Source organism: Aythya ferina, assembly GCF_964211825.1.
Source record: "Aythya ferina genome assembly, chromosome: 10".
NCBI classification, from domain to species: Eukaryota; Metazoa; Chordata; class Aves; order Anseriformes; family Anatidae; genus Aythya; species Aythya ferina.
This window is the reverse complement of record NC_140306.1, coordinates 2,933,433-3,184,534: the sequence shown is the minus strand read 5'-3', so window position 1 is coordinate 3,184,534 and position 251,102 is coordinate 2,933,433. Positions and strand designations below refer to the sequence as shown.

At 39.1% G+C, this 251,102-nt stretch overlaps 1 protein-coding gene and 1 long non-coding RNA gene across 14 annotated transcripts; one reads left to right on the top strand and one right to left on the bottom strand.

Annotated features, from left to right (window-relative positions):
• The first annotated feature begins 7,549 nt into the window (after positions 1-7,549).
• CHL1 (cell adhesion molecule L1 like) lies at positions 7,550-161,128 on the top strand. 13 transcript variants are annotated; one of them, XM_084531347.1, is made up of 28 exons: positions 7,572-7,690; positions 39,556-39,636; positions 77,844-78,033; positions 80,181-80,286; positions 81,318-81,508; positions 90,081-90,203; positions 91,222-91,392; positions 92,986-93,033; positions 94,960-95,080; positions 97,402-97,586; positions 103,593-103,724; positions 104,161-104,298; positions 104,991-105,102; positions 105,854-106,020; positions 106,828-106,993; positions 108,027-108,151; positions 110,276-110,377; positions 110,587-110,784; positions 111,792-111,862; positions 114,471-114,693; positions 116,913-117,028; positions 117,190-117,394; positions 117,631-117,753; positions 118,747-118,926; positions 126,109-126,270; positions 126,961-127,092; positions 127,747-127,819; positions 129,763-134,796. In XM_084531347.1, exons 3-28 carry the CDS (start codon positions 77,943-77,945, stop codon positions 129,977-129,979), a joined length of 3,678 nt encoding a protein of 1,225 aa, XP_084387473.1. In that variant the 5' UTR covers positions 7,572-7,690; positions 39,556-39,636; positions 77,844-77,942; the 3' UTR covers positions 129,980-134,796. The 13 variants fall into 13 exon arrangements, with proteins under 13 accessions (XP_084387476.1, XP_084387473.1, XP_084387469.1 ...); XM_084531343.1 differs by lacking the exons at positions 7,572-7,690; positions 129,763-134,796 and adding exons at positions 7,938-8,030; positions 161,107-161,128; XM_084531349.1 differs by lacking the exon at positions 7,572-7,690 and adding an exon at positions 7,938-8,030 and having other exon boundaries at positions 39,556-39,630.
• A 40,743-nt stretch (positions 161,129-201,871) lies between these two features.
• Positions 201,872-207,969, bottom strand: LOC311442409. Its single transcript, XR_014696633.1, has 3 exons — positions 207,832-207,969; positions 202,508-202,704; positions 201,872-201,970 (listed from the first exon to the last, which is right to left on the bottom strand). It is a non-coding gene; the product is annotated as an uncharacterized lncRNA (long non-coding RNA).
• Between the last annotated feature and the right edge of the window lie 43,133 nt (positions 207,970-251,102).

Below are 251,102 nucleotides of genomic sequence, written 5' to 3'. Positions count from 1 at the left end.
AGATTCAGGTGTTGTAACCAGCGATTTTTCCTGCTCCCTCCCAGGGCTGGACTACACTGACTAGTATAGGAAGATGCCAGAGCAGAACAAGCCTGTGGAGTTCGCTGCAGCTGGAGCCACTTCAGATCTAGGCATGTCTCAAAACCAGATTCTATTTTTACTGATCATAGAAGTGGGATTAATGGGTTTCATTTGAGGTCATCTTCACAGCAGTACACCTTTGGTTTGTTACAGGGTCCTCTTGGCCTGGACCTTGTCCTTAGCTGTGCTTTGGTCACAAATATGTAACAGCAAGAGCTGTAGCTGCAGCACAACTGCTGTAATCTACTCATATAACCTTCTTATAATGTACATTCCTCTTTCAATCTTTTATTTTCTTGAGCTAAAAAGTATTTTTAAGAAGAAAATATGTAGTCTTCATGTTACGGTAACATATTGTGAATAACTTACCATGACTAGGAAAAATTTGCCATAGGGTTAATTAAATTCACTGTTTAGGAAAAAAAAAAAAAAAAAAGGAAAGCAAAACCCAATTTTATCATCTGCCAGTAATTAGATCTTGTTATACTTTGTCAGCTAGACAGAGAAGCTCTCCATTACAAAATACCTATTCCCTCTGGTACCCACAGACCGGGATCTAATCACCTCTTAACATGCTACTTGATGAATTCTCATTGCTCACTAAGAGATGCACTTTCCAACCTTGCAGTTTGCTCGGCTCCCATCTGAATCCTAACAAGTAGTTTGCCATCCATCCTGAGCTGCAGACCATAGTAGACATTTCAATTCCAAAATATATACTGGCACAAAATAAAAAAAGCAATAGAGACTCTCCATATCTACTTAATATCCTCTGCTTATACAGCTATGGATTTTGTAGATAGTTTCAGATAGTTCCGAATCATTCAGAAATCCTTCTCAGACTTATGCTCCACTCAGAGTATAGGTTCTCCATATGGATCCTGGGATGATGACTTACATCCCTTATTCCTTGCTTTGTCACATTACATTTACTGGCTGTTTCAAAAAAGAGTACTGCTTGCTTACAGCCAAACGGTTAAGGTCACCCTGCACCACGGACTTCCAATTACTGTTAGTTTTAATCAGGTAGTTTTAGAAGTATTGATCCTTTAATCTTGATAGTGAAAAAAGATGTTAAGTATGGCCAGAACAGTCTACTAAAACTATTGTGGTATGCCGTTAAACCTTACAAGTACAATTGTAAGGCATGCAATTGTACAATTGTGACCATTCTGATAATCCCCAGGCTCTAGAATGAGTCCTTGTTTTCATTCTTGTAAGAATGTAGTTTTTGATGTATACTTATCACATTGGCCTGGTGTTAGTACTTCCAGAGTGATGCTTGTTTTTAATATATTTTCTAGGGTTTCCATAACATCAGTTTATGTATTTAATAATTAACTTATCTAAGGCTGAAATGTAAGCCAGAAGCATGCTTGTTTTCACAGAGTATTTTCCTAATTATTGCTTGTGATAATCACAGTATTATTTTATTTTATTTTATTTTATTTTTTTCTCCTTGAATGTCTTGTCTAAAGGACACTGAAGAGGGATAAATCATTTATACACTTTGTTCCATGAGATTTGCCAATATTTTTAAAAGAAGATTTCAACTGGTGAACAAGCTATTGCCTTCTTGTTTGCATTATAATTTTGTACAACTGCTGATAACTGTACAAAAATATTGTTTTAATAAACAGGTATGTGTATGCTGTTGTTTCTTAAGCCTTCTGTTCTTCATATAACTTTGTCTGTTAGGATTTGAATGCAGTCTGAAATGTAATTGGAAAATGTGTATTATACCATGTAGTATTTAGAAGCAAATTGTCTGGACTGGAACTGCTGATGTAGGTGACCTATCGAATACCCTGCAACCCAACAGTCAGATTAAATTGGTTAAGGAATGCAGGGATCACCAAATGGTTCAGCAACAACTCATAATGCGTTTTGATTTTCATTTGGACTGTAATGCGGGGTTGTTTTAATAAAAACAGTGCACTATATAGACATAAAAAACAGAAGAATATAAATGACAGCATTATCCAAGACCACTGTTTGTCCATGTCTTCGGAGATCAATTTCATTTCTTCTTTTCTCATAAAAACCAAGGTGCCCCCTTCCCCCCCTTACCCCCCATCACTTTGTTTTTCTGTCTGCAGAAGCTGGGCAGGGGATCCCTGGTAATTCTGAATTAGGTGCTTACTCTCACAACTGTGCCTTTGCTTAGTTTGAAGCGTAGCTATAATAATTCTGTAAACATCACCTGTTATTATAATCCAAATCTGTTTGATTCAGTAGAAAAACATGGACATACTATTTATTTAAAACACATATTTTCATTTTTGCATAGGGAAGTAAAAATGATCATGTTATATTATATCAGTGTAGGGTTTTGAGAGTAGACATTCTGTGCAAATTATACCTGTTAACTATGACAGAAAGCCAAAAAAAAAAAAAAAGGAATTTTATTCAGTGGTTAGTGAATAGTGGGTGTCATCTATATCACTGAATAAAGATAAGACTGCATTCATGGGTTAACCATGCAAAGGCTTTGTTCTACACATCCCACCTCCATGCCAGGCAAGAATAAGAACAACTGTGGAGAGCTTGTTGCTGACATTTTGTCCGGTTTCTAGCAGTTATTGTTCAGGAAATAGCAAATCTTTATCCCTAGGCCTCTAATCTCTTACACAAATGAATGAGATCAATGCCATTGTCCTGACATGAGTCATGATTCCATTTCTCTGAATATTGTGGCTTGTTCTTTCTGGGATTAGTGCCAGTTCTGCTCAGAGACCAAAGATACATTTTCAGATAGCATTTTTTTGTGAGCATGGTACCTGTTTTTCTTTGTGAGTGAGCTCATCCCATCGATGGGTGACTGGCCATGGGTCTGTTTGCTGTTTGGGCACAGCTGTTCTGTTCAGACCTAAGTTCTGAAGTTTCATCCTAGAAACTTGTGCACGTCAACCAGGTAATTGGGCAGGCCTTCAAGGAGAAAGGTGTCTGGGGTGGAGTGCCCAAGTAGGCTGGCGTGTCAGAGCTGTGCTTTGAATACATGCATTCTCCTGAAAGCTGTGTGAAGGAAGAAGTTTCTTATCTGGAACTGCACAGTGCAAAACAGAAACAAACCAACCAAACCAACCCACACCTAAAACCCAGAATAGGAAAGGTCTCACTTAACAAGCAATGACATTAAAGGTGATAAATTGCCAAGTTTCATTCACAAAGAAGCTTTCTGGACAACTCCTAGGACCTTTAGTGAACATCTCAAGAAAAAAAGCATGAAGAATTGATTGTGGCACCACTGGAGCCCAGCCTTTCTTCCCCATAAAACCCTAACCATGGTGAGGCTCAGTTCTGCTCGAAGTTGGGCCCAGGGAATCTTGAATTAGTTTCTGCTTGTTTAAATGTATAAAACACAAAGTCTGTCTGACCTGGAGCAGAGTGCTAACTTTTTTATTTTTTTCTTCCTCCTTTTTTAAATGGAAATAAATGGTTGTCTCCAAAAGCATGTTCTTACAAATTGGATATACATGGTGAGCTACGAATTGAAACCAACCAGTAGGATGGTTTTCATCCTTAGCTTTGGATCTGACCCTGACTATGGAGGAACCCACTGCCTAACTTGGGTCTTTAAGATTCATTCCAATATTCTTGTTCTGTAGGAGTGTGTGTGTGTTGTTTTGGATCTAAACCTTACTGTTTTCTATCAAAAGAAATGTTGGAAGCTAAGTGGAAATGAAGAACCAAACACTGAATTTGGCCCTAAGTGCTTGCAAAGCAGATAGGTATACAGGCAGCTCAATGTATCTTGGTGTTGTATGTGTTATTACAGATTAGATCAATTGTCTAGCTATGGTAGCAAACACTTCCCTTGTAATGCACTTAGTCAGTTGTGAAATCATGTACTCAGTAGTGGGAAAAAAAAAAAAGAAAAACCTCCTTAGCCCCTCCAAGCAATCAATTTATGCCCTGAAGCATGAGATTTGATTACCATTGTTATTATCTTAGCTTGCATAGTTACAAATGTTATTAGCAGTCATAAAATTATCCAGCCTTTAAAAAAAATATATTAAAAAAAATAATCCTAACATTTCACTCCAGGTTCTTCAAAGCCTGCATTCTTGGGATTACTTCTAACTGTGAAAAGTGGTATTTCCTTTTATTCATTTTAAATTTGCTGTCCTTTGATCACGTGGATTTTTCCTGTATTCTCGTTATGAAGGAAAAGATTAGCATTTTCTAGCACATCTGTAGCTTCTTTGCTCTGGTCAAGACCCATCTAACTTTCAACATTTCAAAGCTGAGTGTTGTATTCTCAGGTATGTGTTTAATAAACCATTAGTGTCATGTGAATCACCCTGTCTCATCTATGTTTTTCTCCCTACAGTTAAAATCCTTCCCTCTCAACTTCTAATTTCTAATGCAGCTTTACGCTTCTCAATATACATTTAGCTGATATAATTTAAATATTATAAATATTCCAAAATTAATGAAATTCCTGTGAAATGTTGCAGCAGGACAAAACAAATTTTTATATGGAAAAACTATCAGTTGGCATGATGTCAATTATATCTATTATATAATATTTGTCCAGGACCAGACCTGACTCCCAGAAATAGATCCCTCTTTAAAATAAATAAATCAATCAAATAATAGCTCTTGCTATTCAAGTATATTCGCATTTTTGCATATCTAACTGTTCAAAAAAATGACATCATCTCTATTAACAAGCTGTGGCAGTGGGATACGTTCTGTCAATTACAAGCAAAATGAGTTTTCTATAAAGAAAATCTGTTCTTTCATCCCAAACATTTTGTGTATCTCAAATGGCATTTAGAGTAAAATTGGAAAAATCTCCCATTGGACTTTGGAACTGATTTTCACATGGTAGGTGTTTCCTGTGGGAGTATGTCCAGTGAACCAGGGAACAAGCTGAAGTTGAAATAGGTAATAACACACCCGCTATTGCTTCTGATTTCTTTAGACAATTCCTGAGATAAATATTCAGAGCTTTCTTCTCAGAGTTGATATGAGACAATATTAGGCATTTAACTTGTGTTTTAAATATGCAAACAATATCAGACTGGAGAGATTAAATGGCTTTTTTTCCACTGTTTCTAGCAGTTTTTCTCTCATTCTCACAGCAAGTAGCAAGAATGATGAAAAGGCTCCTTGATTTTCCACTGGAAAACCCCAGATAAAGAACAGTTCTGTAGAGACATGGTCACAACCAAACTGTGCTTCTCTGTCTTTATTTTTGTGCAGTGGTGACTTAAGTGCTATAACATTTGTCCTGTTTCATTAACCAGGGAAATCTGAATGGATTATGTCTATTTACACTTAAAGCAAACCGTAGTCTTGGAGATAGATGTGAATGGTGCCATGGTTGGTTATGAACATGGACATACTTCATTTTCCAAGTCTGGAGCAACTTTTGGTGAGCTGACATACTTTGACTTTCCCATCAGTTAACTTCCTAGCAGAAGGAGAACTTTCTGCATGATTCTGTGTCAAAAAATGAAAAGCAGGTAAAGGTTTGCATATTGCATGCTGGAACCTGGAAACGTGGGAAGATCTTGGTGAAATCATGTTGCCAGAGAGGACCTGAAAGCTGGGCCAGCTCCTTAGGGAAGTGAAAGTCTCAGTGGTCACAGCATTTTGCAATCCCAGCTTGTTTCTGTTTGCATGAGAGCGTATCCGAGGGGTGGGTATGGCAACGTAGGTACGGGCAGTGCAGGGAGTTGACTTTGGCAGCAGTCCTGCCTCCAGCAGGCACTGGAGGTAATTAGATTGTTGTCTCTCTTCTTTGTGGCACAGCCCTGCAAAAAGCAACCTGGAAACTCCTGGGGCTGCTAAAGCATCCGGGGAGGAGGGTGCTGTTGGCCAGGAGCGGGGAAGAGCCCTCGTTCCCACTTTTTGTCCTCTTGGCAACGTCAGGAGGGGTGATGGCAGCTCCCCCGGCTCCCTGAGCATCTCCACTACCTCTGCTCCCAGGGGAGCAGGCACACAGCTTCCCCCTGCCTTGGCACACATGGAGTTTTGCCAGCCCTTCAGCAAATCTCCAGTCACCTCTGAACTGCCTCGATATCTGACGGGCATGTTTCTGCAGGGTCAAATGGCTTTCCAGTGCATTGGTAGCCCTGACACAGCCGAGACATTCCTTTACAGCTGCCTCCTTTACCATTTATTTTCAGAGGTTTCCGCTGCACGGGGGTACAGCCCTGTTGCTTAGCTGTTGGTTGCTTTGGAAAGCAATGTGCTGTAAATATAGCATTTTACTGTCTGTGGACTAAACAGTAAGTCAATTCAGGATTTGGATATGAGAGCTGGATTCAAAGGGAAAACTCCCATTTCCTTACATGTGCTTTGGGCTTGGCCTCAGCTGTGCATAAATCCAAGTGCTCCTCAACAGAGCTCTCCAGGCAAATACAGCATGGTTTCCTTATGAAGTAGAAGCTTTTCTCCATACGTTTGGTCAGAAGTTAGGCATTTATATTGGCACAAGTTGAGTTAAGTGTAGTTTAATATGAAAATTTTATCTATGAATTGCCTGACTTTGCATGACTAAAATATCAAGCATAACATTGCTTGAAGAGGTTTGCATTTGCTTCCTTAGCACAGAATATTAAATTATTCTATTCTTTTCCCTCCTTGCTTTCAGATTTTCTCTTTTACTACCACCTTCAGTTTATAATACCTTTCATTGATTTTGGTTACTAACTTCCTGTCCAAAAAGTAAGCTCACCCACCTAAGTCTGCTGGAAATGAACATCAGTTTGCCCACAAATTGTAAGTGCTACTGTCCAAAAAATCTTTAACCCAAATGATAATAATCCCCACGAGTGTTAGCTGTGATTCGGTAGGGTAGTTTTATGGTTTAATGTCTGTGAATGCTTCTTTATGATTATTGTTCATCGTATTAGACAAAGCTCAGAGAGAAGGAAAAAACCTCAAAGGTCAGCAGTGAGACAGAAAATTGCCCGAGAAGTCCGAGTCCTGGCGGAAATGATTGTGTCTGACCCTCGGCACCTCCAGGCAGCATCTCTGGCCGGAGTGCTTAAAGCATGACTGGCACCTTTGTGAGGTCGGCCCTCACCATGCACTCACAAATTTAGCCCGTGCAACAAAGGGGTTACAGAAGCAAACCATGCAGGCAGAAAGTCCGACTGTTCAAGCGCACACAAAACTGATCTCTTATTGTGGCTGTTGTGCTGTAGAGAACGTCCAGCAAAGAGTAAAAGGAACGTTAGCAAAAAATAAGGAAAAGATATTTTCAAAGGTTTGAACACGTAAAGGATGAGGTGTTGCAATGACGAATGCGTGGGGTTTGGGGGAAAGGAGAGCACAGAGGTGGACAGGGAGGATGGGGACCATCCCCATCCAAGGTTTTCTGATTCTGCTCCCTTCCCTCTGAAAGCAAAGCCACTCGTGTGCCCCGAGAGGAGGGAAAATGTGTGTGTGGGGGGAGGCTCGGCTGGATCCCTGGCCGCGCCTACACTTCTTGCACCGCATTTGGAGCCGCAGAGGGGTCGTGCGGGGGAACTCGCCCCCGTTAGCCACGTTGCCATCCTCTCTCTCCCTCGCCCCCCGGCACCCCAGGTGCCGCCAGGGGCGGAGGCGCCGCTGGCTCCCGGCTCTCGCCGAGGGGCGTCGGATACGGCAGGTGGGAGCGGGACGGGGACAGGGACAGGGACAGGGGCAGGGAGCGGGGCAGGGTCGGCTCGGCCCCGGGGGAGGTGGGCAGCGGTTTGGGGAGGTGCGGGGCTCGTTGCCATGGCTCCCTGCAAGCGCAGCCGGAGGAGATACTGATGCCAGTCACGGAGGGACCCCTCTTCCTTCTCGTGGGTGTGGAGCAAGGCTGGGTTTGGCTTTTCTTTTTTTTTTTTTTTTTTTTTTTCTTTTTGGGGTGGAGCGATTAATTTGCAGAGCCGGGACGGGGCTGCGGAGTCGCCACCGCCACCCGCAGCTCCAGCCGCTGCCTCCGAGCTTCCTCCGGCCCCAAGGTAAGGGGGGGCGGGGGGAGCCGGGCCGGGGGGTGCCGGGGCCAACGGCCCTGCTTCGCCAAAACCCCGTTATTTGTGCGCTGACCTTGCTGCTGCTGCTCCCCGTACCGCGCCCGGTGCTGCCGGGCGGGGAAGAGGCGAGGAGAGGGAGCGGGGCTACGGGAGCGGGGCGCGCAGGTGCCGGGCTCCGAGCGGGGCTCCCCCGGGCTGCCCCTCCTCGGAGAAGTTGGAGGGGGAACAGGGGGGCACCGGGGGTGCCGAGGTCTCGGCTGGGGGGGCTGGCTCTTGCTCTCCTGCTCTTTGCATGGGTTCAAGTTTGCAACCCGGGTGGCGTCCTTCTGTGCAAGTACTTTGCTCTTTCGTTCTTTTTCCTTTTTTTTTTTTTTCCCCCGTTACAATATGGGCATTTCTTTTATCAATACCTAAATAATTGCCAATGTCTTCAGCAGGTGTCTTTTTTTTTTTTTTTTTTTTTTTTTTTTTTTTCCTAAGGGGAGTGGTGTGGTTGTATTGCAGCTCACGAGAGCTATAAGAATCTTTAAGCATCTCTATCTTGTGCTGTGTGCTGTTAATTAGTGCTGTACAATCAGTGGTCTCAGCTAGGTTTAGGTCTTCATAATGCAAGGAGATAGTGCTTTCTGTCTGTTTCCTAATTGTCGGATGCAGTAAGCAGCAATAGCCTTCACGTATCGCTTGTATGATGAATGTTACTCTCTTCATGTTTTGGGGTAGAAAGGAGCTAAGCTATGATATGTTGGATAACATTCAGATGTTCAACTGTAATTCGACAGATATAAACCAAGCATATTTGTTCTCAGCTTGAACTGGAAATAGTTCTGCTTGAAACACACTTTTGAAAATTTCACCAGAGACTTGACAGGTAGTATTTTTGTGTGATTGTCAAGGGTTCATTTGATGTGACTGAGTTAAATACGTGTTAGGCAGCTCTCAGAAATATTGTTCTGTACACAATAAATAACAAATACAAGTGTAGCTTTAGGCCTGAGAAGAGGAGATGGGAAAAACTGTGCACCTTGAGCTGGATATATGGATTTTTCCTCTCTAAGTGAACACATGCAGCCTTGCCCTGTTGGAGCTTCTTTGCCCATTGCTTCCCATGATGCTGCACCTGGCTTCTACTGACCTGAGGTATTAGAGTCACAGGCTGCTGCTCTGTTGATACTCTTGTGTTGCTTAATAGTAATGAGTTTTCTTTGTCTTAAAACAAACAAACAAACCCCACACTCTCTCAATGGGTCTTTTAAGAAAATACAAGATTCCTGCTAGGCAGTTTCTGTGGTCCTTTCTTGGGCCATGCTGCTGCTATCAGTGGAGTTTGACTTAGTGAACTGCAAGACCATGTCACATTAAAATGAGATGCAAAAGACAGCATACCAATGGCTGCAGGAGGTACTGGAGTTCCTTCAGGAATATTGCACAGTATACATGAAACTCTCCTTAAATATATACAGTCAAAACAAGTTCAGCAATCCAAGAGTTGCGGAAGTTTTGCCTGAAGTAATACAGCTTTGAAAGCAGTTCCTTCTCTAAAATGGTGCAATTTGTTATTGTTTTTTATCAAAATAGGAATAAAATGAGCTCTGGATATAAGGCTGAAATAAAGAGGCTGTGCTTCAGTTGTATACACTTTGATTACATTTAGCTCTCTGTCCGTAAATGAATGTAATTACTTTGGGCATTTAGTATGTGTTACTCCATTAATTAAACATAATGAATCAAAACATAATACTCCATTTCTTTATCCCAAGAAGAGCAGCAGATAAGCCCTCTTTTAAATGAAGGACTGTCTTATTCACAACATTTATGTTTACTGCAGGTGGCTTGGATTGTAGCCATCTTGTTTGCCAATAAAAATATACTTTATCACTAATGTTTGGAAGGTAAAATGAAAGAAGGTAGATATGCGTTACATAGAATGATATTGTGGACAGAGGCTGGTGAGATAAGGAAGGATTCCTCTGCTTCCCTGGTGGGAGAGGACAGGGACTACTTTAAACACCACTAATTAGTTCAGTTTATCTTGCATGCGTTACAATGCCGTAGTTGGTTAATTATAGCTTTTCCCATTAGCAGTATGTTAAGAATAATGAATTAACATATCACACAGATCAAAAGAACATCTACAAAGTTTATCTTCGAAAGAAAAAAAAAAAAATGTATTGTGTGGCAGGAAGTCCCCGTGGCTTTCCCAAGGCACAGATTTGTTGGAATTCCTGAGCTGGTTTTCGGTGCCTGATGAATGACTTGAATTGATCCCAAACAAGTGACACTGGAGCTGCTGGTTGCTTAGCAACCCACCAAGATGCCACAGTTTCTTTTGGTATATTTGTCCAGCAAAGTAGAAATTCCGTTTTGTTAAAGATGTTTTTTTCTGCGAGCACAAAGCTGACCTTATAAAGGCCCTAGATTATGTATAATTAAAAATGATGCATCAGGGCTGAGTCTGGCCAGCGGCATGAGCATGAAGAAAAGAGCAAGAATCTTACTTGTAAACCATCTTCTGGTGTTAATGTGCTCAGTGTTTTATAACAAGATTCAATTGTCCTTTCTCAGTTAGACTTCTGTTTAAAAAAAAAAAAAAAAATCATCATTACTGGGAGAAGCAAGTCTGACAAAGACACTCATCTACCAACTGCTTTTTGAAGCATTCCTGTCATGCTGACTTGAGATGTGAGATCCTGCAAAGCCTTGTGGGGTCACACCATGATGCATTATGAGTAAATGAAACATAACATGGAACATGGGGCTTGGTCGTTGTCCAACTTGTGTCAGGGCAGCCTGGCATATCCTGTAGCCCATGGGCTAGGTTGTCCTTGCAGAATAAATTGTGTTCTTAACTTTATTTTGTGCAAGGAAATAACAGGTTTAGTACTCAAAGGGCAGAGAGATGATAAAAGTTACAGTGGTCACATACCCCCAAAATACCAATACTGGCTTAACCATCTTGTGCCAACCTTTGTACATCTAATACCTGCTGAATTATACTTTTATTTCAGTATCTCACTGTTTATTGTTACATTTGGATCCATTTCTGCTGGTATCTTAATTCCAGCATGCACAATGAAGGGGAGTCTTGCAGCTGTCCCATCCTTGTTTCTTGTGCTGTAATTTGCTTTAGAGGGAGACTGCACAAACTGATTCATTGGGGGTGAATTGAAGGCAGAATATCTGTTTCAGGGGTTTACTTTGTGCAGGCCAGCTGCTAATGGGCTTTCTTTTGTGTCCTCCTGACTAAGTTAAAGCAAAACATTTGTGATGTTTATGGGTGGATTTGGGGTTCTCAGCAGCATTTTGCTATACTTGACTGCTCCTTTGAGCCCTGCTACTTGCTAATATACAAATATCATTTTCTGTCTAAAATTGTAACTCAGAAAAAGTATTTCAGGGCTAGGAGAACTGCAGGCTGTCATGGCATTTATTTTTCACATTGGTGTTCTGGAAGGTTTCTTCCTTCTTCTTGGTGAGAAAAAGGAATCCAGATATTTTTCTTGTTCCAAAACAAAGCTTGAGCATTTTATGATCCACTGGCCTGTTGGAATGAAAGAGAATGTGTAGCTGCCAGGTTTGGATCACAGTGATCCAAGTCTCAACTCATTGTTTGCCAACAGTGCTAGGCTAAGATTATTTTAGTTCATAATCTTGTCCTTCTAACTGCATTTCTAGGCTTTGTCATGTTTCTGGGTGTCATCTGGGTCCTGTGTTCATCTTGCTCCCTGATGTCCCTTTGGATTCCAGGGGAATGTGTCAATCTGCGTTCTGTAGAACAAGCTGGCCATTCACAACCTTCCACAGCAAGCTATTATCACTAAGAAATAAACATTGTAAGGACTGGGAATTTGTGTTTACATGACAATGCACTTACTTTACAGGAAGAAATATCTGGTGGTGGTGGTGAAGAGGGCAAGAAAAATGTTGTAGTTAGCTTTTTTTTTTTTTTTTTTCCCTGAGAAAGCTAGTATGTATTTCTTTGCCTCTCTAATTTTCACTCGTGGAGTAGATTCCATGCTCCATAGATGTCCATGCAATATAAAGGAATACATCCAACTCATTGTCAAGGGCCAGCTAAACTCAGTGGGTAACAGATTGTCACCTCCAGGAAGAGTCGTGAATGCCAAGAGGAAAGCACTTATGTATGTTTTATTGAGGAATTAGAATTGGTCCCTGTAGCTAGAAGTTCCTTAGCATAATTTAAGGTGTGCTTTTAGTTACAGAAAATATATTTTCATATTTTTGAAGATGTTATCTATGGATCTTTGTAATATTTAATATTAATACTTGTGGTATTAAACTTTTGGTCCAGATATAAGTGCATGCAAGCTTACGTTTTTGTATCTATGTGGCAAAGTCAATGCCCGAAACTCAAGGTGTTTTTTTGTCTTTCTTTTTTTTTTTTTTTTTTCCTCTGGGTTAGTGTCCTTGTATCTGTTTTATGCATTGATTTCTGTAAGCACATTTGCATACCCAAATGCTGATTAGTTCATTTTCCATTGCAGTGATTGCCTGTGCATTATAAACAGACAAGGGTATGAGGTGATATTTGGTGCCTCGCATTTATCCTCCTGGCGGGTCCCAGCACCCCTGTAAGAAATGCATAGTGCTGGTCACACAGCCAGGGAGATGTGTTAGTTCTGGGGCTGCAGCATTCCTTAGCAGATGTTTCCTTCTTCCTTCATTACACCTGAATGTATGAAACTCCACAAAATGCAGAGAAAAATAGTTTGTCATAAAAATTAGTATTTGTAGTATTGTTATAGCTGAAGTGGTGTTAGCTGCTGTGAGTGTGAGCTCCTGGTCCTGTTCCATCTAAGAGGGACAAGATTTATGTTACTTTCTCCATTAGTGTTCATAATTTCTTTTGACCCTTGCTAGCCCTCTCTTTTCTGCACTTACTGAGAAAATTGAAAATTGTTCTTTTTGCGTAGTTTTTCTTCTTTTGCCAAGTCAGCAAGCAGATGGGATAAAGTGGAGGTGTGGTGGGGATGTGACTCAGGGAGGGTGGGGAGGACACAGAGAAGGATAGGGACAGGCCTGCACAGGTGGAAGCCATCCTCATCTTTGCTCCTGTGTCCCATGCAGAGGAAGCAGCGATGTCTGGATCTAGGCCCGAGCAGCTGGGTCGAGGAGGAGCCAACGTTTGAGCCCAGGCAGGGCTGCTCCTGTTGGAGTGTGGTTTTTGAGGACATTACAGGCAGATGGCTCCTGGTCTGGCTATGACTGTGGCAGCGGGCTGGTCCACCAGGCCCACGCTGAGTTCCCTGCAAGCAGCCTACAGACAGTGGCTTCAGCTGTGGGGAGAAAATAGAGCTTCTCCTTGTGCTCCTATCCTGTCCTCTGCAGTGAAGGAGGTACAGAAGGGTGACCTTGGTGTGAAGCAGCAAAATGTGCCCATGGGACTTCACACTGCTCTGTGTCTTCAGCCTGGTGAGGGCCAGTGCTGTCCCTGCCAGCCTAGGGTGCTGCTTGCGCTGGCATGGGGCAAGGGAAGCTTTGTGTGTTGATATATAAAGCCATGTGGCTGCAGCTTTCTAGGGGGAGTGAACCCACGTGAGGGGATCTGCAAAAGAGGGGGAAGTCTCACTGCCCTTGTGAGTGGAAAGTTTAAACAAGCAGTGACAACATGAGCTTCATTCTCAAATAAGTGTAATCTTCTAAAAGGAAGGATAAAATCCATCTTTTGTCCTGTATCTCCTTTACTATCCCTTTGAGTGTGGCACTACAGAGTTGCTGCCAGCCTCAGCCACCAAGGAGCGGCCACAAGCACTGCCCGCAGGGCTTGGCAACCACTTGGAGGAAAGGAGAGGAGAGGGCTGCCTTCAAGGGTGCATCCCTGCAGCCTCACAGGGTGTTTGAAAAATGCATCATTTGGTTGTGCCTTGTGTAGTACGATATTAAAACGGATGGAAACCTGCAGCGGCATTTCAGTAAATAATGGCTGTTGCCATTGCCCTATCCCTAGTGTTTGAAATGGAATTAGTCCTGGTGAAAGATCATTCTGCTTATAGGGAAAATAAAATTATTATTCCAGGGGGCAGATTTTTTTTTTTTTTATTTTTTTTTTTCCTGTGGAAAATACTATAACAATGCTTTCAGCTAACAAAAGTGATCAACTAGGTGGCTTTTACGTATACATCTTTTATTTTATTTTTTAGTTTAATGAAATGAGAGAATCATTAAAAATAACGGATTGTCTGTAGGTTTTGGAGCACCTACAAAATCCACCAGCATGGCTTGTCTGTCATTACTAAAATCCCTCTCCCTGTGGTGCTGTGGCTGTTTGTGTTGGCTGGTACAGGGTTGTATGCACACTTGCACCCGCACTTGTTTGCTTAATTTGTTGGGTTTACATCTGCAAATGCAAAATACCCCCAAACCACAATATGGTTGCTGATTTCAATGAACTTATTAACTAGAATTGAGGCTAATGCTCAGCTATTTTGCTGAGTAGGGGTTTTATGCTATTTCTTTTGGTTATTTTTTTTCATATTCCTCCACCAACTACTTTGTTCTAATAAAATTTCATTTTAGAACATAGATTTCTACAGGATTTCTATTTTGCCCAGACTGAGCCAGAGATGGTCCCACTTGATCTTGGTCATGAAATGCTTTTACATCTGAGTAAGCTGTATGGGATGCTTATTTCATATGAGTTCTGTTTAAGTGTTGATCAAAAATGTAGCTAGTGTGGTAATAAAAATCCCAAATAGTTTGAAATAAAAATTCCTTTTGTTACATATGGACAAAAATAACAGCACTGAACCGACAGTATTTGTACTAATAGATAATATTACTTTCTTAAGAAAATATTAAAATAACCCCCTGCTACACTGGGGTAACTTCTGGGATTAATATCACACAGAAACCAATGGTGAAGTCATGGCGCCACGGAAATAGATGGTCAAACTCCCTCTGACCTCAGCAGAGTCAGGTTTTTGTCCCGAGAGTGATGAAAATCTAATTTACAACCTAACCAGTTGGAGAAATAGGCGTAATGGCTCGGATCCTTGACTGATATAAATGACCGTGGTTGGGCTGGGGCTGATTGAGTTACGCTGGCTGCCACCACCTGGGCCTCCGGAGGATGGTGTCAGACATCCGTGTGGTCTTGCTGGGCCCATCAGCGCTGCCGCAACAGGCTGTGTGTGCGGGTAAACAAACGTATGACGAGCTTTAATGCAGTGCCTCCTGTCAAGTGGCGTACTCTTGTCCCCCGTTTTGACTGGAAACAAATAAGCAGCAGACAGTAATGAATATTTCTGTTTCCTGAGTTATACAAATTACAAATGTTGTGCTGTAAGCTAGAAGGTGGTAGTGATTAAAGGACAGTCCCAGGCGGACCAGGTGGAGGCATGCTACTGCACTCAATGTACGGGGCTGCCACTGAAATCCACAGTAATTGCTCAGGGTTTGCTACCTGTGTGACAAAAGCCCCTTTTGATTATTGATGGGATGAGGCTGGACTTAGGCTTTCACCTAAATCTGGGATTTTGATCATCTCTGATTATCGTGTTGAATTGCAGCATCCCTGCTCTTTGTGTCTCTGCAGCACGCAGTGGTGATTGTACCTGCCATGCTGGCAGGTGTTTTGGGGCTGATACCCGCCCAAACCATGCTGACCTGCTGCCAAGCACTCAGAGCTTCCTGCTGCATCCCAGGGGACTGCTGAGAATTGAAATCTGCTTGAGTTACATTACAGCACAATTCTTTATTAAAGGTAAAACGCAGAGGCTGGGGTGGCACCAGAAAGTAATACAGCCCGCCTTGTTGTGCAGCCAGCCTCACAAAAGGAAGTTTCTCCAATTTACTTCCACGTGTGCAGGATCCTGCCTTTCTGAGTGTTGTATCTAATTATCCTGCCAGTGCTGCAAATCTTCATCGTGAGCCCTTCCTGCTGTCAGGCATCTCTGCAGTGAAACCTCAACCTAATTCCATAGCGTAGCAAGATGAAAATCTCATCTTTGGTGCATAAGAATTATGCCTCAGCATTTATAAGAAAAACAACAGGCAGCAAACATCAAGGGCTATTCACAAATTTTATCATGTGTATCACCAAAAAAAAAAAAAAAAGGAATAATCTTTATATTCAGCAGACAAGTGGCATTCTCTGTACAAACCTGCTCCGTTGTCATCCTCCAAAATGTATGCTAAGCTTGTCTGTGCACAAAGCTCCTTGTAATGGGTCATGGTTTGACCAAATTTTTTATCCTTACCTTGTGCTGCTATAGAAAGAAGTACTACATTTTTCAGTGTTATTTGTATAATGCACTTACTGAAAAGAATAACGTATGCAAAGCTTTGAAGCTCAGGCAGCAGCAATCCATTTAACCATTTATAGTTTTATGTTTCTTATAATCCCTGAATCCAAATGTCCCTAGAGAGCGAATGGGCCATTAAAAAAAAATTAGGCCTTTAAATTAAATGGATTTAAATTCACTCCTTTGCATACTTTGTTGTTGTTGTTGTTCTGCCTGAATGAGATATTGCCTCAGTAATTGAACTGTAACTTTCCTACAGGTAAATAGTGTCAGACAGCTGATATTCCAAATGCTTTACCGCTTTAGGGTTGTGCGGTGCTAATATGGCAATTTGCAGCACACCTTTGAGAGGAGATGTGTCCAGTCCACTTAGGATCACTGATTGCTGGGCTGGAGCTTGAGCTCAATTACCGTCTGGTAGTCAATGTGCTTCTGGAGCCGGGACTCAAAAGGATGTTGTGGGGTGAGGCAACGCATCCCTGGCAAAGCTGGGGAGGATTAATTGGGCTGGGTAGATGGAAGTGATGCTGCAAGAGGCAAGGCTGCTCAAAGGGATGACATGTCTATCAGAAAGCCTTTTTTATTATCTTTGGAAAAGATAGAGTGATACATTGTACAAGGATGCTGGAGTAGTTTTGGCTCTGTTACTTATGTGAGACAGATTGAAGACAGCATTCATTAGGGTTCAGCACTTCCAAATCAGCAGGCATAAATACCAGTTATCCAAGAACAACGTGCATGAGCTGAGGGGACCTCCTGCTCTCCGATACTGACTTGTGCATCATGGTGTGCTGCAAGAACCGTGGAGGAGCATTGGTGCAAAGAGAGAAAGCAGAATGAGGTAGGGGATGGTCACTCCCTGATAAAAGTTGATAAAGGACTGAATTAATATGGAGTTTAGATAGAATTAAGATCAGTCAGTACATCTTCCTGATATTCCTGATGAATAGGTTACAGGTTTGCAAGGTACAGGTAACTAAACGTTGTGGTGGAATTTTCCAGCTGTTAGATTTGGTGTCTCATGAAACTTCAGTTAAAATAAATAAATAAATAAAAATTGAGTATGTAGTACTAGTAGTGCTCACGTTTAATGGATTAAGATTCAACCAACAAAGCGGAAATGGTATTTGTCTATGGGGATTCCCTATTGAAAGATGTGTGCTTTTAGTGCAGCTTCACTGGAAAGAGAGCTGGTCCTGAATCTGTTTAATATCTTTATCAATAGTCTCAACATAAAAATTAAATGACTGCAGCCAAAGATGTGGATGAGGCGATATTAAGAGTGTGAAAATAAGAAATTACAAGGAGCTAGCTGTCTGACTGGCAAGCTATTTCTCCTCCTCCCATCCTCCCAGGGGTCCAAGTCACATAAACATGATGGGGGTGTGTATCTGTGAGGGGAGTCACCCTGACAGGGCATGGAGGGGTCATAACGGATGAAGAAAGAAGACTTCCCAATGTGATGCTATGGCTGAAGGACCAGTGGGACCCTTTGACATAAGAGTTGCACTTGTAAGCATGATTTTTATCCAAGAACATGAGAATACTGGAAAGCTATGGCCAGCTTTAGTGTCAACAGTTTTAAAAAGTTTACAAAACTGAGAAGTCAAGAAAATAACCACAGTATTGATTTGAAGAGTGGAGAAAATTCCCTGTGGTGAGAGATTTAGAGAGCTAAATCTGCTTAGCGCATCAAAAAGAGGATTGAGAAGGGACTTGATTACAGGGACAAGTATTTTCATGAGGAAAGCATACCCTGTTTTTTAATCAAGAAGATAAAAGAATAAGATCCAATAGCTGAAAGCAGACAATTTCAAATTAGACATTAAACACAAATTTTCATCCGTGATTAACCGCTGGAATGCACTATGATGTGTTCAAATCAAGACTGGATATCTTGTGTGATAGGATCAGTCAAATACAGGTTACTGGATATAATTTGCAGGCAATAAGGAAAAGTACAGAAGGGTGCAAATGCCCTAAAATCTGGGGGCATTGAAAGGGCAATCACATAAAGTTAAGCAAAAAGGAAGAACATACATGGGAAGTATAAAAAGGAAAAATGGAACCAAAGGAAGGACAAAGAGAGAAATTTTATCTGAAAAGAGTAAATTCTTTTCTGAATTTGGGAGCATATGTTGCAGCAAAGTGAGTTTTGGCATTGGAAACACCTTGAGCATTGGCAGTGCTGGAGTCATCTGTTTCATAGTCAAAACGGCAATTTTGGATTCTCTGCTTTGTTAATGATGATGGAGAAACCTCCTACTTGTCATTTGGGCTCTTGGCACTGCTGGCTCCCTATTCTGCTGCTATGAGAGTCGACAGCAAAATCAACTTTGTTTAGATGTGATGGAGCTGAGGGCCATTTCCCACCATGAGAGCCCCGCAGTGTTCCCCAGGAGTGAAGGGCATGTCACGGATTGCCTGGGCTGTGGCACGCTTCACCTTATCAGCAGCAAGCTGTCACTGTGGTCTCTTGTGTGCCCTTCAGTTTATTGACACGAATGTTATACATTAAAAAGTTCTTTTAAATGCTTTTAAAAGAACCCCATTTTTGTTCCATTAAAACAAACTCTTGGGAAATCCAGCAGGGAAATCTATGCAGTCTCATTTTTTTGTTTGATGTGTAGCATCTTTGTATGTTTGTCCTCATGAAATAGTTTCACCATATCAGCAATTGTCTTCTTTTTCCAGAGAAGCATACATATAGCTTGTTTCACAGTGCCTGATAACTGGGTAATCATTAATTTAAATGTCATATTGTGTTTCTTCTCTGAGAAAGTAAAATGATTGAGTCAAGATCATGGTTTGGGCATGTTTACTGTTCAAATGCAGTTTTTCCTTCTGGACCTACAGCTATAATGGAAGTGAAACAGGTGCTGTAAAGGTTGTAAGTCACTTTGCTATTGTGGAAGCTCTTTATCCAGGACTGAAAATAGCTTTTCTGGAAAAATGTTCATAACCACTGTATTACATCCACAGTAGAAAATATCGTTGTACTTGTTATGCAGAGATAGCTTGCATATGTTATTTTTTACAACTCCATCACAAAGCTATTACTTTTGTTAAGCAACATTTCCTATACTGCTTTAGGATTTGAAGATAATAATTGTTCCATGACTTTTTCAATGGAAATTAGCAATGTTTCCTCTGCACTGTTTAACAGAAGGATAAACTCTTGGTGACCAATTAGGGCATTGACCTACACAGAGCTGCAGGTAATTCAACAATTTTGGTCTCCTATGGCTGTAAACACTTCATATTGCCAGAAACATTGAACAACAATTTTCTTATTTCTGGGCCAGAGTGTGGGTATCTTCTGGACTGTGCTAAAACCTGGGCTTATTATGGTAATATTCTCCTTGGAATGAACAGGACGGCTAAATTGTAAGAAACTGTTTTCTTGGGGGAAAAATATCATGCAAGAATGTCCTCACTACCTGTAATAATCGACTAACTGGGCAGTAATTATTCCAAAATACTGGTGGAAGTATATTGACCTTGACAATCATTTTCTTTTTCAAATGGGCATCTGAATAATTGTCTTTGCCTAAGGATTCCCTAGAAGCTGTTCTCAAATCAGAGCGGCACTTCAGTGTTCAGCTCATGACATTGTGACATCCATTAGGAACACAGAGAGGTAGGAATTACCCTATTCAATTCGATTAAAGATCTAATTAACTTAGAAACCTATCTCTGTTAGTAACTAGTACTGGATGACTCAACAGCCTGAACAAAAAAAGAAAAAAAAAAAAAAAAGAAACCAACACTTTTCCTTCTTCCCTCCTCCCCTAAACTCTCTTTATAACATTTAAGGAATAATGCATTCCTGAGAGAAGTTTTTTTCCTCTTACAGAGCACTTCTGTTTGACTTCCATCCTGAAACATGAGATCAGTAGCCCTTAAATTCTTATCCTGCCTTGTGAAAGTATTATTAGCACTTCAAACATCTAATCACTTTCCTAGCCACGGTGACTATATTTTGTCGGGGGGTTCATAGAGTTAATTACTTATTATGATGTTCTTTCCCACTTTAAATTTGCTCTCTCTTAATGCCAGTGTGATAATTAAAGTGACTATTTGACCTTATTTCACCTGTTTTTATATATGCCTATATGGGTCTGTGATGTTCATTCCTTGAAACATATTATAGGTACGTGGAACATTAACTGACAATTCTTTGCATTCCTTTCTTAAAGGACCCTTTAATATCTTTATTTTGTATCTATTCGGTCTTCTCTATAATTCTTTGAATGACCTCTGAATGCAGTTATACTTACTTTCAAAGGTAAGAATATATTAGCAGTAGATCTAAATTGCTAATTTTGCGCCATACTTATTTTTAGTCGTTTCTAATGTATTCTCTACACAGCCTCCTATCTCAGTTACATCTTGACCATCTTGGCTTGCTAAACAGATGCTTTTATTGGAGGTATTTTTTATTTTTAAAAATATATATACATTTATTTATTTTGAAAGAAAAAAATCTAATAGAAGCACTCTTCTTTTTCACCCTTCTGTAAGCCAGGGGCTATTTGGTGGATTTAATTTTAGCTAAATAAAATGAAACAAATCTATTATGATTCTGGGAAACTCTCATGTTTCAGATCAAAAGTTATTTCCAAATGTAGGGGTTGGAAATTAATGTCTCCCTGGGTGGGTGGTCCTGTAACTGCCTCCTGCAAGCTTTCTCAGTTTCCTTCAAACCAAATGTCCTGGCCGTTTCTTCAGACAGTGCTGTTTGAGTGGATAAGGTGTTAAGATGATACAGTGGATATAGAACATAATATAGATATATAGACCCAATTACTTAAACTGATTACTGTTTAGGTATGGTTTTGCATGGACTTATTTAACCATCCTGGCATTTCATGAAAAAGGAAAACAGTTTGGGAGGAAGCAGGTCTTCACAGCATATGTATTTTTTCCAAACTGTTTTGTGCAATGGGCAATAGCTTTTCCCTTAGGCTTTTGAATATGATATTACTTAATCTTCCTGGAAAGTAATCGGAGTACTGGCAGCGTTTGATGAGACTGGGAGGAAAACAAACAGAAATGAGGAAGCTCAATATGGAGGGTATCAGATCTTTGGATTTATTCCGGAGACATAAATTTTGAAACTTGAAATTATACATCTGTAATGAGTACATGCACGTAAGTGCATGTATGACTATTTATATAGGTATAGAGTTCATATCTTTGTCTTGTGCAGGAACCTGGAAGAGATGGAAAGTTCATATGCTAGTGTTTGCAGCTTCCTAATATCTAATAGCTATGTCTACACAGCTATGGAGAAGTAATTCAGTTTTCCTGTATTTGGGGGGTATTGCCTTTATCTGGGGGTTCCTCCTTGTAGAATACTAACTTCCTTGTATTTGGCTGCAGAACCTTGCCATGGCAGATGTTATGACTCGGAGCAGACGAGAAGATTCAGACTGCTATTTTTTTCCTTTTTTTTTTTTTTTTTTCTTCATAAGTGGCTTGCCCCCAGGCATGTTTTGACAGGGGAGATATCATTTCAAATTAGAATGTGAATGTGGAGGCTTTCCAAAGCTACAAATTGCAGATATTTCTCAGCATGACTCAAAGAAAAAAAAAGTGTTGTGCATGCTGATGGCTTTCGGTGGTGGGGGTTATTGCTGCAGTGTAGCTCTGGTGGTTAAAGCCATAGTTTACTGCTTTGTTACAGGTTTGGACATGAGAGGCAGTGTCCACAACTGATCTGCTTTGGTTTCGTTCTTTTAATAACTACTTTCCTTCAAGCACTTGCTACTTTGATCATTTCTGTTAATTTTTTCCTAATTGGTGTCACAGGTAGGGTAGAAATAGAGAATGTACTGAAATACTAGTTTTGATCAAGAAACACAGGGGAGGGGGAGGGGGGGGAAGTGAGGAGGAAAATGAAATGATGTGAGAATTGTATGAAGCCAAACAAACGTGTGAAGAAAATAGTGAATGGGTCTGGGCTGGAATTAGCAAGGGATTCTCAGCTTTCCTAGTGCCTCTCTTTGTCAGCCCCCAGAAATTATAGAGGAAAGACATTGTGTTTCAAGAAAGCAAACCTTGGGATAGTTTCAAGGCTTATGGGATTGGAAGAGAAGGAAGCAGGGAAAGCTTTTGTAAAGAAAACCCACAAGTATATTAGGTAGGTCAAGATGTATATATTAATATTTGATAAAACGTTGCCTCTGTAAGCATCATCAAAGCCAACTTGGAAGAGGTGTTTTTTTCACTGACCCAAAGACACGAGGGATCTGACTGTTTCATGTATGCCCCATGAGATCCTTGACCACTAGCTGATTCCTGAGCTTCTCACTATTTCATGAGTCATTGAATTTCTTCCAAAGCCTATCAGCTCCTTACCCTTCCAATAAGAAGAAAATGAAAATTGGAGGATGCCAGTGGAAGAGCTAAAAGAGAACCTGTCACTGATAAACTAAGGAAGAGAGTCACTGCCATGTGTGAGCATGTAAAAATAATACAGTCAGCAGGTGGGTGAGTGAGCATCTCGCTGCCTTCGGCTAGGCTGGGGTTGTGATCAGTGGCAAAAAAGCTCATTTCCCATACTTGTCTTAAATGGCCAGTTAAATCTGCAGCATCAGTCAGCTGAAGATATTTTAAAGATGACAAATAATTTGATCTGAAAGCAGGCAATCCAGAGGATGCTCCCTGCTGAAGACTGCCAGAGGACTTTGCAGCAAGATGATTGCTTTTCTCCCTTTTTGAAAGGGGAGCAGTGTGATGAGGAGAGGAATTCCTTTGAAACTGTGTTTTTTGCCCTATTTCAGAAAAATTAACAGAGGGAACATCTATAGTTCTGAATACCATCCTGTGAGCTATTGGTGTCTGTGATGTGTCTGACTTTTGAAGTGAGAGACCTTAATACTCCTAACACTCCAGGTCTTTCTAGCACTTTAAAGTTTTTCCTGAGTTTAAGAAAAAAACTTTTTTTTTTTTTTTTTTTTTTTTTTTTTTTTTTTTTTTAAATGAACTGAAAGAAAGAGAAAGAAACCTCAATACCTTGCCCCAATCTCTAGGTTTATGGCACAGTCATAATGGAGGTTTGGGAGCAGTTTTGCACAGTTATAATGGAGGTTTGGGAGCAGTTTTGCATTGTTTGAGGCTGGCACCCTTTGAGTGGGTTCTGGTTCTCTGACTACGTTATTTGTCCTTGAGCTTGTCTTTCATTCTTCCCTCCTTTAGCCGCGTTTTCAGTTTTTGTTCTGACAAATTCTGAAAAATTCTGACAATCCTGACCATGGCATTTTGGTTTTAGCGCCGTGTCAGTAAAAGGATCGAGGACCCTCATCCATGGGATCTGTTAAATCACTCTTCTCCATGTAGACTCCTGGAAAACAGCAGCAGAGCTGCTCCGATTTGTAAGCAGGCAGGATCTGGCCCTGTGCCTTAGCCCCAAGGTCCATGTGTTGTTGTGGCCCATTCTGGGAGATGTGGACATTTGCTTCCTTTGTGTCTCCGTGTTCACAAGGTTTTTTCTTCTGTGCTGAGATGCAGCATAGGGAGGGAACAAGAGTGAACTCTGATAGGTTTAACCCATAATAAGTCTGATGTCCTCAGGGAGAACGGAGATTAAAGAGCCAAAATTCTCTGGGAGATTGTCACTCGCCTAATGATGATAGTCGCCTATGGCAGTTAGGGATGATATGGCTGATACTTAGCAGGGGTTGTGAACCAATTAGTCTGCTCAACAAAATACTTGGTCCATTGGGTGCAAATGTTAGGAATATTTATAGGGCTGGCTATGGATTCTGCTAATCAAATTGGAGGAAGCTACTTAGGAGACTGTCCCAGGCTCTCCAGAAGCCCTGAGATTACAAAACTGAGAGATAAACAAATGTTTGCCAGTGTAAATATTAGGACTGAAAGATTGCATTTGAATTCTTTTTCCATTTCCTGGTACTGTAAAGTCAATTACGGGGGCCTGAAGCATGCTAAAGTCAGCTTCCTCATGGAGGGCCGACTTCAACAGGGGCTGTCCATAGATGATCTTCTGGAAGTTGGCTTACTCCTCCTAAGCCCAGGGTGCTGTAATATGTCTTGGACCATCCAGCCAGGAGCCCCAGTGGCAGAGGATGCCCCATAAACAAGTCTAAGTGAGATGGCAGCCACACAATAATAATGCAGCACATACTAGCACATGGGTTTGCATTCATTAACTGCCTCATCTGTGAGCATTCCCATTAACTCTTTAACCCATTAACTTGCTGAATTATGACAATATTGCAAATCAATTTTTGGTATTGTAATTTTGTCCATTACATTAGTAATGTCCAGTCCATTATATTAGTAATGTAGAGAGTTAATGTATCTTATATAAGGTCTAAAACACTGTAGGAGAATAAATGAAGTAATTCATCTAAATTTACAGGGTGGGTTAAAGGCTTATGAGTTTCTTTGTTGGCTTGTTTATTTATTTGCACTTCATGGTAAGTGCAATTAATAAAATCGTTTTACAGTTTCTGCCTCTGTAATCTAAGGCATCACTTAGCAGAGCCACTTCTGTTAAACAGCTAATATGATGAGAGAAAAAAAAAAAACACAAAACAACAACAACAACAACAAAAAACAAACAACACAGGCTTCACTGGAAAAGCTTTTTGAAACCTGAGAATATTGATTTCCTAGATTTAAACTGTAAATGTGGTTACATTTTTGTGATGTGTTTTTATTTATTTTTTTTTCCAGAGAATCTACATATAGAAGAACAGCTTCCAACCCTAGTACTAAACTTTTAATCAAAATATTCTGTCTTTTTTTTTTTTTTTTTTTTTTTTTTTTTTTTTTTTTCCCAGCCAGGAATCAATTAGACATACAGCCATTTTGAAGTTTGTGCTGAAGGTGGTATTCTCCAGTACTTACTGGAAAAATCAGATGCTAAACTGGTGCATTTATTGCATTTTGGCAAGGTCTACACAAGAGCTTTATCTAGAGAAAAACTGAAATATTAATAAAAGCCATGTTGCAAATTATTATTATTATTATTATTATTATTATTATTATTATTATTATTTTAAATCACATCATACTTACTAGAACAAAAACACAAAACCATCAAAAAAAAAAAAAGTGTTCTTACAGCACCTGTATAAAAGCTGTCTTTGTGCTGCTGCTATGCTGGCTGCAAGTGCTTTTAAGTGCACTGGATTTCGATATGCAGACGTTATTTCTGAAGGATCTTACATATTGAAAATGGCATAATGTCTTTTTTGATCCTAAGAAGCATAATGATTATTGGTACTGATAATTGTGTTAATAGCTTTTTCTTGTTGTTCGTGTGTGTATCAGAGGTGCAAAGTACTGGCAGTTAAATGGGGTAAAAATGGTCTTTTCAAGAGGAAGATCCAAGTCCGTGGAGACTCTCCAGGGATCTCATTAAAGCGCTGTTTTCTTAATATAGTGTACTGCAATAACAGCTATCAGGATCCCCACAGTGTGGTTTCCTGATAGGTTAGTTTACACAGAATTAATTGTCTAATTTTGCAAGCAACCAGTGCAGTGCACATTGATTTTTTATTTATTTATTTTTAATTCTAAGTGTTGCTGTCATGGATTCTGCTTCTCATTTGGAAATAGTTTTTACATTCTGTCTTCACTTATACTATTTTGTCATATGAAATTGCATAGGAAGTATCACTTATTATTCTTTGTCCTTCAATATATGAATGATTGTTAATTTAAGCTTTATATATAACACATAGTATTTTTTAAAAAATAACTAATAGAATGCTTCAGAAAAGCAAAATCAGATTTATTTTTTTTTAGGCTTCTGTAGTTTAGATGTTTTGGACACAACTACTGAATAAGGAGAGTAGATTTGCCTTGTCCCAAGGTGAGCTTGGTGGCTGTGGCAAGGGATCAGTAAAGGAGCTGGAGCCTGAACAGAACAAAGGACTGGCGAGTTGGAGCTACTTGATGCAGAAGCATATAGAAATGTATTTGAATAAAGTCTGTGCTGTGAATTTGGCTTGAACAGGATTTTAAATGTATCTCAGCCTGCCTTTCTAAAGTGGAGTTCTTGAAATATGATTTGCACATGAACAGTAGATTTCCATCCCATTTAGCTGTGTGAGAAAGATGGAGCGATGCAGAATATTCTTCATCTGGGCTTGGGCAGGATGGCTGCTAAAACAACTGCTGGTCTGAACCATCTGCTAAAAACTGCCTTCCAGCTTGACTTGTCAGTGCTGTTGTCCTCGGGAGATGGCTGTCCTCTTACCTGCTCAGGCTCGTGCAGGGGGGGGAGATGATGATGGGCTCGTGCTGATTCCTCACCCCCTGGACCTGGCTGCCTTCCTGCAGCCTGCTGATATGCTTACCCCAAGGAACGAATGACTTTGCTCTGCGTGGGCTGTCACAAAATGCAAACAGCTGTGCTGAAGCTATCGGTATTCACTTGTGACCAACACATTGGCTTGAGCAATTGGTGGCCACCTCCTCACCTGGTGTAAACTAGAGAAGCTGTGGGAGTTGATAGCTAAAAGAGAGCTTTCTGCACGGATGGCTAGGAAGCAATATAGGAGGCAGGCAGTGAGCACAGACTTGATATTAGCTGGAGGAAACATGGGAATACAGAGACAGCTGGAAGAGAGAAGACCTGAAGGTTATAGGAAGCTATGCAGAAATAAAAGTCCTGTCCCGAGAGTATGAGTGCGTGGCTGCTTGGGTACCTGCTGTCCTGGTGTGGTGGCTTGTTTAGGGGTTATTAAAGCATCCCCTGTTTCTATCGGATGAATGATTGAGGAGGGAGGGAGGGCTGAGGAGTAGGTCCCCGCCACTCAGGTTAGGAGTTCAGGCCAAGAGGATCCTTGAGCCAGGAGTGAAATGATGGGAGTGTAAAACACTTTGATTAATATAAGTCTGCAGGGAGAGAAGGGCAGCAGCACCAGCTGAATGAAAGGGCAGGTTGGGATAGCTTATTTGGAGGGGGAAAAAACAGTAAGTGTTGGAAAAGCACATAATTCAGATGGTGTGCATATCAACGCTTGGATTTAGTCTTTCACTTATTATCACATGGAACATTCTCCAAGATGAGCAGGGCTTTTCCTGTTAAAAGTGAGCATTTTGAACAACACTGCTATATTCATTGCCAGCATGTCTTAGAGGGGAGAAATAGGAAGTCAGTGAAAGGTGAAGTTACTTTGCCCCCTCATTCCTTGCCTTTTTAGCTCTTGCCTCTATTACAGACATTAAGGTGCAGTGTACGCTGTGAATTTATAACACCATAGCTATTCCAGATTACTTCTGGAGATGGGTTTATATCTCCACATGACACCATGTAGGAAAAAGTCCATCTACTAGCTGTGGTATCAATCCCACCTACCAGGTGAATGAGCTGTCTCTATCACACCAGATAAGCATGGCTGTTCTCAAATAGGACCGAATATGTTGCATTGGGCTTGACCAGATGAGAGGTCATTCTCTGTTTTTAGGGACCTGAAATGTGAGTGTTGCACCATCCTGTCAGGTCCTGTGATGGGGATTTGATGGCGTGCAGAGCTTTTGAGTGCTGTGTCCCATCCTGGCACCATTGGTAATGTGCATATTGTTCTGGTGTCAATTGTTATCTCAGAGTGTTGACATCATATACGAAATAACACTTAAACAGGTCTCTCTCCATTAAAAGATGAATTCCCGACACAATTGAAGTCAATGGGGCTTTTGTCACTGACTTCAATAGGTCTCAGCTTCCACCTCATGACTCCATGGGAAGAAGAATAAATTGCTGCCGAAAATGCAACTGCCTCTGACATTCAGTGGGAAAGGATAATTAGCAGTCAGTCACAGAGCTGACATCCTGGTAGTCTGATGAATAATAGAACTGAGTACAAGTGATATGTTGTCTTCCAAGTGGGTAAAATGATTTTTAGCAGATTAGCATGAGTGTAGGCAGCCAAGAAATATGGTATGAAAACCAAGTGTGAGATGAGTCCTAGACAGTAAGCATCAACTTTTCAGTCTGTCTGGCCTCTGACACATACCACGTAGTTTTATATAAACACTACAGCAGGAAGATGTTGGAGATCAAGAAGACAAAATCTTGTTAAGAGACTTTGTTGTTGTTAGGTTGGAATTAGTACTCTCAGAAGAGCATAAGTGAGACTTCAGTGAATATCTCCCTTTTTGCTGCTTGTCAAAAATACTGTTGGAACAGGTGGGGAGATGGCTTGGTCTATGTTGTAAGGATAGTGGTATGAGGCTGAAGGACTATGGGCTTGTGCAGCTTCCATTTGTTGAGGAAACACTGGCTTGGAAAGCCTTTTTTCCAGCAGAGGAGCAGTTAGATCAGCTGATGTGGTGGACAAAAACAGGTGCTGAATCTGTAGATCTATACCATTTGAGGAAAATGAACAATCAAAGCAAGAAGAAAGCAAGCCCAACATAGTTTTAATCTTTAGTTTCAGTCTGTAGTTGGTCTTAACGCTGCATGCAACTTTGTGAGAGCATAAAGGCAGCACTGTACTGCTGCAGCTTTCAACTAGGCCTGTTTATGCGTTGTGATTTGCAAAGCTATTGACTTCTTATTCTTTCATGTTCTTTATGTTCCCTTCTGTTTTGATGTTATCATGCAGTCATCTTAGCTACATATTAAACAAGAGACTACTTCAATATAAAATGATCAAAGGGGTAAGGGAACACAGGGTCATAAAGAATATATGGGGAGCTATGGGAGAGTGATAAGTTGAATTTAAAGGCTTTTTCAAGCTGCTTAATTCCTGCTTAGATTGTTGGTGCCACCAATAGGCAACAGTCCTTTTCTTTAAATCTTTTACCAAGGATTGACTGGCAGAATCGTGATTTTACATGGGGTTTAGAGAGTAAAAGGCCACCCTGAAGGTCAAGCCCTAGGAGATTTCCTCTAAGAGCTCATTGATTTTACTGGATTTTGACTTGAAAAAAGACCACTCCTTCCTCGATCTGCAGCTTGGATACAAGTGCCTTAGTATGTGCCAACACAGAAGGCAGGAGCAAAAGTGTAAGAGCAGAAAAAAATGAAGATACTGTGGAGTGGACAATGATTTCACTTTCTTGCTTGTCTGATTCAGACTAGAGATATTATTAGCTACTGGTCCATGAAAAAAGAAAGTATTATTTTATTGTTTTCAGAAATGGACTGTATTAACAGTAAAATTGGGAAGAATAAAGATTTATAGTCACATCCTCAGCTTGAGTAAACAGGCAGAGGAGATCTTCTTGTAATGGGGATAGAAGGGTTCACTGCAGCTGAGGAACCAGGCTGTAAATACTGCGAGTCTGTTTTTTGACATCTATAACTGAATGCATGGTTGCAGTGAGTAGGTGCATATGCATATAACTAACATTATTTTGCACAAAAATTGAATAAGCATATTTTGCCTCTCAAACCTCATTAAAATATTGGCTTTGTAAGTTGCCCAGTGCTGTAGTGATTAGCAAAATGAATCTGAAAGCCTACCCCATAAGCAACCTCTGTATTTGCACTGTTACCTACTCCTGTGATATTTCAATCTGATTCATTAGAAAAATTAGCATTTTTATGGACTAATTAGGGAAAAATGTTGCTTGTACTTTTTCTGATGTGCAGTGATTTTTCACAGCTTACTGAAACCAAATAGAAGTGAAACATGAATTCTCTCAGGGAAGGGAAAAAAAAAAAAAAGGAAAAGAAAAAAATGATTACTCAAATTAACTCAAAAGATTGGGGAGATTAAAAAAAAAATTAAGATCAGGTTAGATTAGTATAATATTGGCAGTGCCTACAGTTTTTGAATTCAAAACTCCAGATCTTTCAGCTGTTTTGGTTCTTCAGACATCCATATATTTTAAAAGCTGTCAGTCATTTACCATATTTTTTGTGACAGTAGCAAAATGAACAGTAATGAGCATGAATAGTAATGAGTGTGTTATTCAGTATCTATAAATACAAATTGATTTTTATTGTAAGTTTTAGTCCAAATACACTAGTTTTTCTCTTCTTTTTAAAACCAAAGTCAGGATTTACTAAACCATAGCTGTTCATTCAAACATGTCTTACTTTTTATCATATTCCATTAATGAAGTGCTTGCTTTTGAAGTTTAATTCTAAATATGCATGTGCATCACTTGCTCCTGCTCACATTCTCCATTTGCCAGGAGGGTAAAAAATGGGTATTTGTGACTAAACATCTGAGGTTGTCTTTTTGCAAGTGAAGTCATCTTTTCTTCTTAGAAGAGGGATAGCATTATTTTAATCAATACAGGCATCTCCTGTTTTGATTGTTACTTTTTGATAATGATCTTGATTTACAGAGACACAACAGTGAACCCCCCATTTTGGGCTTCTGTGAAGAAGGCAAAATCTCCATCTCACACAGACGGCACAAGTTCAATTAGGCATTTTGGTGTCATGGGAGGTTGATCACGATTTAATTGGCTCCAGCTGACTGGCTTTTAGGCCATGATATTCTTCACCAGCAGTCGGATGCTTCTCAAATATGTATGGAATTTTTTATTTTATTTGAAAATATTGCATAAACACAGAATAATTATTTCAAAATGCTACTTTACAAGTGAATTCTCTGCATTAAGTATAAGTGAAGGAGAAACCATTAAAATAGAGTAATAATTAGTGTTGGAAGGGACTGTTGGAGGTCATCTGGTCCAACCTTGTGCTGAAAGTAGGGCCATCTTTGAAGTTAGATTATGTTGCTCAGGGTTTTGTCCAGTTGAAAACAGTAATTATCCTCTCTGGATTAAACAAACACAGTTCTCAACCTCTTCTCATACATTAAATGCTGAAGCCCACAATTATCTTGGTCCCCTCTGCTGAATTTTCTGTTGGTTTATCAATCCACTACTGACTCTTATTCAGCCATGGTCATGGGCAGCCTGACAGCAGGACTCGCCAGTAAAGACTGAGTGAAAAAGAGCCACTAAATTCCTTATCCTTTTCTGTACCCTTTGTCAGTAGTTCTGTTGCCACGTTCAGGAGGGACTTGCTTTTTCCTTGATTTATTTATTTATTTATTTTTCTGAAAATGTACCTAAGAATGAGCCTTTCTTACTGTCTACCCCATTCCTTATCAGTTTCAACTCCGCCTGAGCTTTGGCTTTCCCAGTTCTACCCCTGCAGGTCTGGGCAAGGGTTATTTAGTGCTCCTGGGCAGGCTGTCCTCACATCCACCTTCTGTTCACGTTCTTTTTGTGTTTGAGCTCAGCCAGGGATTCCACATTCAGCCAAGTCAGCCTTCTGCCACGTCTGCTCTACTTCCTACTCATCAGGTGGATCATTCTTGTGCTTCGAGGAGGTTTTCCTCGAAGATAAAGGAGCTCCCCAGTACTTTTCCCCAGAGCAGTTGTCCCTGGTATTACACCTGCTAGTTCCCTGAGCAAGCCAAATTCTGCTCTTCTGAAGTCAAGCATCAATATTTCTTTGATATGCTTATGAAATCTAGGTTGCGTGTGCATCATCAGTTGCCCTTTTAGCCAATATCATGGTGGTTAAAGGCCCCCAGGATGATCAGGGTGTTGAACTGTGAAGACCAAATAAAGCTGTGTCCTCCTCCACTTCTTGATCAGGTGATTGGCTGCAAATACCTACAGCAGCAGCAGCTTTGTTGGCCTCACTGCTTCTGACCCACACTGACCCATAAGCATTAGCTTTCAACCACCCCATCATCTGTTTCACAGCAGAGCTCTGAGCATTAACATCAATGGAAAAAAGTCTTGAAAAATAAATCTCACTCATTACCCTCTTCTGAGGAAAATTCTGGTTTTTGAGCATGGGCTTTTGCAAGTTTTAATCCTCTACTGTTCATTTTCCAGCAGAAACATATGTTTTTGCTGATAGACAAAAAAGAAAGAGGAGAAAAAAAAAAGGAAAAAAAAAAAAAAACTCTTATTGAAACTGTATTTGACTCTAAGCATTTGTAGTACCGCAGTAACTTAAACGTAAGCTGAGTAACCTCTCTGGGTGGAGGATTGTGGGCATAAGGTCTTTTATGCAGATCTGTGGACAGAAGGAGTTAATAGCATGCTCTATGTCCTAAGAGTCAATGTAAAGAACTCATTGAACTGGCTGATGTGTTTTTCAGTTGTACTTTTCTCTTTGCACTTTCAGCATTTCAAAAGTAGCAGTACTGAAGAAGCCCATCATGACCTCAGTTGTCTCCCGTGTTAATGAAATGCCCTATGCTGTTGCTTATTAGTTAGGCCATTAGCTTGGGACTCGGAAGTGTTATTTCTGGCTCTGCAATTATCCTACTGCTGCAATTTCCCTATCTGAATTGAGGGTAACAAAGCTTTCCTTCTTTGTCAAGTGCTTGGAGATTTGCTGACAAAAAGTGCTATATAAGGGTTAGATATTGTTATGGGAACAAGTATTACTTTGTTTCCATGGCTTGAACGTCTTACAAGCAAGCAGAGAGCTGATGACCAAAACAGGATTAGAATTCAACAAATTGGTTATAATGAACAACTTCAGTCTGTTGATTTTATCTTTATGTTTGAAAGTCAGTAATTTTTGTAAGTCAATCTCCAGAGATATTTTTTTTTAATCTATATTATTTGCTAGTTGGATTTGGAAACCTTTTTAGTTTGCTTTTTTTTTTTTTTTTTTTTCATTGCTTTGCTTATTTTAAATGCTAAATAAGTTGCTTAGTAGTTTGTACAATTGCTAGAAATCTGAACATGTCAATATTGGACATTTTTTCAGTTGCATTCAAAACGCATTTCTTGGGGGGGACAACTGAAGTCTACAGTTTAACAATGAAGAATCTTTACAACAGGATAAAAAAAATTTTTTCTTCATTAAAATTATTCTCTAAATCTCTTGTGAGAAGGGCAGCAGCAAAAGATGCTGATTTAAAAAAAAAAAAAAAGTTTCAAAAGCTTTTATACATTGTCTGCAGTTAGCCTCACAAGTTAATCCTTTCTGATTCATTCTCAGTTGTCCTATAACTTTGTTGTAGTGATGAAAAGCATCCTCAATTAAATTTGTGCATGGCCTGACTACAATTTTTAACTGGAAAACATTAGGGAAATTGTTTATGAGGTGATGTAAAGAAAAATTCCTTCAAAAACACTGTGCTGATTTATCCTAGTTGAAGACTTTTTCCAGCATTTCTGAGAAAGGCTGGGTATTTTGGCACTTGACTGTGCAAAACTGAAACCTATTTTTTTTATGTGGAAAACACAGAACTAAGTGTTTTTGAAGTGTTATTTCCTGAAACTCCAGTGTTGTGACAAGAATGAATGTGTTGTATGAAAAATAATGGATAATTTTATTTATTTATTTATTTTTAGCCAGCATGTAGGTACTTGTGATGCTGCGTTACTGGTTTAGGAGCAATCCTGTTTTCAGCTTGCGTGGCATTCAATTGCACATACACCTTGTTGAAGAGCCCAGGGAAAGGTTGTAATGCAGAGATATGTTGTGTATTAGAAGGTTATTAAAATCAAGTGTAAGTGCACTCTATGCCTTGGGGATTTTAAATGCAAAATCATTCTAACTAATAAGCAGATACTAAGTGTGCCAAATTTTACCCCAAGGTACGTGCAGGCTCTTGTGATAGCTCGGTTGAGCTCACTGACTTTTATTGACTATCAGGATTTAGTGACCCGGGAGGGAAATATTGACAGAGGTGATTCCTAGCAGTCACAATTTTCCTTAAGGGACGATAACACCTGGTGTTCGCTGTAAATTTAAAATCAATACATTCATGTGTGTCATGGCACGGGGTTTAACCGCTGAACATCTACCTACTGTGATCCTGTGGCAATGCTCTAGATGAGATCTGAGTGCTTTTTACAGACCTTGATGTTGTCTTTAGGGAAAAATATCCATCATGTGGTGAAAAGCCCATGAGAAAGTGCATGTGCATGTGTATGCATCAGCCCTTACATGTGTGTTAGAGCCAAGTTGATTTTCTTCTGGTAACCACTGTAACAGCTTTTAACACCGTACTTCTCTACTGCTAAGGTCCCTACAGAGCTGAATTATGTACTGGTAACGAGCTGTAGCGTTTCATGTGCCTGAATAACCATGGGCCAGAATCTGGCCCAATAAGCTTGATTTATGAAAACTTGTTTATGCTTGCCTTCTTTTATAGGTACAGTAAATCACAGAAATTGTTGGCTAACATGGTGTGATGGTCTCAGACAGCTGTGATTGGTATTTCAAGGTTCTCTTCATGTTATGGTAGCCCCTTCAGTAATAAATAAATAGATATTTGAGAAACTTGCAATATTGTGTTTGCGGTAATTGGGAGCAACCATATTCTAAAGGTGAGAATGACCCAAAACACTTTTTTTTTTTTTTTTTTTCTTATTGGGAAAACTGAAATATTGGCAAAACAGGTCTTCTAAATTGATCATCTAAATTTCACTGCTTTGAAATTAGTACTTTTCTACTGTTGCTAAAAATGAAATAGTCTTTATTTAAGAAGGAGGAAAGTTTACTGTTGTATAAGCTTCTTTCAACAGTGCTACAGCTTTGTTAGGTTGTATTTATAATACCCAGGGGTAAAATTATGTCTAAAAATGTTTGTTTCTTAAATGATTAAGAGCTCCTTCCCTCTCTTGATCGTTATTATTTTTTTTTTTTTCAGCCCATATCAAATTCGTGTATCTGGTATTAGTTTGAAGCTGTCATTACAAATACTTCCCTTAGCACATGTGCTTCTAGTGTCGAATCCAGCCCCCCACTCACTCCAAGGACGGCAATCTTTTACTGTGACTGCATTTTGTCCATTTCATACTGGGATATTTTCCAAGCAGGTTAATGCATCTTTTTATTGCTTGAAAAAAAGTCGTCTTCCAAATATCTTTTGCAATTAATGTGCAGAACTGGAGCTTATTTCTCATTGTCACTTGCACTGGAGGTGATGGGAAGGCTGGCCAGGCCATGCTGGGTCCTTTCATCCTTTTGCCACCCGTGCTTCACACACCACATTCTGCAATAGGATAAATGCTCGTGGTTGGCATCGATCGATTGGGCTCAGATGAGACGTGATGAGCATGCTGCTGGGTGAGCAAGTTGGCTTCTGCAGGGCTTTGCTGCAGAGAAGTGGCCAAGGCTGCCTCAGAGCTCCAGCCTGAGCAGCCCTCCCCTCTTCTGACACAGGGAGGTTCTGCCCAGTCCTCTGGGCCAAAGCTGACTGTTGTTCCCCTCAGTGAGATGGGGATTTGCAGCAGGCACAGTTCAAGCAATGTTTCCATATTTAGGTTCACTTTTTGAGAAGCCTGGCTTGGAGGCTGGTACTTCACCGATTCACACGTCTCTTAGAGAGAAACGGATGGCTGAGCAGGAAGGTCACTTTGCAGCAGGGCCTACACATCCCTGCCCCAACCTGTTCCTCTTCTCCAGCCAGGAGTGGAGGAGCCCAAGGAGGTGCCTGTGCCATCTGCACTGTGACCGGAGGCAGCGGGCAGCGCAGAGACTGAGCAGCCACAGGGTAGCTCAACACAGGGGACAGAGATGTCTCAAAGCTGTTTTTGTGCCCTGCTGCTTTTTCCCTTCTCTGCACCGAGCTGAAATTCAATGTCAAACGCAGCGAGGGACCAGCTGAATGAATAAAAGTGTGAACTGCATTCCCTCACATGGCAATCTGTCAGCTCTTCTGGAGAACAGGAAGGCCGAAGTGACTGTACTTGCAGACTGCAATAACAATAAAATGCCATTGGGAAGTGCGAGGCAGAAGCAGTACTTGGTATCCAGATGGACATGCAAATCCTTTGTGCATGCATACACAGAAAGCAATATCCTAGTTTTATTTCTCATCTTTAAAAATTCCAGCAGACTTGCAAGGCCAGGGCACCTAACCTCTGTGATTCGGGCCACAAGGTCTCCAGGACAAAATTGTTGTGAATCCCAATTTATAAGGCTGTTTATTTTTTCCCTGTAGTATATAAGTCATGAAAAAACAAGCAGCCAGTTCTTAAAACAACAACAACAACAAAAAAAAAAAACAAAAACCAACCAACCAACCAAAAAAACCCAGCCAGTTAAATTCCCAATGTAGACTGTGAGACATTTATTTTTATTAAGACATACTTTGTTTCACTAATGCTTTCTTTTCTGCTGTAATGCTAAATTCAATCATTTTAGGACTTGTGCAGCTGCAAATTTGCTGCAGCTTTGAACAACCTTTGCCTAAGCAAGGGAAGCAGGTGGCATCAGTGCCTGTTGTGTGGCTGCCACATGGGAGGAATGACAGAGCTTTCCTACATGCAGCATCTACTGGACAGAAAAGCCTGGGGGTGATGGACTTTGACCACCAAGTCATGAGTCTTCCTTTATGTTACAGAAGAGACTTGGGCAAAATTGTGGGTCACCTTCCCCAGGTGATTTATGCCCATTGCCAGGAGCTGGGAATGGCAGCGTTACTGTGTGGAACAGTGGGTTTGAGGTGGAGCAGCATTGTGGGGATTTATGGTCAACTTAGTGCCTTCAGTAGGATGCTCCTGATGCTCTCTGATGAAACTCAAGAGTGATACCATTTGGCAGTCTGTGAGCTGAAGCTGCAGTAGTTGCACCTGAGCACTGAAAGTACCCTTCTTGTACTTTGCCCTACTAATGCTAAATATTTTTTGTGTGTATGTTTGGGGAATGCTGAATTCTCACTGTTGGTTTATACTATGCCTGAAACAACAAGACCAGCTAAAAGTTGGCTGGCTCTAATAAACCCAATAAAAAATACCAAGCGACATGGACTAAGTTCCTAACATTGCATCTTTTTTTTTTTTTTTTTTTAAATCAAGCTCACCTATACTTTTCACTGTAAGAATTTCTTATACAACTCCTTTCCTTCAGCCTGTGAGCTTTATTTATCCTTCCTCTGTTCACACAGCCCACTGATAACTTCAGTCCTCCAGACCCTCTCTCCAGGAAATTCTATTAAGATTTTCTCTGAGCAAAAGTGTGTAGCCCTTCAGAATTCCTTTATCAGGCCTGCTTTTTCCTGTTATGGTTTGCCTCTGCTCCTTTTTTTTTTTTTTTTTTTTCCATGGATAGCTGTAATTTAAAGCTTACTAGATCGATAAGTCCAAGATGCACCATGTAAGTGGGAGAAGCTGACAAACAGCTGGTAAAGACTGGAGACAGCTGATTAAAAAGAAGGCTGGTATAAAGCTTCTGAGCTACTATTCTCTGTCGTGATTTCTGAGTTAGATTGGAGAAAAAAAAAAAAAGGAGGGGAGAGGAGAAATTGTAATTTCCTCCTCCCTCAGAGTCCGTAATTAAAATAGTGGTGATTTTTTTTTTTCATGTCTCTAAATAAAAAGTGGATGATGATGATTATTATCATTATTATTTTATTTGGAGAAGCTGTTTTAATCAATTGCAAGTGAATTAGCTTAATGTAGAGGTAGCTGGGTAAAATGTAATGGCAGGAAGTCTAGACTTGATGTAGTAACAGCATCTCTGGTCTTGAATTCTGAATCTGTTCCTGTGATAAGCTGAAATCTTGGCAATAGCCTCTGTTTTACAGTTTTACAAAGTAGGGATTTTCTACTCTTGTTTTGCAAGCCCTGGTGAGTGTGCATGGGACTGGGCTTGGGCTTGCTTTGTCTTCTAGCTGAGGCACGTCTCCCACTCCTCGGACTGGGCTTGGCTTGGCTGTACCCAGCTGGCACAAGCTGTAGATCAGGCAATTTGTGTTTGGCATCACAAGCTGCAGTTGCATTTCCTTGGGAAGGTAAAGACGCTATAAAGGGCTGAGTGTGCTGCCAGCAGGAAAGTAAACATTTCTAAGCTAAAGTCTCAGTAGGTGTTGAGAAGGATTACAGTGCAACTGGAAGTAGAGCTGAGGTTCCTAAATCACTGTAGAGCTTAAGGAAACATTTTCTGTACATGTCAGAAACCATAATTTATTGACAAACAGGTTGAACTCTAAAAATGCTAGTGAGTTGTGGTTCAGTGAAATTGCATGCTTATTTTGGCAGGGAGGTGCATATAAATGTTGTGTATCTGCCCACAAAGCAGAAACTAAATGAAAGATGAGAGATGTGTTTGACAATAAGCATAGACATACATCCATGTATGCTAAATTTGGCAATATATTCCAAAATACCAAAGAGATGTTCCAATATGAATTTGAAATGCTGGGGGAAAGGAGGTGTATGTGTATGTGTGTGCTTTGGGAAAGGGTTTGGGTCTGTCCATGGGGAAATAAGTCTGTCTGCAACTGGTGAAATGAGACCAGATAAAGAGATTATCAAGTAGTGACAAGAAAGAAAATAGGTTAGATGAATTTCTTTTTATCACTTCTTTCCCCTTAAGACATCTCACTGAATATCTTGTCATTCATACAAAGAGTCTTGAAAGAAAATCACTTTTAAAGGTGACCCACAAAGGAGGAAGAAGGGGGGAAAAAAGCACTTGAGTGCTACTTCTGCTTCTTGGTGGCATATGAATATGGCCTGGGATTTACACTGTGCACATGTAGTCCCTTCTGGGACTGGAGGTATTTGAGCAAGAGAAGTGATTTTAAAGCTCCCAGATCTTTCCCTGGTGAAGATGATGAAGGCCAGGAGGTGACTGCTCAGTAGCAGAGGTGTGGCATGTCCACGTCCACCAGAGAGGGATACGGAAATGCCATTCCTCAAATGCAACTCTTTTTCAACATGATTTTGAAGTAGGGGGAAATATTATTGGGGGTCGGGTGGGGGGGAGGAGCAGTTAAGGATTTATTTTATTTTATTTTATTTTTGTCTTGAATACACCCTTCTTTCATGAGACTCTTATTTTAAATGAAAGTAACTATTGAAAATCATCTTGAAATCTTGTATCACATTAGACTATAGGAGAGTAATTATGTAAGTAATGGTTGATAAGATTTATTGTTTCTGTTTTTGTGCTACCTAGTGGTTCCAGTGATCACTGAGTCTTATCTGTTTAGTACTATATAAACCACTTAGCTGGCTTTAGAAAGCTTGTAATCTAAGGACATAAGAAAAGCAAAGAAAGAGAGGAAATAGAGGTGCAGAGAAGTGCCTCATTCCAAGGTCACAAACCAGATTTAGGATTAGAATCAGACTCAGCTCATTTTTCTGTTCCATGGGGTATGTTACTTGTTATTCAAATATGGAAAACACTGTCCTTTTCTAGTTAAATAGAGGACAAAGAGAATAAGATCAGACAAATTCAGTGATGTAGAGAAAAAGAAAAAAAAAAAAAAAAGAAAACAAAGGAAATGGACTGATAAAGATGCCATTTTTAGATGAAGTCAACATCTGACATACCATTGTTCAACTTACACGTTTCTCTTTCCCTCCAGATGCAGTAAGGTGGGGAGAATGATTCAGGTGTGAAACTGCAAATTGACCATGCACTGATGAAGAAGCAGCTGCATGTACTGGTTAGAATATATTTATTTATTTATTGTCTTTATTCTGAATGGTAATAGTTAAATTCATTATAACCACTTTAGACCTATTTGATATCTTTTGTATCTTTAATATGCTTTCCATAATAGCATAAAGGTTTACATATATTTATGCATGTATTTATCTATGGAACAATTCCTTATAATTTGAATTGCTTGAAGTATACAGGTATACTTTCAAAGTCTGAAAGCTCTGTGACTTCAGATGGGACTTATTTGTCTTTTACTCTTTATAAGTTAAGTATACAGTCAATAATTACACATGTAGCTGAACACTAGGATAGGTTTTATCCTGTAGTAGCATCTTATTGCTAAAGACTTTATGATTTGATATTAACAAAACAAGCAAACAAACAAACAAGAATCTGTAATCTATTTCATTTTTCAACCTGACAGAAAAAGTGGTGCAGTCATTCTACCCTGATTATTTCCAAGCATGTCTTCCAACCTGCTTTCCTGTAGCTGGTGATGTTGGCTTTTGGGGCAGGAGTGTGATAGTGCATTGCCCTGGGTACCTGAGGGGCTTGGTGCAAAGCCCCAGACCTTGCCTTCGGTTAAAGCAGGCCTGGGGCATGTTGAGAAGGAACAGAGAAAGAGCAGGGTCTTTGTGGTGCATTCATCGGTGGAGTGGAAGGAAGCCTTGGAGCCTCAGGGTACTTGTGCATGTGGCTTCTCTTGGGTAGCTTCCTACCAGGGATTTCAGTGACTATGGACCCGTCCTGCAGCGAGATGTGCTTGGAGGAAATAAGCACGCTGGCAAGGGGGTTCTGTCTATTTATTTATTTAATCCTATTTTCTAAACAATTATAATTTTGTGTTCTGTTTCTTGTTTGTGGCTGATGAGCAGGGAGTCTGTGCTACATGGAGCTTAAATATGTGTTTCTCATTAATTTTTATTAATGAGAGCTCTAAGAGTAAAGCTCTGTTGTGAATTATGTATCCCTTAACTTTTTTTTTTTTTTTTTTTTTTTTTTGAGATACTGTTTGTTGTTTTTGTTTCCCTGTATTCTGATCCCTGTCTTTTGCTATTGCAGAGGGCAGGGCTGAGAACATCCTTCCTACATATCTGTTGCTGAATGTCATCTTGCACGCTTTTGTGGTCTGTAAAATTCATAATGACAAAGTTGGTGATAAAATGTAGTCAGTGTAAATATTGCTTTAACTTATTTTTTTTAGTAAAACATTTTTTGTTCTTTTATTATATGGCTGAAAAAATTTATTATTTTTTTTTACATCCAGTGATGGTTTCAAGTAGAGAATAATTTTCTGATTTCTGATGTACCTCAACTAATTAAGCAGTAGGTTTCAGATGCTGTTTACATCTAGATCTCTATAAAACATGATTATGTTTTGATTCCTGTCCTTTTAGGAGCAGCTCTGAACAGCTCACTTTCTTTGTCATTCTACAAGTTAGCTTAGAAACTTTCTTTCATGACTAGCCATCTGGAAAGGTCACCCTATGAAGGCTGCCCCTATTTTTGTAGGTATGCATGAGCAAAGAGAATAAAGGTTTACTTTTTTTTTTGTTTGATTTGGTTTGGTTTTGTTTCCTCTGGGGTGGACACACAATGTTATTGTTTCTTCTTACTCCCCAAAACACATGCATTTTACTAAAACAAACAAACCCCAACAACAACAACAAAATAAATCCACAAAACCCCACCCACCAAATGTCAGCAAAACCAAGCAAACAAGCAAAACTCTCCTCCGGTCTCCTCCCTGAGGCTGCTGCATGGGCTGGGCTTTGCCATTTCAAAGGAGAAATACTGGAAGTGTAGGCGTAACATTCTGAGTGCAAACTTGAGCAGATTTTTATATCTGCCCTTCTCTCTTAGCAGAAAAGGTCATGGAGTAATGCAGCCTTTATAACCAGCTGTGTGCTTGGCTCTCCATGCGTCAGAGCCGTGGATGCTTGGGAAATGTGCTGTTCCCCTTCCTGAGGCTGACAGCTCTCTGCACACCCCCTTCCCTGCCTGAAGTGCCCTCTCCTTCCCAGCTCAGCACCGTGACCCCCTCGCCTGCCCTGACCAGAATCTGAACCCAAACCCATTCAGACAGGGTTTGGAGTTAAGTTAATGTATGCCCTCCATCTGCCCTGCAAAGAAGTGTGTGTACACAAGACCTTTTTATTTCAACACATCTCTTTCTCAGCTAAGGGAATTGTCATTAAGATTTCATTGCATTTAACTGATTGATAAATTTAATTTTAAGCCTTCCTATATTTAGAGTTTGTAAGTCTTAACTTGTAAAAGTTATTTGTCAACCTGAAAGTTAGTACTCCTTTGCATTTAAAATGCAGGGCATGACACATGAAGCTGCATTTATAAATAGGATACACCTTTGTGTCATTTTCGACTTGCTTAAAAGCCAATGTCTGGTGAAGGAAGCTCCCATCCTAAGGAGAAGAAAGGGATCATTAAAAACATTAGCTGCCATAGAAGAAATTGAGCTACAGTGCTCTACAAAAAGATTATAATAACTGTAATAATAAATGGATTAATAATACATTACAGGAGAATTCCTCCAGTCAGATTGTCACACGTTTATCTCTGAAAATTGACTTTGGTGAGGTGTGTCACAGGAGCTAATGACCTTAACTGATGGATTCAGGAGCTCGCCACACTCCCAAATCTACTTGAGTGCAGATCTCTGTACTCTTCATAGTCTTCTAGACAGACATGGGATAAGTAAAGACATTTGAGGTGGCAAGCTGGGAGGTACCTCTGAGCTGAAACAAGGGAATCTCCAGCTTCATCCTTAAATAATTGGAGTAGGTCCAACCCTGACTGCGTACAAGGGAAAATTCAGGTTGCTGGTGCAGCACCACCCCACAACACTGGTTGGGACACACTCGGCTCAGGTGACAGGGGTCCAGGAATACCTGCTGCCTCCATCATATGGAGAGCTTCCCTGACATTGAAGCTTTTGGGTAAAGCTCACTTTTGTATGTGTCAAGAGCAAATTCTCTCTCCCAGACCTGCAGATAAGCTATCCCAAAAGTGATGCTCTGTAGTATGATGGAGCTGTTCCTGTGCTCCATGGGAAGGTTTGAGTGGAAGCATAGCCTTCCCATACAAGGAGAGCTTGGGGATTTCCACTGCCTGCCTTGCACTAGGGCTGGGTTTGTAATGGCTGCTAGGCACCTGTGCTGTGCTGGGGAAAAATTGCATTAAGGGAATTGATTACACAGTCATTGTAAGCCCATGCTGGTTGTAAACGGCATCTTTAGGCACCTAGTCACCTTTAAAATTAATCCATTAGTCACTTCTGAGATGTCAAACACCCCTCCTAAGCCTGGGGACTACTGAAGATGGAGGTTACGTGAGTTTGTGGTTGGTAATTTGTAGAATAATTTGGGCTGGAAGGTACCTGAGGGAGTTGTCTGGATGCCTCAGTTCAAAAAGGGATCAGTGGGTTCCAAGTACAGATTATGGGCAAAATCTGTCTTTTTACTGTATATCACACTGAATGATGCTTCTGGATGTCCCTGTTTACACCTACAAGCAAGTACTTGTAGATATTCTGGGCACTTAGTTTGCACGTGCAAACTTTGTCTATGGAAGGTATAAAATCAAAATTCATCTTAAGATGACTCTAAAAAGCAAAAATCTCTCTCAGCACAAAAAAGGCAGTCATAAGGACATCAATTGCTTTCTTATCAGTGCTTTGTATCATGTTAATACTATAGCCAATAGTAAATTGCATAAACATTGAGGGATTGTACTGGATCAAAGGGAATGATACTAGGGCTCTTATACCAGAAGATTTTGAGTTTGCATTTGAAGTCACACAATATGTGGTTTGCTTTATTTCCTGGCTGATGTGAGGGGAGCTGAACAGTTGCTCTATTTGGCACAGGGTTTGCTCTCTTTCCCGATGTATTGCCTTACTTTGGTGCATTGGTTTATTAGATACATACTGGGAAAAAAAAAGAGTAAGGTATCAAATAAAGGTAATGCATTAGTGCACCAACTTGTTATGGCACCAGCAAACAACCAGACTGCTGCCTGTGTATCATGTGGTCATGCAGGGAGCTGAAAGCCCGGTTTGGTTTTTCAAGTCTCCAAGCAATAAAAGACACAGTTGGCAGCACTGAAAATGTTGAATTTTGGAACAGAGCAAACAGGTACCTGCTAGGAAGCTGCTAAAATAGTGATGGCCTGGGGCTGGCAGCATACAACAAGGGGAATACAGCTCTACCTGCCAAATGGGTTCTGTGCCTCCATGCTATTTCTGTCTTGACTGCTGTCAGGCAGGAGAAAGAGCTAAATGCTATGGCTATTCTTACATTTTTTAGAAATGAGACTAGGTTCATTAGCACTCTCATCAAATGGCTTTCAGTTGCTATCAGTCTGACTTGTATTTGAATTGATGACCTTGAGATGAAAGGCTTTTTATTCTATTACCAATCTCCTGAGCCATCAAGTCTTTAATATGCCGTGTAAAATCAGCTTTCAGATGGTATTTCTTTTATATAATATTGCCATTTATTATTAACAATGTTTGATTTTGTGTGCTACTAGCTCTAATTGTGCATAATGCTAGTTTTGTTATTCCTATTATTTCAAATATATCTACTATATTACTATATTCACGTAGACATAGAGAAAACAGATTGGTAAGAGACTGTGATTAAGCTTTATATAAAGTTGAGCTAATAAAATTACATAAAAATACAAAGGTAGAATAAATTCAGCATCAGCAAAGTTAATGTATTAGTTCAGTAAATTGAAATATAAAACTCAGTTTTGATGTTGAAATAAGCTTTCCTGCAAAGTACCATATGGGACAACCAAATGCACAGTAAATTAAGAAAAATGAATAAGAATATGCAACACAAACTATTGCAATGAATGAAGTATATTACATACTACCCTCTTCCTAAAGATAGAACGTGATAAGAAACCAGTGTATACAGGGGCACAAAGCAGAAGTGTAATGAGGTAGCTTCTCCTATTTTAGTTTTATTTGAATATGATTCTTGGGAAAACGTAAAACTGGCAGCACTGGGATAAAAGGCACCTTTGTGGATGGAGTTATTACAAACTCTGAAGTATGACAGCTAAATGTACATATTTGTCCTGACTTGCAAGTATGTAATAAGAATTTTAAAGATAATATGAGGCTGGTGATGTCCTGAGCAGTAGTACTCAGTTGTGGTGCCAAATGAAATGATACTTTCACTGTTATTTTGCTCCAGAGGAGATAATGCAGATATTGTTTCTTGTGTGGTGTTGACACCAAAAGTGTTAGAATGCAAGTCTGACCCAGGATCTCGAGGGTCATGAACTGAACTTGCTGCGTCACACCACAGAGCTAACTTCCAGGAGAGATGTTCTGGAGTCCTTTCAAGAGGCTTCCAGTGATGGGGTCCCAAGAGCCTCCTTGGAGATAACGTATTCAAATGATTAACTGTCTGTATAGCTCAGAAAGCTTTCATTCTGTCTGTCCTTAATTTTTCTTACTGTGAATTAATTCAGTCACCCGTTCATGAAGTATGAATAATTGTGGTTTTCTTAATTAAAATCTGTTGTATATTGGAAGATAACTGTTATATCTACTTGGACTTTATTTTTTATAGACTAAGCAAATACCCTCCTTCCTAGGTCATGCTTTCTGAATCTCATATGAATAATTACTTTCCATGTCCTGTGGTTAACATCTGTTAATATTTCCCAAAACACCACTTGTCTCTCTGGCAGCAGACTTACATTGCTGACTCATGTTTAGGTTTTATCCTTCCTAACCTCTATGTTCTCTTCCTTACAAAGCACATCTTAAAGTTTATATTTGATTATTTCCAAAAGAAACTGGACTTTGTGTACCTTTATACTTAATTGTGTTCATGATCTTGGATGCTTTTCCTCCATTGTTGAGATCATTTGGCATGCCTGTGCTGTCCTCCTGAGTGCTTACAGCTTCTCCACACTTGGTATCTTTGTGTTACCAAAGTCACTCATGAATAACTGGGTCAAGCACAGCCCCTGTAGAGATGCACTGGTGTTTTCTCTCAATTTGGAAGTGAGCAGTGGAAAACTCTTCTATGAGTGTGTTTATTGTTAGTTTAAATATAATAATAATAAAGTTAGTTCTGCCTTACTGTGGTACAATATTTTTGTCTAATCAAAATGTATCTAACTCTTTTATGATAGAGTAGTTATCCTTTTATTTAAAAAAAAAAAAAAAAAGAAAAAAAAGAAAAAGAAAAAAAGGTGGGGTTTGGAAATTGGATTGACCTGATTAGTTCTTCACAAAATATATAGAGAGGGAAACATGATTGTGGAGGACCAAGTCCTTAGGTCTGGAAAAGGCAAACATAAGGGCCAAATTCTCTTGTAGATAGGAAGGGAGGCCAAAAACTGCTAAGGATAAATGAGGATGGACATTGGAAAGAGACTTCTTGATGACAATCCAGCCAGCCCAGCCCGAGGGTGCTGGGGCAGGGCAGGAGCAGCCCTCACTTGGCACTTCCCAGAGCAGCAGAGCCATGGTGGGATCTGCCAGGAGGCTTCTGCAAGTCCTTCCCAGCCCTCTGCTCTGAGTAGATAATAAAAGCTTGGTTTGGGCCAACATTTAAAAGCCAAAATTGTTCCAAAGCAAGTTCTTAAAAAGCATGCTCTGTTTTGTAAGGGATGTGGAATGTGTATAATACTGAAGCTTTGCTACAGCATACATGGATACAATAAGTTAATGCATTATTTGTACAATTAGGTATAGACCTAGAGCATAGCACAATGCAGTTCTCTGAGGCTTCTGTCCATCATATTAGAACTGTATAATAGTAGACACTGGAATAATAAATAGTAAATATAATAAATGGTTTTAAAAAGATGGGATAAATTATGCATAATGAGATTATCTCCTGAAAAAGTACAGCCTATTTTTTGTTTGCTTTTTAGAGTTCTGTTTCTAAGCCCTGCTACCATAGACTTCAGTATTCATAATTTTCCTTCTGCTAAGAGGAGTAGTCACCATTTCTGCAAAGCCACACTCCAGTTAGCTGTTTCTGAGGCAGGTCTGATAACTGGCTGCCTCCAGTTCTGTACTATGGAATAAAGGAAAACATTTGGAAAAAATACCAATATCCACCATGAAATGAAATGAAAAATTATTTTTCTGAAAGTGACAAGGTGTTAAATTCCTTTTCTAAGTTAATTCTTTGACAGACTAGTGTAAGTAAGCAATAGAGAATGGAAAGTGATTAAAAATGTAAGAATTAACAGTAAAGAGCAGAAAAAGAATTGTTATATATACAGATTTGCATCCTGTAACATAAAGAGGATTAAAGAATAAACTTACCTCTGGCATTTATTTTAGAAAAAGTCCTGGGGACAGGTGACACAAATAACTCTAATGTGCCAACACCCCAAAGGGGTCAATGGGACAAACCCAAAGAGCTATTGTAGGAAAAAAATCTGTACTTGCTTTTTTTTTTTTTTTTTTTTTTTTTTTTTTTTTTTTTTTATTATGTTCCCACTCAAACTATTCAGGTAAAATGATAAAATTAAATTGATGATGATCCATCTGGGAAATGGCATGATATTTTTCTCTAAATATGGTTTGTGGAGAAATTTTAAAAAGCCAAATGATTGCATAGAGAGTTATAGTCTGTGAACCATATTGTTATTGCTATTGCCAGTACTTTGTCTTCAGATGGCAGGAACTCTTTCAGCCTGTAAAGAATGAGAAATTGCTTTGTTCTCTGACAGTCTGAAAACTGCTTCTGACACCCGTCTCCAGCCTTGATTTGATTAACAGAAGTGATGATTTTCCCCAAAAGAACAAGGCCACACAGGGATTGCCCAAGGAGGAGCGGGCAGAGGTGATGCCCGTGGGTTCCCTCCTCGGCAGCTCGAGCCGCAGCAGCACGTCAGCTCGTGTTAGGCTCAGCCCTTGGTTCCTCTTCTGAAATCTCATGTGCTTTACAGAGTGTTTGTGTCTCCTGCGTGTGACAACTGCTTAAGGTAGCAATGGAGAAGTGTTTGCAGAGGTCAGATGAATGGACTGCTGCTTGCTTCTCAGTCATCAGTGTTGTGCACTGAGGATGCTCAACATGTGTCCATATGACTGCTGATCTACGTGCCACCTGTGCATGCCAAGGAGACTCACAAAATTACACCTTAGCTGACCAAATAAGCAACAAGTTAAAGATTTCAGTCTTGAAAATAGTTGCGATTGCACTTCTAAAATCTGATGATGTGTAACAGAATGACTTGTAGGCCTGAATCTGTCTTGATAGAAACGTGACGGATTACTTAGGGATTTTCTTTAAATGCTGCTGTGCTATTGAGATAGCTCCTCAAAACCCATCCTGTCATGCTAGTTCAAAAATTGTTGCAGTAGAAGTTATTCTTATGTATCTATAAGATAGATTGTTGTTCTGCTGTGCTGACAGCTGGTTCTCAGTAATCCATTTATTTGGCTGCACCGTCTTTCTTGGCTGCACAGAGGCAGGATTGCCAAGTGGGCAGACATCTCAAGATACCCTGCTTTGTGTGTTTTTTCAGTGTTACCTTTGGGGGGGTAGGGTGGTGTGTGTGTGTGTGTTCATTTCCTTCTAAGTACTTCCCGTCCAAGCTTAGTGTTTTATATTCCACCAGAAAATCCCTGATCATGTCTGAGCATGGCAGAAGGGAACCTTTACTACTACATGATGAACCTTTTTCCCTTTATTGTAGTTGCTGTTTTGTCCTCACAGACAGGGCTAGAGGTAAGTAGAATGTTCCAGCTACCTAGTACCTGAAATAATTTGGGTGAAATGTATTATTATTAGCATGCAGAAAGGGCAAAGCCAATTGCCACATGAGTTCATTACAAGGGAATTATTCCCTTATATATGTTTACCAAGAGTCAGGCCGAAGTGAGCTGGCTCATTAAATCCAAGAACTTGGATACTGTTATCCCTCCTCCAGATTTAATAGGCATGCTTTTTCTGATGGGCTGCATTTCTGTAATGTGCTGTGTGGCATGCGCAGACACCTGACAGATGCTCGGCATCTTCTTGCATCCGATGAGGGTCGCAGCTTTGACAAATGCCGAAGAAGGGCTGTCAGGGATGCTGCCCCGGGGGATTTTGCACGTACCCAGAGCTTGGGAGAGGCTGCTGTGAAATAAACACTTGTTGTGGGCTGGCTGCAAGCAGCTTGCGTCGGCTGGAGGTCATGGCGGTTCCTGCCGGCACACCAGAGCTCTGTCTGCGAGCACGGGGCAAGAGGACAGCCGCTAATAAGGGACCCTGCGTTGTGTCAGCAATGTGCTGTGCTGAAGAACAAAGGCATACTGTCTATGCTCATAATCTGTCATTTGAAAATTAATGAACAAATGGCAGGCTACAGATGGGATGGCTATGAAACCCCTTGTAGCAGGCGAGAGCTGCTTTCCCACCGAGCACTTTCTGCTTAATGATTTGGTTTCATATTTGAGAAAGTCTTTGTTGCTGTGTGCTGGTTCTGAGCAAACTACTTGTTGGGGGGCATAAACTTTCTGGAGGATGTTTCATGCTTACAGTAAATACTTACTCTTCTTAGGTCCTTCGAATATGGTATCACGAAATCATTCAAATTAATTATGCAAAAGCTGTTTTTGATCATCTGTTGATCTGTTATGTCCCTGCATTGTTGGTTTATATTTTTATTTTTTTTCAGTAACCAGCTTTGGTTTACCTTTTCACAATTCATATTTATGTAAAAAGGTGATGATCCCCATACAGCTCAAAATTACAGGGAGAGTAATCCTCTTCAGGTAAATGAAAATCAAGCCATTCTAACAAAACAAGGTACTCTGTAAGCTCTGATCCCAAAAGCCTGTCTTGGTTTCCTACTGCATTGCCTGTTGCTCATCATGGAACAGCGCTCAGGCAATTTCTGTCTTCTCCAATGGGCAGGAGATAATGCTGGGTTAGTCACAGCCTAGATCATATACAGGCTTGCCAGTGAATATATTGGGATTTTCCATTCAGCTGCTCTCAAACAGCCTTTATGGTGTCCTTTTTCTCAGTGGAGGTGCTAGTTTGAGATTTTTCTTTTGAAACTTCCACATTCATCAGTGATTGGGGGGTTTGGATAGATGGGACAGACTGCAAAAGTGTAAAAACCTCATTTTCTCAAAAAGCTGTCCTAGAAAATGGCATTTTTTCCTTGGCCAAGAGAGAAAAAAAAAGTTCTCATCAAACCAATCTATTTCAACATTATAACCTTTAGCCCCAAATGCGGGATTTTTTGCCAAAACCTTGCTCATTACAGAGGATTTTCATTTCTCTCTGATGGGTTTATGCTAAAGTGTTATCAGCGGGTGAATTCCTGGGCTTGGGTGCGCACAGTCGGGCTGGCAGTGAGGATGGAGCCTGGGGTAATGCATCCCCAGGGAACGTGTGCAGGGAAGCAGGGCCTTCATCCCAGTTGCCTGTCAGGGGGCTGTGATAAGCACGGGAAGAATGACATCAAGAAAGCATTTGCAAAACTTTCTGTTTGTTGCTTACTTTGCAACTGAGAATAGCTGAAACCAGCCCTTGGTGCCACTCATTATTAAATGCTTTCCTTAGCAAACGGGCTTGAATGCAAACATCGTCTTTCGTCTCCCTCTAAACTGCTAATGCTTTTGACATATTTTTTGAAGTTCCCATTTAAAGCTGTAGTATTTGGACTCCCTGTAGTTTTCTGGCAGTGTCCAGACCTGGAATTTTATTTTTCCTTCTTGTATGAAGTATTAAAAACCAGTGAGAAAAGGTTGCTTAGTGTAAGGATTAACTTGAGCTACAGTTTCTCTTCACTCCATTTTCTGTTCAGAGTCATTCTCACACTTCCAGAACAAGTGACCTGTCATTTCAGAGTGCTGTGTCTGATGGAAAGTGCTGCACTGGATCCCCCAGGAGTCAACAGCTGCCGTCTCAGTACTGCTGGTGGGAGGGGGCGATGGTGCTGTGAGGGAGCAAATCAGAGCAGCTCTGTCACTTGAAGAGAAATATTTTGGGAATATTATCATGTTTCTGTGGAAAATGAGAAGTAGAATATAATATTTTGGTTAAAAGGTTACAGGAATTATATAGTGGTTTACTGGTGTATAGTTTTGTAGTGGTATATCAGGTTATTTGGCCAGCTGTCCCAGTTTGAAGCTGATTCTGCTAGAAGCCCTCCTGGAAAGTGAGTGCAGATATATGATGCTGGTAGCTGTGAAAAACAGACAAGGTTAAAGCTTGAGATTACTGTGACAATCAAAGGCAGAAATAAGCTGAGTTTGGGAATACATTTTCCGTTACATATTTATATATAATTCACTCAGCTGTAATGGAGGATGGAATTTAAAATATTTCTTGCTCTATTTCAAATGACTTTTACAAGTTCATTGAATAGTAGGCAGGAGGACAAACTCAAGTGTCCTAAAGATCAGGCTTTGCAAGTACCACATATAGGAAGATATAGTACTGAAAGTTTTCCCACTAACAAATGTGGCTCTGCTGGCACATGATCCATATTTCCATCTCTAGGATGCATCACCCTGAAAATTGCAAAACTAAGTATTAAGAAATAAGCCTTGAAAATATGCCAGCTAAGTTCCTTAAAAGGATCTGAGACGGGGTGACTCACTACTCAAATGGCCATTCATTGCATCTGCAGAGCATTTCAGGTTAAATTCTCTGAAATAGCAATGATTTCTTGTAGAAGTTCCGTGTTGCAGAGCCATTGCTGCCGCAGCAGCCCAGGGTTAAGAAGGTCCTGGCACAGCGGGTAGCAGGGAGGTGACAGCAGCCTTGCTACCACCAGCCTGAGCAGCGAGGAGGAGGAGGAACACAGAGGCTTCCCATATTAAGGTCTGAAATTTCTGAGTTGATTTAAAAGCTGAACTGAAGTGGGCTTTGGGTGCTAATCAACCGGTTGGCCACCTGGGTCACCATGAAGGAGCATACCTGGAATATTGTCTTCTGTTCCCAGTGTGCCACTTGCAGTGAGTGAGGCAGGGCTTGGGAAGCACAGGGATGTGGGAGACCATATTTGTGAAATATTTGTGATCTGTGGATGCATGAAATGTAGTAACTATTTAGTGCCAAGATCTGTCTTTCCATATTATTTTGATCTCTTTGCTGTTTTGTGTCATATAGCATTGTTTACTGCACATTTTGGCAATGAGATCAGAATAATTTTTTCTATCAAGTCTGTATTTTTCAATTTCTTTCTCAGATCATTTTTTTTTTTTCCCTCTCTCCAATAAAGCTACTTTTCCAGTCTCTCACTGCTGTTTCCCTGCCAGTGGTGGACTGAGTGTTTCAGTTTTGAAGACCCTAAATTCAGGCACTCTGTAGGAACCTACCTTCCAGAAAACACTAACTACATCTGCTGAAAAGCAGATCTTTTTAAGCATTCATCTGACTTGGGAATACAACCACTTGCAGCCCTGAGCAGCCTCAGCTGGCACAGCTGGGTGAAGCCAGGAGGAATGTGCCAGCATGCCTAACGAGCTCGTGCTCGGTGGCTGTGGTCCGTGCCAGGCTGTGAGTGGCAGCCTGTTTGCCTCCCTGCCTCCTTCTGAGTGCAACCAGCTTCTTTCTGTCTTTTTCAATAAGCAGAGGGAGCTGCACATCAAGGCAGCATCTTTCATGGTTGTTTTGCATAGCTTCTGATCCACATTTGAGGAACCTTTACTGATTTTTTTTGTTGTTATTTGGTTGGGTGTACTGATATATTCAATTATTCATTTTTCTTCTTTGAACCTTCATAGGGGAGGAAGAAAGAAAGAATAGTTGTCTTCTTTCAGATTTTGCATATACTGTGTTACAGTCTCTTGCAGTTCCTTATGGAAGGGGGATCCAAACTCAGCTGAAGTTAACGTGAATCTTTCTGCTAACTTTCATGTTACCTTTGTGGTCATGCTATGTTTGGCTCAAAATGTGTGTTTGGGTAGAAGAAATGCTGTGGCTTATTTGACAGTATGTATAGTGACCTTATTTGCCATGAGTTGGGGGGGGGGATGGAAATATTCCATTTACAGCCACAGAATCAATTCTCTCTGTAGGCATTGATTACTTTTGTTTCTGACAAGTTGACTTGTATTCTCATCTGTCTCCCATCCTCAAGTCCAGGTCCTTAAGTTGAGCATGTCTCTATGTTCCACAGGTGTGTGTTTTGCAGTGGTAAACCAATATTTTCCTTTACAAAATACAAGCAGAGTAATTTTGCCTCGGGTAAATTCTTTCTCTGGGAAAACCCATTCAGGAATGCTTCAGGGCTTGTATCTCAAGATAAAACAGAAATCTGTCTTGCTTGTAAGATGTGAGTCAATTTTCATGTCTACAACAGCTGAAAGAAAATTAGCAGAGAAAAAAAAAAAAGTGTACAGGATTAAAATGTACCAAACATAGTAGAACCTTCAGAATATGTACACATGGTAGACTCTACACTTTTTGATAGCTTTTGATGTGATTTTCTGTCTCTTGTGAAGTGCACTGTGCAGCTCTCATGGACCCATCCCGATCCCTTCCCTGTTTGTGTCAGATTTCTTCCTTGTCCTTTGTGAAAGGACAGGATGATGGCACGACTGTCTTTCTAGCTCTTGGGTCTGAAGGTGACACTGCCAAATGGTGTCAGGTAATCTACGGACACAGAGAGGGGTGCTGCCCCAAGGGTTTCCCTGGGGTGGTGTAGGACTCCCACATGTCTGGGTCAGGGCTCTAAATTGTGGGAATAAGGCTCCATTGGCTGTCTTTAGAAGGGAAAGAGACAGTTATGATGGTGAATTTCCTTATTCTATGGTAAATGTGCATTTCTGAGGTTTGATAGAGACAATTTAAAAAAGAGTTAAAAAAAAAAATATATATCTTTTAAAATGTCAGGCAGGGAGTTTGATTGAGTTGCAAATACACACCTGAACTTTTAATTAGTTTACTATCTTGTTTAGACAGCTGTGTTTTTTGTCACTATAATGTGTGAATGAGCTTTGGTCTTCCTTATTCCTGAAAGCCAGAGGTCTGGCATGCTGCAGCTCTCCAGCCCAAGCAGGCACCTGTGGCACTGTTGGGCCAAGGTAGGGGCGCATCAGCAGCAGAGCCTGAGACCAGCATATAATTACCTTGTGTTTCTTTATGAATCCTCTTTTAGGCAGGGGAATTGCATAACTTAATTAATGTGAGTAATACTAATTATTTTGGATCTGACATTGCACAAGTGATGATGAATAATGCGGATACCGCTGTGGCACTAAAAGCAGTAGTTGAGGATCTTTTTGCCTTTTCCCCTCATCATCCATCTTGAAGTATTGTGACATTGGGTGACATAGATAAACCTGAATTCTGTAATTAAGTCTTATTTTAATGATCCTGGAAAATATTCAATTTTGCATGTTCTTTTGGTATAAATGTGGCTTAATGAGTCTTTCAGCTTTCCTATCTGCTTACTGCACTGCTGACATTTCTCCATTCAGATAACAAGATGCAGGAGGATAAAACTATCTTTAAAATGCTCCACAATGTCATACGTAGGTTTTCATATTAATGCAGATATTTTCGTGCCTTTAGGTCAATGGTTTATTGACATTTATCTGTGGAAGTCCATGTCAGGTCTCTTGAAAAGCAAATATCCCTAAAGAGAAGTGAGGATTTCAGTGGCTAAATTAGATTTTTATTTTTATTTTTTTTTCTGAAAGAATTCACCTTATGTTCTATGAACATTGATTGTAATTAGGATGTTTTTTTTTTTGTGTGTGGTTTTTTTTTTTTTTTTTTTGTTTGTTTGTTTTTTTGCATGTCTACTTGTAGAAAGCAAATTTTAAGACTTCTTGCACTGGCTTCTACATTTGCAAAAAATTAAAAAAAATAATATATAATGAAAACAGTGAAAACACAGATGTCAGCCCCCTCACCATAAATTGTGCACAGATTCAATTAAATGTGTGCTTCTACAGGAAAAGCTCATTCTTTCCTCATTCTCTCATGCTCTCCTCATTCCTTCTCCATGATGCATGCACTTCTGGGAGCGATGCCCCACATTTCCTGTGGAAATGTCTGGCCCCATCCTCTTGACGCTCTCCCTTCAGATGTTTATATACATTCATAGTCATAGAATCATGGATAAGATTCCCTCTCTGTTTTCTCCAAGCTAACCAGGCTCAGGCCTCTCAGCCTCTCCTTGCGTGACAGATCACCCTCATCTTCTAAGGGTGATCCACATTGCAGTACAACCCAAGATGCTATTTCCAGAAAATAAGCAAATGCAAGACATATTTATTTGCTTTGTGACTGGAACTCAAAGGTTTTCAAATGAGAAAGAAAGTGCTCTTCAATTTCCTCAGTAGAAACAGTTATAAAGAGAAGAAATAGGTTGAAAGAATTGACTTTATTTTCTAGCCTACGGCCAAGCAAACCAATCACGTATAGAAGTATCAGATGTATTCTGTGTACAGAATGGTGGAAAAATCTGGTCTGAAGCACAAGTTAACACTATCACATGATAATTTTTAGGTATGTAATTACAATCATGCTGCATTTAGTAAGTGTGAATACTTACATTCCAGAGATTTGTTGTCAAATTGGACATGGGGCTTAATTTAGATTAAATGCAGAAACTTAGTGTCTGAAAATTGCTCTGTATTTTGTGCCTCATAGGCATAAAGTGCAGATAAAAAAAGTAAGATGGAGAGGAAATAAATACTCTATTTGTAGAGACAATGATACATTTATTTTTCTTTTCTAATTTACCATAAAGGTGCATGCATGATAATGGAAACAAATCAGCTTGGTACAAATCCATGGCAAAACAGAGGTGTACTGCATATATGAAAAAGGAAGATTAAGCACCCTAACTAGGGCCCTGTGGTAGCTTTTTTTTTTTTTTTGGAATTGATTATTGTGAGACTGAGTTTAAATAATAAGCATGAAATGTTGGTTAGGCTTCTGATATATTGTGAACTATATCTAAGCAAAAAAAAAAGCTTATTTTTTAGCATTAAGGGATGAAATTGAACCAGATTTAGAAGAAACACTTCAGACTATTTTGTGCAATTGGCAAAAACAAATATTGACTCCATAGTAAGGTATTGCAAATAAATTAATTTATTAAGGATTATTAACTGGTTTAGTCTGTAGAAAATCCAGTGTAAAAAGCTTTAACTCTTTCCCTGGTCCTCCTTGATGCTTTTATCTTTGGCCCTAGCAGCAGTCATGTCTATCTCCTGCACCAAACACTCATGCTTTCCAGGGCCGTCTTTGGCCAAATTGGTCCATAATCTTCAATGAAGTGTTCTCCAGAGGGTTTTATTACTAAATGCTCTTGGTAAGTAATAGCATATGCAAAGTAGATCTGTACGCGTATGTCGTATCTTGTAGTAAATGGCTGAAGTATGGCAGGAAAGTGCACCTCAGGAAAACTTCTGTTAGCTGAAACCAAGTTACTGAAATTCTCATAATCAGAAACTTGGATTTGTCCCATAGGCTTGCCTATCATATTCTGCACTTACAAGCATTTGTTTGAGTGCAGAAGAAGTGCTGGTTGGTGGATGCAGCTGGTACCATCTGAAATGCAGACCGATGCTTGGCACAGTGCTCGCCTCAAATCTCAGCTGCCAGCTCCTGCCAGCCCTTACTCAGGAGAGCAGTTGTTTAGGTTCAGCAATTTTGCTGGTGCACCATATATGTCATTAGGAATAGCTAGGCTGCTTTCTTTTTTCATTAAGGGTGACAAAGTAAAACATGAATACATTTTCTTTTTTAATATGAACTGAAGTTAAATGTTCATTATTTCTTATGAATTTAATGTGAGCAAGCTCTTAATATGATGTCAGTCAAAGTCTTCTCTCTGATCCCTACTTGTCCCATTTTAATTCATGAGTGCAAAAGTCATCCAAGTGTTGCTTCTGGCCCATTTAATTCCCTTGTGGCTTCTCGTTGTGCAACATGTCATCATGTGTCCTGGTGGGTGGCATATACATTGCATCAGAGCATTATCTGACTTCTGGTGTGCACTGGTTTTCAACAAACCTCTTTCTAAAGCTGGAGCAGCCCTCAGTAACTGCTTTTTCTGTGTGTTCTGTAGAAGGATGGTCATGTTGGATGGGGATGATAGGAGAAAGGCAGAGCATTGGACCACACGTGCACATGGTGTCCTGGAGGTGTCCCAGAGGCTTTTGGTGTATGGCACTCTGTTGGCCAGGAGGCAGAAAGGAGAATGTGATGTTTGTAATGTGACAATGGTAGATTGAAGAGCAAGGGACTAGTGAGGCCATGCTGTGGGTCTAAGGCAGCATAAAGCTGGTGTGGGTTTGTCTGTCCCCAGGGATGCTTAAACCTACTCACAGATGTCAGCCAGTGTGGTGGCAAGGCAAAGGACTGGAAGGAGGAGGAAAGAAAAGGATTGAGTCAAGTATTTTACATAAAAAATTGTATGTCAATGCTGAATTCTTGTGACATTTCCGCAAAACAGGAGCTGAATTGGTATGGCTGTGCAGTAAGTCTTGTTTGTGTCTTATTGCTACTCAGAATCCAGTCACAACAAAGCCATACTAGCTGACACTAAAACACCATAATTGTTGGGTTTGTAAGCCACTGTATGTCTGTGTAAGAATGGTGTTAGTTCTGCTGATGAAGATAAGCTAAGAAAGTGAAAATCAGTGTGGAAAACAAAGTGCTTATTAAGATGGGAAAAAGATACAAAGATTGATCCTATTTTTCATGAATAATCAATAATTAAGAATAAATACAATGGGAAAAGTTGGCTTGTAATTCAAGCTTCTTAATGTACCAGCTGCATCCTGTGAATCTGGAGTCTGAATTTTCAGCTGTTAGAGTATGAAGGCACCTGTACCCTGTACCTGCTAAAGCTACCAGTGAGTGCTCAGCACAGGCTCTGCACATAGGTCCTGGTCTCTGTCTGCCACCAGCCTAATCCCAGATGCTGAGGAAGCAGCAGCTGCTCTCCCAGTACTGCCCTTAATACCTTGAGATTCCTCATGGCCCTTTTAGGTCCATTTCCTGTGCATTACTGAATGCAGCGATCAGAAGATCCCGGTGAAATAAGTTTAATTTTAATAATCTAAATGCAGTTTGTGGCACCAGAGCTCTAATGACATGCATACTATGATGTTATGCTGTATGGCTTTATGCTGTATTGCATCTGGGCATATTCAAGTATGAAGTTCCTCACATACAGGTTAAAAAGAATTCTTTATTAGATGTACAATCTCTCTTGAAAGAAATTGCACATTTTACTTTCTGTGTGATTAAATATTTCGCTACAAAGAAAAGCAAACTGTTAAGTTTGTACAATGATACATCTGCAACACAGCAGACATTTGCCTTGTAAGAGATGATTGCTTTTCTCTGATGGCCTGGATTTTGTCCGTATGCAGTAGTATACCAAGTAATAAAATTAAGCTGTCACTACTGATAATAGCCTTGGAATGAAAGATATTTTCTTTTCATAGAAATGGACTTCCTCAGAAGTCTAGCTTCTGACACAGATGAGATACAAATGCTAATTTCTCACTGCTAGGTGTGTGTTTAATACCCTGAGCAGGGCCGTGGATGATTTCAGTGTGGTGAGAGAGCTGGAACAAAAATAGTCCTAGAGAGAAACTCCAGCACTTGATGAAAAAATAATACAATCAATTAATAGATAATCAAGTATTAATAATTCAAGTGAGCTGGGGGATGAAAGTTGTTAATAATTAAACACTATTCTGATGGATTAAAATTAATCATAGTATCACCTCTCTATCTGGAGGCATCCTAGTGATAAATCTGAGTCTACCTCCTGATAGAGCAGATTTCTGTAACCAACCTCAACGGCAGCAAGTGTGCAGTCAGTCAAGAGATGTGGGAAGTATTCCTGGGGGTTATCTACATTTTTGCAATTATTCAGGGAAAAGGCTTTAATATCTACAACAAAATGAATTCCACCAAAGGAATTGACTGTTACTACTATTATTATTATTTATTTTTTAATGCAAATTGCTTTGTTACTTCAGGAGTTACTTTGTGCAACAGAGCTGGGGGTGCCCTGTCCTGGGGGTGGCCAAGGGCAATGTCAAGGTGGCGAGATTGGAGGGTGAAGGTGCTACTTTGGGTGGGGGAGCTGAGCAAGAGGAGAGGCCCTGCGCATGTTTTACTAAGTGATGTTTGGTGATTACTCCAGCTTTACTTCTCTGCTGATCCTTCAGCACACCTCCATTTTAGATTATTTTTCTTGTAGTATTTAAGTCCCATAACTTGTATAAACAAACTCTTTGAAAAGCTGGAAGATTACAATTTTCTCATGAATTTTATTCATAGATCTCAAGTATGGAAATATGTTGTTTGAATTCCTTCCTTGACTGCATGTTTTGCTAAGAGCAATGCCTGTTACATTGCAGGAGGAAATCATCTGTTTCATTTTTCTGTCTTTCCCTTTCCAGCCCTCTGGCCTTTTCATATCATAGCTACAGTTGCAGATATTTTTGTTTTATTTGGAGATGCAAGCAAGCAGTCTCAAATCACCTGTGCATTGCAGGTCAGGATGGTTATTGCCCATCTGTAATGGCTAAAGTGAGAGGCCAGGGAGCTACAGGAAAGAGCTGAAAGTTTTTGGTTGTACTAAGCTGGGTGTGATGTTAGCTTCCTTGGTCTGAAGTGGCCTGAGTAGAAAATGACACATTTCTACATTCAGTAGAAAATGGCCAAATTACATGTAAGTGATATATAAATCACTTCGGAAAATGTAGCAGGTACAAAGTCACCAGAGGAAGAAGGGCACAAACTACTCAAGATAATTTTGAAATAATGAACAAATGGGAGGAAAGCATCTTTATTTTATAGTCTGGACTTTTACACACACATGAATTTTCCAGGTAATTCTAACCTCCTAGTTTCAAGCATTGGACATATTTCAGTTTCAAAAACAAGGAAGTTCTCCAGGTCCTTAGAAAAATAAACAAAACACCAAAACCTCTTTTCCTTGTCCCCTTTCCCAGTAACACCTGTCAGCTCTAAACGTAGTACTTTACGTGCAGCATGTGAGATTCCGATAGTTAATCCTGTATTCAGTGACTTCTGAAGAAAGGTCAAGATAAAAATTTGGACTCATGAGAGGACCCAGAGACTCACAGGCTTTTGTTTGCATTTAAATTCTTCTGCTTCTTGGTGCTTGTGTTTGATATCGTCTGGGTTTTCACTGTAGCTTGCCCCTGTAAGTGGTACGTTGTTTGCTACGGCTCACATTACAAGCGTGTATTGTTTGCTCTCTGCAAACACGCTGACCTCCAGGGCTCCAGCATCTGGAGTCAGGTCCGTCTTCACGTAAGGTGTGACTCATTGCCAGGCAGGGCACAGAAACTGAGAGAGAGCCAAGGAGGGGAGGAATTAACTGAAATCTCAGCAGATCTTTCCTGATGTAGTGGTATAAGGGACTGTTGTTCAAGCTGGTTTATTCTGAAACTGCAGATTTGCACACACATGAACACCAGAGAAAGATTTGCTAGAAAGAAATATATTAATTTTTCTTATATTTAATTTCTAATGAGTTTACACGCTAAGAGTATTAGTTGAATAGAATAAGATATCAAGATTTAGATGTATAATATGAGAAATTAGATTTAAATGGTAATTACATTAATGGAATACTTTAATTACTTGTATCATTTACTTGATCTTCTACATTAGATTTTGAAGCATCTCTAGATCAGCAAGCAGGTCCTTTTAGAAGACCTTGTTGAGATAATTAAAACAGGAGGCAGATTTATCACAGTCAGCATTACAAAAAGGAGAGGAACAAAGAACATTTCCTTCATGGATGAGGTGTGTGTTTCTCCTGCTTTTCAGACACTTACTTCTTGCCTGGGGAGCAGTTCCTGGCCCCCAAAGGCTGTTTTTGTACATGCTGCAAAATTCTCATATGCAGGTCTTTTTATCGATGGGTTTTGAAGATGAAACCTAGCTGGGGGATGCTGGGGAGCTGCAATTCACTCATGGCTCCATCAGCACACAAGAGGGTAGAAAACATGAGTGATTTTCCAAGTTCAGAGCTCTCGTTTACATGTAGAGGGGTTTTTATGTCTCAAATCAATACAGAATTACTCTGAGGAAAGCTTCTTGTTTGTTTGCCTGTATGTCTTTTTATTTTTATTATTTTTATTTATTTATTTATTTATTTATGTTGTTATTTTCACTGAAATGCACCTAATTCCCTCTAGTTTTACCAGAATTTCTGGCATCCCAGGGCTCTATTGGGGTAAGATGAGATCAGCTTCAACGCTCTGCTGGTGCTGCAGAGGGCTAATCACAGAAAGGTCTGGAGGACGTAAGAAGGTAAACTTGGACAGGATAAAAACTCAGCGTCCCTCTCCTGCACATCACTTTTCTAGGAAATTTTCCTTTGGTGAGGGATGTTGAAAGAAATGGTATGATTTCTGTGAGAGCATCTCAGCATGCTATGACCTGTGTATTGAGAGGTGCTTATGAGAGCTCTTCCAGCTCAAAGCAGCTGTCTGTCCTTGTCTTGGGTGTTGTCATTTGGCCCCAGAAAGGTAGCTGATTGCAAGAGGGTGGAGATGAGCAGCAGGGCCTGATAGTGCTCTTGCCTCACTGCTTTTGACACCTGAAATCAACTCTTTCTGGTGATAAGGAGTGAACTGAAGGAGTTCATTGATGTAACCTCAGTCTCTTTTACACATTCATGCATACATAACTACAGGTATCCATGCCTATCTACCTCCACGTGCGTGTTTGTTGTGATGGGGAGCTCCAGGAGCTTGCATGTCTGCAGAATGGCTTCAGATATTCCACCTGCCTGAAATCTTTGTAGCCTTACTAGGCTGTGTTTGCTCACAAAAATATCTCCTCCATGCCCCAGTTTCCTATCCCCACCCAGCAGGGGAAGAGCTCTGCGTGCTCTCTTAGGATCGTTTTTGAAAACAGTTATATGAAGAGGGGGTTGGGTGTTTGGGAATGAGGAATGTGGCCCATAAGGGAAGGGATAAGGAACTCTGGAAAGAAACCTTTATTGAATATTTTCCAGGTTTAGGCTTGTGTTCTTTATTTTCTTTCCTGAGCTCTTTTTAATTTTGTTTTGTTGGTCAGTGGGAATCGTGGCAAGTATTTCATTGAGGATGAACTGTGTAATGACAGTGATTAGCATTCACAAAGGGTAGCTCAGAGATGGCGAAAAAGACAGCTCGGCAAGTTTAATAAATGCTTTAATAAGTGGATCTGCTTCCTTGGTGCATGGGGAGAGTACACAAACCAAAAAGATAAAACCCAAAACCCACACTGGGATTTTCAAATTACCCCTAGAGATTGTGCAGAGATTACTTACGCTATTAATGTGAACAGAGCATCTGAATCCCTTAAAATCCTCCTCTCAATCATGTCCAGTGCCTGAAGAACTTGCTTTCCTGGAGGGAGCTGTTTCTGGAGAGAACTGGTAGCTGCTGCTCCTGTGTTGGGCTTCAAGGGCTCACAGGTTTCAGGTTCTCGAGTCCCAGGGCTTTATGTAGAGCTGAGTAAAGGGCTTAAACCCATGAGTGGAATAAGAATTAAGTAATGCTTCCTGCCCTCTGTGGAAGTCAAAGCTGCATGGGTGGATTGGATCTGATGTCTGATTTCCTGGGTCTGGCCCGCAATTGACATAGGTTTATTCAGAAGTCACCTCCAGTCTGTCTGTTCTGGTGTGTCACCCATCATGGCTCTTCTGTCTGCTGGGCATTGGTGCCCTTTTAGACAGGTTTATGCTATAGACCATGTTCCTATTATGACCAGTAGAATATGAAACAATGGGGGAAGCAGATGCATAATCTGTTTTTGTTTGTTTGTTTGTTTGTTTTTTTCTCCTTCGATGTGAAATTCCATTTCATTTTTACTCTTTTTCATTTTTCCTTTTTCTTTCTTTCTTCTTCAAGAACAGGTTTGTGTTTGCTTTCTTTTCTTTTTTTTTTTTTTTTTTTTTTTCCTTGTTACTGTAATGGGCTTTCTTGCTTCTGCAGCCATAAGAAATCATGGCTTGATGAGGTTGCTGTGATACAGTTAAAAGTTTAAATTAGAAACTCACAGTGAGAAAATCAGTGAGGCATGATTAGTTTAATTTTTTTAATATAGCAGTCGTATTTTCGTATTCATGTACAGGAATGTCATGTCAACTGCAGTAGGGTTTTTAATACATATTAATAGACTCGGTTACAATGTGGATTGTTTGTACACCTTTTGGCAGACGGCTGAGGTATTAGGTCTGCACAGTATAGATTAGTCACTTGCTAAAGAAAACAACACACGAGGTCAACTCTGTTTGGAGACAGAGTTCCAGTGCATCGGTCATTCAACCAACAAGGTTAGAATTGCAATCAAATTTGCCAGCAAAATAAAATAAAATTCCTATGTCAGATAGGAGCTCAGGTTGTTACAGGTTGTCCATCTCCCAGGTTTGATTCCACTGTTTTACTCAAGCCTGTCTAGATGTCAGACACCCCACTTGGTCACACACAAGGCTGTAAGCAGTCTGCCTTGAAATTTGTGATGGTTATGAATGGAGTTGATCCTGGACCATTTTCTCTGCTTTGTGCTGTTCAGAAAACAGAATTAACAGACGATTAATCTGTGAGTTCTTTAAATGCATTACACTTCCCAGTTAGTGTCAGAAAAATGATGCAGGTTTTGCAGGAAATCCCTTTAAGCAAACAGTGAAGGGTGCTCACCTCTGAGCTTTAATGCAGTGGCTGCCTGGGCAATTTGTTGCAGTGCTCAGATACCTCCTTGTACAGATTGTTTGTAATCCCTTTCGTAACCTTGGCATCACTGAAGTAGTCTAGAAAGAAATGTTTTAAAAATAAATATCCTGCATTTTCTTTATTTGAAATATTTTGAACCATCTTTGATCCTTAAGTTTTCAAGAGTAGAGACAGAGTAGAACTCTTAAGTTTTAAGAGTAGAGGCTTATTCTTTATCAAAATGATTTTTGGGGTGCTTAATGAGATTTGTGCCAGGCTAGTGACCTCAGTAACGTGTCTGCAGCAAGAACCTTGCTCCCGCTGACTGGGCACACCTCTGCCCAGCATGGAGGCTGTGTCCCTGTTCAGCTTATCCATGTAGCCTTTATGTGTGTCAAGACACCCATTTTGAATAAGGACTTAGTCACCTTTGTGTGGATCTAGTCCTAAAGAGTTGCTGTGTAGTGAAAGAAATGTGAAAACAATTTCTAGTGCAAATCATGAGAAGTGAGAACTGTGCCTCTTTCTGCAGGTTAGGATCATGTTTCTGTTAAGCAGAACTTCATTTTCTCAATGCAGAAGCACTTAACTCTGTAAACTGCCCTCTTGAAAAGAAAGTGGAAGAAAATCGTACTTAAATCTTCAAAGAGAAACGTGAGATAAGGTGGTAGCTAATATTAGTGTGTGATAACCGCCTGACGGGCTCGCACCGTGCTGACGTGCTGTGTCACTGCCATCGCAGATGGAGCAGAGCTCTTTGCTGGAGATGTAGCAATTGCAGATCAAGTGATATATAATTTACTGAACTGCTTGTTAATTCTGTGATGTTATGAAATCTCCTGGGCATGTAATTACTACAAGTGTTTGCTTGACTTTACTACATAGCTTGACATATACCGTAGAAGTTTGTACCTTGGAAAATTATGACCTAGATATAAAATGCAACTATTAGGGAGAAAAATATTACTGTTAAAGGAGAATGGACGAGACTAAAAGCACTTTAAAAATGCCTTCCATGGCTTGGAATTGCAAACATCCATCCCATCTCCCGCTGATTACACGCGTTATGGTAGCAATTGTTTCCCTGGCTGGCCTTTAATTTCCCACAGTACATTGCCATGCTGCGCTCCAGCCCGGCAGTCACAGTTCTACCAGAAAGACTGCAAGGGCTGCACGGAGGGAGCATGATTGACAGATATTTTAAGCCTTTTTGTGGTTCAGGATTAGTGGCACGTTGATGTGCAAGGGTAGCATGTAGGCTGCTGGGGCCTGCCTGCTGCGGGAAGCTCTGACTCCAGCAGGGAACTGGAAGGACTTTGGGATGCCGTTGGGGTCTTTCCTTCCCAGAGGTTCAGTGTCAGAGCCTGAGCTCTGCAGAGCCTGGAGCAAAGGTGGTGCCATCTTTGTGATGAAATTGAAATCATACTCCTGGTTATTTGTTGTGAAAGAGCTGCTGAGAGCCTTTCAAGTTAAGAAAGTTAGCCCCTGAGCAGGGATGAAACAATAGTGCAGGGTGTTTGAGCTGGATATTGCAGGGTGTATGCTGCACCTGCAGCTTTTGTACAGCATGCTGACCTGGCATGTTAAATAGGTGTTGGGTGAGCCCCAGCCTGCTTTGTGCTGGGACATCTTCGGCAGCACTGGTCCTGCCTGCACATCCCTTAGGTCTAGAAAGAGAGGAACCACACTGTGTGCCAGTCTGAGGTGTTCTGCAGTCCTGGGTGGTCCCTTTCAAGAAGGAGAAGTAGTGCTAGAGATAACAACTAGCTCCTGGATGGATCCTCCTGGCTGCATCCTGGTTGTAGCAGCCCTGGAGCTGGTTTTGCAGCCAGTGAGAGCTACCTCTGAAAGGCTGGGATGCCCAAACTTGTCCTGGATTATGCAGGTTTAAAGTCTTTGTGGAAAACGCTGGTTTCTGAGTGTGAAAGCAGCATTCCTTGTACCCAACAAGTTCGGTAAGCCAGCTTTGAACATTAGACAAGTTGAGAATGGAAACAACATTCACGCTAATAAAGTTACAAAATTGGAAATGGTGTTACAAAAGAAAGCAGAGAAAATTAGGAAACAGAAAGATGCCTTTTAAGTGGGGCTTGTTAGCAGCTGCAGAAGGCGTTACCTCTGAAGGAGGAACTTTTTTCTCATTCGTCTTGACTTTGGTACTTCCAGTCCGATGATTTTTTTTTAAATTATTATTATTTTATTTTTATTTTTAACTTTCTAACTTTCTGGCTACTACTAAATGTAAATGGCATTTTATAATAGCCCTCCCTGATATCTCTGCTGATTTGGAGGACCTGTTTGTGGTGTTTGCATTTACTTGCCTGGTGCCCAGAAGGGTGCTAAGGAACTGGGCTTTACTGGAGAATGAATCAGAGGAAAACAACGATTTCAGACATTGCCCTTTTATGTTTCTCTCAGGAAACAGGCTGAATTGCAGACATTTGGTAACATTTTACAAATCATATAAATCATTTTAATAAATCCTCACCATCCACTTGCTGTCCAAGAAAGGTTTTCCTGCCAGCAGGTAACAGAAGTTGGCTCTAACCTTAACCTTGCTTTGCTTTACTAATTGCTTCCACTAACTGGAAAGTCTGGGAAAGAGATGTGGTGCACAAGTGGAATTTGATGCGTTTCCCATAGACACAGATCAATTTATTTATTTATTTGGTGGGTTGGTTGGTTTTGCCAGTTAAGATGAAGCCAGTCAGGAGCCTCTCTCCTGACCTCAAAGGATACAGCCTGGTGCAGTTCAGCATCCTCTGCAGCAAGTGCTACCAAACAACTTGTACAATATTGTATTTCACAATGTTTCTCGTTTTATATTTATTTATGTGAATATAGATGAGATTTTCTTGCTGCCATTAGTCTTTCTTTTTGAAATAATTCCCCACTGTGTCTCTCCACTTGAAGAGATCAAGCGGGTTTGAAATCCTGCGCTGAAGGAGCATTTGCTGCTGTGCCTCAGTGAGCTGCTTTCCTCTCCCCTCCCCGCAGACTGCTGGTACCGCTGCGGCATCTCCTGTTCCCCACACAGTGCTTTGGGACCTGCTGCTTCATTCATTTCTTCCCTAGCGCATTCCTGCTCCTGGCGCACGAGTTCTCCCAAACCCCTGCCCTGTCTGTCTCTGTACAGTGCTGGTCCCAAACTCATCTGCATTCTTTGCTATTCTGACAGTTTCTGCCCTCTCCCAGGAGCTGTTCACTCTCTCATCTACATCTAACAGCAGCTGCTTCGAGGCCCCGCATAGCTCTATCATGCTTGTTGGTGTCTGGTCTAATTTCCTCATATTCTCCTCTTGCTGCCTCCTTTTTCCCTAAACTTTTCTCTCCCCATCTCCTTTGCATACTCCAAGTCCTGTGTTTGTCTGTTTGGCTTCACAGTGCTGCACCCCTTCAGCTCCAGCCTGTGATGCACTCTCATTTCTGCATAAAGGGGTACTGCAAGCATCCATGCTCACTGCTGAAACATCTGGGCTCAAAAAGCACTTTTTTTCCTCTTTATCTGTTTTATCTCCAGTGTCAAATGGGGTCTTAATGGATGGGCGGGTTTGCATCAAGTTGGCTCTGCTGTCTGCAAGCAGTGAGAGTCTGAGTCATGCTTCAACCACGTAGAGATGAGTCAAGGCAGGTGTCTGCTTCATGAGCCATCAGCCTGAAAAAGCAGCCTTTGCCCAAACAAAGCAAGCCTTTATGGCATTTGTTCAACCCAGTTGCCCTGAGTGCTATTCCTGGGGCAACCTGTGGGAGAATTTTTTTATTCACGTTGTGAATCTCGTCTCCTTTCCCATCCTTTAGGCAAACCTGTTTAGTATCTGTTGTGGTTTAGCATCGTTTACCTGGTCAACTTTATATTTGCAGTTATAGGTAAAAGACAGGGGATAGAAGGAAAAAAAATTCATTTTGTGAAGCACTCTGCCAATCTACCATGCCATAAAATGAGAAGCTTTGGTGTAACAGCTACAGCGTAGTTATGTAAATGACATAATTTAATAATGATTATTAAATCCCAGCAAGTTTTATTTCTTTTCCTCATTATTGATGGTTCCCCTTGATAGCAAATGGCAGGGTGCATATCAAAATTCATTTCTGTGGAGACACCGCATCACTTGGGCTGCTTGGAGTGCAGGACACCTTTCAGGCGCAGGTGGAGGGTGCTCAGCAGACTTGTTAACTCTGCAAGAACAAATGTTATCCATGAGGATAGAAGGAAGGGGAGAGAAAACTTGCACAATAGCAAATATTTAATTAAAAGAGCTGCTTGGGCTGACTAGTTGTGGCAGCAGCTGCTTAAACAGAGATCAATGCTTTAAATAACTGCAGCTAAATAAAAGACGGAGGAGAGTGGAATGGAAAGCTCAAAGGGCATGGGCTGTAATTGCAAAAGAAGTTTTCATTTTTACATTGCAGCGTCTTTACCAGCCTTAAGCAACTTCCCTGCCTGTTTGGAAGACCAGGATATCCACAAGCTCTGAGGGTTTTACGCTGCTGCCAAAGAGCAGATAGGAGAGTGTGAAGGCAGGCAATACATCACCCGCAGCTCCTGCTCTCCCATGCTTTAGACACACTGGCTCTAATGAGGAAATCTCCCACTGGCTGTTCTGCAAAGTGGAATAAAACAGAATTCAGTAGCTAGAAGATTTGCTCCTTTCTCATGTTCCCTGACAGAACTACAGAGACAACCCTGCTCGGGGGCCTGCGGCCACTTTGGCCTCACACCCTCATGCCAGGGAGCTGCCCTGGCCACAGGCACATTTCTGCATTTAGTAGCAGTCTCTTGGTTAGTCCTCTTTGCACCTTCTTAACCTGGCACACTGTGGTCTGCACCTCTGAAAGATCCCTGTTATTCACCTAACACAAAATATTATTTATAATAGATCAGCATTTCTCAGTTGATGCCCAAGAGCATCTCTCAGGCTGCAAGATGCAGTTCAGCTATAGAATAATTGATGTTGTTTACGCCAAGGAGGTGCACATGATGGACACACCAAAGGTGTTGGACAAGCAAGAAGAGCACAGGGTGCAGGGGCATTTCAGAGACTCCTAGAATCATAGAATGGCTCAGGTTGGAAGGGACCTTTGAAATCATACAGTTTCAACCCCTAGACTTCACCCAGTTTCACCCACTAGACCAGGTTGCCCAGGGCCTCGTCCAACCTGGCCTTCAACACCTCCAGGGAAGGGACATCCACAACCTCTCTGGGCAGGCTGTGCCAGTGCCCCACAACCCTCTGAGTGAAAATTTGTCTGTGTTGGGGGGAGCTGCTTGAAACACTAGGACCTGTAAGAAGTGAAGCCATGCAGCTTGGCTCTCCTGTGCCCTAGGGAGCTTTGTGGGCTCAGAGGCAGCTGCAAGGGAGCATGAAGAAGCAGAAGTCAAGTCAGAGACATTTGAGAATAAAGTGCATGAAATGTCACGTGCAGTGCTTGTCTTTTTAATAACTGACTCCTCTCTGCGGTTTTCTGAGTTGTTTTCTGATCAGCATTTCTAAGGTGCGTAGCGAGATGTTATGGGTAAGGATTACAGGGCAATAAATGGATCTATCTATGTGGTGCAATGCAAATGAGATGAAAAACATCACAATTAACAGTATTTATGATTTCTTCAATTTTTAGAGAAAAAGGTGCCTAACACACACAGTGCTTATAGAAGCTCTGTGCAAAGTGTACAATACAGTTTTCATGCGCACAACATAGGAAGTGCTTTTACCCAATGTGCATGTAATTGATTAGTACAACTTGTTCTGAAGAATATCATGTTATGGGCTGAATGAGTAATGAAGGCCACGGTTCTGCATTGTTATTTAACTTTAAGATTCTCCGTTCTCCTCATTGTGTACCTAGGCACCTTAGTTGGATTCAAATCTGGACGAAGATTTTCTGTGTTATCACCTGAAAATAATGCAGTCACTAGAAACTGGTTTTCTCTGTCTTCTCAGTAGTGAAAGGGCTGATGAACATGGATCCAAAAGAGAAACAGAATTAGTCTTTTTCCTTTATTTCAGAGCTGCTGCAGATACATTCAATATATTGTCAGCTAACTGTCTTCATTTTAGTTGATTGATGTCTTGATTCAGTACTCCGAACAAAGGCATTAATGGAGAGAAGTAACTACTGCAGCTAAAAACTCCTCTGGTTGTAGAGTATGACAGTAGGAATGATGCATGAGCAAGTGCAGAAAACTTTCAGTCCCTGCTGCCCACGATCAGAAGTAATCCTCACCTTATCAGCAACCCCATTCCCTTGAAAACCTCGATACAAAAGATTTCCATTAACATAAGCCATCAAAGCAAAATGATGACCTGATAAATTATAATATTATGCTATTTAGTAGAATATCTCAGGCACTTCCATTAAGATTATGAACTTCTTTCTCGGTGGAGATCCCAGTCAAAAACTCATTCCATCAGTTTCTCATGTGCCTCTGAAGAGATCATTGTGGTAGTTCTCCTTTGGTTTTAGGATTTGATGCGTGCAAGCTCATGGGATTCTCCTCTTGGGATCTAGTGAGCACACCTGGGGCAAGAGAGGGACAGTTCACCTGTCTGGGATACATCAGAAACAATTCATCCCTAATGAAACAAGTAGGAATAATTGCTGCTTGCTGCTGTTTTTAGGGTAATTCCCTTGCAGTTAAATACCTTTTTTTCCCTGTGCACATTGTCGCCTTGCTACAAGCGCAGGGAACTCTCAAGTAAACATGGCCCCATGCTGTGAAAATCACTACACAAAGTGGGAACTTCATTGCTTTGCAGTGGTTTCTGTCACCATCAGGTGATTTTCCTGCCACGGGGATGGCCCCCATACCACGCGCATGCCACACTCTTCACACAGCCCATTAGCTCCTGGGTGCTGTAAATTTCCCCCCTCTTTTACTACCTGATAAATGCAGCCTTTCTCCAGTAACTTCCCATCAGGAGACTGGGAGAGGGATGTGCTGATTTACCCAGGCTTTCCAGGGGAATGAGCAATCTCATTAAACCTTGGGGCTGCAGGGGAACTTTGCAGTGCAGGACCCTGCCCACACCTCCAGCCCACCAGGGCTCTGCAGAGCCCCTGGCCTGAGCTGGGTGTCGAGGTGAGGCAGGGATCCTCCTGAAGGCATTGCTCTGCTATAAGGCATTTGTTGCTATTGTCATGAGAAAGCTAATGACTTTCCTATTGTTCTCCACTTTGAAACAAGGAGAATGAGTGTGCGAAAGAACAAAGTGCCTTTGCCACAAATTCATTGTGAAACCAGGAGGATTTGCATTGCCTCCACTCAAGGAGGCTGTCTCCTGCAGTCTCATCTGAAAACAGACCACAACCTGCTTTTATGTCCTTTGTGCCTGGCTGACATGCCGTCATTTCCAGTCATTCAGCCCTGGTGCTACTGTACTTTGTTTTGGGCTTCATGCTTGACCTATGAGCTGAAATGCTAATCACTGCTGAAAATTTTGATTAATATGAAACGAGTTTCAGCCAGAAATGTGGTAAGCTCATTTAGGACATGTTGTGTCTCAAGTTTAAAATAATAATAAAAAAGCTTCAGACTATGGTTTAATTTTTAACCAGCTGGTGTGCTTTCAGCTATATCCCCAAAGCTCACATCTCTGCTGCTTTGCTACCAGCACGGGGGAGTGACTGTCACTGTGTGTCTGTGGGCTTGTGAAAAAGCCATGTGTACACCATTCCTCCCTTACAGCTTTATCTGCTGGTGCTGGAGCAAGCACGCTGATTCCACTGGTTAACAACTACTGAATAAATGTATGGCAATGCCTTTAGGAAAGGGTGATGTAACAGATATACTTGGGGGGTTAGACTGCTGTTACCTCTGTAAATGTGTGCATCTATAAAGCCAAGAGCCTTATTTTATGATGGCTTGTACAAGTATTATCTAAAGCGTGCTTTGTAGTGTGATGGAGAAATATAATCTAAAATTACAGTAGGATATTTTGAATTTAATTTTAACTTTAGATATCATAAAAAATTGCTAATCAAATCATTGTAGATCTCTCAGAAGTTTGTAAAGTATTTACATAAGCAATTTATGCTGCAGGATGTAGAATGTAAAGCTCAAGTACACTATCTTAAATCCAGATTTTCCCCTGAAAAAAAAGAGGTTGCTGCCATAGTAAAACTAGAAGAAGGCTAGAAGGAGTTAAGTGCAAAGGTGCAGATGTGTTCCTACTCAAGAAAGGACCAAGTTCACGCCTATAGACTTAAACTCACCTGTTACAGGGAGCTCCTGTGCTCCTGTGGCTGGGAGTTGCTGCTCCTGCCCTGCACAGAGCGTGCAGGTCCCCATTCAGCTCTGCCCGGCCCCTCTGGGTCCCTCAACTCGTAACTGTTAATTTTCTGTGTTTTCTTGGCTCTAAGTGCCTAAAATAATGAGGGCTATTCTGCAGTCCGCAAGAGGAATGTTTTTATGGCAGGCCATAAAAGTCTGTGTTGCATGTCCTAGTTGCTGATGTTAGAGGATGGGAAGATGTGAGCGCGAGGCAGCAATATTCCCTTGTCCTCATGCTCTTGGCTGTTCCCCAAGGCTCCTAAAAACTACACGTGGCAGTTGACATAGAGCGAACCAGGTGACCCACTTTGAAAATGAACTGTGGAAAGAGCCCAGAATGAGGGACTCATTGTCTCAGGTGATGGGGATCAAAATATATCATCAATTAAGAAAAAAGTTACTTAAATTTGTGGAAGATAGACCTGTTGGTAGATGTTATGGATGAAAGTTTAGGTGCACCACCTGTCTCAGAAGGTCATCCTACAGCTGTAGGAAGCAGCAGGATGCACGCACCTGGGGAGCAGCGCTCTGCAGTGCTGCTGCTGACCCTTGCAGGTCCCATCAGCTAGGCTCAGTGGTGAACGTCACCACTCTCCGTAAGTTAGTGCACAAGCTTTTATTTATTCACATATTTAAGAACATCCATAATGGTAGCATTTGGCTATGGGGCATTTAGATTTGTATGTGCCTAGTTGTAGGAACGACCCTATTACCAGTTATCTTGATTTCCTTGTATGTGCCATGTCCATGCTGTTAAAACTAAAGTTTAATGATGTATTTAGTATAAACAACATACTGTTCACAGTTAATACTTATTTCTTTGCTTATGACTAAACTGAACTAGGGATTGATTTCCACTCTGGGTTTTCTTCTGAGCTTTTATTGCCCCCACAGGCCTTGCAGGGCAGCCACCTTCTGAGTAGGCTTTGTCATGAATATCCGCAGCTGCAGACAGGAACTTTGTTTTCAGCCATTGTGTGATTTGTATCAATTCTGGTGTTTTATCAAATGTTCTGGGTCTTAAGCTTGCTCACACAATTTTCACAGAGAGCAAATACAGAGGTGGGGAGTTTTATTTAAGGTCGCTCAGCTTACGTTTACAAATGATCTTCTGCAGGGCCAGGTCAAGTTCAGTCAGCATTAGGTTCGTTCAGCAGCCAGACCTAAATGGGTACTGATGTATTATTTATTCAGTTTAAATACCATCCATTGCCCAGTTCCACACTGGTTGCAAAACCAAACGCTTGCAGACTTGAAGGGAGACATCCAAAGTGCACAATGGAAATGTAAGCAATAATTCATTCAGATAATCTTAAGTTACATGAATCATATTGGTAAAATGGCATGAGGGAATCATTTTTTAATATATGTTTTTTAGAAAAGCCTGAAGATCTCACATTCATAAATGCCTCTATATCCTAGAAGTGAGGCTTTGCATTGACAAGCAGCTACCAACAAGCAGATCACATGTACTGATTAGAAGCCCATTTCTGTAGTTTTCAGTCATTGTGTGCATGTATAAGATGTGCAAGACCTTAAGAAATATGATGCTTGTACTCAATGATTTAGTAGTACAGCTCTTCAGCTGCTAGGTATACAGAACAAATTAAATCAGAGCTGTCAGGTGCTGGGCAATTATAAGGACAGAATGATGACCAAGAGAAAACATTAACCATTCACAGCCAGCTTGTAAATGGTTTGCGAGCATAGGGTGTGATGTGCAGAGACTTTGGGAGAATTGCATTTTACGATTTTGCTGGAAACAGCTGGGAGTCGACAGGGAACATGCAAAAATGGTCCCCTGTGGGGAGGCGGTGGGACAGGAGACGCTTATGTACGGCACTTCCCAGCCCCACCTTGCCAGTGAGATCATGTCTGGTGCTCCTAGCTGCTGCCTGGTTTCTCCTCCAGCTAAACAGCACCTGGCAAGCCAGGCTCCCCACACCCCTACTTATTTCTTAAATCTTTGTCCCAGGGAAATTCATGGTACTACTTACACTGGTTCTTGAATCATCAGTGTTACTCCTGCTTGTCTTGTGTAAAATGTTTCACAGCCTTGCATGCGTATTTCTTCAATCTTTATATGCATTCTGTCACATTTTTAGTTTTTGTTTTGGGAGGTTGAAAAATCTAAAGACTAATAGATTCCAAATTTGGGAAGGTACAATAGCTGAAATCATGTTTGAAACACTTTTTCTAAAATAAAATTGAGACGTTGTCTAAGTGCACTGAAAGCTTGTACTTTACTTGTGCTGTCCAATAATGTTCATAAAGTCCTTGGCAAGATAAATAATGCTCAGGCTCCTCTCACTAACCCTCCTGGGAGTGAGGTTGCATCTAAAAAAGTCTTCATGTCTATATGATACAGCCTAGTACTTGCTTGGGAAATATTTTACCACAGCAGGAAGACCCTTTCTGATTTGGATGATTACTTTAATCACCTCCAGAATTTGCATCATGGACTACTTTCCTGAGAAGTAACAACTTCCAAAAATAGGTTACTGCTATGGAGTCTGCTGACGGTTATCTTCTCACTGCTACGTGCACTGAGACATCCAAAAACTTTTAAGAGAAAAGCCATGTATAACATTGACACCTGAAGTGAAAGGATGGATCCTTATGAATATTCCTTCTCATCCTTTCCAAATATATCCAGACACATGAATGAGTCTGCAGGCAGTGTTGTTTTGTTGTGTTTTGTTTGTTTTGTAGCACTTTTTATTTCCCTGAAATACTACAGCAGCATAAATGTTGAAGTTGTAGCATTACATTTCAGGTTTCACTAGCATAAATATCAGCCGTTCTCAGCTAACTAGCGAAGCAGGGAGGTTTTGTTACTCAGGGCATGGAGAGCACAGAGGTGTGTCTTCCAGCCAGTGGGATTTAGATGATGCTCTGGATGCCAGAGGGTGGCTTTGCCAACCTGGTGGGAGGTGATAAAGAAAATCGGAATCTAGAGAAGCTGCTGGTCTTCTGAGATGGGGGAAGTCTGTCACTCAGGCTGGGATTCTTTTTTTTTTATCTGTGACTGTATCCAAGAATTAGAGTACTTAATTAAACTCCTGTGCTATACAGTCACTTATCTTGCAACATATGGTCTAATTAAATAACCAAATTTTAATATCTCATACCAGGAAACTTTTTTTTTTTTTTTTTTTTTTTTTTTTTTTTTTTTTTTTTTCCCCAGAGTTTTCTTCTGCTGTTCTGTGACTGGAGCCACCCCTGAAGGCTGTAACTTCTAATTACCAATAGCTTTTATTTAACAATCTTGTAATATATATGTCACTGAGAAATTAAATTTGATTCTAGCTAATGAAAAGGTCACTTCAAAAATGTACCAAATATTAAGCTGTGGGAATTCAGTACTTTCATTAATATTTGCACTGTACAGAATTTACACAGCAACTAAATCTTGCATATTTTAAGAGGGAAACAAATAGCTGAGATTGATGCCTTTTTTAATAGTACAATGTAATTTCTCTTGGAAGCACTAGACCCCTAATCTGGGAATTTTGGCTGTCATTCTGCTACTGTTTATGAGCAATTTTAATGCAGTAATTACATGTAGGGAAAATTGTTCACTAGGTTTATGAGATAAATGGAATTTATTTATTTATTTACTTTTGCTGTTTAGTTGTCCAATATTTGTATTGTGTGTTTCTGAGAGCAATGGTATACAATAATATAATCTGGAACTGCATCATTCCTTACAAATACTGATATTTTGAAAGATTCGCTCACTGTAAGTAAAAGGCAGCTCATTAAACAAACAAATGAGCTGTCCTTAGAGCAATCAGTATTTACTATTAGCCAAACAGCACAGTAAATAATGAATTGCAGGTAAGGAACTACAGATAAGTATTTGCAGTGAATTCAAATTACTTGACTTAAGCCTGAGGCTGACGGAAGAGGGAAACATAGGGAGGAGGGGGAAAAGGAAAAAGGAGAAGGGATCAGTAATGTAATGTTTCTTGTAGCATTCTTGTTTGTTGTGCTGAGGAAAGGTTTTCTCCTATCAGCTTTTGCCACCCCAGTGCAAGGGATGCTGCAGCTCACTCCTAGGGAGAACAAAGGAGAATTTGGGATTCCTGGAAAAAAAAAAAAGACAGGTATCCAACTCAAGCTGCAGGGCTGTTCCAGCTCCCTGCAGAGCAGAGCTGTTGTTTTTACCAAGGTCAAGATTTTGCAGGTTTTTATTTGGCATATACTGGCCCCCAGGAGAGTGCTGTGCTTTGGCACTACTGAGACCGAAACCCGCCCCTTGCTGCCAAGTTCTTGTGCAGTTACCTCATTTATTTCTCCAAATTGCTTAAGCAGATAAATTGTTCATTTGCTAGGAACTGGCACAAGATGAGAAATTTTGGTTTGGGGTTTAATAATCATAGGAGCGAAGCATTGCACTGCCTGTTTGGGTATGTGGCAGTGCTCGAGGCTGGGATGGATGGGGGAGCCTGGGAGATGGCTGGGGTCAGTGATTTAGGAAGAGACTGAGGGGTGTTCGGGTGCTGGAGGTGGGAGAGAAGGTCTGTGAGTTGGTGAGGGAATTGGCAATTTCAGCTGAGCTGTGGGCCTGAGGCTCAGTGGGAGAGCCAAACCGTGACTGTTGTACAAAGCACGTGGTGCCTGCTGGCCCTGTCTGCACATCACCCTAAGTTTGGTTATTGGCTTGATGAGGAATGTCTCCACCTGTCCATCCGCTGAGGGCCATCATATTTTTCCTTGAGTTTAATCTGTACAATGTTTTTTGCCATTCATGTGAAAGGAAACTCCCCGTTCCTCGGTCTGCAGCCATAGCAAGCTGCCTGCCTTCTGCAATGTCAGCGGCTGCTGCTCTAGGCCCCAGAGCGCCCGCAGCATGTGGGGGAAGAAGAGGACCATGCTGCCATCAGTGCTTCACCTGAGCAGCAAGCCTGGTCGGACTTCTGTGAACAGAAACTGCAGCTGTGTGGCTGGGGGATTGCTGTCAGAGCTTCTGTGTCACTGTAAATTCCAGAAGTAGATCTGGGCCTGAGCGCTAGGAAGTCCCACGTGGGCTGAGGCTGTGCAGGCATCAGGTATCGGCACCTGGGGGAGCTGGGTGTCTCCAGCCATGTGGGCCCACCACACACTGGGCTGCAGCAGGGAATAAGGATTTTACTGGGCAGAGCTTTGGAAGGGCCTCTTCCTCACAAGTCAGGAAACTAGGACGAATCAAGCCAAAGGAAATTTCTACTGCCACAAACCAGTGTGCTGCTGCTACTGGATGCTATCTTAGCTGCACATAGTGGGTCCCTGTCCCCGTCTGTGCTGTTCCTCTCTGCCCAGCAAAGCACTGAGCAGATCAGCCAGCTTCTTCCACCAGTGAATGCTTGGTGCCTAAGATACTTATAAGACATCTGTTTTTTAGCCTCATTTCTACACAAATGAGGATTATGGGATTATCATGTCTGTCTGTTGCCCTCTCGTTGGCCAATTTCAATCTTAAACCAGGGATTTTTGTCTCAAAGATGTTGATTTCCAGGGAAGGTTGAAGGAATAAAAGTTATCCTGGTAGCATACTATGCGCTCATTAATATTTCACCAAGATATTGCAAGTGGTGCTCATAACTGAAACCCTCCATGTTCCTACATTTCTAGGGCTCTCTCTCCTTTACTCCTCTGTGAGTTGCACTTAAACACTCATTAGAGATGAAATTTTTCTTCTTTGGCTGGTGCCTGGCAATTTTGCCTTGTAATGCAGAGCCTAATGATGTACAATGGATTGTGTAAAACCTACCTGCAGTAGTTCTGGGATTATAGAGCAAAAGTGGAGTTTTCATGCTCTGGTCCTTATTAATGAACTAAATTGGATTAAGCCTCCTTTTTTAGACATAAATGAAAGATAAAAGACATGTGAGATTTATGAGTAAGGTCATTAAAGTACTAAATTTCTCTCATTAGGTCTGTTACATTACTTTCCAACTTGCACAACTCTCATTAGTAAAATTTATGAACTGGAATGATTACAAATATACCATGTTTTAAGCCATACCTGCTTTTAATTGCAAAGCAAAAAATAATTATAGTTCTGTGCTATAATTGATATGTACCTTTTTTGCAAGTATTTTTTGTTAGAGATTTAATGTAGAGCCTTCCCAAAGCCAGGGGGTGGGGGGAGAGGAGAGGAAACAGTACCACTTTGTGCAATTTAGCTGCAAATCCTGAAGCATTGCTTTAATTTAGTAACCTCGTTAAAACCAAGTTAATATTGCAAGCTAATATGGCTCTTTCTTCTCCTTGCTAGACGTCCAATTTCCCATCCTTACATCTGATTTGAATTGATGGTGAGAGGAAGCATAAGGTATCTCTCATTCTGTTTGGACTCCCTGTTTACTGAAGAGTGATGGAGATGCTATTACGCACAAAAAGGATCACCATATGCCTGTTTTTCTTTGTACTGAGTTTGGCAGCAGCTATTGAAATACCGTTATCAGGTGAGTTGTAGCTATTTCCTGAACACTTTGCTGTTTTGTTTTGGTATCCTATTTTTTTTTTTCATTTTTACCTTTCCCTGAAGAAAAAAAATATTAAATCCTACTTTTCAGTTGTTTCCTTTTGAATTTAATTCTGCCATAACATGGCCTTTGGGAAATCCAGAAGTGATAAAAATATAAGCCACTTTGTTTGGTCTTGTTTAAATGCAGCAGTAAACTTGTCTAATAACATCTATCTGATGTTCAAGATCCAATGCACTATTTAGCTCCGAGGGTTCTGCTTTGTCCTTCACGTAGATTCCTCATTTTGGCTCTAAATCTCCCTGAAGCTGGGTTGGTGTACACACAGCCTTATTTACTTGTCTCGCAACCTGCCATTTCAGTCTGAAGAAGAAGCAGGTGTATGTCTCAGGGAGTACATTAGTCCCCAGAGAAGAATTTCCTATGGCTCACATACCACCCTGGGGAGCACTGGCTTTATCCATCTCTGACAGGGAAGCATTCAAACTGCCTGTTTAACATGGCTGGTGTGTGTTCGGTACATGGGAAATATGGGATAAGGCTCGTATGGGACAACCCCATGAAAGCCAGTGGGATACCAAAGCCCAGGGGAACCAGGAGGATTACTGTTTGCTTTTTGGGTACAACAAAATTCAACAGTATTGGGTTTTGGATGAACTATGCTGAGGGAGAAGGAAACGCAAGCTTTTTGCAGACTTTTGGGTGCTGCAGCCTCAGAGCAGGACATGGACCCTCTGCAGTGCGTTGCTTGGGCCTGCTGTGGGCTGTATGCTGCCAGGAGCCCTGGCTGCAAAGGAGATGGTTATCAAGCAGGTTTGTAGCATATTTTCCTAAAGCTACCTGAACTTGTTTACCAGTGAAGTAGATGGAAGTGTTTTAGAGGAAGGTGCCACAGTGGCTCTTGGTGTTCGAGTAGAGCAGAAGTGGAGCTGGGACTGAAAAGCGCAGGACAAACTGTCTGGGCAACCACTGTCCTTAAGTACCTACATGGGACACACACACACACACACACACACACACACAAACATCGAGCCCTCTGTGCTTTAATGAAGCACTTTATGCTTTAACAAAAAGGAATTATGGCTGATCTGTGGAGCTGGTGGGTTTGGAAGTGCTTGGCTTTGAGACCACATGGTATGGTATGATACCCCGGATACCCCGGTTTGCTTCAGCTTTGAGCTTCTTAGGCTTAAAAGAGAAACCAAAGATGTTAATTTTCTTCACGGCTGCCTATAACAATATGATGATCTTATTATCCCCTGCTCCACAGCAGGGTGCATCCTCCTTTCTGCAGCTCTGTTACACAGACATTTGCAACACTTTAATTTCCTTAGGAAAAGAAAAGTTAGTGAAACATCACTGCGTAACTGCGGGACTGCTAGTGGCTCGTCTGCTCTGGAGGGTGCATTAAGTCATCCGTGCAGCCGATAGATTTCCTTGTAATTTTATCCAGGATGGAGACAGAAGTTTGCTAATTCATGCATATGTATCTGTGTCTGTAAATCTGTGTATAAAAAAAAACAGCTATTAACTTCACCATGGAATAAACAGGAGGCAAGATAGTGCTGACAACCAAGATATTCATACATGTGTGGGCTTATTTCATGGGGGATATTTTTGGGGTGAGTTCTGCCTCATAATTTCTTACTGAAACAGGTTTCCATATGGTGAAAGCCACAGGCTGTTGAGTTGCTGTGTTTATAAACAAGTGTGTGGTACACGTTGGGAGCTGCACTGTCAGGCATGCAGCTGGTTATTGAAAGGTCAGTCCTGCTGTAGCCCTAGACTCCAGATCTGATTTGGCTTTGGATTTGGCATTAGCATGGCCCAAGGTTCTCTTCTCTGTCTGGATGGGATGGTTATACATGGAAGCAGACACCAGCAGTGCTCACTGAGGGCATGACCAAGTGCAGTCAGTGCTCCAGCTCATGCTGCTGAGGCATAGAAGTGTGCAGATTTGGGAGCAGAGTGCTGTCAATGCCAGGAAGATGATGATCGTCATCCTTTATTTAAAGCAAGCCTCGCTCTTTGCAGCAGTAAGGCAATTCTGATATTGTCCCTTTCAAAGAAAGACCTTCATCAGTTTTGCTTGAAAGGGATTTAATCTGCTGCCTCTTTGTGTTCAGTTGCACAGCTTCCAACAATCACGGAGCAATCTCACACCCAGGTTGCCTACCCATTCGATGAGGACTTTACAATTAAATGTGAAGCTAGAGGAAATCCACAGCCCACGTAAGTACTGCTTTCACCTGGAGAACTAAGTAGAAATTGGGTTTGCTTTTAGCTTTTTTCAAACATTATTCATTTTCTGAGGAGGAAAGGAACAGGTGGTGTACAGGAACTGGCTCGTAATTGCAAGGTGAGGTTAAACTTTGTGTTTCCATTTAGACCATTGAGCCATTTTTTTGTGTGTGTTTTTGTTCTGTTTTGTTTTTGTTTTCTTCTTTCACTCACTACATGATTAGATATTAACACGCCTTTTACTTGTTAGGTGGTGTTTCACTTCTCTATCACAGGCCAAGTTCACCCCATGATACACATGACCTGGGCTGGGCTATGCTGCAGAAGACAGGGGTTTTGCAGTGGGTCTTTTGCCTTTTCCACAGCAACCCTAAAAATACCAAATACATTTTGTGATTAATAAAAACATAAAAATAACGTAATAAAAGCTCCTCCTGAGACTTTCACCACTGGGTGGTGTATTGGCTGTAGTAACAACTGTTTTGCATGTCATTTTTTGCTGTTTAATCCTTCCCCTCCTCTTGTTGCAGAAAAAAAAAAAAATAAACTTGATAAGAAAAAGGCAATTGTTATGTTAATATCAAATGTTTGATCATTTTAAAGTTCTTTATGAATGGAGATTTATATCTTAAATTTTCTTCATTTCCTTTTCCTTTGACTATTGGTCAGAGATACCTGAGCTATGACCAATACTTAGGCACTCATCACAATCACACCCCAGTAACATCAAAACCATGTGTCTGATGTTAAGACTAGGAGAACCTCAGTAGTCTACTCCATTTCTCCTGGATTTGGTGATGGTAAAGTGTCCAGTAACAGAGACATGCCCAATAGCTTGCACAAGTTATGGCAGCACTGTGTACATTCCACCTCCTTTTATTTATTTATTTATTTATTATTTATTTTTATTTTTTATTTTACCTGTTTTGACACTGCAGTGTTGGAATGATACTTACCAGTGGTTTTGTACTGTAGTGCACTTTACTGTGACTGGTCCTTTTAACACTTATGTTATTTTTCAGTTTTAACTGGACTAAGGATGGAAAACCATTCAATTTATTGTCTGATCCAAGGATAATTACATTTAACAACTCTGGGACATTTGTGATTCAGAACCATGGAATCATCAGCAATTTTCAAGGGAAATATCGTTGTTATGCATCCAACGCACTAGGAACTGCCATGTCAGAAGAAATTGAACTAATTGTTCCAAGTAAGGGCTTTTGCTTTACTTTCATTATGCTTTTTAAGATGAAAAACTATGGAAAGTTACCAATGCAATATATAGAAAAACATGTATGGTTTGTAATTCGATGAATACTGGAAGGAAAACTTTGTCCTACCTGTAATGTTTATTTCATTCCAATTTTTGAGGCCAGAAATCTGAATGACAAAATCCGAGTTCAGGCATTCAGACAACAACAATGGTTTTACAGGTTTCCAAGTGCTGATACTGATGCTCCTTACAACCTTTAATGAACACAAAAGCAACTGAGTAAATTGTGTATGTATCTTCTAACACAGTTTGCTTCTAGAGGAAGGGGTTAGTGGGTAAATTAGTATAAATGTTTTAATAGCCATCTCAGAAGAACTGGGTGTTCAATGACAAAATAATTATTTGCTTTGACTTGACTATTTAAAGGCTTTTATAAAGCACTTGCTTTGCCTGTTCCATAAAACCCATAAGAATTCTTTTCTAGTTTGTATTTACTTAAAGCCTCTACTTCCTCTTGTGATGCTTCCACTTCTAATATTTTGCTCTTGCTGTAAAGAAGAAAGCATAAATATTCATGAGAATTGTAGTCTGATAAATTCTCTACCTAATCTAGCCAGACATTATTTGTGTGTGAGCTGATGCCAGCACATCATCAATATATAGAAAATAAAATATTTGGTGAGAGAAAACAGGTAGGGAAAAAGGAAGGAAGGAAGAAAGAAAGAAAGAATGGCATAAATCATGAAATCATGAAAAGGATGCATTAAAAACAGTGAACAATAAAGGAATAGGAAGTCATTGTCAGTGAAAACAAAAATGGTTGGAATTAAATCTCATTGAGAAAATAAATTTGGGGAAAATTTTTGAGTTGAAGTCATCTTCCTAATACTAGAGAAATGTATTTGATAAAAAATTAGGAACCATGTGACGTTTTTACTTTCCAAATGTTTATTGGAAAGTGAAAGCTGCTAGGAGTCATAAGGCTATAATATTTCAGCTTGTCAACCCTGACTGAGTGACCAGAAATTGAGAAGACGGTATGGCCTCCATCTCAGTGCAAGGAGCATAAAATCAGAAGCTCGGGGAGGATGGAAGAAATAGTAGCATATTACTGCAAAACAGCAGGTGATGCAAATGTTTGAAAACTCAGGAGAAAGTGATATATTCAACTGTGAGTTCATTAGTCCGATGTCAGTAGCATTCAGGGTATGGTATAAATATAAATACTTACGGGGAGAATATTAAAGTCCTGGAAGTGAATGGGAAATTATCTCAAAGATATAGATGTTAAAATCACTGATTACAGAAATATGTCCTTCCATCGTTAGCATAGAAGGCAAAGGGGAAGTTGGGTGACTTTCAGGACTGGCGTTATGGAAGTGGGATGAAATTTACTGGTAAAAAGCTTAAGGTCATCTTGCTGGGAATTGGTTAGGACAATGTTGCTACAGTGGCTTTGTACCAAGACATTTGATCACTTGTATTTTGGGAGTAGCTGAGGACAATAAAGACACAATTGGTCATAAATTCTGGATAGACATTCATGAAGTTAGAAGAGGGAAATTTAAGGCAGTACTTTCCCAGTGGAGTAGAAGGGACAAGGAATTTTAGTGTCTATGTGATGAAGGAGGGTAAGCACAGATATGTGGTGTAGGTGTGTGAGAGAGAACCAGTGATGCAGGGGAGGTTTTTTTCAGTCTCTGACTGATCACACATTTCTAAGTTCCTACAACATGTTGGTACTAAAGGATCTGAAAGCACCAGGAACACGTGGAATTGGTGTGTCCACACAGGGATGCATTCCCACTGTCTTCTAATGCTTTGCACTGACAGATGTCCACCTGGCTATAAAAGCCTATGTCTAGCAACTCAGCACAGATGAAATGGGCTATAAGAAACATGCATAATCATTTATAGCATGTCTTTGTCATTGTAAATAATTTTGAGAAGTACTCTAGGCACAGCCAGGCATGGGGGAGTGGTGGCACTGTGGTCATGCTAGAAGTAAAAAACATCGCAGGGGCTGGGATTTTTCCTGTGGGAGGGCTGCTAAGCATAATGTGTAAATGTATTGTTGTGAGCATGAAAGTCAAGATTTATTTTCATTTTAGCCAGTTTGTGTTCTTTTTTTTTTTTTCTTTTTTCTTTTCTTTTCTTTTCTTTTTTTTTTTTTTCTTCTCTTTTCCTTGGGAAATTAATTTCATGTTGCACTGTATTGTGTAATATTCCCTACTGCTTGACATTTGGTAAGGAATTATTAAGAGCATGTATATTGCTATATTGTTTTGTCTCCACTAACTTGCAATTGCTTTAAAGGACTAGCATTCCTAGTGCAGAAGAGAGCTGCACAAGGCTTAGGACAGTAGGTTAAAACTTACTGAACTAGTAATCTACATTGTCTCTACAGGTAGGATAATGCAGCTATGTACCAGATGACAACTGGATTTTCAGGCAGGATCAGGAGAGCGATGCAGACACTCAGAGCTTTGGACAGGACATAGTTATTTACTTTGGAGCCTGGCCAGGGCAATAGGGTTAATGCTTCTTATATTAAGCAAAGTGTCTCAGACTCATTAATTGTTAGAAGAGTTAAAGACCTCCTTGTCATGTTTCAGTGGAAGTATGTCACCTCCAGCAGCAGCACTGGCACCCCAGGGCTCCATTGCAATAGAACCAGACGAGATGCTTAAAAAGGGAAAACAAGAACTGGTTAATGTTTTTATCTGGGAATGCTGAATATGTATCTAAGGCAGATAATTTTTTCTTCTAATGAAAAATTGTCTATACTAGCTTAAATAAATATTAAATATACTGGTGGTAAAATTCAAAAAATTAATTGAGAAGTTACAAACCTGCTTGTTAATGAATATGAGAGGATTTTCAGTGTTACCACATGCGAAGTTCTAAATCCAGAAAATAAATAGATTGTGCAGGTAATATGTTAAAGGTATTTAACCAACTCCCACACCTTTTAAGGCGCATTTACTTTTATTCATACTCTCTGCCATTAATTCTTTCATTTAACTGTGCAATGTAGATACTGCAAATTAAATCAGGATTCAGGGAGAACAGAAGACACCTTTCATTTTCTAAAGTGCTGGATAGTCTACAGCTCTGCTCAAGTGAAAGAGATCTGCTGGTGTACAGAACTGTTGTAAATTAAGCAATCAGACACAGAAGAGTTTGGGAAAAATTACCTCTATTCACCCACAAGTTTTGAAGTGGAGACTGGTACATGTGAGATCACTACATGCATTCATGATAATGATGCAGAGGTTGCAGTGCCTTGCCAGCTGTATTCAAGTAAAATTTAAGCTACTTGGCAAGTCACTATGCCAATGAAGTGAAGAAAACCCAGCAAGTCAGACTAGGTTAGTTTTTTCATAAATTACTTTTCCACTGCACAGAAGTAGAATACCGAGTCTGTAAGGAAAGGAAGGTTGCTGCTGAAAAGGAGAACAAAAGACTGTTTACTCATAGTAGTCATTCCAAGAAAGCAATAGAAATGTCAGCAGAAATGATCGCTAAATGTCACCAACATAATGAAAACACCACACCTCCCCTACATGATGACATTAGGGAGAGTGGCGAAAATGGGGTATCAAGATTGTCAAGATTTACAAAGTCCAGATTGTTACCAGATACATGCAGAATGAAAATGAATTTAAATGGTGAGAACACAGACTTCAGCTCCCCTCCTCCTGTATTTAGAGAATCTATTGCTTGAATTACTGAGTAGGCCCAATGCCAGAAAAAGGAGAAAAAGTAGGGTTTCAACTTTTTTAATTAACTGTAGTGTAAAAGACTGTTCATGGTAGACCGTTAAAATTTATGTTCAGGATTTCTAAAGACTTTGCTCTAAAGGACCAAAGATCTGAGGATGGAAACCTAGCCTGAACATAAAATTGTCCAGGGGCAGCCTATGCTAAGGCAAGGGTGTCAGTTTCACACTCCAAAGGAAATCCAAGCCTATATTAATATAAGAATAATAATAATTAAAAAAAAAAAAAGTAATCAGAAGATATTGAGTTAATACTAGAATAAGAGATCTCAGTAACACACTTTGTGAAGGCATTCAGTAGAGCATACTCATTTTATAGAACAGAAAACAAAAGAGAGAAATTTGCTAAGAATTTTCACATAGTGGGACTAAAACTTCCTACCTCCTAAACCAGTGACCTGTACATCTGACAACTTTTCTGGCCAACTAAATCATCAGGATCACTCTGACTGTTGCTAGTGACCATCATTTTGGAAAGGATGATAGAGAGAGATTTACACAGAATAACAGACTTCACTGATTCTGTCATAAAAACTTCATTGAGAGTGAGTGGACTGACATCCATGGTCTTGCTGATGGTCAGACTTTCATCACTTTTTCAATGTAATGCAGCAGTTAAAAAAACAAACAAACAAACAAACAAACCCTGTAAATAAGCAGATTATAAACTGTACAAAGGTTGCAGTGGAAATTACAGATATAACTACTGCCTGTACAACATGGACCAGACTAACAACTGATGTACTGAGATGCGTATTGGGAGCTGCCAGGCTGCATTCAGTATAACTCATGTAGCTGGTGATTGTAAGTGATGTTCTTAATTCTTTGATATGTTTAACTGTTCACTACACAAGATATAAATATGTATAACAAATTGCTTAGCTGTTAATTGAAGTTTCAGAGGAGCTGGGAATTTCCAGGATGTAGACATTTCTTGACTATTTCTACTTTCCCTCACCATTATATCTTTTAGAGATTTAGTTGGGGAGAACTTCACATCCACAATGGATCAGACTAAACATCCATCTAGTACAGGACACATCTCCAACAATATACACAGAGAAAGTCATAAAAACAGACCTCACATACAGTGGTGTCTTCCTACAATGATTTCCCAAAATATATACTAATTACTGACTTATCATAATGAGCCAACTCGTATTTTACATCAGATGCTGGTAGGAACAAGATGCAGTGGTCCCAATGACTTCTACAGTTACTTGCAGAAGACCTTTCCCTTCAGTTCAACTTCTCAGTGCTTTTCCCAGAAACATATAGAATACCAGACTGAATGCACTCAATTCTCTAACTGGTGTAAATTCACATCCTCAATATATTTATAGTTGGGTGAAGTCAACTGTAGTTGTAGCAGTGTGACAGGAACTAAGCTATATGATGAAATGTGCTAATAGATACATGAGTAAATCTGCAGCAATCTTGCTGGTGCCAGTGTACCATGACTCAGGTTGCCATATTTCTATACAGCTAAACTCAAATTCAGGTTTTATATTGCATTGTATTGTTCTCCCTCCTGTTTGCTTTTCATTGAGATACTGCATTTTCTGAACAGATAAGAAATAGGAGGGAGTGACCTGACCCAGTCTCCTTTCTGAAATTTCTCTCAGCCAAACTAATTCGTCAGTGGTATTTCAGCCTAATCTCAAGTATGGTTTGGTCATTAAACTTTGAGTCACCCCAGGGATTAACAGAGCCTGGTTCCTTACACAAATGATTCTGGAAACTGAAAATATTTCATTTCCATGGTTTACACACTGTCAAAGCACTGTGATTATGTTTTCTGAGTGCTGTACATCATTCAAGGTTGAGCCCTGGCAGAAAAAAGTACTTGGGCAGTGACGCCTTTCCCAAGAATTTTTGAGAACTTTATATAACGCGGTATGCTTTTAGAAGATTTTTCCATAACTGAAGTCAGGTGTTTTGTCTTCCCTGTGGCTGTTTCACACATGCCACTTGATTGCTTGTGTCGTGAGTGTCCTCCAACTGGTACTTCAGCAAGCATTTCTCAGAGTCATTAAATAACTTTGTTCTCCCCTGTGTTATGGATATGTGTGATGTAACACTTGGAGCAATGCTGGATGCTGTGGCCTCTCTCATTATATCTGTGTGTTGGGAATTGCATGAAGGATTGACACGACACTTTTAGTGGTATCACTGCAAAGAGATCAATTGGTTGTAAATTTACAGTGTCCATGTGCTGCATTGATAACTCCATACAGTATTAAACATTTTCATAGTACTATTAATCTTGTATGGTACTTTCTAGCTTAATTTGGTTGTGATAGTTTCTGAGATTGGCCACAAATCAGTAGTGATTGATTCTGAAATGTCCACTAATTAAAACAGAGGAGCATGGTAAAAAAATATGTTGCCTGCATGTATGTATTGAAGACTAATGGGCAAGAGCTGAAACCTAATGTGATATTAGCTTCTTAGTCTTAATAAATCTCCTCATGCAGAATTCAGAAGCAATCATTTTTCTAGTCTTTGAGACCAATGGGGCACCAGCAAGTAAATATGTTTGTCAGGAGGTTTGACTCAGAAATTTGTTATGAAAATTGAATTTTCCTCTCTAGCAAAACTTTAAGAGTTCACAACAAACACTCCAAATTACACACTGAGGGGAAATTGAAGTTTTTCAATGTTTTTCACAACGAACAAAACGAAACAAAACAGCACGGAAAAAAAAAAAAAAACAGGAGCCCCGACCACCTCATGGTTCAGGTATCTATTAGAGACACAAGACACTGAAATTCATGGTGCTGCTTCACCTAGTAGGGACCAAAGTGGACATTTGGGCCACACACTTAGATGAATACCTGCACTACCAGCTATTGACTACAAGACAGTGATTTTTCACTGTCTTCTGGTGGGAATTACTGTCTTCTCCCATAATTAGTTAATTATTGGCAACAGAAACTGACTGAAAAGGCCAGTGGCTATGGCACACAGTTGGGATATTGGAGACCCATGTTTTGTTGTTTTGCCAAATGAGGCAGAAAATGGGTTTGAATAAAAGTTTCCAATGCCCTGTATAAGTAATCTCCTTATTGGTCTATTTGCTGGCCTCCTGCTGTTGTTGTATTAGTCCCTTAGAAATCCTTTATCCTTCACCTGATCCAGCTTTCTTACCTTTGTTGAGAGTGGTGTTCTTTTGGGAAAAGTAAGCTAGCTTTAGATCAACAAATTGGCTTTTTCCTACTGGAAAATGTTCCCCTTCTCCTGCAGTCAGTAGATGCACTTTCCAAGGCTTAATTGAGGATTATAGGTTATTGCACATATTGTTCCCTCCTTTATCTGAAATACCACCTACAGAATGTGTTATGCTCATTAGCTCCATTTTGTTTCTCCTAAGAATTCCTATTGTATTAATAATCCTTCCGGTGATAAAATCTATGCCCAATCTACATTCAGGCAATCAGCATTGTAGGGATTGCTTCTTTTTGTGTTCACTAATCCTAAATGAATAAAAGATCCTCGGAGTCCTGGCCCTATGCTTCTCGCCCTCTTTCTTTGGTTTGACTTCTGCTGTGTGACACTGCAGCTATCATGCAGTGCTGCTGGACCACTGATGTTTTAAATTTGCTATCAGAGTTCCTTCTTATGACTTGAACACCAGGATGGCAATATTTGCTGTGCCAAGTTGGCTCTGTACAGCCAGGATGCTTTCATTCCTTAGCTTTTAATTGCTGTTAATTTTACTGTTTAATGCGGTTGTCTGAACTGAAACTTTCACGAGTTTAAATTTGCCTGGAATGAAATCAGAAGACAGTGTCCGCCCAGAAACTGTCTTAGCTAAATTCATTTAAGGAGTGGTTGCTTTCTGCAGACTACTTTCTTTGCAGAAATGTCTGAGTTGCAGCCTTCCAAGTGCTTGGTTTGGGGTGGGTTTCAGCTCACCTCAGTTTCCTCTCTGCTCGGATGCGCTCCAATTGCATTTTGGGCTGCTGAGACCATCCAGGTTGATCAGATTTACCAAACACCATTCAGGCTTCGAATAGTCTGCTTACTCTAGGTGTTAATCAAGTCCTCAATCCATGAATTATTGAACCTATATTTAATAATAATATCTCCCTTGTGCACCCCTGTGTATTCCTTTGTGCAAAGCCCGTACCTGTGCCTTGCTGAGAAAGGCTGCAGGTCTGCACAGCAGACAATTCACACCCGAGGGGGTGAGGAGGCAATATTGTCTTTACAGAAGCATTCATCTAATTCAGGAGAATTCATCTAATTCAGGAGAGGGATAAGAGACAGAAAGACTCCTGCCACGAGGCAGAATAGCTGCCTGGTGTCTGTCCTCAACTGCACTGACTTGCAGTGGCTTCTTGGGAACTACTGCTTAGCCAGGACTTCCCAAAAGACACTGTACTCCCAGATTGATCTCGTATCTCCAGGGATCCACCTGTGCCCTATTCTCTATGCCCATGTCTGACTCCCACTTCAGTTCTCTGTGGCCTTTACTTGTCCCTCTTAGTGCAAATAAATGAACTGTAGAAAGCATTTAAAAATAAATGCATTAAAATAAATCGTAAGCAAACCTCATGGGTATCACAGACAAATGTTAAACTTCAGGAATGAATAAAGCTAGCAAAAAAATCTTGCTTTTAGTAGAATAAAATCTTAACCTGTATCACTTGTAAAAAATGGTAGTAACTAAAGGCAGAGAATGCAAAAGATGATGTTAAGGTAAATATTTCATTAAGGACCATATTAAAGGGGAAATTTTCAAAAGGGTAACAATAAAAGAGGAACTTATTTGCTTTTGTACAGGTGTACCAAAATTCCCGAAGGAAAAAATTGAGCCCCTTGATGTAGAGCATGGTGATTCTGTGATCTTGCACTGTAACCCCCCAAAAGGCATCCCACCTCTGCATATCTATTGGATGAATATTGGTAAGTAACCAATTTGCACACAATGCATACAAGGAGACTCAAAACATTTGTCTTCCAGAGCAGTTTCATTACAGATTTATAACTGATGGGAGTGTAATTATGCAAATGCTTAGGAAAAAGATCTGGATATTGGAAAACAAAATTGAAAAATTGGGAATGGAGTTATATTTTTACATAACTCAAAGTTAAATTGTAGAGTACATTGGTGCAATATATTATTAAATATTAAATATCAGAAAGCTTAAATGTCAGTAAATAAATTTAAATAAAGTAAATTTACCAGTAAGTAGGCCTACTGCATTTATAGTAGAGAGTAAAATGTGTCAATATATTATTATGTCTATCATTACTATTTTCCTCTTTACATAAACTAATGGTTAATTTATGTTAAGAAAAAAACCTTCTGTCCCAGGTATGCATAACTGTTTCTTTGTGGTTTTCTGTCACATCTGCAGCATTTGTATTCTGTAAGAATTTCTGGCTCTTGAGCAGCAAAGTAGCACCATGACATGAAGGGTTTGTTTCTGACACTGACCAAGTACTTGCAGAGACAGGGTGCCAGATTAAACCTCTGATCTTATGAGGCAGCCTCGCTACTCCTGACATACATATTTAGCGCAGACCTGCATTTGGCTGGATCAACAATGAGACAGTACAGCATCCTTGGTCCATACTAATTCTGTCCTGCCCTCATCCGTAGTTAAAGAAGAGCAAAGTGCTTGGGAGACTGGCCATAGGGGACATCTGCAAATGGTGACCTCCATACCAGCATTGCAGCAGGCCTTTGTATCAGGGACAGGTGCTGGTCATTTCCTTTGACTTGAGCAGGAGCTGTGCCCTCAGCATTGTATATAGGATATTGATAAATAACCCATGGGTTGGGCTGGGCTTTTTGCCTCTTTCACGTCAAAGTTAAATTCTGTATCTGGAAGCAAACATATGACAGGAGAGCATTAGTAGTCATATTGGTGAAGCAGCTCAGTATCATTACCATATCATAATTATTTTTTCTTGCTAGATTTGCAGCACATTCCGCAAGATGAAAGGGTCTCCATGAGCCTTAAGGGAGATCTCTACTTCGCAAACGTGGAAGAAAATGACAGTCGAAGTGATTATTGTTGCTTTGCAGCGTTTCCAAGACTGAGGACGATTGTACAGAAAATGCCAATGACACTGAAGGTTTCCCGTTGTAAGTCTGTGGCTGGGTTATTTCTTGCTTTCTGTTTTTCTTTTTTAGCTCCCCAGGCAACAGTGAATGCAGATGTGTGCCCTGTGCCTCTGATGCGATTCCCTCTGAAGAAAAAGCATGCTACTGTGCTTATTCCTGCATTATTAACCTTGTCCTAGCACTAAATTCAAGGGCTAAATGCTTTTTGTATATGATGGGGCCCCAAAGCAGCCTTTTCTCTCTGCTGCTTTCCCTACAGTAAAAGATGATGGTGCATGAGGGAAATCTGCTTCTCTGGTGGTCCAGTGGGTCTCTGATGGGACTTTAGTGGGGTCTCGAGGACTTTGTGGTCTCTCTGTCCCTAGATCCAGGCCTGTTTGCTCTGGGTGCAGCAGTGAGGTCGGGAAGAACAGTGCCCAAGGACCAGGCTGCAGGCTCAGCCCTGGAGACCTCTGTGCCTTTGCTTTCACCACGTGTCACAAAAAATAGAAGGCACAACTGTCCCTCCCCTTTTCCTCAAGGAAAAACGAGATGCTAGTCAGCAGCAAGCCTTGTAAATCCCTTGTTGGGACCTCAGAAGCAGCAGCAACTTCTGTGATGGCCCAAGGCAGCAAGACAAGCTGCTTTTGGGGCACTCTCAGCTGCATTAAATCAGCAAGGCCCTGCAGGAGCTGATGGAGCTAAGGCAGCTTACACCAGCTGGAGAGAGCCACCCCTTTTCTCTTCAATCTCTTTTGGATGTAATAAATTCTGGTGAGGCTCATAACATGAGCTGAGACTGCCTGTGCCCTTGATATCAGTCTTCTGGTTCACTAATGCTTCTGACCTTTTGGGCTTATGTAGCCCAGAAAGCAAAGGAGATTTTTCTTTGTGAATGAAAGCCTGATTTTTAATGTATGATTTTGAGAGTTTCTTGTTGGGATAAAAAGATAAAGGATTAATAATGGGTTTGTATGTCTTAATACTTGCTTAAACCATATCTTGGGATAATAACTGTGAGGCAAATAGCAAAATGACATGTTGCCCTTCATAGCTTTTACAGTCCCACACCCATGCACATGCAGATTAGAGAAAAATGGGGCAGGGTTTGATACAGAGACCTCTGAAGGAAAGACTGCAGTGACTGCATGTTGCCATCGAATTCCTGAGACTGGGTGCAAGCGTAGAAGTGAGGTGTGCAATTGCAAGGTTTTGTAAACTTAGCTGGGGACTGCCCCCTCTGCTCCAGGCCAAGTTTCTGTTGAGGAACTATATTAAAAAAATACACAGAAAATAAGAAAAAATAAGCTGGAAAAAAAATAATAAAAAAAATCTTTTTGGTAGACAGTTCAAGCTTAGTGATTTATTTATTTTTTTATTACACCTGATAGGTAGGATGATTATATCACCCTTGAAGTATTTTGCAGAATATTGCATATATTTAAAGGCTTTCTTTGTTTTCAGGAATTCATTGTTCATCTGTTGATTTACATTATATTTTGTTTGTTTGTTTTTCTTTTTATGGCAGATATTTATTGGGGGGGACATTGTTTTGTTTTGGTTGCTTTATCGCTTCTTTTCATTCTATATCAACTATGCATGTTTGTATTTGGTTGTCACTTTTATTTATTTCAGTTAAGCATGCTAATGACTCAGGCTCACCTAATGCTGCGGTTACTAAGGGTGAGTTGAATGCATCTGTTACTTAGCCTTTAAGCTGAGAAGCTACCAGCTGAAATGAAATGTGAGATGCTGCTCAGGGGAAAAAAAAAAAATCACAAAAGATTTTTTATTGCAATGGGATGGATTTAAGTGGTCCGTGGAGTACAATTTGCTCATCTTGTACTTTTTGACAGAAGGATTTTTAACAAAGAGGTCTTCTTACTCAAGAAAGAAACATTCGCATCTCATAATGTAATATAAGGACGGAGACTGGCGTCCTGGGTTTCTTGTGTTATCATTTCAGAACAGGAGCTGGATTCTCTGAATCTTCCTCTGGTGGTGAGGAAGATGCTTGCATTAGGCTGCTGTCCTCTGAACCATGAATTCATGTCTAACAGGTCACCCTGGGGCTGCATTACTCCAGGGCGAGCTTAAGGCTTGGATTTGCAGAGCTTTAGCTGCTCTGTGTTAATTGTGCACATCTGTAGCTGTATGCAGGGTGAATGTGAGATGGTTTGCCTCTGTACTGTGCTGTTTGATATGCACCACAGGTAAGCACTCCAAGAAAGCAGTTCTCATCCTGGGGATTCATGTCTCCCCTTGTTCTGTGTCCACTTCTTTGTGGAGCCATATCCTGAAAATGCTGAAGTTTATGCAGACAATGTGGATAAGTCAGAAGGCAGATAGTGGTTATTCTTGCAGTTCTCCACCCCATTAACTTCATCTTAAAATACTTAAGAATGAGAGTCTGTTTTTTCATATTTAACTTTTGATGCTGATTTATTTTAGTTAAATTCCTCCTGAGAGTGTCTGTTAATTTTAAGATCCCACATTTGAAACTCTCAAAAGACCTTGTTCTGTTGGACAAGTGCTGGAGTTTTTGAAAAGAGGGTCCTTCCTAACTGTTTGGGGATAGATAGCTCAAAGCACTGATAAATCCTCAAGACTTTGCCCATGGAGGCTGCTGCCATTTGTGAGCAGAACAGGCAGGGCTTGTGTGGAGAGACCGACACTCCAAAAAATGGTTATGCCTCAGAGAAATGCCTGAACTCTTGTGTCTGGGAGGGGGACTGCCTGCCTGCCTTTGGAAGCAGGTGGCGAGGGGCAGATGGAAAGCAGGTGAGCATGCCCAGGGGCACCAAAGTGTTCTGCTGCAGCTTGGAGCACTTGTGACATTGGTTTGTAGAAACAAAAAGCAAGGGGGTGAAAAAAAGACAAGATTTTCCAGAAAGATATACATGTATGTAGCATTTCACCAAATCATCCGGAACTATTTTTGTAGAAGTACTACCATTTGGGGACATTCATTACCATGTTAATTGTTATTATAGTGATAACTGGATAGCCGTTTAACTCTATGCATATTTTGTCGTGAAATCATTGTTTGGGCGACTGGAACAAATGGTCCGTTGAAATCAAATGCAGGTCAATCTTGTTTTATTATTTAAACAGTCTTCGATACAAATTGTATCTCCATTACTGTAGATTTAATAATTATAACAAGATGGACAATTTTGTAGGGTATTAAATTCGGAAAGATGTGTTTCCATCTGAGATTTAAAAGATGATGGAGTCAATGCAGAGCAAAGGTGCTAAGAAAGACAGTGCACACCAGGTCAGTGATTGAAATGGCCAGTGTATCAAAAATTGGCCAAGATTTATGATAGAAAGGGGCCAATGTTTGGAATTCAGGACCTGAAACCTTAGAAAATGAAGCTTCTTTAGTACCTCTGCTTGCTGTTATTACTGTATCTATTTTCTGACTGTAAGAAGGAGAAATGGGAGAGTCCTGGATTGGTCTTAAATCATATAAATCAAAAAGAAAATTTACAAATTGATGTCAGAAGCCTTCTGACAGGAGTAATATTTGTAGCAGTATTGAAGGATAAGCAAAGGCTCTAAGATTTCATATCTAACTTATTTTATTTCATTTTTATTTTATTTTAGCAAATTTTATCAAGGAAAGAAAACCCAAACTGCTGATCCCTCCTGAATCTGCTGGAAGTAGCTCATCAGTCACTGTTATCAAGGGAGGTGTCCTGCTACTCGAGTGTATTGCTGAAGGGCTGTGAGTAACGCACAATAATGCACAGACTTATTCACCTTTTGAAACATAACTGAGGAATGAAAAAGCTAAGTTAAAAATTATTCTCATAAAAACGTATGTACATACCTGCTCAGTTTTAAATTGAACCTTTATGTAAAGTTTTTCTAGAGCATGCATGCTCCTTGTAAAGCAGCACAGAGTTTTGACAGCTCTAGTTGTGACTCTGTCTGTCCTAAGCATGGCAGAATATTTCAGTGAGGATATGCTCACTGTAATAATACAGGGAAGGGTTCAAGCAGATGGTATGTGCTGGGAAATGAGATCAGAATAATTTTGTTCCTCATTGTAAGTAACAGGACAATATAAGGTAAGTAAAGAAAGCAAAAGGCTAATACATGATTTAAGTGCAGTCCTCACAGTGAAGCTGTGAATACCTCTCTGGACCTTGTTCCTGCTGCAGTAGCTCAGAGCAGAAATACGCCCCACTGTGCCCTCAGTCCAGTTTTCCAATTTTACTATCTGCTTGTAGATGCAATAGTCCGCCCTTGAAGAGTTGCCACCAGAGAAATGAATAAAGCGAAAATCTCTGCAACCACTAAACCCACAATGAAAGCACAGTTGCTTCTGGTTTATTTGTGATAGAGCTTTTTGTTAAATGGAGTCTTAAATTATTGTGCTCTCATGCTGTATTGTGGAGCTGCAGGTCTGTGAACACAGACTGTGGTTAGCAGAGAGATAACTCATATTAAAGGCTGTGCAATTATCCCCTCTATAAAATTCCAAAATCAGGATATTTATCTGCCTGAACAAACATGTTTAGGACATTTTGTTTTTCCATGTGGACTTGAAAGGGCATCGCTCATTTGGGCTGGCAAGATTATGCCTCTGCAGTTGGTTGCCATCTTTTGAGAGAAGGTGAATTACTTGTCTCTACTGGATCTGCTCCAAGTATCTGCAGTGAGTTTTAGTTCCCTGTTGCAGCATTTCCTTGTTTAATTCACTGCCCATCAAGCTAATTCACAGGCCCATGAACCTCCACAAATCCATGGGTATGAGTTTACAGTGTTGTCAAGGTACTGAATAGACAAATCACCATGGAAATATACAAATATGAATTTTCATGTGCAAGAACTAATACCATATACAAGAAGAGAAAGGAATAATAATAATAAAAAAAAAGCTGTTTATAGTCAAAACAAAATATATTAATTTCATTCATTTTTTTCCCAGGATTTTTTTTTTTTTTTTTAATTTTCTAACAAAAAGCTTTTTTTTTTTTTAAAGTAGTCACTTTTGAAAGAAGACAAAGTACTTCTTTGAGAGCTTCTCTTCTCAGGAGGAACTTTATTTCTCAGGTTCTTTCATTGAATTAATATTTTTCCATGGAAACCCTTTGAAACCACAGCATTTAGAAAAAATAAAATATTTGTTAAATTTCCCACTTCCAGCAGAAAAATGATCAGCTTTGCCTATATCTCTGCCAATCCATCCAACCAAATGTCCACAAATCACGGAAGCGGATAGACTGAGCCAGATTTCAAGTAACTAATATCAGGGGCAGCCAACTGCAAAATAAGGAAATAAGTACATTTCCAATCTGTTGTTTCTGAAGACTTATATTCTGACTAACACCGGTGTCAGGAGGGCATTGCCTCAGTACAACACCGAGGCAACACGGTGTCTGACTTTGGTACAAGAGCAGGAAAAGTGCCGTTGCAGGAAATAGGACGTTTGTACTGTTATGCTTATTGCTCTTGGAAAACCATGATTTCTTAGTACCTAGGGCTTTGAGTGGCTTGTGCCTGGGCATTCTGCCACAATGACAGATGGACACAAGAGTAAGCAGATATGACACAGTGTATGGTGTCGGGGTCGTGAATCCCAGCTGGGACTGTGCATGCAGCAGTCTGTCCTGAATTTCTGTGTCACTGCCACTTGCTTTCTAAACATGTAAGAACATTTTCAGCCAACTCCAATGGCTGGACATCTTCCTAACCCAGCAGGGCACTGAGTGAAGTCACTGTAATGAAGTCTTTACCTCCTTGTCTGTCCTCAAGTGCCCTTTTGGAGTCGGACGAAATACACCCCATTCCCTCTGACACAGTTAATGCCAATGTGTTTACAAGGAATGCAGTCTTGTGCCATAGCCTGGGTTTGGCTGTGAAGGACTTATTCATAGGGGTCCTTCAAATCAAGGAACAGTATAGACTAACAATAGTCTATAGCCTGCAATATAGCTTGTATTAACTAAAGAGGCTCTGCTAAAATGAAACCTGTAACGTAAATAACAGCATCCTGGTATGCAACTCAAAATCTTTTTTTTTTCTTTTCTTTGATACTAGCCCAACTCCTCATCTAAGCTGGGTCAAAGTTACTGGAAATTTGCCCAAGGACAAATCAGTAAAAGAAAATTTTGGGAAGATCCTGAAGATAGAACAAGTGTCTGCAGCCGATGAAGGAACTTACCAGTGCACGGCGAGCAACCCCATGGGCAGAACAAAACACGAATTCCATGTTCATGTGGAAGGTACGGAGTATATTTTACTAAACTTTTTATTTTGAACACTAAAAGGTAGTCAGTGGGAAGTAAATAAGAACTTTTGCTAATATCACTTCAGATGATCCAAAACCTCAACCAGCTGTATCAATTTATGCTAGTAGGGCCAGCCTTGTAGTGTTGGGAAGCTGGCAGAAAAGAGCATTGTTTTTCTTGTTTTGTTTTGTTTTTGAATAGAATTAATGTTTTTTTTTGTTATTTTTTTTCCTGAACCATGAAGGCTTTACAAACCACTGAGCAGAAGTACAAATGTGTGAGAGAATTATAGATCCAATACATTAAGATGTGAATTATTCAAGCAGAGATATTGACAAAATGTCTTGTATTAATCTGAAAGTCAGACCAGAAAATGTAATTATTCTACTTGCTCTTAAAAAAAAAATATGAAAATGGCCATACCAGGCCAGATCAGAGGTCTGTTTATCTCAGTTTTCTATCTTTGATTTTCATCAAAATTAAATGCCTATAGTACCACTCCTCTCTTGCCCTCCTCTGTGTGTTCTGCTATCAGATTTGTATTGGAAAAACTTGAGCTAAGAGTGGTTTTTTTTTTTTTGGTTTTATTTTATTTTATTTTATTTTATTGCCAGTGGAAGTAAGGAGAATAATCATAGAATCATAGAATCATAGAATATCCTGAGTTGGAAGGGACCCTTAAGGATCATCAAGTCCAACTCTCGACACCGCACAGGTCTACCCAAAAGTTCAGACCATGTGCCTAAGTGCACAGTCCAATCTCTTCTTAAATTCAGACAGGCTCGGTGCAGTGACCACTTCCCTGGGGAGCCTGTTCCAGTGTGCAACCACCCTTTCTGTGAAGAACCCCCTCCTGACGTCCAGCCTAAATTTCCCCTGCCTCAGCTTAACCCCGTTCCCGCGGGTCCTGTCACTAGTGTTAATGGAGAAAAGGTCTCCTGCCTCTTGACAACCCCTTACGAGGAAGTTGTAGACTGAATGAAGTCAGCCAAGGTACCTTCATAACAGGTGTCTTGCAAATAGCGCAGGTAGAGGCACTTGGTGCCTATTCTCCCTCCTTCTTCCACCTGCTGTTCCCTTTCTCCCCAGACATTTCATACAATGCAGGTGTGGATGCTGCTCTCCGTCACTTCCTTTCATAGGAGCAAAGCAAAGCTTGAGTGAGATTTAACAGGGACAAGTGAGCCCTGCAGAAGTATTACTGCCACCATGAATCTTTCAGTAATGCCCCCCATAAATAGCTGCAAACAAGAATTCTGAAGCACAGCTGAAAAATGTGGTGAAAGCATTTTCTCTTTGCTGATGAAAAAATTCTTCAGCCTCTGCTCTGCAGAGTTAAAAAAACAAAACAAAACAAAACCAATATTAAACTGCCAGGGTCTGTCAACCGCTTCATTTTAATCTGTGCTTTTTCTCACTCTTTAGTCACAAGAAGTCATGGCGGGAGGACACGTGCTTTCAGCTATCTGCTTTTTATTTACTCGTTAGCTGTGGAAGAGTCTTTTCTCTCCCTTTGTGAAGAATTCTCCCCTTTCACTTGACACAGCCTGGTGTGTCATAGCCTTCTTTCCCTTCCTGGAAGTGAGGCAGAGGGGGATACCAGGGCATGGCAAGTTTTCAGCTGCAATGAAGGGGAAGTGCTGACTCCTAGAAATCATTCCAGATGGTTTGGAGCATCTCTGCTCTAGCTGAATATTTTAACAATCTGGCTATGATTTTCTCGCCTGTAAAAATTGAATTCTTCAAAGAAATTGCAGGAGCTGCAAATACCAAAATACCAGGGAAATAACATTAATTAAGCAGTTCAGATTATTGACCCCTCTTCTCCCCCAGTCTCTAGAGGGAGGAAGGCTTCCGGGCAAATTGTTATTCCTACTCATTAACAAACAACTATTTTAAAAAAGAAAGAAGTAAAGAAAATGACTCTAACAATTGCAATATAAAGAATGTTTATGCAATTCCTATTAAATTAATTTTCCATTTGTGTAACTAATGTTGGATGCTGTCAGTAACAGGAATTCGTCCTACTAGGTCATCACATGCATGTTATCTTGCTGAAACTGAGCAAAAAATACCATCTTTTTCTATAATTTTGAACCAGAAAATGTCATTAACATTCAGTAGAGATGGGTATGTTCATCATTCTTGTAGTGACTCTTGTGTGCACACTCAAGGGCAGGTATTGAGCTGGTGGAAGTGAGCATTAATTTCAGTTGGTTTCAGGGAAGTTATGCTGACATATGACATCCTTATGCCTGATAGGCACTTCTCAAAAGATGTGTGCAGGGAGAAGAAAATTTAAATATGAAAGGAAAAAAATCTCAGTCTTTAACCACAAACTATTCTCCATTTAGTGCTGGAGTAGAAATGAGGACTTGGTTATTGTTCCTGCACTATTTCACTTTTTTCTGTTCTTCTTTCTGGTATTTGAGGATCTCAAAGCAACACCCCAGCCTTCTAAATAACAGCCTGAAATTATGATATTTTCATGCAGCCCACTTACTAATCCTACAGTACTCTGAAGGCAAAGATTCAGGCAATTATTACCCAGTATCTGAAAATATTCAGCCAGCAAATTGCTTGACTGCTTGAACATTTTAATCTCTCTCTGAGAGGAAAGATGTAGCCTGGAACACTGGAAGAGGCACAAAAAGGCTCTTATTGTTATTAGAGGGAGAGAATAAACTATTAAAAAAAAAAAAAAAAAGCAAAACAAGCTCTCAAATTGTTTAGATCTAAAATGTTTGTTTATTTGGTTATTGTGTATAATCCCCTAAGCCTAATAGAAAATGTATATACAACCTCAACATCTTGTCACTATCATAGTGCCTGTTCTAATGGTACCTTGATCTTAACTGAGGCTTCTGGGCTGCGTTTAATAGAAATAATTGCAATATAATGATTAATTATAGTAATGATGGAATACCTAAGGGCCTTTGCAGCTACTTTCATTACTGAGTTAGAGGAAAATAAATAAAACTAGTGTGATGTACATACATGCCCAGTCATTTTAATGAGACTCAAGCTGTAGTTCTCAGCCTTTCACTGGGAAAGGTGATAGCTGTATCTGAATCTGCAGATGATAACCCCAAAGTGGGATGGATTGTCAGCCCATGGGAAGATAGGAGAGAATTTGAAATGATCTTGACAAATTTGGAAAATGGTCTGGAATGAAAAGGATGGGCTTCAGTAAGCACAAATGCAAATTCTCATCAGGCAGCACTAATTGGCTTCATAAACACAGGATGGAAAATGTCTGGTTAGACTGGTCTGGAGGATGTATTGGATCATAAGCTGAACTCTGCTCAGAAATACTGTCCTTGCAGAAAAAGAAAAATCATCCTGGAAAGGTTAAAGAAAAGCATTGTTTGTGAAAAAAGACTACTGAGAACTGATAAGGCCTCACGTAACATCCAGTTTCACATCGAGGATGGAATTTATTCAAGACAATACAGAAAAGCCAGTAAGGGTAGTCAAGATTTCAAAAATGTGGCCTTTGAGAATAAATGGATAGATATGTTTAATTTAGGAAAGAATGAATCTGGGGTTCATATAACAGCCTTCAAATGTACAAAAGTTTCTTCACAGTAACACAATATTCTCTTTCTCCCCTGGACATAATACTACAGATCTAAACTACAATGAAGTGAATTTGGTTAACGTTACGTCTGTTCTAGTTATGGGGAAAAGGATAGTACTACTGTAGACAGCACAGGAGGCTGTAGAGATTTGTATCCATCAGGAATGCTCTAGGTGTAGGTGATCTTGTGTTGTTGCAGAAGTATGGACTAGATGACCATTTTAGATCTCTTTTGTTTTCAGACCTCTCATTACGTTCCCATAATGACATAAATCTCTTGATTGGGCTGACCACATCTATAACTCTTACCTAGAAGAATGCATTATGCAGTGAAACATAAGCTATACCACTTTGCTTGTGCAGATTAATGGCAGATTTGTCTGTCCAACCACAGGTTTTTGTGGTTGCTAGACTGTATGTGTATATTTTTTTTATTCTTACATTTTATATACTTATAAGCACTATAGCATATCTGCCACAAAGAAGAGAGGTTCTTCAGTCTTTCTGTGAAATTACATTTCATACTTGACAAAATCTCATTGACTGAAGCTTCACAGCTGCATCACTTCCTTGGGGCAACCACAGCAATTCCCATACTGAAAAAGGAAGGCAGCAGTGTAATATATCTGCAGCTCACTTTCAAAAGCGTATGCACAAATTAAAATAGGAAGGGCTCTATAACGTAGCTTGTATCCAGGTTTTGCTTAGTGTCTCACCTCCTCCAAAACATCCTGTCTCAAATATGGTGCTTGTGGCAGACGTAGTTGGGGGAAAAAATTCATTAGGATTGTTATAAACCTTTTCACCTCCATGCCTTTGACCTGTCTTTCTCTGATATATGCATAATGTATGAGAGAAAAAGAAAGAGATCTGCAAACCCAAAATGTTCTGCTGCATGCAGGTTTTTCCTGGAGTCAAATAAAAGGAAGCATAGCAAGTATGATCATGTTACATGCTGTACTACAGGAGGGCAAACAGCTCTGCAGCGAGGCAGGCAGTAGAAGGAATCTGTTCTGTGAATGAAATGCTATGTTATAATGTTATAATTTTTGATAAGCTTTGGTGTCTTACATTTAGTTCATTCTTTAGCTGTTGCTAGTCAATGCCTCTACGTGGGTTCTCTACTGTGGAAATAGTGGAGTTTGTGTAGAAGCTCTTGTTTATCACACATCAGAGGTATTTTTTAATATATCTGTGTGAGCTATGACGTTTTGTTTTAATATATCACACAGATAACATCTGGAGATGTATCACCAAGCAACAGCTCTGTTAATCTTCAAAGCGTATTATGAGCATTAACTAATGAATCCTCATGTATCCCACACATTAGCTCATCTTTTTCAAATAGGGAAGGAGGGATCCAGTGATCTGCTTAGGGCAGGCAAAAGAGGTAGTGACAGGTCTGGAACTAAAATGTAGAAGTTTGTCGTTTCTCAGGGAGAGGTAATGACAAATACCATTTATTTATTTATTTATTTATTTATTAAGGACGCCCTCTGAAATGTATGCAGGCTCAGGGATCTGAATTTGGTCTGTAGATATCAGAAAGCTGTCACGAGATTAATGATTTATTTTTCCTCTCTGTTCCTTCCCTCCCTTACAGTTGTTGTGTTTTTTTGTTTGTTTGTTTTTCCAATGAGTTCTGGGTAGCTGATGCTCAGGTGATGCTCTGGTTTAGCTGCCAGTGCTGGGGAAAGAGAATGCAGCAGGAAAACGCTGCTCCTCTACCACCACCCTGTGGGGGACTCTTCAGGACTGGTCCTCAATCAGTGGTCAGAAAATGTCTCATCATATCTAAATATGTTATGGATCAGCATCGGAGATGAATATAGGGTGGAAAAGCGGAATATTGAAAAGCACAATGTGTTTCCTCAGCACCCACAGATGAGCAGATGGAGGTGCTCAGCATCGCCTCTGCATCATCATGCTCTGCCCTCTGGCTGCTCCTGGGCAAGCCGATGCAAGCCATTTGCTCATGTCTACTGCGTATTCGAGCTGAATGGTTATTTGCATCTTGTTTGAGTAGCTGAAATAGTCTCACGTCATTTCAGAGACCACAGCCTTATGTTTGAGGGTCCTTGTGAAAATCCTGACACCATTAAGTTTACCTCCCTCCCCAGCCTCACCTCTCATCTTCTCTGCATTTGTTTTCCACTTCGGTAAACACTGCCCATATCCTACACTCTTCCCTCTGACATTTGCATTTTACAAAGCCTGAAGGACAGAAACTGATGTATACTAATGGTAATTTTACCTTTTGTAGCATTGGTTTGCATGAAGTACGCTCCGGTTGCACAAAAGGCTGCTAGGAGCTGGTGGCTACTGCTGGTAGCGTTTGCCATCTCCTGGAGAACTACGGTAATAGCAGTCAGACTTGTCCTGCTGTGTCACCTGCTACCTGCCATGTCCCCTCTCTACAGAGCCTCCTCGGTGGATTAAGGAGCCAGAAGGTGGTGTTTACAGCGTAGGAACAAACCTTGTGCTGCTGTGCGAGGCGATTGGCAACCCAGAGCCAACCATTCAATGGAAACTTAACGGGATGCCCATTGACAGTAAGTACTAGGTCCTACAGCCTTCTTTAGGAGGTGGCTGGATAGGACGTGTCTGTGTTGTGCCCCTGGAATGCACAAAAAGCCTAATGCACTAAATAATGTCTTGTGTGACATCTGTTTAAGCATATTTTCATATTTAATTAATAAGGCTTCTATTTAAACATGAACTTGAAGGGAGGTGAAAGAGGTGCAGGTGTGGAGTGGCTGTGAGTACGTAACCCTGTATTGCTCCCATCTGTTTGGGATATGGGGTGGTACTTGTGCTTTTGAGGTCTCTTGGTCTTACTGCTTCAGAATTAGCACAAAAGACTCGTTGGAGTCTGGGGAGCACAGGCCCTGCTTCCTCGTGTGTTGGTGTTATCACTACTGTTTTGAAACTTTATATACGGTTTGGTTTGGTTTGAACTGAACATTGACAAAGTCTGGCTCTTTTCAGGTAGGACCTTCAGAGGGAGAATCTCTGCCAGAGAGATCAGCCTCACCAACCTTCAGCTTCAGGACAGTGCCGTGTACCAGTGCGAGGCCAGCAACAAGCATGGTACCATCCTTGCTAGCGCCAATGTGAATGTCCTCAGTGAGTAGTCTCCCAACTCTTCAAATTTATCAAGAAAAATGTAACTAAAGCTTCCCATTTTGATACCTCTTAAGTCTTCAGAATAGTTGTGGGATTATTAACCAGGTCTCTGTTCTGTTGCATTGGCCCTGGATTTTAAGAAATACGTTGTCCAAACTAGTGCAACAAGCCTTATCACGGGCAACATTATACACTTAGCTTGAGTGGTCATGAGCTTTTATATACTTCTTATTTTAACAATATAGTTTTTTGGGGCTCAAAATCTTTGGAATTCAAATGTATTAAGATCACTGTGGACTAGATTGTGGCCACGACTGTGTTTTTAAATTAAGTGTACTGTGTATTGTTAATCTTTAATTTCAGTTGTGATACTGAGCCTCTTCTTTGAAGACAGATAGTCATGGGAATTTATTTAATAAGAGAAGTCTCTAGAGGAAGCAAAACTAGTCTGTTTTTTGTCTTGGAGTTGAGCTTTCATGGTCTGACATGTCCAGCAGTCAACCACTGTTATCTTTGTCATTGAGGCTTATGGGAACTCAGTTGCTCAGTGCAGAGCAAAAAGGCAGTGAAATTCCTGCTAAGTGGCCAAGCCTTTGGCCTTTGTATGGTGGGAAAAGGGTATGATGCAGGGACTGTATTTATATTCCCAGTTCTGAAGTTCAGTGCTGCTTGTTTTGCATTCTGTTCTGCAGATATTGCTCCCTTAATACTGACCTCAGATGGTGAAAACTATGCCACAGTTGTGGGTTACAGTGCCTTCCTGCACTGTGAATTTTTTGCCTCGCCTGCAGCAGATATTAGATGGTAAGTTACTGAGAACTCACTTCTTCACATGAAACAGGTTCAAACAGGCTTCCCAAACACTCATGTGCTCATGTTGTGGAATTAAAATTTGCAGTTTGTAACAAAAATGTGTTTAATATATGTCTATTTTTTAATCAATATACTTTTCCTCAAGAACCTTGCCACATTGATTTAAAGAGGGGGTGGAAAAACAGTTAATGAAAGTCCTCAATACCTGCGTGAAGAGGTGTTGGGATATTCATTAAGCAGAACCATGCCTTATGTAGCCAAATCCTGCTGCAACTTCATCAGTGTTAGTTTAACATTGGTAATTTTTAAAGTTTGGACACATTGCTGGGGTTGAAAGGCAATGACTTACAGAACACGTTCACCTGGAAATGGTTCCATGTAGTTGGAAATCACTGGATTGCCATAGCACTTGACAGGTGCAATAAAATTGCACATGACAGCTATGGATTTAAGATTCAGCCAGAGTAGTTTAAAGATCTCGGTAGACACTGTCAATGTATTTCAGGTTTGCAGAAAGCTTATGTCCCTTTATGATTTGCCTGCATGTAAGTAAAGTGACTTGCTGACCCCAGACTCCTGAGTCCCCTGAACTATCTGTAAACCGTGGAATATGAAAATGTATGGCAGGAGGGTTGGAACTAGATGATCTTTAAGGTCCCTCCCAACCCGAGCCATTCTATGTTTCTGTGAAATAATAGTTCCTACAACCCCAGAAATAAGCCATAACTATTATCCTCTTTAGGACTAAGGATGATAGCGTAGAGACACTCTCAGCATTACGCTATGAATTAAATAAAAATGGCACCCTAGAGATCAAAGAAACAAAGAAAGACGACTCAGGATCATATGCTTGCTGGGCTTCAAACTCGGTTGGAAAAAGAGCAATCACAGCGAATCTGGATATAAGAGGTAAAGTTTCACTTATGAATAGAAAGACCTTTGATAAGGTTTTATATTTACTTTTTTTTTTTTTTTTTTACTTAAATAGATACTTAGTAAAAAGTAAAAACAATGAACAACTTCAATACTCAATTAGCAAAGTCCTCAAAAGCACTCTCAGTTTGCTGTAACTAACTCAAGAAAAAAAAAAAATTGTGTTCTATTTCAGGCCAGCCTCTTTGCTTTGTAAGTTTTACAATTATAATAAACATGAAAATGTACAATAAAATTCTCACAAAGCAGTATTTCACTGTATAGAGAAGTGAAGCCAAGTGCTTTCTTCCTACTTATTCATCTGTTTCTGCATTTAGATTAGAGTCAATTAAAAGAACAAACTTGATTGCAATATTTTTTTCTCACTCGACTTTAATAAGCTTGTAATTTTTCTTGGGTCATTGCCAAAGCCTATTTCAAATGGCAATTGGACATAAAAATCATATTCAAGCTTTTTTTTTTTTATCATTCATTTCATAACAGTCTGCTAACAAGTATTTTCACCTGTGACTTTGTGTGTTTGTGTGCACTTGTGTTTCTTGAATATGTTGGTTTGGACTGAACTAAAATAGAAATTTTCAAGATATAAAATCATATCCTGTCAAATCTCCATTTCAAAACCAACCTCCTCCGCTTGAAATGTTTGTATATAGAGACAGATAGATAGATAGGTGAAGATATGATCATTGCTCCTGAGGTTGATTTTTATATATGAAGTGCTTGGTGAAAATTTGATGTAATAGTTTCTCTCTCCTAATCAAAGTGTTTTCTGTGATCCACCAGATGCTACAAAAATTGTCATTACTCCAAAGAACCCCCGAGTGTTGAAATCACATTCAATTTTGTTGAAATGTCAGTCTGAGTATGATTCACACTTGAAAAACAGCTTCAAATTATCCTGGAGGAAAGATGGAGATCAGCTGCCAGTCAACAGCACACAAGACAGCAGGTAAGCAGAGAAGAACAAGAGTGTTCTTGAGCTCAGCTGAAATAATGCTGTATAGTGCTGGAACATGAGTATTAATAAACATGAAACTTAATAGCTTGAAATGCAAATTTATGTCTGCAGGAATTCTTCATGCAATATATGACTAGATCTGCATTTTGTCTACATACATATATATGCATCTGTATGAGTTTTGAGCTGTGACTGGAAAATTATTATTACTGTTGTTTTTGTTTACTCTCTTTCACTGTCATCGTATAATGCTGCATAAATGTTGGTTTAACCCAGAAATATAACTCTAAACTCCGTGTAGTCAACTGGGATTTTGTTTCTCCACTTGGATTTAACTAGTATTTTCCTGTGTTTATACCTGTTTGTCCCTTTAATGGGATGGGGCCTAGACTTTATTCCATATGAAAGGTCCCACAATGGGCACACGGATGTCTTTATTAATTAGTCACAGCAGAAAGGTTATTTTCTAAACGCTGCAGTGCAGGAGGTATGGAAGAAGATCCTGCTGAAGCCACAGAGGGTGGGGAGAGAGTACCAGGTAAAGACCAGATCAGTCTTCACCCTGACAGAACCCATGGGCCTGCATTAAGGCCAACTGCCCCTGGTGCATAGGACATGACACAGGTGGGCTGAGAATGCTGGGTTTTATTCAGTCCTCCTAAAAATGTATACACAAAGCCTGTGTATTTCCCTCATTAATGATGTGCCAAAACCCTATGTGCCAAACCCTCAGCTGATGCATATCAATGTGGCTCTTTTCAGATCAAGAGAAGACATGCCAACTTCCAGCCATGGAGGCTAAATTGCTACAAAATACAAATAATAGTCTACAGCACAGTGTATAATACAACTACAATCGCATTTTCAAATAATAGGCCTAACATGCAATTATGTTATTCAAAATGTTCCCTTAACAAGTTTATTCAAGAATTGTTTTTCAGTGAACAGTGTCAGACATATGCTTATCTTACAGATTTTTCTATATATTTTTTTAATTGTATGTGCCTTTTTTCTTGCCCTGTAGGATAATTGTGGACATGGATACACTGTTCATTTCAAGTGTGACATTGGAGGATCAAGGAGTTTATATGTGTGTGGCTAGCACTTCCCTAGACAGTGTTGTAGCGGAATCACGGTTAATTGTTCTTGGTAAGAGGATACTTTCCTAGTGTGCAGTCAGGTTGGTGCAATCAAGTGTGCACTTTTGTTTAATTAGTTCTTTTACCCATTTCAGTTACCAAACCTCAGTAATAAATTATTGCCCAGTGGCAAAAGGTAAATTCATAGCAGAGAAAGGACTTGACCCACAGTCTGAAGCTTGACCTTGCTTTTGAGCATCCTTACCACCAGTCTTCTGTCCTGAAAGGCTGCTCAAAATTAAGGAGATGAATTTGTGTAGTGATGTGCAGTCCTTTGCAACATCAGCCTCTAACACTTACCTAAGGACATCAGACAATCACTAGAATGCTATTTTGCTGAGAGTTTTGTGTTGTTTTAATTTCAGGGTTGGTTTGTTTGTTTGTTTTATATTTTTGTTTATTTCTGGCAGTGATTGCTAACAGGAGCTAAGACAATCTGACCTTCAGGATATTTTCACACTTTAAATGAATGGTATTTTTCAGTAAATAGTAAATTAAGTAGATGCTATGCACATTATTTATGGTACTGTGTTCTTTAGTAGTATATAACTCAAGATGTTTGTAAACTGTTATGTTACTTATGAAAATTTCATGAAGCATTTTGTTCGTTTTTAAAAAGTTGATTTACAGAAGGGGAAAAACATTCTTGTGCTTGTTTTTTCTTGTTTATTGTACATAAGAAAGGTCTTGATGGATTAACAGTATCTGTTATTTTCCAAATGAAAAAATTCAGGCTTTTGCAATGAAAGACCTGTGAGATGACTAAAGAACTAAACATGGAACAGATGGAGATATCAAAATATGGGCAAATGAGCACAGAAGATGTATTCTGTTAAAATACTTCTAGGTATTTGTTCTACTGTTAATAAACAGAGAGCAGGATGGATACCTCAAAGATATACCATCACTGTCTTCAAATAAAAAATCATAGCACCATATACCGTAGCACACAAACATAATCTTTTAAACTTTTTGATGTTCCCTTATATATAAAACAAAAAACTCAACATTGTTATTTTAAAAACTCTGTATAGTCCCTACTAATTGCTTTCACAATGACAGGGACAGTGTTATTCATTGAGCCAGCTGCTTTTCCTGTAAGAAATGACATTGTCAACCAAAATGTAGTTAGAATGTTGGGGCAGAAGGAGGTCAAACACCAATCAAGAGTTGCGTAATTTCATTTCCTTGATCCATACATTTTTTAGATTTTGAAACTCTAGCTTCATGCCCAGGAAGCTTTCCTGCAAAAGCTCTGAGATTGTTTTCCTGATGAATGCAGTTTTGTGTTCAAGACTACATGTTTAAGGAGGAGTAGTGTGTGCAACTTTGGAGGGATGAGGGGTAACCATCAGACCCCTGCAATAAGAAATTGTTCTTTTACAACAGATTTTATGCAATCCAATTACCAGGCTAATCCAATATAATCAGATTTCAAATTGACAACCACGTACATAAAAAGCAAGCTCTAGTGTGTACAGAGCATCAGCACGGTCATCCTGTGCTCAAGGCTTTGGCAGTCCCATGCTAGTCCCCAAGAGGTGCAGTGCAGTTATCACACCAACCACGAGCTACACAACTAACTTGATATATTCTCTGGACAGCACTAATTGAGCTGGCAAGTAATGAATTTTGTTGTTTCCTTTTAATATAGCTCCCCATGGCTGTGATAATGAATATTATCCTTTCACTCATGCTCTAAAAGCCAGGTTCAATAACTGTGAGAGCCAAGCCTCCTCCTACCACTCTGGTTTGCACCACAGTAAATCCAAGTGATTCTAATATAACTTTCTGCTGAGAGCAGTGTCAATATCTATTAGTGATTATATAAATCCTAGTGATGATTTGCACAGAAAACTCTGTTGCTCCAAGCAAGGCTAATGAGAATAGATGGAAATACACTTGTAGAAGGGATATTGCATTTATAGGGGAGAAAGCAGAATCAGAACACTCAGTGTATTTTTCTGTAACAAACCAGGCTCTTTAAAAGAAATTCTTACTTTCCTAATCCTGTCCATTTTGAAATCAGATGTTTTACAACTGCCTTCACTGGAGCTTGCTGTTCCAGTCTTTTCAAAAATGCCAAATAAACAGGAATAATTGCCACGCTCTTGACAGCTCTTTGTTGTCTCAGATGTTCCTGATCCACCAGAAGATCTGCAGCTCTCAGAACATCAAAACCGAAGTGTTCGACTGTCTTGGAAGGCTGGGGCCAGCCATAACAGCCCTGTTAATGGTATGAAGGATTTTGGTAGCATCACCTTACATCATTTAGCATAATGACACATCACGGCTGTCAGAATAAACAAACCGTGCTCAAAGCTGTCCTTAATCGGTTTTACTATGACAGTTAATTTACTCTAAGTTCATTTCTATCCTGCTATTTATAAGCAGTTCATAAGGGTGCTGCCTGTTTTCCTCTGCCTTGTTTTCTCTCCTCCACAGAGTCCATTATAGAGTATGAAGAGAGCCAGTGGGAGCCGGGGAGGTGGCAGGAGCTGACCCAAGTCCCTGGGAATGACACCACAGCCCTTCTGACCCTGGCCCCATACATGAATTACCAGTTTCGTGTCGTGTCCGTGAATGCTGTTGGAAGGAGCCAGCCTAGTAAACCATCACTGCGCTATGCAACGCCTCCAGCTGGTAAACACTGCCATCTAGTTTTTTTGATGTGAATATTTTTAGTGCTTTACCAGGAATAGCATTGCCCTCTTTTCCTTCTGAGGGGCATAAAGATGTCAGGTTGCTTATACTACTTTTTCTGCTCAATGTGTGTGGTAGGAGATGAGATACTGAAGCACTCTGCACACACCAAAGCCAAGTCCAGCCATCCTGCATGCCAAGGAAGTATCTTCGCCAAAGAGAGGATTCACCCCTGCAGCTGCCGACATCAGTCTGGGGATGCCAAAATGAGGAATTTCTGTTGCTATGGCTAGCAGTGTGTTTCCTACCCACATACCTGTAACACAAAGCTTTTCTGAACTCTGCTGATTTTGTGCCTTTAAGGCTCGTTGCAGCCATTTATGGACATGCAGGTGCTGGTGAGAATTTTCAGGATTTATGGGGAGCCTTTCAGCAGCTATAAGCTTGTCAAAAGTGTTCATTCACAGTGCATTTCTCACCATAACAGAAAATGCTGTATCCCTGAAAGTCATTTTAGAGGCCAACTGTTCAACCTGGCATTTGCATTCCCTGGCATTTTTCTTTCTTTCTTTTTTTTTTTTTTTTTTCTCTTTCACTTCAATTCCAGGTCTTTCTTCAGCTTTTCAGCTGTGTGCGCCCCACTAATGATATACCTTCTGTTTACTATCCCCACAGGGAGAAAAATCTCTTCCTAATAATCCCCCTACATCTGGTGCTTTGAAATCCAAAAGTCACAGTTTCATGTTAGCTGGTGGCTCCAACCAACAAGGGCACTTAGGAATCAAAACTGCATAAACAACTCATTTTGTTCACAGCAGCTTTTGCTGATCCAAGTAATTAAGCTCATGAGCACTCTTTGTTTAGGTGTTTTTCACTCTCAGTAATACAGAAACAAGAAAAGTTTTCAAATATGTATTTAATAAATACATATTTGTTTATTATTTAAATAACACATGCAAATAAAAACAGAAATATGGAAACTAACCTTATTACCTGTGTGGTTTCAGCTCCAGACAAGAACCCAGAAAACATCCGAGTTGAAGCTTCTGAACCAAATGAAATGGTGATGAAATGGGAGGTAATGCAAACGTGTCTGTCAATGCTACAATATTGGGAACAGGTTCTCTCTTCAAGCAGCAGTTCCTAGAGCAGCACGAAAGTTATCAGGATGTTGTTTTAATGCAAATACATTTTTAAAAAGAGAGAGAGAGGGAGAGAAATAATGGTTCCCTTGACTTTATTTCCCCTTCTCCCTATTAATTAAAGTTAATGCTTTTAAGTAAACACTAGCAAATTCTGTAGGTAGGATCATTGATGCTACTTCAGTCAAAGGTTAAATTATTATTGACTTAAATGTATGGGTTTCCTTCCCTAGATTCATTTTTTGTTTCAAAAGGCAACTTTTTCCAACTAAACTTTGCAGGCTGTAAGGAAATACAGAAGTGCTGTATGTACGTTGAGAAATTACCTAGAGTATGCCCCTCTTCTGTGCTTCTTGCATGCAAGGGAGTGCTTGCAATAGCCATGGTCTTACCCTGCTCTGCAGGAGGAGCAGCCAGGGCCAGGTAGAGGACCTGTTCCTTGGCCAGGCACAGAGTTTCTGCTCCTTGAGCCTGGAGGTTTGACAATGACTCAGATCACTTGGCCAAGAGAACGTGAGTTTGAATTTCTACACCACAAGCTAAAGGAGTGCAGATACAGTTCCTGATCATGTGTCAAAGGAATCACGTAAAAGTATTGAGGATGGTTTCCAGACTTCAATTTCTCTGACTTTTAAGCTTACAGCTTCTGTGCCAACAATTTAGAGAGATATATATTCCTCCATTTAACACAAGCTTCAACAACTGTGGAAGGACGCATATTTATTTTTTTTTTTTTTTTTGTGGCTTGAATTAAACACAATTTACATGAGATTTACTTTTCAATCTGCTGCTTGCAGCAAAGAACAATAAATATTTCCCAAGTGCAAATTTGCATTTCAGGCTATAATCATGCCAAAAAGGAGATGGCCCTCTAGATCTGTTGACTTGGATTTGAAAGTGGATTTTTGCTGAATGATGTAGTCAAGGAAGACAAACCTGCTTCTTGGAGGAAAAGCAGAGTGGTGGTACTCATCACGGGTGGGTGAAGGTGCTAGGGCCAGCAGTGGGCTGAAGCCTTGGCTGAGCTGGGAAGGAACCACCATCCCTGCCAGTAATCCCAGCTCAGACATGGCAAAAGTAAAAGTGAAAATTGAGGCTAAAGAGAGAGAATGGGATGGAAAGGATTTGTTAAATCTCGTTGAATCATTTAAATGTCATAAACAGGATATTCATTTATTTATGGTGTTTTCTGCATGCCTTCCAGAGAAAATGCTAGGCACTGAATTTCACAAAAAAAGAAAAAAAAATACTATTTCTGGCAGACAAAGGCTGCAAAATGATGTTAATCTGCCTACTTTGGATTAAGAGACCAGATGAGCATTAGTGACTAGCTTTTCAGCCAAGGATTTGCAGCATTAAGGGAGATCAAAATAGGAGTCAAGCAGTGCTGAAATTTTATTCCAAACAAGAAGTTATTTTTGAGTAGGAATTTTTACTTCTCCAGCTTCTCTTGCAAATCCCATTCCATGGGTTCTTTGCCGTGGAGGAGCTTCAACCCAGCACTGCCTATTAGAAAGCTGTGTGGCATACCAGCCCTTTCACCACAGTCATCCTGAAGGTCATGAATGGGAGGGTGCATGGCTTTGGTCCTTGTACCCTCAGAGCAAGTAAAAGGGAATTTTTGCACATGGCCAAGAGCTAGGTTTGCTTAACATTGTCCTGCCCCAGCTGAACAGAATTCAATGAGTTTTTGGTAAGTCAATTTGTAGGACAAATTAATACCATGGAACAACACTCAGTTTTTTGGCATGCCTTGAAGAGAGCTGTTCAAGTTTTATAGATGCTCTTTGCATCACCTTCAGTCCCCACATGCGAGGAGCAGTGGGTGAGCCGGTCAGTGGGAAACAGTGCTCTGCTGACACTCAGTCGATGTCGTTTCATTTCAGGCTTCTGCACTTCTCTGACCAAGGTGTGCTGATCTGGGCTTTGTGTGTGGCTTGGCTACATATCAGGCGTTATATATTTGATATGTATAATGTTTCATTGAAATATTTTTAAGAGTAGTTTGTGGTGGAAAATATCCACAGATATTTCAATGGACTGGTAACCTCCCCCCAAAACACATACACATCATTTTGGGGTAGTGTATGTGACCAATTAACATTATTAATTAAAGAGGTACATTTTCAGAGAAAGAAACTCAGTTGGAGAATGTCTCATGACAAGCCATTGTTATATGTCTTCTAATATTTTATAAATTTGTGTTAATTAGATGAGAACCATGCTGTGACGAAGTCTTCAGCTGATCAGTAAGAACTGATAGCACAGCAGTTGCCCATTAAATGACCAGGCATAATTTCAAGCATTTGGCACGTATTTAGAACAAATCTAAATTTTAATGACCCAACTTGCTGTGCTACATAAAATTCTAAGATGAAATGCATTTTAGCTGTACTAAAAGGCACAAATAGCCTTATGCCAAAATATGCATTTTAGTTGCGCTAAAAGGCATGCAGTTTAAATCACAGAAAAAAAAATCCAAGCAAAACAAAACAAATCCCAACAACTTATGGGTCTCTTTTAACATCTCCTGTTCTCCCACAGCCGTTGAAGCCCACGGAGCGAAATGGGCCAGGGCTGGAGTACAAAGTCAGCTGGCGGCAGCGGGGCGTCGAGACTGATTGGAATGAGGAATTGGTGAAGAAACACTCCCTGACCCTGAGGAACACCCCCACTTTTGTGCCCTATGAGATCAAGGTCCAAGCAGTAAATAATTTAGGAACTGGTCCCGAACCAAACATCACCACTGGATATTCAGGAGAGGATAGTAAGTAACGGGAACTTTCCCGTGAAAAATGTGCTTAGTGAGTATGTCTTGTGATGCAAAACATTTAGATGGGGAGCGATAGATTGGGCAGCCTGCAGCCAAAATGCCTAAATACAGCTGTTGAAAGTGCTGGGCTGCCAGAGAGACAGACACTTCCTGTGCTGGGCACAGTGGACTCCAGCTCTGTGGACAGGTCCCTCATGCTTTTATTCATCTCAGTGCTGATTTAATCTGGATATTCATTTGAAGGCTGAAGTCCACAAAGAAGTCTGTGAATTACTGCAGCAGTTGTGCTGAGCTCAGGGGGGACAAACCTTTAACTTGGGTTTCTGTCCAACAGCTTTTTGTGTCCCCCTGGTGGCACAGCCCCCTCCCAGGCCTCCCCTTGTCTCTGGAGAAATCTTCCTCCACCACGAGGCCTAGCTTCGGGCTTACTCCTGCTCCGAGCCCTATCCATGGAGTTTCTCAGCACTGGCCCACCTCTGCTCTTGGGCTTTGCCAACTGTGCATAGTCTGGGCCAAACCAAAGCAGTTTTCTCCTCGTGCTACCCACGTTCAGATAATAGATGCCTGGGCCGCCCTAGGTCACAGTCACCACTTCTGATACTGACCCTTTCCATGTCCTCTTCGAGCTCCAATTTCATGGTGGGCCTTAATAATCATCTCCCATTGTGAGAGGTGAGCATGCAGGAGGATTTCTCTGCTAATAGAATTAATGCTGGTGTCACAAGGGCTGTGACAGCCCTTCTACAATCTGTGGGACACTGGGTAATAGCACTGCTGGGGCCATCCCAGCATTTCTGAAAGCAGCCTTTCCCCTTTGGTGTTTACTGCATGGCTACAAAAGGTATTTGGATGACTGGAAATTTACCCGTTTGCAGCAATGAAATGCCAACCTCCCTTTAAAAAGAACCTTTTTTTTGTAGGATTTAAGGATTTATATCACTGAGGGAGTAAACAGCCTGGTGGCCAGCTAGTGTGGGGTGCCAAGCTTCCCTGATCCCAAATACAAATGGTTATTGCATTTGCAAACGCTTAGTGGCAGAGGCTGGGAACAGTTGGCAGGGGTGTCAGCAAGAGCTCTGCCTTTCAGATCTGCCAATTAATCTTATTAAAGGCAGACAGTTTTCATCCTATGCAGAATCTGAAATCTTTCTTCCTTTTTCCCCAAAATGAAATAAACTGACAGACTGAATAGCCTTTGGAAAGTCTACAGTGTCTTACCCTAAGACCAGCATGTGTTTTTTGCTCAGTGAGATGCCCAGACTGCCACGAGCTGCGTTTATCAGCCAGCTCCTGCAGCCAGCACTCCCACTGGCGTGGTCACTGGGGGTGCTGCAGCCACCTCCTCTTGCTGCAGCTTCTGCAGCAGCTGTGATGAGGTAGCACCATCCATCCATCACATAAGTGACATCAAATGGTCAAAAAGCTCCAGGTTGATTTTAAAACCTACTGAGTGAATCCTGGTGTTTCACCAGCATCAGGCTTTAGCACTGGGGTGGCCTTGGGCTGGAGGGCAGCCTCTGCCCAGCCAGAGGTGGGCACTGGGGAGTGCTGTAGAAGTTTCCTCTCCCCCATTTGCTGGATCACAGAAGAGGTGGAGGACAGCGAGAATAAGGACACCACAGCATGTTTGTTTGCTTTATGTGTCTAGGGTGGATCTAATTTAACATCTGCTTCTATCTTCCGTACTATTCAGTTGTCAGTGGATCAAGGCCTCTTTTGTGTTTTTTGTTTGTTTCTTTCTTTCTTTTTCTTTTTTTTTTTCCTTTTCTTTTAGGCTCTATAATAGCTCTCTCTGTTGTGCAGTGATTAAAATCCTACCGTTAAATGAGTTTAGCTATAAAATGAAATTGATTGGGAAAAAAAAAAAAAACAAAAAAAAAACTTTATGATTGCCTTTTTGAATGCTGTGTTAATCATTTTTTTATTCTTCTCACTACTGTAAGCATTACTTGAAACAGGAAATCATAAATACGGGTGTAGAAATTCATATGTCCCAGTGCACCTGTATTCCAGCCCTCAGCAGAAAGCTCTGATACCGCAAAATAATGTTTATTGGCCTGTTTCACCCACTGGATGCAGGTGGAATGACTTTTTTCTTGCCTGCAGGAAGACTGCATGAGCTGGCACAGCTTGAGCTGGAAAGCCAAGCCCTGTAGCATACAAATGGTGTGAAACTGAGCTCCCTTTAATATGCATCGCTCCTGTTTTTACAGCTCCAGATGCTGCTCCTTCCGGCGTCTCAGTGGATATTGTCAACAGCACGCTGGTCAAAGTCTTCTGGTTTGGAATACCAAGGGACAGAGTTCGTGGACATTTAAAAGGCTATAAGGTTATGAATTTCTCATTAATTGCATGCAGTTTAACAAACTATTAAATGAATCCTTTGTCAATGATAGATCACAATCTCATTTCTGGGAAGATGAGAGAAATCAATATAGTGTTCAGCCCCATCAAAGGTAATTTGTTATAGAAATGCCAATCTCAATGCAGGTCAGTTGGTGGAAAACAAAAAGCATGCTGGATGGGAAAAGACATCACCCAGAGAAACACCACCTAACATTTGTAGGAGACAGAAATTATGGGATGATTCCTGGTCTGGAGCCCTTCAGTGAATTCCGCTTGACTGTTCTGGCTTACAACTCCAAGGGCGATGGACCGGAAAGCTCTCCTGTGGTGTTTGAAACTCCAGAAGGAGGTAAGAAGAAGCGGGATGGAAGGGAATAAATTTAAATTGTCCATGTAACAAAACAACTTGATTTCATAAATTAAAGTGGTTGTAAAATCGCCAATGGTCATAACACTGTTCACTAGAAAGGGGAACTGTAGGTTGGGGAACTTCAGGTATTGAGCTAAACTATATCCTCATTTAACAAGTGCATATAGAGACAGACTTGTGCAGTGCTTTCTGTGAACTAATCCCTGTATCTTCAGTCCCTGAACAACCCCGTTTTCTGAAAATCCTGAACTTTGACAAGGACTCTGTCACACTGTCCTGGGGACTTCCCAAGAAGGCCAACGGCCACCTTACCGGCTACATTTTACAGTACCAGATAAGTATGTACTTGTTTTGCTTTGACTTTAGAATTTAAACACTATTAGTTTATAAAAAAAGGGGGGGGGGGGGAGGAGGGGGAGAGAGGGAGAAGTAGGGAGTATTGTATGTGCAGAAGGCTGATGAGAAAGCCTGTTTCCAGCATCTGTATAACAGCCACAGCATCTGAGCAGCTTGTTTCGAGTTGTGATGTGCACACTGCCTGCTAGAGGGCAGGGCAAGGTCATTTTCCAGAGCAAAAAGTTTTCTGTGTGTTTTACTGATACAAGTAAACTCACATTGCTGCCATGCATTATTCCACATTTTGCTAGCTATTTCAGTTGTTTCATATTTATAAATTACACCTAATGTAGTAGTTAAGAAAATCAATAAATTGTAGGTACTTTTTACTGAATTTAAATTTGTTCAACACAAAACACTTTGTAGTGAGAACACTTCGGCTGTGTTCGTTAGGATTTTCACATCTTGTCTGTAGGTACCTCCTCCCTGCTCGGTAGCAGAAATGCAGGTAATTGCCTCTTGAGTCATGTTATTGAGTAACATCTGAAGTCCTGAGTGTACAGAAGACTTGCTTTCAGACCAACTATTAAGGTAGTTTGGGAGCTACGGCCCCTCCTGCTGCTGCTGCCAGCTGCAATGAGGCACAACAACCACCGTTAACTTGCTGGTGAAAGTCTGCAGATGTTTGGAAGCAAAGTGAAAAGCAATTCATATATAATTAATGTTCTAAGAGACAGTAATTCTTCCCTCCCACTCAGTGTATGCATATCTAGAATCAGGGAGCTTTTTAAGATCAGTGATAGCTCACCGAGCAGCTGGGAGGTTGGCATGGGCAGGAGAGATCCCATCTTGGTGCTCAGCAGGAGGGTGCAGTGTGCTCGTCCAGGCTTCACCCCTGCAACGGGACACAGCATGCCTCCCTAGCAGGAGCACCCTTGGCACTGTGAGTCTTTGCAGGCTTTGGCTGCCAGATCTGACCTCACTTTCTCTTTCAGTAAATGAAACTCATGAAATCGGGCCTCTGAGTGACATCAGTGTGGCGAACCGGTCCACGCTCAGCTGGAGGCTCTCGGGCCTCAGCGCCAGCACCAAGTACAAGTTCTATGTCAAGGCCTGCACAGCCAAGGGCTGCGGGAATCCGGTCACGGAAGAAGGACTAACAATGGCTCAAGGGAGTAAGTTAATGGGCAATATGTTTTCATGTGAAGAAGCTTTAACAATAACGGAAAAAAAAAATACTGAGAATATTCCAGGCTTGACATTTTCTTTGGAATTAGAGGAAATAAATTTGTTTTTCTGGCCATAAGAACAACCAATGAAGTTTTTAATACAGCCATGCAGCTCTTCAGAAAAGTTGAGCTTATCTGCTCTATTTCCCATACAGTACGGTGTTTCTGTCCCTTCTGATTAGCTCTGTAAGCTATACTAGGATCAGTCTATTGCATTTAGTTGTGAACAGAAAATTGAAGATCTAAATCTGTCCTCAGCAATATTATAAAAACAAATTCTGTGCTTGTGTGAAAATGGGGGACTCCCAAGAGTACTAGGGATGTGACATGGAAAATCCATATGAATGTAAATATGACTGTAGGGTATTTAATCCTTTTTTTATATATATTATTTTATTGGAGACTGGAAGTAAACATTTTTATGCCACTTATAGCATACCCTAAAACATTGGCAATCGGCAATTTTAAGGAAAATCTACAAGCACTGTATAATAGCTCATTTTTTTCATACAGATGAAATGAAATAAAATATACTGTACTCAGCAAGTCTAAAAACTCTACAATACCAAAGAACAAGTCCTTTCTATTAATCAGAAACCATTGCTGTGCAATTACCGTGGGGAAGGAGAATGTGATAAGCAAAAGAGTCCTGGCTTCATCATTTTTATCAATGATAACAGTCTGGAACAATGTTGATATAAAATAGAAAAATGGTCCTTGTTGCACGATATCCTATCAGACTTCCAAGCTGCAAAATCTCCTTGTTGACTGGAACTGTAGAAAAGAAACAAGTACAAAGTACTTTAACTTATGAGGTCCCAGATTAGGATCCAGTCATTAAATAGTAGCTGCTTTCTACACTGATGGAACAAAAATTCTGTTTTGTTCCATTTTTTTATCCACTTTTGGCTGAATTTAGGCTACCCTAAATGTTTCTCTGCTCCATTTCTAGTTACAGAATGCACACCTCTCTAAACAGATGCATAAACTGAAGGAGAAATGTCCTGCCTGACCTCAGCTGCTGGAGCAGGAAAAGCCCCAGGGCTTTTCCCCATCTCACACAGGCATTTCCTCCCCTCTGCAGTGGTTTCCCCTTCCACCTGCAGTCCCACAGATATTATTACAAGGAAATTGCCCTGCCCAGGCTGGAGCACTGTGTACAAATCTGGGCCAGGGTTTCCCTACTTGTTTCTGTGAGACTTGTGTGGAAAATCGTCCCAGGGAATGTCCAAGTCCCAAATTACATCATTGTATTTCTCTGTAGATTTTACAGACTTTGTCCTTAAAAACTCCTGTTTTGGTGATATATCCCCTTTGCCTTTGTTGCAAGGTTTTCTAGTCATCCCTTACCTCTTACAGAAGCTGTGCTTAGTAGGCTGCCTGTACCATACTGTTCACTTTAGGTGAGGCACTGCATCCTTGCAGACTGTTTGGTACCTCCTTGCTGTACAAGTCAGCTCCTTCCCCAATGTGCAATGTCCTTGCTGTACAAGTCAGCTCTTCCCTGAAGACTCCAGATGTGCTGTAATATACAAGGTGGTAGGAATTAAAAGCAGCATGGTTTAACATTTAAAAAAAGTAAAAGAATCTTTTTTTTTTTTTTTTTTTCCCCATGCTAAAAATACATAATTTTACTTTCTTAGGTACCTCTTCTGGCCTTCATTGGGCAGTCAGAATGATGTGTTTTGGCAACTTGAAAGTCTGTTATTTCTTTAAGTAACCTTGTCAGATTTCTGACATCCCTGTATGACATGTTTAAAATGATAATAACAGTGCCATTCATTTTGCTCTCATTCTTTTCTTTCCTAAGACTTTGTTTCAGCAAAAGCAACAACTGCTTCTTGTGGAACACATGTAGAATAGAGTAGCAAAAGCTGCAAGGGTCCAGTTCCGTGATGAATGTGTGCCCCTTGCACAAATTCGCTCGTTCTCAAGCCACCTTAAGTTAGGACACTGCATCTGTCACTGAAATGCCATTAGAGTTTTGTGTCATTATTTGCTGGGTAAATTGTTTGGATATTTTTCAACTAAATGTGATAGGTTAAAAAAAAAAACAAAACACTCTTCAGTGACCTTCTTGGGTTTTTAGACTGTGATATGGGAAGCAAGGTGATTGCTCAAAATTAAACCAATCTCTCTCTTTGAAAAAATGGAACGATTTCAGAAGTCAAAGTTCATCACTTAAAATGACCCACATAAATGACAGATATAAAATGTGGTGCCCTCTGAAATGAAACTCCATGACAGAGGACTCCAGGCTGCTTTGGGTTTTGATTCAGTGATTCCATATCCAGTACATCCTGCTTTTGGTAATGAAAACATAAAGTTCTCATTGTTCATTTTAAGACTCTGAATAGCTTCCACTGCTGCGATATGGCCTGTGCAGGCTGTGCCAGGGGTATTGAAGAATTTCACAATGCATTCTGCCAGGAAAGTGGAGATGTCAAAGTAGGAGCAATGGAATCATTCACATTTTATCATTGATATACTTGATCTGCAACACTTCTATTGCTCTCTTTTTTTTTTTTTTTTTTTTGAACATATGTGAGTATGCATGCATCACCACTAAAAAAAAAAGTCTGGGGAAAATTATTGTGTTCTAAATAATAATTTTGCAAGTGTGTAATTTCTATGCAAACTGTTTCCTGACAGTGACAGCAAGAATGACTGAATTTAGTTTAAAAAAATATAAAATTAAAAATTGCCAATTAAATAATTATAAATCCCTGTGCAGATAAATGGGTAAATTCTACTGTCTGTCTACAGTCGCAGCATCTTCTTCTGTGAATGAACCTTTCAGATTCTCTCTCTTGTTTATCAGGAGTTACACGTCCCTTTGGTTAACAACTCTTTACCAAAAGGTCAGTGAGTGGGTGCGATAGGGAAATAAAAACTTCTGCTCACATCTCTCTTCCTTCATTCCTGGATGGAACAGTGCAGCTCTGCAGCCTGCACATGCCTGGCAGCAGAGGCAGAGCCCCCTAAACCACAGTGCTGCCTCTGTCAGAAGATGCTGTCTCCCTGTAATTATTTAATGGGGGAAAGCCGCAGTTTAATATTTGTCTCTAGGTTAAATGTAGACCCACCAGAATTAGTGAGAAATAGAAGTAAGCCATAGAAAAACTTTCATTTATAGCATCCTTGTGTAACCAAACACCATGTGCATTGGCAGCTAATGCAAACTCCCTTAACTGAAATACCACTTTCCTATGAAATATCTTAAACTTATTTAAAAATTACTCACACATGAAATGTTATAATACAACCAAAGGTCTTTATCTATTTTTGACAAAATACTGTGGGCAATCATGAAGAACCTGGGCAAAGGGGTATTTGCATTGTACTGCAAAATAAATAATAGTTTAATTTTTGTGGACTTATCTTGGTTTCATTCCAAAGATGAAGGTATTCTGTCTTTAGAAAATGTTTTATCTCTAATTTTTCATTTTCAGTCAGTATTTCTTAAATGACCTACAAACTAATTAATTTTCCCCTTGAAAATGTTGATTTCCCAATGATCACTACCTCTCAGAAGTATAACACAAAATAATGTTCTTACGTATATGAAAAAAAATCATTTAATATAACAGTCCTTTTTCTTTTTTTCTTTTTCTTTTTTTTTTTTTTTAACACATAGCTTCCTTTTATCTAGAGCTACCAGTGTTTCTGAAGGATTACTAAATATGCATTACATGTTGACAATGATTACTGTGTGTCCAAAATTGCAAGCTTTAATGAAAATTTCATCCAGAGGAAGCTGCACAACTGTGGCTTTATTTTGCAGAGAAGCCACGGAATGGAAGTTCACCAGTTTCATTTTATATCAATGGCAATTGGTACTTAACTCCCCCAGGGTTTTTAAAATCTTAACAAGAAATACTAAACTTCAGCACACATTGTAAGATGAGGAAAGCAACTATTTGAAACAAAACATGGTTTTAGTTCTCTTTTGCCACCAGCACAGCTAAAGAGGAAAAATGTAACTGATTTAGCCATGTGTAACCACTGGCGTTGTTACCACGAAAGCCCCAGATCCTGGGAGAAAACATACCCTGTTTTGTCACAATGAAGAGAACTCGAACTTTTGCTCACAAGTTTCCTTTTCTACCATTTGTGCCTCACTGTTCTGCTGCCTCTGCTGCAGCTGGGGCACCTGCTGCACAGGGAGGAGGAGGGTGTGATATGTCACTACTTCAAAACCCTCTCACTGTGAGCTTGATGTCTAATATGCCTAAAAATAAACATATGAAATATAATATGCTAAATATATCAGTCTCTGAGTACTTTAAGCAAATTTGCAGTTAACTTTATGCCTTGGCTATGTATTATGCCTTCCTTTCTTCTCTGTTAGCAGCCTTCCTCAGTGCAGCCAGTGCAAAAGAGGCGCAGCAAGAGATGAAACAAACTATAACCTTTCTTCTTGTCTGAGTTCAGATCTCTCCTACAAACAGTTGATCGCTAGCTCAGTAACCTCACCTATAAATTCTTCTCAATAAATTTTACACACAGCAGGTTTGCTAATCTACAGTTTAAAATATTCCCAATTTAGCATGAATTACTTCCTGTACTAAAAAAGCACAGAAAATGAAGGATACTTGTGGTGCGTATTTATACACTTTTAATAGCCAGGCAGTAGGGAAAAACTAATGAAAGTTCATCTTCCCATTTATTGCAGCAGATGTATTTAGAAAGGTATGGTTATAAATTAGGATGTTGCCCACAATTAGTATTTAGCTGTTAGACTGCCAGCTTTTTTAGTTAAGCATGTTTTATAACGGATGTGCTAACTTTTGGAGAACTAGCAGACTTGTAAGTCTTTGGGGGCAGTTTATATTGGTTTTCCCTTTATACCATAAGCTTCTATAAAAAAAAAAAAAAAAAAAAAAAAAGTGTGTTCTGTTGCTCTCATAAATCTCAAAGCCCAGTAGGAATATTGTAAAATTGCAGTTCAGTGTTTAATGTTCATGCAAGTCCCATGGTATGGTTGATAAATAGTGGGGGAGGATGAGAAGTGCTGGTGATATGCCTTTATTATTAATGCTTCTCCCCTATTGTAGATTAAAAACCTAACCCAACTGCTTTCAATTTTCTGAAGCTAATTTCTGCAGCTCACTGACCTTTCTGTGTGTTGAGCATTTCCTTATTTTTCAGGGTGGAACACTGTTTTTTTTTTTTTTTTTTTTTTTTTTGTTTGTTTGTTTGTTTTTTTCTATTCCAACTACCACACATGTCCCAATTAGCAATGCTTTCTCTTCTTTAGATGCCAAATTGATTGTTTAACACAGACCAGAAAGAAAGCGTGTGAGGAAAAAAAAAAAAAATCACGTAATTGCTTATCACTGGACAGTCTTAAGGACATCCCCATTTCCCCGGAGAGGGAGGGGAACAAATAGGCGGGATATGTGGACTTATGAGAGTGGTGTAACAAAATGCCCATGAATCACAGCTGTGGTATACCATTGAGCTCTAGGTTGAACATTTTGCTTCCTAGGAATTCAGTGACCCCAAGGAGACCTATGCTGTTTGCAGATTGGAATATGTGATTATCATTTCTGCTTGGCATGCATATGTGTTACATGGTGTGTAATGCACAATGGGTTTTAAGTTCACATCAATTCTTATTACGTTATGGATACTGTTTACATTAAATGTATTTTTGTGATGTCTTGATTTTAGAACATGGAATTAAAATGTACCTGTGGTATCCTGTTGCTTAATTTGTAGTTTGATTAAAACTTATGTCCGAATTTCATATACTTCACTTAGCAAAAACTACCAGTTGATGGATTAATTTATGCTAATTTGCTGTGCTTCACTATCAGCAGTTTTTCAGCTGTATGTGTTCCCTGTGGGTTCCAATGGTCTACTAATTTAACTGCTTATTGCAATACATGTACACTTGTCTTGGAAAACTTCTTGAACTGCTTCTTTGATTGTGCTTACATTGGTCTTAATCTTATTTTATTTTATTTTTTTCTTCAGCTGTCAACTAAGCCCTAATCTCTCAAAGCTTCTTGCTTTGCTTGTTTTCTAGCTTAAGTATTAATGAGCATCATTATACTTTCAGTGCTAATTGGTCAAGTAGTTTCCAAATTATACCATGGGCTCAATCCTTAACTTAAAAGACTTCGAAAGGATGGCCAGATAAATCACGTAAATTAGGCAACTGAATGCAATTAAAGAGCTATCCTTACTAGTGGTAGCTTCCAAATTTTGTTTTCTAAAATTGAGGGTGAGCACACGTGTTGTGCCCATTGGTTAACTACAGAGATTCCCCATGTGAACACACAAGTCCAAATGTGCCTGGCTGAATTGACTGTTTGCAGTGTTCACACAGTGAGTGCTCATGTTCAGAGAAGTCCTCTTTCTGTTACCCACAAATGATATTTTTAAAAGGTATATTTAATACTCTGTGATCTTAATGCAGACTAAAGTTACAGTAGGCCTTTTGCAAGTAAAGAGGCTCTAAAATGAGACCTATCGGAAATTCCCTTTTACCTCTTAATCAAATATTAAACTCATCAAGAACATTTAAATACCTAAATGTTGATTTAAAAGAAAGCTTCCATTGTATCTAAAACAGTGCATTGTGGGCATTGTGGACTTTAAAAGGACATGGAAAATCACTGTCAGGGGAGAAATGAGTTACAAATCCCAATGTTAATTTTTTTTTTATGAGACATATAAGAATCCATTTCCAGATAACAAGCTGTCTGTGCTTCCCTGCTGAGTTCCGTTCAATGGGAGAAGCATCAAACCCCAGATTATCTATACGAAGCAGCCCATTTTTCAAGTTGTAATTTTTTAAGCACGCATTAGTTAAAGCAGATCCATAATCCCCCATCAATATTAACTTTCATCCTGGGAAATGTACAAAACCCTTCATAAACATCAGGATTATTTCAGTCTGCTGTTTGTTTTATCTGATAGAATATTAAAAATCAAATAGGGAGAATGTTTTTTTAGTTTATTCTCTGTTTTTGAAAATCAGATTATCTGATGATAAACGTTAAAAATCCTCATGTGTCATATTTGTGTTACTTGCATTATTTATAACTATGTATTTCACGGGCCTTTTGTTTAATGAGTTCAATTAATCAATATGACTTGAATATGTACATTCCATAGGTAAAGGGATCGGCAAGATTTCAGAAGCAGTAAACCCCACCCAAAAGTTTCACCCCATTGAGGCACTTGAGCCTGGAACTGAATATACAGTTCGTCTAGTGACTAAGAATTGGGTTGATAACAATAGCATTTTTGAAGATGTAATTGAGACAAGGGGGAGAGGTGAGAAATGAAACCCTTCAAGGTGACAAAGATTTCTTTTGAATGTCAGTAAATGTTGACGTTTCATGTGACATTGTGCAGTGGAAGTGTACCAAAGACATTATTGCATCGTTATGTCCTGTGGTTTTAAAGTTGACTCTTGCAATTGAGTCCCATAGGAGTGTAAACAAGTCTGTGCTTTAACTGAAGCACAAGGGCCTGGAACAATTACAAACCCTTACAAAACATAGCTTTACCTCCTATGTGATATTGAAAGGGTATTGCTGTGATATAACCCATTTTAAATGTGCCAGTCCAGTGCTTTGCATGCATCAGGTGCACTTTTAACTCTGTTTCTTTCACAAAACTGCTTTTGCATGAGAGGCTTAACAATTCTCTGTTCAGCTTTCCTATTTGGCATTAATCCTTTGAGTCAAATACTCTCTCACAATTACCTTCCCAAAATGTCTATATTGTGCCCTGTAGACAGCACATTCACCTGAAGTCTAAGAATGTCACGCTCTGGACATATTTCTGTCTTGTATTTCTTTAAGTTGAACACAATAAGTAGCAATAGTCTGATTCAATTATGATTCAGTGAAGAAAATGTTATGTATTCATTTTATGGCAGGTGTTGCCATTTTCCTCTGATTGATGTCTGTTTTTTTTTTTTTTGGTTTTCTTTTTGAACTCCTCTTCTGTTTCATGAAGCCTATGCTGGCATTTACGATGGGATTTCCACCCAGGGGTGGTTTATTGGACTGATGTGTGCCGTTGCCTTACTCACCCTACTGCTGCTAACTATTTGCTTTGTCAGAAGAAATAAAGGAGGAAAATATTCAGGTAAATTAATTTATTGTCCTTCCGCTATGTTCGCATGTTAACAACAAACATTCTTCAGACTTTTATCTCTAGAGACTGCAAAGCCACAAGCAAAAGCATCCAATTAGGTTTTGTAGCTTTTGATAAATATCCACAGAATGGATTTTAATGAATAGAAGTGAAACCATGCTCTCTGGGTGAGACAGTGCTGTGTGCTGGTCAGAGATCTAGCTCAGACCCTCGATATTGCTTTTTGAATCTTTCAGTGCTTAATCCACCCATAGAGGCTTTTCACCAGCTGCACTTCTGAGCCTCCCTTGGCTGGGACATGTGCACACTTCAGCCTGATAAATGCTGCTTAACTACTGCCATAACTTCCATGTGCAGCCAAACTGCTGAACAACAGGATGTTTTGCTAATCATAATTCTTCAGCTTTCAAAGTGACGAGTAAGGATTTATGTGTAAGCACTTGCCAGCTTTCTTAACAATTCAGTGGAGGCACCAAGCTCTCAGTGGAAGCATGCTTGTTGGGTACTGTCAGACACATAGGGCGAGATGGTGCCCTCAGGTTTAGGCTGTAGGTAATGGCAGGTGGTTTTCCCATTGTGCCTGCAAAACGAAAAGTCCACAACGGAACACGGCATACAGATCTGTGCTTTATTTTATTTGTACAGTGAAAGAAAAAGAAGATTTGCATCCAGATCCCGAAGCTCAATCAATAAAAGATGAAATCTTTGGGGAATATAGGTAAATAGGACCTGCTTTAACAAGCGTTTCTGTTTGTTGGGCTTTTGTTTGTTTTCAGATGTCATCTTTATTTAGGACATTTTTTCTAGCATGCAAGTAACTCTATTTTTCATTTTCAAAGCAAACCTGACAGGAGCGGATAATAGTAGGGATATACAGGTATATCCAGTATACTTAAATCCCCCCAGGTTGAGATATAAGTAAATGTTGATGTATCAGTGGTCATTTTTCATTTTTTATTATTATTATTTAGCATTGTATGAATAATGTAAATATATTTGATAATTTGGGCATCCTACGTTGATGTCCACTGAAGTCAATAGAAAGAATTCTATGTCTTCAGTGGACTTCTGAAAGCCAGTCATGCCTCATCACGTAACATGGGGGATGTTCATTTTGTGGAACAAAACAAATAAAAGTTTGAAATACTGTTAGAGATGACAAAAACAAACAAATGAGCAAACAAAATAAAACACCTCACTACAGAAGTTTCTGTAGGAGAACTGAAATAATCACTTTGTCTGCTTTAAAATATCTAAAACTTGCAATATCATGTAAGTGTGGTATGAAGAAAAAAGCATTGATATAAGAGCCATGCTGGCCTTAAAGACATAAAATTTCTGGTGAAATCCCAGTTATATATACTACATTATTTGTACTGGAATAGGCTTTTTTTTTTCTGCATAATTTCATCTTTATTTAATTTTTAATGCTTTCTAATGGGACAAATATTTAGAAAGGTAAGAAAGTCCTGAGGTTAATAACTTTAACCCCCTGTCCTTTCCCCTCAAAGTCCAAACTTGTCTTTTTTTTATAAATAGAAATGCCATGTACAGAAAAGTAGCAAATATTTTTACTGTATAGATTATACATGTAGTTGATTATCTGCTGAAGAGGTAAAGTTCAGGTGCATTTCTCTGTCTTTCCTCATATAATGTTACCAAAGCTTTCACTCTGAATTGGCGTTAGCAAGAACAGTTCCTGAGTAATTATGTACCTGGTTCAGAGCCCTATTTTTTTTTTTTAATACTCTTTTAATCTACCTTCCCCCTCCCCTTTGTGTATGATTATTTTTGAGAGCTGAAAACACGTTTAGAATATGCAGAAACATTTGGAACGTTTCCTTTACCCTCAGCCCCTGTCCAGCTTCAGAGGCAGGGGCAGACTTTAGCCATGTGAGTGAGCAGCCTGCAGGATGTGCAGGATGCTGCAGCCATACAAGCAGTGGTGGGCTGATTGGAACCAGCTTCAATTCACAGAGAAATCAGTTACAGCCAAAGCTGCTGGAGGCACCTCATGGGAGATGGTAAACATGAAGAACAGTGACGTGGGAGACACCTATGGCCATATGTATGGCCACAAGACCTCTCTCTACAGTTAAGATGGGTTTCACCATCATTTTTTATTGAGTGAGCCAAGGCACTGCAAAATTTTAACTTCCTTTTAACAGGAAGTTAAAAATGGCCTTTAGCTGAAAGCGTTTTCTCAATTCTTTAGAGATAAGTAAAGGTCAACCAAATGTCATGTTCAGTCAGGAGAGGTTAGGCTGCTTTGGTTATTCTTCTGTGTTGCTATTAGGATGAATAGATAATGTAATTTCCTCTTTTTATTTTTTTTTTCTTAGTTTTGATGGTTTGTCCATTTCCAAAAAAAAAAAAAAAAAAGTCATTGAACAAATATGATATATGAGCAGATTAATATGTTATTAATTCTGATAATCAGACCATCATACCCATGGGAAATTCAGCCATGCAATAGGTCAGTGTAGATGAACTGGCTGATATCCACTGCACCAAGCAGAACTCATGTTCATGTTGTTCTCAATATACAACCCACAGAGAAATGTTCCTTTGCTCTTCCCTCTCGTTTTCACAGTAGAAGAGCAGTTTCCATGCATGCAATCAAAGGCTAGATTTTTGGAAAGGCATTTCTTTGTTTTGTAGTGACAGCGATGAAAAGCCGCTGAAAGGCAGCCTCCGGTCAATTAACGGGGACATTAAAGCCACCGAAAGTGCTGATAGTCTGGTAGATTATGGAGAAGGGGAGCACGGGATGTTCAATGAAGATGGTTCATTTATTGGAGCTTATTCTGGATCTAAGGAAAAAGGATCAGTCGAAAGCACTGGGAGCTCTACGGCAACTTTTCCTCTGCACGCGTAAAATACTAGTGAGAAGATTCGTGTTTAATTGTGCTATTTATCTTGATTAGTACTCCACAGTTACCACAAGCAATTGGAAGCAGGTTACCAGTTGAGACAGTCAGGAACCTGACATCCAGGTAATAGAAAAAAAAGTCACTGCCACTAAGAGATGATTTTTGAGACTTTTCCATCCTAATTTTCAGGTGTTTTATTCTAATAGAAACACAACAAAACATTCTTTATTATACAAAGTGTATCACTCAGTCCTACCAAAATGGAATTTCTCAGTGTTACATATGTATAGTTAACTGCTTTGCCATGTTTCTTAGGTTTGGAATATGTTTCTCTGTATAGCATATTTTTTTTCTTGTTTGGCTGTTGTCACTTTGTACATACATTTATACATACAATTCCCTCGTGACCTCAGCATTACTGAGGTCAGAACAGAACAAGGAAAGTGAACAAAAAGACAGGTTACTCTGCAAAGTGACATAGTGCATCCTAATGAGAAAAATGATATTTTAAACTACTTAAGAAATATATTCTATATATTATATTTTTTTTTTCATAAATACATAAACTCCTTTGCTTTTGATATTCTAAAATTATTTTAGTGGTTACAGTTGACTGCAATTATCAGTACTTTGAAATGCAACTTTATCCACAGAAAATATGCTCTGAAAAGATGAAGCTCTGGCCTTGTGGATAAATCTTCTGTCCAGTAGCTGGCACTATTTCCTTAAATAAGTTAAGCTGCAGTAACTTTCCTGTGGCAAGGCGAAACAGGGTTCCCATCCACCATCATTGGAAATAATTTTATTTTATTTTATTTTCCTCAGTCTCTGCAAGCTGTGTTTCTAAGCAAAGCGCTTTTTGTCCGTCTCATATCTGTATATTTGTGTGCTAGCATACATTTCATGGAGACGTTGTACAGATGATATTAATATTGACACAAGTGAAAATTAGCCTTGTTTTATTTTGAAATGAGACATGTTGCTAGCATGGGTCTGTATAGCTGTGTAGGAATAGAATTGCTTCTCAGTATGAGTTTCAGCCAGCAAAACTAGTTTTTGACAGAGTTGTGTGTATACCAGTCATAAATTTTACTTCCTTTTAGGGTCCCATAAAATGAATCTACCTGGCTTTTTTGAGAGATCATTTATTTTCACCAGATCATTGTTAAATAAACAAAGACAAAAGCAAAGAGAAAATATTATAGCATAGTTTCTTTTATATTTTGTTTACTGAATGCTGGTTTAAATCTGGTTCTGTTCTTTTCCAGTCCTTTCCACTACTAACTCAGCAAAGCTGTACAGCACATTTTTTTGGTCTTTTTCTATTGGAATCTCCTGATTTCTTTAAAAAGATTTGTATTTTGAAATATGCTTATTTGAGTTGAGTGTTAATATTGTTTCATTTTTTTTTGAACTTAAAAGTGACCATAACTTCAAGTTAAATATTTTTTAAAAACTTACTCTAGGAGGTCCTAAAAGCCATTTTATGTCATGGTATTAATTAGGGAAATATCCCTGATGGCTCCTTCATGGTCTCCATTACTTCAATGGAAGAAAGAGAGGAAGCAAGGATTACTCACATGGTTATGGGTTTACAGGTAATGCCGACAACTAAAGCTCTGCTAGTCGCACAAAGAAATGTACTTGGCTGGCAGAGGAAAGGCTGTGGACCACAGGCAGCTAACCACGCATGTGGGATCCTCACTGGGCAGCTGGACTGTCAGATGTGCTCAGAGATTTCTGAACATAGGAAGGGGTCTTTGGTGCTCAGTACTTTTAATATATTACTCTTTTTTTTTTTCTCTTCTTCTTTTTTTTTTTTTTTTTTTTTCTCATAAGGACCTTTCCTGCAGCCTCTGTTTTGAAAAAGCAAACCCCAAACAGCCATCTCAAAACAAAAGCAAACAAACAAAAAACACCCTAAACCCTAACTGTTTGAGCATGGCAGGATGAGCAGGAATCTACCCTGAATCCAAAACAGTTCCACTCCATGTCCACGACCCCTGAAAAGTGAAGGACTTGACTGAGTCATTCATTATTATTTTTTTATTATTTATAAAGTTCTTATTTCTGTGTTTCACTCAGTCCAAATGCTGAGGAAGCCCAAAGTCATCTTCATTTAATAAATAAATAAATAAATCTTCATTTGTAAAGAATGGAGGGCATAACTAGAGAAATGTGAAAACTGGTATCTTGTCAACAGAGACATTTTCCACCAGCATCTTTGTCTTCATCTGGTCTGTTGTAGCCCAACCCGGATGAAGCCTTAGAGGTGATGAGGCTTGTGACAGCCTCTGTTACAAGCTTCTTCTTGTTTTAAGGTATTTCCTCCAGGAATCACCTGCACTAGTGCAAGCTACTGCAATGTACTGCCATTGTTTTGTTTCCTCAGTCATTTTCATTTAAATGTTTTGTGTTTCAAATTGAGATATTTCTGCTGATACTTAAAAATTTTAAAAGTGAATTTTAAAGTGTAAATTTTAAAGTGAATCCCCAAATCTTCTATCTCCCAGCCACTGGAAATCTCTAGGGGTGAAAGCGGGGCCACTTGCAGCTTTCTCCAGTCCTTGGAGAAATAGATCCTAAAACACCAGTCTGCACATACCAAGGATTCATCTCCATCTCACATTGCTCCTCACCTTCCTTAGCCTCACCTTCCCTAGCCTGCATAAGCTTACAAAATCCCTTGGCATTTCCTGGAGGGGCACTGAGAGAGTGTCATTAGTGAAAGATGTTCAAGGGACAGTCAAGGAATAAAATTAGGGCAGGCTCCCCCCATGTTTTCACATGCTTCTCTATGCAGAGCTCGGGAAGGGCTGAAACAAACAGAGCTTTCCCACCCGTGGGGTCCTCACCCAGGACCCTCCTCAGCACAAGGCTGGATGCAACCCATCAGCAGTCATGGTTGTGTTTTCTTGTACTCGGGTTGATGCAGATCAACCAGCCTCATTGTCCCAGAAAACACCTATGTTAAACAGACACAAATTTCAAATCATATTAGCGAGTGTCAAATTATCGAAGAATGAATAAATCCCTGTGCTATCACTTGCTCTGTTGCTGCTAAGAGATGTTTATGACATTCCTGTGATGTGCTACTCATCTGTGCTGGTATGAGTGCTTTTTCTATTAAAATTTTAATTCAGATCCTTAAATCTTAATGTTAGTGTTTCATTATGCCTCAGGGCCTAAAAATCATACAGTGACAAAAAGATGTGCAATGGAATTTGTGCAGTGTGCGCTGACTTTTGAGGAATATGCCCAATGAATATTAACCAAATGGCTGAAACTCCCAGGGAGTCGAACTCACAGGAACGTTTTTCTCTTTTCCAGTCATTTCTTTTCCATTTACTTTTTTTTTTTTCTTCCTTTTTTTTTTTTTTTCTTCTCTATTGTCATTTTATTTTATATTGTAAGGACACCACTCACTCAGCGTATTTTGGAAAGTGTAGGATACAAAGGGATTTTTAGAGATTTGTTTTCAGAAGTAAAATACCAGAAGAAGCTTACACCTTCCCAAGCAGATTTCTGTGATTGCCAGGAGATGGGTTCAATTTTTGTCCAGGGCACGTTGTTACAGGTGAGAGAAAATGTGGCCATGCAGGTTGAATGAAAAGTGCCACCAGCTGTACAGCTGTTCCAAAATAGTCTGTTAATCGAATATCATATTTTTGCTCTGGCCAGGTATATTTAAGTCAGCCATGGCCAGTGTGTGAACCTGTAGACCGTGTCAGATAGGTAATTATTAATTCCCTGGTTCCATAGGTGTTCACTTGGTTACATTTGGCTCTGCTGTGCCACTTTTGCTGTGGTATTTCTGTGCCACTCTTCAGCAGAGACATATGGGGCTGAGCATCAAACCTCCTCTGGGGCTGGATCCATAGCAAGAGCAAGATTAAAAATCAAAACAGAAAATGGCTTTTCTCTATGGATTAAAATGTTTGTATGTGTAGCAATATAAAAATGTCTGTAATGCAAGTTAAAATGGATTTAAATAGCATATCATTTAATGTTTTCTGTTCTGTTATGTTCTTATTATACAAATTTTAATGAGTAGCTCTTTTCTCTGCTGCTTCCATTGACTTAATGGGTCAGATCCAATGCATAAATGGTTTTAATAAAACTTTTCAGGCCAATATTCTTTTTGAAATGAAAACAAATATTAGCACAATCTTTCTATACAAAGGTTGTTTGGGTGTTTTTTGTTTGTTTGTTTTTATGGTAATTCCACATGTAGTTTTGTAAACTAAAATTAGAGTGACATTCACTGATCTTTTGACACTTCTGAATGGAAATCTCATCATAACTTTTTATAGCTGTTATATTGCAGGTGAGTGGTAAGTCTAGATTAGTTCAAGTACCTGAAAGAACAGACAGTAAATGTCTGTTTATTAACAGACAGTAAAATAAATAAGTAAAGATAGTTCTTCACTGCAAGAATATTTCCTTTCTTTGACAACGGATCAAGCCCTCAGCTGCATCTCTTTAAATGTGTAGTGTTTCAGAGTAAGGTGTACAACAATGTTGGAGTACCAGTACATGTTTACATTGCAGCTCTGTATCTTTCACCTAAAAATTTCAACTACACAATGAAGCAAGCGAGTTTTGTGATCTGCACTGGTTTGTTCAGCTGTCATGCAGGAAACAATGCGTGGGTTTGAGCCAAAGCATACTGTCTGTTTCATCTTTTTTTATTATTATTTTTACTTTAAACAAGATACTTTGTAATTTCATGAGAAAAGATCAAAGCAAATGTGGTGTCGCCGTTAATGTTCCTTTTTGAGCTAAATGTTAGTGTGCATTTATTAAAGTTTAGAGAAACGTGTTGTACTGTAGTGGCTGTTTGTATCATGCATACGTGCACGTTTTAAAAGATATTTTCATTTTACATGAAATTCAACTTTGCTAATAAAAGTTTGACTTGATGTAATCTTCAAAAAAACTTAGCTGCAATCAGCAGGTTTGTTTTGGTTTTGTGTGTGTGGTGGTGGTGGTTTGGTGTTGTTTTTTTTTGGATAATATTTATTTGCCAGTCTCCATCCATAGCCTCTGCAGCTTGTGGTGGGTTTGTGTGGCTGCAAGCAGACAGACAGACAGTCTGGCCTGCCCCACACCAAAGCAGGGCAGAACCTGAGCTGCTGGCACCTTGAGTCCAAGTGGCTTATTCATTTCATGGCACAATATTTTCCTGGACCGAACTATCATTCTTTATAGCGGTAGCACTTATATAATGCGTTATATACTCTGGTTGTGTCAGTAACATCACATAACCCCCTAAGCGCACACAGCGTTAACCCAAATGGCAAGTGAAATACCTTCAAGAATAACATTATCAGTATTAATATACACTTAAACCTGGTAATTCCCTCTCTTTCCTTCTCTTCCTACGTGGAAATCCCCAATTATGCTAAAAGTCTAAAATCTAAGTGTATTTATTTTATATAAATTTATGACTTATTTATTATTTATTTTGCCGAGGAAATTAGAAAAAGCTTAAAATATCTGTAATTCTTTTGCTGCTGAGTCTTAAAATGGTTATCTTGCCTTTGTGTGTGTGTTTGTTTTTTTTTTTTTTTCTCATGATATTCAGAAAAATATGATTTCTTTATTTCTATGCTGCCTGTCCATGGACAAAAGTTAACTAAGCAGCGTTACACCTATCCTACACCCAAAACAGTAAAACCACTGCTATTGAGAACTCATTAAAAGTCATCAGACAAATCTGTGACAGCTGATGTTGCTACCAAATCAATTAAAAAAAAAAAAAAAAAAAAGAAAAAAAGAAAAAAAATGCTCCTTAGCAGAAATCTGAAAGATCTAGTCTGTGCTCAAGTGTGAGACAAGAATTGCTCACTGCCTTCTAACCCTGGGGTGTTTTCTGTACTATCCTGAGAATATTTATCAGGGAGAGAAATGCTCGTCTCTCTCTGTCTCTATGTCTCTCTCTCTCTCTCCCCTTCTTTCCTTCTCTCTTTCTCTTGCGTTTAGCTATTTCACTTTAGCAGAAAGGTTTCAGGACTTTTCTAATGCTTTCCTCATCTGCAAAAACTCCTGAATATCTTCAATGTAGATGCAGGAACCAGCAGGACCGTGCTAACAAGCATTCACCTTTCAGGAAGGTATCAAGGACATTCCACACTTCCATTATTATTCATATTCTGCAATAATGAGATTTATACTTTTCCCAATAACATAATGGAGAGAAAAAGTCTTACAATCATGTGCTTCACTGGAGGGAGAACAAAGTGGCGGCTGCCACCGCCAGAAGCCTGGGCTGCAGGTCCCAGCCCTGCTGCCCCTGTGGCACCCAGCCTGCACTTCCTCAGCACAGGCTCGAGGAGATGATACAGGACCACCGTGCTTGGCTTTGGTGTTTTGCTTTTAATACTAATTTGCCATTATTGGTGTTATTTTGAGTGCAGAGCATAATTTCTAATGTTAAAATCTTATATTCTGTCCTCAATAGTACAATAAAATGTCATTACTTTTGGACTTTTACCATCTGTTAACGAGCTTGAAATTTAGCAGCGTTCATTCGTCCCTGTGGTGAAATACCACCAGCCCCGCTCATTGGCCCTTTTCACCCGAAATTCATGAGCTCTGCAGGTTTGAAATCTTATTCAGTAAGACCTAGGCAATGTTTCTGACATGCTCAAAGCCAGTGCCATGGCTCAACTTTTCTTCTTTCTTTTTTTTTTTTTTTTTTTTAATTTTAAATTTTAAAGTTAAAAAAAAAAAAAAAAGAAAAAGAAGGGAGGAGAGATAACTAAGAAATGCTTAGATTCCAGATTTAAAAAAAAAAAAAAAAAAAAAGTGACCAAAAACCATACCTAATCACCAAGCTTGGGGAGCACTGAGAGCACAGCCTAAAGGCTCAAAAAGCAGAGGGGAAAAGAAGAATTGAATTCTTCATGAATTCTTCAAACAGGGAGGACTCTGACTGTGGCTCTGGCTCTCAAAATTGAGAGTTTCTCTGAATGAGCAGCACATGTTCTGACTAATTTTGGCAAAGCTCATAAAAATATGCATTTCTCAATCCTATTATTTATGAGTATAAATTTGTCTACATCCCTCCCTGCCAAATGGTCTGAACATTAAAATTTTCTCACATCTGCAATTTAAGTTTCCACTTTAGGAAAAGAAACTTTAAACTCAACCAGCTCATTTCATCAGCCTGTTATCAGCACCCATTGTATTTTCAGGTTTCTGTCAGTTTGACAAGACATAGCTGAGCCATTTCTTCTTATAATCATGATAATAACCACTAAAAACTGATGGATTTTTCTGCAGTTGAAAATACAGACTAATTCTTGCCATAATTATCAAGTCTTTAAATGGTAATTGCACACTGTTACCATCTATCCGCTGTCAAATTTATTTCAGTAATTGACCTCCTAGTCCAGGAATTAGAGACAGCCTTTGATTATTGGTTCAATTAGTCTTAAAGCTTCATGTCTCTCCTTTTTTTTTTTTTTTTTTTTTTTTTGGTAGAGCTGGGGTGTGGGGAGGTATCTGAGTTATCCAGGCAGCTGAAGAAGGTACTAAGAACGTTGCTAAATATTTCTTATCTTTATCACTTTCCTACTGTACTCACTGAGACCCATTTCTAACCACTCTATACAGATATATTGAGGTTCTGATGAGAAAATTATTGACTGGTTTTCTGGTTTTGTGGTTTTCTTTATTTTCACCATATTGTGATGCTTTCCTTGGGCAAGGGAATGAGCTTTACTGCAATGGTGTAGACCACAGCTATTTTCTGACAAAATAAGCACGTTGGCTATTTCTGCACACTGTGGTTGAGCTGCTGCACCCTAAATGCTCCCAAAAGGAGCTGTTCATGTCAGGCTGGGGCATTGTTCAGTCTGGTTTTTTACAAATGTACACTTTTACTTATGGGCCCACGTCACTGCCCTGCCTCAAGGAATGTGGTTGGGAGCCTGGACTGGGGCTCAAAAAGGATATTTCTGCTTTAGGGCTCCACTGTAAGAAGGAGTATTTAGGGATATGTAAGGAGGCCTAATTAGGGCCATCCTATAAAGTTACAGGGAGCTCTTGAAGAAGCTGGTGCTCACAGCACAGGTTTGATGTGATGTAGTGTGATGGGTCGGGGTACCCATGGCCTTCCCCAAACACAAACCACTCGTGATTCTCACCACCTTTTCAGTGTCTACACACTGAATAAAACTTAATAAAACACCTTTGCTCATGGGTATACCCACTTGTAGTGAAGTCCCTGAAAAAATCCACCAGCATATAGCAGGCCAAGTGCTTTTGTTTGTTTCCTTTTGGTTCCTTTACTCTGTGGAACCCATGTTTTCTAGCAGGAGGAAGGCAGAGATAAGGACATGTGGGTTCCAAGACTGTTAGAAGAGAGGCTTGCCACACAAAATGGTGAGGGCATGGTTTTGGGGCTGGAAGAGAAGAAATATTTGTGCTGACTTTGACACCCACAGCCCTGTGAAGATGCAGAAGTGTGTGCAGCTTTATTTGTTCCTTGCTCTGTGTACAGCAAGAGCAGTGGATTTACGCAGCAGTTTTGGCTCTGATTTTACTCATGTGAATGAAAGAATACGCGTGTCAGCAAGGGCTAAATATAAAAGTCTTTTCTTTCTTGCAGCTTATTAACTTTTTAGGCACATCTTTTTCCTTTGTCAAAGGGAAACAAAGCCCTGCATGGACTCCCTGACTGGGGACTGGCTGTTTTCTGTGGCATTGCTTGCTTAGTAGCTGAGACAAGAGGCACTGGTCACCTCTAGTGGGCTTCAGTGTGCCCTTCCCTCCCTTCCCCAAGCTCCTTTTCCACACATTTGCACTTTTTTTTTTTTTTTTTTTTTTTTTTTCCCTTTGCACATTTTATGCATGGAAATTCAGCATATTACATGAGTTTATGTGGGAATATATGTTTATGAGTTTGTTGCATGTACACAAATGAGTCTTCCTGTACCAACAAACGAAAATGAGCAGAATAAAACAGAAATCTGCATTCAGGTTTCTACTCTGACATGAACAGCAAGCAGTAAAATAAAATAACCTTCCCCTGTATGTAACAGATACCTGATATAGAGTTTTTAATTATTTTTTACAGCAGTATTTTATTCAGTTCTGCCTTAATTTTAATCATCGGTTGTGATTGCTAAGTTTTGCAATCCACATCCGAGGCTGGCAACGAGAGCAGCGCAGCACAGCTATCTTTCATGCAGCCGTCTTCTGCAGACCAAAACATCTGCTGGTGATGCAAACAGAAGCTGTTCTTGGCTTTTTTAATTTCAGATGCTCACAAACTGATAATTTTTTTTTTTTTTTTTTTTTTTTTTTCATAAGAGGAACCAATTACCAAACACAAACTAATGTAGTCTAGAGTTTCATATTCTGCAGCTTTCACCTGGCATTTCCGCTCCCTGCTATTATCCCAACTCCCTTCTGTTCTTTGCCTCTCGGAGCAGAAAAGCAAGTGTTGCTGTGGTTACACCAGGGAAATAGGCAGATGCTGCAACATGCATGATGACTCTTCCAGGAAATGCTTCAAGATAATTACAAGCAGCAATTGTGCCAGGGATATTGCTTGTTCCTGTGTCTCTTCAGATAATAACTTTTATAACCTCTTTGGCTGTGTCCTCTGGAAGGATCTGAGGACATAGTGATTGTAAGAAATCACCTGAGATTATTATTTCCCTGCTTTTTCTCCCTCCTGGACCGAAAGACAGCCTTCCTTGCACCTCAATAATGTGTACTCTAACTCTCCTGCCTCCAGTTCTTGAGTTTCAACTGTGTTTCAGCGTCTATTTTTTATTCTCAAAACTTTTGCTGCTTGGGGATTTAAGACTAGACCTTCAAAACAGTTAAAGCATCCCAGTCCAATTCTTAAACCCTTGTTTACCTGTGGCCTAACTTGCAAGTGCCTGACACCCATAGGTATACAAGCACAGATGTATTTTAATATTAAACTTTATTGTCTCCCTGTAGTTCCTTTCCTGGATGTGTGTACCCCAAAGCTCTCAGTCTTAACTGTTCAGAGCACCTCCTGCACGAGTGAGGAAAGGATTACCAGCTGAGCCTCCCTTCTCATGGCCTCAGTTCGGCAGGTTTGACCAGGGCAGAACTAGCTGGATGATGAGGCAGCAAGACACTGTGTCCAGTTCTCTATGCATTCCTGTATTGCTGGGGCTGGGCCTCCACAGGGTCTCCTGGAGGCAAGGACCCTAGGACAACATGTACGTCCTGGGGACCTCTGAGGTTGGAGACGCCCTTCCTGGATTGATGCTCCAATGGGTAAAAATGGCCAGTGAGATTGGAGTGCTTAAAATAAAAATAAAATAAATAAATAAATAAATATCCCATAGTGAAAAACCTCCAGCATTAGTTACTGTTCTTGCCTAGTGGTAAAATGTAAAAGCTCTGGAGAGACATGAGTTTTAAGACTTTTAAAAGGCATCTTGAGCTGCAGGGTTTCCTCTTTACGAAGATCTAGCTCCTGCCATGGTTGCAAAGGGATGGGCCCAGATCTCTCCCAAGATGTGTGCAGGGCATCCAAGAATCATACACGAGCTTGAGAAATCAGTGGTGGAAACACCATCCCTTCCAAGTGATCTGTGAGAACTGGCCTTCAGTCAATTCATTCATTACATTATTAAAAAAACATAAACAATCGGGGAATTCAGAATTCCCCCTCTCTATTGCTTAGCCATTGCATCAGAGTTGCCAAATATATTTTTTCCCCTGTACAAAACAACAAGCTTAGCTGCTTCTCTGAGACTATTCATTTTCACCACATCAGGAACTCATTAATTCTTGATGAGAATTCAAGCATTAATCAATTCTTGATTGAGTTCTCCCCAGAGGGAAAGAGGAGAAACTGGGCCAGATTTGCCTTTTGGCTGCTTTTAGTTCTGTCTCTGACTTAACACACATGGCAACAGCGGTATAATCAGTCTGCTTAGCTTCCACTCCATATCAAATGCATCTTCACAGCAAACGTAGGACTCTGAAGACAATCTCCTTGCTACAGGTAGTGCAGGAGAAAGCTGTCTGATGAGAAGAAAGTGGCCCAAGCCCCTGCAGTGCTTTGCCTTTGCAGACCTCCCGTGGCAGCTGCAGCAGGAATTGGGGAGAATAGCCTGAGGGTTGCTCTGACAGAGGTCAGGTGTGCACAGAGCTGCAAGGAGACCACGGCAATTAATGTGTATGGATGTTTATATATATATTTGTGAATTTATATATATAAAGAATACATATATGTTATATATATCTTCCTTTAGCTGGGTTGTGTACTTAACAGCCATACTTCAGGATCCAGCTGGTGGGTAAGGATGCAGACGGATGCTCTGGGAATCCAAGTCAAGCCTGGAGAGAGTCAAAGCACCTCTATCTTCTGCTGGTCCAAAGTCAAGGTCAGCTTAGATGCAAGGACATCAGATTTCTGCAGCAGGATCTGACATCAGCCCCTCACTTGCTGTTAAGAAGTCCTTATATTGAAGCTGTTTGCCTCTAGTGCAGATCTTACAAGTCTGCTGTCTGCATTAGAGATAAATCAAGTCTGATACTCAAACTGAGATTTCCTCATGGTTTCATTCAGTCATGGTATACTGAAGAATTTACATTCAGATTTATACAGCTGACCCACTTCCTTGTAACAGTATTTTGAGAACAAGGAAGTTTCCCTCTGAGATTTGTAGATCTGTTTAGATAAATTTTACTTGACAGCTCTATGTCATTTATTTTATGACTCTCTTGCAATGAATTAGAAATAATTTACCATTGTGCTAAAGATTTGCCCTATTTTCATAGAGAGCCAAACTTCCTTTATTTTTCTTACACTTCTCATGAAAAATAAAAAGTGATGACTTCAATTCAAGGTGAATTAGACATGGCACAAACTCTAAAGGGATTCTTACAATATATTTAATTTGAGCTGCACTTTCATTGTCAGTTTGCGTATCTCTCAGCTCAGGAGTGTGGATTTTTTTTCAACAAGTTTGCTATTGTTTACTCTTTAGAAAAGGTTTTCTTTCCTTGTTTTCTTTCTTTCTTTCTTTCCACAGAAAATAGAAGTCCAGTCACAATGCATTCATTAGCAATACGTTTTGAAATTAAAGTGTTTATACTTTTTTTTTTTTTCTTAATGACTACATTCAGAAATTTGGCATATTACATGAAACAGAAATTTTCCATGGATGACGCTTCATGCCTTTCCCTGATGAAGTGAGGGTTCTGCTATGAGCTCTTACAAGAGGCAAGTGAGAGAGAAGAGAGGACAGCCAGATTTCTTTCTACATGCCTTCTTGCCCCCAGCATTCCAGCAGTGACACTGGCCTCAGCAGCCCTTGTGTCTGTCTCCATTTACATCGCTTTTTTTTTTTTTTTTTTTTCCCCTCTGGCTGCTTCGGTGACACAGAATTTCCCTCTTTGCTGGTCTGTAAAACTGTCACACTTTTCAGACCTCAGTCGGCTTTGGGCGCCCAAAAGCAATACTCTGATCAAGGGTGAGGGCAGGGCAGCAACGCTGGCCGTCCCCCAGGACGTGGTCAGGAGCAGGGCGGCACCATCCCACGACGTCCCTCTGGGCCCTGCGGCTGCCCCGGGCAGAACCACTGGAGCTGGTGTCTGTGGCCACAGCCCTCCCATCCCCTCTGTCATATACATCTGAAAAGCTGGTTTTGTTTCTTTCCTTCCACCCATTCAAAGGCAACCACTGATTCTTTGAAGAGATAGTGGCTAAAACCAGTATTTTTTTTTTTTTCCAGTTTGCTTGTGTTTTGGAGAGTGGTGCCTTTTCAGTGTTGTCTCAGCAGGCTTCAGTGGTGATGATGGTCTCTGCCAAGGCACTGCAACACCTGGTTTCACCTGTGAATGGCTTTAGAAGAGAGGCACTTCCCAGGGCCTCCTCTGAAAGGAGAGGATCTCCAAGCAGCCTCAGCTAGGGCAGTGAGAGTAGCTGAGTGCGAAGGCCAGAAAATAAGAGAACAGCTCTTTAAAAAATAAAAATAAAAAAGAAAGGTCAGTAAGGGACTGAGGGAGCACTTAAAATGAAGATGTCAGCAATGAAGTGGAGATATATCAATTCTAGTGGCCTGTATAAACAGACAAGAGGAATTGTAGCTGGTCACTTACAACCGTGTAAATTTAATTAAATTGGTATAGCTTGCAGGAAATATAGAGTATTGAATATAACAATAAGTGGCTCTTTCTGCTCTTTTGGAAGAAGGAAGCGGGCAGAAGGCACAGGGAGATGGCACTTAGACCAGAGTGCATTACCCTTCTCAGTCACACACAATTAATACAAATGAGCCACCAGAGTTCAAGCTCAGTTTTCTAATAGCTAAAATATGACATGAGGCACTTGGCTATGTCTGCTAGGAAAACAAATCACCCAGAGTCCTGTTAACTCCATTTTGCAATGTGTGCTTGCAGGGTGGGAGGGAGTTGGGCTTATGGAGGAGCACAACTCTGGCATCATGGGGTCTTCCCCTCTGAAACGTGGATGTGGAAGGGCTGCAGTGCTGGGAGGAGGTTACTCTGGGTGTATCTTAAAAACATTGGTTCACATTTCCTTAGCTGAAGGTGAATTGCAACCAAAAGAAGGCAACTCTATGTCAGATCTTGTCTCCATGGCAAGAGGGTAATTGATCACTGAAGGAAAAGGTAGTGGTTGCTTGGTGGAGGCATGATTTGATTATATCAAGCATGTGCTAATGGAGAATACAAGTCTCAGTTATTTATTACTTGTTTTCCAGAAGATCCAATTTCACAGAGATGAAAACAACAAAACTCCCCAAAATTTTCCCCCTGCCCATGGCAAAATAATCTATACCAATGGGTGAGTTAGGAACATATAGCAGAGAATACAAATAGGGAGTTGGACATGTCGAGATTGATCAGCAAAAGGGCATGAGAAAACATATGGCCAGAAAGTTTAAGCCTGTTTTATAATGTCCTTTAGGTATGACAGGAGCGAAAAGAAGTTTAACAAATGCACCAGTCATTTGCTGTCAGTGCTCCTGTCCTCCCCGATGCGGGGGAAGCATCGCAGGAGGGAATAATTTACATCCCAGCAGTGATTAGCAGGCAGTAAAACGGCAGCTCCGCAGTCGGGCTCTGTTAAATCGGTAAGTCTGGGTAACTGGCACCTAAAATTTTTAAGAGCCAGCTGAGCTACTCTTTGGATCATTAATGTTTATTTTTAATAAGTCTTGGATCACTAGGGAAGCTTCAATAGGCTGGAAGAAAGCTCGTGCTCTGCCATTATTTAAAAAGGGTAAATGGGATGACCTGAGTAATTACAGGCCTGTCAGATGAGCATTCAATCAATATGTGTTTCATACCACCAAATGTAAGGTCATATATCCAAGAATAATGAAGGTAGCTGATACTTGCAGGATAGGAGATTTTATCCTGAGCAGCATACAATAGGAGAATGCTGAATAAGTTTGGGGAGAAACTTGCTTTCTCATAGGTGATAGGGAAGCCAAGGCAGCAATGTGGCTGTCCTGGTCTGATGACCACAATTCATGAAGCTGCCTGAAAATTTGGAGGGAGCTCAGAGAAAAATTAGCAGAATACTTATTTTTTTACAGTCTAGCCATTAAAAAGGGGTATCGTTGATGCTGCACAGGAAAGGCAAGGGAATTCCCCATTTGGTCTCAATTGGGATAACAGTAACATAAAATGAAGCTTGGACCTGGGAAGCTCATCTGCATCAGGGTCATTAATTAATGTCTGGACAAATTGAGATCGTGGCAAATTTCCACCACTGGATTTCTCTGCAACAATCTGTTTGCTTTATAAAAGTATCTTCTATCACAGGTGGCCTTTGAACTGGGAGGGACCTTGGCTGGTCTTTGCCTGGTGTGCTGGGGTCCAGCTAGCGGCCACTGCAGGTCAGCAGAGCTTTGCTGTTGACTTTGATTGGCCTGTGCATGGGAGTGTCCCCTTGGTGCATCTCACAGTGGGGCCTCTGGAGTCAGAGGAATAAGAAACACATTTGCCATAAAACATGAAATTGAAAATTGACCCTTCAGGTTTCCAAAACCTGTTTAACCACCACACTCAGAAGTGATTCCTACATAAGCTCTTCTATTATTTATAGTTGTCTAAACAGCCATGCAGCTACAAGGCTATTTTTGAAGGCACAGTGTAAATCTACCTTGAAGCCTATTTTTAGTTCCTCTATTGGAGGTCAGAATGCACAGGTGTCTATAAACTCTGCGAAATCTAAAAATATTTTCCAGATATAGCATTCTTTAAATTATTGCTCACAATGTTTCTGGATTTTAAACAACAACTGAAATCCTGCACAGTCCAGATTCTTTTCTAACTTCCTTTCTTCTCTGAATTAATTGATTTCATTAGCAGCACTGCCTGTCCTGTGCTACCAATGCAATTTGTGCATTTCTGCTGCATTGATAAAGCATTTATGTGGAAAAAAAAAATCACAAATGTCTTTAGAAAAAAAGGAAGAAGTCATAAATCTCCTAGAGTTCTGGAGGAACTTTGTTTAGAAGGACTTCTGGAGACTGCAGAGCAGTCTTGGCTATTACTATCCTGATTTCCACCTGTATTTAAGAGGATGTGGAAATAATATTCAGTGGTGGGAACAAAGATATTTTTGACAAATTTCCCAATTAATATAAGCATTTCAGGTATCATTTGATTTGATTTGATTTTTTTTAAGTGAAGGTTTAATTTGGAGGATTCAAATTATAAGCGTTTTGGTTTGCAATTTAAATCTATATCCTCTATTTTTGAAAGATCAAAACTAAATGAAATCCTTCAAATCCTACACTAAGAGAAAACTATAGCTCTCATTTTGTAGAATAATTCCTTTCTCTTTTTTTTTTTTTTTTTTTTTTTTTTTTTTTACCATTCTACACTAGGTTAAGTTTTCTACCATTCATTTAATTCCTGTGTGGGTAAAGTTTAATATTGATATTTCTCACAAAATAGGCCAATATTTGTCTCCTAGACATAGCTACTCATAAAAAAAACACTTCAGGAAGTTGAAGTCTGAAGTCCCTCGATGCAACAGACAATCATCCTAGTACACGGCTCTTCTGAAGGTATGAATGGCTCCTAACGGCTTTGACAACCCATTCGTCTCACCCCTGCTGTGCTGAGGTTACATCTTGCTGCAGTCTCTAGAATATGCTTGTTTCCAGAAATTCACTTTCACAGACTTTCCTTTGACTTTCTTTATTCCTTTTTACCAAATTGTTTATTTCTCCTCTTTCTTCAGGATAGTAGGACGTGTAAACTTTGCTTTTATTTGTAAGATTATTAAAATATTTACTGGATATCTTCATGAACAAAATGTCTGTGAGGCGGTCTACTAGAATTAGCATATATTTGGGAGTCTGATTTGGTTCTTCCTCATGACTGGTAAACCAATTTCTGCTCATTTGAAGTTAATGAGCCTGATTATCAATGTTTCTCTAGCAAGTTGATGGAATTCTATTGATTTGCGTGGAACCATGTCAGATTTATAGGTTAACTTCTAATCAAGAGAATTCAACTCAATGGAATATAACTAGTAGAATAACATCAATTTAAAACCAAAACAATTAAAAAATACATTTTTTTTTTTCCTGAGTATGCATCATTTATACAGATCTTAATTGAATGCTTTTTAAATATATTGTATATCTCTTTAGTCTTAACAATAAGAAAATCAGCATTATTATTATTATTTTTTTTTTTATGAGTGCTTCTTTGCTTTTGCCACTAAAGAAACACCCACCCAAAAGTGGGTGTCTATGCAACTGCAATGTCTTTTAATGACATCAACAATGTTCAGGATATTAGTAATTGATATCATTTTGTCAAATGATAGCCAGTTGGAGTTACAGTGGACAAAAATTTGTTTTCTGGTCAGCTGACAGATTGTCCTCAGCTTCCATGTCCTATAAAAATATAAAATATATTGTTTAAACATTTTAATGTTTAAAAATGTCCTTTCCATAGTTGAGCAAAACAATGGGCAGATAACATCCAATTTTTGTGAAACATATGGAAGTCGCTTTTTACAAGGCTTCTAATGAAGTCTTCATTATTGTAATATGTACATATTTTGAGTGTTGTCAAGCTGTCTTTCATTGGTGTTAGTGCTAACATATTCATTGGCAAATGGCTATGAATTACATGGAGCTGTAATTTCATTTAGGGGTTCTGGTTCCTATATGAGTCCCTTGGGAGTGAATTATCAGAAACTTAACATGAAATTTTGATCACATAAGCAGATTTGTTCCTTTTTTTTAGTATCATGCATACCTATCAGGAAAACTACAGCCAGGGAAAACAAACAAAACAGAGGTTTCTTAGCAGAGTATGATTTTCAGTACAAGATTTTCAAAGCAGTGTCAGTCACAGAAGAGTACAGAGAACCACTTTCGGCATCTCTCTGCCATGACCTTTGTATCCCCGATATTTTGGGGCTATAAATGACAGATTAGGGGAACAGGAGTGGAAGAGTGGGGGTGTTTGTGTAGCAAAATACAATTTTGTTTTATTTTTTTCCATGACACAAAGGTGTCATTACAAGGCTTAGAAGCCATCTTATTAAAGTTTTAGTATCCACAAATATGCGACAAGGAGAAAATACCAGTTACGTGTTTCCAGCCAATTGTTTCCAATATTTAAGCTCAGGTATGCTAACAGAAATATTATTGATTAGCTTTCAGGGTAAAAAATTAGGTATGTTTGCACAGATATGTTCAGCATCATTGTCTATTGACTAAATGTAGTGATGATAGATAAGATACATGTGTGATAGGCATATCTTCTTGTCTGAAGCAATGGCCTTCATTAACTTTAATAATAAAGTGAGCATATTAACACTCAAGTCCTAGAGCCCTTCTGAATATCATGATTTGAATCTTACAGTCTTATCTAATACAGGTTTTCCAACAATATCATCTTCAGCCTAACGTGCTCCATGCTGGTCTGGGAGACAGCTCATTCAGGGAAAGCAGAGAAAGAAGGAAACTACTTTCTGGAGCAATTTTGTCTGAGCACAAGAAAAACATTTCCCTTTCACATTAATAATCTATTATTAATTTTATTTTCACAGTTAGTTGGAAAATGTGAAAGTCACTTCATTTTCCAGATAACCCAATTTATCTGCTATTTGCTGCATATTGCCTGAACTCCTTGGCATCAGTGAGAGAGACATAGAGGCTCAGCAGCTGGACATGCACCTGTCTGTTTTCTGGTGCTACTTCATAGGAACTGTAAATGCTCAGCCCAAACCTTTAATTTACAGAAAACAGCCCTGCCTTTTCAGTTTGCAACTTTTTTTGCTTATTTCCCTCAGAAATCTCCATCTCCCTTTTTCTAGGTAGTTCCCTTTTCTGAGATGGCTGTTCTGTGCTTTGGTTGTTATGTGATACCTTCCCACAAGTCTTTCAAATCACTGCTTTCCTGTGCGAGCACGAGTAGCAATCGTGTGTGTGTGTTTGTGGTGGGGTGATTATCGGCCTCAGTGCATGACATAGCAATAAACATCCTCAAATGGATTTGGGCACTTTATCATAGATTTGAGTCTTATTTCCAAGTCTTATGATAAGCCTTTGTTGAAACAGGATTCTAACTTATTAGCTACAGGTTTTGGGGTCATTACTCTCAGATTGCTGTTGACACCAACTCTTTACACTTTAAAAACACATATTTAGACAGAGGAGGTATTGTCATTGGAAGAAAATGGGAATGTGCTCATCTTGTGGTTGTATTTGCTACACTGTATTGAGGTTGCCTAAGCCAGCTCCATTTATTCTAGATTTTGCATGCAGTGGAATTTGGCTAGTTATTGTGATGAATTAATGGGCCAAAAAGATGAAGTTCTTTGATCATAATTGCATGTTCATGAACCAAATTTCAAGTCAGGAATTTAATATCTTTAAGTGCAAGAGATAATAATAATGGCAAAAGTCATATTGCAAGGAGTAATTTCAGTTTCTAAAATCATTCTGAAGAAGCAACCCCACTCAACCAAGTAATTTGTGTAGCTACATAAATATTCCCTGTGTTCCTTAAAGCATTTCTTTTTCTCCTGAAGTCTGCAAATTACACTTTTATGAGATGCTGTACAAACTAACTACTATATCTATTCAAAGTATGATAATATCTTCTTGCCTTTGAATGAAATATTTGGCCCTTGAGAATCTTTCAGTATCTTTCCTCATAAAATACCTGAAAATTGAATAAGATCTTAAGCTTTATTATGTACATATAATACTGGTACCTGTGGGATTATGTGTAGTAACCTTATTTACAGAACCTTAAGATGTATTTGCTGAATATACTTTAGGCTGGGACAACTCTGTAACATGTGTTTATAATCTCTTCTTGTGAGACTTGATCTGCAAAAAATCCCAATGGTCTTATCTCAGAAAAAGTATGCAGGTCTAGAGCACAATCTGAGCATTACTTCAAATTGTAGCATTTCAGAGTAGCAGGCATAAAATGTGTACCTGATGCAATATAATAAGTCAGTCTCTTGGGCTATATTGTTTCTAAGTCCTTTTTGTTCAAAATGCAAAGAAATTGTAAGGCAGTGTAGCTTTTCTTGTAAAACATACATCATGGATGATGTATCCACAGTAATTCTTTTGTTGAAACTGGAATAGGGCCATGAATTTTCAGGTACCAGAGAACTACATTTGAGAACTAATACTTATGAAAAGTCTGAACTTTCTTCCAAAAGTGTATTCCTTCTTATCTGAGAGCAGAACTTCCTCCAGTAAAGCACTAAAGAAGCTGCTGTCACCCCTGTGCAGACACAGCCCCAGAGAGCAGGTGTTCCTCATTGGGGTAGTCACATGTGAGATAAGAAGAAATGCCAGAGTTCCCAAGATGAAGTCCAGTCCCTTTGGAAGAAAGCAGGAGAAAAAAAATCAAACCACATATAAATGGTAAGAGGGCCTACATTTAACCCCCAAATTGGGATGCATTTCAAACCATTACTTTGTATGAGGTAGCTGGGTAAATTCAAGCATTCACTTATCAGAATCAAGCACCTCTCCTCACTGTAGCTGAGATTTTTCTTGTACAAAATACTGATCCCTGTTAGGGCTTTGCAAAGCAGTATTGTGACATTTTCCATAGGGATAATGTTATAGAAACTTTTGAGAAGTAAAAATACAGGACAAAATAGCTTTTATCTTAGCTCAGGAGAGACAGAGTTTTCCACATATTTTATTTTTCACCTGACCCTCTTAGGAGTTCCTTTCACAGATAAATAATGCTATTATGTTTCATACTGAAACATGCAAAGATGATCACTTTGGTGGTTTTAGTTATATTTCTTCATTAGTTGTTCTTTACAGGTCTTTTAAGGAGCTGGAACTGAATCCATGTCCAATCAAACTGATCAGCATTTGGGGGCATGACTGTTCAATCACAGCATGATGTACAGTCATTTAATGTAACTTTATACAACAGAGCTGTTTGGATTATTCCCTGAAGATTATCTGCAGGATCTTAAAGAGCACTTTGGATAGCTCAGAAATCTCAGCACTATATATATTTTTCATTACATTCATGCTGCTTTTGTAATGTTTCCAAAGTGTCAGTGCTGGGTACGGTAATAGAATAGGACTTGCAATTTACTTCACTGAGATAACAATGCTGTCTAAGGTGAAATTAAAATAGACTTCACTTATTTGTGGAATTAATTATTTAAATGTGCTCAACAATCACTTATGTCAAGCTTCCATGTTTACAATTTATTTTTTTCCCCTGTGCAAATGCCACAAAGATAGTGTTTGGTGGTAGAAAGTAGCTTTGCATTAAAGATTATAGTCCCTTCTTGTGTGTGCTGTATTATTTAAAATGTGGTTTAGTTATTAGTTATTCAATGCAGTGCACTTGTTGGAGACAAAGTAAATGGGGTGGGTGGGCTGGAAAGGGGAGGTACATTAACTTCTGTGTGTACAGGGAAGCTCTTGGTTTGTCTAGCACTTGGTAATTTAGGAAGATCTCCATTGTATCAGTGGGTGGGACCTCCATGAAGATGGCAAGGGAACTCTTACTGGAGTTTTCAGAGAGGAAGCCTCACTTAAGGATCACTGAAATGAATAATGTTTCAATGAGCCTCAAAAATTGCACTTACATCACTCAGCAGCTTCATTTTAAAGTGTGTATCTGCTTGAGAGGACATTTTAAAACTGAAGAATTTGTGTATGGATATGAAGCAGGACATTTAGAAGGCTCTCACCTGTGAAGAAGTAAGTTTAAAGGTCTGAAGTTGTGATTTTTTTTCTTGGTTTGTTTATATATATATATATATATTTTATTTTTTTTTCAACAGAGATGATCTTTGAAATCTTTTCCATCAGTTCTCTCCACATTCCAATTTCAGTTTTATAACACCCCTCACTGTGCAAGTCTTGGCAGGAAACTTGCCCATCTTGCAGAGCCTTGCATGAATAATTCATTTAAGTGTCATGCTGATTCACAAAAGGTTGGAATATTTCTTTGGAGAAAGTGTTTAATAAGATTCTTCCAAACAACAAAAATTATAGCTTTGTGTGAGTTTTATGCGGTAGTATCTCTTAAAATGTTTTGCACAATCAAGGATTTAATGAAGTGAAAACTGAAACATATGGAGTCCCTTCTACCTATTTGTTTCCTAGGTTGAAGTATGGGGATGAAGCTGCTTAATTGGGGTCAGAAACCTGAATCTGTCAGATCTGAAAGCATAAGCAGAAGTTCAAGAAAATGGATACAGCTCCTCTTTGGCTCCTTATATTCATATCTTCATTTGGGAGAATCTATGTGACAGAGATAAAGACAGAGAATGAAGCACTTTCACTTATTTTCCAAGTCAACAGAAAATATCACAACAGCTTCTGCAAAATACTGTCTTTCTGAAAGACTCCCAGCTGCATGATGTCCCAGACATTTTGTTCCACAAGGTGTAGTTTAACACATCAGATAGAGGCACAGAGGTATGTTCACAGATCTCTGAAGAAAGAGTTAGTTCTGTGACAAATTATGCATCTTTAGAAGTTAATTAAGCTTCTTGTAGTGGAGGATTTTTTCTTTTTTTCTTTTAAAGACAACTTTTAAACTGGCTTTGGTGATCATCAACTCCCCCTTCCTCACAAAAGGAACTCCATCTAAGAGGATGGTATGAAGTAGGAAGTCCCTTGGAATTTTTCAAAAAATCCTATCCAATTTTATGTATTTATAATGTTGTGTTATTACAGTTTCTAATGTGAAATATTTTGCCAGGAAAAAAAAAAAAAAAGTTAAACCTATGTCCAGAAACAGCCAGTGTAGTTAGAACACAACATCCCATCAATCTTGCTGGTGTTGGCACGCACATTCTAGCGTGTGTTTGGCAGCTGTACAAGTGGGATAAAATACTGTGTGATACTCAGAGGATGAGAGGCCAACATGTTTTCAATAAGACTGTTTGGTGAGAAGAAAAATAGCTCACAAGGTGAATGTTCTTGGTATATAATTGGTTTCCATTATTAAGTAAATTGACTTAATCATTATATTGGCATCATCTCAAACCATTTCATCAGAAGAATTTGGCGTCAAATCTGAATTAAGGCAAAGGCTCTCACTGGTGTTGAAGTGGTCACACAGTGCAGTGGAGCTGAGTGTAGAGGTTATCGGCCTGACCTTGCTAGCAGTGAGTAAAAATGAGGAGACAGCTAGAGCCCTTTGGGACTTTTGACTGTCTTGCTGTGACTTTGCCTCTATCCTCTTTCAGAGCTGGAGCAAGTTACAAGATTTCTTTCAGATCTCCAGTCTGAGAAGGGATGGGGAGTACTTTGTCCTAAATTTTCCTCTAGCAGCAGTGGAGCCAGCTGCTCCGGAAGCTACACAATTGCCATCCTTGGAGATTTTAAAAACTTAGCTGGAAAAATTCGTGACTGACTTTGAGTGGGGAAATGATGATCCCTTGTGGTTCACTCCAGCAAAAATTTCTATACACCCATGAAACCTTGAAGGCAAGAGTCACTTTGGGCTCCACTGAGGCTTTGAACAACACCCAGCTGCATGGGACAGCCTATAGAGCTGAGTCATAAGCTATAACTCCTTGAATTTCAGTGCAAAGATGCCAATAAAGCTAACTAAGTAAATGGGCTGCCTGTGTGTCTGGTTCACCCACCTCGGGGATCTAGCCTATTTTACGGTCAAACTTGCAGCTTGACAGACTTGAAAGCTTGCACATTCATTACTGCTGAAATGTCTTCCTACATGGATATTGCTCTTCATAGTGCCTTCCAGGGAGCTCATTTAAAGATTATATGGGTGATTGGTGTTTTTTGGTGTTTGTGAAGTAGTTCTCATAATCAGGATCTAAAAGAACCAAACTCCTTAAACTTGCTGATTTTTTTTTTCTTTTTCCTAGTTGTCATTTAGTTAAAATTAATATTGTAATTGCTTTCTCTGGAGACTCTATAACTTGATGCACGCTCATTTATAGATAGGAATATGGATGATGGGTGACTAATGCTGCTTAGTTAGGCATTTTTTAAAAATAAATACAGAATCTGTCAATCCATTCTCTGTCAGAGAGAAAAGCAGCTCCGGTTTTCACACAGTCTCTTCCTTCAGGGGATTCTGTCTTAGGAAGTACTGTAATAGACAGAAGTATGGGTTTTGACTTCTTTGGCAGTTTTCACCCTTTACTTTGCAAAATACTCTTCCAGTTTTCTGATAACATTTATGGGGGCTGAGAAGTGCATTGCCTACCAAGGAACAAAACTTCTTGGAGTGACATTGACCACTGCATGTCAAGCCCATATTCTCTAATTTTGAAACTAATGACAATAAAAGTTGAACAAGCAATATCTGCAGCTTGAGGACCTCAGCTGTATTGATTAGGATGGTGCTTTATGGATTTGAATTAGCTGGCAGTCTGTCCTTAATTGTTTAAAAATGGTCTGTTATGTTAGGCTGTCCATCTATACCCATTGCAAGCAGCTTGCCAACCAGCCATTTCTTTCCCTATCAGTAGTCTGGTGATTGATTCATTCAGTTCATATTGCTCTGACTGCAAGGTTCAAGAGGACACTTCTTCATTTTACTTTTATTAACGTACACGATTATTTCCTTCTGATTAATGCTTCACTCTTCAAACATTACCTACATTTGCTCTTCATGAGAACTGTCTTGTTTCCCACCACTTAAAAAAGAAAAGGAAACAGCCTATTTAACAAGTCTTCTTAATAGTCAGCCTCCTCAGTTTTAACTTAATAGTGGGTCAGAAGATGCAGAGAAGCAGAGGGTGGAAGATGTCACCACAAGCAATCAGCCTGAATCCAAACAGAAAAATTCATGACCTAAATGAAGTATCTCCATCCAGATATCAGAACAGTGAATAAATGTTTCATAAATTTACTTTCCAGGTCAGCTCTAAATCACTATTTTTATGTTTGTGGTTTGACCCCTGCTGTTTAACAAAAACAGCACGGTCAGATTGGGCAAGGAGCAGCAACATGCTCCTGGGTGTCCCTGTTGGGAGCAGTCACATCACTAACACCTCCAGGATGAAAACCTCCAAGCCTGGTAACCCAACTTAGAGTATGAGGAATAGTATCACACGGGTTTCCTTTTACAAAAACCTACAGCAGCAGAGGGCATCTCCAGATGCTGTAAGAGCACATCCTAACAGGTTGAGCACCTGTGGTGAGAGCAGCCAGCAGTGACTGCTGATGGTTGCTGTCCCTAAAGCAGCCACCCCCTGCCATGAGGCCCTGCCTGCCTCATGAGGGAGCTGAGGTTTTTACTGTGCCATGGAGGAAAATACACGTTAGATGGCTGCATTCAGGGAGTGAGGGCATGAAGCCAAAGTTATACTCATGGGGTGAAAACCTTTTCAGAGGCTTGACCCTTACAGCTTGTTTGAGCTTTATCTACAGGCAAGGGGAAAAGCGTGTTACTACCACTGCAGCCTGAAAACCAAAGAAGCTTTGATTATATGTGTTAATCCTCCACTGTTGAGTGAAGATGCCTGGCACCAAGGCTTCACTGTATGCAAGATTCAGCCTCGTACTCCAAATTGGCCCCCATGATTCTCGTGGTGTGCTGTAGCACAGTAGCCTGTGTCTGAAAGCCCAGCCTCAGCTCGCTGTGCCTATTATTAGGAAGCCAAACGGGACTGCACACCACGCATTTTTAAGTGGAGCATGGAGATTGTCAGCAAATTCTGCTAACAAGTGGCAGAATTTATGTGCTCACAGACTAGTCCCTACATTGGAGATTTATGGTATTCTCCTTTCATGCTGTGCTGTTGCTGCTGCTCTACAATTAGAGGGAAGCTGGCATTAAAAACATCTGCTACCCATGTCGGCCCGTAGTTGCCAAACTTTTCACTCTTATCCTGCCAAGTAGTACCTTGCCAGCACTACCGTTGTGTTTAAACGTTAACTCCCAAAAGCAGCACTTGCAGACATTAGCGCCACTGAATCAGCACTAATACTGACATTGCACTTAGGGAAGGGCAATGGTGTTCAAGGATCAGGCTGGCTTCAGGCTGTGGCCCTATACCACAGTCTGCATACAAACCAGGGTACTCGGAGCCCTGGCATGAGGCTCTCTCTCATGTTCACAAGCATAGAATCTTCTGTCTCCATCCAGCCTTGCTTTTTTTTTTTTTTTTTTTTTTTTTTTTTTTTTTTTTTTTGTGAGCTGTCCCTACTGTGCTGAGATGCTCTGGGGGGGCTGTGCTGAATGGAGGATAGTCACACACGAAGACAGGGTCCCTGCTTGTTGCAAGAATTTTTATTCTATTTAAAATGATTACCAATAGATAAAGAAGTCTTCGACTCTACATTTCCACTTCTCAGTCTAATGGTTAGTGATTTTTTCTGATTGCTTCCTAGCATAAATACCCCATTGTAATGTGTGCTACAACATGTTTTCAAAGCACAGAGAGGAGAAACAAGAGAGAGCCAAAGTGCTACAAACCCTGCAATGGAGCAGTGAGCGGGAGCATAGCAAGGCTTGTGAGTTACATGATCGCTGGCCCTCTGTCTTCTAGCTACATTTTCAGATAAAGTACCTCTGGGGACAGCAACGATATTCAGCAGCCCATATGTAACAGACTTTGCTTTGGCCACTGCAATATGTTAAAGATATCTGGGGGAAATGTTTCATGCTGCAGGGCTGTGTGACACTGCAGAAGGCAGGGATGTGGCACGGGGAAATCTGCCAATCCAAAGCACAAAGCCAGAGCCCAAATGTACCAGCTGTTGGAGGAGATCAGGCACACGTGTATATGATGAGTATGTGGCTGCAGAACCACTACCGAAATGTTCCTGTATTGTCATTTCTGAGAATAGAAAAATATAGGAATAGTGAACAGTGAGCTGGGTTTATATACTAGTAAAGCAGTTTACAACGCTTCTCTGGGAAATGGGCTTCCAGGTGAAAAAGGTTCTGGTGCTTTTTTTCAAAGTTGGCTGAATCTTATTGATTCATATAAGCTGAAAGTTCAAACTAACAAGAAGTAGGAATTAAATGTAAATAGTATCAATAGACCCCAAGAAGTCTTTTAAAAACTGCTACGTGCATTTCTTTTTATTCTTCGTAGAACAATCTCTTCCTTCCTTCAGGCAGCATTTAAGCTTGGGCTGCTGTCAAATTTCCCAGCTATTGGATTTTTCCTCTTTTCATAACTGTTCTGTTTTTTGTAGTTACCTTTCTTTTACCTTTTTTTTTTTTTTTTTTTTTTTTTTAAACTGAAGAGTCTTCGTATTTTTCTGTAGCTTTATATGTTTGCAGCATTCACTTGGTCACGGAGTAAGACCCTGGCTGTGTGGTTATCCTCCAGCATTGTGCTGTTTCTAGCTGAGGAAAAAATTCCCTTCCACCTGTTCCTTCTGGATGAAATGACAGCTGGTAACTATCTCAGGTTTATCCCATGCTAACATTTTACTTACTAGCCAAACAAGGATATCAAGTTGGATATCTGCTTTATTTTTGCATCCATGGTCTTGGCTATGCCAATTTTACTCATCTTATATATTTCCTTACTTTTTGAGTACCAAGTACCATGGCATGGGCTTTTTGCAAAGTGAGGTAATTTACCTCAGTATAGACCTGCAGTATGAAACTCACAATTGCTTCTTTTCAGAATGCATTAAAAAAGTATCATTTGGTAAGAAAGGAGAAAAAAAAAAAATCTAACAAGGCAGCAGGCAGAGGAGTTTTTGTTTCTGGGCTGAGCTACAGAATTTAAGATGCTTTTATTTTTAGGTGATTTTGTCAGTAGAGGTTGTTGTTGCTACATTCTTTGGTTGTCTGTAGCCTCACTCAGAAATATGGTGTTGAGGGTTAAATACATACATGGTTTCTTCCTTTAAATGTGAAGCTATATATTTTGACTGCAGTGTGGGAGCAGATAGCGTGGAGATTAATCCAAGCAGTGATCAGCAGAGGGCACTGATCCAACAGGAGTCAGAGTAAACTCAATTGTCATTTTACTTCAGTGCGACCTAAAAGGGACCAAGATTAATCTGTTAATATTCTCTCCTTCCTTTTCCCTCCTATATCAGTGTTAATTGCCAAACAAGTGACAACATTTTCCAGTATATTATAATGGTACATTATGCACTGCTGCTGTAGAAATGGTTATTTGCAAATTTGCTACACACTCCTCTACAAACTCAAGAGGTTTTTATGTTGCTTCTGTATGTATCAATACAAATAAATAGAGGCTGCAATTTCTTCTGTATCAAATTTAACCTACATGCTTTTTAAAGCAGTCTAAATATTAAAAACAAATTATTGGAATATTCCACAGGAGTAGTTTTATTTATCATAGTATACTTTCAGGTAAACCTGTCTATTTCCTTTGGTTTTATTTTCCTCCAAAAGACGCATTTTTCTCAGGATTAGAGATTGTGTTTTGTTTATTTATTTATTTTTAACTATGCATTCACAGCCATATTTAAGAACTGTGTTACACATCTTGTCAGCTAGACTGATAAATGAAACCAGACCAAGACTTGGCAGAAACAGCAATCATAAACCTGGCTGCATAAAACACTCCTGTAAACTAAATGAAATGGAAAGCACAAGGCCAGCATGCCTGGGCTGGGGTGCAGGAGGAGCAAAGAGGGGCATATGTTTCTGTGGTGGGGTCAGCAGGAGCGATGAAGGCTGGCATGTTTGGGAATTGCCCTGACAGCCAGGGCCCTATAAAATTTTAATTTGAGAAATGAATCTGTTCTAAACTTGAGAGTCAAGCCCTGCAGCTTTTACCTGGGGAAGATTTTTTGCTAAGATAAATGAAAATAGACTTAAGGACTCTGACAATAGCCAGTAGGCAAGCCTCTGTCATGTGTCTGGCAAATAATCCTTTGTAGCCCTGACCTGTGTCACAAAATTGGGGTCAATAAATAAATATTGGCTTGGTGGTAGCATGTCTGAGTGTCACAACATTATTAAAAGCCTTTCAGGGTGAGCAAAGGACAGTTTTGTGCTGGATTCCCACAAACCATATTTCTATTGCTTTTTATGTATTAGTATTACTAAGATCCTTATAGAAAATGTAACTATATCCTACAGCATTTTCTGAGATTTGGCTAGTTTGCTGTTTATAGAAGAGTTCTGAATGAAAGAAACATTGTTGATGGCACGTTTTAGATGTTTACTGAACATCGTGCCCCAAACAGAAAAGGGATCTGAGCCTTAGCTATTTGGGATTGCTGACTCCAATGAATGTACTTTTGCAGGACCACTGAGGATAGCCCTATCTATCTATCTAAGTGATTCTCTTTCCTAATCACTGCATATAACAATTAAAATGGGTAAATGTCTTGAATGGCTGGAAAGGGGTAACCCCAAGCCCTCTCCCAAATATATGCTGTATGTAGCATGCTTAGTCTTTGTCCTGTGAAATTCTTGTCTAAATATAGATTGTATCGTTAGCACACAGCACATAGTTGTCAATTATGGAGTCATCTGTCTAACATCTTAATAAGCTTCAGCAGAACAATTCCAAATCAAAGCTATCTCACCTGAAGGAAGGTGCACACTTAGTATCTTCAGACTCATCTAAGAGACATTACTTTCAACTACAGACATAGCATTTCCCCATCAACAGGTAATGCATCTTTGTGAGTGTTGAGCACTTTTCTGAACACAGTATTCATGGTGGATGATCACTCTTCCAAACATCTATGTAATGCAAAGAGGTCAAAACTAAACATTGGGCCCAATTCTGCTGGCCTTTTCCTCACTGCTTTGTGAGTGTTGCTTTATCCCATTGAGATGAAGAAGTCTGGATTTTGGTCTTAATTATATTTTGCACGTGGCATAGCAGCACTTAGCAGCACTTTCAGATATGTGGCACATATCTGTAAGGAAACCTAAAACAGGGAAAAAAAAAAAAAAAATGTTATATTGCACTAATGACACTCAGCTAGGAAATCAGGGAGCAGTTGTTCAAAGAGGTCTTTGCTCTGAGGTTAGATTGCCATGAGCTCCAGGGGAGGAGTATGGGATCAATCACTTCTAGTGACGGGTGCAGAAAATTGGCCAAGGTCTTCATACTTCTTAAAAAATAAAACTTAACTTTCCTCACAAGGCCTGCTTTCTTATCACAGAAGCCAAAGATACAGCTAGGAATAATTGCTTTAGCCTTTAGTTTTGAGTAGAGTTTTTTTCTTTTCCTCTGCCAAGCAAATAGAAACAGAACTTGTACTAGTTTAACATACACTACTATCTAAGAAGAAGAAAAATTCAATAGAAATGAAGATAACTTTATTTCTGTCACCAAAGAAAAATATATATTTGATCTAATCTATGCTAAACTTTTCCTTGCAGTTCTTGAGAAATACAAAAAAATCTATATATCACACTCTTGGCCAGCAGCTGATGACATTAGTCTTCAGTTTTTCTCTCTGTTGTCTTACTAACAACAACGAAAAAGGTACAGCATAAGCTTGTGTATCAGTAAAGGTAAAGCAGCAGAGTTCCCATGCACCTTATTTTACAATTTGCTTTGACATAAAGTGAGAAACGACTGAGCACAGACTTTACTGCAATAATTGGATTTTTGCCATCAGGAAAAGCTTGTTACAATTGTGTCCTCTGAGAAATAATACACTTTTTAGGTTTAGTTTTATAGAATCCATTCTCTGTAACCTTAGAGGGCTCAAACTCCAGCGAGACAGATGTGATATGCACAGGCCAGATCCTTCCCCACGTGAGCCAATAGTCTGTCATTGTTCTGTCAATAGCATTGGTTGGTTTACACCAACATGGTCTGCAAATCATTTTGTGAGACATATCCTAAAAACACAGACTAATTTAAGAGCAGTTTCCTTTGTCTTCCTATTTTTGTTGTTGTTGTTGTTGTTGTTGTTGTTATTGTTGTTCTTGCTTCAGCTGTTTTGCTAGTGATTTTGCTGCCTGTGTGGAACTTCCTTCAAAGATCCCTTAATTATAATCTGCATGGATATAGCACCTGAAAACATCTCATCCTATAAGAGTCAAAACCTAACGGTGAGCAGGCTTTGGGAGCTGTAAATAGGAAATTCCTTTAGTGCTCTGAAACCTGCTATGGTGCATCTCTCCATCATACCCAGGCTCTTTCAGTCCAAGAATGTGTGGCATTATACACATCTTATTAAACGTGTGACTTCCTAGATTTCACTAGTACTATTAAATATGTCTTCACTGTAAATATTGATTATAATCTACAGTGGTTTTTTGCCATTCTCCAATTAACAAATGAATCTGAAATGAAACTAATATATACATATAAAGAATACAAAATTATATTGTTTCAGATTTTGTTATTCTACAAATCTATACTAACACTATACTCACCACAACTTTGAGTACATGGACTGTTAAAATACAAATATATTTAAATGCTCTGTTAAATATTTTGCTATTACTTAAAGTATTTTTATATTATGACATTCAGGATAGCAATATGGTAAAGTTTGAATTATTATTTTTAAAAATAAGAAGAAAAGTACTTTACTTGTGTAAGGAGTTACCAGAGTTCCTTAGTGTATGTGAGCTGAGGGATTCAAGTCTAAGTACAAGGTACATATTAGAACAACGGGTTTATGGAAGCATGAGAAATGAGTGGAAAATGTAAGTGCCTCTTGCTATTACAGTGAACTGCCATTACAGTCACTCTGTCCTTGTGGTGCCATTTCAGCAACTGAAACAATGGCAGAGAATCAGCAGAGACAACTCCAGAACAGCCCTTTCTCAAAGGAGAGTGGTCCCAGCAAAACTTGTTGGATGTAAAGTATTGGGATGACTTGCATGGTCCTATCACCTTCACCTGTCGGGGCACAGATACAATGTTTAGGAATTCCTCTGCTGGGAAACAATACATTCAAGGCTGGTGTTAGAGTACCAGAGGAAAAGAACTGAGATGGATCCCCAAGAACAGCAGCAACACTGCATGCGAACATCACTGCTGATGAACTTGGTGAGGCCACCTATTCATGGTTCAGTATGTACAACATTGTCTCTTCCATGTCACCTGGACTAAATACTACATGAGGAATAGTTACATTTGAGAAAAATACAGCCAGAAAATTGTAACTGAAAAGATATATTCTCTGGGTTTCCCAAAAGTAAGGCCTCTGCAGGCTATCAGCTCTCAGACAGATAGATCAGCCACCTATCGGAGTGAAGCTGAAACATTCACGCTGCCACATTCACACCTCTTCCCTTTGGAGTCAATAGTGAGTAGTTCCCATTGGTATTAAAGGCAACAGGATTAGGCCGTGAATAATTAATGACACAGGATAACAGGAACCTGTTTTATTTAAATATAACCACTATGAGTTTGGAAGTATGAGGTGGTAGTAATGAGCCATTTTGAGTAGAGGTAGATGCATATTAAGTCAAATTGCCTTGTACTCAAAATCAATTTGAATTTACTTCAGACTTTGCATAACCTTCTCTTCAGTGCTATACAAATGTCTTGATAGACTCATTAAAATCTGGAAAATGGGAAAGAAAATCGTAAGATCAGAGACTCATGAAAGAGCTGAAATAAAAATCCATAACTGAAGTGTGAAGTTACAGAGCGGATCAGTGAGAGTTTTAAGTTTCAATTTCTTTCACTTTGTGGGTTTAACATGTACTAACTGTTACTTTACCATTTTTATGTAGTGAAACATACACGTTACAACCCATTTCTTCAGATTACTTTTTGCAGGGTCTTCCCTCTGCTGTTCTGCTCGTGTGGCTCACGGTGGAGACCCCTGTAAAGTCTTTCACAGAACAGAAGAACAAATATCAGTTTATCTGTGAGCAATAACAATTCTTGCACTCTACTCTCAATTTGTTATCTTAGAGACCAAAATAGGAGAATATCCTGAACAGGAGGAATATTTTATAAAGTGAATCTCTCTCTCCCCCTTCTAGAAATAAATTGCAAATATAATTTTCCTCATCAAGGGATGTGCACTAGTTTGCTTTTCAGAGCTCCTCTGACTTGCTGCTAAGCACACTGTCTTGTGAGTGCATATTTCACTACCTGTCCTTGTTCACCTCCAAATGGACAGTACAAGTGGAAGCATTTTATTGACTGCTACATGACCAAGCCCAAATTGTTTTCTCATCTCTGCACTACCACTGAGGTTAAAACTGGGCTCTTATCATTAAGTTTACCTTGAAATGTGACTTTTATTCTGATGGAAGATTTTCAGCTGAAACTCCTATTTACACCCCAATTTGAGAGAAAAAAAAAATAAAAATGAGATTTTCCTTATCATGATTGTACAGTATGAAACAAATTGCTTCAGATTATGATTCCCTCCACTTTAAATTGTCCCATTGTTTAGAGTGGAGCTGCCTGACAGTTTCTTCATTTATCTTTCGTAGTCTAACACTGCAGTGGATATATTCAAGGCATTAGGCCGGTGCTGATTTGTCAACCTTGACCTTCTGCCACATTAGCTCATTGCAAACCTGACACTCTTCATTTCTCAGCTGCAGATTCTTTTCTGAGCTCTCTGAATCAAGATTAGCCACCAGTGTTTATATGAAAGATATATGGGCATATATCAAAAGCCTACATAGTGTTTTCTTTTTCAGACTGGATCCTTTATTCACCAGAGTATATTTTACATCAGCAATACAATCTCATCATTCACAGCTCATACCAAAATTTAATTGCTATTTATTTAATCTCTGACTTATTTTATGAACTTTGGCTTAATAACAGCTTTTACACAGCAGACCAGCCTGTACTTGAGATACAGCCCATTGAAATTATAATACTAAGTTGTAAACACTTCTGTGAGTGCTGGAAGTTGATCCCATGCTCAATTTGGTAAAACTAACCATTGCTTCAAAGCCACCTGGACAGGCAGCCAGCATGGTCTCATCAGCTCCATCGCACCTGCAAGCTGGACTCACTTCTTTACAGTAATTACTTGCAACATTCAGTTGTTGGACCTCAACTTTAGAACTAACCAGAATTGATGCCACCAGGAAATTCTCTCTGGAATTGCCCCTTTTAAAGAAGTAAGGTATGACTCCCACTACAAGTTGCTTCTTCAGTTTCCTTGCAGTGAAAACTGATGGAGAAAAAGAGCTATTGCAAAAATAAACAAAAATCCCCATATAACATTACTCATTGTCAAGTACAGTATCACAGACACAGTGGTTTACCAGACTAACAGTACCATTAAATACTCTTCCAACCGCCTGCCATGGGCACGGACACCTCCCACTAGACCAGGCTGTTTAAAGCCCCATCTGGCCTGGCTCTAAACACCTCCATGTTTAAATAACCCCCAAAACTTTAATACTTTAATACTATTCCTTGAAAAAACATCTTAGGTAGTTTGGGTAAAACTAAAGCAAGTATTGCTCAGTAAAAAAATAGGTGAAGTAACGCAGTCTTTAAATGAATAACACTCTAATTTAAGTCAAAGAATATTTAGTAGTTAAAACTACCTTTTTTATTATTATTCTTTTAACATCACTTTTGACATGTACATTCTTGCAAATGCCTAGATTTCTGCAAGGAAGTAAGGCTATAAGATTTATTATTATTATTATTATTATTATTATTATTATTATTATTATTATTATTATTATTATTTACTTTTTGGTCAGCCTTTTCTAATTGAGGTTTTTATATGTGAACAGGGAGTTTGCATGTTTTTGTTTGCTCATGCTATTGTTATTCTTAAGCATTACTAGTTGCCATATAGACATCCTCCAGCATCTTGACATCTTCTTTAGATAAAGATGAAAGAGCATCTGTCCCTGTAGAAGTACAAAAGAAAGGGTAGGCGAATGATCGGGAAAGATAGGAATGAGAATTGGGAAACAGTTGGCAGCCTAAAATCAGATTGACTTTCAGACAGCACAAGGCCTGAGATGAGTTTCTCATGGCTCTGCACTTACAGTGATGATAATATGTTGATCCTTATCAAGTCCAAGCTATCTAAATAATCTTTCCTGACTGCAAAGCTCTCAGAGCAAATACTAGAGCTAAGGGACAAAAGCAACATTTTCAGACTTGTTTTGAGAAGGATCTACCTATCTATCACTGCAAGCTGTGGAGGCGGTCAGATTCACCAACATCAGATCTTCAGTAGAGCCCAGATTTCATCCTGCTGTTGGAGCACAAGAAAATTCTCTTTATATGACAGCCATTTGTTTACATGTAGTGGGAGGTGAGAATGATAATTCCCCTCAAGAATATTTGACATCTTTTTTTCTAACTCCAACTATATAACATATTAATTTCTATTGCTATTTTAATCTGTGTAAGACAGAGAGGTGATGAAACATTTTACTCATCTCTCGTTCTCCTGTAACTGTAATTTACTTCAAGTTGTAAATTGACAGACAATTGGAAATAGCACAATGTAAATGCTTCTTAAAATGCCTTAATATGAGAAGTAATAACTATAATGCATGTTTCTTGTAACTTGGTTCAGTCTAAGCTGATAGTTAATTGGATTGTAATTCTTATGTGTTTAAGTATTCAAACATGTCTAAACTTCATAAAACCTCCTGTATAGAGAAAAAGACAGTATTAGTGGAAAATCAAAACCAAACTTTTAAGCATGTTTGTGCAGCAAACTCAACGAGCACTTTTGCTGATCATAAAACCTATATAATTTAGATGCCATTATTCTTTTTGCCAATGTGCAGGCAATTTCTGGTACTACTGGAAAACCTAAAATATTAAGTTTACTTAATAAAACCTATTAAAATGGGTGGCATGAAACTGAATTATTTCAACTGGAATATATACACCGGGGAAAAGCAAGATCTTGAATATTCACATTACAGCTCATTGAAAAGGCAATGGGCTATGCAACAAGATTGACAACAAAGGGAAAAATGATGAGGAAAATTGCCTTACTTATCTGCTAGAGTGCTCTTGACTGCCAACTGTAATTTTATGGTTCATTATATAAAAAAATACCATTAATGTTAGTACTTGTGTATCATAATCATACAAAGAAGGGAAAAAGTTCATTGAAATGTGCTCCATTTTTAATCAAGACACTGTAATTGTGTGTTTTTCAGGCATCATCAATTTCCATCAATTTTACTGCTGCAAAAATAATGTGCTGCTATAGTTCTTCCAAAGGTCAATTTCTGCATGAGGTACATTGACTGCCGGGATGTAAACTGTAAATAAACAGCCACATAATTTATCTTCTCTGATATTACTTGATTCATCATCAGCTTTAAGTTGATCAGTGTAGAAAATGGAATCACTGGTTTGAAATTTCGTGGTGCATCAGGTAACTTAGAAATTACAGGAACTTTGGTTATATAAATGCTGTTATATAAAATGTCAGGCAACAGCCAATATTAGCATTGCAGAGCCAGTATTATGCAGCAAATGTATCTGTCAACCTATCTGTGTGCTTTTACTAGTCTTGAAAATCACAGAATGGATAAAGTTGTCTGAAGCAATGGCAGGCTCTGCACTGCAATGTGTTGCATGCTTTATGAGTAAACCATCTGGTATTATCTCAAAACAATTTTGACCATCAGAGAATTTGAGTTCATTGCACCTACAGGGGAACAGTGGTGCTATTACCATAAACATTCAGTTGCTTGTTCATTTGTTTGTTTGCTTGTTTTAGTTTTTAAGTTTTTATTTATTTATTTATTTTTATTTTTTTTCTGTATGACACGGAAACATTTAGTGACACGTTGGAGGATGCAGGAAGTTTTACACAGGACAAGTTTTCTGAGTTAGTGTTTATATTATTTCAGTATGAAGTCAAGGACCAAGGCTATTCAGAGGAGATTCTGTGTCCCAAGGGCTTTCTTCTCAAGAAAACAGATGATTTCCAAATGATATTTTCCCAGCTAAGAGATGTTCAGCTTTTCTTTATCCATGACTGTGTGATCAAGATTGACCTTGAGAAATATCTGCCTTTTTCCTTTGGGAATGTGCTCTGAGTTTTCAAGCCTGGTGCATCACTTTTTATTTAGACATTACCACTGACCAGTGAAGTACAAAGAGTCCATGGCAGATATGGTACTGGAGACTCTAAAGGCTGTCGCTTGCCTGCTGGGGCAGAATACTGAAAAGTCACCAGTGTGCTTAATGGGCAAGCTCTGTTGCTGTTGAGCCTTTATCTGTTGAACATGATCCTCTCTTGCAGAACTGCTACCAGAATTTTCTTTCATGCCCAGTCTTGTAATCTCAATGTAAAAATTTTGCAGCACAATCTGTGTATAGATGCCTGAGGTGGAAGGCTTGTCTCTACAGGGGCTGCGTGCTGCCTTTCCACCCTTACACACAGCATCCCAATGCACCCTGGCAAGCTTCCTTGGGACCCCACAGAGTAAACTACTGCACTATATCTCTTAATCAAAGCAAGGAAGGCAGCTTTAATTTTTATTAACTTCATATTATTTTCCTTCAGACTACATCAGTCACAGCTTTTGCTGCATCACCTGAAAGGGGCAATGGTACACACCACAGGCACAAAGAAACACATTTTCTCTATATTATCCATCGTTAAAAAAGGTTTGTAAACCCTTACTCTCACCTCTCTTTAAATAAAGCAAGAAAAGCTCAGTATCTAGGAAAAGGCTTCTGCTGGGTAGCTTATATTAGGTCAAAAGGATCATAAAAACAGCATTACTTGGTTGATACATTTGTGTAATATTTCATCTGTACTAGTGTAATACACTATCCGAATTGTGTTGCTTTGATGATATATTACTTGATAAAATAAGGTCAGCTGTCAAAAACCCATTCCAGTGTCTGAGGCACTCAAAGTTTTGTTGGGGAAAAAGAAAAAAGTTCATTTTATTCCTGAAATGCACATTTGATACAATGAAGGATAGTCAGGCTGAAGCTGAGAGGCTTTACTGATGCAGACCAGTCCCCCCGACACTCCATTGCTTAGCCAACGTGGTAGGGCCCAGGGCTCTGGGAAAAAAGTGCAGCTTCTGCCGCCATCTGAAGTCCCTCCTGCAGCTCAACAATTAGGCCTGAAATGACTGGAATAATACATAGATTTATGCTTATTTTTGTACAAACGTCACTGTATGCCTAACAGCTTCAGAGCAGGATCATCCAGCAGTGGATGCTGAGTATGGAGAGATAGAGCATGGAGCAACAACTCCCTCTTCCTGCCCTGGCAGGAGGGACTGTCTGGGATAATGCTCTGCAAATCTCACCATAAAAACATGTAATTATTCATAGTGTATGATTAGTCTTTCCTGCTTTCCTTGTTATAAATATGTAACACATGCTATAGTGCAGAATGTGATAATGTATTTTAGCATGATCTTTAATGCTGATATTTAAAAACCTGTTCCTGAATACACACAGTTTAAATTTCACATGAATGCACATCTACCATTTTCCTGCTTCAAGCATAAAGTCTTTTAGGCAAAAGGTAGGCATTATGTCAATCCTTTTTTACTCCTTTCTTCATATCAGTTATGTACAGTTAAATATTTTCTTCATCTTCCACAGGAAAAATGAATTATTCTAAAACAACGTGTGCTGCAGTGTGTGTGTGTTGGTAAGTCAAAATACAAACACTGACAGAAGATATTCTCATTTGTTTTCCATTTCAGTTTTAAGTGATATTTTAGGAAGCAATCATAATAAAGAGGAGCTGAAGGAGCTGAAGAAATTATTTCTCAGTTAGACAGCAGCCTGCTGTTATCTCTAATCTAAGAGGCACTGGATAGAGGTCATCGTTTGATCAATGAGGTGAATTTCATTTTATGATGCTGAAAACAGACAGAGAATGGTACAATCAAGTGCTTTCAGAAAGAAAACAGAAGCAGTCAGAGAGTGATGGAAGAACCATAACAAAAATAAACAGATTTATTGCTATATATAGTCTGTTTTACAAGGACTCCGTAATGCAGAAAGAGGATGTTGCCCAGCTTTAGCTCCCCAGATATGCAACTTATTGCCAGAATTTATAAGCATTGTACCTGCCCAGGACAGTCTTGTGGACAAATGAGGTTAACATGGTGCACCACTACATTCAAAGATTATCTTTCATAAAGGAACAGAAAGTACTTGGGATGCAATTTGAATTGGTCACGTTTTACTTGCAGTACTGTCTGATATGATTTATGGTCACTAAATGACGTGGATTGCAAGGCCTAATTTAAATATTTGCAACTGATGTTTTATAGTTAGTTTGGTATATTGAGCACAGGCATGTTGTCATGGTAATTGAGCAATTATTTGATTTATAAATCCAGATTATATCATAGCCTTAAATCAGCATCTGCTCTTCCATTCAAGAACAATGAAAGAGATAGAGCATCCTTTGTGCTTTTGAGATTTTGGTAACAAATGGCAGTCCAGGAAGAAGTTAAAAACACTTTCCCACAAAAATACTGAATTTCACAATAAACACAGTTGACTAAGTCTATTTGAAATGATCCATCATGGAGCAGTCTAGATAACTTTCAGCAGAGGAAGCAAGGCAATGAGTATTGATAAAAGCAAGTAGATGAGCAAGAGGAAAAGATTGCTCATACAGAGAAAAAGATAAAGGGATTTGATAAATGTATGTACCAGAAAAATGGACAACCATGTATCTGTCATAGTGCATCAGGAAATCATAGGTTTCTGAATGTCTGACTTACTGATGGAAGGAAGTTGAACTGGAAGTATTCCTTGGTTAATGTGTTAAGAGGGACATTAAACTTGCATTTGTATCCTTCCCAACTGAGGTTGGAAAGGTATCGCCCAGCCAAAGCTAGGTATGTTCATAAAGCAGGTACAAAAGTAGTAAAACTACAGGAAGAGAGACTTGAAAAGATAGTGTTTGGCCCAACAGCTTTTTTTTCATCAAGATATAGAGCATGTGTACATATGTGTTTATATATATATAAAAATTCTTTTTTACATTGGAAAACTTTGCAAGCTATCTGCACAATCAATGGAAAGCTAAAGAAAGCCCTTGCCATTAGTACAGATTAATCTGGAATTCCTTGTCATCTTCAGATCCTTGTGCATCAAAACATTAGTTTGCATCAAAAGTTTGAACAGTGACTCAAAGTACTCAGGAGTTCAGAAAACTACAAGAGTGAATAAACTAAAACTCCTTCAATTTCTATGGCTTGCAAACTTCAAAAACTGTAATTGCACTGGAAGTCTTTGATCTCAACATTACTCTTCTACTGACTTTGAAGTCAAGAGCATAGGGTTATTGCAGTGGGATCCTAACATGTCAAGTGTTAATTCCCCATAGCTACATTTAAGGTACATCGTATTAGCTATTGACCACTAAGTGCTAAAGGATGTAACCACATGTAGAGTTTTCTTGCTGCTGAGGGTTTCACACATCAGTAATTTCAGTGCAGATTGTTTCTTACTAGCAAAGAGGTCACTGAAGACCACTGAAGCACAGGACCTTTGGAAGATGTTTTCCAGAACAAATGAGCAATTACACATTTTTAATAATCAACCGTTGCAGCTGAGCAGGAGTTGAAATGACGTCTGAAGTTACACACAAACCTGAATAGCAGCATATGGTATTTTTGGAACTTAGGAGGGAGCCCAATGAAGGGGGAGGATGGTGAGAGGGCTCAGCTGGAGTGCTGGGAGAGTCTGCCTGACCCCTCAGATGGGAGCATAACTCCGCAAATTGGCACCAGCCTCTCCCTTCATGCAGCAGACGTGAAAAAGAAAAATGGAAAGGGATTCATTTATATAGCTTGTAAAATATTCATTTATGTGCTGTGTTTGAGGAGAATCGATCTCTAGAGAGTGTGAGGTTTCTACATCTCAGTCAAATTAGATTAGAGGTAAGGGCTGAGTGGGATGAAATGTTGTGGGGATGGCAATGGGGTGAAACAGTGTTCAGCGCTGATCCTCTCTGATCATCAGGGAAGGCTGAGACCACAACAGGACTGAGCCACAAGTCCCTGAGCCAGCAACTGTGGGTTTTGACTCCACTAGGTGGCAAATGTTTAAATCTTTTGTAGATTCAGTCTTCAGAGACTTGCCTTAACAATCACATTAAAGCAAGGTTAAATAAAGTCAGTGTAAAGGGTTTATTCTTTTTATTTCCAGCATTATTTTCAGTGCGTGCTAAAGGGGAATGCAGCAATGGGTGCAGCAATGGGCACAACGAGGTTTTTGTTTTGTTTCTCCACAGATGCCTGTGGTGTTGCTCCTTAATGTTTGCCATGTTGTGACAGAGAAACACAACTCCAGAATTATGCAATGGCCCCTGTGTATCTGGAGTGATTTTCTTATTTCAGCCTCTTGGACATTGGTTGTTGAATGCTTCCTTCATTACAGGAGCCAGGAGATGCTTTCATTATGGGAGGCCATTTTTTGAATATTTACGTCTGGCATATAAATCACATTTAACACATCACTCGGTGTAATAGGTTTCTGTAATTAAATGGGAGCATTATTGAATAAATTACCATGGTGGTAATTATGTGTGTAATACCCTTGCTATATCTCCAGCAATCCCTTTGACTTTATTACAGGTAAAACAATGACTTGGTCTATTTTCATAATGGTTGATAATTTAGGAAGTCTGAATAAATGTTAATGGCAAGTTGTCCAAGCAGTCTTTAAAAATGTTGCCATTATTAGTTTTAGCTCAATATTAACATAACATTACTCCTAATGCTTCCTGCATACCCACAGTACCACTGGCACCCTCTGTTAGCTGTGGAAACTTGTCTGTATGAGGAATGGAGCTTTGTTTATAAAAGTAAAACCTGTAATATAGTGGAGAAATGTTAGTTTACTCTATAATATCCCCAGACTGATTTTTCTTGATGGAGTGGAGAGCCCAAAGTTATCTGTATCCAATTGGAAAGGGCCTTTATGTAAAACTGTTGCAGAATTAGCGTAGCTGAGGATAACTTGATAATATTGGCCTTATGTTTTGTACACTAAGCAATACTTAACTAAGTTCACAACTTTCCCTTTCCTTTGTCTAAGTTATTTATATACGCACCTAAGTACAAGCTCACCCATTGGATGCTTAAATTAAATTCCAGTGAGACATTGTTTTTATTTACTGCTTTCTCCAATATGTATACACCTTCCAAATCTCTACAGAGCTACATCGATTCATGTAGTATCATCTTCTCCTGGTTTATTGAGTGCACATGGTGACGGATTGTCCCTTGATACTACAGAAAGACCTAAAAGATACAAGAATGTAGCTTTAAATAGGCTATAACTTCATTAAGCTACCACCACATCTGGGAAATTATTTGAGATGGCTGGAAATTCTTGACAATTTTTTTCCCACTGGAAAAAAAAAAAATGCTGATTTGCCAAAATAAAAACTGCTTGCTGAGCAGAATTTGGTTCAACATATCCAATTAAGAAGAAAAAGAAGCCAGTGTAATAGCAACTTGATATTATTAACTGAAGATTGTGTTTTTTCTTGTAATGACAGTCTTTCAAAATTTTAATGAATTTGTAGTAAAAAACAGTTGAATCCAATTAATTTGACTGACCTGACAAAAAAATGGGTGTGGGGAGGTTTTGGTTTAAAATGTGAGATTTACACCCTGTGTCTAAAATGCAATTTTTCCTCCAACTGTTGAAAACTTAGCAGGCAAGGAAACATAATTCATGCTCTGCAGGGAACTTCTTCACTGTGCTGACGTGCTGTGGAGACCTTTTCAACCTCTACTCATAGAAAAATGGGGAAATGGGGAAAAAGACCTCTTAATATAGAAGTCATTAACATTCAGTTTTCTTCCTTCTTTGTGTCTTCTGGTTGATGTCTACTTGAGCTCCCTAAGAGTAACTTCTCTATTCTTCACTTCTGGACTTCTGGTTTGATTCCAGTCAGAGGTCTAAATGTCATGACATAATTTAGAAATTCAATTAAATATGTAATCTCATAATGAAAATTTCTCCTCTATCTCATTGCATTATTATCTGTTTTGCACATTTCTTGACTTACCAGCCTCCTTTCCAGAAGCCTGGGGGCTCTTTGAATCTAGGTATGAGCTTACACCAGTCTTAGCCTTGCTGAACATCTCCTCTTTGCCTTAGTTCTACTGAACTTCACATTTTCATGTCAAACTGATATTAACTCATGTCTAGTAAGGGCTTTCCTTGAGATTTACATTGCTGTAATGTCAAGTTCCTGTCAAATTAGTTTGAAAATACAGAGAAAATGCTTGAATTTATTTTAAGTAACATCTGAAGCTATCTTTAATTAATAACATTTAAACAAACAAAAAAAAAATTGCACTTTTACACTCAATAAGGTGCAGGAAGGATAACAAAATTTTTATTATGCCTTGAAAATCCATAACAAATAACTCCTTCAGCAAAAGAAAAAAAATAAACCAATAGCACCTTCCTATGGAAATTCACAGTATTTTTCTGTTCAATGGTGCATGAAAATACATGTGCTTTTATGAATATAGAAATGAAGAAATAATTTATCAAGCAAATATATACATACTCCTTCAAGAATTCCTATTGCTTTGGAAACATTATTCTTTTTTTTTAACACAGCTTTACTGATCTGTTGTCTGTTGGGTAGATCTAAGATGGGAGAGGAAATACTTTCTTTCATTTTATGATAAAGAAAAGGGAAGAATGAAAAACTAAGCATTAAGATGCCAACATGTGTTTTATCTACTTCAGTTCTGCCTGAGATAACCAGATTCAGAAGAACAGTTTCACCTTTACAGAAGTTATTGCCTCACCTTCTCCGCCTCTTCTTACAAGTTTTCCTATGTTCTTCTTTAGCTCTTTTGTATTTTACCTTTCGCAGGAGAGTAAAGCATCTGCTCTCTAACGTGACAATGCATCATACAGAAATCAATGCCATCAAGCACCGGAGAGCCCTAGGTCTACCAGATCAAGGGGAGTATTTTAAGGGTGATATTCTGCAAGTGCAATGAGATATTTATATGCTTTTAAAACTTCTACAATGCCTAGTGGTATCAAAACACCGTCTGAAAATCTGCAGCCAGATGGTTGTTGATAGACAACCTCAACAGATCTTGTCATAGAAGACTTTGCCCCAGCGACTGCCTCTATCCTGATCCCCTCCCACGGGGATTGATCATGGCAAAAACAAATGCCAAATATTCCATGTAAGTGATACTGTTTTTTTGTTGTTGTTGATATTTATTTATTTGTTTATTTATTTCATTATTCTCTCATCTCTTTTTCTTCAGCCTTAATAAGATGTTCATCAAATTAGACACATTTAGGTAATGGCAAAGTTGCTGCAACAGGAGTATCCTCACTTTGTGTAGCAGAGATTGCTCAAACATTTCCAGGAGTTACATTTGGCATGCGCACCTGCTATGACAATGTTATTGTGACATGTGTGTCAGCATCTCATTGTGATACTGCCATTAACTTTCTCAGTAAAGCCACAACGTTAATAATAGATTGAGTAATCTGAGCTATTGTTTTCCCTTTTACATTACTGCTGTACTTCGCAGGAAAATTGCCTGAGACTTTTGTGACTATAATTGTTCTAAAGATTGTGTTTTTAGTGAGGTGATTGCATTTAGGTTAGACTGAGCAACACATAGTATTTGCAGTAGGAAAGAGATGGATGGATAGAAAGAGACTAAACAATATATCTTTGCAGTTTGGGGAAAAGATGTGATTATCCATTTTTCTTTAGCAAAATACAAGAATCATAATAATTCTTCAAGATATTGACTAGGAGCCGAAGGCTAGAGCTGTCATTTTGTGGAAATAAAATGCAGAGTCTGTCAGGAATTATTTTACTTCCAACTCCATGGTCAGCTGATATTCTTGACCCAGTAAATGGAAAGGTCATAGTTAAAATACAAAGTGGCTACTACTTTAAACAGCAAACATAAAAGACATTTAGCTCAGCAGAATATTATTTCTGAGCCTTGTACATTGACAAGAAATACAAGAGTTTCCTGTAACCTCTTTGTAGTTTGATGTAAGCTTTATTCTTATGATGCAAACAGGGTTATTCTTGCTACTGCTGATATGGAATGGTACTTCTGATGCTTACTTTTCTTTTGTAAATACACTTTTTTTAAAGAAGAAGTGTACTGTCAATAGGTGTTTGTAATGCTCCAGGTCATATTCAGCATCACAGCCTCTTGGCTTTCTGCGTTTGGACACAGGGCATCTTCTGGGATGTGCAATTGTTTCTGCAGCCTGCAGCGCACCTCCCTGATGTTCTGCAGCCCTCTGCATTGTCTTACCATGCAGCAGGGAGCCCCGCAGCCAGCTATGTAGTTGGAGGCAATGGGGTAGCTGCTTAGCTCTCCTGTTCAGCTCCAAATTCCAGGTAGCAAGGCACCTGCCAAGCACATGCCTTGCACGCTCACTCAGATGCTGTGATTGTGGAACAGCTTGTTTCAAAGACTGCTCCTCATGCTTCTGGAGTGGTTGTTAGACTGACAATGTTCCAAAAACACCTGACACGTGGCAATAAGGCAATATGACAAGGCAGTGTTGTGTCTGCCTCTAATGAAAATGAGTGCAGTGGCTGTTATTTCAGGCATTGCCTCTCTTGAATGGGTGCACGGAGAGGGGACATGCAGAGCTACACGCAATTCTGTGATCTCTGCCCACCGTCTGTCTTCCCTGTGTCTAAAACACAACAGAGCAGATCTTCAGGGCTGGATGGTCATTAATGAAATAAGTAGCCTTATTGTGACCCTAACCATTGGGAACATATCCCAAAAGACTGGAGCTACAGCTCCTAAGAGTAAAGTGAAAAGATGCTTAAAGGTGAACTTTGTACATTGCAAGTACCTGGCCTGTCTGGACAGACGATGAGTTGCTGGGGCCTCTAACTCCTGCTGGGTTTGGCCCACTCAGGGTTTTCTGTCTGTGTCAGGGGTCCAGAAGGGTGCACAGAAATGTCCCACCTAGGGGGAACACCCCCTACTGAGGACAAAGAGTCTGCTTTGCTGTTGAGATCTAAACTTCAGGCTTTTTAATTTAATTAGTGCACTTAACCATTCTACTTTAAAGGGAATATTGATCAGTTCTCTGTCCCCAATATTATTCTTATTTCTCTGAGAGATGATATCCAAGAAGGCAGTGGTTTTGTCTAAATACAGAGGTTTTATTTATTTGACACTCCCCTCCCTTCCCCCGCCCCCCCCCAAAAAAAAAAATAAAAAAAAAATCACTTAAGTTTGTGGAAAGCTATCAGATGGAGACATATATCAGAGCAGCAAGGGTATTGCTATTTGATTTCTTTGACGTAGTTTCTGCTTGTACATTTCCCAAAGCAAATAAAAACAGATGATTGGGATTGAATTAGGGGGTTTCACACTGAGTTCTGTATTGGTTAATTTAATAGGTATAAAATTCCCCTAATTAATTAACCCCATACAATTTTATAGCAGTTTGAAACTTCTTTGTCATGTATACAAGCAGCGTACCTGTGGTATGCCTGCAGTGGCTTTCTGAACATTGTCAAACATGGAGTAAATTTGATTATGTCCATGTTTATTTTTGTTTTTGTTTTTAATCTTTATCCGTAGTTTTTGGGGGACTAAGGGAAGAAAACCTTTTGGGTGACTTGATAGGCGTGCACCAACTGAGACACCTAAAATTACTTTTAAAGTATTTATTTGTTTTTGTCTAATTTTACAGTTGGGTGCTTTGGAAAAATCTGCAGAAATTAGGTTACCAGCTCACACTGAACTTCAGTGCAAGGAGGCTCTATAAATCTTACAGGTGTTTAGGATTTCCTGTAGTATTAGGAACATAATTAAATGACATGAATTTTGGGATCATGAAGTAAGCATTGGAAACAATCATTTAATTACTGGATCCTGATATCTGTGATCAAGCATACTTTATTTTCCATATTTTCTTTGCAGTTCAGGGAAGGGTGGCAGTTACTAAATGTATGCATTTGAAGAAAATCCACAAAATTTGAACACATAGAGAAGACTAAAATGGGATTTTGGCCCAGTGGAGCCTTATAGTCTTCTGTGTGCAGACTGAAAATGATCTCCGTTTCTGTTCCCATTTTTAATCAGGGATTCAATGTAGTAGCTGTGTGGAGTTCCCTGGTTATACATGAACACAGCAGGATTGTACCAGGACTCTCAGAGTTCCCAGCTCCAGAAGAATTTCCCTCCACTGTACTACAAAGATCCTGTATCTGAATTACACCAGATGTCTGTAAAAATGCAAAAAAACATTTTGCATTTAAGTTAAGCATTTTGATAACACAGGCAACAAGGACTGTTAAATCTCATCTACTATTATGAATATAACAGTGACAAATACTGGTAATACTTCAAAGGAAGGTCAGAACTCCAAACAGATTACTCTGGAGCCTTCAGCTCAGGCATTTGCTCTCCAAAGCATGAATATATGGGGGTACAAAATTTAAGGATATTAAGTTATTTAGCCTCGGAGTCTGACTTCATGATAGACAGTGGCACTGAATTCTGCAGCATGAAGCTTGATTGCATACCATAAATAGTGCATGTATGCCTTATTGAATACATGACCTAATTTCATTTATATTGAGAATACATCTGGAATAAGAACTAGAAAAAAGTGGGAAGTTTTCCTTCCTTCCTCCCTCCGCCCCCCCCCCCCTTCTTTCCTTCCTTCCTTAAAGAATTTTTTTCACTCAACTTTTCAGATTTCTGCAAACTAAATTGTCTCTCATCTCTTCAAAAGTCTTTTGCAAGTCTCCACTTGCCATTGTGAGTAGAATGTTTTTTTGCTATTCCCATTTTTTGGATAAGTTTTCTTTTTTGGACCATCATGGAAGTGGGACACTCAGATAACGTTATTCACTACATTTTGAATTTCCCCACAAAGCGTTTCTCTGTATTTTTCAATATATCAGCAGAACAAATGTCAGCATTGAAGCAGCAAGAAAACTGATAGCATTTGGAGATCATCTCATGGAGTACTGGCTATTCAGGACTGTATATTGCCCAGCAGTGAAAAGCTGACATAATATCCTATGTTATGAAAATAAAAGCACTAACCCTATAAATTGTCCCACAGAAAAGACCCAGTGTATTTTGTTGGGTATTATAGAAATAAGGGTTTGATTTGGCTCCTGCTGCCAGGAACAATTCTTTGCTAGAAGACAGAACAGTGTCCTCATACTCACATTATAGTTGACAACCCAAACATATCAGAGCAGCATAGCCAGGATCTGTGGCCCCAGAACATTCGGTATGTGAACTCATGAAAAAGCGTATTTTTATTTTATTTTAGTTAAACATTGGTTAGGACCAATGTTTAATTAACTTTAGCTTTGGCTGCTTGATTGTGGCTGTTGGGACATGAATACTAGCCCTGATTGAAAGTCTGTGGTTTTGTTATTTGCTCGTATTTTTACCTCCCTGATTGAACTTTATCTCTCTGTTGTGCTCCTGAGAACACTTGGGGGCAGTGGATATTCTGTTCCACAATGAAGACTGCTTATTTTGTGAAAGAGGGAAAAAACAGTGAAGCAACAAATAATAAATCTGGAGCCAGTTCATTTTAGATATTTTAATGTTCTGCTCTTCAAAAAGAAAAAAAAAAAAGTCTTTAAAAATGACAAAATTACTTCAAAATATATGTACATCGGGGGAGGTAGAATTATAAAGCAGGACCCTCAAATGAAACTTTATTTTATTTTTTTTTTCTTGTACTGCTTTGCACCAGGAAATCTGTTCTGAAAATCTGTGTGCTGGGTGAATCAGCTCACCAGCTCCATCCTGTCCCCTGCTACACTGTTAGGGGACTTCTTCCCCATCAGGTCTGGCAAAGGAGCCTCCTCTGGAGAAATAGCTGCAGCTGTCCAGTTAAGATAGGTTTGAGACAGGTCTCATTATAAACAGCAGGTGTGATGGGGTCAAAAATTTTGAAATTCTAGCTCTGCCCAAGTGCAAGGAAGAGCAAAATAGGCAGCTGTGTTTGTAAAGCAGTGAATGTTGCACTGAATATGGAAATCACATCACCTTCTGTTTCTTTCTTTAACATTTTTCTATGTATAGTGAGAATAGAATACGAGTTGCTGGGTAAAGGCCATAAGAGCCTTCTGAGTGTACAGATATTATGGCAGACTTCAGAAGTCTGACAATTCCCAATGCACTCTTTAATAAAACCTGGCATGGAACCATAGAGTAATCTACCTGTCTTTGCTCAAGAGCCTAATACTGTGGGTTACATCAATAAGGTCTGAGTCATTCTTGTTACTGTGAAGATTGTCTTTTTGATGCCTGTATGGCTCTGAACACTCATTGGAAATCCATATTGACTGGTACTGGGTTGTAATGAGTATTTGGATACTCAACAGATTTTCATGATGATCTTAAATAAGTTATGCATTTAAGTATATCGTATATCATAAGATATATATATATCTTAAGTATATCATAAGATATCTACGTATCTGGACAATTTCAGTTATTGAATGCCCTGCTGGTGCCCAGCTCTGCCTCACCTCTCAGCTGCTCAGCCTCCAGGGAGCAGGAACCCACACATCCCAACTCCGGCAGCGAATGCACTCTGCAAATGTGGCCATCCTCCTCCCTTCTGCTTATTAAACATTCATTATGGCACAGCTAATGCAACACAGCTGCATGTGGTAAAGCTGGTAGTTGTGCAAGCATACAAAGATATATGCCTCAAATGTTTTTCCAATGATATTATTTTCGGCACTTATCTATTGCTAAAACTTAATATATGGCCAGATATTGTTATTTTTAGAACCTTTTTAACATGCATTCTGGACACACCGGAAATGATATTTTAAAAATATTTACATATATTACAAGAAATATGCAACAGCATTCCCTGAACTCAGTAACAGCCACAATCTGGCTTTACCTTTAACACTGCATCTTTATTATCTTAATGATGCAGTTTCCATGCAGACAAAAGACAGAATGACTTTGATGCAAGCTTTGTGCATATGAATATTATTGGCAGAAGCCCTTTGTTTCACCTTAGTAGGAAAAGGAAGAAAATATGAAGGAAGTTCCATGGCATTTACAAGTTAGCAGAATTAGGATTTTGCTTTTGTAATTTTTTGTTTGGTTGTTTTTCCCTGTTGCTTGAAAAAGTGGCATTTGGGGCTCATGCTATGCTGATTTAGCCTTGCAAAAGTCTATGGAGTGCTTTTATGTTATTACACAACCTGCGTTGATGCTGGGAGGGGTACAGAGAGACAGGCAGGGTAGTTGCAATAGGAATTATGTCAGATTTTGTATTCAGACAACCTGTAGTTGCAGTTCTGACATCATTGTTCATAAACACACTCTGGGAGCTAGCTGAAATGTGGTTTCCTGCTCTGCTCTCCTGAAGCACTGGGGTCAGCAGGGTGCTGGAGGGCAGCATTTTGCAGATCTTCCTTCTACCTTGGAACCAACCCACAGGACCTGCACTAGAATGCCTTTTGCCTTCATGTTATACACACATTAAACAGATTTGAAAGATCCCTTGCCAAATGAATATGATTCTAGACTATTCCAAACATATTCAATTGCTTAAAAGAGAATGCATTTTGTCTTGGTGCGCTGGCATTATAGGCTGAAAATAACTGAGCAGGTAGCAGGAACTGTCCTCACATTTACTCCAGCTGCTGAGGTATCATAGTAATTCTGCATTCTTGAGTTATGTGTATTTGATGGCATTTTACTTGAGAAGCCACCCAAACCAAACAAACTGATGTGGTAGATATGTAAGCGTGCAACACAGGATGACAGACAGTTTGAGGAGAAGCTGGGCTCTCCTTCTCCAAGCCACAGTATCTTAAGTTCTAAAGGATAAAAATTTAATATGATGGACTCCAGCCCTGAATGAAGTGCTTATGAGACTACAGAATATGACCTAATTTACTAATCAGATACAATGAAGAATAAAGTCTCCGGAGAGAGAAGAGAAAATTTAACAATGGAAAAGGATAAAGAACAGAAGAGAAAATGGGAAAAGGTACAGGAGATATAATCTCATTTCAAATAAATTATACATGTTTGTCTTATTGCAGGTACTTCTCTTATATCACATGCTTTGCTGATCTCATGTACTCCTCACCATAAAAAGCTGCTCACAGGTACAGTGATGTTTCTAGAAGGTGAGTATATGTATGTCAGGAGAAAAAATAACACTTGAATTGAAGGATGATTTAAGATTATTCTTCTACACTTCTGTGTAAGATTGGATCTATTGTAACCTTCCTAAACCTTTGTTACCTTTGTAATTTAAACTGACAGGTTAAATGCTAATGCAATTGATAGGGGTGAACAACTGGTCAAGGAACAACCTGATCTGACTGTATAATGCATCAGAGAATTGCAAAAATATGCAGGTCAGATGTAATTTTGACAGAAAATGGCTCGCTGCAAGGGTTTATGTTTCCCTGGATAGTCTTAAAAAGAGTTGGACTATAGTAAGTACCACATTGCTTGAAAAAAATATCAAGTTAAATTTAATGGAAAAAATCCAAGTTCTCAATATCCTCAGATTTCATTATCAGTTTTTATTGGAGCTGGGATAATAAGATTATAGAATTAAAAGAAAAGTTATACCCATTTTCTTCAGCCCAGCAGTCCTAATGTGAAAAAAAGAAAGCGACACTCATTTCTCACCATAAATACACACTGAAAACTACCTGGAAGAAGAGGCTTCTGACCACATGCAGTCTGACTTGGTCCTTATTGAAGTAGAAATTCTGTTACTTCAACAGGCACCGGGCCATGGCAGTTCCTGGTAACGGTAGGCAAAAAGGCATTATCTTGTGAATTAATCCTGGAGTTAATGGTTTTCCACTTGGCATAGCATATATGACTGGTGTTCCTGTTTTAATTGAGTGCCCCAGCAGCTGCCCACAGAAGCAGCTCTCTTTTTCAGGTGTAACATATTTAAATGAGACAGTAACACCTGGGAAGATTGAGGGCAGTTCAGGTTAGACTACCTTATTTGTGGTTTAGGGAGCTTACCCAAAAACTAAGAGAGACATGTTTAAGTTGCTCTGCTGACTGGCCGAGATTAATTCGTAGCAGAAAGAAAAGGCTATGTACCTTGGAATGGAGAGTAGGCATCTTGTCCAACACTTTACTTATTTCCTTACTTTATCAAAATATGTGCTTAAAAAAAACAGCAGTGTTTTGGAATATAGATGTGCTGGTTTCAGGGGACTATTTACTCCAGCATTAACCAGAAAGATACTGCTTCTACCAACACGCTGGGGAAGTAGCTGTTCTCTGAAACCTTCCCATCAAGAAGGGAGTGGGTCTCCCTCCTGATTTGTCTTCTGTGACATTATGCTGATGCATTTTTGGTAATATAGTGCTCAGACGAGAGTTTGTTTGTTTTTAAACTCTGAAATGCCAGGAATTGCTCACACTGTGCTACCATCAAGCCCTCGCCAGCTTATAGAGCAAGCAGGCAGCACAAAGAGAGGGAAAGAATAAACATATAACTTCTCCCTTGAAAAAATAATGTACTTTTAACATTTTGCTTTTTTTTTTTTTTTTTTTTCTACTTACTTCACTTTTTCTTTTTTTCTTTTTTTTTTTTTCAGAAAACTTGAGGGATGAATTTCTTCCATTGCCTGTACAAGTGTTCCCTGTATTCTTCATCCATATAAATGTTTGAAAAAGGAAATAGAAATGTAAATTGCCTCAGTGCTTTTAAAAACCCTAAAAATAATAATTCATAGACTACCCTATGAAATGGAGCTGTCCTCACTGCTTAAGCCTGCAGAGTAGGTTAGCATAACACAAAATCAATTATTGCCCTGGACACATAAAATCCGTTAGGTTTAATGCTTTACTGTGTTATCTCTTGTGAATGTTTGATTTCCAATCGCTTGTGTGAAGCTCTAGAAATACAGAGATATCAGACAGATTCAGGGCTAAAAAACGTATTTGACTAGCCTGAGTTACAATGTGAAATCTGGAATGAGTAATGCACCCCATGAACATGACTCCCTTTTTAATCAAACATTTTCTAGTCCCCTAAAGAAACACAGAACACAAACTACAGAGCAGATATTGAATTTCTATTCTGCATTGTCATAATCGTGACACTATTTCATTTCTTTCTCAGCTTGTCTGGAACCAGCTCTGCTTTGGCTGGAACATTATTGTTATCTTTTTTTTTTTTTTTTTTTTTTTTTAATTTATTTATTTTTATTTCTGTTCAGAGAGAGAGAATCAGAAATACAAAAGAAATGCCTTTACTTTCACAGCTCTTCTGTCTACTACTAAGCTTTAGTATGTACTTAGATATTATACACAATGAAAACAATAATTATTACAGTCTTTCCTCTGTTATGTGCTTTATTATGTGACCTTTTTATGACTAAGATTGCAATCTGACAGTTTGCATTGCATTGGCAGCAGTAATTCACTGACAACAAGTCCTTGACTTGGGACTCTAAAACTGATGGATTAAGCAAGTGTTAAGGATGGTGAAGTACTAATACTGTGGTAATGGGCACTTTAATATCCCCAAATATCTCAAAAGTAAAACCAAAACAATCCATCGAGGCTCTCAAATCATGCAGGGGCAGGTTTGAAGCTCTCGGTCACTTGACAGCTTTGCTGTATTGCTTGTAACGCCAGAAATATCATCTGCCTGTGGTCCATAATAATTTGGTACAAAGAGTGATAAAAGCATAGAGCAGGAGAGGTATTCATCATGGCATATTTCAAGGTAGAAATGACAATCCTGAATTGATTCATTCTCTGAAATAAAAACTCCATGCTTAGCTCCTCTTAAAATTAAATAATAAAAAAATAAAGAAAGAAAGAAAGAAAGAAACCAGGATTTATCCTCAAGATCAACACTCCTTTTCTTTTAGAAATTACATCCTAGACAATAAGTAATCACTATGTGCCAACAGACCTATGAATCTGATTTTAACTTTCAGGTAACATATTAGGGCTATAACCAAATCTGAGGACTATTATCATAGCAAAATGACTGTAATGCTTCAAGGCTATAATAGTCATCACCTTTTTATCATTCATATTACCATCAGGCCAAGAAACAATGAATTTCTTTAATGTTATTCTACCATAACCTTTAACTATATGCATTATTTCAAACATCTGAAATAATACTTTATATGGCACAGCAGAACAATACATCTGCCACTCACTGCGCACTACAGTTTGCTAAATCCAGATGAGTGCAAATGTTTAAAACTGTTCTGCATATCATGGAAATGCATCTATTCTTTCTATCATAGTGTGGAATGATCTTTATGGGATTCATAAGTTGAAGGAACATCAATAGAAAATATAAGGTTTGTACTTAAAGTCAATGAAAGCTCTTTCAGTTATATCACCATTATAAAATTGTCCTTCTTACCTGGTTTTGGGAGGGCTTTACATGGCTAGCTCTCACACACTTTATGTGGAATGTACAACATAAATATTCCAGGGGTTCACTATATAAATTTGTTTGTGATACACCTTTCCAGCGTCCTTTGTGTACTTTCATGAAATGTTTATTCCTGTTATATCAAGTAGGTGCTAATGCATAATACCAGCACTACACGTAGACCACCTTGATAAATAATCATGTGTATGCTCCAGTGGTTTTGTGCATAAATGCTCCTATATATAAGTTGCTACAGCCCTGGGCCCTGAATGGATCAAATTTGTAAATACAGCACTATATTTCTTACCTCACTTGAAGTGTATTATGATAGCAGTACTGGCATTTATCTACACTGTTGATATAAAGGTTGCTAGCCACACAAGCAATGCATATTGCATTATGAAATTCTGTAATAAACTGCTTGAATTATTACCAGAGACGGAGGATCTTGCAAAACATTGCATGAGGCCCAAGTTGAAATGTTTGCTTCTGACTACACAGTGCTTTGGATCAGGCCTTTGAGAATACTATCTATAAGACAACAGGCTTGAAGAACTTAACTGTGATTTCTTCAATGTCATTATGTCACCCTGAAAACTAGACGCTTTAGTTCAATGAAAGGTCTCAGCAGTATGGAATAGCTTTTTGGTGAAGTTTAGCTACTTCCAAGAATTTGGAAATTTCATTTATGTGGCGTGAGGTATGGCTTTCCATTGTACTAAAATGCTTAATGTAATTGTGAGCATGCAAGCAGGATGCAAAAGCTTTGGTTCTTCAGTTTGGTGGGACTGGCTTTATGCTTCTTCTGTTAGGAAACTTGTCCAAGAGATCTTTGTTTCCAGGATCTGCTTGGAGTTTCAGCATCCACCACCAGGGAAGGCTCCAGCTTGGATCTCGTGGAGGAGAGCTGTGATGTTCAGCCTGAATGAAAACTAATAGCGCTCCAAAGCTATCAGTTGTTCCATGTCTCCTCTGCTACAGCACACAGCTGGTGGTGACACGGAAATGTGATCTTAGAAATCTAAATTTATTGGAATATTTCTCAACGGCATTAAGGAAAAGGGATTCAGATTTAAAGGGCATAGGCATAGCATAAGGGGCAGCTATTCTTCTCTTACTGGATGAGCAAAAAATTATTGAACTTCAGTCTAATTTTTCTGTGATTTCTTTTGTGACCTTTTACAAGCTACACAGAGTCTGCCCAAGGAAATCACAAAATGATTTCTATTGGCTTCAATGGATGAGAGATTAAGGTTCTAATTTCTCTTTGAATCAGTGTTCTCATTAGTAAATTACCAACCTCAAAGCTTAATGTTTTTAATGCTCTTCAGTATCCTTGAAGGGAAAGTGATAGTGGAATGTTAACTGTCCTCGTTGCCAACAGCTATACAGCATACAAATCTAGATTAATATGAACATTTCACTGGCAGTGACAGCACTGTGAAATCCGTACCTGCGTTCCCTCTACCCCAGACGAAAAACTAGGCAAGAGTCAAAAAGATTAAACGTTATAGCTAAAGAGAAAGCTGATTTCTCAGCAGGTACCTTGTATTTCCTGCAGGTTTTACTATATTTTAAGACAGATTTTCTTTTGCTGTCATCAGAACCTCTGCTGAACTACTAATTTCATTCACAGAGTTAATCAGCAAGTTCACTTCACCTGGATTTGAAATATCTGGATCTGAATATTCACTTTGTTACAGTATTCACAGGCTTACAATGTTCAAACACCATTATGAGCTAAAAGCTCAAGGAGAAGTAAAAGTTCTTCGTGCTCTGTCGTGGTTCCGCTCGAGTGGGCAGCCGAGCTCCACCACAGCCGCTCTCTCACTCCCCCTCCTCAAAGAGGAATGGGGAGAAAATATGTGAAAAGGGCTCAAGGATTGAGATAAGGACGAGAAAATCATGCAATAATTATTGTAACGGGCAAAACAGACTCGGCATAAGGAGATAGTAAGATTTATTGCCTACAACTAACAAGCGAGAGAAGTGAGAAAACAAAGGAAAAAAAAAAACAAAAGCACCTTCCCCCCCCATCCACCCTCTTCCACCTCCTCCCCCCGAGCGGCGCAGGGGAATGGGGAATGGGGGTTATGGTCAGTCTACAGCACTTCTTCTCTGCCGCTCCTTCTCTGTCACTCTCGTCCCCTGTGCTGTGGGGTCCCACCCACGGGATGTAGTCCTTGATGAACTGATCCGGCGTGGGCTTCCCACAGGCAGCAGCTCTTTCAGAACTGCTCCAGATATGGGTCCGTACCACGGGGTCCAAACCCTCAGGAGAAAACTGCTCCAACCTGGCTCCCCTACGGGCAGCAGCTCCTGCCAGGTCACCTGCTCCTGTGTGGGCTCCTCTCCAAGGGCTACAGGTCCGGCCCAGAATCTGCTCCGGCAGGGGTCTTCCACAGGCGGCAGCCTCCGTTGGTGCAGGGCCACCTGCTCCACCGTGGTCTCCTCCACGGGCTGCAGCGTGGAACCCTGCTCCACCATGGTACTCCATGGGCTGCAGGGGGACATCCTGCTTCACCATGGTCCTCACCACAGGCCGCAGGGGACTTCTGCTCCGGCGCCTGGAGCACCTCTCCCCCTCCTTCTACACTGACCTTGGTGCAAGGCTGTTCTCTCACTCCCTTGACTCTCCTGGCTGCTGTGTGGCACAGCGTTTTTTCCCTGTCTTAAATGTGCTCTCACAGAGGCGCAAAACAACATCGCTTATTGGCTTGGATCTGGAAAACAATGGGGCCCTTCCCAAACATGGGGCAGCTTCTAGATCTTTCTCACAGAAACCACCCCTATGGCTCCCTGCTACCAAAACCTTGCCACGTAAACCCACTACATGCTCACAGTGGTCATCTTATATACAAACCTTTTAAAGGAAAATGCGAAAATTTCAGAGTGACCTTCAGTGGAGAAGAAATGAACAACTGATGGTGAATTTGCTGGTGAGCTAAGTATTTCAAAGAAGGACATTTTTGAACATTTCCCAGCAGAAAATCATTAAATCTGAGTGATAAAATGGGTTTAGTTTAATTTGCTATCTTGGATGTTCATGAACAATTAGCGGATTGTGGAAAATATCAGTCCACAGCTTGCAGCAAGGCTTGGATAATAACTGTATTAACCCACTTAGACTGTCTACCAGCAGTTTCTGTTATATTGGTTTTTATCATATGATATTTGCATCACAGAAAAGGCAACTTTTATATTGTTTAGTGCTATGGGCTAGACCCACTAGAGTATTTCTATCTCTGTAACAGTGATTTTGGATGTGAATGCTTAAATGAGCGTCCTCAAAACCTCTGCTCAGATATGACCAAGCCGTGGAGTTACTGGCTGCTGCTCTGGCCAAGCAGATGAGCCTGTGTCACAACTGGCATTCCCTGAGCTGCCATGCCTGAAGGACCCAAGCCAATAGATGGTGAGATCTGGACTTCATGCAAAACACAGCACCTTGTGTCCTTCTCACCTAGAAGGAGATTAATTGTGCTGCTGGCCCACAAAGAGGCAGACTGGGGTTGAGCTCTGTCACCTGGCTGAGAAGGGTTTGGTTCTTACCTCTGCTTGTTCCCCCAGGACTAGGCCACTGGTTACGAGCAGGGGGGACTTCTTGGTGTTTCTTTGAAGCTGTTCAACTTGCCATAAAGTCTTCATGAACTCATTGGGGTAGGGCTTGGAAAGCAGCTGTTTTCCTCTTCCAGTGTGGGTGCTTTAATCTGCGGTCACCTCAGCCACGCTCACCATGGAGTGCTAAATCTTGCCTTGCACCTGTAGAAAACTCTAGATAAATCTAGCTTTGGTATAATCCATTATTTGGAATAAATACCTATCTCCCTCATTCCCACACTGCTCCATAACAGCTTGATTTTTCCACCACCAATTAAAAAACGATTCTTGCTCCGTCTCACATATGCTCATTCATACCAAGCCTTTCAAAATATCTACACAACTCCAATATACTCTTCTTAGCCCTCTATGCATATGATTAACCCAGCCTTTGACTCAATAGTTATCCAAAATCCCCCAGTGGCAGAATCAATTGTATACTGGGTGAATGGGTGTCTGGTGCTATGCATAAATTTTGTATCAAATGACTCCATCCCTTTATTGGTGATAACTAGAATGGTAATTCTTAGACTGTGACAGATGGTACAGTTATTTTGGAAGACTTAGATGTCTAAGAGTCTAGGCAGCAGATGAACAATAGCTTAAAAATATTAGTGATATCTACATAGAAAATTAAATTGTGTGGAAGTCAGGAGAGGCTTCAAAACTTGACCAAGGGGCAAAATTAGGGCAGGTGTGATAGAAACAGATGTACAAGTCTAAAAAGATTGAAAGCCTTTCTGGTATACCATTATATTGTCATTGATGGGATTATAGGTACCCACCTGTCTATATGACTATTTTATTTTCCCTTGGTCAAAACACGCTTTGGGACACAATCTTGAGCTGACTGGAGCACAGTGTTATTCTCACAAAGAGGCTTCAGTAGATCTTTCCCCTTTCCACTGGCATCATGACACATGGTATAAATCACAACCCTTCTTTCTTCCTACTATTACTCGGTATTGCATGTGATTGAATACTATTGTTTTCAAAAATCATTCAGGTACTGCCTGCACAGTCTGAATATCCCAGCTGGAACTGCATAGGTTAAGGCCCAAATCAATCCTGCCTTTTAACAGCCTGGGGAGCAGGCAAACAAGTTTCTTACAGAAAGAGTATTCTGACCAGCTTAAAGGAGAAAAAGGGTACAGCCCTGAATATTCAGATTCATTTCTTGCATTGCTCACATTTCTGATTTTATCAATTTTGCATATTAGGCAATTATTTTATCACTAAAGACAATTGTGCACATGTATGTACACTCATATCTTGCACAAAAGTATCTTCATAAATAGTTCTGCTATGCAAACACATCAATAGTCCCCTGGGTGAGGGGGTGGAGCTGTGTATCCAGCAGAATTTCTTGGCAGTGGGTCCTTATAGCTTCATCCCTGTGAGAATAGAATGTACCTTTTCAGTAAATTAAAAAAGAAACCTCCATCTTCACTGCAGAGTATCACCTGACATGCTTGTTGATTTACTCAACTTATTTTTCATTCCATAATTCTTCCAGACTGTTCAAATGATCTCATCCTGCATTTGTTTGATGAAGGTTACCAATCTGGAAAAGCCATCTACTTCCACCTTCATTATTATGACTGATACTTCTGCTGCTCTGTTTACTTGCCTTTAATTTAATCCAAGGCTAACATTTGTTTTTGGCCTCATCCACAAGGAATTCAGCAATACACTTCCCCCCATCCCCACCTAAGCAGTGGGAACCTCTGCATGGCAATGAATCCTTTTGCTTGAAGTAATTTAACATTTTAACTTCTGATCTGGAGGTGAATCAAGAACTGTGGAAATAGCATGTGGCATAGTCAGGACAACTCTAACTGCCCCTCAGTGGTCACCGATTTCAGCCACAACCTGAGTAATTGATCATGACAATCATTTCAAATGGGTGCAAAGTGAATATGAGCAACTGTTCTCCTTTAGTGTTCATTATCCCAACAATAGTTATGGATTAGATCTTAGTCCTGGGTGCCAGCAGGCAACATGGGCAGAACAGAATCATTCCTAAGGTATTTTAAAAGCCATCAATTTTCAAAAGTGTGCTATGTTGAATTAAAGCTTGTCCAAACTATTCAACCTGGTCATATTTCTTCACCATCAGTATTGTATATGTCATCTGTTGTTTCTCCACCTGTTAATCCGTCTGTGCTCTAGCCGTAGATTTGATTTATAAAGATGCCTATATCTTGTTTGCTACATGCGACCAAAGCAGCCTTATTTTTTTTTTTTTCTATCATTGTTTATCTTTTCATGTTACATCCACCTATTAGTCTAAATTTTGAAAGACAGGAAATATAAAAAACTAATTCCCACAACTGTCACTCACACATTTCTACCTTTTCATCACAACACAACAGGACATTGTTCACGTACATATTTTGATTTACAATTTTTCACCACCCCTATTCATTGCTATCAAAAATGAATTTTTAACTGTGAGTGATATATATAAACCTGATGATTTGTATTCATAATCAGCTAAGGTTGTAAGAAATCTCCTGCTGTGGTTAGTCAAGGTAATGCAGACATGAGTAAAATTACTTTACTCGTAACCTGCAATAATTTTAATAATGTTATTTTCTAGTTCTTTCAAAGTTCTGAAAAATATTAGTCAGATAAATGGTCCCTTCTTCAAATATCAGCTTTGCATTACATTTATCAACTCCAGTAGGGTTTGTTTTGGTTTTGGTTCTGGTTTTCATATCTTTGTGCCTGGATATGTCTGCTCTTCAGTTGTCTTAGTACGTTCCAATACAGTAGCAACATTTTCCCTTTACTGTCTCATTTAACCTATGCAATAAAGATGCTTGTCATGTCATAAGGTAAGTATTTTCCCTAGAAATTTCTATAGAAGTTCTTGTCAAACTGGATGTTTTTATTGATTTTTGAATTTATATTAACAGGTGTTTTTCTGCCTTATTTTTAACAATTGACTTTTAGACCTTCACATTTCTTGAAAGAAATATTGCTGTAAGTTGTGATGACCCAACGTAATCTTGACCTGTTCTTTTTCTTCTTCTTTTTTTTTTTTTTTTTTTTTTTTTTTTTTTCTCTCAGTGCTCCAGTATCCTAATAGCTTTTCTTATACTCCTTACAATTAGTTCACAGAAAATTAGAAGAGATAATGGTTAATGGACAACTGCCATTCACCATCAGTGAAGTGCTACAAATGAAAAGGCTATTTCAGAAGCCAGAGAAATAATATTACAGCGATAATAAGCCATCTACAATTGGGGAAAAAATGTGAGGAAACTGAAATTTTCCTCAGTTAAGACTGTTTTCAGAACTTGAGAATAATCATCTTTGTGTTACACTCACTCGGGTCAAATCTTGAAGAACTTTTCTAAACCTCAATACTTGCAGTGAAATGAAACCATGTCAACTTAGGCCAGTGATACTGTTAGAAACCATCTCGCGGTCTTTCACAGGCTTGTCTTGAACTCCTAAAAAGATATAGAAAAAAAATGTTAAACCTGTGCAATAAAGTATATGACCAATATTTATACCCTAACTAACTAGTGTTTTCATTGATGGCCAGCATGCTGAGAAGCCCAGATTACTTTTACTTTTACCAGCACAGAAATCTAAAGTGTTTACCATGTTAGGAAAGTTTTCCATGTATTACTATTGCCTCATCCCTCCAAGATGAAAGGAGAAGAAATAAGAAACAATTTTTCAGTTATTGCATAAATTACTTAACCACATATATCTCCTTCAAGTGATTGCCAGTGATATTTTATAACTGTAACCGTAAATTTTAATTTGATTTAATTTAATTTAATTTAATTTAATTTGTAAATTTTCTGCAACTGTAATTTAACTGGCTTTCATATGCATCACAGAAAGCTCATCATGGTACTATCTGAGCATCTTTGAGAAGTGCATGGTTGCCTAACTAATATGCTTTAGCTGTGATCTTTTTGCTTTTGAGTTTACTTAGATATAATTTATGTTTGAATTACACAAAATTCAGCATTTTGGGTTTTTCATGTGAGTATGGAGATGCATTTTGCCACTGTTAAGTTGAATGCTTATGGATACTGACGGCCTCATTTTAACAGCTCAGTACTATTCATGAGTTACAGGCATTTGCCTATGTAGACACTATCACACTGAGGGGTTTTTTCACTTGTAATTTGGAAAAGCCAAAGCTGACGGTTTCATGATAAATATAATTGACAGAACATGAAGATCAGTTTAGGACATAGCATTCCAGGAATACTGGAGAATAATCCCACTTTCGTAGGTTGCTTATACCCTTGTGGTGTACATTGACAATGCAGAACCTTTTATTCTACTTTTGCTTTTGTTCTAGAAGTAGTCACATCAAATTTAAAGTGGTTACAAGATTTCACATGAGGTAAAACTGGTAAAACTCAGGGCAGAAGAAGGCCACTTCTATTATTTACTTACCTAACCAAGCTTAGTCAGAAATGCCTCTGAATGTGGTTCAGAATGCTGTTTGTCTTCATCTGGGAGGAAAAAAAAAATAAATCAATTCTGTTGTGGAAACACAGTGCACAGCATGGGATCACACTAATCAATTCAAGCAGGCCTTGGTAAAATTATCTACTACTCTGTAATCCAGCAGCATCAAAGCTAATTAATACTTTTCTCAGCTTTAATTAATGTATTAGTGGTTAATATTTCTTTATAAGCTACTCATAACTCAATAATCCTATCACATTTGCATTATTAATAGGACAGGTATGTGCCTTTGAGTTGATTGATCATAAAACCTATTAGCCTAGATTGTAATTTGCCTCCAGTTACCTCCAAGAAAGAGAAGTAATCACTAAAGGTATGATAGCAGATTCAGTGATATGAAGGTCTTTTCAGCTTCAGAGTGACTGTTACTGGAGAATTACAATGACATATACATTTTAAACCTCATGTGAGTTAGTCTAGAAAATTATAAAGTGTCTAAAACTAAGGACTAAGTGCCCTGGATTATGAGATTCTCAAACTCTTTCAGATAAAACTCACTCAATATGGGAAAGTTTTACTCTCAGATTAAAACTGAAAAAAAAAAAAAAAAAAAAGAAAGAAAAAAAAAAGTCTAAGCACAGACTTATCCACTCTGCAGAAGAGAGAATTTCCATTACTCTCGTTACCCTACTCCGTGTATGTAAAAACCTACTGTGCAGTGCAAGCTTATTTATTTAAACGATTCTGTGGGTTGTTTCAGGTGGGATATGAGTAAATACACCAAGCATTTCTCTAAAGCATGTTAGAGAAGAACAATATTTTGCAATTTCCCTCCTACAGGCTTTGTGTTCTACAAAGAGAAATAAAAAAGTACTTCATCCTTTTCAGCAGCCTTGAAAGCTTTTGCTTATTCATACCTCTTTACAATAGAGGACAGATAATCATCCAGAAAGGGGAAAGCAACATTCATACTCTGTGGAGAGAATACACGGTCAGATGGGTTCCACGTGAACAATAATATATATATATATATATATATATATATATATATATATATATGGAAAAAGCAATTTGCTCCTTTGGAGACTCATCTTTTTAATGCACTACTTCCACAGGATCTTCTAATTGCTTCTTGTGGGATTGAAGTGTTTTCCCTTGCAATCTCAGTTTAGAAATTTGTTATATCAGTTGGTAGGCTGTTCTGCTTTTTTGTTTTTAGGTTTGAAGAATTATTTTCCTATTTTTATTTTTTTTTTTACCCTGAGATATTTTCCCCACATCTCACATTTTCTTGTTCATGTTGTTACTATCAATGAAACTTAAGCTTATATGATGCTGTGAAGCTGAATCCTCTTTTATAGCCATACTTTCTTATATGGTGGAACAGCAGTGAAAGCTGCCAGCTAATCAGTTCTGAAGTCTCACATGCGGGCAGGAAGCTATGTTATTAATTATACAGTGAGGTGTACCTGCATGCCTCACGTGAATTCATTTTCCATTCTGCGCTGTATTTCTTGAGTTGCAATATCTTTGTTACAACTACATATAGAGAAAATTAAAGTGGGAAGAAGAACGATGTATAAGAAGCCATGCTATGTGAAACCTGAAGCAAAAGACACAGACATCACAGCTAAAAGAGGAGAGACATTCAAGTAGCAATGCCACTATTCCTGGCTGTACAGGAGCTACCAGTCCTGTATTTTTCCCTTCCTGTGAGGTGAGCTGCAATCAGTACAGGCAGAGCTATAGTTTTATGCATCCAAACTGCCTATGTATGTACAGGAGACCTCTTGTTTGCCAGGCTAGCAGACATGGTGCAGAGATGGAGTCCTGAAAGGAATGTGTACCACAAGCAATGCTTCCCTGTAGGGCTGAAAAGCTCACACAGGTCAGCATGGTCCAAGGACTATGAACCTGTGAAGGCATCTTGCAGTGCAGAGCTAAGCCAGTGCTCAAATGCATTTCAGAAAAAAAAAAAAAAAAAAAAAAAAGCTAAATTTTACAGCTCCTGAAAAGCAGAGTATTGCACATGGTTTTATCATCCATTCACTCAGACACAGCTACTTATTGACAGCTGCCATGTGAAATTAAGGCCTAGAAAGTAATTTAGGCAGTCTTCCATAATGCCAAGAAAATAATACACTTTCACCACTTTTCTCAGAGTTTTGATTTAATGGGTTAAAAATACTCCTTTGTTTTGCATAGGGCTGAAAAAAAAAACACTCATAAATAATGTAGTAACTTAATTTCAACACTTTTCCTCTGTGAAATGTTTCTGAGTAGGTTTAAAAGTATTTCTTTTGAGAAAGTATTGGTGCTTGAGAGCAAATTACCAGATATTGTATCTGCAGATGACAGTTATATACAAACAAGTAATACTGCAAATTGAGAAAGGCTAATATTACCTCTGCATATAGCAATTGAAAAGCATTTAAGAAGTAACTTTAAGGAAAATATTTATAGTTAAAATTAGTGTGTTAGGAATATTTTGTGCAACTGAAGCTCACTTACCAAGTGCTTGAGGAAAGTCATTTTGAAGGACGGAGGCTCAAATAAAAAATAATTATTTCTTAACATGCCAGTAAAATTATTGCTATCACTTGATTGGCTTTAATTAACAAATTCATTGCTTTTTAGGACAGATGATACTGTCTCATGTATACAAAGACCATGCACTCTCATCCTGATATCGAACTGCTCTAAGACAAATTGCCTGTGTTTAACTAAAACATGTCTCAGGATTACATCAAATCTTTTATTTCCCTTGATACAGTTCTGTTATTTCCCTTGAAGCACTCCGTGTAGAAGGTTCAAACTGCGGCAAAAACAACTACTGAGGTAATGTGGAAAGATGCAAAATGAAAACGTGTCCAGATCTCCACTGGAAAAGCAATCACATTTCTGGTAAGCAGCAGAGATCAAATGAGGCAGAAAGAGCCTGACTGCCCACCAGTCTATTAAGGGCAACGAGAGTCAATGGAAGATCAATATGTTTTGGGTACAGCCTTGAAACAGACCTCTAAATGTGCATAATTAGCCATTCTTGGAAGTGTCAAAATAGTTCACGCTAAAACACTCTTGCGTATGTGAGAACATTTGAGAGCACAGCCTGTGCTTACACCCGCGTGAAATGCAGCCTGTCCGGCATGTGTGAGAGGAACGAGAAAAGCCAGAAGAGTGACAACAGCTACAACCTAGAATGTGTTATATGAGTCATTCATGCCTTGGTTTGGTGAGAGGATGAATTAAAACTTCCATGTGCATGCCTGAAAACCAGCTGGTCTGGCCTTCAGTACTGCGAGGGGTTTCCCGGGTGCAGAGCGGCAGCAGAGATCTGTTCCACTTGCAACAATGCATGCGAGAAGCACATGCATCCTCTACTACATCTGGACAACAGAAGCTCAGAGATCTTACACTTAATTAGAGTTTTAGGATAATGTTATACTGTACATAAGGACTAACGTTGCACTGTAAATAAGGACTTGCTACCATCCGGGAGGAAAGGACAGCCTATAATCAAGGAAGTGATTGTTACTGTTTTCTTTCCAAAGCCATATCTCAAGAACTTTTTCTGCTAGGTCATTTCTGAATGTTTGAGGTGCCCAAACTGGGGCTATTGTGAGTTTGGACCCCTGTTTCAGTACATTGTAAGTAAGGTTGTACTTTTAGCATTTGGTGGTTTTCCCCAACAGGATCTCCTGTTTTTCAGTTACTGCAGTGCAGAAGGAAAAACCCTATTGCTTTAAGAAGAATTACTAAAACTCCCTGCATGCCAAGCAAAAACCCACTTTAAAAAAAAACGGCGGTCTATTTATTATCCTCTTGGCGTCAGTGCATAACTCTCAGGAACTCAAAATGAAGCTGTATGCATGGATTGTTTACAAATGTTTGTATCTCTGGCTGCAGACACTCAAAACACACCAATATAAAAAGCAGCTATTGTTCATACACTGCAAATAGGCTTTTACTTTGCAGTTAATAATCCACAAACAGATTTATTCTCTGAATAGTTAGCAATCCTCAGAGCAGCAATATTTTTTTTCAACCAGGCTACGATTTCTGCTTTAATGACTGAAGGAACTAAAATATATGGTTAGGTTTCTTTTTTTTTTTTTTTTTTTTGCTTTCTTGTGACATTAGATTGGCATTTCAGAATGATCATTAGAAGTCTCTGGTGGTCTTAGAGCAAAAAAAGGAAAATGCAACAAACTGAAAGATAGAAAATCTATCTTCACCCCCCTCAGGATGGGAGAGTGCATATATTCTGCTATAATGTATATAAGATTTTATATATAACATTTCGTGCATATGGTTTCCACTACAGGACTCTCAGCCTATTTATTAAAGATCAAATTTTGTGTTATCATTGATCCACTGCATGCTGGGACTGCTGTCCTTGCTCAGGAGTAGCTGCAGTAGCAGCTGAAGTACAAACCTTTCTTCATTTCTTTGTGGATTAAGCCCTCATCATACACATAATAAACTTCCTTTGTGAAGATTATATGCCACTGGTAACAGAGAGGGAAAAAAATAATAATAAAAAAAAAATGGTTATTGTTAAATGTAATATGTTATTAAAATGTTGAGGAATTACAGAGCAATCATACTCCACTCTGTGCCCAGACAGATGCCAGAATTAATAGTCAGACAATCTATTTAAGTACTCAGAAGATAAAAGATGGTAAGTAAGAAACAGCATGGATGGTTTGAGAAGGAACCATATCAAGCGAACCTAAAGCCTTTCAGTGATAAAGTAACAGATTATGGATAGGGAAGCAGCAGTAGATGCCTGTAGGAGAGGAGTTATGGTGGGAGATGCTAGGAACATCATTAACATAGAAAAGCAGCCATCAAATCAGGATAAATAAATAGGGATAGTATATTTAAAATAGAAAGTAATTCTTCAAGCCTAGTCATTGGTCCGACCACAGCTGGATTACTCTGGCCTGTCTTTGGCCCAATACTTCTATAGATATATGGATTAATTAAAGGGGATTCTGAAGACAATGTGCAAAATAGAACTTCAGGAAACCTGAACCATGAGAAAAGACTGAAATTACTGAGCTTGTCTGGAAAAGGATGATGAGGAAGGTGAAATGCCTTCACATGACTGAAAGGTTGTTGTAACCTACATTGGATAGGTCTAGCTCTTTACTTTGTGAGGAGGAAGGCTGTGAAGAGTACTCCTTGTCATCAAGGAGAAGATGGGATAATTTCCACTATTAAATTGCAAGGGAAATTTAGGTTGAAAATTTCCAGCCTAACTTTAAGGAGAAATTTAACAGACATCATGCTTTTTCTTAGTTGTAAGAATCAAAGTCCCAGAAAAAATAATAATAATAATTTCAGTTAAAGACATTTATCTTAATTTTCTAATGCCACTTCTTATTTTGAGAACAATGAAGACACAATTCTGATCTTGCACTGCTGATTCTGAGCTCTGATCTCCAAATGTAAACATTGGTAGAATAAGAGCCAAAGGTTTCTTAAAATTGGATGCTTAGCAGCCAACAGATATTTGTTATCATTGTTCATGAAGTCCTGTTCTCATGAGATAAATACACAGAGGCAACTTTTATATTGCACTTTGTTGAATTCATTTTATGAGATCCTCAGGTTTAGTGGTGCTTCATTGCATTATCAGGATTTTTTTTATTATTATTATTATGTTTTCATCCAATTGTTCTTCTATAGATTTATAGTCAAAACAACTAAGGACACTTTGTACCTAACCCTTTCATAAAAATGATTGAAAAGTTCAGCTGAATATTCTCAGTGCATTTATTTTCTTGCCATCCTTCACAGATTTATTTCTCTCCATTCCGTCTAAAAATATTGTTTTGCTTAAGAAGAAAAAAAACTATCCTTGTGACAATTTGCATAATATGTTAATGCTGATATGCATCTAGACATCTGGATGGCATTTTAATATCTCATTCTCATTCAAACAACTAGAAACCACACAGATGGTAGAGACAATTTTAAGAGCATTGTTGTAAACAAATAAGGCAGCCAGAAAATCAAACACACTCTAAGATAGGCTTTAGAGCCTCTACTGCTTTCTGTGTGAGAATATGCATATGACATGTTTTGACTGCACGAGCAAGCAGCCCTCTTCAGTTTCAGATAAACTAAGAGGCAAGTGCAAAATTTTTAATTGACATTGGTAATCATTTTATGGGAAACTTCTTACCCTGCCCAGCCCAGCATAGCTGGCACCACAGATCATACTCACCACTAGAGAGACATTTGAGGCTCGTGATGCTGCTGGGCAGACTATGTGTTTTATTTCTTCTTATTTTCAATTAGCAATAGAAATATGAATAATCCTGATTGCTTCAGGAAGAAGACATGCCAATTTTGTTTTCATGCTTTACATATTAATGTACCTTCTAACAGTTGTCACTGTTAAAAATTCACCTATAAGAAGTTGCATAGGACTCAGTAATTCCCTGCAGGCCTCTTTAATCTGCTGCTTGTTTGCACCTCCTTATAGGCAGGTAATCTTTCTGAACTAGAGGGCCTACTGCAGGTGCCAAAGTTTGGTTTCTGTTCAACACGGTTACATAAGAGCTATAGAGCAGCCTTTTCTGTAGGTGGAGCTGATGTCTCACCAGCTGCTGTAGGCTGGTATATCTTTCTGGATTGCATTAAAGTTACTCCTATTTTTATGAAGTGACTCCATAAAATGGTTATTTTTCCTCTTGCTACAGTTGTTCCTGGATCTCTTAGCAGTTATGGTCACAGATCCCACATAATTAATTTCAGTGACATACAGAAGTTTTTAGGGATTTAGCTGTACTCAGTGGAGTACAAAATACAAGATTCCAGGACCTCCTTCTTTTGCTTCATTCCCTTGTAGTCACAGACAAAAAGCAATAGTTCATACTCAATTACTTCTCTGTGTAATTGTAAGTACATCAGAATATTCTAAAAACTGTTGAATTTTGTAATATAAAACTAGGTACACAATCCTTTCATAGGAACCCAAGAAACACCTCAAGCAGTGAATGCCACTGACATATTTGGCAAATGAGTTAAAAATTAGTGCCCAGTATAGCCTAGTTAAATGAAGATCATAGGACTCTCTTCAATTAAAGAGAATGGAATTAGAAACTCGTGGAAAGCTGGTGGTAACCTCTTCAGAAAGCAGTTTACTGGAAGACATGGAAAACAGCAGTTCTTCAAACATTTCTGCTTTTCCTCTCATATTAAAAATCCCAATTTGCAAAATTTGCATATGGTGATATGGTGCATGCTAAGAAGGGAATAGAAGACAGCTCACAGATATAAAAAACAACGCCATTGGAAGTTCAAAAAAAAAAAAAAAAAAAAAAAAGGTCTTAAGTCATCTTTTAAACCTAGGGATAAAAACAATATGGAAATTATCCCAACAGAAGCCTTTTGGACTGAACACTGAATAAACCCATTTCCCTTTATGACTGCAGCCTTCTCCCATGCTGAGGACCATCCTCACACTTTTCCATCCTGTAAGAACACATTTGCACGTAAGTTTGGTGGCCCAGACTGAGCCACGAGCCAGGTAGCTACAGTGGATTGAAGCTTGTCACTGAGACTGGAACTGGAAGCCCTAACCCAGAACAAGAGTTAGCAGGAGTGGGAATTTGAGTCAGGAAGCATTCTGCACTCTAATGCAGCTACAAAAACTTTATGTGCCATATTTGAAGTTTGCCTTTTAAAAAAAATCAATAAAACTTTAATCCTAAGCGTGCTTACTTTGACAAATTTAGTTAGTGTCTAGCAGAAAAGGGAGGATAAAAATAGTCATTTAATTTTTAGTCTGCAAATTGTAAGATTGCAAACAACATTTGCTCTCAAAGATGATTCTTTACTTTGTTCACACAGCTGGATTTTTGTGATGTCTTGTGCATGTTTAAAGAAAATCATGATCTAATTGTTCATACTTCAAGCCTATTGATGATGGAGCTATTGTGGCAAATAGAATGGATGGAAAAGACATTAATAACAAATGGTGCAAGCATCTCCCTCTGATCACAGAGTGCTAGAAAGCGGGAAAATGATTAAATTATGATAGGAATTGTCAGTACACAAGAGGTGGGCACTTTTACAGCACAGATTTATCCTTTATGCTTATGCTGAGGGGGCTGGTGCATTCCCTCACCAAGTGTGGTGGGTTGGTCGGGGAGGAGACAGCTCCAGGGACTATGCTTAGTGCCTGAAAAGTGAGGTTGTCCACAAAACCAAGAGGAATGGGGGGGGGGGGTGCTGTGGGCAAGAGGTGCTGCTGGCTTCCTCAACATGGCAAAGGTATGTTGGCCATCGGCTTTCGCCCCTGCTTTTTGTGGTGCAATGGCAGAAAGTGTCTGCCTCCACCCCCCTGTCACTCCTCTTTTTGGATCCCTGTTTGGATGTGGGGAGGGCTCCTCCAGTGAATTTTAGAAGCATGTCTAACAGCTGGACTTCAAACATCTCCAAGACATTCATCTGACACACTTCTCACTCGCCCTGGTTTTACAGCAGCATGCATTAGTGAAGCAGGTCAGAGAATCCAAAGTTATTTTTGAAGTCCATCATCTTGCCAAATATCAATCTTCCTGTGTCTCAGAAAACACAACAAACAAGCATTTTTATAGGATTGCAAGAGCCTTTGGTGAAAGGTTTTCATAAAATATGTATGAATTCATTGTATATATGCAGTAAAAAAAAAGAACAGATATATCACAGAGTATCATATTTTTTGTCAACTTTGGTGAGAAAATATAGATCAATCGATTCTAAACTCTTGTTTTGCTGGTTCTGAAACACTACAAAAAGCACTGATGTAACCAATGTAGACACCACAGGAAGAGTTATTATCTAATGAGTTTTCTCTATTTGGATCTGTAACTTAAACAATTCCATACTGAAAGAAATACATTTTGCTGTCTACTATTCTTTATCAACTTCTGAAGAGCTTAAAAAGCATTACAAGACACTCATTAAAGACAAAGAAACATTAAAGCTTTTCAGCTGAAAATTTATAAGAACTTTCATGTAAAGAATATAATAACTTGTTCCTCGATCTCATTTCCAAAATGAATGCCTTTTTAAAAAATTGAAATTTCTCCAAAACAATGTAGCAGATCCTTCAGGCTGCATGATTAAATTTGAGGATTTGAAAGCAACTGAAAATAGGGTATTAAATCAGGTAGTATTGATCGATCTGCATTATGAGTACAATCCCTGCTGTTTGAATAGGTGGAGAAGAGAAATTACATTGCCTGGAGATGACTGAAATCTGTTACCATTAATTTGTGTAGGCCTGATTAGGAAGCAGAACATCAGTTGGTAAATTGAGGGATCATGATAGACAATCTTTTAAAGAATTTTTAAAAGTATAATGAGGAACTGGGATTCTGTAATTTCTGTAAAGAAGCCATGATTGCCGGTATGTATACAATAGCATTAGATGGAGATATTCAAATTCCTATCAGTATTATGTCTGTGATCTCAAAAGCTACATTATTAAAAAGAGAGGTGCAATTAAAAGAGAAGGGGGTAATTCAAATATTAAAGTATAGTGGCTCCTTTAGAGCTGTTCCAAGCTTTAGTTATTTACCTTAATTAAAAAAGAAGGTGGGATTGTCTCCTCCATTTGCATGCTTAGAATAGCTATTTTGGTATCTCTCCAATACTCTGTGTAATTTTAGACTTAGGACAGCTGCTCACTCTAGTCAAGCTAATAAAATTTCACAAAGAAATGCATCACTCTGTGCACAGAACAAGATAGAGGCAAAGAAATATCAAAACACATGATTTTTCTCACTACCTTGCAGCAAAGCCACCCCTGCTCTCAGAAATACTGGGGTGTTTGGTACCACAGAAAGTCTTTTGAGTGTAGCAAAGTGCCAAGGGATAATATGGAAATGAGAGGGAGAGATGCACTCTCCTTGATGCCATTTAGTTGTTGTTGATTCTCTCTCTATGGGATTAGATCTCCCAGCTGTCCTGAAGCAAATGACATACAAAAATGTCTACAGGGCCACACTACAGCTGCACATGTATGTCTAGTACTTGGCTGTGGAGTCCTGAGGATGGAGTGGTTTAAAGTTGAATCATTTCGGGGGGGGATGGGGGTAAATACTTACTCCGGGTATTGTGCCTGTAACATTTGTAGGAAAGTTGTCTTTACGATCCCACCAGCTGGTCTTCTGTTGGTCTTCAGACATGCGCGTATCTATGTCTACCCTGGAGAAGCCACCTGCAATACATTCACAGATCAATTTACTGTCAAGTGGTTTGGAGTGGTTCTGTGCTCAGTTAGAAATGTAGTTGCCATAAGCAGCTGAATTTCAATGAGTGTTTCCTAGAATTGTACTTACAGTAAATTAAGCCATTTCAAAGGTTTTTCATTTAGATACAGGCAAGTGTTTCTGTACTTAATCAATGTTGTTTTGATTAGAATCTACTCTATAGGACTTCTGTGTCCTCCCTGTAAGCAAATGGGGAAGCAAAGGTTTCTATAGCTTATCTTGGTTGTGTAAAAGGCCAATTGCAGCCTTTGCAAATGAGCCACCCCTTCAGCTGGGATCCATCCTGGTACAACCAGACTCGTATCACACACACTGCAGTGGAAGCCCTTTCTCTCCTACTATTGAACCTCTTCATATCTCTCTCAAGATTTCTTTTTTTTCCCAAACACTTCTCTACCAATGTACTTTATGTGTATTATCAGATTTAATTGCTGCGTATGCTTCCTTTCTACAGACAGATTAGACAGATTGACTACTCCTCATACCTTAGAAAGCAAACAAAATAGGCAAAAGGCAAAGCCCTTGAAGGCCAGCAGAAGGGAATCTCATTCTGCTCAGTTGAGTTTAATGCTCGGCTATTCTTCTTTCATTTATATTGTGGACCATGTGGCAAGAGATCCTCCACTTCTTTCTCTTCTAACACTATGTCTTGTCGCAATTGCCATGCAAAATATACAGGGTCCTAAAATGGAATCAACAAAGCACACTCATCCAGAAAGAACAGGTAACATTGCTCAGCAACATAGATGAAAAGTGTGCATCTGTGTGGATGAAACTCCATTTGAAAGGGGTGAACAAATGCTTTGTGTGTATGTATGCATTATGTATGTATATACAGCACTTGTACCATAACTGGTATTTTTTAATTATCTTAGCTGTTTTGCATCTAGGAAAATCAGTTTTGCCCTCTTTGTTCAGGACAAGGATATTTTAATTGCATTTATAATGTTTATAAAAACCTTTCCTACCTGCTTATATTTTATAACACCTGAGGTATGTAGTAAATTTCTATAAAGAAACTTCTTTTTCTTTCCAGCCAAACAAGAGATCGGACTGCATTAGATTATATGAAATTTAAATGCATTAGTTGTTAGCCAAACTGAATTTTCATATAAATTAATATTGTTATTGTATTTTAATAAAGCAATAGCATTTATGGAATTATGTAGACATCAATCACTTGGGGGTGTCTTGGAACAATTATTGACTTCATGCATCATCTGCTTCTTCACTTCAAAATTTGTTGCACTTTTCATAAATATCATATAGCAGTGAGCCATAAAACACATTTTAAATGCCTCCTAGCCCATCATAGACACTGTTGTTAGAAAAAGCCCCCTGAGCTGATGACATCCTAATATGTGACTATGTAATTAAAATTTTGACATATGCAAAGAGTTGTAAAATAGATAAAAGAGTATGTATTGTAAATAGAAGTTTAAAGGCGCTGAGCAGATGGTTCGTTTGTGAAAGAGGTATGGGGACCGCCAAGAAATGACAAACAGATGGCTTAGGTGTGAAGGACAGGCAGGGAAATTTGGAAGAGTTGAGGACATAATGGACAACTATCTGGCATTTTGTACACACTAAGTGAATCATGGGCCTTGAATAGAAGGTTAAACATTTTACATTTTTGTATTTGAATTTATATAAATGTGTCAATGGAAAATGTCCAGCAATAAAGCCTGATAATAATAATAAAGACAAGTCATGCTTCACAGACTTTGGGAAGGATAAATATTCTTTTCAAATTACAGATATAACTTGAGTGATAACACAGGTACTTTTATCCCAAGTCATGTGTGTGCACTGCGTGGTCTCAATTCAAAGAGAAAATTTTCAGAATTGTAACAAAACCATATTGCCAATATTTATTCAGGTGCCTGAAAACAATTTTAGTAATGTCCTAATAAATTAACAAATGTTTGCCAGCTGCTGCTACTTGCTCTTCTACTATCTGTTGTGTTAGCAGGCTGTTCAATGAATTCAGTTCAAGTTTTGGTGATTATATACCAAAATCGTGACTGAAATGCAATATTTTGAGGCAGAAAGATCAGACCAAATAATGTTTAGTTTTTGAAGTAATGGGAAGCTTTAACTATGACCAGATTAAAATTATGACATTACTAAATCTATCCTTGAATCTAATTTTCTGTTTTGATTTTCCCATATTTGTCAGACTCCTGGCAGGCTTGAAAAATACATCACCAGCTAGAAAGTAAAGAAATTTGTACATACAAATGGACAAAAAAATCATTTTTAGTGATCAGAATCAAACTTGTAAAAATGTAGGGATTTTGAGAGTGCTCCTTGATCAGATTCTGCATGAAAACATGATCAATGTAGTAAAGGGGGGATATTTATGAACCTTTTTCCAGAAGTCAGTTAGTTTTGTCATGTTGCTTTTACAGGTCTGAAAGGAAAAACATGTAAGTCTATCCAGACCAGACTACTAACAAAAAGCAACATTTAATAGAATTATTTTTGCTTAATTCTAAAAGTTATTTATTCAAAATTTATTCTTCTTTCCTTAAACAAAAGACTATTTACCTTGGAAATAGCAATTTTAATTAGGAAAACTGAGTTTCTGAAAAACAATTGTTACCTGAGAAATTGTGGAAGATTTTTCCTTGCAGCTTTTTAACTTGAAAAACAACAACAGAACCCAAACATAACAACAACAACTGGGCACCAGGCACAACAATAACAAGGCACTTCTGTGATGTGTAGTGTCTTTCGTAACTGTATTAGTAGCTACGTGCAGTGTAGATACTATGGTAATAGAGAGGAACACTGGAGTACTAATAAAAAATGGTCTTTGCTACCTACTGCTGCGTTATATAAACACTTGGGATTATTTATTGCTGCTATTTGAAAGACTAGCAGCATACAGTTCCTCTAAGAATCAAACCAGAGCCAGGCTGCAGTGTTCTGTAGTAAACATTAATGAAAACAACAACTGCTTACATTTGTCTTTGAAGAGTTCCTATAAATCGGTTAAAGTCAATTATAGTTTTCCTGCCTTACGAAGGCCCAAGAGTTATCCCAAGTCTGACCCACACAGCAATCTACCTTGCAATGTACATGCTCCTTTTAGATTCTATTTTTTTGAACTTTATCTGCATTTGTTTTGCTTACTGGATGATCGCTAATCCATGACTTACTTCTTTTCCTCAGCAATCTTGTTCTTTTGTGCACGTCTCTCTGCCTAGTTAATTTTGTGTCTGCACTCCTCAGGCATGCCAAACAGCAGCTAGCATCCTCCCAGCTGTCACCCCTTGTCATGGTGACAATCCCTTCTCCTGCCAGCTTCCCCCTGATTTTCCTACTTAAAACATCTCTATTGCTCAGCTCTCCATTTCTACGGTACTAGAGCTTGCTATCATGCTGCATAATTCTCGTCATCGATCCATCCTTTTTTCCTATGATGTTGGTAAATTTATCTTCCATTTGTCTGGAGAGGAGCTGTGTATTTGAGCTATATGTTATACACAGAAGGATGAACTTATTTGACCTCCCCTTTTTTTATTTTTTTGGCTAAGAGAGACTGTTACCTGTGATGTGTTATATCTCACTCCTGTATTCTGGGCTATCCTGAATCTTCTCCTTGATTTCTTTTATCTGCTAGGTATCACACCATACCAGCTGTCCAAAGGAGATGAATTTTAGTAGGACTGTTTGCACTATGACAGTTAAGATTGTGTCAGGAAAGAATTAAAAATGACATCCTTCAAAAGTTTCTAGCAGCCATAAACATTTGTTCTACAAATCTGTGGATTTTGTTAAGGTATTATTTTTATCTTTATAAATCTATATGATTTATATAAACACATCAATTATGTACTTATAAAATACAGTGATATATTAAAATGCATAATAGAAACAATATAACTACAAAATAAATATGCATGTAACTATAGATTACTATTATTTCAGTATGGGAATTTTTCTTATGCAAAAATGTTACTTGAATGACAGAATCCTTTTTTTTTTTTTTTGGTATATCTAAAAATAAAAACTGTCATAAAATAAATATAAAAATTATGATATATTTAGATGTAATGTGTCTTCAAAATTAAAACAAAAGCTCACCTCTGCCTAATTTTTTATTTAGAGGAAAGCTCTAGGTGGTGTCTAAAGGTGTTTCTGAACTTCCAAGAATACCTTAAAACAATTCATATATATAAGATTGTTGATGCCATATCATAAGACTGAGAACTAAAACAAAGAATTAAAGCAAACCCAGTCAGAGGACAATCCAGTAACAGAAAAGCAATTGAATGTAATTGAGCTTTTGTTTCCCTTCCAGCCTGAACACTAGTGAAGGTATCAATGCTTCAAACGTTCATTCAGTGCCTTTTCTAGGACCAAAAGTACTAAATGTTGAGGGTTGTTATAGGGAAGTAAGTGTCGCAGAGCTCCTTCTTATGCCCATGTAGGTTGTCCAAATGATGCACTGCAGAAGAGGAGCTGCAGGACACCCGAGATACAAAGAATGGCTGGCAGCCAGTGGTGTGCTCTGCCACACTGGGCACATCCCTGCCAGGTACAACAAGGGCTACCAGAGCAAGACACGTCCAAGGAGAGAAAAAAGGAACCTTCTTAAGCATGTCTGACAATCATAATCTCTTATCTTCCTTTCTACCAGGGCTGTGACAAAATCATAGTAAATTTTATTCTGTTCTCCTTTATGAGTATAAAAATCTTAAGCTCATTCCATTGAGGAAGGCTGCAACCTCATTTACACTGAAGTCAATGATTTCTTCAGATGACTTCAGATTTATAGTGCCCCGAGTGAGAGAAAAATTTGACCCATAATTTTTTAAAAATAGTTATGGTTTTTTGCAGTCTTCCTTCTGAAGACTCACTTTATTCAGCCATCAATATTCACACTTTAAAGGCTTATTTCCATCAAGTTCCATCAATGACCTTTAGAAATTGGTCCCTTCAAATAAGAAAAAAGACCTCAATTACAACAACATCTGCCTCCATCTAGCACTTTATTTGCCTTAGAGAAGGGGTGGAATGATGATTAAGTTAATGGATAGGTCATTTTCATTTTTCACATTTACCATGTAAGTGGCTCCATGAATCACCGTTTATCTGTGGCCCAGTCATGGAAGGCAGTGGAAAACATCCATTGGCTTCCAGAAACTCGTTTCCTGTACACTTCGGAGAGGGGAAGTGGAGTACTAGTATTAATCAACCTTTACAACCCATAGGATAATATATTTGTCTTTTCTTCAGTCTGGAAAATAAACACTACTGCCCTCAGGCTCCTGTTTCTCTAAAATCTCCCTTGGCTACCTCCGCTTTTTCTACCAGCACTCTGTTAAGCAGCATCACAACTTTACGTGGCCACTTGCAAGCTGTCAACTGATGATTTTGCTCCCTTAGTTTGGACAAAAGAGTGAAATTACAGCAAAGAGAAGAATTTCTCTACCAACTTCTTCTTTTTTACTAGGTTGATGTAAATATATAATTGTAAAAACACAGTCAGTGATGGCATGAGACATGAGTGTCCCAGCCCTTGTACACGTAGTACTGCAAAACACTGCAATCCTGCTTGAAGAGATACACAATCACCTTGTATGTGTGGACTGCTGACCACAGAAGTGAAAACCCTAAGCAGAGATCATGTTTAAAATAATATAAAATAACATAAGAGAGGATACTAGCAAGACATACAAAAAAAAAAAAAAAAAAAAAAAAAAAAACTATTTGGAAGCTAAGGAGCTTAGATCCAGTAGGAGACAAAGCCATAAGGCTAGCGTGTGAGCCCCAGGTAGTTAATGCTGCAGTGACTTACCCCTTCCTGAGCCTTCTTAAATGAGAGCCTGCAGACCAACTGACTCACTTACTGGTCCAGTTTCATCCATGTCTTTGCAGAGTTGCAAGGACTTTTTTTTTATAGGGTTCGTCTCCCCGACCTTGCTCAGCTTTGCTGTCCTCTTCTTGGACAGATGATGAAGTGCATTCACTGACATGATGGTGTGAAATTCCCTGGGTGCACACACAGTTATATATGAATATATGTTTATATATATATATATATATAGTAGTGTGTATATATACACACACACACATATATGCATATATATACATATGTAGGTATACATACATATATATACTATACATATATGTATGTATACCTACATATGTATATATATATATAGAATGAGATTGAAAATATAGATTAAAACAAACCCAGTAAACTACAAGAGTGAACAGAAGCTTTTAGCAAATTAAGGTTAAAGATGTTTTCATTGAAAAAGAAAATAGGCCCCTACTACCGTGTCAAAAGGAAAATGAAAGATCAGTGTGTATGCTACCATTGTTACTCCTTTTTTGATACACCATGTATTAAAAAAGAGGGAGGAAGCAGAACAAATTGTTGTAGTGTTGGAGCTGACAGTGAAGCTTTAAAAGACTGAGAATGCACTGCAACAAATTGAACCAAGTGGGAAGCAAATATGCACAGAGCACAGCTCTCTTCAGAGGCAAAATGTATTACAGTGAGAGCCTGTTTGACCATCCCATTTGTTGACAAAGTTATAAAGATCAAGATCATTAGACTGAGCAAGTAGCCAAGATTTACAACAAAAGAAACAGTAATGTGAAAAAATATATAGAAATTGAAGGTTTTTTTTTATTCGAACTGACAAATTGCATTTATTATTCAAACACTATAACCATCAACTGGTTCAAAACCAGAAGGAGCCTTAAAAGATGAGACATAAAATGGACTTAAATACAAGGCTGGAGAGAACAATAAGATCAGCATAAAAGCAATAAAAACCAGCCCAGAAAGTTGCATTCTGTAAAAGTTAGGGGCCTATAGAGAAGAGACAAACAGGGCTGAATGTCATGACTTCAGTGTAAGCAGTGCCTGGACTACAAAAAATGCAACAGGAGCATTTTACTAATAGAAAGTGTCAAAGGGAAGAAGCTGCACATAGTACGTGCATTCAGTTAGCAGCACAAAATCACTTGTGTCACAAAGCAAAGGGAGACAGACATAAAATGAAGTGCCTCCCTGATGAGCATACTGCTGGCACCATGAGACTGACAGCAGTAACATCCACAAACAAAGAAATACAGAAGCTGCATAATTTAGCTGCATATAAATGCATGCTCAGAAAAATGTCCTTTCAGTTGGACTCAGATATAGAATTCAGAGTGCAGACACATGCATACACACACACACATATATATATATATACATTTTTTCTAACGGCAGAAGCCTGTGCTCTGTCCTCTGATTGAATGGAATGCCAAAATAATTAAGCACTATGTAGGAATATATCAGCTGGGAAAAGCAACACATCTGGAGATGTGAAAACATAAACAATTCTAAGCAAAATTTCATTTCCACAGAGAATCTTTCTGTTTAAACTGCTTTCCCTATCCTTCAAGGATATGGCATCTATTCGACTGAAGATAATGTATATCAATTTTAAGCCACATTTATGAACTTCTTTCAAAAGCTAGGATGCCTCCGAGTTACTAAGCCATTAAAGGCTTCTGTCACTTTTCACATCAAGGTTAATAATCAAATGATTAAACAGATTAAAGTTAGAAGTCCAGCAGTAAAAATGTAATATTTTCACCCATTTTATTAAATTCAAGAAAAATCCTAAATGGGTTTTGATGTGAAAAACTGTGTTGAATTGTTTGTAATTAAAAGACAACTGCTGGAAAAAAAAAACTTAAAATATTTTTCATAATGCTCTTAAAAATAAGTTGTTTGATTCTTCTTTCCAGTAGGGAAACGAACCCCACATTTCATTTCAATATATTAACAAACCTCCATCACTTTAATTTACCTGATTTTCTTCAAATTAGGAGTCTGAATACGCTTCCAACATCAGAAGTGCCTAATCAAGAACAATGATGCATTTGCACAGGAAAATTAATAGCCGCTTTGGTTGTGACAAACTCTGAAGTGGGCTACTACAAAGTTTTCAACAAAACACACTATACACACAATTACTGTTGACTTACAGGTGTGTCAGCACACAGGGAGAGAGATGAATAATGCTTGTAAAGGACTGTGGTTTGGGGCAGTATTTACTTCAGTGTTGGAAACAGCCTGTAGTGAAATGCTCGGTGGGGTGGGCTGCTTCATGCACTAGGCAAGAAGTGTCCAGGATGGAGCACCCCAGCAGTGTGGGAAAGTGAGGGCAGTGCCATTTGACTTCATTTGACTTCTGTTAAGCTGGAACTTCAGCAAGAAGGTTTTTTTCTTAGATATTCATTGCCTCAAGTACTCCTAAAAACTATGGCTTACTAAATCTTTTATTTATTTATTTTTAATAGACGGTGGAAATGTTGAAATTTACTGTAGAAATATTTGCTATAGAAACATTTTCCTGGAGGAGAAACGTGTGAAAATTCCTTTAAGAAACCTTGCTGACAACTTCACTGATTCTTATTGCTGTTTCTATTTTGGGACAGTTCGTGAAGGATTTATCTGGTTTGTGAAAAGCTGTAAGATAGTTCTATACAGTGTATGATGATATACTGAATTTAGCATTTGTGTTACCTTTCAGACTCCTACATTACAGCAATCTTTCAGTTTTATGACCACATGCTGTGTATGAAACACCACAGTGCCATACTGCATGCTTCTCACATCATTACATGCCTTAAGTAAACTCTGTGTTGGTCCTGTTCAAAGTTAAGCATTGCTGTGGATGTTGGGTTCTGCTGTGATACAAAATGCGCAAACATACAGAAAGCACTAGGATCTGGAGCCAAGTGGCTGAAAGAATACCGCTGTTTGAGATGGTGGTTTTCTTGTTTAGGTCATGGGAGTAAATCATAAGAAAACTATCTGAAAATTATGTAGCTGAACAAAAAAAGAGCACAATTATTCAAACAGTCATGTATCCAATCATCTAAGTTGCATTTAAAGAAATCCAAATGAAAAATAACTTGTGCTGAGACGAAATCTCAGCTTCGGTACACACCAGAATAAAAAGGTAATCACTGTAACTGGTATCTCTAATTTGCCATAGCAAAAAATGCCCATTTGTTAATAAACTGCATCCCTTGCAGTGCTCTTCCGTATAAGAAAAGTAATCTCCATTAATTAAGGTTTATAATACAGGAAACAAATAGGAATGATAAAACCCTTTCTCAAAAACTAACTTTTAACTTCAATTTGAAGTGGAAAATGTGCATGTAGACGTGGCAGTATTTGCGTGAAAATTTGCTAGAAACATCCTACTCAAATTAACTTCTCATTCTATTAGCTCGCTATTGTTGAAGATAGCAATATAATGTTGTAAAAGTCACTCCCTCTACGTATACTGTTTCTTTATAGTAAAATGCCATGATTTATTATTTTTATTTCCAGTCGCCTGGCTTTCTCTCTGGAGGAATAGCTGATTAGTCTCACTTCAGGCAGTTTCAACCGGGAAGAGAGAAACAGCTAAAACAAGCTAGGAAAAAACACTACAGAAGCTATTTTGCTCTCTCTATAATTTGAAAGAGCTCTTCAGCCACTGTGTTGTTAAATTCCACGGGGTTCTGCTGGAAGAAAGTGAATGCTGCAGGCGAGGTGTTGAGGAATTAACAATTTTTTTTTTTTTTCCAGCTGTGTCTCTCTCTTTTTTGGAAAATATTTTTAGATTAAATCCTTACTATAGCCTAAAATAAATCCCATACTTGGGATATATAAGAGCAAATCTTATTTACTTTGTGTGGTAGTATGTCTGTTTCTCAGTATTCATGAGAAAACAGGAGCTCATTTATACGGTCAGATGAGAATTGAAGGTGATGCTTTTGGAGCAAGTGGACATGGTGCCTTCATGTCATTGTCTGACATGAAGATTACTACCTATCGTAGTAGTAGTAGCACAGCTCTGTAGCAGGAGATCTCAGAGAAAACTTGTCCTGAGGACCTGCTGACCATACTGCAGAGATTTCCAGCACTCTGAATGTACTGCACTGCCATCACCCATGCACTCCAGGTGTGGTTGGAGCACTTTGGTGAGCTCCTGGAGAACATCTTCCTGAAGACACGCAGTTCAGGTACTTTGAGATGGCAACCAAAAGGCAGCAAGGGGAGACACCCAGGATGTGTGTATGTCAGGTACTTCTGCCTGGGCTGAACAAATCCATTAATGCATATGCACTCATTTTGCTTAAGAGAACGGGATAACACTATGGTGAATAATTCAATTGTTGTTCAGGTGTGATGGGGGTACTGTAGCAATGGAAACAAGATCAGGTCTGCTGAACAGTTCTTCACTTTCAAGTGAAATAGGTTTTATCTTTTGTATGACCTGAAAATAACTGAAACATGCACAGAAAACTTTTCATTAGCTTTGCAAGGTCCCCTAATGAGACTGATGGAGAATCAGCTGCCTCTTCATGTGACAGGCCTGAAGCAGGTAGCACAGGCTGCAGACCCCCAGCAGGAACTTGGGGTGGAGGTAACACCTCCCCAGCCTGCATCTACAGGAGCCTTCAACTGACATCCACAGAGAGGAGTTAGAGATCCACAACCCGTAGTGTCCCAGCACCTACAACATGCACCGGCACAACCTTGTTCTTGTGTGAGGCTACGAAAGAGGAAACGATCTAAGTTATTTGAACTTCTTCAACAAAGCACACTCAAAGAAACAAATGACAACTAAACAGAACAAAACAAATTCTTCCTGAAAACCTCAAAATAAGGCGATTTTAAGGACAACATCTCCACATTATCTATTATGATTCACCATAATTATATTTATTATTGGCTTATTTTAGTCATCTCTAGACATATTAGAATAATGTTTTTCTTTCAAATTCAACAGGACACAGAGGTTTAGATTACTTATATTTATGAAAGGAATTATATGATGTGATGTGCTAGCGGGAGACAGGATATGCCAACCCAGGAGATCTTTTCCCACTTCTGCTTCTCTTTCAGTGTTCCTTTGTTCCTACTTAGGAGGCTGGTATAATACAAGCAGTACTCATAATATGCAATATATTTTTTCCAGATTACTTTAATAGTACCAAAAAGATAACCAGTGAATAATCATAATAAAATATATACAAAGGGGATCACAAATCTCACTGATGCAGAACAGGAAGAATTTATTTTCAAAATGTTGCTAATGACTTTCTGCCTGCCCCTTTGAAAATTGCTTTGAGCTTAGTACTATCCCTTTGAAATCCAATTCATAAATTCACAAGCAGTGTGAAATTCCGGTAGGAAATAAAACACTTTTATTCAAATGTATTATAGCATGTTAATGTTGTTTCTTAGAGCATAAACTGCAGTAAACACTGCGCTGAAATACAAACAAGGAGTGACCTTACTATATGATTTTGAAAAGTTTCTGGGTTAAAAGCCACAAGTTCAGCAGACTCACACGCAGATTACTGCAAAAGGATCCAGATGATATTCTGTGGCTAATGCAATCACAGAGAAAGTGTTGCTCCTGTGAGGAGCGTATACCTTCCTCATGCCGAGGAATCAATACTGAGCTACTGCTTTGGGGAGCTGCAGGGACAAGTGCGATGCTTCCCAATTCACTGCCAAAAAAAGCAATATGCAGAGAGCAGGTGCTGCAGACTGGTGCTTTGGCAGCAGTGCCATGTCATTCAGCAGCTGCTGATAAGTGATAATTTTTCATGGGAGCTATCTCAGAAGCATTTCTCCAAGTGGCTGGTTCTCATGACTGCCTCTGCTCTCATTTTACTCTGAGTGCTCCTGTTAAGCACTCTCTACAGATCTGCTCTGCCTGGAGTGTGATAGAAAGTTGCTGAAATTCTAAATATTGCCACTAAATACATATTGGTTTCTAACTGGGCTCTGGAAATAACTGGTAGTCTCCTTGTATCATGGTCTCTATAGCTCTGCTAAATATTTTGTTGCTCTGCACAGATGGAAGGCGTAGCTTCTGATGCTACCCAGCATTGTCTGTGCGTATTTGGCTGCCTCATGTCAAGAGCTGCTCAATTGCCTCTTCCTTTTCTTTTTAAGGAAAACCAACTGATATTCCTAGAGAATCACAAGAGGAAGTGATAGAAATATCCAGGATGCAGAAAAAGACAGGGAGATCAGAATTTCCTTAGTACCTGGTGGATGTGGTAGGTCCTGAGGATGTCCAGGGTGTGGGAGCTTCTGTCCTGCATCGCAAGAGGTGTGTGATCTCCTGGAGACTCTGCCAAGCACCTGTGTGAAACCAATGTCCATGGAGTGAAATGGTGCCTCTTCAAAAAATAAATAAATAAATAAATAAATCTTGGTTGCAAATCTGAGCAACTACCTTTGGAAAAAAAATAATAAAACATTAATGAACTGCAAATTCTATAGTCTTGGGGAACAGAAAGTTGTCAAGGTCAGTCCCATTCATGAGAGAAGTGAAAGATCAGTCACCTGGAACAGCACTGCCAGGGAATCTCTGGAGCAGTGGATGTGGCTTTCACGGGAAACCTGTCTCTTGTCTTCTGCAATTCTCACAAAATATTAGACAGCAAATGAAAGTGACCTCCACTGAATGCCAGGCAAACTTTCTCATTAATCGGGGAATTTACCAGGAGCTCTCTCTCTCTTAATCACTATTTTACATTTTTGAATAATGCCTACAAAAGAAAAAAGGGCAATTCCATAGATTAAGACTAAAATATGGGAAAGACAGAAAGGTGGAAATATCAAGAATTGGCTGATTTTGTATCAATGCTCAAAAATCCATGTTTTTCCATAAATTCTCTCTTGAAATCTCTCTAGCTTTATGATGTACTTCTATTATCTGTGTGCTGATTTACGAGAAAGGTTATTAATGTTTCCAATGTTTCTAAACAAGCATTTTTCATAGGAGAAAAGAAGTCATGCTTCTGACCATTTAAGGATGGTCAGAAGATTTTATAGATTTTATAGACTAAATGTGCAATTTCCAGTTGTGTCAGGCAGTGCATCCATCTCCTAGGTCAGGCCTCAAGCTCTGCAGTGATTCAGACAGACTTTCCTTTCAGTCCCTGCCCTGCTACCTGAGGCCAGGAGGCCTTGGCCAGCCCCTGTACCTCTCTTCATTCTGGGATAACATGCAGCCGGGCAGCCTCTTTAAAATGTTATTTATTTTAACGTAGTATCATAGAGAAAATCTGAAAATTGCAGAGCTGCCTCCCTTCAGACACCACTCTTGGGATGTGGGAAAGGTCAGCTCCTCCAGGCTCTCCCAGCCCCAGCCCTAGAAGTTTTAAGCCTTTCCTTTTGAGCTCCATGATCCCAAACATAACTGTCACTTCTGAAAAGACAAAAGAAGTACAATGTTCTACAATAAACTACAAGAGCCCTTGCCTTGTCTAGGACAAACCTAGACAGTCCTATTCCAGCTTGATGGCAGTAGATCAATTTTTGTATTTTTCACTTTACTTTTTATTGAATCTCTAGGAATTCAGTGATCATGATGAACAACACTCTGCTGCATTTGACTAATGGCCTCTCTTAATAACTATGCTGTACTTCAGTATTCTTGCACTGTAGCCCCCGAAGACTTCAGTGCATTATTAAATATCAATTCCTGTTCTGTCATTTCAGGCTCCTTAATGCTGTTGAAGCTATCTTCATATTTGAAAACCGTGTACAAGTACATGAATATCTTTTTGCTTAAAATTAGGCATCTAAATTCACCTTAAACATCCAAATAAAGCCAGACAGATTCTCAAAAGTGCAGAAAATCTACATCATTCACAGCCATCAGAGAGATCATCAGAGCCTTTGGAAATATAGAAATCTGTTTTATAGCAAAATATACAGTTTTACTAGCTAAATGTCAGGTACCCACACTCGAATATCTTCTTCAGAGAACTCTGGATGCATTTTGCATCCAGAAATGTTTTCATTTCCTGGAATAGCTGTGTTTATTACTTTAATAAACTGAATTAGGAAATATGGTTATTGGTTTCCTAACTAGGCTAAATTAAGTTTCATTAAAAAATAAAATCTAGGATTCCAGTTTATTCTTGACATAAAGGCACTTAAAATGTAAAAACAGCCATATTCCTTTTCCTTTTTTTATTTTAAAATGTGTAGATAAAGAAATCCTTCCTGCATTAAAGGTAGAGCTATTCTCAGTGTTTCAAATGGAAGACAATACCATAAATACAACTTTTAATTAAAATATCAAGTACGTAATATTTCTATACTTATTATGTGTATGATTTTTCTGCTTTCTGTAGATCACAGAATAAAAACTCTTAAAATGTCTTTATTAAGCTAGCAGGGTGATGCTGCAGAGCTGTTACCTAGTCTCTCCTCTAGGAATGGAAGTATTTTGTGGAGCTGCTGTGGGCTGCAGAAGGTCCTTTCTGGAAGTAGGGGATGAATGTGGACATGGGCTGTAGCATCCCAGCAAAGTAAAACCCACCAAGAAATTATGTATTGTTCCTGGGTGAAATTAACTTGTCTCACACAAAACCTGTTTAATGGCCATGCCAGAGGTATGTCTCAGTTATGAAAGGAAACAACAGGTAGTAACATTTTTTGTGCTTATTACTTTCAGATCTGACACTGAGACAGCTAGGTCATGACTTTTTCAAAGCAGTTATCAAGTTGGTTGTGCATCCAGAGCTAATGCTTCTGTGGCTCCTGCTGAGGCATTGTGGCACCCTGCTCTCCCGCCGGTCTCTAATGGGCATCGGCTGACACCTTCCTGAAAGCTCTGCTGCAGCGTGATTTACTGTGAAGGGAGTAAATGCAAAGAGGTACAATATTAACTCTGGCTGCTTCAATCCAGTGTGCCCTGGCACGAAAGGGGGCCAAAACACAGCAGTGAGAAAAATCTGCCTGCCCCAGCTTGTTTTGCTCTCCTTTGTACCTGATATTATTGTTAGACTCCCTCATGCCCACACCTTCCTGGAGTAATGTTAAGGGGATCCCATGTCCCTGGAGACATTTGGAAATCCCATCCAGGAGCGTGCTTATATCCAGCTAGACCCAAGCCTGTGGTGTGGATGACCCACTCGTGTCTGCTTCTGCACATACCAGGCCTAGAAAAACCTGAAGGAATGGGTGCAGAACCATGACCTCATCAGGAACAGCCTGGTACCCATTCACCAGCACATCACACCTCACTGGGATGGTCTGGCCTTCCTAGCAGGACTTCAGCGCAGCAGTAAGGCTGTTCCTGTCACGTCCCTTGCAGACCAATTCCAGCTGCATTTATTAATGGAGAATCACTGAAGCATGAGCTAATTCTTTTATCTACACTTTTGTCCCACAAATTGGTGTTTAATTGTCTGAATAAAGAAAATGGTGGGAGAACACTGTAGCGGAGATAAATGCATTGATTCTTATCACTGAAACAGTTAAAAGCCCTGTTTATTTCCCCAGAGGAGCCTGTTCAGTATATTTATAAAAGACACAGAACTGCTTTGGACTGTGGGTGGGCTATTGTGGACTAATTTCCCCTTGCAAGATTTTCAAACGATAGATTACCTCCAACAAAAATTATTGTGGAGATAAGCTGAAAAGGTTCCCTAAAATAAAAAGGTTCAACTACCTCTAAACATAATGGCAGATTCAGCACATGTATGTCATATGCTGTGAAAATTACTGCATGTGTGTCAGAAGGAAGTTCTGCAAACTTTTTTCCAGGTTCATAATTGAATCACTGAACTTTCCACTCAATGAATTTAGATGTTGTAGGGCTGTAGTATGGAGAGAAAGCATTAAATTCAGTTTCTGTGACAGTAATTAATAACAGAAGAAATACTAAAAAAATAAAAAGCTTTGTGAGAGGCTTAATAAGTAGCTAAGTGCTCAAAACCATTACAAGGAGTCACAACTGGGAAGACAAACTGTATCAAATCCTTATCTGCAAATATTGAAGGCTTAATGAGATAATTGTTTATTTCCTTGTCTTCTCTATGACTTTTTTTATTCTAAACTCTCTTAAACTGTACAGGCAGCACTGTTTAAGACAATGACACCTCCTTGCAAGCCAGGCAGGTCATCCCACTGAAATCAGTGAGATGGTTTCTGGCATAATGCATTTTCAGGCATTAGGATATAAAAATTGTCTTTTATTTTATAACAAATGTTATGACCGTCCTGGACCCCAGTCCAGCCCAAAGCACACACTTTCCTCTGATAGTGTATCGATAGTTTAAAAGGTAATTAATACATCTGAAGCTATTAATCTTTCAGAAGAACGTAGGTTCAGAAATCACAATGCTTTAATGAGCAAGAGTATGCACCAATTCTCCTGAGTCTTTGAACCTCTCAGTCAGGCACCAGCTTGATCCACATTCGTAGGTCATATGGCATAAACAGAACAGTTAGTCCCAAGGAAATAAGAACTTACTGGAGAACAAAAAGCCTTTTTCTATTTGTTCCATGTGGATACATTAATCCTGCACCTGGGTGAGGGTTGTGTTACCTCCTCCTGCATGGAGGGGAGGACCAACCAGAGCACTGTTTCTTGCCCAGCATTAGAGGTAGGCATTTTTGCCTGTTGGCTGTTGCTACCACTGCTGCTGTGCCTTTTCAGGCTTCATTCTTGAAAGGATAATAATTGAAGAGACGAATATTGTTGAGAGGAGCTGCAGTGAGTGACTGAAAAATTACAGTTTCAGGTTCTGGTTGCATATCTGCTCTCCACAGAAGTAACACAAGAGGAGAGCAGGATGTTCAACACCAACAGGCAAGAAGAGAACAGTGAAGAATGCATAAAACTGAAATAAACTAAAATTGCATGATTGTCTAGAGCCTTAAGCCATTATTCATCTTGATGAAGAAAATAATCCAACAGAACATGCAATATTGTCCATGTTGCTCTCTTCTTAATCTGTTAGGAACAATTCAAGCTATATTCTCCTCATATAAACTCTGGCCAACTCTGGATTATCACTTATGAATGTAAATTGTATCCTCTCCTCATTTCTTCCAGAAACCTGCTGAAATCCATGGGAATTTGGCATTAGAAAATAATGCAACATATCACACTGTAATCATCATATTGCAATGTGCCAAGCTAACATTGCAATAAATGGTTGTGTGGGAGGAGACAGAAGTTTACGCTGATATCACTACACAATGCTTAGCACCACAAAGCAGTTTTACTAACTCTGCAATGGTAATTGATTAAGGGGAGCATGTTAAAAAAAAAAAAAAAAAAAAAAAAAAAAAAAAAAAAAAAAAAAAACAACGTAAATAGATGCATTAGCTAATTACGAAAGAATCACTTTCTTCTCTAGTTGCATGAAGAGCACAGGAATGATTTCCCAGCTCATTAAGTTAGTAAATGAAAGAATAAAAAATCAAGCTGCATGTGGCAGAAACCTGTTAGTAGAGACAGACCTGTGCTGCAGAGGTACAGATTTCCCTGCCAGCATAAAGGTATGGCCAAAGCTCAAAGGAACACAAAACTGGAGGGTTTTTTTGCATGCAGAATGTTGAGACGTACACAAACAGAATAATATATTTTTTTTCTAATATGCATCTCCAGCTTTTCAGGCATTAGGTCTTTGCCAAGCTTAATGCTTTATGCCTTACTTTTCAAAAGGACAGAGACAGTCAGACAGAAAAAGGGGGCCTACCCCGTGCCAGGCTGGAGCTGGGAGGGGAGCATGGAAGGGGCCGTGCAGGTGGGGGAGCTCTTCCCCCAGCGGAGATGGAGATGTGTGCAGCAGCCTAGAAGTGTAATAGATGAGCAAATGCATCCTGGTGTTATTGGGCCATGAAGCCAACATCCCAGTAATGAATTGAGAGATAACCGAGTGAGGAGAGGTCATGAAAATGAGAACAAGTAGCTTATGTTTGCCATGACACAAAGAGGAGCTAATGGGAGAGCACTGGCAGGAGGATGAAGTGCTCAGATTAGAGAACTAAATATTCATTATTGAAATATTTTGAATGTATACGAGTGGAACAAGATGGGATTTGTCAAGGCCAGAAAAGAGCACAGTGTTTCCTTTCTCTCCTCCATCCCAGGCTGAAGTCCTTCTGAAAATCTGAAACAGTTTCTTGGTTTTGTCCCACTGAACCAGAACCTACTGCATTGATCAGGGGTTATTGGGTTTACACAGAAACCCTGCAGCAGGGCACATACAGAACTAGGGTAAATGGCCACTGTTACACTAAATGCTTTGATTACAGCTAATTTGTGAGATACAGCATACAAATAGAAGACTAATTAAGTGGGCCAAGATAAGCAAAGTCAAGATAGCAGGTGTTAGAAAGCAAACTGAGAAAGGATTGCCAGGTTTTGTATTTTCCACAACTTAGAGAAGCAAAGCTGCTGCTGATTTGATATGATTCACAGAACTTGCTGTGAACAGTATGGCACAAAGCTTCAGGTAAACACACCGTAATGAGAATATGTAGAATGTAAAAATAATTAGTCGAGGTTTATGGACCCTACCAGCTAAAGACAGGACACTGTGAAATTATCAAAGACACTGTACAGGTGTATAATGATATGAAAGCGTTGTATGGCAGATTCAGAGAGCAGATCTGCAGGTTTTCATAGCACAATTGATATAACTTTGTTCCCTGTTGGTGTTGAAAATAGTCATTGTAAGTACAGCAAAACACAGATAAAATACACACTTACACTGTATCATTCCATCTCCTTATTTGTCTTGTAAACTGCTTTCTCCAGTTCTCGTCTTAACACATTTGGAAGAAAGACTTCTTGAAAGTCTTCTGTGAGAGTCAGATGTTGATTTCCCTTCAAACAAGTGGGCTCTGAATACAGAAAACACAAAAGTAGCTCGAAAGTGTCTACTTTCATCTTTCTCTTCTCTCATCATTAAAAATATTTTTTACATCACCAGTAATTTTCATCAGCCAACATCAAAGAATGCTGCACTCTGGGGAGGAAACTTGGACAGTGACCTGAAGAGCAACCAATACCACAAGCTGCTGGCAAGGCAGCTGTATTAAAATATGGGTAACATGGTGAATCAAGGAGTGTAAAATACGCACCTGCAGAAAGTTTTAGAACAAACAGTGATCCCGGGGGAAGGTGCAGACTAATTGCAATTAGTGCTACAAAAATATGTTACTGTTCTAACATGTTAGCATGAGGTCATGCACAAGAGAAATAACATAACAGAAATGTCAAAGGAAGTGAGCAACCACGGAAGAGCCTGGGCAGAGGGATCTAAAGATGAGTGTCTGGGGAAGCAGGTCAGAAACTGCTTGTAGCAAATAGAGTTCTCTAAAAAATTAAAGGGTAGGGGAAACAATGTGCAGATGTCTCTCTCTGTCATGGGACAAGACACAAGCAGTGTTCTCAGAGGCAGATGCTCATACCTAAACATAGGACACTTCAAATGAGACCATTTGATTTGCATATAATCAATGTCCACAACATGGACTCAACTGTGTACCCACAGTCAGGGATACCACTGCTCTGAGATGGCTGGAGATTTTTTTTTGGAATAGGAAAGAAGAGGTTGTTAGATTTCCTGTCTTAACTTGCAGTCCACAAATCACTTACCAGTGCTGCACACCAGCTGCACTGCCCACACAGTAACTTTATTTATTTATTTATTTATTTTCCCAGATGTGTAGGGCTTAAAAGGCTCCCCTCCATGAACCTGCAAGGCAGGGCTCATCTTGTTGCTTCTGCCCCTTCTGGCTCATCACAGCAATGGGCAGACACCTGACTGGAAGACAAATTCCCTAGCAAATTTACCTCAGTACCTGAAGGACTGAATTCATTTCTAGCTCACATCTATTATGATACAGAGACATAGCTGTCTCTTTTATGAGAGGCAGTTTTAGGTGACAAAGTCAGCTGGGTTGCAACCAGCGTGCTGCAAACCAAAGCCAAATGAGCACCTAACACATCCCCAAAAAGAACAAAGGACCTTCTCTAACTGTCTTCCTCCTCCTAGAAAAAAATAAAAATAAAAATAAATCCCAAATGCATGAACTGGGCAACCTCCAGTTCCTGGGCCTCTGAAAGCAGAATGATCAATCTTTTCCCATCTGGTTGGTCTTGGACTAATTAACTGACATGGTTGAAAATGAGCATCGGCTAATTGGAGCACTCTGTTCTCCCTCTCCCTGGCAGGAATTTAATGGATTCCAGATGATCAGTGGTTCAAAACCCATCAACATTTTCCAAGTAATCCCACATCAATGCCACCAGTCCTGAGCCAGCTTCCCAGCAGCAGGCATACATCCTCACCTGGGGCTATAAAGCCAAGCAGCATCATTGGAAAGGAAACTTGCCAAGCATCCTGAAACAGCAGGCAGATGTGTGTAGTCCATGATACCCTGAAAAATATGCCACCTGCAAGAAATAATTGGGCCAGCCGAGCTACAGGCCTTCTCTGAAGCCAAAGGAAATCCTTTAAGCTAGCCCACACAACCTAAAGAAGCAAAGGCCACCTGCAGAACTCCTGACGAGAGAACTGGCCTTGTGTGGAGCTAACAGACAGTGGTGTGAATGCCCTGCAGGTGCTGTATCTCTGAATCCAGGGTCAGCAGAGACAGGATTCCCCAGGATTTCCCCGAATTTAGGCATGAATATTGCAATGCCCATGTGAAAGTAACATACCCAATTACGTCCTTTAAAGTACAACCATGTACGGTGATGAATGCTAAAACCAGTTGTTTTCTTTTATGCAACTATGTCTACAACACTCGGTGGGGTTTATTTTTTTCTCAATTACACTATGAAGCAGGGTTAAGCCTGCTGAGGTCAGGAGATGGTTTGTGATGAAACCAAGGTTTGTAAGAACAGACTCCCACCTGATGGAAACTTTCTTTATCTTTCTGCAATGCAAATTTTTTAAGATTCTCCTGGCATATCTTGTTTTCTGCTCTTTAGTGGATATTTAAAAAGTGTATATTTTGATTCCCAAACTATGATTAATTTCAAGGATTTTTTTTTCCCTCTATTTTTATCTTAAATAATTAAATTATAGCAAAATTAGATTAGAAGCTAGATTCTCTAAGAGAAGTTTTTACATGTCTGAGCATTTTATTTCTGTGTTTATCAAGTTTGGAAATAAGAAAGCATAAATAAAATATCTTCATGGAATGGTAATTCACTTCTTTTTCTCTAATACACCAAATACAGTTCTGGAATACAGATCATCTTCTAGCTAGAAAGATCATTTAATATTTATTACTATGCCATTTGGCTCTTCTGATATACGGGGAATATCTCACCACTTCTTGATCTGTGGACTTTTAGGGTCATGACCTCAGAATGTACCACCGCTAAACAACGGTGGACCAATGTTCCTTTTACCCCAGCAAACAAAGTTTGGTTTAAACTACAGGATTTTGGGACAATTCCCAGTCTCAGTCCTTTAGAGGCATCAACATAAAGTTCATCTTTCTTCACCGCCATACAAGCAAACAGCTTCAGGAAACAAGATTAAGGAATCTCTTTACTGGAGTCTTGTCAAATTGGAGAAAATTCTGTGACTCTACAAGACCAGAGTCAAGCTGAAAATGCCTCTGCAGTAGGTTGTACAGTGGCTTCTGTTTCCCAACAGCTGCTTTAATCAGGCTACAAAGGGCTTTCCAACATCTTCCATAAGAAAACAAATTTTATCTTGCGATAAATAAGCGAGCTATACTTTACAGGAAAATGAAAATGTGCTCCATTCTTAATAAGAAGTGACATTTTCTGTGTTTTATGTATGTTGAGTGATTTGGATGGGTGGGTTATGTCCTGGATTCCTCATGGATGTTTACCTGTCCTGGCTTAATGGGTTCAGCTCTGCTGTATGCATGTGCTTAAATACCCATATAGATATATGAGTCACATCACATTAATATAACAATGTACTAAACGATATGACTGACAATAGGCAGCAATTTTAAGTACTGGCCACCTCTCTCCTTACCTCACACACTTCAGAAAATGACAGCTTGGAAGAGGTAAAAGCTAATCTGCTGGCAGCACTCACTCAGAGTTAGTGTGTGCTCTGAATCTCTAATGCATTCTGAGTTGTGGTAATAAATTTAATACCATTAAGGGCCTGTTCCATCGCCCAGATGGATATGACAAAAAATCCAAGCATGTGAATGGAAAAAATACTGTTTATTTCAACAGCTTTTCTAAAGAGTGGCTTAGAAAACAGTGGGAGCTCTTGTACACTGAGCACTTTTGAAGATCCAGCCCCTTTGAACAGGAGGCAGAACTCTCTTAAATACCTGTGCCTTTATGCTCCATTTAGGGTGGCAGCATGTCTTCCTTCCAGCATGACAAACAGCAGCTAATAGGATATTTTTAAAAATCCATCACCCCAAAGCTTGACTGCATCTCTGTGGTTCAATTGCCACTTTGCCTCCTTCCGTGTTTGTAAAACTGAGCAAAATGCACCGAGAATTGCAACCAGATTGCAGGTAAGGGACAGCACTATAAAACATCTTCCCTTGCTCACTCCTACCAACACGGGGCAGAAGCCTGTATCATGCATTCACTCCTGCACGCACATGCATTACTCACTATGGTCTCACGGCATTTAACCCTCCCATTTCTCTTCACCTCTAGAACAGAGCATATACCACCAGCTGGGCAGATCCAGCCCCACACCAAGGTGTTCATCCTCCTTTAGTACCTCAGGGCTGCCTTTTTGCCCCAGCCCCACACACAACAGCATGCCCTACACCCACCCTTCAACCTCTGCATCTCCCAGCACACTGAGCTGCTTAATCAAGGAATGCTGAGGACCTTTCTCAAATCTCCGGCATGAAACTGTCTGTCTTTTCAACACATTAGCACCTTGCCTTTGAAATATAAATGATAGCAAGGCTGAATCCCAAGGTAAGCAAGAGGCATCAGCTGTGTGATGCTGGCAGGTCACAGCTTGGGGCAGTGGTTGTGGCGGTAGCGCTGGGTCTTATCACAAGTGGCTGTGTGAACTGTATCCCAGACATCAGTGCTGCTAGTTCAGCCTCTAATTGTACTGTCATTGTGCATAATGGCACACAAAGAGAAAAGTGTATTTTTTGTAACAAAGTGTTAAAATCCTCTCATTGTAAATTTCCATCCCTACACCCCAAAATGTTTCATTTTTTAAATCAAAAGCTAATTTACATGCCTGATTGCTCATTTAGAGACCAGGGGAATTGAAGCGATCCTTTCCCATACGAAAAAATACAATTTAACTTTTTCCTCGTTATTAGGTATTGGCAAGGCAGACACCAACCAATTATCCTATGAAAAATATATCAGCATCCCCCCCAGAGCGAGGGGGGCCGACGTTGCCTGGTGACAGACACACCGAGCTACCAGCTGCGCTCTGCCTTCACTACCGCTGACAAACCACAGGCTATTTCTGTCCAAGGCAGGAGCCGAGCATTCACGATCCCACCACATTCCTTTCATTTTGTTTTTAAATTCGCATCAAGCTCCACGTGCTATTGTCAGAAGCGGCAAGGATGGCGGGCATGCAATCTGCAGGCAGATGGGATAACCAGGACAGAAACAAAACATCCTAAAGCTGTTGAAAGGGAGGTTGCTTCAGCTCCCGTCTCCAACCAGCACTAAACCTGAGCCTACAAAGGATCCTGTTGACACCCAAACAGGTTCAGTTACTAAAACAGATAGACTTTCCAGAACGTTATATATACTTGAAATATAGTCATTTCCAAGTCAGACCTCATAACTGTAAAACACTAAGGAGCTGAATGCTGAAGGTTAGGACACTGCAGCAAACTTGACTTCTACGATGAAGCACCACAAGAAGATCAGAGTCAACACTGGGAGCAGATTTTTTTTTTTCCTAACACAATTTCATTTTCTCATATCACTTCAAAGTGCTATTTTCAGGGGTTTTACACATCATTCAGTTACTTGGACCTAAAGCCTGTTTCTGTTCATCTTAGCTCTGCTTATCCAAGCTACGTGCATGCAAAACCTTTCTTTGCACTTTTAACACTTTGAAATAATTTCATAAGTGCTTTTAAAGTTATTTCATATTAGAAAACCTTTGGAGTGCTGAATTGTACTACCGTGGTGCACACCCTGAACAAGAAATACAGAAAGCTAAGCAGAAAACAAAGGGCAGCAGATGGCTTCAGACAAGGAGAGAGAATATGTGATGAAAATCCTCTGCTGCCCTAATGACTTCAGCAATTAGGGCATGATCTCCCCCCAGGTCTGCCAGTGCTGCTGACCACTCCATGTCCACAGCTGCATTCCTGGCTCCAGCAGCAGTGGGACCTTCTACCTATAGCAAGTTTTTTTCCCTCTATGGTGAGGTTCCCATAGGAGCAGAAATCTACAGCTGTCTTCTTTGTAAGCAAGATTTCATTTCAAGCCACTTTTGTGTTGCAGCCTGTTATAACTCTGTAACCTTCTTGTATTATCATTTATTCTCTCTTTTGATGTGTGTTTATTTACCAGTAGATGTATAGGTTTGTGTCTTTCTCTGTCTTACCAGTCTGTCCTTGTACAGCTGTTGACTCAAGCTCTTCTCCCTCCCTTTTTATGTTCAAACTCAGCATAAAAGGAACTTTGGGACAGGACCATGTGCTGAGCACCTCCAAACTTCCATTTGCATGGGAAATATTTCTTCACAGGGTGCTACTTGTTCCCAAACAGATTAGGATCAGTGGAAAATGCTCAACATCCTTTAGGATATCTAGCATTCATACTGTTATATAATTAACTCTCATTACCACCTGCATTTGTCGAATTCCAGCAAAAACAGCTTTCTTGCCAATGACCTCACTTTTGGACGAGCACAGAGCACAGTGACTCAGCCTAGGGGTAGGTGAGAGCAGTCACTCCACCACAAAATTGCTGTGCTTTGTGTTGAGGATATTTATTAGTAATTGGATTGCCTCTGAAATTACAACAACAGTGGATAATCTACCCCCTAGAAAAAAAAAAAAAAAAAGAATATTGTTGGCCTGCTTCTTTATAGCAAATGGAAAAAAAGGTAATTATTATACATGCCAAATGCATCAGCTCTAATGCGTGCATGTTCAAAGCACTCTGTGTGCCATTTATTTCTTCTCACAGTGGTTTGGAGAAGGTGCACCCTTCAGAGAGAAAGTCTGCCGAAAAGATATGAAACAAGTCCTTCTTATCTCACTTGCCCTAAAAAATCTTAACTGATTTTAATTAAACTAAGCAGAAGGTGGCAATTTGGGCAAGATTTAGAGTACCAGGGAAAGAAATATTGTTCAAAAGGTACAGCTTCCCTGCATTGTATCAGCACAGCCCAAACACAAGCTGAGGACCAGGAGTCAAAATATTCTCTCCAGTTGCATGGTGGATGGGATAAGCTGCAAGGATCAAATTTGGCCCTGAATAAAGGTGCAATATTATTCCCCACGCTTCATAATGTACTGAAAGATGCTTTATGCTCATATCTTTTCTTTTTATGCTTATCTTTTGGCAGAGGTGCTGCAAAATATGTGGTAGAACTGAGAAGATTTTCTTCAAGGACATTTTAAGCTCCCAGGTATGAAAGTTGCTCAAAGTCTACTATTATTATTGCCCTTTAGGAAAAACATCTGTGAAAACTCTGATTGCATTCACTTTAAGGCTTGCTGTTATATTTATAAACAGAAGCAATGGTGGTTTGGCTTTTTAGAAGCCCATTTTGCTGTTTATCTGTAGAGGGAAAAAAGATATAGAACAAGAAGTACATTTCAGAGGGATGTCTTAAACAGCACAACTAGAAAAAGTTTCCCATCTGCTACAATTCCATTAAATGCTGAAATGAAGAATTTTCAAGCTTGTGATTTTGGTGCTAAAGGTGTAAGCAGTTCTAGTCACATTTACAGTTTGTATCCATCCAGGCATATGTGGAGAGTTTACAGTTGCCTGAGAAAAGCCTGAAAAAGGCCTAAGTTTGTACTCACAGACAAATACATTTTGATTAATGAATCACGTTTACACATAAACCTTTACTTGTATATCAGTGACTTCGGAGTACACAAATCTCTTCGGATAGGGAAATATTCCATTAGCAGTAAACAGAAATGCATATGAAAAATAAGCAAACAAAAAATCTAAATCAACCAACCATTGAACAACAACAAAAAACACTTCTAAATATGTACTGTATAAATATAAACATTATATATTTATTATATAAATATATTTTATAAATATAATATTTATATAATAAATAATATAATACATTTATATGTATAAACCACAGTACTTTCAGCCAATGTATGTCTTTATAATCATTTCAAATGAATACAATTCTTCAAAAACTAGCTGTGTATGACAAACTGAAAAATCCTCAAGAAAAGTGCTCTCTTTTGTTTCCAGTTAGCTGTGGAATAGTCTAGAAAGTTTAACTGGTCTTCATGAATGGCTATACCATGTTTTAATCTCATTCTTATGTACCACACCTTGACCCCTCTTGCTTGTGGCACAAACAGCACAACATGACCCACAAAGAGAATAATTGTGTTCAAGTTTCATAGTACTGCCAATAGTTACTTTCAGCGAAAGAATGAGGATGAGGAAAGGATTCTACAGTCCTCCTGAATGGAAGGCACAGGAAATTCTCCAAATACGGCGTGTGTACTCAGAGAGTTTCATTGTCTGTACTGTTTGAAGAAATGAATTACATCTGCACATAGAAACTCAATATCCACATGGGTATGTAAACTTGAGGATGACAGTAATAGGGATTTATGTCTTTAAATAGAAAACTTGCAAATGTGTGTCTAGTTAAGTTAGCATGTGTTTTGCAGATGAACCTATCACTCGGCCAGCTCACAAATTAGAGCTGGCAGTTAAAGAGATTAACTCAGGTAGGTATGCATGTAGTAGATACATACATGGCATTAAATTTTAAGTGCAGCTCATGTCTGTCCTTCTTAAGGTAGTGCAGGTTTTTGTTTATTTTGTTCTGTTGTTTGTTTTTTGGTTGTGGACAATCAGCTTTACTTCTGACAATTATGAAATGATAAATAAAATACCATATTCCACAAAGCAGAGGAAAAAATCCCAATCCCAAAACAATCCTCTCTGAATTTACGAAGAACAGTCATAATTCAGCAATGATAAGGATCTAAATAACTGAAAGAACTTCTAATGGTCAACCGGTAACGTGGATTTTATGTCAGGATATAATATTTGTGGGACTCTCTAGTTATTAAAGAGAAAATGAATTTGCCCTATTGATTCCTTTTTATTATTATTTTTATTTTTATACACCTATGTTTTGGTAGTTTCTATTACGTATTTTTGGTAGTTTGATAGTTCTTCAGCTCTCTTGTAAACAAAAATCATTCAGAAATACAACTACACATTATGAGATTCAGTGGGATATTCCAAACCATATAGTTTAAGACTAGAGAGAAATCTGGTAAGGCTACATTTTGTTTCTACCCAGACTGAAAGTTATTGGAACAGAAATGAAACGTGAGTAAGATTGCAGAAATACATTTCTTTTCTTGCCTTCATGCTTCTGAATAGCTGAGACAGACCCCAAAGCTCCCAAATTGTCAAAATTAAGGCAGGAAGGGAGATGCAGTCCTCTCGGGAGCTTTTGCAGAGGGAAGGCTGCTATGGCAAAAGCTGTCAGAGATGCAAGGTGAGCACACACCTGCTGGCAACAATTCCCCATGGAGATGCTAATTGCAAAGCAGAGATGGGAGGTAAGTGAAAGGAGTGTATGCTTCAAGACAAAGAAATTATTAAAGAATGCTATGATTAGTGGAGTTTTCCTTCCTGAAAAACTACCGAAAGACTTCAGGTGTGAAAAGGCTTAAGGTAAGCAGAGCTCTGCTCTCCCGGAGCAGTGCAGCAGGGCTGGGAGTCATAGATGAAAGTGATTGATCTTGATGCAATGGTGGCTCTAAAGGACAAGATTGTGCTCCTGTATTGGTAAGGAGGAGAACTAAGTTCATAACTTTTCAGATACCTATATATTATGCCCTTTGTCTACAGCAATTTCTATGCACTTTATTAAAAACGAAATAGAGCAACACTTGACAGTCTATTTTCCTTCTTCTCCTTCTCATGCTACTTCATGCATCATTTGTACACTTTTCTGCTGGAGGCAAAAATGGAAAGTCTATTGCTTACAGCTTCTTCCCAGCCTTCTGTTTAAAACAAAATATTGAGTTTGGTTATTTCTCACATAATCTCATCTGGAATTTCTTCACTTTTAACTTTCAAACTCTATTCTTGCCTTGACCAGAATATACCTTATGAAAAATCTTCATTATGTTAAATTACTTGATATTTATTCCATAAGATACTTATCAGACATATTGGAGCACACACTGAAAAACTGCAATACCTGCTTAAAGATCCATTAAGCCTTAAGAGGAAGAATGTTTTACTATTATCCAGTTATCTCAAATCACAATCCTATCCCAATTAATGAAATGTATAGATAGGTGTATTTACAACACAAAAAGTAGATCACTCAGTAACAAAATACATGGGTGAATAAATAAAAGAAAAACTTCTCGATCTATCCTGAGGCCACATCAGAAAATCATCTCCTGCATTTAACTTGCTAGTAAACAACTCTGCTTCAGAGATGTGTAAATCTCCTCCTCCTCCTTATGGTGACTATGTTTTGTTTTTCTGTGAACTCTACCTGATACCAAAATAACAATGATACCAAAATTCATCTACTACTGATCTTTGAAAGCATTGAAGGTTTGATAGGTTTGGGGCAATGGATATTTCATCTTTTACAGTGCACACTGGAGCACATCCAAATAGCCTTTTAAAATTATAATTGAAGTTTTATACATGCAATAACCTGACTACTGAAATGCAAATTAAAAATAATTACTATTGCTGTCATATATCTATCTTCTATAGGCAAGAGTTGTCCTACAGCACAACAACTGATATCTAATGGGGACTTCAGGGACCATTTCGGCTTCTATGCCTTATTTCTACAGAAAAGGGGAGCAGAGGGAAGCATATCAGAGGAACATTTAGCCCCCTATTTTCATGTAGCCATTCAAGCTTAAAATCCTACTCCTGGCCTTGCTGGAGTTAGCTCATGTAGCCCTTAAACATATAACTTCAGGTTATCCCAGGACTAGAAGCAGTAGTGTTCTTGTTTCCTCTAAAAGTTCCATGCAATCAACTGTATTTTAGTTTTTATGTTCCCCCATCCATTTTATTATTGCTTCAGATGATGATGCTCAAGGAGGGATTTCCAAATTGTGTTACATCCCTCACCACTGGTGATACAAAATTACTTCAAAGCATTATGAAAAGGCTAATTGAATAGCTACATTTCTCCTCAGACATGTGTGTTCTCCATGTACGGAGTCTGGCGCTACAGCAAGAGAGGAGCAAATTAAATCTGGTAATCCACAGGTGCCAGTGATGCAGGCTGAAGATGACAATTGTGTGTGTTTGTGTGTGGCAGATTATTTGAAAGAAGAGAGAAAGCTCAGACTAGAACAGCAGGTGAGAAGCGTGTTTAACTAACTTTTTGGCACCCAGTTATCTAGGAGCTTCCACAGCACTTCGAGGAACATTGTTCTGGTTGATAATTTAAAACACTTCACCTTTCTGAACAATGCTTCCTTCCTCCCTGAATTCAGCCTTTACCTGCTGCTCCTTGTCCATGAGCTCATTTCTGCCAGGCTTCATAGGCCTGACAAGAGAGTGCAGGAGGTTTGCAGAGTTGATAAGTAAACTTTATCTTTCCAAGAAAATGCTATCTATATTAAATGCTAAAATTAACCAAGGCTAATTGGTTGCCACACACAGAGCACGATATGCTCTGCTGGATAAAGAAACAAATGTATTAGTAGATTTAAACTGTTCCATTATTCTCTATTACAGAAAGTGTGTTCACCCTATTAAACTTTTGGCATTAGAGATGCGCTGCTGACTGCTCTTACATGCTGAATACGGTCACCTAGGCTGGCCCCAAGAGCCATGGCTCAGAATTAACCAAAAGGAAACAAACCTATTTAAAATACAAATGCATGTTCTGACCTTTCACATATTCTGGAAGTTATTTGCAATTAGAGCTTCATTCCTCTAAGTCTCAGGGAAAGACATGGATATTGAATAGTACAACTTTTTTATTGATTTGTGCTTCCTAGGACAACACTTATTTTATTTCAGATCCTTTACGTGGAATGACCCTGGTCACCACCAGGGATTCACAGCTGGAGAATTAGGACACTGTCATCAGTTACCTCCCTTTTTTCTGGATAAGACAAGTAGTGAACAAGAGACAACGGAAGGAAGAGTTGAAAGCAGTGAGCATTCTGTGTGATTACTCCCTCTGCACTGGTACAGAAAACTGTTAACATGGGAAACAGAACCTCTATACTGCAAACTTCACTTTAAAATTGCTCCCGGGAGTCCCTGAAAACAATTAACAGAGGTCACGGGTGATTTCCCTGGTCGCTCTTGTCCCATACTAGCTTTGCACCTCAAGACCCTAAGCTCTCACTAGGGCTCTAGGCTTACCAAGGTGTTATGGTTATAGCTGCCTGATATAACTGACACATGAAAGGAAAGGATCACATGAGAACATTCTACGATATAAAGGAAAGACTGTCATGAATTAAAAAGACTAGATTTCCAGCTGGGTAGAAGTCATGAGTTGTTTAAGATCTCTGGTAAAAGATAAATTATTAAAAATGTATTTGAGTCATAACTCATGCCTATGCCTAGATTCATCTTTCCTGAGATACTTACTTACCTTGGGACCAAAATTATGCTGAAGTCCCTAGCAGTTAACAGAAGGAGCAGGGTGGCACCTCCACAGGTGGAATCCAGGAAAAAACTGCCCTCAGAACACAGACATCTCAGTTTCTTCCCTTATTTATAACAACTTGTGCAGGCTCAAGCTTGATCAACTCTGAGGCTGAAGAAAATGCTAATGCTAAAAATATATATCTATGTTTTATAAATGTCATCTAGAAAAGAATTAGATGGAATAATTTGATCCCACACAGGAAACATAATTTCTTATTTCTTTCAATGTACATGGAGAGACTTCTGAGCTAGGGCTTCTGATTCTGCTAAGTAACTGAGGCCCATACTTGCATAGCTAAAATTCAGGCCTTTGGAAAGCCAACACAGTATCTTTTGATTCTGTTTCTTCGTTTCTTCTGATTATTTGACAGCACCGTGTTCTCCAAATGTTTGTTTAACTTAGTATGTTTGCTTAATTAAAAGCAAGCTTTGCAATGAAAATATACTGCCTGGTGTCTGCATATTTTATTGCAGAGTGAGCTGAGGGGACACTAGCAAGCCAAGCTATAGTATTACCAAAATACTATACACCAAGCAAATAAAAAGATACAGAGTATTCCTTTTTTTGTTCAATCATTGTAAATAGATGCACACTTTTTTCTTTGTCATTTAATTTAAATTATTCAATTCAGACATCTGCTAGGATCTGTCTGAATTTAAAAAAAAAAGTGAACACAGATCTGATATGAGCACTCAACTTCTGTTTTCCTCAAATCTCATTAACTTGCATGGACACACTGTGGAACTAATTGAACATCCCTAGCACAATATTCTAGACTTTCTGATTTAACTTTATTATAGTCAGAAGGAATAACAGTGTAGAAAGAAAAATGTTGCTAAAGACTCAATAGCATACAGTCTTGAAGTGGATCAATAAAAGCAGGCTGCTTATCCTAGTGCATTATTTTAATTATTGCTCCTTTTAGATGGAAAGAGAATTTCCCCAAAAGTCAGAAGAGCAGTATTCAACACAAAGGTCTTTGTTTTCTTTCAATAGCTAACTGTATAGTCTACTTCCCAAAATTTCCTGAGAATCTTTATTCTTACTACTGCAGGAAGAATTTCTGATATTGTTGCAATCTCCTCCTTTTCCTGTGATACATCATGGTTTCATTTTTCAACATTTGCTAAAGGTTTTGAAATTGCTCTACAACATCAAGGAATATTCTGCTGACTGTGAACATATCCTGAACTAAACATCTGTTGCAGAACTCCAGAAATTACAGAGGAATTGCATTCAGTAACACAGATGGTCTTTTTCAGGTTTATGTTCCTACCATATCCAGTAGTTAGGACTTTCAAAAACAGATTAACAAAATTGAAGGGTTTGTATTTGTTTTATGTTTGTGGGATTGATATCTGTACCAATGTAACAATCATCTGGAAATCCCACTAATTTCAGCAGTCAGATTGCTGGTTTAAAGCTACTTGAAGAGATACTTTATAATTGATTTTTATTTTTATTTTATTTTTTGAGAAATCTGAATATGAATAAAATTTCCTTACTAACTGGCAGAATCTGAAAAATATCTATGATTTCAAGTTGCAAATCCTACAAGTAGAATAACCTCAAAATTCTATGATATATGGTAACAGACGGACTTGTGTAAACCCTAAGAAGTGTAAACTCTTGTAATCCTTCTCTACTACTGCATGTTCATGAAGTTTAGAGAATAGCTACTATAAGAGAAGCTTCCATTCTTGGGACATCCCCATTCAAGGTTGCTGTCAAAGCTGTATAAGAAACAGCCATGTAGCTTTCATGGACTTTCCAGATACCCATCCCATTTATATAATCTCTTAAAATAAATAAATAAAACAAATGTTCCTTTTTCTATGAATAATGGGAAACGAAGAAGAATCAATCATTGGCAAAGTAAAAGATGCTTAATATTGATTGTTTTTCTGAAGGATGTTGAAGCTTTTCTAATGGTCTTTTGGGAACAGGTGGAGGGGATATCTTATAGATTTGTTTTCCTTTCTGTATTCTCAAAGGAGTAAAGAAAAGATGAGGCTATGATAGATTATAATTCTGCAAGGAATGACTAATGAGTTACTGAACTACCATTGTAGCAGTAGTGGAGGAAGTAATAACCAGAGTAATTGGGTTTATTGGGTTTCTGCTTAGCACACATCCAGTCCTCTCCTAACATCCTGTCCCTTCAAATCACTTTTATGTTCTGTGTCTTCCCTTTTATTTTTATTATACCCGACTTGAGTTATTTCATAAGATTTGACCTTGTGTTCTTAATCTCATGTACTTTTTCTGAATAGTTTATCTTCTTTACTCACCTTCAATAACTTCTGTCAAATAGTCTGTATAAATATAACATCTTAGTCTGTAATGCCAGCCTGTATGTGACTCGGAGAGAGGATATACATTAGTATAGCCCCAAGAGCTAAATTTCTCATTCTCAGAGAAACAGGTTTAAAAAATAATACTTTAGGATAGATTTCACAGAAGTGCATGGCTCTATTGCACAAGTTACTTCAGTACATGTGTTCAAATTAATTATAGCTTCTATTTATTTATTTATTTTAACAGATAGGAATCAGTAAGAATTACAGGAAAGTTCAAAAAATAGCTATTGTTTGCTATGATGTTGTGGTTGTTGTATTTTTTTTCTTCCTGAGAGGCTTTTATATTCCTGCTGTGAAAATGTCTCTGTTGAAATGTATTCTTGCAGGGAAAAAAATCCCACATTTCATATTTCCTGATGGTGACATTCCACTTCCAATTCCCCAAGAGCAAACTAGACATTTCATTCAAGCCTAATGACACAGTAGCTGGTTGTTCCCTTAAGCTGAGTGGTTTGCATAGTGATTTTATTCCTCTTGCAATATTATGTCATGCTGTTTCAACAGGATCTCCCTTTGGGGAAGCGTTTTCAGCCCCCACTCATGCTTTCAGCATATCTGGAACTTGTATTCACAGATTTCCCAATGGCTGTTCATTTCACAGTCAGTGCAAAGGCATGGCTCATGGTTTCTCATTTTCACTACATATGCTCTAATCCCAGTTGGTTTCATTCGCTCTCAAGAGAAATCTGATAATCCAGAAGTTGTTTGGTCTATTATTGTGTCCCTATCTAACAATAGTTTTCATGGTTTGTGTATCAGATAAATTCTTTTAGGGAAAAAGAGACATTTTTGTAGCCAGTCTGCATCTTCCACCTATAAAAGAGAAACTGCAATGCTTACCTCCTTTTTGAAGGCTAAGATGAATTGTTGAAAAATAATGTTGTAAGAGCTAAGTGCCCTTTTGATTCCTGAGTTTATTCTCCTTTTATCTTTGTACAAAGGAAAATAAATTATTATGAAACTACCTAGGACATGACAATTGCTGCTTGACCTTCTAGTTACAGACTGCAATGTAACTTAAACAAGGCAACATGCAAGTCACTGAAGGAAAAGAAAGGTGCAAAGATGTCAGAGAGTTTGAAGTGGTCAATTTTGTTTTTCAGCCTTTAAAGTGCAGTCTCTTGGGATGAGTTCAGTTTCCATGCAACAAAATCAGCAAGAAAAACAGTCCTACAGTCCTTCTATGCATGGTTGTGGCAATCTTTTTTGAGAAGTTAGGCATCTTCTCCATTTCATCTATAAAGCCTCCAGTCAGGCCCAAGACTATTACATAGAAAACACAAATGCCAAGTATGAGATATTTCATCCTCACTGAAAATATACAGCAACACATCACTGAGACAGTTAACTATGACAGTTCAGAGGTTTTTGAGGATTAGCTTGTGCTGGTTGTGCCTTCAGCTGTGATCATGGTCATACTAAGATCATGTGCCAGCTCTGATATGTGACAATTTGGATCTGTGTAATTTCCTACAGCTTAGGAAACAGTAATAATAAACAGAAAATATATTAAAATCTTCAGACATACAGGTATTATTAGGAGGCCCAATTGATTATAGAACATCATTTTGAAGTCAGTGGTGTCAGGCAGGGTTATGAATACATGCAGGCAAAGTCCTGCTTCCTTGGGGAGTCCCATCAGGGTCTCAGAAGCATCAATTTCCCCTTTACAGAATCTGTGGATGGGGCATGAATTAACACCAGTTCTGGAGACTTTCAGACATTTTGTCCTGTCTTTCTGTGGTTACCCACACTTGATTAGACAAAGAGAAGAAAAAAAGTATTTCTAACGGAGAAAAATTATACACAATAAGGGATTAATCAAGTCTCATATAATGCAGAGAGTATTAGAGTCTTTATATTCCTGAGATTCACTGTAGTTATTCAATGAGGACGGTTTTAGTGGCCTTCTTTCTTTATCCATTAAACCTTGAATTGAGCCCCCCTTGTTTTATATGTTAGCATCCTCCAGCTCTGCTAATAGAATAATCTTGGCACTTTTCAAATCCACAGAATGTGGCTGCAGCAGAAATAACAATTACAAGACTGGGTACCTTCATTTAGGGAAAAGGTAGGAAAAAAGGACTGATGATAAGTATAATAGTAACTGCATTAGGCCAACAGGGTCAACAGCTAATCTTGCTGCAGTCTGAAAAAGGTTATTTTAATTCCAATAATTGTCCCCAACCACCAGCAGCAACTGATGTGCTGCCACTTTTATCAGCTTGCTGCTTGCCATGTTCATATGCAGCTGCACTGCAAGATGAACACAAATTACCTGCTCAAGTCAATGAAAGTGATTGCTTCTGCTTACATTATTGATCAGTTGCGTTGCTTATACAAAGCTCGGTCATTGTACCACCTCTAGCTTATTGAGGATGAGTTGTCTGTAGTTACCACAGTATTTAGACAATCAAGGAACAGACTAATTTTTATTATACTGATGGCCATTATTATTTTTCTTAATGACTAGCATTTATATGATGTTGATCATGCCTATGGCAGTCAGCAAGCTTCACAAAAGGTTTTACAAGCTATATTTCCAAGCCTGAAAGCATTATTATTACTATTGCAACTACTTGTGACGTGGCCTAGGGCCAAAAGAAAGATCATGACTATCTTTTATAGGTGTTGTGCAACTTCTTAATCACAGAAAACATCACATCTTGCTACTTTTAAACAGACCATACAACAGCCTACAACCATGACATGTAGGCGAGGAGCCACAGATGGTGAGGGACATGCCATAGGTTTCCAGTTCACCAGCTCTGTAAGTGAAAAATCACAAAATCAGGGCACCTCTAGATGCCTTTTCTTCCCAGTGCTTTAACTCTACATTTGTGTGCTAAGGGGGAAGCAATTAATTACAGAGGTTTTAGCAGAGCTGAGAGCTGTTCACTGGAAGACACCTTAATATTGGGTAGAAATAAAGCAATCCAAGAACTTTGGACTGACTCCAGGACTAACGTTCATCTCCCTCCTTTATGAATACTAAGAGAGAGTTGCCTCCACTCCCCCAAACATATTTGAGGAAATTATTTTTTCCACCTGATTATTTGGCCAATTCCCCATAGCAGAGATAAGAACCACAGCATATGCATTTTGCAGATTACTGATCTCTGTTATTCTTGTATTTAAACATTTCAGCCTAAACAGCTGGAGTACTTTTCTTTTTGACCCTCTAGAAGATAAATTAAATTAGAAAGTTCTGCTCAGCATGGGGAAGTTTAGCCACCTATCTTCAAGCCACATATGAGATGAAACAGCTTTTTAATTGCACGTGTTAAATGCCTATTCAGTGGATTAGTTGGGGAAAAATATATATAAACTAAGCCAGTTCCTAGCAACTGGCTAGGAACTCTGTTATGAACCACTACAACTTCATTGGCTTTGGAAGTGATAGAAAATAAATGAAAAACATAGATTTGGTGTTTTTTAGTTTTTTGTTTTTGTTTTTTTTTTTTTTTTTTGTTTGTTTTTTTTTTTTTTTTAACAATTTACTAAGCTATTTTGTCTAAAATGTTAGAGTAAAAGATGGGATTTCCACCAACATTAAATCATTGATTTCTATACTTAAAAGATGAGAGAGAAAACCTGACTAATTCATTCATTGATTCTGAATAAGACCCAAGACATGGGAACTACTCCAACATATCAAAGAGAACAGAAGTTACTTCCAAGTTCGGGTAGTTATCCAGTCCCTGGTGTTTCAGGGATTGATGTCTAATTGTTGAGTTTGAAGCTGGTACCACCCAGAATCCACTGCCTGGCAGAAGGCACACTTATATTACTCTACGGCTAGCAGAAAATGTGCACAGAGCACATCAGGCATGTATAATACCTAAGTCCTGCTGCAGAGACATCCCCAAGCAGCTCCTGTTGGGGTAACATGACTGATCTGTACTAACTGAGCTCACATTACCTTAACTTCTGTGCTGCTACCTGCCAAGTGCAGCTGATTTTGACTGCTTTCAGTGGTCCTGATGGGGAGGTGAGGGGGTGTCCCTGGGCACAGAGGGGACCCACACCAGGCAGCATTGTGAACATGGTTGGGTGCACTTCGCACCTTCTCCCACACATCCTGGTAATATTTGCTAGTATTGTTGTTATTATTATCATCTGGAGAAGAATTTACAGAAGCTATGTGTACTTCACAATGACTTTCAGAACAATTTGGCTACATCTGGAATGAACAAATACAGAAATGCACATCTTTTTAGGTATTAATATCTACAGAAAAAAAAGTATGTTTACTAAAGCTCCTCTCAGATCTCCTTCTCACTACTTACCAATATAAAATCCTAAACAGATGACTGACAGCTGGCAAAACATGAACAAGTTGTGCTAAGTACTAGCCTTGCTGTGGGTTTTGCCCCAAGTCTCCTTATGGAATTGGAGCCTCATGAAAAAACAGATAAAACAGTCTTTGTCATTCAAAAGGATAAGCTGTCTATAGATCATGAAGATGACAGGCAGTTATCTTGTTGGAAAAATCTGATGTCTGACAAAGTGATAGACATTGTGATTAATGACACACAGGGATTATGGCAGGTTAATGAGGTAAGCCTATCTCACTATATGAACAAAATATCACTGTGACTTTTTAGGCAGACAACTTGCAATTCTCCTCACACACTACGTTTACAGTATTTATTTTTGCAAGTGAAAACACCCTTTAAAATGATCGAAAGTTTTCTCTGGCTATTCGAGTTACACTTACAAATCATCCACAATTTTCCCCCTTGGTCTTCAATTGAGACTTTTTAAAGCCAGATGTAGTTTCCACTTTCAGTCATGTAACATTACTGTTTAGATGCTGTCCTCAAAACGGTCCCCCAGGCCAATGAATGCCTTGTCCACTTGCACCTGGTTGGCACTACACAAAAGCACAGCTCAAGCAGTGGTCTGCAAGCCATGTAAATGCAGTCACACACCAGACCCACAGCAAATCACAAGGGGATGGCTTTTAATCCTTTCCTCAGAGACTTCTACTAGTTTTTGGAATCTCCCTCTGGCTGGACTGTGATTAAATGAGGATTTAATCACCAGCTATGACTCCAACAAGCTGCAAAGCCAGACCACAGTGCACAAGGCAGGATAGGAACAGGGACATTTCTATACCATGCCTCTGGGTGAAGACTTGGCATGGGCTCAGCATAGCCCCGCTGAAGTCACACATCTTTTCCTCTGCTCATGCAATAAACTAAAAAGTGTGCACAATCTGTAAAACTCAGAACAAAAATCAAATAGGTGGTAGAAACAACTCAAGCGGATGACAGAGGACAAACAGTTAACTCTTCAGCTAGGGGACTGTGGGGGCCCCTCCCAGTTTGTCAGCAGTTATGAAAATTAAGTCACATTTAGAGCAAAGCAAATTTAACTTTACTGAAAGTGATCAATCTAGATACCTGCATTTGTTGTTCAGGATGCTTCTTTAACACCAGCTCAAAAAAAAAAAATCTGTATAAGATATGTATCTTTTTCTGCAGAAGCAATATTAAGATAACAGGTTGTCCACATGCATAAAAGCAATATAAACTGAAGTTTGTACTGCTTTGAGGCTCAGCTCAGGTTGTACTGTGGTAAATATCTCAGCTTAATAAATTCTGGGAGTTATGTTCTGCTAAATAAGGATGAAGCATATTACAACGCTTCAAAACAAGAATCTCAGAAAGCACTTCAATAAAATTAGGTAGTTATTAGTAATATAAAACAGTTAGTGATTGAAGATTTAACATGTCTTAGACTCACAATACAGCCATTCTGAAAACCAGTAACATGCTTGTCGGATTTATAATTCCTTTTGGAAAACATTGTAATTTACTTTGAAGAAATTAAGCCCATTTGATCTTGATATCATTTCAAAGAATTTATAGAAGCTTATTAAGAGCAGGAGATTTTTTTTTTTTTTTTTGCCATGAAAGCAACAGTGTTATGAAAAACAATAAAAGTGTTTTTCTGCAAAAACGTTCAACTTAACAACTTTGAATTTAAGGGGAATTTAATAAAATCCTTAGAATGTCACATCAATGTGCATTTAAAACAGCCATGTTTCTAAGAGATAATAAATAACCCTTTAACTGACAGTACAGAAACTTGTCTGTAAATACTAATGTCTTCCCATCTAATACTCAGTAGATCTATTATTTTCATCTGAAACAATTTAGAAATTTAGAAAAGAATCTGAACTATAATTTTAACATGAAGCACATAAACAAATATGCATTTGAATGCATGAGAAATTGAAGTTAAGTTTCTTCTACATATTACAAGCTTGATTCTATCACCTTTTTGTAAAGTAAGTAATCACATAAACCTAATCTTCCAAGATATTGTGGTACTAAAAAACAGGAAGGTACTTAGTAGGACTTTCAAAAGTAGCTCCTGGATTAACCCATTATAAAATCAGTTTTTATTACTCAGATAAAAGCACTAAGTAATTAAAGATAAAAGCAACCACATACACAGATAAACAAGTCATTGCAGTGGTTTACAGAGGTGTTATGCATCTAAGCTCCTTTGAAATTTCCATTTGACAGATCTGTATATTTAGGAGTATGACTACTATGAAAATTCAGCTCTTAGGTTTCTTTGTTTTCTTTGACCCATCTGCAAAGGTCCTTTGTCTTCCATATACAAATAAAATTATTTTCAACGGTTATGTTCTTCATCCACTATCAGCTTTGTCTTATGTGTCTTTGGGAAAAGGACAAGCCAGTGCGTTACCTTGAATCCCCACAGGTCTGCTGTAGGCCTTGTTTTGAGAGAAAATGAGAGATTAGGGATAACAGAAACGATGGTTATGAAGGATTAATCCCTCTGGATGTTTCCCTTCCTCAAGCTTAAATCTCCCCCTCCATCCTCAAATCACTAAGGACTTGTTCAGCATCAGTTTCTCTAAATGAATGTTGCAGGGTGGATCAAGCAAATCCTTCATTACCTCATTACCTTTTATGAGTAGGTCATTTGGCGACCTTGAGGCAGTTACACAACCTTGTTTCACAATTGCGCTGAGCCAGAAACATGGGTGAAATGAGGACCACGCTCAAAGCCAGCTGCTTCAATTCATCTTGTCTTTCTGTGGTAGACTGATTGCAATGCATGTTGCAAATAGATTAGTTTGCCTGAGAGCAATCTATTTTTGGTTACCAACTTGTATTCTGAAAATACAAAAATATTATTGTTTAAGGGAAATGTGAAATGACCAATGCAGGCTGTTGAAGTGTAATATTAATTCCGTTTTGGTCCAAGTCAATATTATAAAATGAAATATCTCTCAGGCTTTTGAGAAATGATACATAGGAAGCTGTGAAGGTCAAACTCAAGTGCTTTGGAAATTCACTCCATGTTAGCTAGAGTAGGAGTTGTTGACAAACTTTACCAAAACTCTTTGGAGCTTATGTATCTGGCAGAGGTTTGAAACTCATGAGAATGACCTTGCTTGGGGTTACTCGCCCTTCCTGCCTCTAGCTCAGCTGCAATTGCTGCTAGGATCAGTTCAAAGTACTCTGAAACTTGAACTTCTCATTGTAACCAGAGAGCAGAGTGTGAGATCATGATCACTGCCAAAAATAAAGAATATTTTGAATAGAGGAGAGTCACTACATGTGATTGGATTGAATATCACCTGAAATTTCATTTGCTCTGATGTTCTCAAGTGATAATATGCAGATCTGAACTCTCATATCCACCTTTCTGCCATTAATTTTTATTTATTTTTTTTTTTGCAAATAGGTGAATGCAGCCAAAGCATCAGCTACAAGAAAAACTTGTGATATCAATACTTTGAAACACTTTAGGTATCTTGCTCATCCTGTTGGTTCTATCTTCATCACATCAAGTAGTCTCATGGAAGGCCTTCAAGGTAATAATTTCCCAAAGTACCATACTTAATCCAATCTTTAGTGAAATTATACTGATGCATAATCTAAATTGTCAAGGTCTTCTATGAAGACTTGATAATTTTGCAAAGCATACTTGAATGCTCATAAGTCAATAATACCGCTGACTTGCCAAGGCTGGTTATTCATTGACCACGCAACAAGTTTTAATTTAAGGAGAGTCATAAGGATGCAAAGAGGTCCCATTCCAGTTTCATCATCACTAAAACAGATGAGTTTCTCTACCACTATGCTGCTAATACTTAAGAATCAAAAAGAATGAGCCGACAAGCAGTTGAAGTTTTTGTTTCTGATTTGCTTGACCTTCTGGTAGTTAGCCAAACATTAAGAGAAAACTATACTATATCAGGCAAAAGGTTACAACTGATGAGAGATGCCTTCTGAAGCAGTGGTACTCCTGCTTTTCCACACTACATGCATTTTTCTCCATCAATACGCCTCACTCTACTTTTGCATGCATTCAATACAGCCAGTCCTCTGAAATCACAAAATTTTAAATACTGTGTTTTAACTTAAACCCAAAATAAATCGCAATTTATTTGTGAATACAGAGTTTTTTGTCTCTGATCTTTGCTGTAAGTGAATAAATTGATTTGCTTAACTTGTACTGTCTTCCTCTTGCTGTTCAAAACTGCAAGAATAGTTAAACATTCCTTGTAGAAAAGAATTCACCTCATTGGGTAGTTTATAGACTTTGGTGCCAACTGGATCACTAATTTACTCTGTCAAATCAAATTAATCTTGTCTCAAAATTCACTCCATTACGTTAAATGGATCAGAGATGAACTGCAAGTAATTCAATGGAACCCATGTTCAGATTGAACAGTGTATTACAGAAAAACAGTTGAAGAATTAATAGAATTAGTTCAGCTACAGGGAAAGATTTCCATTCAGAATTCCTTTCTAGAGAAGGGCCTGGATTTTTTCTGCTTGAGGTCACAAGTGTCCCATATATACAAATCCTCAGTCATATAGTTTATTTTTAATTATAAAATTGAACCGATGTCAGCATATACATGTCCAGAAGGAGCCCTGTCTTAATTGTACAGAAATCAATATTATACTCTTCTGAATTTAGTGTTAAATAAGCCAAATCTAAATCCCTTCTACAAACCCTCTTCTGTAAACACTCATATATGCCACTTTGGATGCAACACAGCTATTTCTATTCCAAACAACTTACTGTTCTCAGATATGTTTTACTAATCTAAAGAGAAAACAAAGAGAATAAGCAGTGAAGGTAAAGGAGACCAGCTGAGATGGATGCTGGATTGTCCATGGACTCGAACAAGTGCTTTGCATTATTTTTAACACACAGTCCTTACCACCAAGCTTAACGCTCTTAAAAATTCAAGCAAGAACTAAAAGGAGACACTGTTTCCTAAACTCAGGCTTATCAAACAGCTGGTCTAATTCAAAAGTATTTATTCAGTTTTGATGGATTAGACATGATATAAATATGCACAATTAAAACCTTACCTACTATAGTAAACGAATGCTAATATTATAACAGGACTTGCAGGACACAGATAAATGTTAAAGCTGTGTTGGGCAGCACAGCCATCAAGTTCCTTTTTTATTAGTAACATTTAATGGCCTTTTCACTTTTGCAATGAATTAGTTGCACTCATGTCTGACACTTAAAAAATTAACAAGACAAATCATCTGTAGAAAGACTTTTACCACAGTGACAACTGATTTCAGTTGCTTTCACTTGAAAAGAAGAAAATTAGTCTTCTGTGAGCAGCCCTGAAAGCACTGAGCAAGAACCATCCTTTTACATGAGAGCTGGGAATTTAGCAGGAGTGCTCAACCCTTTGCAGAATCAGACCTTTAATTTTTATTCTGCAGGAAGAACTTGGAAGAATTTGCTTTAGCAGAATTTATAGAGATGTACTTTATATGCACAGTCCATAATACAGATGAATAGTGCTAGATGTTTACGGTATATTTAAGTACACTCATGGGAACCATCCTAACTCAATTCTGTAATATCAATTTTGTTATATATTTGCTGTGGGGAAGATGTTAATAGGCTGTTAAAACAGTCGCTAGAAAAAAATGGTATCAACTTCATAAATCCTAAAGCATCTGATTTCAGTTTTATGTTTATTCCTTTCACTAAGATATCCAAAAGAAGAGTTAGACTCCCAGTAAATGTTTTATAGGTTACACTGTTTTATAGTCTTAAAATGATGGCACTTGGTAGTTAATTTTGTTTCACACAAAAAAAAAAAAAAAAAAAAGCATTATGCCTACATCACATCCTCAGCTTAACAGCACATTCTGTAGCCATTGCTCTTTAAGGAATCATAACTTAAAGCTATGATTTTTATATGCCTCCCTCTTTGGAGGTTCCTTGAGCAAAGCACTTCGTTACAAACCAAACCCTTGTAAAAGGGAGATTGGATCACAGAGTGGATTATCCCACTCAGGTCACTCACTGCCCTTTACCACTGTAGCAGAAACTTGAGGCCGCGCAGATACAGACAACAAAAACATACAGAAACGAGGCAACAAGAACCTGTTAGATAATTTCACCCTTAAAGAATTTGTGAGCACATTCCTACCTACAGAGGGGAAATGCAATGTAACCAGAGCTTCAGGCACACAGCAAGGAGGCCCAAGCAGCACCCCTCTGTGACAAGCCAGGGGTGACAGGAGAACAGGTCTGCCTAAACTGTGACTTCAGCATTAGCCTCAGGAAAACTGAGTTTATCTTCTTGTCCATTTACACCAGCTGAGGACATGGCTTTTAGTTTACAGGCTCGTCTTCGGATGAGCGAGCAGTGAATGAGATGCATATAGATGTATATTGCAGGTGTACATCACACTCACAGTACCATAGGTCAAGTTACACAGCAGGCTTTGGGCCAAACTGGTACATTGGTTTTCAAAATTTTTAGGCCTTTTTTCCCCCCTTCTTTCTTTTGTGGAAGTGCCCACAGATAACAGAGCATGACTTTACACACATTGACCATGGTAAGACACCGAAGTCATGGGTTTAGTCAATGTAATGAAGGGATCCCGTGAGAACAGATCATCCACACCTGACTCATGTAACATTCCCCTGAGTCTAATACTTGTCCCTGTGGTGTTCTTCCCCTTTCTCTGCAGTCTCATTTAGGATGGCTGATGAGCTTAATTTCTCTGTTGTGAAGATTTAGAGTATACATCATGCAATACAAACCCAGGTGAGCTTTGCAAAGCCTTCAAAACCAGAGATGAAATGAGATGAAAAACCTAGCACCCCTTTGCTCCCTAAGGGAGACATACATGCTACAATAAAGGAAGTGATTCCACAGCCAAGTGCCAATAAAACTCACTGAATCAGAGCTCACTACATCTGGAAAGGGTAATGAATAAGAAGAGATGAGCACTGCTAAAGGAGAAGGAAGTTTGTAGTAAAGCATGCTCCTTATAGCTACGTGGTCCAGTGTCTCCCAGCTGTCAGCTCTGTGGAGAGGCGCTGCTATTTCCAGATGAAGCACCTAAGCTAAAAGCTCTTCAAGACTTTTTTTTGATGTTTCAAAAGCTTCTCAAAATACATTCAATTAGACTGTTTGCTTTCTGAGTTAATAGAAGGAATTAGTCTGCAAGAAAGGAAATCAGGCTGAAGACAGTTAACTGTTGTGTCTTTCACTCCTGCTGCAGAGCTCTGCCAAGCTGCACGCTCTCCACCTCCACTGTACAGGCTCTTCCCCTTCTGCCTCATCACAGAAGAATCAACAGCTCTTTGGCTGAAAGGACACTCAGGGCGCTACTGCATATTTTATTTCAATCCACTTTGCATTGAGCCATGGCAAAGGGTAGCAAATTTAAATTATGATTCAGGCTCACTCCCATTTTGAGATGCAATTTATTTATTTTTTTTTTGTTGTGTTCACTGTGTGTGTGTGTTTGGTTGGTTTGTTCTCTTTCGTGCCCTTTCAGTAGCCTTGTTTCCTTTTCTAGTTGCACAGAAAGCGCTACCCTTGGTGCCACAGGCAGTCCCTATACGTAATGATAACCTTTCCTGAACACCAAAATGTTTCACTACCACTCTGGAGAGATTTAAATAGTTAAATATTTTGGACAAGTTAATTCCTTAAACAGATATATTCTATTCCTACTTCTCTGTTTAGGGGTAATTCTGAGTTACTTACAACACAAATATGGAAAGTTTCTTTGAATCGTGGCTGCACCCTGCCTATCATAGGAAAACATGGTTGCTTTCCTTAGTAATAAACATGGACTTCAACAACAACTCCACAACCATCAAGGATTTCATGAGGTATTCGTTATTCAGAAGTATTCTGGTCAGCAATGATAGAACATACAACCTTCTCTGAAGCTACAAACTTCAGGCCCCCAAGCCAATATAAAATCTCATTTAGCAGTGTTTGGCTGTGTGACGAATTGGGGAAACTTGTCTAAATATGATTTATGAATTCCATTGTGCTTTTATGAACTACCTGTACTCTTATATCTTGTGATTCTGTACTGTCTTATGATTACCTTTTATTGTATTCTGCCTTACGGTTCTTATGCTAAGGACACAAGAGAATAGTTTTGGTATGTCTGCTCTTAAATAATTGATTGTTAAAGACTACAAGCTGCTGAATAGACCTAATCTAGGGAGAACAAATGACTTATGGCACTCTAGATAAGCCAGTTTTCTCCAATTTCCTTGCAGAGACCTGGGATTTGAAAGGTTGTGCTTTACTCACAAGCGAAACAAACAGATGAGATATTAGCAATAGTTCTTGAAAACCACTGTCTGGCTCACTCAATGAAGGAGCTGGGAAAGCAAGCCCACTCAGCAGACATTTCTCACTTCTGGCCTGAGGTTGCTAACTTTGTGCAATGCTGAACTTCGTACATACAGGAGCTAACTTCGGCTGGGTGTTCTAGCACCGTCCCATTCCTGTGCCCTGTTAGGACAGCCTAACCCCTAACCCCTGCCACACTGTTGCCCTGTCACAGCAGACAGCCAAGGAGAGACCATGAGCCACTCCACACCACACCATTTCTCTGGTGCTCCCCGTCTGCTGGCAAGTTCTGACATTCACCCAACCATTCCTTCACTGCTGCTGTTCAGAGGCGGTGGATGTTTTTGGCAACTTAGCCCAAGAGGGAGGTGAGAGCAAAAGGAACTCAACCAAGTCCACTTCATTCCAAATGCTTATTCTTAATTTTTTTTATTGTCCTACAAAAATCAGGATTCATATCTGCAACTTGTTTCATTAGCAAAATTTGTGTTGTTGTTGCCTTTTTTATAAATAAATTCAAAGCAACAAAAAACTAATAATCAGAAACTAATTTCAAACATCTGAAACCAAGGACATGTGTTTGCTTATTTTTCATTTCCTACCTTGTCAAAGACAGTCAAAGAAAGGCAAGAAATATCCAGCAATTGTAACTGATAGAGGGTAATGCTCTTTAAAAATTGCTCAAGTGTGTTACTGTCAGGCTAGCTATATTGTAAGGCTTTTATGGTTAAATAAACAAATAATATTTTATTGCTGACAATTTATACAAGATTTTATGTTCCTATCAAGATCTTTGAGCTTTGTAGTCAGCTCATGAAAGAGGATGAACTGACAGTACAAAAGAAGATCAGCAGCAGAAAACAGAGCATAAATGATGAAATAGGAGTTTTAAGGCAAACAGTGGCGGATGGTTTTGGCACAAGCGTCTCTTTAATGATGGAAAGTTCCTCTTTGTAAACTTAGCCAGAAGCCTTTTAATTTCAGCAAAATGGAGCCAACTAACATCTTTATTCTTTTCCCTGTAATATGACCGTTTTGCCTTTCTCAAAAAAAAAAATTGCCTGTTTACAGTCTGCAAAAATAATTTCAATTTAAAAACAGGTGCACTTTTATTTACAAAACAACAAGAAATCCTGGGTTTTAGGTGTCTACATCAGTTTCTTTATAGAGACACTAGAAAGCCCCAAAGATTTAATCTAAAGACCAATATGATCAGTGGAAGAACTACCACTGACTTCAACCCCATAAAGAGAAGGTACGTCAGAACAGTCTCTCACACATCCACATACCTCTAACATTTTCTAATTCACTTGATCTGAGAAGCAAACACAGCTCTTCAAATGAATGCACTTGTCCACCAGGGAAAATGGTTTTATCACTGGATTTACCATTGCCACATTGGTGGATGCTGTACCACAGGTATTTCACAGGGTGTTTCCCCTAGCTTCCCCTCCATGGTATGAGACTCAAAAGTTACCTTGAGCTAACACAACACAAATTCATACATAGCTATCTTGCAGGCAGAAGCTTCAGTTCCTGCAGTTTCCATGTCATCATTCTATGACTCCAGAAGCACTTTAGACCTAGCTTGTTGAAGCACAGACATTTTTGAAAAAGTTAAATAAGACATACATGCATAAAACGGTGGCAAATAACATTCATTTCAGCCAGTTTTACTCTGAATAGGTTTTTATGAATCAATATAGAAAAAAATACAAGAGCTTTTATAATGTCATGAAACAAAAATTAAAAGGCTTTTTTTTTTTTTTTTTTTTCAGCTAGTGGAAACAGTAGCAACCATTAGAAAACAGATCTTTTTACCCAATAAATGTGTCTGCCTTAGCAGAAGAAAGGAATGAGCAAACATTGCCTAGTAAACAGGGAACAAACACAAGCATTTTTCATGTTCAAAATTGTTGAAGTGGGAACACAATTTTTTCTTCCACTAAAAGCAATATTTGTATATACTTTAATATACTTCCTGCCCTGTTTTGCCCAAACAGAGGAAAAATTCCAAGAAAAAGCTATTACAGGGTAAGTAAACAGGGTGGGGATGCCATAAGCCCAGCTGATAACCTGAGCTAAATAAAGCATTTTAAATACATAATTCTGCTAAGTTTTCTTTGATGTGTTGCAATAGCACATCCCCATGGGATGGCTGTACTATAGGATAGCTATATTTGTACTTGTAAATGAATTTTGTATAAGTAAATAACAAAGGTCCAAAACAAGCCAAGATATTAACACTTATTTTCTTATAACAGTAAGTTAATAACTAAACCAGCTAACAGCTCAAGGAGTCCACGCTTCAGTGAGAAAGCTAGCTAATAGCACTTGGTTTTACCATTAGAATCATAGAATCATTAAGGTTGGAAAAGACCGTCAAGATTATCTAGTCCAACCATTATAAGCGCACACTTGAAAGTATTCAAGTAACACACTGCAAAGTTCTACTTTTGAAGATTAAAATATTAGCAGCTTTAATAAGTTCTATCAAGATGGGAATCTAAAGATTACTGTAAACATTTATGAGATTTATTTATTTATTTATTTTAAGTTCCACAGAAAGAATTCGTTTAGGATACTTCTATTTATTTATTTATTTATTTATTTATTTTGCGTAGGATATTCAGAAAATGAAGCGGTAGAAAACCACATACAAATAGTGAATAACAAAGATTATAAAAGAACAGAAAGACCACTTTAATAGTCAGGGAATGCTAAAATAAGACAGACATCTTCTGTGCAAAGAATAACTCTGCAGGGTGACATCAGCTCCCACTACAAAGGGTGAGATTCTGAAGCTATTTATATTCCATAAAATGATTGCAATTTTGAGATAATTTTAGGAGATAGATCTGACAATGTTATTTTACAATGACTTTGTTTTGGTTGTGTCAAATAATTACTGCAGATATAATAACATGTCTGCTGTATGCTGGAACATTTCAGTTTCCATGTCATTAGTGAATACCTGAGTTTTGATTTAGAGAGCAAATGGGATTTGTCAGAACAGAAAAAAAAAAAAAAAAAAAAAACAAAAAAACCTTTTTCCTAATAGAAACTGGAATATATAAAGGCAATTTAAATGAACTACTTAATTTGATAATTCTGTTTTAATAAATCAGCGTCCTTGGGATATGATTGACTAACATCATTTACATGGACATGTAATTATTATTCCTTCAGTATTTAAGATAGAGCATTTGTCATAAATACTAATTAGAGTTGTAGGTGAATGTGACATGTTACCTATCATTAAAGGATGATTTTATTACTTAATTCCAACACTATTTAGCCTAGAGTGAGTTTTTTCTTTAATATATATACATATATATATATATATATATATATATAAGTAAGTGACCTGTCCTTTCACAGCAGAATGTGAGCAGAGACACCATGGTCATTGGC

What these genes read in the sequence shown, in the direction of transcription:
- CHL1 (XM_084531350.1), top strand. Translation starts at nt 77,943, where the DNA reads ATGGAGATGCTATTACGCACAAAAAGGATCACCATATGCCTGTTTTTC. An exon ending in AACAGCACACAAGACAGCAG is followed by an intron (nt 106,994 to 108,026) that starts GTAAGCAGAGAA and finishes CTTGCCCTGTAG; the next exon opens with GATAATTGTGGACATGGATA. An exon ending in AATTGAGACAAGGGGGAGAG is followed by an intron (nt 126,271 to 126,960) that starts GTGAGAAATGAA and finishes TGTTTCATGAAG; the next exon opens with CCTATGCTGGCATTTACGAT.